General features: G+C 51.4%; 15 protein-coding genes and 2 long non-coding RNA genes across 37 annotated transcripts; 9 read left to right on the top strand and 8 right to left on the bottom strand.

Moving 5' to 3' along the window:
- The first annotated feature begins 810 nt into the window (after positions 1 to 810).
- PSMB2 (proteasome 20S subunit beta 2) lies at positions 811 to 11,788 on the top strand. The gene is made up of 6 exons (XM_052810864.1): positions 811 to 1,011; positions 3,274 to 3,396; positions 3,984 to 4,054; positions 8,920 to 9,082; positions 10,590 to 10,639; positions 11,561 to 11,788. Exons 1-6 carry the CDS (start codon positions 921 to 923, stop codon positions 11,666 to 11,668), a joined length of 606 nt encoding a protein of 201 aa, XP_052666824.1. The 5' UTR covers positions 811 to 920; the 3' UTR covers positions 11,669 to 11,788.
- An 11,870-nt stretch (positions 11,789 to 23,658) lies between these two features.
- Positions 23,659 to 48,168, bottom strand: TFAP2E (transcription factor AP-2 epsilon). Of its 4 annotated transcripts, none has more exons than XM_052810861.1 (8): positions 47,912 to 48,168; positions 47,328 to 47,705; positions 46,929 to 46,980; positions 31,710 to 31,928; positions 28,804 to 29,032; positions 28,406 to 28,524; positions 25,620 to 25,761; positions 23,659 to 25,213 (listed from the first exon to the last, which is right to left on the bottom strand). In XM_052810861.1, the coding sequence occupies exons 1-8, from the start codon at positions 47,936 to 47,938 to the stop codon at positions 24,925 to 24,927; spliced, it is 1,455 nt and encodes a 484-aa protein (XP_052666821.1). In that variant the 5' UTR covers positions 47,939 to 48,168; the 3' UTR covers positions 23,659 to 24,924. The 4 variants fall into 4 exon arrangements, with proteins under 4 accessions (XP_052666821.1, XP_052666820.1, XP_052666823.1 ...); XM_052810860.1 differs by having other exon boundaries at positions 23,661 to 25,213; positions 47,328 to 47,774; positions 47,912 to 48,158; XM_052810863.1 differs by lacking the exon at positions 47,328 to 47,705 and having other exon boundaries at positions 23,661 to 25,213; positions 47,912 to 48,157.
- A 6,258-nt stretch (positions 48,169 to 54,426) lies between these two features.
- On the bottom strand, positions 54,427 to 58,302 carry NCDN (neurochondrin). The gene is made up of 6 exons (XM_052810580.1): positions 58,099 to 58,302; positions 56,694 to 57,680; positions 56,246 to 56,472; positions 55,850 to 56,074; positions 55,485 to 55,627; positions 54,427 to 55,162 (listed from the first exon to the last, which is right to left on the bottom strand). Exons 1-6 carry the CDS (start codon positions 58,198 to 58,200, stop codon positions 54,726 to 54,728), a joined length of 2,121 nt encoding a protein of 706 aa, XP_052666540.1. The 5' UTR covers positions 58,201 to 58,302; the 3' UTR covers positions 54,427 to 54,725.
- A 169-nt stretch (positions 58,303 to 58,471) lies between these two features.
- On the top strand, positions 58,472 to 94,792 carry KIAA0319L (KIAA0319 like). Its single transcript, XM_052810579.1, has 21 exons — positions 58,472 to 58,740; positions 59,984 to 60,150; positions 66,117 to 66,811; positions 72,165 to 72,456; positions 74,608 to 74,709; positions 75,581 to 75,678; positions 76,857 to 76,944; positions 78,199 to 78,291; positions 78,976 to 79,108; positions 80,231 to 80,459; positions 81,518 to 81,641; positions 82,205 to 82,337; positions 83,280 to 83,428; positions 83,750 to 83,901; positions 84,094 to 84,232; positions 84,582 to 84,741; positions 86,905 to 87,047; positions 88,040 to 88,162; positions 88,705 to 88,795; positions 89,152 to 89,243; positions 91,282 to 94,792. Exons 2-21 carry the CDS (start codon positions 60,009 to 60,011, stop codon positions 91,467 to 91,469), a joined length of 3,366 nt encoding a protein of 1,121 aa, XP_052666539.1. The 5' UTR covers positions 58,472 to 58,740; positions 59,984 to 60,008; the 3' UTR covers positions 91,470 to 94,792.
- An 8,614-nt stretch (positions 94,793 to 103,406) lies between these two features.
- Positions 103,407 to 104,914, top strand: LOC128153057 (interferon alpha-inducible protein 27-like protein 2A). Its single transcript, XM_052811900.1, has 4 exons — positions 103,407 to 103,515; positions 103,918 to 103,956; positions 104,341 to 104,502; positions 104,822 to 104,914. Exons 1-4 carry the CDS (start codon positions 103,512 to 103,514, stop codon positions 104,905 to 104,907), a joined length of 291 nt encoding a protein of 96 aa, XP_052667860.1. The 5' UTR covers positions 103,407 to 103,511; the 3' UTR covers positions 104,908 to 104,914.
- Positions 104,915 to 104,944: 30 nt separating this feature from the next.
- LOC128152937 (interferon alpha-inducible protein 27, mitochondrial-like) lies at positions 104,945 to 106,699 on the top strand. Its single transcript, XM_052811702.1, has 4 exons — positions 104,945 to 105,170; positions 105,412 to 105,462; positions 105,821 to 105,982; positions 106,417 to 106,699. Exons 1-4 carry the CDS (start codon positions 104,945 to 104,947, stop codon positions 106,536 to 106,538), a joined length of 561 nt encoding a protein of 186 aa, XP_052667662.1. The 3' UTR covers positions 106,539 to 106,699.
- Positions 106,700 to 111,800: 5,101 nt separating this feature from the next.
- On the bottom strand, positions 111,801 to 156,439 carry ZMYM4 (zinc finger MYM-type containing 4). Of its 5 annotated transcripts, none has more exons than XM_052810482.1 (29): positions 156,119 to 156,433; positions 143,356 to 143,398; positions 142,403 to 142,933; positions 140,744 to 140,811; positions 139,981 to 140,151; positions 137,081 to 137,159; positions 136,399 to 136,651; positions 134,455 to 134,629; positions 134,131 to 134,343; positions 132,365 to 132,515; positions 131,583 to 131,698; positions 131,180 to 131,452; positions 130,538 to 130,688; positions 130,097 to 130,269; positions 129,573 to 129,723; positions 127,796 to 127,936; positions 127,462 to 127,499; positions 126,108 to 126,252; positions 124,948 to 125,066; positions 124,434 to 124,605; positions 123,337 to 123,390; positions 123,033 to 123,212; positions 122,398 to 122,492; positions 121,667 to 121,838; positions 119,797 to 119,948; positions 118,331 to 118,442; positions 116,721 to 116,969; positions 115,712 to 115,841; positions 111,801 to 114,241 (listed from the first exon to the last, which is right to left on the bottom strand). In XM_052810482.1, exons 1-29 carry the CDS (start codon positions 156,158 to 156,160, stop codon positions 114,034 to 114,036), a joined length of 4,557 nt encoding a protein of 1,518 aa, XP_052666442.1. In that variant the 5' UTR covers positions 156,161 to 156,433; the 3' UTR covers positions 111,801 to 114,033. The 5 variants fall into 5 exon arrangements, 4 of the variants coding, with proteins under 4 accessions (XP_052666442.1, XP_052666441.1, XP_052666443.1 ...); XM_052810481.1 differs by having other exon boundaries at positions 124,948 to 125,069; positions 156,119 to 156,431; XM_052810483.1 differs by having other exon boundaries at positions 124,948 to 125,069; positions 132,365 to 132,512; positions 156,119 to 156,414.
- An 11,151-nt stretch (positions 156,440 to 167,590) lies between these two features.
- On the bottom strand, positions 167,591 to 168,319 carry LOC128152304 (uncharacterized). Its single transcript, XR_008238607.1, has 2 exons — positions 167,925 to 168,319; positions 167,591 to 167,815 (listed from the first exon to the last, which is right to left on the bottom strand). It is a non-coding gene; the product is annotated as an uncharacterized LOC128152304 (long non-coding RNA).
- Positions 168,320 to 168,427: 108 nt separating this feature from the next.
- On the top strand, positions 168,428 to 183,602 carry SFPQ (splicing factor proline and glutamine rich). 12 transcript variants are annotated; one of them, XR_008238601.1, is made up of 13 exons: positions 168,428 to 169,192; positions 169,579 to 169,767; positions 169,862 to 170,163; positions 170,270 to 170,365; positions 171,724 to 171,920; positions 172,212 to 172,296; positions 172,588 to 172,705; positions 172,922 to 172,970; positions 173,050 to 173,171; positions 175,828 to 182,227; positions 182,529 to 182,603; positions 183,301 to 183,422; positions 183,527 to 183,602. XR_008238601.1 is itself a non-coding variant. In XM_052810404.1 (11 exons), exons 1-10 carry the CDS (start codon positions 168,542 to 168,544, stop codon positions 182,201 to 182,203), a joined length of 1,830 nt encoding a protein of 609 aa, XP_052666364.1. In that variant the 5' UTR covers positions 168,429 to 168,541; the 3' UTR covers positions 182,204 to 182,227; positions 182,529 to 183,602. The 12 variants fall into 12 exon arrangements, 1 of the variants encoding a protein (XP_052666364.1); XR_008238603.1 differs by lacking the exon at positions 183,301 to 183,422 and having other exon boundaries at positions 175,828 to 179,028; positions 182,183 to 182,227; XR_008238598.1 differs by having other exon boundaries at positions 182,529 to 183,422.
- A 3,556-nt stretch (positions 183,603 to 187,158) lies between these two features.
- On the top strand, positions 187,159 to 188,680 carry TMEM35B (transmembrane protein 35B). 2 transcript variants are annotated; one of them, XM_052811246.1, is made up of 3 exons: positions 187,159 to 187,312; positions 187,940 to 188,120; positions 188,212 to 188,680. In XM_052811246.1, the coding sequence occupies exons 1-3, from the start codon at positions 187,205 to 187,207 to the stop codon at positions 188,340 to 188,342; spliced, it is 420 nt and encodes a 139-aa protein (XP_052667206.1). In that variant the 5' UTR covers positions 187,159 to 187,204; the 3' UTR covers positions 188,343 to 188,680. The 2 variants fall into 2 exon arrangements, with proteins under 2 accessions (XP_052667206.1, XP_052667207.1); XM_052811247.1 differs by having other exon boundaries at positions 187,165 to 187,312; positions 187,982 to 188,120.
- Positions 188,681 to 190,650: 1,970 nt separating this feature from the next.
- LOC128152938 (platelet-activating factor receptor-like) lies at positions 190,651 to 192,881 on the top strand. The gene is made up of 2 exons (XM_052811703.1): positions 190,651 to 191,850; positions 192,527 to 192,881. Exons 1-2 carry the CDS (start codon positions 190,721 to 190,723, stop codon positions 192,879 to 192,881), a joined length of 1,485 nt encoding a protein of 494 aa, XP_052667663.1. The 5' UTR covers positions 190,651 to 190,720.
- Positions 192,882 to 194,584: 1,703 nt separating this feature from the next.
- On the top strand, positions 194,585 to 221,773 carry DLGAP3 (DLG associated protein 3). Its single transcript, XM_052811472.1, is given in 14 exon segments — positions 194,585 to 194,909; positions 211,275 to 211,908; positions 214,701 to 215,327; positions 215,329 to 215,524; positions 215,526 to 215,783; positions 216,845 to 217,050; positions 217,607 to 217,673; positions 217,808 to 218,042; positions 218,601 to 218,941; positions 219,069 to 219,154; positions 219,857 to 220,281; positions 220,602 to 220,693; positions 220,890 to 221,033; positions 221,524 to 221,773. Coding segments are annotated over 12 exon segments (2,838 nt in total). The 5' UTR covers positions 194,585 to 194,909; positions 211,275 to 211,908; positions 214,701 to 214,758; the 3' UTR covers positions 221,743 to 221,773.
- A 3,268-nt stretch (positions 221,774 to 225,041) lies between these two features.
- On the top strand, positions 225,042 to 226,400 carry SMIM12 (small integral membrane protein 12). Its single transcript, XM_052811777.1, has 2 exons — positions 225,042 to 225,069; positions 225,331 to 226,400. Exon 2 carries the CDS (start codon positions 225,348 to 225,350, stop codon positions 225,624 to 225,626), a length of 279 nt encoding a protein of 92 aa, XP_052667737.1. The 5' UTR covers positions 225,042 to 225,069; positions 225,331 to 225,347; the 3' UTR covers positions 225,627 to 226,400.
- Positions 226,401 to 232,806: 6,406 nt separating this feature from the next.
- Positions 232,807 to 236,217, bottom strand: GJA4 (gap junction protein alpha 4). The gene is made up of 2 exons (XM_052811866.1): positions 236,124 to 236,217; positions 232,807 to 235,134 (listed from the first exon to the last, which is right to left on the bottom strand). The coding sequence occupies exon 2, from the start codon at positions 235,111 to 235,113 to the stop codon at positions 234,082 to 234,084; it is 1,032 nt and encodes a 343-aa protein (XP_052667826.1). The 5' UTR covers positions 235,114 to 235,134; positions 236,124 to 236,217; the 3' UTR covers positions 232,807 to 234,081.
- Positions 236,218 to 238,111: 1,894 nt separating this feature from the next.
- On the bottom strand, positions 238,112 to 243,841 carry GJB3 (gap junction protein beta 3). Of its 2 annotated transcripts, none has more exons than XM_052811869.1 (3): positions 242,356 to 242,700; positions 239,568 to 240,352; positions 238,112 to 239,244 (listed from the first exon to the last, which is right to left on the bottom strand). In XM_052811869.1, exons 2-3 carry the CDS (start codon positions 240,320 to 240,322, stop codon positions 239,229 to 239,231), a joined length of 771 nt encoding a protein of 256 aa, XP_052667829.1. In that variant the 5' UTR covers positions 240,323 to 240,352; positions 242,356 to 242,700; the 3' UTR covers positions 238,112 to 239,228. The 2 variants fall into 2 exon arrangements, with proteins under 2 accessions (XP_052667829.1, XP_052667828.1); XM_052811868.1 differs by lacking the exon at positions 238,112 to 239,244 and adding an exon at positions 243,686 to 243,841 and having other exon boundaries at positions 239,519 to 240,352; positions 242,356 to 242,506.
- A 3,304-nt stretch (positions 243,842 to 247,145) lies between these two features.
- LOC128153032 (gap junction beta-5 protein-like) lies at positions 247,146 to 250,831 on the bottom strand. The gene is made up of 2 exons (XM_052811867.1): positions 250,667 to 250,831; positions 247,146 to 249,461 (listed from the first exon to the last, which is right to left on the bottom strand). The coding sequence occupies exon 2, from the start codon at positions 249,435 to 249,437 to the stop codon at positions 248,610 to 248,612; it is 828 nt and encodes a 275-aa protein (XP_052667827.1). The 5' UTR covers positions 249,438 to 249,461; positions 250,667 to 250,831; the 3' UTR covers positions 247,146 to 248,609.
- Positions 250,832 to 270,319: 19,488 nt separating this feature from the next.
- Positions 270,320 to 271,506, bottom strand: LOC128153045 (uncharacterized). The gene is made up of 2 exons (XR_008238829.1): positions 271,206 to 271,506; positions 270,320 to 270,758 (listed from the first exon to the last, which is right to left on the bottom strand). It is a non-coding gene; the product is annotated as an uncharacterized LOC128153045 (long non-coding RNA).
- Positions 271,507 to 276,378: the final 4,872 nt, after the last annotated feature.

A 276,378-nucleotide genomic window follows, 5' to 3' on the forward strand; every position in this document is an offset into this window, starting at 1 on the left:
CTGGAAGGATTTCACTGTCTCTTCACAGTGCAGTTCCCTTTGACTACATAGATCAGAGGCTGCAAGACTGCCAGTCATTTATTTCCAAAGAGTTTGTGCCCAAGAACAGTTGCCATACAAGGAGGGTTTAGAGTGGTTTTCTTTCCTCTTGGACCTCCACAGACCGCCGGCAGCAAGCAGCCAGCCATTCGCTCTGGCTGAGACTGCCAAGCCGGTTTGGTTTTGATCCAGAGAGCGCAGGGCAGAAGCGGGACGTGCGATTATCACCACTCCATCTTCTGCACTGAGAACTCTGCCACGGAATTGTGCTCTTTAATAGCAAACACGGTGTGCTTTGGCCGGGAATGGCGCCAAAGACCCAGACTCGCAGGATTTTTGTCCCAAACCAAAAAACCCAGGACAATCTGCCTGACAGGAAAGCCAGGTTTGCCTAAAAACCCCATCGTCCCCACAGCTTAGGATCACCCCTGCCCCCACAGAGCGTGCCGGCCGAGGGCAGAGCTCTGTGGGAGCACACCGGCCGATCAGCACTCCCCCCCCCCCCCCCCAACCCAGAGCTCCGTTCCCGGGCCGCCGGGCTCCGTGAGGAGCCCGCTGGGACGCTGACAGACCCGTACCCCTTCCAGGTGCCGTTAGGGCCAGCCCTGTAACTGGTGAAGGCGGCTATAAAACTGGGGGGGGGGAACACCGCCCGCCCCGCCGCCCCCATCGCCTCAGGCCGGCCCGGGCAGGTCGCGCTGCCGCCTCCGCCCCGCGTCACGTGACCCCCTTCCCGCCGCCGGCGGCTCTCGCGAGCGGTGGCGTCATCGCTGCGCGCCGGCGCTTGCGCGTCGACCCGGTGAGGAGGAGGAGGGGGCGGCGGCGGCGGCGGTTCGCTGTGTCACGGCGCGGCCTGAGGGGACGGCGGAGCGCGGCCGGCCATGGAGTACCTCATCGGCATCCAGGGCCCCGACTACGTCCTGGTGGCCGCCGACACGGTGGCGGCCTCCAGCATCGTCCAGATGAAGCACGGTGAGAGGCGAGGCCCGCGCGGCGAGAGCGGCCCCGCCGCTGCTCCGGGTTGCGGGGGGGGGGGGGGGGCGTTAGTTCTGCCCTCCCCGGGGCAGGCCCGGCGGGGAGCCTCGGCCGAGTTGGAGCGGCCCTGGGCGGGCAGGGTGCCCTTGGGCTCCAGTCATGAGCCAAGCGAGCAGGGGTGAGCTCCCTGTGTGGGGTTGGGGTGCGCTGAGGCTCTGGCTCTGACTGCGGCTGAGGAAAAACTGTTAAAATCGGCAGGTGTGGGGGGAATGTTTCGGTGTAGGTTCTGTTCGTTGCAGGGGCTGCTGGCTGGTCTCTGTCACTCGGAGTGAGCCGAGGTCTCAAAGGGCCGGTTGCTCAGAGTGAAGTTTCCAAGCCTGAGCCAACATGACTGTACTGTCTTGGGTTGTCTTGTTAACTTACCAGTTCAGGTAAGCGTTGACTTGTTAACCCAGACTGCAATATGGATGTGTTAAAAAAACAGCACGGGGATGACGATGGGTGGGATTAAATGCTTGGTTGTGTCTAATTCACTGGTAAAGTGTAATTCATGGAAGAGGGAACTATTGGAAGTAAAAGCGTCAGTGAAATTCATAGCACAAGGCATACGAGCCAAACTGTAACATTTTTTTGCTTTTTTTTATGTGGTAAAACATCTGGGGGATTATGCCCTTGAAATTCTCTAAAATTAATTTTTCTGCCTACTGTTATAATAACCTAGGCTGAAACTTGCTTACAAGGTGTAGTGATCTTTTAAATCTAAATACCATGGTTTAGAAGTTTTTTTTTTTTTTAAGTTGTAGATTGTAGTATTGATAAATACCCCATAAAATCATGACACTTATAGCTAGCAGTGCTTCTACCTGAAATATTTCACTTCAGGTCTGTAAAAGTCAATTGGAGTAGTGTTAGAAAGATGGCTGTGAAAGGTGGTGGCACATACAAAATACAAATATAATCACTTTGAACAATGTTTTGTAAGTTAAAGTTGGTTCCAAGTAGGTTTATTCACAAACTTTAAGGAAGATGTACTTAGAACATAGCACTTTTGTGTTTGGGGGGGAAAAAAACCCACAAATTTCAGGTATTTGTGTAGAATGTTGGCATTTACTAGTGCTTGCTTTAATTTTTAAACAGATTGTAAGGGCTGATCAGTGTCAGTGGCCTTCCCTGAACTCTCAAGACATGCAGCTTCTGTGCAGCTGCTTGGTAATATAATAACTCTTGAAATTGTATTAGAGGATTGTGACAGTTCATACCTGTCTTGCAGCAGAGATTATTCAGCAGCGTTTAGTAAACTGAAAGTGAAGTTCAGAGGTGGAGGTTTAGTGTTGTTCTGTAGACCTACCTTCAGTATGGAGAAGTGGTCTTCCTTTCACACCACTAGCTACTTGAATTTTTCTGTCTCGTATATCTGAGTGCCAGTCTGCTCTAATTAGATGAGACTGCGATGTTAGAGTGAGCACAGAATTGTTTTCAGTGTGGTCATCATGACAACTTGGATTCCCTCAAATACACACAGACAAGTTTTTTAAAGTGCAGTTATGAGTTAGTGTAGCTTACGGTTAATTTCTGTGCATGTCAGTGGGATGTTTTATAATTTATAATCAATACTTAAATGTTTCTTTTTTTTTTTTTGACAAAAAATAATGGCAAGTAAAAACCTGTTTTTGAAGAAGTCTCGCTTGCCTAAATTGCTAATTTTTCAGACAGTGCTGGATATCAGGAAGAGAGGACCATTTGACAAGGAATTTGGTTCTGGATTTCCCAAGATTGCTTTTGCTCGATGTGTTGATATTTCAGCTTTATACTAAAGGATTTGCTTCTGATGCAGCATGTTTAGATAAAGTAGAATGGTCACTGAGCAAAATTCTTATTCCTGAACCCAAGAGGCACCACATAAAATGTTAAACTTTGTCTGAACGCGATATTCTGTGTGAAGTTTTAGTGTTTTGATGTAAGAAAGACCATGTATTTCTGAAATGCCTCCCTTCCTGAAGGAAGCACTTTGTGCATTTCAGCTTTGTTTCTCTTGGTGATGTGTTTAAGAGGTCTTGTGTACTCCGCCACCAGCTGTGAGAACCTGAATGTTAGGGTTTGCTCAGGAAGACTTTTTCAGTAGTGCTCCAGGTCACAATGTAGTTATCCAAGTCTCTTACTTTCTTGCTTCTGAAAGAAATCATGATGCGTTCTGATATTGGCAAAATAATTTATTCTTTCTTGTGACTATGGCTCTTAATGTTATTTTTCTTTGCCTAGACCATGACAAAATGTTTAAGATGAGTGAAAAGATCTTACTCCTGTGTGTTGGGGAGGCTGGAGACACTGTACAGTTTGCAGAATACATCCAGAAAAATGTTCAGCTCTACAAAATGAGAAATGGTGAGTGAAGGAGAAGAGTCGCTCACTGAGGGTTTGGAAGCAGAGTTAATGATAGGTGTAGTTCACAGTTGAATGTTGGTGGAAAGTGCTTTTCTCAAAGCTTCTCTAGCTTTAAGGATTTCTGCATTTTTAGTGTCAAGCAAAGGGGTAATGAAGGCAGGATGAAGAAATGGAGATTGGATTATATGGTATAAACCAAGAGGTTTATCCAAAGCCTAGCTAACATATTTGTAATATAAATGACACAGTAGTGGGCTTGTTAGTAAAATATTTCTCTTAATATGTCCATTGCATGACAACTGTTACCAGTTTTCCTGATATACTGGACTGAAAAATTCAGGCTACGTGCCATAATATTTTAATTTCTTGAAGCTATATATTTTAATGGTCTATACAGATATGAGGTACCTGGATGTTGAGGGCCCTGTTTATGCTTGTAGCTTTTAGAATAAACTGGAATTAGACAAATGGCATAACATTTTGTCACTAAAGAATATCTTGTTATTTCAAAATAGAAATGGAAAGTCAGGAAGTGAAACATGAATATGGATTTGTACTGTTATCAAATACACACATTTCTTCTCCAGGTTATGAATTGTCTCCTACTGCAGCTGCAAACTTTACACGACGAAACCTAGCTGACTATCTTCGGAGTCGAGTGAGTAATAGGTGAAAGATTTTGGCAAAGGCTTAAAGGGGAAAATTTCCATTTTCAAGTGATGGAGTCTGATGAAGAAGGTGGCAGCTTCTGTCTTTTAGTGATTAATTCACTTTGCTGAAAGAATGTTTTATTAAAATATAACTTGATTTGCTTATTTAAAAAAAACTTATCACATCACTTATCAATAACTGATACAACTATAGTCTTAAAATTCCAGCCTTGGGCCCAATAAACATTTTGTCACAAGCACTGCAGACAGCTAAGTGAATTAAGCCTCTTTAACATTGAGATAAGGTTGTCAGTTTTCATGCAAATGCTCTGAATCCATTTAATCTTCTTGGAAAATGATTTAATAGAGCAAAGCTGTTTGATGTACTTTGCAAAACAAGTCCCTTTTGTAAACAGCAACATGAGGCTTTCAGTAAATATCAAATCCAAGTTGGAGCTGTATTTTCAAGTTACTAAACTACAATTACTGATTTTTCTCATGGTAATTTTTTCAAAGTATGAAAAGATGTCGTGAAGGGGCAAACGGACTTTCAAAGATCCAAGGTTAGGAAGCATTTCATTAGCATTCTTCTCAGTGTTCTATATGAAAGAAAACAAGAAGAAATAGGATGTTGAGAATGAAGTTGAACAACTGTCATGGCTAGGGCATGGGATAAATTATGTTGCTGTTCTAACAGTATACTGCACAGGTCTGAAATGTTGTTTTACAGTAGCAAATAAAGGCCAGTATTAACATCAGAGCTCTATTGCTGAGAATTATACATGTGTGGAGTGAGGCCCAGACCATTCTTCAAGAACTCATCTGCAGGAACAACCTGAGATCATTGTTCTCATTTCTGACATGGATGACAGCTGAAGGTAGCAAGTTGTCAAGTTACTAAAGTTAGAGCAAGTCAGTAGAGTGCGGTGCAGGGTCCTGCCTCAGCCTCATACATGAAACACTGCTCTTCTGGTTTAAATGACTTAAGCCTACTACATGGATTAAGCATGGTTGGTAGATGATGGTTGGCAGTGATGCTGCTTGCTTTAGTTTTTGGTCAGATGTGATTTGAAAGGCCTGTGTGTGTTTTGTGGAACTCTGTGCAGTTTTTGAGGTTGATGTGAAGGAGTAAAGCCGCTTGGCCTAGATGGCTGTTGGCTGCCTGGTGCTGGTGGCTTGTCTCAAGGGCATCTGAACTGCACAGATGGTATAGGTGAGGCTGACACTGAATGTCTGGCCCTCTTAGGCAGAAGCAGCTATTTCTTACATACGATTTAAAGTACCTCTAACAGGAGTAATTTAACAGGCTTTTTGGTAAAGTTGGTCAGCAGGATGTGGCACTGATGTGGCACTAGTGTCTTCCTCTATGCCATGTCCCTTGAGGCCTGATCCTCCCTGTGTCTCCCCTCCTTCCTGAGCCCGTGCCTGTCTTCCAGCTCACCTGCTCCAGATGGGCAGCACAGTGGGGAGGACACTGGCAAAGGCAGATGTGTTTATTTACTGGAGACAAAATGTTGTGCTGTTGCAGATGGCAATGCCCTTGAGCAAGCGGTGCACTCTGACACTACTGTCACACTACAGTGATCTCTATACTGTAGGGAGAACTCTTTTTCTTTAAACATAGGACTTACTGATTTGTTTGTGGGATTTAGAATTTGATGATACAAACCTTGCCATCAGAATCTTTTTCCCCCTGAATTTTGATACATTTTCATCATAATTTGTGGGATACCAGAAGGATTAACTCTAGCTCTCTGTATCTATTTAAATTGCATATAGGATTCCTGGAGGCTACTAATTTAGTTATGTGGATGATAAAAATAAAAAATGAAAAGGTAAAACATGCCACTGCCTCCTGTTAGGTGCAGGAAAATAGCTTAGAAGTAAAAAGTTTGGTGGGGGAAAAGGTAGTTTGTTGCTCTGTTGCCACTCACTGGGTGAAGCTGTTTGTTATGGAAGGCTAGAAGATATGTGAAGGGGAGTGGCTAACACTGAAACAGTAGTTTTTCAGGCATTATACTGTTGTTGTGGCCCAGCCCAAAATAGAGCTTGTACTGTGTTGTTAATCATCATCTGGATTCCTCCCTCTGTTATCCAGTTTGATTTAATTTATGAACTTTGTGGCTCATGTAGTCCAAGTTCTTGATATCTTGGGGATGGCTGTCTTGTAAGGCAGTGCCTTGAAGTTGTTCTTTTGGTGGAAAGTTATCAAGTGTAATGATGCTTTTAAAAAGTTGGGGTTTATACTCTGAAGCAGGGTCTGAAAAGAATCTTTGTTGGCTTCCATTTATCTGTTACAGTTGAGGCAAACCTAGAAACTGCTTTGGAGCCAACTAGCTTTCGCATAGGTCAGTGGTGCTGTAGTTCCTCTTCCACTGGTACCTACTCCAGCTCTCACTTGATTCACCTGCTGTGGGTTTAGTACATTCAACATACTACTGAGGTTGTGTGGTGGTGGGGAATAGGGAAAATAACTGTCTGCCCCTCCAAATGCGATGAAGTTCAGTTTCTTGTTGTGATGCTATGTTTAATTATAGGTGACAGGATCTGGCCGGAGTCCAGAGGAAGACTGTCAGTTCCGCTCTCCTTGTCCACACTTGGCAGGATGCTTCCTCACGCCCACCTTTCTCCCCCTTGCTGTGACTTTGGCTTCCGCCAGATGTCACACCGCTGCGTGTCACCACCCAGCCTCCCACTGCTGATCTTGTTGGTTTAGTCTATTTATCACAACTGTTCTCTTCAGCTGTAAATTCTGAAGAATTTCACACATCTCTTAATTGCTGTAGTTATTTTAAATCAAACAGCATAAAGTGTAAAGCTACTTGGGATGAGAAATATTGCCTCTAATAGGAAGGTTATGTCTGGAAAAAAAATAAAAATGCAATCTATCCTGGAGTGTCAGTCATCCACCACACATCCATCACACCAATCTTCTAAAGAGTTTAGAACTGTTGGCAGGGATTTAGTTACAAAAGCCAAGGCTGCCTTTGGGATGGACAAGAGGATTGAGATGTACAAGGAATACCAGTCCTAGCATAGAGATGTTTGTCCCAGTAAGAGAGCACTAAGAGGTGCTGTCTGCAGATTTGTAATCATGGAAGTAATAAATAGATTATGTATGTTTTCTAATGTTTAAATCCTGCCTTTCTTGAATAATAGGAAGGCATGGGGGACACTTTATTTACATTTGAGTTTAAGAAGTTGTCTCTCAGACCATTAGCGGGAGAACTTGCAACTGAAAAACAGCTTACAGATTTGTTTAAGTCTGTATAACACCATTTATTTATGGTTGAGTATCTCGCATATGCCAATGTTGGTAATTCAAAGTCACACAATAATTTGAGTGATCTTGTGTCATGGCTCTTAAATAGCAACTTGTGTGATGTTTCAGAATAAATAAATGATGAAATACAGACTAATTAAACGAATACAGCTGCATGGTAACTTGTTTCCAAATATTCTTGAATGCTTTGAAGATTAAATCACACAATTTACAGTGATATGTTTGATATATAACTGTAGCCTGCTTTATTCTCTCTTACTATCTGGTGAAAGTAAAAATATAGTATCACATGATTTTTTGAGTGCAAATTCACTGTGCTTAGTATCAAAATGAACTTTTTCCTACGATAAAGTTAATGTTTTGGCTTTAGGGTGAAATTGTGTTTGCTTGTTCTAATCATTGTTAGTTGCATCATCGTTTTTATCTTATTTTGTTGCTTTGTTGATCTAGGCTTTCCAGCATTTTAAGAGATATCCTGTTAGTATGATTAATTTAATAAGAAACATTATGTAAATATGAAAATACTGGAAGTATATAAAAGCTGTTTTAAAAAATACATACAATTCTAAAATTTTCTTTTGAGCCTACATTTAAAAATAATACAATGCATGCATGTTTCATGATCTTATGAAGTACACATCTTGGAAGAAGATGTATAGAGACATCTGCTTTATTCATTATGGTGGAACACACTAAACCTAAAACACGAAGGAAACGGCTAAGGAATTGCTAAACTTGCAAGTACAGCACAATAAAAAGGCGTGGTTACATTAATGTGGTTACATGGTCTTTTTGGATAAGATGTAGGTATTTCTCAATCATATTTGATAGGCTCTTGCTGAAGTCATAAACAAGAATCGGAGAAGACAGCAGCTAAAGCAGACTGAATTTCTAGTTTCAGAAAACTGTTTCCAACCAAACAAGCTACTGCTAACATGATGTTGCAGTATCTTAGTAGTCAGTTTTGAATAGAAATAAACCAATTCCTTAGATCTTCTTCATTCGCTTGGTCAAGTTAGCCTAATATTAAAGATTAAACTTGGTACGTGCAATAAAAATCTAACTGCCAATTAACAAGACAGCGTAACACTGTATAACTGTTTGCGCTGTATGGAAGCTTTCATATGTGCTGAAATAGTCTATGGTTAACAGTAGTGCGACTGAGAAAAGAGCATGCTAAATTAACAAAGAAGTTCTTATAAATTGCAAAATGTTCACATTGTGCTCACATGTTGACAGTAAAAATCCACAAGTTTTATGTTGAGATGAAAGCATCTGGTGTGAAAACATAATTAAAGTTTTCTTAAGTTTGAATGTGCCATGAAAGCTTTAAAAAAAAACCACACTAGTTTTCAGGAGAATCAGAGTTTTATGTTTTTATTTGCTTATGCATTCCATATCAAAAGACCTAATCGGTTTTAGATTGAGGTCCATAATCTCCTGCAGACAGTATTGATGTAGTTGCTAGTAGCATTTTATGGCAAAGAATTGTGAAACCAACTATGTTGCTATTCTGTAGGTGGCATGGGGAATTAAGATTCAAAGGTTTGGGTGTGGCTGCTTTAATGAAAACATGGTTTCTGTTTGTAGACCCCTTACCATGTCAACCTTCTCCTGGCTGGCTATGATGACCACGAAGGTCCTGCCCTTTATTACATGGATTACCTTGCGGCTCTGGCTAAAGCTCCTTTTGCAGCACATGGATATGGTGCATTCCTTACCCTCAGCATCCTTGACCGCTATTACAAGCCAAGTAAGTGGAGTCTCTGGAGAAGAAAATTCTCCTGTTACTGATTAATAAATTAAAGGCTTAAGCTGAGAGATTGACATTTGCTGAGTCAGATGGTCCAGCACAATTGCTGTGATACTACAGATTTGAATTTGACTTTTTGTTAGAATAAACGTAGCTGTTAAAGATTGCCTTCTGTTTTTGCTGAAACGGTAATGTGAAACTAGTCAACTCCTTAAAGTGTTTTCCTGTTTGAAGCATAACAGACTGTAAGCAAAGGAAGTTTCAATTTATTCTAAAACATGACTAGACTTTCCTTGACCATTAGCTGCTAGTAGTCTGTTTTTAATAATAAAGTTTTGATAACTTTATCTTCTGCTTGCTTGTCTGTTGGCTATGACATACGTTTTCCCAGAGTATCAATCTTCAGAGGGCAGTCCCAGATCCTATTGCTCCATATCTTGGATTGGATTTGTGATATATTAAAAACATACAACTGAAAAGATATTTCTGGTAAAATTATCTTCAGTACTCTGAAGTGGTGGTGATGAAGATTGGTTGGTTTGGTTTAGTTTTATGCATGTGGTAGCTGTTGATCATAGTTCTTGTACATGTCTGTACCTGTCTAAAGTTTTAATTTTAGAATCATAATCCAGTTCTTACAATGCCAAGGAATAAACATGGCCCTATCCCCATTTTACAGATGAGGAAATGTACAAAGCTTGGAATATTGTTAATCTGACATCTTTGGCTTTAGCTACAAAACTACTTTACTCCTGTGTGCAAAGGTGTGTTTAATGTCATAGCAGAGATGTTCGCTTAGTAATCTTTTCATCTATCTCCTGCAAGAAATGTAGCTATAAACTGATGATTTTATTCCAATGGGACTTCTGCCTTGAACAGTGGATGCAGGTCTGGAACAAACTCTAGCAACAAGTTTTGTGAGGTCAGCAGAGCTTAGTTGTTTTCCAGTCATGTCCCTTGAAAATTATACTGCTTCACTTTCACCATTCCTTGTGAAAAGAGAAAAATAGTGAGCTACAATACGTTGTCATGGCTTGTCATCCCTACAGAGTGCTGGTTTTTATCCTAATGTGTGAGAATAGCAGGGGCATCACACACGTGCCTTTCCCATTATTAAAACTAATACCCAGCAGGGAACGTAGCACTAAAACCAATCTCCGCCTACTGTCACTGACTTGCAGCCGGCTGTGGACAGATGGAGCTGATTTAAAACTGTAATAAACTCAAGGAGAGAGAGACGGCTGGACTTCTCCGAAGCCCAGTCCCTGGCCATGGGAGGCAAAATTCCGTCATGCTTCCCATTCAGTGTAACAAATCGATTCTCAATGGCTTGTTGCAGCGTGAGCGCTTTGGTGCAGGGCGTCCTCAGTACATCTGGAAAGTGTTTTCTGTGAGCTGGGAAGGAGAGTTTTTGGTGCTCAGCTGAAAAGTTGTTTAAATTTAATAAAGTTTCTGTTGAGAGAAATGGCCTCTAATTAAATCAATCTGTGGATGTTTTCTCTTTCAGGTATCACACGTGAGGAAGCTGTGGAGCTCCTAAAAAAATGTCTAGAGGAGGTGAGTTGCCAAACTTGGGCCCTTATGATCTTGAGAAAGGAATGTTTGTTTGCATTCATTTGCTGATATTTTCCTGTTCCTGTTGTTGCATTTTTTTGCTGTATTTGCCAGAAGGGGTAATAAATGCACATTGACCAGATGTGGAATAGCTACTGAGGAAAAGGATTTGTGGGCACTTGCGTTGTCTTAGCATGGTTCATGTCCTCCAGAACGTAAACTTGAAGCTTAATTGCTTTTCTGTACTTCTGCTTCTTCCATGCTTAGCATAATATTGATACAGACAGTCTTTGACTTTTTCCTTTTATGTTTCTTCTGAACATAATGCAAGCATCCTTCTGTTACTTGTATTACACTTAACTAGTATGTACTTCTAAGTGTACTTCTCTTCCAGCTTGTGAAGTGATATCTAACTGAGGTAAAGATTTGACCTTAAAAGTTCGTGATCAATTTTAGCGTAAACATAACCTTTCAGACTCCAAGGCTTTTATTGTAGGAAAATATTCATCCTTGTCTTTAAGAGATTGAATTGAATGTAACTGGGAAGAAACATCTGGGGAACATCAGGAAGAAGTACTCTAAAGAGGTTCTGTTTGAAGTATCTTTTTGATACATATACTTTGTGCCCTAAGTTGTAGCCCACTGTAGTCTTCCTGCTTAAATGTCTTCCTTGTTAACAGGCTTGTGCATTTTGCATCTCTAGCCTAGGCTTGTCTAACATGGATGGTCTTATAACAGAGAACGAACTCACACTGATTGGTTCCTGAGCAGTGAAAAAACCACTCTAGTTCCTAATATTTCAAGTCACTAGAACCAGGACAGAAATTTTGATGTGTAACAGCATATCCCTTAAATTATGCTCTCCTCTTTTATTTAAGCTTTGAATGAATCTCATCTCTTTTGTCTTTGTCTTTTGTTGAACAGCTTCAGAAACGCTTCATCCTAAATTTGACTTCTTTCAATGCCCGGTTCATTGACAAAGATGGCATCCATGAAGTGGACAATATACCTCTTGCAAAAGCGATGTCCTAACCCCTGAGATCTTTCTTCAGCAGTCATCTTTTTTGTTCACTTTTGGGTTTTTTCTATTCATTTGAAGCACACAAGTCATGTACTGCACTGGGAGATCGAATAAAGATTGACATTTATATAGCCAGTTTTATCTTTTTATTCCGCTGATCTTTCCTGAGAGTATTTAAGTAAATTGTTCAACGGTGAAGGTGAAACTTGATTTACTGTTAATGGATGTACATTCAAGTTACTTATCTTTCTTTCCTCTTCTGAGATTTTTACACACATACACAAGTTTTTGTATGTGTGGGAAAAACTGGTACTATATTTTCTAGATGACAATGTGCTGTCATCTACTGTCATAATTAAAGCTCAACAAACACTGGGCAAGTGTTTCATGCTAAACATACAGCATCTACTTTATTTTTCCAAAGATGTTACCACTTTTTGCTTTATAAAACAGTAATAATCAGGTTTTCAAAGACTTAATCTGTTCTTTTTATACTTTTTTCAATCTAATCCAAGTGAAAGATGAAAAGAAGTTTTCAAGTAGTGTGGATTTTAAAATGCTAGTGTCACTTTTAACTCACCTGGCCATGGTTCTGTTACTTGGAAAGAATATTCTCCTGCTGGCATGGTAGGCTCATAACTACATTAAGTATTTTAAATATAAACTGATGCATCAATTACATGATTTTTCTTAACTGATGTTATCTACATTTAGAAGTAAAGGCAGTTGAGTGGAAATAAAACGGCTGCACTTTTTATAAATCTTTGAATTAATCTCAACTAGCTAGAGCTTTGTTTCCATGAGAATAATCACTGATCTGTCTAGGCTCTGGATGATGCTTCCATATAAAAACTCCATTCACAGAACAGCCTCAGATAATTATCATGTGGCTGATACTTGCAGTCTGCCCAGAAGTGATTCTTCTGAGAGTAATTTTTCATTGAGACTGCTTCCCTACTTGCATGTGTATTGAATGAGTTAACCATTTAAAATGCTCTGTTTGTGTGCTTATTTTATGTTTGAATAAGCTTGGAAAAAGAATCTTGGAAATAGAAGGATGGATGTGTACAAGATTGTGTGCAGACTGTATTAATTGTGTGGCAGGGCATAACACCTAAGTTCTCAGTTGGGAAGGGTAAGTGAGAGACCTAACTGTATTTGTCAAAGCTCTTTTGGTCTTGCCTCAGTAGTGTTTGAGAATGTTAGTCTCTTCCCCCCCAAAATTGTCACTCTTAAAGACCAAGTATTCCCATCTTACTGAACAGGTGAGAACTGGATTAGAGACTGAGACTAGCTTAATGTCACAGAAGAAATTTGCAGCTCCAGTGCTTTAACTCATCCTGCCTCTCAAGACTGCCCTTACTTAAATCTAATTCTGAACTGAAGTCCCATCAAGCTTTGTAGTTTAATTCTTTCCAGAATGAGTTTAATTATTAGCTGGTTTTGTTGTAGTTATGGCTGCAATGGCTTTTATTGAAGGCCAGTGGCATATAACTCTGAAACGTTTTGCTAAAATTTACTTCGTCTTTTAAAAACCTTTTCAAACTTTTTTACACTAAGAAAAGAAGTCCCCAGCCTGACTATTTTCTCTTGGCAGGTCATGTTTAACATGAGTAGAATCTGAGTGTTCTAGTTCTGCACTTGAAATCTCACCCCTTCATGTTGCATTAATGTATTTGTTTAGGTTAATATGCAGCATCTCTAATTTATTTTACCACTGATGTTGAATGTTTTTGCAGGTTTCTTGTCTCTTTTTTTCAAAGTCGTCATTGCAGAGTGGCTGAGCTGATGTGATATTTTTGTCACTGCATACCAAAGTAGTAATGCCTCTTTATTGGAGGTATTCATTATTTCAGACACCGACACTGGGGTGTGGTGCTATTAGATTATGTGAGTCTGGCAGAGAATCTGCCTGGAGTTTTTATTGGCACCTATTTGCATGCAGGTGATTAATAAACATAAAACAATTACTCCCTTGCAAACACCCTTGCTGGATTCAGGTTGGAGTGGAACATATGTTTTGCCTGAGGGCAGGGCCCAGGATCTGAATCCCCCATTGAGTGAAAGATAGAAGGGGTTGCATCAGAAGCCAACAGAGCAGCAACTTTTAGGAATGAATAAATACAGACCTTTATTTCAAACCAGTAGAACAAAAGAATTGGCCCCAAATGAGATTGGACTGTGGCCTCTAATGAAGTGGATTCTTTTGAGGACTTCCCAAGAATTTACACCTTTTAAGGAAAGAGGTGATACTTTTGCTGTATAACTTTGGATTGTTTTAAAGGTCTGCAGTGCTGATCTTTCATTCAGTTTTCATTTTTGACAGTAATATATAGAATCTGTTTGAAAAATCAATGTTTTAAGTTTTCCATTTGCATTACTTAAGGAGAAGAAAACTACTTACCAGGTTCAAGTTTAGCCCTAAAGCTTTCAGAAACTGTATTTTGCCTAGAATCCAGGAATCCCTTTTGGAAAGAATTCACCTTTCCATTTGAAAAGCATCTGTATTTATCATGACAGGCCTCTCTTTCATAAGAAATCTCTGGAAGAATTGAGCACTGCAAGAAAGTACTGCTTTCTACTAATAAGTTTTTTTTTGTTCATAATATTATAAAAAATTAATGTTGTAAACCAAGGTAACCTATTCCTAGGGCATTGTAGCCGCAGTGAGCTGTTCTGCTTTGCTTTGGCTGGTAATTCTGACCATATGTTTTACTACCAAAGCCTCAGGGCCTAAAGAGTTAACAAGGCACTTTTTCTCGTTTTAGGTTTCCTGTTTAAAGATGGTCTCTTCCTGAGCACTGTGCATGCATGTAACAGATCATTGCACCAGCTCATCTCTTCAGGAGCTTGGAGTTTGTTCTAAGATCAGTTTACAAGGGAACAGAGCCTCTGTGCCTTAGGCCACGTTATGTTGGGAGTGCTTTGCTGAAAGAAGTATGTGAGTGTAGGTGCAGTGCTTGTAGGTCTTTTTCTTGGTGTTAATTATACCTTTTCATGGAAGAAAATCTGCATTTTGTTGTAGACCTTCATGCATACTGGAAACATTGGCACTGAGGATGTCATCGGTACTCAGCTGACTGGCATAATTGTACTTAGTGCAAGTTTGTAATGTCGTCAGGACTTACACAGTCCTAAAAGTGACTAGATGACTCAAAGTTGTCTTGAGTGGTGAAGCTTCTACCTGCATGGGATGGCAAGTGACAGCTGAGCAGAGACATGCAATTAAAAATTGAAATGGCTGAAAGGTTAAAAACTACCTCCCTTATTGCTGTATTCAGCCTTTATGTGGAACTACTGGTGGGGGAGAGCACCCCAAGTTGATCCACCTACATGTTTCCCCAAGATTTCTCCAGTCCAAGAAATCCATGACCCTATTCAGTTAAACCAAGAGATGGTTCAGCCATGGGTAGGTGAAAAGCCTTGGGCAGGGACTGCTTTTTCTGTGTAAACCTGAGTGCCCTCAGCAGGAGTGCTTGTAGAAATTAGTGAGCCAATGTAGAGACTACACAGCAATAGAATAATCAACGAGCTAGAAATAAAGCATGTTTGGAGCAATCCTGTAGAGTATTCTCAGCAGTCTTTAACTTGTGTTCGTGGTGAAGTGATGAAACAGTTGCTGGCAGAAACTTTTTTTGCAACAAAATGGAGCTGTCACTTTTCAGAGTAAAAATGTAGGAGCAGAGAGGAGAGATCAGGCTAAACTCTCCCAAGGATGTGTTTTCCTGTGCACTTGTCTCTAGTTTTGACAGTAGGTTCTTACAAGAAGTACTAGTTGATGCCAGGATTGACATTATGGATTATGTTCATAGTGCTTAGGATTGGTTCCATTTCCCAATCTGAAGCAGGGACAGAATATTCCTTTTGTATAAAATAGCTTGACATTTAAGGAAACACCTGTAACTTTGCTACCTGTGAAACACTGTACATATTGTCTGTAAGGAAAAACAAGTTTATCCTACCTGTAGAAAGCTTATCCTTCAAGCCATTGTAATTCTTTTTCTTTAAAGGTTTAACCTTATACAGAGTTTCCATGTGTTGTTATCAGTCTGCCATCAACAGCAATTAAGTGCAGGAAATTTTCATGTGAGCACTGATCAAACTAAACAGACATAAGTTGTTTTAACAGATTTTTAAAAAAGCAAAATGGAAATGGTAGAATTAAAATATGCAACTTCTCTATTTTCCGTGCTATTGACTATGTTGGTTTGAATCTCTGTGTACTCCTGACTTGCTGAGGACTATGTTAAAAAATAAGTTAGTTGTCTTGAAAATGTGAAGTGACAGTTTAAGTGTTTTGTTTCTGTGCTAATGTGCAATTAGGTAGTTATCCAATAAGCTTATTCATGTAGTCTAACTCAAGACAGCTGTGGTAGGAATAGAGAAAACCCTTTACTGTTGAGGAGTGATGAGAGGGGAAAGGATGTTTAAAAGGATCTGTTTCAGAATTGCCAGTATGTTCTTTATCCCCATGTAAAATAGTAAAGCATTAAAGGTTAGCAAGTTTTGTGAAAAATTAAATTCTGCTGATCAAATCTATCGAGAGGTGAAATAAAATGCGGATAGATCTGAATACCAGCAAATATAGTATACGCTTGGATCTATAAATTAAGTCTAAGGCAACTATACAAGGTGGGACCAGCCTAATAATCTATTTGTCTGAAATGGTGACTTGGCTAAGTCTATTCTGATTTGGGTAAAGTACCTTTTGCTTAGTAGAGGCTTCCTTGATGTCATCAAATATTTCTAGTGTTTATGCACAAACATGAAAATAGGGCATCTCCTTTAGTTAATTTACAGAAGACGAAGCAGGCTCCATCATATTTTGTGTCAGTATTTTTAGGATTATTGACAGTATCCTACTATAGTACCACCAAAATGCCTGTGGGCTGAAGCAGTGCTTGATTGCCTCCTGCTAAATGTTGCACTTGAAATACAAGATGCCATTCCCTGCTACCAGAGCTCTTGGGACTCTTAGTTTGTGGAGAAAACCTGTGCATCTCACAAGCCTCTTCCATTCAGCAGAGGGCAGTGATCTTGCATGTACACTGCCGCCTCCTTACAAACTGTGTTTGGCCTCTTCATCTCTGTGCAGATCATCTGATGGTCACAGAAACTCAGAGTTATGGAGAAGAGGTTAATGCCCTGTCCGGCAGTGGCAGATAGGATGTACAAGGTTGTTTCTTCTCTTGGAAGACGCACATTTTATTTTTTACAAGTGTCAGACAGTTGTCCCATGAAACAGATAATTATCCATGTTTTCACAAGTGAAGGCTAAGACAGCTAGTGACTTGCCAAAACAACCAGAAAGAGTAACTGGAATTTATCCTCTACTAGTTAGTCCAAGCGCTAACAAGCAGAGAAGTAAAGTTAAAGTACATCTTTAACTTTTTTTTTTTTTTTTAGATAATACCATTCTCCCTTGCAAAAGTGCTCTTGACGTTTACTACTATGTGCTTGAAGTGAGGATGTGCACAGCATTTTATCAGTGAAAGTATGCTGGGGAGGAAAAGCTACAGCACCATGTGATACTATTTTCACAGAACTTTCTGTGATCCCACAGCAAAATTTGCTTAAGAAAAAAAATCAGGAAAAGTCTGAAATGGTTGTTTGGGAACATGGAATATTATAGCATGTTCATTTGCTTTTACCCAACAAACATGTAGTGTGTTGAGACCATGGCTGAAAGATACCATTATTGTCCTGGGTTTAGCAGAAAATGCACTTGTCTGTATAATTAAAATGTCTGCAGTTGGAGTATATGGGAATCAGAAACTTTAAAGTATATAACCAGACTCTGGCATCTGGACATTGGGAAGACATTTCTGAAGCTGTCAGATCATTTTGTGGTTTTCTTTTATTTTTTTGAACAACGGCTTCTTGAATCTTTGAAACTTCTGTTACTGGGCAAGGCCAAATACAGGGTATAAAAGGATCTCCATAGTTTACTTATTTCTTATTTTCTCTCATTCAAAGTGATAAGTTTCAAACCTGTTTCTCTTTTCATTTTTTATAATCATCCTTAAAATCATGTAGCTCTGAGTGAGCACCTTCAAGAAGAAAACAATTAAAACTGGGTTCTAATTTCATTTGTCTTACAGTATTTGCTCAAAGCACATGAGAAACCTGTCCAAATCATCACACTTGGTGCTTTGGTCCAGTACATCTGATACTCCTAGGTTTGTGTATTAGTATTTACCTTAGTGTTTATGGCCCATGCTTTGATGAAACATCAGGAAGGTTGGTTGTGTGAACACTGCCAGAGGTCAGCTTGCCTTCGTCTCAGGTGTTTACATTAAGTTGGTTAAAGATTTGAGGTTAACCTCTGCTGATGTTTTTAGGAGCTGTAAAGCCATACGTTTTTGGTTTTGGTTTCCATGTTGGCTCCAAAATTTGCGGAGAACTAAACCAAAAGGTTCTTTATGTTCAAAAGCTGTGAAAAAGCTTATTAACACGTGGCATTAATAGAAAAAAACTTTGCCCCAAACTGAACAGAGCTATTTTTCCTCACAGCACTCAGCTGCATTACTCCTTAGCTCAGCAGATTCGAAGGCACTGAAAACTTTTTTTAAGAATACCTTAAAACAGATATGTTCCTTTATATTTTTACCTTTTCATCAACGTCTTCAGACTTTACCAGATAAGGCCTATAGTGTAGACTCTATAAACTGTCCGTCTTCCTTCCAAATGTTATGAAAGATGCTCCATAGGGTGGACAGGTTTCCCACCTCTTTTGCCTTGCTTATTTTCCTGGGGACAGCTGAACACTTCTCAGTTTGCCCGAAACCTGCCCCTCTGCTTGGTGCAGAGGCCGCGCCATGTCGAGGCAGTGATGGGCTCCTCATCCCGTGCAGGGCTGTGGATGTGCTTGCTCCCATTTTGACTCCAGGGAACTGTGCCAAACTCTGTCTTCCTCGCAAAGGGATCCTGAATGGGGCAGAGTCAGAGTTATCTGTGCTAAAAGACTAGTCTGATTTAGCATGGCAATTACTGTGCTCTTCTGGAGGCTCCCTGTGATGACCAAATTAGCAGGAAACTCTAAAAGGTATAATATGCTCCTGACATATGACAAGGCTGGGGGAGAGGAAATGAAATGAAAATGGGTCAGGAGTGGGTGGCCTGGGCTGAAGCAATTCCCTGTGGTGCCAGGGTCCATTTAAGAGTCAAAACAGCAGCCCATTACAAAGAGGGTGTAAGAAAGGCTGTTTTCATTGTCCGAACTGAGCAAACTGGCCTTTCCACTAGTCTCCTCCTCAGCAGTGCCTGTAGCACCTGCAGCACAAGTATTTGATGTATTGCTTTCCTAGTTTGAATGCTTTTCTGCCTTTGTTTTCGCAATGAACCAACAGGCAGCAAAGTAGAACAGGGATTCTTAAAGGACATCACTTTCTATCATTGGAAATAAAGTAATAAACTTATAGTCTATATCTTTGTCTGAAACAGACTGTTGAAACTAATTTGGGGATTTTTGTAGTTATGGTGCTAGGTCTGAATTATCTGGGTTTGGATCCTAGCTTTTTCCCAAACTCCCTGTGTCTCCCTCTGCAAATCATTTTAACTTGTATGTTGCATCTGTTTTCTGTAAGATGCAGGTAACTATTTCCTTTGTAATCCTGTCTACTGAAACAGAAATTTGGGGGTAAGATCTCTTTGCACAGGGCCTAATACAATGATAATTTGATGTCTGGTGGCACAAGGTACTACTGGAATGTAAATGTAACCCTCCTGAAACATAGTCAGATATGCTGATTGTATTGGATTGGATTAAATGGTTTCATAGGAAATGCTGCTCTTTCGAAAATATTTGCTGCATGCTGAGAAGTAAACCTGTTAGAAAAGAAACATCCTTGGATGATAGAATCTGCGCAGGAAATACAGATAAGTTCTCTGTTTACAATTCCACATAGCTGTCAGAGTAAAGTCTCCAAGGTGTGATGAAACTCTCATGAACTCCAGAACAAAAGCAGGCAGTATTTCAGCCACTGATGTTCTGCAGCTCATCCAGTAAAAAAACTCCATGGATCCACTTTGATCAGGTGTGTAACAGAGTAGAAGTTTGACTATGGAAGACCTTGAGTGTCCAAGGAAAAGAATGTGATTTACTTCTTATAGCATGCACTTGAGAATAAATAAATCCAGGATGCCGTTACAGAATTAGATGAAACTTACCTGTTCTGTGAGATAATGAATAGAACCACATAGAAGACGTGAAGTGTTGGGTGTGGACAGAGGAGGATGGTGGACTGATGATCGTTATTTGTTGAGTGCAGGTCATTCAGTCACACCAAGAAATGCTGCCTCTTGGGGATTCTTTAGCCATTTTAAGTCTCTGTACAGTGGAAAAACTCAAGGGGAACCCAAGGCACTTCTGCACAGACAGACCCATCATCAAGTGAGAAGACCGTAGCATTCCAACACATCTTGACATGCTGCAGAACTTCTTGACTTGGAACAATAGCTTGATCTTTCTCTGAACTCATTTCACACCCCAGAAAAAGCCGAGTTGTCTCCATTTAACAAATCACCTTTGGCTATAACCTTTGCTACTAAAATGAAGCTATCCTTATGGGAAATACTTCTGAATTTCAGGATATAATTTTAGCCTTTTCTCTGCTGAAAAGAATCAAATGAGAAGCATCTGAAGGTGTCAAGATAAAAACATAAAAAGGAGCCATCTAGAATAACACTGGCATCAATTTTGCTGCCTGCCTACCTCGGAGAGGTTACTGGGATGCTTCAGCACTGCGATTATGGGGTCAAAGCTTGGGTGTATATTCAATGTCTGGAATTATTATTGCTATTTATGGTATCCTGTTGAAAATGCAGTGATGCTCAGGTGGCCACAGTGGGAATTCTTTGCAATATAAAGGAGGTCAGGCAGGAAGACAAAAATGATACCTTCTGGCTCAGCATGTTCAGATACTGTGTAATGACTGCGTTTAGACTGTTTCCCCCAAAGTCTGTTAGGATAATTAAGGCTATAGTCGTATGGTGCACATTGACACTGTGCTGTCTGTCTAGGCTGCTAAATCAATAATCTCTGAAGCAAGCATTTTGTCACCCTTGCAAATAACATTTGTTTTACTGCCTGATTTGAAATGTTTTCGGTTTTGGTGTTTTGATTCAGTTGCACTAACAGGAAGAACTTCCTTTGCTCACTGTTGGTGTGGCTCCTTGGATTCTGTATGTGAAGTTTGGAATTCAGTGGACTCTCTCATATATGAAAGAATGCATTAACTACAGGTCAGCAAAGTCTGTTTATTGTGTTGTTTTAGTACGGACAGCTATTATTACCCTGTTGCTTTTAAGGTAGCCTGCTTAAAGGTAATTATTTAGTCTATCCAAAGCCATGTAGAATGCCAACGCAACCTCTGCTTGTTTATGTTAATGATACAGTATAGAGTCACAATTCAATGTTAACCTCAGTTTACCCTTGGGATAGCTGACTGTTAGGGAATGAAGAGTTTTTGTTAATGTTCTTTTTCTTTTTCACTTGTCAAGGATTGTCATGTGGTTTCCCTGGACTTGTCATTCATTCAAAATTAATTAAAAAAAGATTTTTTTTTCAATTCCCCTTTAGGATTGAAATTCCAGTGTTCTATAACAAGCGTAGAATTCATGAGCCTGAATCTATTTTTAGTCTTTGACACAATCCCACGTATTTTCCCACGATAATATTTGTAATCAGTGTGGGAATTTATACCAGGGTTGAGCCCTGAATTGTGTAAAATGCCTTTCTTTCTCTCAGGATGGAAAGGCAAAGAACACACCAGGGGATGGCCTTGTTTGACAGTGAGATGAGAGGGCAAGTCCAGTACTAACTCATTACAAACAAGAATTGGCCTGGCACAACCTCTGAGAGTTGTGCTCTTCTTGGGTATCTCTGTGGGCCTGCAGAAATGAAGGTGTCCAAAATTTTGGAAGTGGAAGTCTCAATGCTTTTAGAAAGTTGATCCTACATGACACATCCATCGTCAGTCTTGAGCATCTGTGGCAGAATCAACAAGTGAATCCAAATCATCAAACTTCCTCCCAATTAAAAGGTAATTGGTGGCATCCTGGCCTTTCAGGCACCAGACTGTTCCTCATAAAACATTCAAAAGACTTGCAGTTACCCAAAGAGGAAAATGAGGAGGGAGGTATTTTTCCACCCGATGGACACAGCATGTAATTACTGTAGGCATATCCTGATTCTTTGTCTCTATTGCTCATTGCTGCTATGTCTAAGAATTCCTTGATATTCAAAGAGTGCCCTAACCAAGACAGGTTTTCATAATATGATTACATTATGAAATTATATTTCACGCCTGTATATTACAGTGTGCACACATATACTTTCATCATGTATCAGAGTGTAGTTTGCTCTTCTCTGATACCATGCACCAGAGCATGTCTACAAATTGAATTATTTCAGGATAGTTATCCTAAATAACTCCATGTGGGGAAACCTGTATTGTAGCACAAAAGCACCTTACCCTCCTTTACCATAATCCATTTTAAACATGGATTATGCTGATGCAGAACAGGGCACTCCTATTTTGGAATAATTTTAAATAGGAATAGTTTTTGTGCTTTTGGCTCACACCCTGCATTATCCAAAATAGCTTTGAAGTGTAAACAAGCCTCCGATGTGTCTGTAGTATTTCCATTCTGCTCCCTGGCTCCTCCTTGTTCCCTGGCTCTTCCTCTGGGAAGGTCCAAGAGCAAAACCAGACCTGCAGAGCCCGTCATTTAGGTCTTTCCTTTCACAAACTTCATACCAAGGGACATTTCCAATCTGATTCCTAATTTAAATGCATCCCTAAGCTTTTGAAGGGAGTATTTAGATGCAAGTTTCTGACTCTGAGCCATCCCCACAAACTATATTAGTACATAAAATGTTTCACACTTTTCTGAAAGGGAGAAGGGTTTGTATTTCTAACCTCCTGTGGTCCCTTTTGGGACAGTTTGGTTACTTCTCCATTATCATCAGCCTAGTCTGCAACCTCCAGAGAAAACTGGTGGGTACAACTCTGAGAGAGGTCCAATATAACAAGTGCTGTAATGACTCAGACCCATGTCCATCTGCCCAGTCTCTAGCTGTGACGAGCAATGGATGTGTAGGGAAGACTGCACACATGCTCTCTAAAATCACCCCACTTCCATTGTGTCAAAAGCCATTTACACGTCTGCTTCCATGAAATCCCACGGCTTCTCACTTGTCTGCTGTTCGTTTATTTAAACCAGCTTCCTGACTACTTTGTTCGGTGTTCTGCCTCTAGTTTTAGTGTCATCTTTCCCTGTTTGTATTCTTTTATACTGTTGTTTTCCACACCTCTCCCATATACTGCTCACGTCCTTTACAAGTGGTGCAGCTCTAATCCCTTGGTCTTTCCTCGCACAGAAGTCAGTTCCCACCTCAGATCTCCCTGGCTGCTTTTCTCCATGGCTTTACTAGTTGGGCTGGCCAGATCTGCAAGTGGCATTCAAGCTAGAGCGATGTCATGCAAGAACACGTATGTCACGCAGCATGATCTGTTTTCTGGTTTGTTAATCCTTTTTTAACAGTTCCCATCACTTTGTTTATTTCTAAGCTCCTGTGAGCACAAGGTGGCTGGTTTTAGAGCTCTATCCGTAATAACGCCACAAACATAGCAGCTAATTTGGAGAGCGTCATTGCATATAGATTAGTAGGGTTACTTTATCTGCTAATTTATCACTCATTGTCTTGATACCATGAGGTCCTTCTGCAGCTCTTCACAGACAGGTTTAGATTTGACTGTCCTGAGCAGTTCTGAAACATCTGCAAACACATCATTTCACTATTCATCACCAGAGGCGCCGGCCGGCTCGGCTGCGATGGCTTGCGAGATCAGGGCATTAACGCCAGCTCCTGTCATTCTCTGAGCTCTCTATTTGTGACTGCACAGATCAGTCAAATGTCAGCCATGAAACTGGAGGATACTGTTTCTTAAATCTGGATAATATTTCAAGATACAACCACAGAGGCAGAAGGATCCTTGTTCACAAAGACGATGGAAGTGCTTTCTTCAAATAAAAAGAGGTTTATTAAGATAATGAGAATGACATTGTGGTGTGGGTGTTGTACATCTATTGCAGCATTAAGAGAAACAACAGCAAGTACAAAATCCTGCAGAACTTCTATAGTCATTATCATCACAGCCTATCTTGTCCATGCTACAGTTTTGTGTATCCAAAACTTCATTCCCATTTCTAATGGCAGAAAATCCAAAGACTTTCATCTTTCAAAAAAAAACCCCAAAACAAAAAAAAAGGCAAAGCAAAAAACCCAACTCAATTTGATATAAATAACTTGCACTGGACATTTTAAAACTTTCAGATTTTAATTACACATAAATAAATATATACAGATTTAGAACAGTTCAGTTTGGCCTGGTTCAAGTTCTGCTCCTTGTGCTTTATTAATTATTATTAATTTTAGAAACTTGTGTGCTGTTATCTGTAGGTTGTGGAGTTTTAATTAGTCCTGGGTTTAACTTAACCTGCTTTATCCCCAGCTATGACCGTAGCAGTTGGGAAGGCTCTCCTCGATCGGTTCCTGCCCTGGGAACCATCGGGTGTGCAGTTTGTTCCTCCCCTCATGGTACGGCTCAGGGCTCCTCAGCCTGGGGGAAAATCTGCCTTAAGTCTCAGTTTGAAAACTGTAAACAAAGTCTGAAACTGCTTTAAATCCAAAGCAGTTCTGCTGGCAATTTTCTCTTGGCCTGGCTTTAGGACTGGGCTGTAGGTGGGGAAATAGGAAGGTTTCCTGTGTATTTGCCTGTCAAAACCAGCTGATAAATCCAGGTACAGCCAGCGATCCAACTCCCTGCCCTCTGCTGCTCATGCCTCTGGTTCCTGCATTGATGAGGCTTTTGCTCTTTCTTCTCAGTTTTTCAGTTGGAACAAATTCCTGGAGCACGTCAGGATTTCACTATGGGTTTTTAAAGAACAAAACAAAATAAAATTGCACATGACTTGGCTTCCTGCATCCACGATTTAAAAAAAAAAAAAAAAAAAAAAGGGCAAAAAACTAAAAGCCATCAACCTGGCTTATTTTCTCAATCTCATTACGTCCATTAGAGTTGTTTTCTTCTTAAATTCTTTAAATCTTCTTTTTTTGTCTTTTCTTTGTTTGCTTTACGAGTTTCATCCCAAGTTCAAATGTAGCAGTACAGAAACAGTGCACTGGATCATCTTTCCCCCCCAGTGCTATCTATCGCGACCGGGGAAAGCTCCCACCAGGGAGAGGGAGGGAGACAGCACGTTATTTCCGATGCTTCACTTCTTTTTCTGACGCTTTGGAGTCTCCGGCCGTGTGCCCGTTCCCTGTGCTGTTCATGAACATTTTATCCAGCCCCTTAAGGGACTCTACCAGGTAGTTCTGGAAGGCTGTGAGCGCTGCGCAGATGGCTGGGCCCCCAAAGCCGTGGGTTATCAAGCTGAAATGAGTCAAACAGCTCTGGACACCAGGCTCTAAGATGAGTGAGGGGCGGCTGTTCCCCAGCGGCGAGCGATCCTGGGCTATCAAGTCTGCAAACTCTTTACAAATTTGCCTGAAAGGGAGAGGTTTGTGTTACTATAAATGCTGTTGGAAAGCTGCAGGGACGTAGGTGTGTTTGGGGTCGTTTTTCCTGCTCCCTGCCCGAGCAGCTCTGTCCCCTCCGGGAGTTTTTGGCTCCAGCCTGGGGAAAAGCCCTGGGTGCAGAGTCGGAGCTGGTGCGGCTGCTGCTGCTTCGAAGGGGCACGTGTGGCAGTGCCGAAATGATCCCCGGGGTGAGGTTAACCTCTCCCGTGTAGGAGCAAGCCCTTCCATCCATGCCAATTATTCACCTTGCCACACATCTTTCAGACCTATGAGGCCATCTCTTCCCCACAGAAGAGTAAGCTTCTGGGGCTAACGCTGCCTTTCCAGGCTGCAGGTACCTAACGCAGCGGTGGCTCGTTGCCATCTGTACTCACTTGGTAGCCAGCAGCATGTTTTTCCTGGTGTGGAGCTCCGTGGGGTCGGAGTGCTGTCGGCACAGGTACTCTGCCGCCGCCTTGGCTGGGAACTCCGTTTCACACACGTACCCAAAATCGCGAGCCAGGTGAACGGCTTCACCTACGAGCAGGACAGATGAACAAGCTGTGTCAACGCCTGCGTGGAAGGGGAGCACTTTCTGTAGCAACTTCAGCCATCTCACTGATGTGGCTTGGGCCACTTGGGCGCTTCCCTTGCTGCATCTTTCTCTCCCTACTTCTTCCAAAATTTCCTGCTTGGCCTCCCCCAAATGAGCAGAGATTTAAACAGGGGCTGGAGGGTGAAAAAGTGACCTTAGCCCTGTGACCGCTAGACAAAATGGGGATGTGAGAAACGGGCAGAAGGAAGGGGTTTACATCCTCCCGCAGTGAGCAGGGGCCCTCGGGCTGGACGCGCAGGCAGCGTATCCATCACCCCGTGGAAATGCCCACCCATTGATGGAATTGATCCATCTCCAGGCGTCCCCGTGGAAATAATCAGAGCTGATGGCAATTGATCATGCCCAACACCCGAAATCCTGGTCGGGCAGGCAGAGCTAATTTGACTTGCCCCCCTGCTGCTCATACGTATTAGGCCATCCATCCTAATAGCATTAACCTAGATCCCATCACAGTCTTCCCAGCTCCCGGAGCTCAGTCTGTGAAGCCATGTTACGGTCAAAGTGTCTGTGCTTCCCATACAACGATAATACTTTCCACTTCATCTCCTCCTCCAAAGAAGGAGCAAATAAGGTAAACCTAGAGAATCAGAACTGCAGTTGGTTGTATGTTAAAAAGCAATCAGAAAGGAATAGCTGCTGAAAAACAGTTGTTGTGAGAATAAAAAAGGGCTGTGTGACCTGACGGTGGGAGCCAAGGCTGGAGCCAGGATTTATTTCCTCCATGAATGTGCGTGAGTGGCTACACAGCTGAATGTTTTAAAGGCAGTTTGGATGCTGGCTTAGAGAGGTTTCAGCAGAGGGGACAAGGCAGTCCAGCTTCTGAAAGTGGTGTTAAATCTACACCAAGCCAGAGCCCAGGGTAGGAGAGCACTCGTGGGGCAGGAGGACACAGCAGGCAGAGGGGCCGCAGGAGCCTGTCTGAATGCACACCTCTTTCTGAGAGCTTAAGGATGTTTCTGGAGTTGAACTATAGCCCTGCTGCTCCCTGGGGTCCGTGCTGGAGCTACTCTCACGGAGCAGGTGCCCAGGAGCGGGCAAGTGCTCGGTGTACGTGGCAAAGGCTCCCAAAGAAAGCTGTGTTTCTACCTGCAGCCCTTGTAGTGCTCCCTGGGTTCCTCGTTACCCATTCTCCCCATCTCTAAAAATGGCTGTGGGTCAGTGTAAGAAAAAGTATATCATTAGCACTCAGAAAAATACCCAGTGTTTTTTTTAAAGGAACAGATATTGGGAAGGCGGAGGGGAGAAAACAAATTAAACCAAGACAGCAAATGTCCAAGAAAGGGGATGCCTGGGGCATAGGGGCACAAGCCAGTTTCTGCGTGCTGAGTAATGACAATGCAATAGCACCTTCCTCTGGGTGAAACATCTCCCAGTACCATAACACTTATGTGCAGGAGGAAATTATATCCATCAAGCACACATGGCACCGCTCTTTTATTTACTATGAGCTGGTAAGCAGTAACTGAAACATCAGCAGCCACCTGAAATCAAAATGTACATTTCTTCCTTCCTTTCTTTCTTTCATTCTTTTCTTTCTTTTCTTTTAATGGAAATCAGCCTTTCATTCAGCACGAACCAACTGCCCTCAGTAACAACCTCCGCCTAATGAAGCGGGTCATTTAATTTGCTGGCAACAATGGAGATGATTTTCTATTCAGAAACTGCAGGCAGCTGCCTCCAACACGCTGGGTGCAAACACAATGGATTCCAAAGCTCGAAGGGAGTCAGAGCTGTCATTGCATTTGTTTGCGTCCCGTGTCCTTTTCTCCCAAGATGCGGTGGCAACATCATCATTGCCATAGTGCAAAAAGTAGGAGGGGAGCAAATAAACAAGCAGCTTTAAGCAGGGGCACCTCACACGTCAGGGCAGGTCTCACGCTGCCTGCCAAGGCTGTGCTGCCCGCAGCACATTTTCCATAGCTTAGCCCTTAATGCCACGCTCCGAGGACTGCTACTACAAACTTTACCTCCACCTGCAAGACCTCAGAGCTGTGCTGCATCTCCTTGATGTCTCACTTGTCCCCCGCTGTCCCGGGGGAGAAGGGCAGGATTCAGATACGGGGCATCGCCTTTGCACAGGAGACAGGACATGGACCTGAGCGCGGTGATGGAGCCTCGACAGAACAGGTCGATGCTGCCCGGTCAGCAGCACCTGAGTTGTGTCCTAAGCTTGCCCACAGTGCTACAGAACAGCTGCTAAATACTTGGCAGCTTTATTCGAGCTTTGTTGTATTTGGTTTCTGTGAACCTGACTAAGCGTTATTAGAACTAGTTCACAGAAATGAACGGTACGCTTAGCTATAGCCAAAAGGAAGCTCGCAGCCCCGTTCAGGCTGTGGATGCCTTTTCCCCATGGGCTATGACTGGTCTACAGAAATGTCTGAGTTTCCGAAGACAGACGTGCTTGAATCAGCATGGAGACTTACACGGGGATATTTCCAGTCTCAGTCGGTGGTGACTGCTGCATACTTGGTTTTAAGTGTTCTCGTTTGTGGAAAGCTGCAAATGAAAGGTATTGAAGTTTCGTCCCTCCCGTCCTCCGCAGGAGTGCAGAGCGACTCTTACCTTCCACGAGGGATGTCAGCAGGGTGACGTTGGCAGCTTTGCGCCTTCCCGCAGGTAGATTTAGTCCGATTTTCTCTAACCTTTCCCTTAAACACCGACCCCCGTTTTTTGATTTTGCTCTGAAAAGAGAAAACACGGAGAGGAAAAGAATTATAATTAATGTTAAAATAACTATAACTAATCCCAGTTTAAGCTTTTAGGTTTGAAAGAAAAGAAGAAAAAGCAACAAAAATGCTATTCCCCAATATACCACACACCAGAATTTCTCGTCTCCATTAATCTGAGAGGTAAGAGCTGGTGCTGAAGACAAAGCTTGCTTCGCCATTACCCCCTGCATTTCAGCACGCAGCACAGCCCTGTGTCCTTGGGCTGTGCCAGGGCTCTTAGGAGCAGCTTACCTGCGGAGGACTCCTCCGAGGAGAGAGGCGTTGAGACACTCGGGGGGCGAGAGCCGCCTCTGCACCTCCCCGACGGTCACCTTGTACTTGGAAGTGGAGCTGAGAAGAGAGAGGCGGCCAGGCACGGAGCAGAAGACCTCGTTGGGATTCGTCACCCCTCCGATCAGGCCATCTTTGTTCATTGACAGGGTGGAAATGGTGGTGCCGTTGGCCTTTGAGGGGATGGGCACTGGGAGACAAGGAAGGGAGAGAGAAGAGGAGACCATGGCTGAGAGACTCCGGAGCCAGGGATGCTGCTCGGTGACTCTCCTGGAGCTTTCTAGCCCCCAGCACCCGTGCACTGCCGTCTGCAGACATCAGCATGGCTGGCTGGGATGTCAGTTAGTTCCTTATTTTCCTCAATAAAAGGAGAGGTGGGGTGATGAAACTAAACTAAATAAAGAAAAAAAGAATGGAAGAGGCCTGGACTCTGCTCTCGCCTGCTTTCCCACGCCTCCCAGCTCTACTGTAATTAAACCCAAGGTTTTGGGCTGGTCTCCGGGAAGGCTAAGGACTGTCCGCAGCATCGCTGTCTGGACCTGTGACCAGCTTCCCCTCCCTGTCTGCTCTGGGCATTCTGTGGAGGTGGGGTGGCAGGGCGAAGCACCGGCTCATCGCGCTGGTCCGGGTGCCATTCCTCTCCCGGCTTTGGGACGGGACCACAGCTGCAGCCCAGCTCTGCACAGGCTCACGGCTGCGTCCCGCCGGACAGGATCAGCAGGGCTGAGCCACCACCTTCATACCCTGCATAAAACCCAGGGGATGCTGGGGTGGCCGAGAGCTGCGTTTGCCAGTATGCGCCCACAGGAACCAGTGGAAAGAGTTTCTTTGACTTCAGCTTTGGGATTAGCCCCACAACAAGCCGCAGCCCTAAACTTTCATCATCCCTGGCTTAAAGGAAGCTTGAGGAGATCAAACCCAATTAATCCAGCACAGACTTCCTTTCACTTAATGGGCAAAAGTCAGTTAACACAAGAGGTTAGACAGGCAATGGTGACTGCAGCATCGCATCGGGCCCATGGCATCACAACCAGGGTGAAATGGGCACGGTTTTCCCATACGTCATTACAGTAAGAAATGTTCTTAGACGCAATAAAGGTTTATAGGTTAAAACTGTGGCTGAAACTTGTGCCAAATCTCTTTGGCTTTTATGTTCTGAAATTAATAACCAATTTAACCCTGGAAAAAAGCAGGTTTTGAAAGAATCCAAAGAGGACTGCAAATGCCATCGCTCCAGATCATTTCAGCCCTGGCATTCTTTGCGGTTCCTCAGTAATGACCATTCCACAAGGCACGTTCAGATGGTTCCTGCAAGTAACGCAGCAACGAATACCAGGGCGAGATGCAGGTTTTATAAAGGAAATACACATGCCCAAAATGAAACAGAAAACCCGAAAATTAATTGGGGAGGGTACATAGACTGGACCTATTAGGGGGCGCTTACAATCAGCATATTGTAAATACAGCTCAACAACTTGTTAGTGTGGCAATAAAAAAGTAGCACATGTTACATAAAAATGGCTAATGTTTTAAGACTAAAAGATTAATGGAAAGGAGCTAAGGTACATTAAGTTTCCTCTCAGCATGAAACTTGTACAAAGTCAGGGGAGTGAAGGGCAAGATGCACTGGTGCCAGGCTGGAGTCAGCAGCTGCGGCGTTGGTGTTTGCCACGACTGTAGCTGGTTGAGGGATGTTCAGGGAAGAATAAATACAGGAACATCACCATGAGACGTAGGAAACCAGAGCTATTTCCAGGAAGCAGCAACTTCAAAGCTTTCTTCCACAGTCCCAGAACAGGTTATATTTGTCTCTAGGGGACACCCTTAAAATAAAAAGTCAGAGCATGTTTTACAAATATCCATGCATTGCTGCCAAGGTGCGTGTCACTTCGGGGCCAGGTACCCAGCGGATGTGGGTTCTGCTGCAGCAAGGGCCACCCCCAAACCAGACACCCCTGGAGAGCAGGTGTTTCTTGTAGTATCATAGCCTTTGTCTGTCCTTGAAGAGCTCTGCGTAATTTATATACTTGCTTATTTGTGCATGCCTGAAATCATGCGGTGGCGTGCATTCAAGCCGCATGCGTGGCTGGGGACACACGAGGGACTGAACAGCCATGCAGGAGAGAGGGGAATCGTGCCTCACCACACAGCTCCATGAAACACGGCATCTGGGGAGGAGGCAAACCCAGCTGGCACCAGCGTGAATTAACACCAGAGCCTACGGGAAACTGGGCTGGAGATCGGTCCGATACAGCTCTGGCGTGTCTGCGAGTCGCCCCGCACACAGCGGCAGCGTGCGGGGAGGGACAGGGCAGGGCGGTGGGAAGGCACGGATGGATGCCGATGCACAGCGTGGAGACACCACAACACTTTTGAAACACGTACTAGCGTTTTTGGGAATGATGCTACTGTCAGAAATAAATCCCCTTGAAAGCTGTAACCCAGAGCATACCGCTGCGAAGGTTAATGCCCAGAGCAGTCAGGTCAGCCCTGCTGCGTGCCACAAGCAAACCATGCAGGCACTGGGCGCCCGTAACAAAACTTGAATATTGGCATCGCTCTTCCACCTCGAGGCCTCAGCCGAGGCCAGAGCCCCGTCACATTCGGCACGTGCAGGCATGGGACGGGGCCGCCCGCATCGCGGGGAGCTTGTACCCTCAGCAGCGGGGCACACAGAGTGCGAAGGGAGAAACAGAACGGGTGGCTGGCCCAGCATCACGCAGAGGTTAGCGGCAGCGCTGGAAGCTGAGCCGGTCTCTTGAGTCCTGTAACAGTGCTTCATCCATTAGACAACGTTGCCTCAACACAACAAGAATAAACATAGCCACATTCGCCATTAATCATTAATTATTGTTATTTGGCCTCACCTGCTGCTGTTTGCCTGGTCTGATCTGCAGCTTGTTTGCCCATAAACATGCTGCAGGAAGGAGACAAGCTACCATTAAAGCCTGACAGCTTTGTTTCCTTGGCTTTTGGGGAACCAAAATTGTCTCTTGTCATCTGAGTAAACCAAAAGTCCCCCTCGATCTTCAGTTGCTGCTTTCCTGTTCCCGCAAGCAGCAGGTGATCGGAGCACCTGAGCCAGCCTGCAGACAAGAAGGAAGCATGAGACCATTGCGGGTCGGCACGGCACGCAGCCGACAGCCCAACGCCCCGGCGCGCGAGCACGCCGACCCCCTGCATCCGCTGCCGCCGCGGGCAGGAGCCGCGGGACCCTTCCAAACCAAGACGGGTGCATGCAGGCGCCCGGCCCCGCTGGGAAGCGCTACGTGCTGCTTCGCACAGCTTCATGTCGAGGGTTCATCCGAGCTACGGGGCAGAGACGGGGTTTTCACAACGAGGTTTCTGGGCACCGGGTGCTGAACAGCCACAATGCGAGTGGGAGGCATTCGGTGCCACCGTGCCCGAGCGGAGGAGCGGCCGGGCAAGGCACGGACCTGAGCCCCACGCGGCGCTTTGCAGCTGGGAATAAAAATGTCACACCGGTGTCACTGCACTGGTCACCCCTTCTGAGGTTTCCTGGGTTTGGCCATAGCAGATACCTGTCCTTGGCACGGGGGCAAGACATTGCCTTTTGCTCAGTGAGCCGGCTCTCGCCCTGCTCATCCCCATGGCAGGAGCTTGGGCAAGCTCAGCTCCCACTCATGACCGTGAAGGACAGAGTTTTCAGCAGAAACACACCCCAGAGACGCTCGTTCATACAGTGATGGACCGACGCATTACGCAGGCTGATGAGGAAAGGGTTAGATGCTGGTACCCCGACGGCCGGGTGCCCAGGTGCTTGGCCCCCTCCCTCCAGGCCCTGCCTGATGAGTGGGACAGGGCTCAGCTGGGTCACCCCACCCCAGGAAGCTATAAAGGGCAGGACACAAGCTGCATTTCCCTCTGTGAGGCTGTGTTTGGGTTGATTCAGCCAAAGAAAGGGGAGGAAGGGGGCATTAGGCTTTTAGCAGCTGCTCAGAAAACTGGGGAGTGTGAGGTCTTTTTTCCTCTTATGCCCATCTTTGCTCTCTGCTCTTATTATTATTTCCTCGTTATTTCCTAACTGGCCCTGTGTGAGCTCTGCAAGCTGTGTGATAGATAGGTGAATGGAGGGTGAGCTGGGGAGCCTGCAGCAGTGCTGGGGAAAGGCTGTTCCCAAAAGCTGGGAGCTGCAGCCAGCCCCACGGGTGCTGGTGGCCTCTGATCAGGACCCTCCTGGCAAAGACACAGCTGAGCCTGGGGTAGCAAGAGGCTGAACATCCGTGCTGTGCTTCTGGCAGACTTGTTCTCAAGCAAGAAATGCTGTGAGTGCGGGGGACTTTTGAGAAAATGAGCTGCCAAGTGGGTTAGTGTCGCCCAGAGAGCTGGGGCTGGTGGGAGAGGGACCAAAGCCCTGGGCACGGTCCCAGCAGGGTGAGTTACTGGAGACACTGTAGGTGCGTCTACATGGGGGAAAAAAAAAAAAAAAAATCTTAGTCTGCTCCCTGAAACCCCTTGGTCATTGAGGCTCGGTTGCTTCACTTTGTCCCCCTAAAGTTTTTTTGCCCTTTCCTTTAGCTGCCAGGTGCTCCTGAGAGGTTTTTTTTCCCCTGTGGGAGGGTTGCTTAGTTCAGATTAATCCTGCTACTTCTAATTCAGCAAATCCAAAAGGTCTTGACTGGTGTGGCTGATACTCAGCTCCTCATGCAGAGGTAAGCTTGGCTGCGGATTTCACAAACTAAAGCCCCAGTGAAGTGTTTTGCCCTGGTGAGCCTCCGGTCCTGGGGATGCTGCCGCTGGGCTAGGGAGCAGCAGGGCTGGATGCAGGTAAGCACTGCGGGGCTGTGCAGCACGAGCATCGGAGGGATCTGATTTGAAAGGGAAAACTGATTTTGAAATAAGGTTACGCTGACAGACCTCAAATTGCTTCACACATTGCTAATCCTCAGCCCAGTGCTGGTACAGGACCAGCCCCTTAAGTCATTAACTCGCTCCCAGTGCCTGTGTGAGCTGGATCATTATTGCAGCTGGGGAAAATCAAGGCACAGAACAAGTTAAATGATTTACCAAAGATCAGGCATCTGGGCATGATCTGAATGCATGCACTTCTGGTCTGTGGGAATGCTTTTATAAGCAAGCTGGGCTTTACAGCACTTCCTAACACTTGGGCAACAGCTATAGAAAACTGATGAAGTATGGCCTCTGCTTTTATAACTCCAGCCTTTTTTTAATGCGGTGAAACATTTGTCATTGCATCGTCTTGTCTCATGATGCTCCTGTATTTTGAAGTGAGCTGTGGAGAACAGCAGCATGTCAATAATAGGCATATGATGTCTTCCTGAAGGTGGGAAGGGAAGCTGTCCTCATTTCTTCTGTATAATGTCACAGGAAGCGTTTCCATGAGGCTCAGCATCTCGCTGCCTCCTTTAATGTTGCAGGGCAGGTACCACTTGCAATACATTATACGTTTTGCGAGTGCATTGAGCAGCAGTGCAGAGTGACACAAACTCCCATACGAGCCGCCTGTCCTGGTGCTACGCAGCAGGTACATGCGGCTTCGTCTTCCCTTTGAACCCACAATGCTTGTGATCTCCCATCAGAGATGCCTTTTTTTGTGCTGAGTCGGATCTACTTTGACTTTTAAACATACCTTGGGTGTAACTGTCAGATGGCAAAACTCGCACAACTCCATTTGCTGTGGCATGAAAACCCCTGATTCCGAGAGAGCGAGCGATTTCCAAGCGGGTCCTGGTTTCCAAGAACACCAAAGCCTTCCTCCCTTGACTTCCCTGAGCTGGAGAGCACCCTGCCTGCGTGCCGTTGTCTGCCCATGTCCTGTGCAGCCAGCAGCCCGGGGATAGCGGGGAGCCCGCAGGCTGGGATGGCTGCAGCCGGCTCCCTGCTCTGCCGGGGAATTGTTTTATGACACTGGGCATGTCACCTCCCCAGTTTGGGCTTGACTGTCCCCATCAATAAAATGGAGATAATATCTACCTGGGAGGGATGCTGCGGTACCCAATTAAAACTTGCCAAGTGATCCCTGGATGAAAGATTTCTCCAGGTGAGAAGTCCCCGGGGGGTAAATGTAGCCAGAAGGAGTTGGTCCAGTGTCTAAGGACAGGACATGGTGATGCTCCTTGGAGAGGCAGACAGGCATGGAAAGGCAATCCCCATGAATGTGAGGTCCTGATACCTCCAGTGACGCTGCAGGTGTGATGGGATGCCACGGCTTTGTTTCTGTGAGGGCTTTTCAGGAGACACCAGGCATCAGAGTGAAAAAGGAGAAACACCATTGAACTGATGATCGCTCAGTTGTGAATCCAGTGGATGGAGTAAGGAGCCTTGTGCCTTCAAGGTGTCCCAACATAAAGCATCAATTTTCTGACAGTTTTGTTCTGGTTTGCAGAGGTGGGTCCCTCGGCTTTTAAGTTCCAGATACAAAGAAGAAGGAGCAAAAGAAACCCATTCTTCAAAGGCTTTTACCCAGGGAGCTAGAAAGCCTTGGAGAATTTCCTGCTTTTCCCCAACGAGTTTCAGTCTGGACGGATCTGCAGCCCTACGCCTCTGCTTCTTCATCATCCCTCTCCTGTTGTGTGGTCCAGGGTGACGATGCTGCATCCCCAAGCTCCTGCACTCCCTCTCCTTCCTCGCCTGTGTTCACAAACATTTGTGTCTGAAATTACCACTATGATTCCTGGAAACAGCCACTTTTACGTGCAAATATTCAGTGCAAAAGGCATGTCTGCAGCCCGGGCTTACGCTCTGCGTGTGGGTGCTGCCGGGAGCAGCTGCCCGTGCTTGGGGGCTGACTGCACACCATCAACTTTTGGTTTGAAGGGAAAAGAGACTTTACCTACAAAAAGAAAAAGACAAAGTACTGACTCATTTCCATATGAGAAATGCGCTACCTGCTTGCAAAATGATTTGTAAGCAGGAAAATTTGTGGTACTTGGAAATTGAATTGCTTATCGTGGTGTTATTTGTTCAGTTCCATTTCCAGCTGGAGCTCAGGGTGCTACGAGGGGAAAAACAAGTCCAGAGGGAACATGTAAATCGCTGCCCGTCTTACAAGTCTGTTTTCTTCTCTCCTTAGATATGTTACAGGTAAACCCTCCTCCTCAGCAGCACCGAATCCCTGGATATTGGAGCTTTTGTTGCAACATCTCTTTCAAAAGTGGGAGTGTGCTACAGCTTAGATTGCATTTTAAAGGGGTATCAGTTAATCCTTGTAGGAGACTACCTGGGACAAAGCAATCTCTCATCTTCAGGCACAGTGCTGTCTCCAGCCACCCCAAAAGCATCTCAGCCCCCGGTCCCCCTCCAGGGCCATGCACCGGTCAGCTCGGCTGCGTCAGGCATCGCTGCAAATCCAGGGCAGCCCAAAAAAAGGCTGCGGGAGGCGTGAGTTGTGCTGCCCTGCAAGGGGACACCTGTACTGTGCAAACCTATTTCGGCCGCTCTTCACTGCAGCTGCTGAAGTTTTGCTTCTGTGCTATCGCAGGTCCGGCGACGAGAGCCCCGAGCCCCCCCGGGTGTTGTTCTCTGCAGTAGATGGGGTTTTCCTGCGGCTCTGTCCTGCTCTGAGCAGGCAGCGGTGGAAAGCTCTGGCTGATGGATGTTTGTGCGTAGCCCCTGATGAAAGGTGCTCCAGCAAGGGAAGGGATTACTGCTGTCTTTCAGGAAGAGCTTTCAGTGAACTAATCTAACCTTCGTTTGAATGTCTCTGATGTAAATTATAAGACAGAGATACATATATAAAGAATTATCTGCATGTGGGTGTGAGCCAGAGGCAACTGCTCCTACCATCCCTTTAAAAGCCCTTTTTCACTGAGGAGGTGCTGCAGAGTTCAGCTGCTTCAATTTCCTGGTGTTTCAGCAGAGAGGTATTTATTGATGGGCCAGGGAAGGAGGTCAGTGCCATCAGCTATATTTCAAACCTGCAGTCTGTAATTATCCTTTCTTCCCAGAGGGGTTTATACAGGTATTTTCTTTATCTTGAATGCACAACCTGAACCAAGTCCCCATGTCAAAGAGCCTCTCTAGGAAACGCTGTAATCGGCTCAAAGGCCTTTTCAAATGGAAGGATGGAAAGAATCTTGTTTTTATCTCTGGGCTTTCCAGATTGCTGAGTCCCGATAGGGAAATGGATCTCGGACCCTCGGAAGAAGAGAGGGAGCAGGGATACAACTCGGCAGCCTCAAACTATTCCCATGAGAAAGCTAATCAGGAGAGGTCCCATGCCTATGCAAAGCTCCCATACTTAACATTTGGTTTCCCATGCAAATCAATACATTAGGTAACAAGCTAAATGTTAAGGTGCCATGTGATATTAATTGCATTTTTCTTTCTGTGCCTCTCTTTTACCCAGCAAAGTACCCACCGTGTATCACTGCAGGTGTCTCCTGGGGAGCTTTGGGATGGATCGATGGGGCAGGAAGGTTCAGCCTCCCCGAGACCAGCAGATACAACATCTCGGTTAAGGACAGTACCCACTTAGTACATTGTGTCTTGATAGAATGGCCAATCAATGTAATAACAAAATTTACTCAGATCTCTGCAAAAGCACCCTGTGCTCCTTCAGGACTGGGAAGGGGATTAGTAAGTGGTTTGCAATTAATAATTTCAGCTAATGCGTTTCCCTTCTTTACCATTTAGGAATGACTCGGCCTCAAATGTGCTGCTTGCTTAGAATATTTTGTGAATTTTTTGGAAACTGCTCACAAACAATTTGTTGTGAGTTCCCACGCATTTCCCTGCTGTACTTCATTTGACAGGTTGGGCCGTGCTGCCTGGGGAGCCTCTGATGTAGCAGCCTGAACAGTAACCTCAGGAACACCCCGCTGGAAAGCAGCAAATATTAATGATTAAAGTGTCCGCCTAACGAGTGACATCCAAGTGCTCGAACCTTTGCAGGAAATGAATGAAAAAGGATTTGGATTCTGCTTTTGAACGTCCAAGTGTATTTGCAGCTATTTACTGCATGGGGTTTAGCTATTCATTGAATGAGCTGCTCAGATAGAGCAGTGCCCCCGTCCCCTCCCCTGACGCTGCCCTTCTCACTCGTACCTCTGCAACTTCATTTCAAAAGTCAGTTTAGTGTGGTAATCCAGATTATTTCACTCCCCCTGATTCAAAATTATTTTTTTCTGAATCTGCAGCTAAGCCCCTTCATATTTACATTAGAAAAATAACAACTAATTAAATTTCAGTTCAATTACTAATTGTTCTGGATGGACCTATGTAGCTCTGCCTCTGCTTGTATAGAATATGTGTGTTTCACAGCACAAAACACACAGGTGTCGGCAAGGCAAGAAACTGAAATGGGAGGCTGGAGAGCCCAAGGATTTAAGCCAAAGGAACTGGAAATCTGCGTTGCTCCGTGCTGACGCCAAGGAAAGTTTCTCATCCAATGTCATCCCCAGCCTGGTTCAGCTGTGCCGTGCGGCAGCGAGCGCTCCCAGACCCGCACACGCTCCACGGCGCTGCCCTGTAGTGTTAACCATCACAGGTTTATTCATTTAGCAGCACAAACTCCCATTACATTTTGGCAACCAGTCTACGGGATCTTTATGTGTTTAAACAGTATAATCCATTTTACAGTAACATGCTTGAGAGGTTTTCCCTGTATTCCCTATAGAAGCGCCTGAATTTGTGCGGCTTGGATCTACATAATCTAAAAAGGGAGAACAAAGATGCAGTGTCTTTTGCGAACGGCGGCGGATCCCATGTAAGCCACGGTAATGTTGCTATCAATTTGTTAAAATGTATTTAGATTATTGAAGGGCAAAAGACCCTTCAGCAAAGATTAGACATGAATAATAATAGAAAAATACTTCTCTTCATATGGAACTTGCTGCCAATCCGCAGAGCATGCGGGAGGGTTTTGATCTGAGCCTCAGACCGCAGCAATGTAAATCTGTCGGTTCACCTGCCTTTCTGGAGTCGCCGGCTCGCCCGGGGATCGCTCCGGGGAGAGGCACCGCTTGCCCACTATCACAGCGAAAACACTTTTACTTTTCCTTGCTCAGAAGACGCCCTGGGTTTCTAACACCCAAGTATTGGCGGGACATCCAGCAAAGCAGATGTGTCACAGCCCGGCCAGCGCCGTGCCCCTGCCAGGGCACACACCGGGAAACGCCTCTGCAGCGGCACGGGACCTGCCCCGGTGCCAGGGAGAAGCCGTGGGGAAGGAGCAAGGTCCACATCTTCCTACGGGGAAAACATCTCCGACCAGCCACAGAAACAGCGTCAGGAGAAACCAGCCAGCTGTGCGGGATGGGACACATCTGCACACGGGTGACTGCGGTGCAGCTTCTACAAACCCTCTGATGATGTTTCTTCAGTGACTGCCCCCGTCTCTGGCTAACCTGGATCTTGTGCTTGGAGCAACCCTGAATACCCTTGGTCAGATCCTCTGCTCCCACCTCCCCAGCCCCAGGACTGCGGCCCCGCTTTCCCTGGCGCATGGGGCCATCTCGGGGCTCCCAGGGAGCCCTGGGGACGCGCCGTCCCCACGCAGCCACCTTGCTGGGGACACCGCTTGCTCCCTGGGACCTGTCCAACCAGTCCGGAGGGAATAGGGCCTGACCCGATCCCTCGCTCCCTGGCGCCTCGGCAGTTGGGTGACTGATGCCAGATAAATGCCTGAGATAGAGGGTGGGGAGACTCGGCCTGGCTGGAATCCCAAGCACGCACCGCAGAAGCTGTGATGGCTTTTTAGGCTGCAAAGGTGAACCTGCTTGCAGCCCCCCTCGTCCTGCTCCAGAGCCCCTTGCTCCTGAGCTGCAGGCATGCTGTGTTCCGGGACATCTAACTGCAATGGGTAGCTTGGGTTCATTTCTAGCAATTCCTTCTCACTCCTTTGTGCTTCTCTGCTCTTTTCCACCAAGCCACAACACTTAAATTCTCTCCAAACCAAAGATGACACCTAGACACGGCAGAGCTGGGTCTGGGACAAGGTATGGAGATGAGAGCTGAGCATGCAGCAGCTCCAAGCATTATATCCACATTTGCTAATTAGTTCTTCCATTAAGAATTAAAACAAACAAACAAATAGAAGGACAGCAAGAATGAGTAATTCCCTAGGATCACACAGGAAAGGGTGGGATAGCTTAGTGGTTAGGGTGCTAGTCTAGGACTTCAGAGAACCTCGTTTAGGCTCTTCAAATAATTAAGACAGATTGCAAACATTTTTTTTCCTGAAATCATGTATCTTGGAATATTACTAAACAGGGAGGAATGGTCTACGTTTACCTCTGCTCTACGGCAGATTTGGTGTGACGCTGGGCACGTCCCTAGGCTGGAGGCACACGAACAGGTCCCCGTGGGTCTTACCCGTGTCTGCGCTGCAGTGGGTGGGTGCCCCGTGGGACCCTGGGGAGGCACGTGCCTATTGCGTGGCACTGTCCACAAAATTAAGATCTCGGTGCCACCTCCTTCTTGGGGACAAACACCATGGGGTGTATGTCACCTGGCCGAGGCTGCTCCTGCTGGCCCCCCTGCCAACCCACTGGTGGATGAAGCAGCCCCTGTGGGAGCTGGGGCTGTGGCGTGGCAGCGACCTGCTGCCCGGGACGGTGGGAGCACGTGCTGTGCTCTTTCCCAAAAGTTTTCATGCCTTTACACAGTTCTTCAAATTACAGAGGGAGCACACGGGGTGGCTGGGGACAGCCAGCCCCTGGTGACGCTTTCGCCCATGAGCACAGACGGCTGCAGCCCTGCCTGCCCAACGAGCGGGGTCTGCGGCCGCTGAGCACCGGTCAAGCCACCAAGCTGCAAAAGCATCTCACAGCCCCAGAAATGGAGGAAGAGGTGCTCCGGAGCCAGGCCAGCGTGTCCGCGGTGCCTCTCTCAGTGCTGTCCCATGGAGAAGCCTCACCTGGGGTCCATCTCCTGGAGGAGAAGGGCTGTTGGTTTGACTCACAAGCCACATGCCAAAAAGCAACCCAGGCTGGCTTTTCTGAACCTACCCTTTAAGAACTGCTTTTTACTTCTAACAAAGAAAAAAATTCATTTAAAAACATCTAATTAAACAGTAAGTCATGACAAGGTACATGAAACTTGGAGATAACACATGCCTGGGAGGCACCAGGGAGGTTGAGACAAAGCCCAGCGCCTTCACCGGTACCCGCGTGTGTTATCTCACATGAACACACACCTGGTTTTATCCTGGTGCAATTATAGGACATTAAAAATATAATTTTAATGGAGGAATGGTGATCTGGATGCAGTTCAGAGTAAAAACTTTCTTTTAAGTTTCACTGTTTGATTAGTAGGTGTTCCTGCCGCGCACGCGTGTGTGCGTGAGGGAGAAGCGCCCGGATCGGGAGGTGTGACTGTGTTTTGATGAACGCTGTATCTCGTGGTGTGTGCGAGGGCTTGTCTAAACTTTAAAGCCTTTGTGAGCAGCGCTAAGGCAGCAAAGCCTCCAGTCAAGACCCGGCTTGTCCCAGGTGAGCCCCTTTTCCCACTCAGGCAAACTACCGCAGCAGATAAAGCTGCCGAAAGCCAGGAGGGCTCTGCCAGCCGAGCTCAGCACCCTGCAGCTGACTGGAGTCCAAGCACCTCCGCCCACGTCCGTGGACAGTCTTATAAAAGACGTGTCTTCGCAGCCCCGGGTGTTTTACAGGATGACCTCATTTATTACCTTGCCCGTCACAGGAAATGATGTTTATCTAATCTACCATTCTTTCAGGATTTTTTTTTCTGCCACATCTGGCTTCATGCGGCATTTCTTACAGCTCAATCCCTCTCTGCGCTGAAACAAAGGAGAAATGGCACCGCTGCCGCCACGCCAGCACCCCGGTCCCACCGGCAGTCCCGCACGCGAAGCCCATGGGGAAGATTTTGCTTCAAAACCTGGAGCTCGCGTGCGGTGGCGAGTGGATCTAAGGATCTCGGTCTTAATCTCCCTCCTCTGCTGCATTCTTTAGTAGTGACAGCTACTTCTTGCAATATTTCTAAAAGTGGGCTCGGAGCACTCTGAGGCACAGCTTTCCATCCGTCTGTCCAGCATCCAGCCAAACAGGTCCACGTTCCTGAGCAGAAACGCTAGCACTGCCACTCGGGAGCAGCTGAAAAGCCTCGGATGGAAATTTAAGCAAGTCACAAACACGCGGGAGACCGCAGCGGCCAAATCCTGCTGCCTCAATGCGAAGCCAGGGGAGTTCAGTCCCCACCAGCCATCCAGCACCCATGTGCCATGCACGCCTGGGTGCCAGCGTGAGCCCATGCTGGCTACACCCTGCTCCGTCTGTACTCCGGCTTGTAAAACGCTGCAGCCAAAACGCTTGCCCGCAAGCGGGGTGTGCAGGCCCCTGCGGTTCTCGCCGCTCCCGCTGCTCGCAGGGCCCCGTCTCACCCCAGCCCACCGCCGGCAGGACCCCGGGCTGCTCCTGCACCCCAGCCTGCACCCCCAGGTTCTGGGTGCCGGGGAAAGAGATTTGTATTTTTTCTTTGTAATAAAAAGGCTCTATCAGAAGCTTTCCACTGATCCTGAAAGGATGTCAAAGCAGTAAAACCCCTCCTTATTTTACGACCAAGCTGCAGGATTTTTTGCTACCGAGTGCAACGGCATAATGCTTGATTTCGTAAACAGAAAATCACGCTCTCCTTGCCCAGCCGAGGGAAGAACCCGCAGCAGGAGCAACGGCTGCTCGCTGGGTCTCCAGCTGTTTGTCTGGGGGGTTCCATGTCCGGACGTGAGTAGCTGTCCCGGTCATCCAAACACCAGGGCAGCAGGTGAACCGGGCAGAAAATGCCTGTAGCTGCTGTAGCCTAAAGCAGCCAAAGCCCTTGACTAAACTTTTTCGGAATTAATTTTACTGTTCTCAAGCCAAATATCCTCCTGGTCTTATATAAATGCTTGGGAGGAAAAAGAAAAAAAAACCCAACCCGAACAAATAAAACAACAACCAAAAAAAGAGGCACAGAAACTCATTTCTGAAATACTTTTGAAAAAGAGGGAGAAGGAACAAACATGAATATAAAAGATATTCCTAAAAGCTCTGCTGCCCAATCCAAGATTTTATCCATTAAATTCCCAAACTAAATATATCCCCTATCTATCACGCCACTACGGGGGGAAGCTCATCCTCCGTTTCTCAGTGCTATTCACAAGTGAAATCCCAGCTCTACCTCCATCACACACACCATCCCTGCAGCCGAACCGGACCCCCCCCCCCCCTTCGGTTCCCCCTCCCGGGACCCTCGCATCGCCCGGCGGCTGCCCCTCCAGTCTGAGGGCCGCCCCCGGGAATAACGAACAGGAGCCGGTCCCGAGAGCCACGGTGGAAATTGAGCTCCGAACGCCTGTTTTCAGCCCGAATTTGCCTCCCGGTGCTGTCCCCGCCGGAGGGACCCGGCCCCCCCCCCCTCCCCGCCCGCCTTGCGGGAGCCGCTCAGCCCCCGTCGGGGCTGCGGGACGGGGACCCCGGGGCCGCCCCCCCCCCTCCCGCCCCGTAATGCTAAAACCGTTAAAGTTTATTTAAGAAGAAAAGGGGGAAAAAGCAAACCCGCAGCCGGGGTTACTCGGGCACGGGGCTGCGGGGGCCCGTTCGTGCTGGGGGGGGGGGACGACACATCTGCAATTACAGCCCCTGCGATGGGGACGGGCCCCGGGGCCCCCCCCCGGGGATGCGGGAGGTGACAGGCTGCGGGGGGCACCGCCGGGGGCTGCGGGCGCTTCCCCTCCCTCCCTCCCCGTTTCGTGCTATTTTTGACTGGGGGTCCCTGCGCTTGGCTTGAATTAAAAGCTCCTCCAAGTACAGGAGTTAAAAGGTGGCTTTAGGGATTTGGGGCAGGTGATTAATATTTTGTTGAAGCAGGACAACAGTATCTCGGCAACTAATTAAGGAGAGATTTATCTGTTTTCACATGCACAGATTTATATCAGGTTTCTGTCCGAGGGCCATACCGTGAGGAATTCAAGGATTAATCACCCCCGGTGCGGTATTTGAGATCTCGGCGCGATTTATGATAAAACTGCGCTTTTTAACGTTTACCCTCACTCCCCACGGAGAGAGGCACCCCGAGAAACCCCCGCTGTCCAGCTACACACCCCCTCGACTTCACTGCCTGCCTGGAAAGCGCTCGGGATTTGTCTCTGATATTTTAATTTTTTTTTTTTTTTTCCTAGGGTGTAATTCGTTCCGGCCGCGGGATCCGGGGCTTCGCCTCGGGCTCACCTCTCCCCCCCGTCGTGCTCAAAGCAGACAGAACCAGCGAAGTCAGAACGACCCCGTATTACAGATGTTTTCAAAAAATTAAATGAAGCAGACTGCGCAGTAACTAATTCGCCCGGTCCGAGCGGAGGACAGCCCCAGCGCCCAGCTCTTCCCCCGACGCGGGGCAAACCGCCCGGTTACTCGGGGACCCGCACGGCATCGACCACCGCTCCCGGCTGCCGCCCGGGACCTGGTCCGGGGATCCGGGACCCCCCCCACCCCAGCCCGGCTACAGCTTCCATAATTCCCCAGCTTGCTTTTGAGCCGAACTCGCCCCTTTTGGGACATCTCTTCCAGGGCCGCCCCGCAGAGAAGGGCGAGCGCGGCCATCGAAATACGGGCGAACGGGGACCGGGAGGCCGCCGAAGCCCGCTCCGAGCCCCCGGCACCGGTGCAGGATGCGACCCCGCGGTGCAGCCGCCGCCTCTGCCCCGGGAGGGAACCGCGGTCCCGGGCGGCCCCCGGTGCAAGACCCCCCCCTCCCCGCGCCTCCGTCCCGGCCGGTGCCGGGCTCACTGCTGGCCGCTTTGGGCCGGGGGGGGGGGGGGGGCGCCCGTGTCCGTGTGTCCCGTCCCCCCCCCCCCCAACACGCACTTTGCTTTGGATTTATCGATTTCTCAGCTGCTCCAGCAAACTCGGGGCTTCGAGCCGCCGAGCGGAGACGGGGCCACCCGGGCAGCGCATCGCCCTCACGGCTGCGGGCAAAGCTGGTGATTCCCCAAAACGTACTTTGCGTCTTTATTCCAAAGACAGGAGGGAAAAAAACGAGAGAACCGGAGTGGGGAGAGCAAGGGACCGTAGGCGCAGGCGACCTGCGCCCACAGGCCCCGTTTTTCAGCCAGGGTTCTTTTCTTTTTTGCTTTTTTTTCTTTTATTTTTTTTCCCCGAAGGAGAGACTAGAGGTTGTCCGGGCACGAATCTGGCACTAAACAACAACAAATCCTCCCGACGGGAGACGAAAATTTCTAAGTAATGGCGCGTTTTGAAAAAAAAAGGAGGACAAAAAAATTAAAAAACCCAAACCAAAAAAAAAACCAAACCAAAACCCAAACCCAGCCAAACCACTGTAACTTCAACCGAACTTCCAGACAAATATTCTGGCTGCAGAGGGGTTTGTGAAGGTACCTCGAGTGCTGCTGGGACACAGCGAACAGCGAAGGCGCGGCCGGAGCTCCTGCCCAGCCAGAGCGCACACGCACCCCGCAGCTTGTTGCAACCATTTCTCATGCAAGGATATTTAAAGAAACGCCTCTCCTGTGTTCTAATTAAAGCTAAAATAATTACGGTCATTAATGCTCCACTGAAATGCCGCGTGTAATGAAGCTGTGTTCTTAGAATGACAATTTTCATGGAAAAGGGGGCTGTAACGCACCGTGAACGCTGCTCCCCCCCGTGTAACGACCGCCACCGCCCATGGCGGCGGGGGAAGAGCCGCACCATCGGCATATTTTTCCCGAATTGCCGGAGCTAGGCAGCTACCGGGGCTTCGGCTGCTGCCGGGCCCCCGGGAGACGTCCTCCGAGCCGGGACCGGGGCCGGCACCGGAGCTCGCTGCAGCCCCGAAAGCAGCCGACGACCTAAAATCTCCCGGTTTTAGCGGCGTTTTGCCCGGGCCCGGGCCGGCCGGAGCCAGCCCCCCCCCCTGCCCCCGGGCTTCTCGGCGTTTCACCCAACAACCCCGCACCCCGCTGGGCTGCGGGCACCGGCCCGGCCCGGCCCGCCTTCACCCCCCGGCGAGCCCGCACGGACGGCTGCGGTCTCGTTTGCCCGACCGTACCGGGGAGCAGCAGTTAAACACGTCCTTTCCATCGGCATATTTTTGTTAAAAAAAAAAATAATCGCGGGGAGAAGCCAAGAGCAGCGCTTGAATATGGCACCGAAGTTATCGCCCCGAGCGGCCGCACGATCGGCTCACGTCCCGTCCTCCCCCCCGCTCCCGGCAATGCCCCGGTAAAGTTTTTTATTCGAAAAATATTTTACGGAGTTGAGCTGTTCTAACCACGGGGCTTTGTTTGGAAGCGGAGGGGCTGTTTAGCAGGTGGGGGAGAATCGGCGGTTGAATTAGGAGAGGCGGCGGGGGACCCCGGGGGCCGTGCGGGGCCCCTGCCCGCAGCCCCGCTTCCCCGCTCCGGCCCCGGGAGGGAACGGCTGTGGCCTCCCCGCCGCTGCCCGGGGCAAAGCCCCGTTTCTGGAGCCGCAGACGGGGAGTCCCCGCGGGCCCGGCTTGCTGCCGAGCCGGGGGGGCGACCGGCGGCTGCGGCTGCCCGGGGGTCTGCGGGATGCCCCCGGGATGCCCCGGTTCCTACGGCCGCGCCATCTCCTCGCCCCCGTTAAACGCGTTCTTCCCCCCCCCCCCCCCCCCCCGGTACGAGCCCCGCCGAACGGGCCCGCTCCGCCGTGGCCCAGCGCTTTCCCCACCCGAGGCGGTGCGCGGCCCGGGCTGCCTCCCCCGCCGCCGGGCTCAGGGCTCCGGCCCGGGGCGGCGGGACCGGGAGCGGTGGAAGCTGCCGCCGAGCCCCGCCGGGGCAGCCCCGGGGCTTCCCACGCAAACCGTCCGCGGCCGCCGGGGGGGTGGGCCCCCGGGGCTCCCCGATAGCCGGGTCCGCCTGTCCCGGGCCCCTCGGTCCCCGGTACCGGGAAGGAGCGGCGGCGCCGGTACCGCCCGAGGGAGCCCAGCGGGCCGGCGGGCGGACGGACCCGGTGGCCCGCCGGGACCCGCCGCTTTCGTTTTCAGCCTCGCCGGGGACGGCAGCGAGCCCTTCCCGACGGGAGGGGAGCGGCCCCGCGGGGCGGCTGTCGCGGCGTGGGGGGGGGGAACCCGACGCGGGGGAGCCCCGAGGGCAGGAGCGGGGTGCGGAGCCCGGCCCGGTGCCGCGTCCCGCGGTGCCGCCGCGCTCTTACCTTTCTTGATCACGGACTGATCGAGCAGGTTCATCCCGCCGTCGTCCACGGCCTGAAAGCACCGAAGCAAGAGCCGTCAGCTGCCGGTGGGGACGGGCACCGGCCCCTCGGGGCGTGGGGGACAGACAGCGCGGCCGGGGCCCCGCCGACCCGCTGCCGCCGGCCGGGAGGGATCGCTCGGGCACGGACGACCCCGGCTAACGGGGTTCCCGGTCCGGCGGCCGTCCTTGCCCGGGGGTACGGAGACCGCGGGGCCCGACCCGGCCCGGCCGGGACGCCCTCCCCCCGGCCCGGGGCGCAGAGGCGGCGGGATGGGTCCCCGCCGTGCCGCTCCCTTGTCGTGTGTGTGCGTGTCCCCTCCCCGGGCACCCTCCCCGGCCTCCCTCCGTCCCCCGGTACCTGGATGTCCTCGATGCCGTGGTGGCCGAGGCCGTGGAGGCCCAGCGGGCCGTCGGCGAGGCCGTGTCCGCCGTCGGGCAGCCCGTGGAGCAGGCGGGGCACGGCGGGGTATTCGCGGCGGGGGTCGAGCCCCAGGGCGCGGTGGGTCTGCGAGAGCAGCCCCGCGTCGTCCTGCCGGCCGCGCTGCGGGGGCCAGGCGGGCTGCTGGTGCTGGTGCAGGGGGCTGAGAGCCGCGTACGGGTCCCCCAGGTGCGGGTAAGCGGGCTCCTGGCCCTGCGGGTAGGGCAGCGGCGGCTGCGGGTACGGCGGGGGGAAGTAGGGCGGCTGGAAGTCGGCGGCGGGCGTGTGGCAGAGCGGCGGGGCCGAGCCGTAGGGCGCCTGGTTGAGAGCGGGCAGCTGCGGCAGGCGGGCCCCGGCCGGCGCCCCGGGCAGCCCCTCGGCGCGGTCCTGCGGCGGCGGGAGACGGGCGGCGGTGAGGCGGGGAGCGGACCCCCGGCCCCCCTACCCACCCCCCCCACCCGGCCCCCCCCACCCCCCCCCAACCGCCCCGGCCCGGCCCCGCCCGCGCCCCGGCCCGCACTCACCATGCCCGGGTAGCTGTGCACTAGCATCTGTGCGGGCCCGCGGCGAGCCCCGGGCGGGCCGGGCCCCGGGGGTGCCCCCGTCTCCGCCCCTCTATCCCGCCGGAGCGGCGTCTCCCATCGCCCGCCCGCTCCTCTGCGCCGGCCCCGACTCCATGCACGCCAGTTATAGCGGCGGGGGCGCGCCCGCCGCGCCGGGAGCGCGCGTCAGAGCGCGGGGACGGGGACGCGCCGCCCGCTCCCGCGGGGCCCCCGACGGCTCCCGACGGCGGCCGCAGCGGGGCGGCGGCGGGGGGCGGCCGGGGCGGGGGGCCAGGGGCGACCGTCGCCCCCGGGAGCGCGGCCGGTGCCGCTCCCCGCGCCGTCGGGCCGACCCGCTCCCGCCGCTCCCGTGTCGCACGGTGCCGCACGCCTCCCCCCCCTCCGCCCCCCCTCCTCGCCCCGGGACCCGGGACCACCCCCGGCTCCCCCCCCCCCCCCCCCCCGCCCCGGACCCCGCCGCCTGAGAGCCCTGTTGGGGAGCGACCCTCGCCGCACCGGGGACCGAGCCCCCGAGGGCCGGGAGGGCCCGGGGGAGCGGGCGGGCTGCGGGACGGCGGCGATGCCCTACGGTTCGACTTTATTAGCCCGAGCAGGGAGCGGGGTCCCCGGCCGTGAGCACAGCGGGGGCCCCGGCGGCAGCTGCCACCTCCCGCCCGACGGCGGCCGGAGCGGGGCCCGGGGCCGGTGCTGCCGAGAGAGCCCGGGGCTGCTCCCCGGGGCTCTTCCCCCTCCTCCGCGGTGGGGAGCGGGGAACCCCAGCCCGGGCCCGGGGAGAGAGAGAGAAGTGTCTGGGGGTGCTCCGGGCCTGGCTCCCTGCCCGAGGGGACGGGCGGGAGGGCGGCCGCCGGGTGAGACAGAGCCAGGGGAAACCGAGGAGCAACGACAGGCAGCGTGCCTGCCTCCCCGCCCTCCTGGCCCTCCTCCTCTCCATCCCTCCCTCCTCGTCTCCATCCCTCCCTCCTCCTCTCCATCCCTCCCTCCTCCTCCTCTCCATCCCTCCCTCGCCCTCTGTTTGGACCCTCCCTCCGGGGCAGGGCGAGGCGGGCCTGCAGCACCGGGTCCCTGAGCGCGGCACCGGGCACCGGCGGGTCGAGCCGGTCGGACGGGGCGGTCCTGCCATCCCCAATGACCCCCCCCCAATCCCCCCCCGCCGGTAACCCGCCCACGCAGGCGGCTGCACACGCCCACGCCGGTGCAGTGATGCACCCGCACGGTGATGCACGGGGGTGCACACCCGCACAGGCACCCGCACCCCCCCGACACACACTCGCCGTACCCGGACACCCCCCACGGACACGGGCGCGCATTCCCACAGCCCCCACTCACACCCCCCCCCCCCCGGCGGCCCACGGGCGCCGTGACCGGGCTCGGGGGCGGCCGTGTCCCCGCGGGGTCCCCGCGGTCTCACCGTGCCACCCGCCGGGAGCTGCCCGTTGCTGCGCAGGAGTTTCCATTGGTGGCAGCGTGTAATTTGTGTGCGAGCGGAGAACAAACCCTTTACCCCCAACTGTAATACACCGTGATGTGTGATCGACATTAACAAACACAATCCCACATTGCATTTAATTTAATTCCACTCTTCCTGCCCCGAGCTACAGCTCCCTTCATTTTCATTTTTCCTCCGAATTCCCACAACTCAGACCTCTTTGATTTCCAGGTTTAATTAACAATGCTCATTAAATGAATTTTTATTCATTTCTTTTAATATTACCCTGCCACCTGTCTTTAGGAGGCAAGGGCTGATCATTTATTCTAATGTATTTCTATTAAAGATGGTATTTAAGGGAGGGAGGAGGGATGTGCAGAGGTGTAAGGGGCTGATCTATTCAAATCTCTTCATCCCCCTCAAATGCTGTTCAAGGACGCGGCTCCTGAAAGTTCTGTATTTATTTTCCACCAGATCCGTTTCATTCGCTAGGAAAAATTGGATTGGACATGCTGTATTTTGCAGTTATGTTCCAGTTCATTCTTAACATCCCTGGCTCATCTAGTCCGTATAATGTCAAGTCTTTATGCGTCTGAAAGAGGTGAAACTGTGCAAAATCCGGGCACGAAGGGCTGCGAGCTGGCCTGCGTGCGGGACTGTGGGGCGAACGGGAGGATGTTCCCTGGCGGCAGCTCGGAGGGAAGCCGTGGTTCCACCCAAAAATGAGACAGAGCAGAGGAAACCTGCAACACTGACAGACAAAGGGAAGGAAAAACAAAAGGCGAAGCTGCCCCGCTGCCACCACGCATGCCAGGCAAACTGGGCTCATGGCAATGTGGTGGACTGGGGCAGGGGCCGGGGCAGCCCCAGCCTGGTGGGGCTGCCAGGGGGTCGCGTCGGGGCTTCTCACCCCCCCACCCAACCCATCAGTGCCCAGGAAAAGGGGACAAAGGACCTCGCAGCTGACAAGAGCGAGCGGCTGTGGCTGCTGCTGGGGGCTGTGTGTGCCCGTGCCAAAGGCGAGCTCTGACCGTTCCTTTGTGCAGCCCCCAGCAGCTCCTCTGCCCTGGCACCCTCTCTGCTGGGAGCACAAGCAGCACCTTCCCAGCCCTCGGGTCCTGCCCAGCAACACACTCCGAGCCCTGTAAGCACCCGAACGGTCCCTGCAAGACGCCTGAGACCTGCTCGAGTCCCTCACTGCCCCATCCCCTCCATCCAGCGTTGCTAAGAGTGTTTTTACCCACCTGGTGATGAGAGCAAACTGAAGCCATGGGCCTCCCATGGGCAGGAAGCAGCCAGTAAGCCACTAATGGTAATGATGAACAATTATTCGCTTTAACCTGCTGTCCTGAGGTCCCAGGCAGGGCCAAGGACTCTCACACGGGGTGCTGCGCACACACTGTCCCAGCAGCTGCCTGGTTCGGTTACTGGTTCAGCATGGCCAGAGCAATTGCTGGGGGTCATCTTAACGCAGGGTGCTAAAACGCAGCTCTCCACTACCTGCTCTTTAGCCTCCCAGTTGAGGGACCACGTGCACATCCAGCTGTGCTCATGTTTTGCTCTGCCAAGTGTCCTTCATGTTTGCTAACAGAATGCCATGATCGTGAGAGGTCCTCAACATGACAGCTGCCCGCTCGCCCCCCAGCTATGGGGAGCGTTCACTGTCAGACTGGGCCACGTCTCCACCCCAGGGACCACTTGTTGCGTTCACACCCAAGCCAGAAATCTCTGAAAAACTGGTTTTGTAACAAAGGTCCCAGTACTCCTTCCCAGGGAGATCGGTGTGTATGTCGGCTCTTCCAGGAGCGTGCGAGGGGCTTGAGGCAGCAACCTCTGCTTTCGGGGGTCAGCCATGAAAATACCTGTGGAGCAGGGCAGTAGGGGCATGGAAACAAAAGTATGTGAGCACAGCTCCCTGCCTGAGCCAAAGATGGACTGGTTCTTCCCCAGAAGCCCGGCTCCCATCGACACCTCAGAGAAATGCTGGCTGCTCCTATCATTTCTCACATCCCCCCCCAGCAATCCAGGTGGGGAAGGAAGCTCCCTGCTGTGGGGCTGGAGAGCCAGGCAGGGCTTTGGGGAGAAGGACAAGGGCCCCATCGAGGGTGGGCAGGGAACGGGGCAGCCCCCCCCGCTGCTCAGGCCTCCCACCCTCACCAGCCCTGCTACATCTCGCAGCAAGAGGTTTGTGGGAAGGGGCTGCGCTTGGCTCCTGCAGCGCAGCAGCCAAATAACAACCTTATGAAATATTTAATTTTATTGCCAGTGCTTTTGGGGTGATATGAATAAACGCTGTAAGAAAATGTATGCCATGGTCAGGTTTGCAAAGGCATTATGACATTTAAGCTGTCAAAGCGAAACAGAATGTACGTCTGCTCCTCTGGGGCCTTATCCATCTTGTCCAAGCCACGGTGAATGATCATCTTGTTCCTGGAGAGCTTGCTCTGGTGTTGAAAATGCACTGGGAGATAAAGCACGGTTTGCTCTGGGTGTTGCTGGCTGCAATCCCACTCCGTGCTGGGATCTCAAAGCGCTGTGGAAGACGGGGGACGTTAGCTGATGCCATCATCCACCTTTCTTGCGCTGGTGGATCGATGCCCACAGATGCCAGCTGCCGACGGCAGAACCTGTGGCTGGGCTTCCAAAGCTCGTGGTGGCCGAGGAGTCACCCTGCAGCCTTTGAAGCCTCGGCCAGGCTGCTGGGGCACCATCTCCCTCGCGCTGGGCTGAGCTGCCTCGGGCACGCCGGGGCCTGCAGACCGGCACAAGCAGGGCCAACGGAGACACCCACAAGGCAGGAGGCCTCCACCAGCTCCTGTGCTCTCCTCTCCCGAAGGTGCTGTGCTCCCTGTTGTCGGAGCGCAGGGGTCTCGGGGAGGGGAACCAGCCTTTTAGGGGTGCTCTGTCCGAGAACGTGTTTGGAAAGTGGTGTCCAGGGACAAGAGAGCAGTGACACTGCTCAAGGAGCCCCAGCATCTACACAACGCATCCCCTCTGGCGTTCAGGCTGGTAACATCCCAGAGCAAGGCTGGTGTCTTGCCCCGTCCTCTGTCAGCCCATGGGCAGCCAAGAGGAACGTGTTTCGTGTTATGCAAAGAAACAAGTATATGATGAGCCATCAGGGTGTCTGGGAGTGTGCAGCTCTGGCAAGGCATGGCTGGTCCTTCTCACACCTGATGGGACTTTCCACCAAAGAGTGTGAGAATGAGGGACAGGTGCTCCTCCCCAGGCACCTGCTGGTGGCCAAAATCCACTGCCCTAGGATGTGGTGAAGGATAAACTGGAGGACTTCCCTGGGCTCTTGGTTTGCTCCCAGGTAGCCTGCCTGGGAATTAAACACCAGCAGCCAAAGGCCTGCGGGTCTAGGACTGCTCTGGTCTTGGATGGAGTCCTGCAGGCCCGGACGGGATCTCCGGTCAGGTGTTGTAGAAGCTCCTACCACTGCCCGTGGGGATGAACGACGGCCAAGCCAGCGCCGCTAACCACAGCAAGCCCAGTGCAGCGCTGGGGGAGAGAGGAGAGCACTCTCCTGCTGATACAGGTGCCTATCTCTCATTAGCACTAATGATAGACTTTCATTAATGGAAAGCCCACACCCTTTGACCAGAGGCAGAAGAGCTTGCGAGACTGGGAATAGTCGAAGGTAAAGCATTTGAGTGTTTGGATGTTTTTTCTGACAATCTGAAATGCGTTTCTGACTCTTCCAAAGCATTGATGTTTCCCCGCGATGCAGGGATGAGGTGTTCTTGGCAGGACGGGGAGACTCTCCCAGCCCACGCTCGAGCAGAGTTATGCTCTTTTCCAAGGCCAGGAGGCTCATTTGCTTGTTTGGCTTGCATCGCTTTCTTCTGGTAGCACCTACCTTTGTTCCAACTTGCATTAACTTTTCAGGGCTGAGCTGGAAAGATCAGAAAGATACTTTTCCTGAGCAACAGCAGACACCTCCTCTGCAGTTGTGTAAGGCGTTTGCTTTGATAAAGCAGTGAGCTAAAAATATGGTGTAGAGCAGGAATACACCCAGACTCAGCCCTCCTTTTGAGACAGCTCCTCGCTTGATTTTTCTCTCAATCAGACGATTCCCAGCCCCCCCCGCCCGCCCCCAGCATGAGTTCTGAGGGCAGCCAGGATCTGTGCCTTGGTCTGGCAGGAAAGCCGCTCCGCGGCGAGGCTGCGGCTCCCAACGAGCTCCTCGGCTGACACCTGGTGGAAAACCCTTCCCGGGCCCGGCTGCAGCCCGAGCAAGGAGCTCTGCTCCGGCCGCAGCCATCCTCCGTCAGAAAAACTCCGAAATACCACCCCGTCCCGGCTGCTCTTTGTGGGAGTTTTTAGGCTCAGGCTCACAGGATACCCGAGAGCTGGCAGCCCAGGCTGGAAAGCCAGTGGTACAAGTGATTTACTCTCATTGTACATGTGGCCCTTCTCTTCCAAAAAGCAAACTCCTCCTCGGACTGCAGGGAGTCAGCGAGGTGTAATTCACTTATTTCTGCTTTCACAGTCTGTACCCGAAGGCTCTAAAGAGAGCCCAGGCCTTTGCAGGTTGAACCCCTCGCCTTGCAAGAGTGGAAAAATCCCCTCCATACATCCCATCCCTGCAGGGAGAGGGAGCCCGAGCAAATAAAAATCCCGGTGGCTGTGCCTTGTGCAGGTGTGTCACAGGGCAAAACAGGCAACAGCAAGCGGTGCTGTGATGGTTTTCCAGGCATGAATTTGGGATGGTACCAGTCGTAGATATGAGCGGGGGGCGGGGTCGTCCCACAGCACAGCAAAAGGGCCTTTGTGCATCTTCACACCAGAAGGGGACAGGTCTGTGCCAAGTTACAGAGTTATTCTCACTGCTATCGGTAAATATTAAAGCTTTTCCTGTTCCTGCTTTTTGCAGGCTTCTACGTGTAGTGCCAAGTTACTTTACTAACACGTGCAGGTCTCTGACATAAAATAAGGTGACATCCTAAAGGGCTTACTGTGACAAAATTGGGAGACCATGTTAAAGGGAGAAGCAGGCAACCTCTCAGGGCCCTGGGCAGAAATAAATCCCAACACCCCAGAAGTCTGAAAAACAAAGCAACATAAAACGTCTTTAATAATAAAACAGTCTGGTTTTAAAAAGAAATACTGACAGAAGGTCAAGCAGGTGCATGTTGAAATGTTCTGAGGCAGCAACAGTTCCGCACATCAGGTTGTGGACAGTGCAAATCCCACTGAGCTCTGCTGCATCACTCCAGTTTTATAAAGTTTGGTCATTCAAATGCTTTTTGTCCCCACCTGGGACCAAAGGGTGCGTGAGAAACGTTGAACAGATCTTGTGCAGGAGTCTGGCTTCATTTCCCACATCAGGGTGCCGCTAGCTCTTCACTGCTCCGACAGACACTGTTCCAAAGCTGCCATACCATAAAGGTTGGCCCACTCCCTGCCGTGGTGTGACAGGATCACGTCCCTGCATGGCTTGCTGGCTCTGGCCAGCTCTACTAACACGCCCTGGAAAGCAGCAATGAGCTCAAAATCCACCGAGGCCGGAGCGACATGAGCCAGTAACTCCGAGAGGCCTTCCAGCCACCGTGCCTGGAGGACAGCTTGCGGCAGCCAGGGAAAAAGCGGCACGCAGCCGGCCAAGGCCTGCATCCCCAAGAACCAGAGCTCACTGATGTCAGCCCAGGCACTCGCGTAGGCAGGTGACACGGCCGCGGCCAAGCCGTCCCTACCAGGGTTTGCTTGGGCAGTGTGGGCCTGTGATAGGAAGCAAATGGCAGCTCCGAAAAACTCCTTGGCAGACTGCGTCCCCTGAAGAGCTGAAAGAAAAAGGAAATGAATGACTCAATACAGAGCTCGCTCGGCAAAGGAAGGACCCTTCGGTGGGCCTGTCTGCAGCAGGGCTTTCAGGGAGAGCAGAATACCATCCTCTCGCCCTAGAAATCTCTTAATCCCAGCGCATCAGCCTGCTGAATTTTCTGCATATTCCTTGCTCCTCCACGTTTTTGGTTTGGTCACTTTTCCAATGACAGAAACTGAACCTGTTTCTCTTGTGTTTGCTTTCTCCAGCCCAACCACGCAGACCCCGGTCTCTGCCCGTGCAGAGCAATGCACAACTGTGCCAGTGGGAACTCTTCTTACCTGCCGAACTTGCAAGGATCCTGGCCATCATCAGGCCCAGAGTGGCAATGTTGGCTGCTAGAACCAGGTGATCTTTCTGGGGCAGCAGAAGCGGAAGAGATTTCAGCAACATGTCCATCAAGGACGAAAAGGTTTTGTCTCGCCTAGAGAGAAAGCAAACCCTGAGACATGTTTCCTGAGCAGAGCCAGAAGCACCTGAAAATGTCAAGGTTAAATGCAGCACCAAAAAAGTAATGTAACTGGTGTTGAAAAAGGGATATCCCTTTTTCAGCACAGTGTCTTAAAAGATCCTGCAAGCTCATTGCACAATGCGCCATCTTTCTTCCCACCGACAATCTTAAAGCAAGCTCCTGCGGCTCTGTTACCTGATGAGGTCCGGCGCAGTCACGACCAGGTTAAGGAAAATCCCACACGCAGTCTGTAGACTCATTTCAGTGTTTGTCAGCAGAGTCAGGGACCCAGGCTTGGAGGTCAGCACCTCCCACTGATAGAGGAAGTACTCAGACAGCAGTGCTGGTACCCCTTCTGAGATGAGGATGTCCCGGGGCCTGTCCTCTGCTGTTAAATGGCAAAAGCCAGGTAGCAGAAATCTGGAAGGGGAAAGAAATTGGGAACATGAGGCAGAATGGGTCTAAGCCCTGCATTTACATCCAACTGGGGGGGGAAAAAGTGTCACGGAATGGGCACTGCAGGGAGAAAATAGAAAAAGATTTGAGCAGGTTTGCGCTAAAATGAATCAACTCTGTGCTTAAAATACACACCTCAGGGCATCCTGGGGTACGCCAGAGCCCTCGGTGCTGACCAGCTCTGGCTGGGGAAGACTTGCAGCTGGGCTACCCTCTTTGAAAAGCTTCTTGGCATAATGAACAAGGAAAGGCAAAAGCTCACAGATTTCCTGCTTGAGGGAGGATGTCTCTTCTGCCATCCAGGCTCCAAGGATTCGAACAGAAGCAAATATGAAAGGATCTTGTAGCTCCTCCTGTTTAACCTGCATGAAGAAGAAAGCAGACAGAAAATGGCACGTTAGGGCTGCTGTCCTATCGAGCTACTGCAGGTACGAAAACCACAGTGGGCCAAGAGGCACATGTTGCTCTTCACAGCTATGGCCATGAGCTGCTGAGCACCCATGAAGCGTCCCAGTGAATAGCAATCAAAGTCTCCCAGAGAAATCCACAAAAGCATGCTCTTTGCTTGAAAGCCCTGCATTACCTGTCTCAAGTAGAATATTACAGCTCCAAATGCCTCCTCCATGATCCTCATGAGCTGCATTTTCTGCACCTCTTCTAGCAGCGGTTTCTCTTCTCTCAGGCACTCCTGGATCCCCATCTCAATAAGGACATAGCAGGCTGTTACCACTTCTTTCTTCCCCTCCACCTCCAAGGGGTCTGGCTCCTCTAGGGTCAGGCGGACCTCCACACAAGCCAAGTTCACCAGCAAGGCCAGGAACTTACTTCCAGCACTCCCTGCTGGGATCCACTCTGACCCACAGGCCTGCACGAGGCAGGCAGCAAGCTTCAGAGCAGGGTCCCGCTGCGACTGGCTGAGTTTACTGCCCAAGATGTTTGCCAGCCCTTTGTAAAGTTTATGGAGGCACTCAGAGCCCTGTGAGTCCTGTGTGAGTGGTGGCGACAGGGGGATGAAGCGAGGCAGAACCTCACACAACTCAAATTTGGTCATGTCTTCAGCCTTGAGAAAATCATCAGAGAGCTTGCTCAGCACGGCCAGGAGGTGTGGAGCGTCTCTCTGCCAGCACTTCGCCTCTGCTATGGCCAACAGCCCCAAGAGCAGCGTCAAGGCACGGTCAGAGCCGTAACTGCAATTCACGTAGGCCTGGCACAGGGCAGACACCGTCCCTTTGGTCACCAACTCTCTGGAACCCCTGACAGTGGCCATGACAGCACTCAGGCACTGGTATACATCATCGATCATGGACGTGCTGTCTGGATTGCAGGGGGAAACCAGGATATCATTGAAGGTTGGGATTTTGTTCAAGATCTGGGAGTGACCAGCTAACTCTGGATCGGTGCAGAAACATGCCAACAGAGTAAGGCCCAGCGCCTGGAAGGTGTGCTCGGGGCAGCCCACCGGGGTCTGCCTGGAGGTGAGCAGGCGATTCGGAAACGTGAATCCAATTGCGTCAAAGATCTGGCGACGGGTCTTGGCGTCTACTTCTCCGGCTCTGACCGCTTTGGTCACCTGTAAGGCAAACCAGGGGTGAGTGCGCAGCACAGCAAAGGGCTTTGCTAAATTTACAGAATGGAACGGGGAAAATCAGAAGCCTAAACAACTTCCATTAGTGCGGAAAAGTGAATCCCTGACCACTGAGCTGGACGCTCGGTCTAAGCGCTAATCCAGAGCTTTACCAGAGTGCTTCAAGCGTGCGGCAACGCCGACCAACCCTCAGCACACCCGAGCCAAGGCCAGGCTCCCTCCATTTGCCGACGGGAACACCGAGGCATCGCAGCACCTTGCCCCGAAGCTCCCAACGCCAGCCAGCCCAGCTACAAACGCCGCTCGGACGCTCTCCTTTCCAGAAGCGGGTCTCGCCTTCCCCCTCCCCGGCCCGTTCCTGAGGCGATGGCGCCCGCGGCTCCATCCCGCAGCCGTTCCTTACCAGGAGCAGAGCTGCGAACTGCTCGCTGTCGTTTCTCGCCTCTCTGAGGACGGCGAGGCACCTCTTCAGCGTCGGGTTTTTGTCTCCGGAGTCCGAGGCCATGGCTGGGCGGGTCGGTTTGGCGGACAGACCCCCCCGACACCCACCCCGGGTTCTCTCAGCCCCCTTCCCCTCACCGCTGTTCCGCCCGGGGTGGCGCCTCAACCAATCAGCGCGCCGCCACCGCGCCGCACGGCCAATAACCTGCCGCCTTGTTGGGAAGTCCCCGAAGCCACGGCCTCCGCGCGGCTTTATGGGCAAATCACCTGTGGCTGCGAAGCCTCCTCGCTCCGCCGGTTGCGGGAGGGCGGTGCCGCCCCGCCCCGCCGTGATCCGGGACAGCCGGCTCCGGAGCCCCGGCACTGACCGGAGGGTGCCCGCAGAGGCCGGTCCCGGTTCCGGTCCCGGTTCCGGTGAGGCCGGCTGTTCAGCTTCCGGGTGAGGGGTGAGCGGCTGCCCGCCGAGGCGCCGCCGCCGCCGCCATGGCCGCGGGGCAGGAGGCCGCGCTGCCCCCCGCCCCGCCGCGCTGGAGGCCCGGCCCGGCCCCGCCGCCCGCCTGAGGCCGCCCAGGAGCCGCCGAGCTCGCCTCGCCATGAGCCCCTGGTAGGTACCGGCCGGCGGCCCGCCGCCTCTCCCGCCCGGCCCGGCGGGGCCCTCTCCCGGCCCCGGGGGCACTGACGGGCTGTGGGCCGCTCCGCGCCGGGGCCTGCGCCCTCGGTGTCTCCTCTGCCAAGCCGGGCAGGTGCGGGGAGAGCCCGGCCGGTCGGCGCCCACGGCCCGGCCCCGAGTCACGGCGGTCAGCGTGGAGTGAGGCCGATCCTCGTCCCGCGTGGACGGCCTCCCCCCCCCCCCCGTGGGAGCGAGGGAGCGGCGGAGCGGAGACCCGGAGGGGACGGAAAAGTTTCCTTAAGGACCTGCGGGGTGAAGAGCCGCCGTTTTACATCTGCCGCCGACCAGCTGACCTCCTGCGCCCGTCCCTTGCCGTGCTCCTGCGGCTCGGGGTCTTGGCTGCCCCGGGGGGGTCGGGTGGAATCCCCGCCAGGTTTAGGTCAGACAGACCTGTGACGATATTCCCTTTTGATTCTTCAGAAATGGCAGGTTTAACTCCTTGTGCCTGATGGCGCTTCGCTACTTTTTGAAAATAGATAGTATTTATTACGTGTGCTATGAAAACATTAATTATCTCACATCACCTAGAGCTAATTTAGATTTCAGTAACACGTGAGGCTGTGAAAGAGCCTTTGGCATTAGAAAGGCTGAGAAGGAGCATCGGTGCTTTCGTGATCTTTGCCCCACGGAGCAAAACATGAGGCAAAAACGGATCTTTAGCTCCGCGTTTCTCAGCATTGCTGTATTCTTGTTTCTCTTTGTTTCTGGCTGGTACCAGCCAGCACCAACATGTAAGCAATGACATCGCCAGGCAGATGTGCTGGGCTTATCAGTGCCAGTGTTATGCTCGTTGTGCTGGCTGGGTGTCGGTTCCCCGCGGCATACTTGAAACTGAAATTTCCCCAAACGCTTCTTTGGAATCCAGAAGACTGTGGTATTAGATACTTTGCCACTGAAAGTGGTGGGGTCTGGAGGAGGAAATCACAAGGGTGATGGGAAAGGCCATCGTGGTGGCCTGCTGCAGTTCAGCACTGGAAACTTTGCTACTACAGGTTTCACTTCAGTATCATATATCGATAGTTACTTAGCAGCAGCTGGACTAAGTCACAGCAGATAAGATAAGACATTCCTTTTCCTCCACAAATGCTCTATGCTCTTCATAATGTCAGCTGAATCCATGCAAGAACATATCAATTGCCAGTGGATGTTTTGTGTTTCATATCTTATATGTTTCTAGAACCCCGCTGCTGCCCACAAAGGCCATGGAGAAGAGGTTGGAAGCCAAGTTCAGCATTAGCGCCCGATTTCTGTCACGATACTGCCTGGGAAAACCTGCAAGAGAGCTGAGAAGTCTGCAGCTGTTCTACCTGTGCGCTTGCCTGTGTGCCTTGTGCTCCTCAGCAGGTGATTCTTCGGTTCTCTCTGGGACTGTGTCTGTATTTTTTTATGATATTTATTCTTCTCGCTTGTTTAAAATATTCTCAGAGGAAAGTGAAATTATTTGCTGCTAGACATTGTAGCTGGTGTAAAAAACAAACCAACCCTCACCTTTTAATAGTTACTAAATGAGCTGTCAAAAGGGTAGGAGAGATGTGGGGCACGAGGGTGTCCCTTCTTATAACACTGTATTGCTCTGATAACCAGCTGCTATTTTGAGTAAGGAAGTGGTCAGCAGCAGGGTGTCTGTCTGTCCCACAGATACTGTTGTGCATCTTCACATGCAGTGCCGGCTTTTAGGCACTTGCCTGTATCTCATAGAGAGCCTTCTCTGAGCTGAGAATCTTTTTTCTTTTTTTTTTTTTTTTTTTGCAAAAGGAACAAGTGATAATCTGGAAAATAACTTCACCTAAAGAATACTCAAAGCAAGTTGGGAAGGCAGGGATGTGTTTTTAGCCCTCAGATGTTTAACATTCTCCCCAAATGTGGTACGTCAATAATCTGTATTTGCCTACAGGCAATTGTTATGTTTGTTTTTTTTATTTCCTGTTCAAACTTGAGTAACCAACCTCTTGCTCAAGGAAATAACCAAGTTAGGTGTTTGTATGGAAGTTTTCATGTAATGGATTGTGTGGGTGTTTTTTTGTTTTGTTTTGTTTCTTTTAAAGTTCAGGTTCTGACTTTTCAGAGAGACTTGTTAAGTTCCTCTGAGTGTTTTGAGGCCACATCTTCACCAAGAGGTGGTATTTTTCCCATGCATGCATGTAGCTTTCACCAGATCCTAGTTAAAAAAGTTTATGTGCCTTTTTTCCCCCTCTTTATTCAAGTTGCAGTAAATTATAGGTTCGAGGCAGTGGTGACCTCAGTATATATCAACCCGTGTGACAGCTGCCAGCAGCTTTCTTTTTGCCGGAAGGTTGCTATGCCTTAATGGTAGCAAGATTCGAGAAGGGGGTTGTTTTGCTTTGTTTCTCGGTTATGTGGACATGTTCTCTAGGCTGCTGCACCATCTCTGTTGTTTCACTGGGCCTTTCTGGACACTTACTGAATGACAGATTTGATTAAGCTAACGAGCTCTGTGACCTTAATCAGCTAATTTAGAACCTGGAAAGACATATTTGTATTCTTAGTCCTAGCAAAGGGTTCTCAGCACTGTGTGTTTGGATGGCGTGTCAGGTGGATCGCGTGTTTTCTTGTAGACTGGGCTTCCTGCATGGTGTTTCCTGTCTTTAGTAATATCTTAGAAGTCTAGAGCTGGTGCTGTGAATCCTATGTTGCTCTTGGAGGGTGTTCGGGGCAGTGCTGCCGTGTTTGAGGGCTGGTCTGCTTGGGAGAGTTAAAACCACAAAGGTTGATGCATGTGCGGAAATAATTATATGTGACATAGTTATCCTGATGTGGACGCTTTTTCCATTGTAGAGTTTTTGTTCTTCCGGTCTTGTTTGTGTCACTTAGGCAGCAGTTTGTTAAACTGAGGAGGAATTACGGCTGTCTAGAAATTAGTGTGATCGTGCGGAGTTACGTAAGAGGAACTATGTTGACATAATTGCTTACATGTGAGAGATTTTAAAAGTCTATAGAGTCAAGTCTTTAATCATTAATCTGATATCAGGAGGGATTAACTGCCTGAGCAAGTCTGTGAACCTGAGCTTATTAATAGAAACTGTTCTTGTCCCTTCCCTTCCATTCCCCTGCTGTTCAGCAAAGCTGTGAGCTGCATGGCTGGGACAGGAACTCCTGAGAAGAGCAGCGTTTTTTATACTGATATACTAGGGAAGAAAAATATGACAAAAACAATATTGAGAAGTGACTAAGCACACCCACTGTGCAGGCGTCTTGTGATTTGTGTTGTGCTAGGCTGGGTGGGCTGCTGGGGCTTAGGAGGGAACTCGTCCTCGGGGATGTTCCTGCTGACGGGTTTCTCGTGCTTTTCTCTGAAACTGCTGGCATTGATGCTATCAGTGACCAGATCTACTGGCCTGCTGGTCTGACCCACCTACAAGTTCCTGTATGCGACTGCTGCATGCGGTTGCGTAGGGTCCAGCACAAGGAACTGGAAGGGACTGAACAGGCTGCTCTCCCAGTAAGCAGGAGTTAGTAGCTCTGCTGGTACTCACAGCTGCCTTCTCTCGTTTGGTGCAGATCCATGTCCACCTAGTGCAGGTGCTGCACCAGATTCTGTGGAGGTCCCCATTTGCAAGACTGCGAATAGCAATACATGGCTTCTCATCACAACAATTCGTTTGGCCCATAGTGTGTTCCTGCAGGACTTGCGGGAAGGAAGTGTTTTATGAACAGGCCAGGTGGATTTTTCCTGGTAGAAAATCTTTCCTCTTTCCAGAGATGAAATGCAAGTGTAGACTGAGGAGCTCTGCTTTCTGCCATGGCACTTAAAAGTTGTCTGAATGTGTGATGTCCACCAAAGACCAGGGAACTTGCTTAGATGAAAATCAGTATGGTTCTGTGGAAAATGTACGTCTAGAATGCTGGGCTGGCATGTTGAGTTGCCTGTACGCTATCATTCCTGAGACTTAACCAAGTTTTAAGCTATTCATGTACAGCAATTCAGAAACCATATTAGCTAATTTCAAATAAACATGTCCTAGGTGGGCATTAGCAGAGTTCTGGAAATGAAATCTGGCCAAAATGTAATTCAGATCTCTGCATCTTGGTTTAGCAGTGGGTTAAAAGGGAAGCAGAATGCTCTCAGCATGGTAGTGTTGTGTCATCTGGGCTAAGTCATGGCTCTGTCATACCTAGGAGGTGCTTATGGGGATTCAGGTTTTATATTTTAGATAAATAAACGTAATACTTGTGTTATGTAGTGATTTTTCACAAGGGATATCTTCCCTGCGAACACTTTTCTCTTAAATATGCCCCATTCTGTTTGTGCCCCAGTTCTAAGCCTGTTACTAGAAAGTTGCTGCTGAATTTCACTGGGTCCTGTATCAAGACTTAATTTGAGTGGTATGTATGAGCCAGGGCTGACATCTGAGGAGAGGTGGATGAGCACTGGTCGAGGAGGAGGAGGGATTTTAGGGATGTGGGAAGCAGCATGTTTCCCTTTTGCACAGGATATATTGGGGACAGTGCTTCACCTTTAACATAAAGTTAAATTTTCTTTTTTTAGGCTAAACTGAGCCTGAATGGATAAGATTCTCTTGAAATTCACAGCAGTAACGTTATTCTTCCATTTGTTACTTGTTTCTCTAAGTCTGGAGAGTGTGTGTGTGTACATATGTGCACCTTTTGTGCGTATATACCTGCCGCACCACATACTCTGTCCTAATTCCAGGCCCATCAGGTTAGTGCCAGGTGCTTGTCCCTGCTTGTGCGCACAGTCGTGTCAGGGTGACTGTCAGTCCAAGCACTTTGGAGTGTAATGAGGTCGGTTGTTGCCCCGGGCAGACAGGCTGCCCGTCTGCTTGCTCTCGAAGGAAGTGCCATGTGTTGATGAAGTGTGACAAGGATGGTGATGATTTTAAAGGTGCTGATGTCAACTTCTCTCTCTGTTGAACATATGCAAAGTTTCATTTACACGTTACAGTTGGACATTGCTCAAGTGAAGAGCTTCTTCACCTTCTGCACAGTTGTGGGTTCAGACACCCACAGGGAGCTCTGGTCCCCTGTGGCTTGGTCACAGATCTCGAGTGCTTTCTGTTGCAGCTGATGCTAGCTTTCTGGAGCCTTGACTTCAAACTGCCTTTGCTGAGCTTGTTTCACAATAAGCTATGAATAACACCTTTGCTTCCCGCTTTTTGATGTCTCAAAAACAAACCTTTCCTTGTGGTGGTGTGAGTTCCCTTTTTGGATTGAAATTCTTGGTGTAGCAAGAGATTCCACACAAAAGGCATGTGAATATGGCCATCGTCCTTCATTTTAAACAAGTGGCAAATCCATTCTGGGTGAGAAAATCATCATATGTGGATACCTTTAATGATCAGGAGTAATAAAGCTGGTACACCTGCTGTGCTGTTTGGGATAACTGAATTACAACAAAATATGTTCTCCATCTTCCCCACTTGCTTTCTTTGGTCATACAAGGTTATAGAAGTGCTATGATTTTCCCCCTCCTCCTGCACCAGGGGGATGGTGCAGGAGGAGGGGGAAAAATCACAGCACTTTGATATCACTAACCTTGCGTATTAGCTGTGATTCAGAGGGTCAGAGTTCCTTGCCATCTCAGTAGTGTGAGGTTAAGTGTCTTTGTGGCAGGAGTTTAAAGTCCTGAAGTCAAATGCTTCAAGTAGCCTAAAACAGCCAGAGTGGAAGACACCTGCATCTGCCTGTACTGTTCTAGTCTCTCAGTTTTCCAGGATTGGTGGTGCTTCAGGAGGTTGAGCCTGACCACTGCTTGTGAGCTCCAGACTTGATCAGAAAAATACCTCACCCTCTGCACTTCTGTCTGTGTCCTGGTTGGCACTTGGAAAGCTTCCTGTGGCTATGTGAGCCTGCTGTGGCTCAGCAGGGCTGTTGGAGTTGTGCTGGGCAGTGGGGACCTCGCATGACTTCTTCCAAGAATCATAAAACGTGCTGCTGTGCCATCACCAAATTACTTTTATTTGGTGGATGAGACATGGAGATCTGTGTGGTCTTTTTCCTGTGCCTCAACATATTCCGTCTTCAATGTGTTTGTAACTTGGAAGTGACAGGAGAGGTGGTGTGAGAATTCTTCCCAGGGGAGACAGATAGACGGAGCAGTAGCCTCTACATCCATGCTTATTAATTTTAGTTCCCACTGTAGTGAATGTGGGTATAATGCAACATGAAGTCTGTATTCATTCAGAGTTACTGGAATAGTAATATGTTACTGAACTTTTTTTTCATATGCTGTCAAGAAGCGGGGATCAGGGTATTATAATTTAAATTCAGACTTCTTTATTTTAATGGCGAAAAAAGTTTCCCATTTGTGTTGTGTTCAAGAACTGCATTCTTGACACACAGGAAGCCAGATCTGGAGCATATTCTCCAGCTGGACTACTCAGAGTCCAGCGACATAGTTTGTAAAGTTATCTTCCAGTGACCTATTATCCCTTGGATGCTGAACACAGCACAGTGTAACAGTCCCATAGGTCATTAGTCTATTTTTAGGGAGTCCTTAATCTGCAGAGCTCTGAATTTTGGAAGCCTTTAATCCATTGATCCCTGTAAGCACTCTAATTTTTTCATGCTAGGAAAAAAAAAAAAATCCATATGCAGAGCAGTTGCTGCTTCACTGCTGATCTGAGATCTGAAGTAACTTGACTCTTAAAAAAAAAAAAACAAAACCAAAAAAACCCCACGTTTGACATAATTTCTGTTATAGAAAGCACTACAGTGGAGCGGGTGGCAAGGACAGGCGTTGCAAACCTCTGTTCTAGAAGATGTAACAACTTCTCAAGCGGAGCACTTTCAGTCAAAATAAGTGACTGACCTCAAACATCAGTTTGGAAGAGGAAAAATGCCTTTGTACTATGAATGAAGCCGGTGTCACTGTTTCCAGAATTCTCCTTCAAGGCAAACTATGGGCAGAGAGGCAATGCTATTTACTGGTTAGAGTAAGAAGCTGCACTCAGGATTCCTGGGCTCAATTTCTGGCTCTTGCTGTGTAACCTTGGCCTCACTGTTTGGTCTGTGCCTTAGTCTTTTCTGAAACAGGAACATTTCTGTTTTCACTTATTTTGTTGTAGATGGCTTTAGCTCCATCCATTACTATCAAAAAGAATGGTGGTCCCTTTGGTAGGAGGTGCAGATTGTTGCTAAAAATCTTGTGTAAGTACTGGATACCGAGGGCAGGTATAGATTCTGAGAAGCCCCCATTTTACTGTCCTGTACCCTCTCTCCCACATTACTCCTGTGACCTAAATTCATCTGGACAATAGTGATGAGGATCTATTGTCCACTGCTTTAAAGGATTGAGAATTGTCTTTATTTGTCTTCCTGCCCTTTTCCAGATGCAAACTGGAACAGATCTAAATGCGAGCTGGGGAAGATCCTATTTGGTGGCCGTTTGAGATCGTGGGAAGATCACCATTTACAGCTTCTGGAAGGATTTCATACTCTACGGTCCTGTCAGACTGCTTGCTGCCAGAGCCCCACCTGTGATGCTTTTTGGTTCTTGAAAAATATGTGCATCCAGGTGAACTGCACTATGCCTGGCATGTGTCAGGCAAACAGGACTGGCTTTTCTGACTCTGTTTTGGTGTTTTTAAAGAAATCAAGAAGCACAGAGCACTTAAAGTTTCAAGTGGAAGGTGACATGAAGACCTGGTTTCACAAGTGGTTGGACTGGGGCATCCCTGTCCAGAGGAAAAAAAGACTGCGGAGGTCATTCCAGAAGTGGAGCTTGGCAGGTAACAAGGTGGAACTCCTGAAAAGGGATATAACAGTGAGCCCCAGTGGTGAGGCTGCAGCCAGAGCATCAGACAGCAAATCTAGAAGCAGCCGAAGCGAATCAGAGCGCTTGAAGGATCAAGTACTGAGGCTCTTAGTGGCTGACAGGCCTGTTCCTGAAGGCCATCCAAATCAAAAGAAAGACTCACTGAAAAATGGACAGAATCCAAGAGAGCAGAAAACCAAAAGCCTGTTCCCTCCTGAAAGCAATAATGTGAACAGATCAAGTGATGCAGATGGTGTTGGCTTGTCACAGGTAAGTGCGATTGCTGGGACTGAAATGGGGCTGCCTTGGACAGCTGTCACACTCCTGCTCAATCTTGCTTTATGTAGACTTTGACTGAAAACTGCCTAAGTGATAGGATACCTTTCTGGATGCCTGTTTTCAGCCTCCTGTTGACAAGGCAACACCAAGGGTTGGGTTTTTTGTTTGTTTTTTTGTGGGGTAGTGTTTTTTCCCTCCTCTTCCTAGCTGGGATAAACTGTCTTTGGGAAGGTGAGGGGAGATGGTGGTCATGATAATGCTTATCCTCTGTATAATCACACAATGTACTTGCCAGATGAGAAGGAAAGGTGAGATGTGATGTCAGTGGGAAGTGCCTGGGAGTCGAAAACTGTTACCTGTAAAAGTACCTTTAGAGCCACAAAAGAAAATAAGCTGTTTTCCTTTGGGTGCTGAATTGAGGCTGTTAAATATATTATTTTATAGACTCATGCACAGAGTTTTCCAGTGTACTTTCAGGTCAGCCTGCTTGCTTGAGTTGGTACCCTAATGCCAGCTTTTTTGTTCTGTTTTTGAAGACTGCTTCAGTTTCTCAAATCCACAAAAGCTTACATTAGCATTGGTTGAATGAAACCAGTTTAGTCTCTACTCCAAACACGTACAATGTTAAGCTAGTAAATCTAGGTGTTAAAGAGAAATTGGCACATTTGAATTGTTAAGTGATGTTTGTATTTTTAAATCTGCAAGTAGTTTTTTGAGCCTTATCATACAAAAAAGCCTGTGCACTTGTGGTGGTGAAATAGAAAGAATTCTACTTGGTGAAACTGTTCCTTAAATACCTTTTGCCTTGTTTCTGGGATTTGGCACTGTTGAAGCCTGATGCCTTTTCCTGTAGTTACGTTCTTGTTGTGGAAACTTGACTGAATTTTTTTCTCTCCCTTGTATTCAAATCTTGGTTCCAGGTAGGGCTGTGACTGGTCTGAGCCACCACCCTGCAGAGCAGGATGTGGAGAGCAGCCAAGGGACACTGCTGAGAGCTCTAGGGCAGCCTGGGTGGTGTGTGAAATCATGCACTAAAACTTTACAAATGTTTGATTTTTCCAGAACCCCACAGCATTTAGAGCTGACTCAAGATCTTAGCCTTCTCTCTTCCCTGCAGTATTGCAACGTTTCCACCCTGCCTGTTCTTTCCTCCTCCTAATATTTGAGATTTATACAGTGACCCCATTCTCTCAGTTGTTATGCATGCAGTGTCTGGGGAGACGTCTTCACAGCCAGTCTTAAATGTCTTCTGTTGTTCTTGGGTAATAGTTGTTGTATCTCCCTGCTTGCTCAGTTTGCAGCATTACATTCTGAGTTGTCATATTATTACTGTTCAGTGCTTGTCCAGTAAACTGGTTGCAAGTATTAAATTCCATGGATTAATCAGCTTCTGAATATTGCTGAGTATCCAGGATTTCCCATCTGTAGGAAGTGCTCCCATTGTCATTAAGGTGCACTGTTGGATGTGTGCTGGAGAACGGTTTTTCTTTTCCTTACTGGTTTTTGCTAGTAAGAAAGTCAGTATGTCTTGACAAAATGCAGGTTCATCAAAATAAAAACTTCCTACTAAATATATTGGCTGTGATGTAATTCCTGGCAGTCACATTTCTGAGGTTTAGGATAGAGTTTTGAGGAGGAGAAAGAATTAAAAAATCCACCTTAACAGGAGTATTCAGGTGAAGCTGATTCTACTCAGCCCTAGGCTAATTCCTTGATTATTGAACCATCCAACTTTCACCTGCAAAATATAAGGCAAGCTATGCAGCTGTCCTTGCATTTCTGATCTTAGAGCAGTTTAATTTAGGCCAAGGATATAACATTCAAGGCTGTGTACCTGGGACATGGCCAGCCTTTCCAGGAGGGAGATGCTAAAGCAGGGAATTTTCCAAGTTGGGTTGGTTTTGGGCCAGAAATAAGTAAAGTTACACACATGCTGAAATCAGTAGAATTTCACCTGGGCTAGATTTGGTCCAGTACCTGGAGCGTGTGCCTTCAGCAGTGAATGCTGTGCATTTAATACCGTATTCTTTAAGAAGGTTTGGCAGGTGGGCTGGAAGGTGGGGAGAATACTGGATCATTACTGCATACAAAGCAGTTCATACTGGGACCATCAAACATCTGAAGTGAGAAAGGATGTCTGAGGTCAAAGTGGCTCTTAACTCCTTTCTAAAAGGGGAGAAAGAAATTAATGTGCCCATTCTCCTCTTCTGTTGATGAGCATTGAATGTGTGGGAGGCAAATCTTTTCCTTTGCTCCTAGAGACTCAGGGAGAAGTCAAGTGACAGTTTTAGGAAAACATTGCCTCACTGAGTTTTAATTTTCCTCTTGCAGTTCTGATAGCTCCATAGCCATCTGCAATGTCATTTGCTAATGTGCAGCTAGCATTAATTTGTGGTTTTACTGTATCCATGCTATGGAACCAGAGATGGGTGAAGGAGAGTGTACCAGGATAAACCACAGTGCACCCTGCTCATCAGTCCTCACCTAAGGAAGAGAAATTTGTGCTTTTCCATTAAAGTGGGTGACATTTTCCAGGCACCAATTTTTTTCTGCCTTGCTGTAGAAATACTTGTCAATTTTAAAATATAGCAATGCATTTAATAGCCAATCGGGAGAAGTATTTAAGCGCAGCATTGCTGATGAGAAGGGCTGCTGCAGCACTGCAGGAGCTCTGCAGGCAGACTGGAAAAGGCTGCAGCCTTTAAAGTGGAGTTGTTACAACAGAGCCAGAGACCTCATTCCTGCACTCACAATTCTGGCTACTGTTGGCCCTAGCAAGCCCAGTGTTTGACTCTTGCTGTCATGCTTCCTGCTAGCGCTGGGTGCTTTTTACCCTACAAGGAGGGAGGAAAGGTCTTTCTTCACAGCCAGCACTGCAATGGTTTGTGACATTACCCACATTTTTGTGTCTTAAGGATCTTCACAGACGTGGCACCTAGTGTGAACAACTAAGGACACAGTCTAAGCTGAAAAGAGCCTATTTTGTAAATTCAGACCAGACTTAGCAAAGTAGGGCCCATTTCAATTAAAAAATAAAAGAAAATTCAAGAACACAGGTATTTTTCTTTGAAATAACTTAGGTTCAGTGCAGATTCTGATGCACATAGCTGTTCTAGTTCCATCTTACAGACGTAGGACTCTCAGACAGGGAGACCAGGTCACTTGTCCCAGGCCAAAGGCGGTTAGGGGTTGGAATCAAAAGTGTCTGACACTCCTACATTCACTCAGGCCAATATGCCACTTCTCTCTATTTTCTAATCAGATAGGACAGCTGGCAAACTTCTAGTCTCCTCCTCGTTTATCCCCAAGAATGAAATCTTCTCTTCTTTAAAGAATTCAGGGTTATGGAGTAAAGATAAGAAATGCCTCAGCTTGCAAGCATTAGAGGCATTTTTGACTGTTATGTTGCCTCAGGCAAAGCTTATCTAATTCAAGCTCTCCACAGACATTTGGCTGTCAATTCATCCTGAAGACTTCTGGGAGGAAGAGGATCTCTCTTAACTGTAAAGGGTTTTTTTAGGCATTAAAAAGGGAGTCAAGGAAGCATCTGGCTCACTGAAAATATCACCAAGCAAAGTGGAGGCTCGGCTGCTGTGCCCAGCGGGCAGATGCTGGTCTCCTGCATGTTGTTTGTGACAGCTGTTCCTGTGACCTGTCTGGGTTGATTTTTTGCTAAGCAAAAAGTGCTTTCCCATAGTGGTATGAAGTCACGGAGACTTTCTGCTCCTATGCCTTTCCTAAAAAGTCTGTCTCAAGTGTCTGAGTTCCAGCCTAGCTGTTCCCCTCTCCTTGTGCCAGCATTTCTAACTTTATCTTATTGGCATACTTGGTAAAAGGAAGTCAGTATCTTGAGTTGACCAGAGTTATGAATGGGTGTAAGATGATACTGCCTGGGACAGCCAGCTGTCCTGAGACCACCGATGAAGAGCAGCATGCCAGATTTTGCCTGCATCTTTGTTCCAAAGAATCTGTAGTTTTGTTAAAGGGAGCCCGTCAACAAGCAAGCAAATACAGGAAAACCAGCTTATGTCTGTAACAGTAACAAATAGTGCTTGGTTCTTTGGTCCATAAAGCTCAGATGTTAATCAAACATACAAATGAATTGAGATGTTTTACATTCTGTGATTGAGGGAAAGTTAGCTGAGATATGCAGAGAGGAAATGATTTGCCCAAGATTGCAAAAAAGCCTTCTTGCAGAGGAGCCTTCAATGCCTTCATTGCTACTCCTGGCCTGGCTGGCTGTTGCAGTATGTGCAGGATGGCTTTATTTTTACAACTGGCATTCAATGTTTTCTGAAGCCCAGCCCATTTACTGACTACGATGTTGCCCACCATGGTCTAGAGTGTTTTTCCAGTTCTGTTTCCTGGACTGAATGCCAACAGCATAGTGTAAAAGCTTGAGAATATTTCCTTCAATATGAGCTTTTGATCAGCTCCTCTGGTGGGGAGTAGTGGTGGGCATTTCAGCTCCAAGTCAAAGATGGTAAATTGCTCCATTTTAAATATTTAGCAGATGTTCTCAAAATAGACTTAGCTCAACAAAATGTGCTACACATATGTACTTCATGGTGGAAGGTAAATTGTCAAGAGTATTGCTTGGCAGGCTAAGAACTGGAATGGGGCTAGGTACTGTAAAAGGAATTTTCTGATGAAAGAAAGGAAATTGTTCTTGCCACTTTGATTATTTTCAATAAAGTAGCTCATCCTACATGGATGTGAGCAAACTTTCTGCCCGCAAGCTCAGCTCCCTGCCCCAGCAGCATCTCCTGTGGCATGCACGCAGGGAACTGTTTGTGTCAGGTCACCTTGCTTTGAAGAGTGATTCTGAAATAAATTTCCTCTTGCTGCAATGATTTGATTATTACATAAAAATGCCATTGCAATCCTCCTGCTTTGTGCTTGCCAACTGCATGGCTTTAGAAAAAGGAATATGTGGCCAGAATAAATGGCCCAAATGAACCCTAGTTCCTGGTACCTGTTTTTTTTGCTTCTGTCTTATCCCACCTCTCAGTTCTTTTAGCTCTGCTCACTGCAGCTTTGAACCTAGATCGTCTGTCATGTTTGCCACATCAACAGCCATGGTACTTAAGATGCTGTAGTTAAATCTATGGTCTTAACCAGTGTTCAACTGAGCTAGAAATGGCCTATCTGCTGTGGAGGAAGAACATGGAGAAACAATTCAGAAGAGAGAACAGGAAGCAGGAAAATGTCCTGCTTCTGGGAAAAACAAACCAGGGACTTTTCAGCCTCCCAAACTGGAGGATGTGAAGTGCAAATTAAACACAGTAAAACAAAACTGACATTCAGTATTCAAGTCAAACTAAGACAACTTTTTCCTTTACAGATCCACACAGGAACATCTGCACCAGAACCATCAGTGTTGGCTACATTCTCCAGCCCTGTGGCACAGGGCTTGACAGCCACAGGGAAGACTGAGAAGTCTGGGCAGCCAGATGATGCTTTGGTCCATCCTCACTCCTCAGATGTGTTGCCCACAGTCAGCCCCATGCTGGCGAAAAGCACAATGAAGATGCAGACAGCTACTTCTGTGCCAAGTGGAGTTCCCACAAATGGCAGTGTTTCTACAATCCAGACCAACACTGCTGCATCAACAAGTACTACTGCCACCACACCAGGTGAGAACATGCAGTGCTCCAGCAAATGCCATCTGTTCAGGTTTTGGTGACAAGCCATTGCAGCATTGAAAAATATGAGATAATTTCAGAAATTATGGTACCCTTGAAAAAATGCTAAGATACATGCTTCAGCACACGTGGCGGTTGGACCCCATTAACTCATGAGGTCTGAGAATGGGACTTTGGCATCATAAATCTGCATGTGACTATTGGATCTATTTCCAAGAACAGCTTGAAATTAATGGTGGTATCTTAATTCCCAAAGTGAAAGTTGAGACGTGATGTAAGGCATAATCCCATGAAGCATTCTTTCAGTAGTCTTGACACACTGCTGTCTATCAAGTTGAGCAGAAATCTTAATGTCTGCTCAAAATGGGGTGTAACTGTTTGGTTTTTTTTTTTTTTTTCTTTTCTGTCCCTGAAACGTCAATGCACAATTCAACCACGGAGAGCAGTGTACTTGGCTGTTAGCCCATGCTTTGTTTTGCAGTAAAAAGATGTTTCTGTTCACACTGGTATTTCTTAAAACAAACTATTGAAAATGTATAAAAGCCAGAATGCACTTTGGACAGCTCTGTTAACTCACCCAGGCCATTAGCTCACCCTGTAAGGATGCGTACGTACATTGAATGGTGTATACTGGTTGTGTGATGTCTCAGAATTCAGTTAATCCAGTTTGCTGAAGTATTCACAGCTGAATTTCTTTTGAATTTAAGGGTTCCTTTCCCTTACAAGGGAACAAATGGGAAGTGTAAAGGAAATGCTGCATCCAAAGACATTTTTGGCAGGAAGTTCATTGGATGCTTGTGCTAACAAGCTAGTATTCTTTTTAGTATTTTTTTTTAAGGGCTTACCCCAGCTAAAACTGGAAAATATATTTTAAACATCTTCAGTGGCTCGTGTTAGAAAAGTAACGTAGTCAGGGCCTCCTTGTTTTGCTAAATAATACAAAGATGATGTGAAGGGAAGTTTTTCCAAGCAGCGTTTTGTGTTTTTGTCTGTTCGGTTTGGTTTTTTTTTTTTCCCCTACTGAGATCAGATCTCTTTTTGCCTTGGAACTCTTTGCAGCTGAAAGACTGATGGAGTTGTTATATCCCAAGATCAGCAGCAATTGAGAGGGAAAAAAAATTGATTAATTTCTTTTCTTTTACTTAACTGGTTAATTCCAGTAGCTAATAAACAGATGGAAGAGAAAGGCTAAATGTTTAACAATATTTTCCCATCTTTTTTAACTTGGGATTTTTTGCACATATCTCTGAAACATTGTCTTTGACAGGGTCAAACTAGGGTGAAGCAACTTTACTTCTTGTTTTCTATGCATAATTCCCAAGCCCAATAATAAAAAGACAAAAATAAAGCAAATGAGAAGGGAAGAGGAAGATGAGGAGGCCGAGAGGTACTCTTAAGAAATGTGGTCAACTTTCTGGTTACCTTAATGCTAATAACAAGCAGAAAAAAAAGTCACCGGCCATAGTTTTCAAGTCTTTACCCTGTAGTCTTTAACAACAAACTACCTGTCAATTTATATGAAATGGAGTGGCAAGAAAATTCTTAAGCAGGGGTTGAAAAGAAAATATAAATAGAAGGAACAGATTTGTATTTCGAGTTTCCGTACTCAGTGTGGTAGCTATGTGGTTTTTTTTAAAAAAAATCTCTTAGCCCCCAAGCAGTTTTTCAAAAAGAAATACCGCAGATTCTTCATATATTTGTGAAGATCTGGAATTGCAGTTTGGTAAATAACAGTGTTTGTCTTGCTGTGCCATGAGACTGCAGCTGGGTTCTCTGCCGAATACCTGTCAGGTAAAACCCTTCCCATCCTGCTGGACCTGGATGAATAAATTCCCCTGTACAGGGCCTGAGGGTCACTTTTCAGCTCTTCAGAAAAGGAGTAGGAGCTGCATAGTACCTGCAAAGAGGTGACTGAGTGATTTTGGGCTTGCCTTAAAATTGTAAAACCCCATTAGTGCTTTTGCATTAACAATGAGAGCGAAACCTGAAACGGGAGCCATATTGAGTGATGGTATGTTTACAAAATACAGCCATTTATAGCTGGTTTTTAGTCACCAGACTCTGAAACCAAGGTGGTTTTTATGTACGTATATAACTTTTTTTTTTCTGTTCCTCTTTTGATTCTGTGTTTCTCCCTCTCAGTTATGAAGGAGCTGGTAGTTTCTGCTGGAGACAGCGTCGAAGTGACCCTGCCAAAGAATGAAGTTCAGCTGAATGCGTTTGTACTTCCTGAACCACCACCTCGTAAGGCTTCCCTGGGATTTTTGCTAAGGGCTTGTGATGGTGAAATGGCAAATAGACATTATACATTGCATTAAATAAGGACAATCTTGAAAATGTCTTTTGTCACAGAACACTTTCCTGTAGAAATTTTTCATCCTGTGCTATTACTTCATGCTGCCTCTCAGAGAAAATAGCAAGACACAAAAACCATCAAAAGTGCTACAAAGTCATTAGAATTGGGAGATGGCATATTCTCAAAGTGGTATCTGAGGAAGCAGTGGATCTTCAGCATCTATTCGTGGTATTTGCTGATAGATGACGAGCTGTCTTAGCAAGTGATCTCTCATTTGGTGGATTGAAATCTGATTTGGGGGGGTTGACATGCTGAGGAACACATTTCTATACACTCCTTGTTTCATCATGCAAATTGTTCTCAGGTGTTTGTAAAGTTTTTATCTATAGCTCTGTCCACAATGGTAGTGGGAGACTGCAGAGGAGAGGCAACCATGTTACATGTTATGCAGTGACAAGGATAGATGCATTCCTGTTCAAAAACTGGTATTATGTTGTGTCTGCAGGATTTGAGGGCATGATAAGACTTTTCTCTATTATTATCCTGGAGCTGTGATTGTTCCAAAGCTCTTTAATGCCTTAGAGGTTGAAGGATGGGTTTTGGCTCCAGAGTAAATGTGTTTAGAAGCACAGATTGTCTCTCTTCCTGGGTATATTCCCAAAAAGCTGCAGCCCAAATTCCAAGCTGTCTCATTTCTCCATAGTGCAGCAGAATGTGCCTTGTAAATGTTTAATACCTTTGCTTTTCTTTAGCATGACAGAAAGGCAGTCTTCTAAAAACAAATGTCTGGACTCTTTTTTCTTTTTTTTTTTTTTAAAGGAACCACTTATTCCTATGAGTGGGAATTGATTACTCATCCGAAAGACTACAGTGGAGAAATGGAAGGGAAACACTCCCAGACCCTTAAGTTATCTAAGGTAAAGCTTTTGCTGCTTCGTATCCTGTTGTGTTAAATCCCAGCTGGAGAAGACGGGGACCCTGGCAGCCAGGAAAGACTTGTGTGTGATTTCAGGATGAATAGGAAATTGCATGATGGGCAGGCAGCCAACATTTGACTGCAAGCCCTCTTCTAAGTCTCTTATAAGAAGGAGATTGATCTGGCATGAGGGAAAGAAGAAATTGATTTCAGGATCTAAAAGCTGCCTACAAGCAGTGTGTCAAGCCATACAAATGGCACAATTTAACACTAACAATGGGTTGTGAATATTTCTGCTACTGAAACAGTGTGGTGGTCTGTTTAGGTCTGAAGCCTTCTACTACTCTCAGAAAAAGGGACTTGCTGATTCCATTAATGAGAGCTGTGGAGTACCTTGGAGCATGTCCCTGGCCTGCTGCTTTTAGACAAGCTCTAACAGTGAAAGAATTGCCAGTTTCTGCACATGGGGATTCTTAACAAGGAAATGGCTTTAAATATTGCGTGAATATACAGTTTGTATTTGAGACATTCCTCTGAGCATCTTGGATTCTGCTGCACTCGGGAAAAAATCTACAGGCTTTAGTCACGATATCATGCAGAGAAAAGCCCTTCGAAAGGAGCGTGTCTGTCTCTGTCAGGGTTTTAGCCTTTTGGATATCATGATTGTTGTCCAGCACCTAGTCCTTCGCCCTCTCATCTTGGCTCAGCAGTGAATGTTGAGGGGGTGACTGCCTGACTCATGTCACTTAGAAGGAAGAGAAGAAATACTTTCCTTTGTCAAAACACACAAGAAGATATTTTTCTTCTCTTACATGCAGCCTTTCTCATCTCAAATGCAATCTGCTAGTACAGATTCCTGTGGCCAGACAACCTGAACTAATCTCTGTTATCTCTCTTCTGTTTGCCTATTGTTGCTAGAAAATAAAGCGTGACTGACAATCCTGTGGTAGAAAGAAATATTAGTCTTTGGTTTCTGCATAGCCATTGTAAACTAAAAGATATGTAATACCATTTTGTCATGGAAACCCTCCTTTGCTGTGTATGCGTAGGTTGAAGCATAATTGCCTGTGTTTTATGCTGCTAATGTGCTACTGTGCCAAAGCATGGTAACTTGACCTTCTAATAGCTCCTGACAAGGTGCTACCATCCTGAAGGTAAATCTTTTGTGTTTACTTCCAGCTTACTGTTGGTCTGTATGAATTCAAAGTCGTCGTTGATGGGGAAAATGCACATGGAGAGGGTTACGTGAATGTAACAGTGAATCCAAGTGAGTTGGTGGAATTGTCTTTTCTTAACTTCATCTGTCTCTGACAAGCCATGATACCTGTATCATGGTGTTTTGCTTATTTGACTGGACCTTGGTTTAACGTAGTGAAAATTTGTTGTGCTGTGAACTCGGTATATATGTATGTGTATTAAGTCGTTTCCTGAGATGTGAAACTGTTGCTAATACACATAGCTATTTCTGCTATACTGCATACAGGCCAACCACTCAATAAAAGAGCTGAAATGCTGATACAAAAGTGCTTGGCAAATGCCTCACCCTGGAAGGCCACTGCTTCAATAAAAACTAGCTGTAACCTGGTAAAATGCTTATAGCAGCGTGAGCAAAAAATGAAAGGAAGCCAGGGCTTTGAAGCTCCTTTAGAGGTTCTTTTCTTCCCTGTCCAGTAAAGAATATCATTCCCAACCACAGGCAGGTAAAATCACATCTCATTCCTTACTGTAAGACAGGGTTTGCAGATGAGCTGGTGTAGATACAGTAGCTTGTGCTGACTGTCTCACCAAGTCTCACTTTTTAGATGCCCTGTATAAAGAGGCAACCACAGGTTCTGCATTTCCTTTTATGCAAAACCCCCTTTATTTTGCACACTTCAGCAAGACTCTTTCTACAACCTTTGTGGGCAAGGAAGTGCTCTTGCGCTCCCTAAATTAACAAGGGTGTGTGGCTGGTCTTCTGGATGCTGTTGCCGATCATTTCCTTATGAGCAGTGAATCTGCAGCTGGCAGCATGCATCAAAATCATTCATTTTTCAGAGCAGCAGCCAAACTTCGGCAAGAAGCTGTAGGTGCTGCTCTGCTAGAATGGTCTGCGCTTGAATGCTTGACCCAGTATGGGACAACTGATGCAGTGCAGCCATTTCCAGAGTACTAGTGTGGTGGCAGTTCACCTCCTTTCTTTTTTAAATCCCTTTGGTTAGCACTGTTTCCCCGAATTGGTGCATAACTTGCTGAAAGCATGGATCACTGTTGTTGACTGTGCAGTTCTCTGTGGTCAGTCTGATCGGTGGCTGTCTTGGAGCTGTGTGGCATAGCAATTCCACACTTTGGACTCCTCTCCTGGACTTGCTGACTGCAGGACTGAGGGGGTAGATAGGGCTGGGAAGAGGATGTGCAATATGTATTCTGTTCGCTACTCCAGGCACACAAAGGCAGAGTAGTTTTGCAGAGTTCCTTGGCCAGGGCTTTTTGTCGTGATCTGCCTGTAGATGTCATTGTAACAGCTCGGTTATTGTTGCAGAGCCTCGGGTGAATCAGCCTCCTGTTGCCATCGTGTCCCCACAGTCCCAGGAGATTTCACTGCCAACCATTTCAACTGTTATTGATGGCAGCCGTGAGTACTTGCAGTTTTAAATGCAGTAGTCTAGCAAGCCTGGTTTCTGTGTGTTTGGTTCTGGGCTGGCCCTTTGGATAAAGTTTAAGAGGAACTGGCCGTGATGCTGTCAAACACACTTCAGTGAAAAGAATCAGCCTCTCTTGCCAGGAGAGGGGAATATGCACATGACAGCACCTCTCCATGTTTCCTTCTGAAGGGCACTGGCCTGAGCCAATCTCCTAAAAAAGGAAAAGCTCTAGAGGTTGCTGCTTAGAATAAAAAAAATTACCGTCAGTCAAAATTACGGGCCTCTTGCGTTAAGCTTCAAATGTATTAGTTAGCTAACACACCACCTTTACTGATCCTGGCCTGCACTAGAGTTTTTCAGGAGTTTCTTTAAATATGTTCAGGTTGTCTTACTCCCAACTAGTATTATTTTGTTAGTGTTTTGTTTTGGGGGTTTTTTTGTCTTCCCCCAGCACACTACAAACCTGGGATTAAGGGTGTTTGAGTATGCTTATGAACAGGGTAGAAGAGAGAATACAGTTTGTATATCTGAACATGGTGGAGACCTCTGGGCTTGGACCAAAAATGCCTTTACCCACTAAGCCCAGTACTGAAGTAGGGGACTGAACGTCTGGGGTTTGTGAAGCAGCATTTTCCAACTCCTTGTATGTGCGTTTTCTTGTGTGATTGAAACAGAAAGCACTGATGATGATAAAATTGTCAGCTATCACTGGGAAGAACTGAAGGGTCCTTTGCGGGAGGAGAAGGTTTCTAGCGATACTGCCATATTGACGCTGACCAACCTGGTACCTGGGAATTACACATTCAGGTAGGTTACACCTGGAGGAGTTGATCAGTTCTCATCCATTAAGAGTAAAATGTACAAGATTTCTGGATTCCTGAAGTGTTAGTCTGGTTTTAAAAAACCACCAACAAAACACAAACCAAACAAAAACAAACAACAGGGAGAGAACTCTTATTTTGTGATGTACTCTTTCTCTCCACTCCTACGCTTTCAGGTAGTTTCATAGCTTTTCACTTCAGAAGAGATAAGCTATCAAGCTACTTTTTATTCTTAAGTTGTAGCACTGGTTTAAGATGATGGTGGAAGGGAACAAATGGTCTGCCAGCGCTACAAAATGTCTCTTGAAATGTCAAATCTAAACTGTTTGGGTAAAGGCTTAGGAAGAAATGCAGTCTTTAAATCCAGTTTTTAATTGCAATGTGTTTGTCCCAGATAAGTGAATGAGGCCTAATGGTTTTACGCACATACCTGAGTAATAGATAGTAGCTCATTTTACTTTCATGTTACTTCTATGTTTTTCCTTTTGTATGCCTTTTGGTGTGATGTCCATGCACTGCATCAGCGGATCTATTTAAAATAAAATGAACCTGAGTACCTATAACTGAACAGTTTTCATCTTAAGCAGTTGGTATATAAACTAATCTGATCAATCTTCAGATCTAGATTTAGCAAAAAGCAGTTCTATTTTGTGGTACCAGCCTACCTGAGGAGGCATACTGTGTTCAGGCCACTTGTGGATTAGTAATGAACTTCTGTGTCCATGTTAATGAACGCCTCCTATTGGGAGGCAGTGTCATACTCAGGGAGGTCTTTTCCATCACAACTGTATGTGTGAAAGCTGATGATCTTTCACTAGTTTTATCTTGGAACTAGTTGGTAGATGGATGTGACTATTCAATTTCTTGCATCGCTTTGAGGCTGATAATTGGGCATTTGGGGGGAGATTCTATTCAGAAAAAGGACAGTTGCCTCAAACCATAGGTGTTTTTCGCTCTGAAAAAAATTACTATTCTGTCCTTAAAAGTGTCGTAATTTTCTAACTCTTCTTTTGCATTTCAGTTATCTCCAGCCAGTGTTTTGTATTCAGCTCTGATAATCATGACTTTTCACTGCTTTCACTTTTTTTTTTTTTCCCCTCTTCTTCAGTCTAACAGTAGTGGACTCAGATGGTGCCAGCAACTCAACCACTGCAAACTTGACTGTGAACAAAGCAGTGGATTATCCTCCAGTGGCAAACGCGGGCCCAAACCAAGTGATCACCCTGCCTCAGAACTCCATCACCCTCTATGGGAATCAGAGCACTGATGATCACAGCATTGTCAGCTATGAGTGGCTGCTCAGCCCCAACAGCAAAGGGAAGGTGATGGAGATGCAGGTCAGTGCAGGTGGCTGGTACTTAACCTGGATTACTCTCTAGCTGTTTTTTTTCTATAATCAAACAATTTTTAATTGACTGTTAGCAAATGTTGCTTATAATCGTACAGAGCAAGCATGCGATAATTAAATATATACTTACAACTAAATCCACATGAAGCTGGTATTGGCTTAGTGGCTGGGCTGGTGCACCAATCTAGCCATAGGTTTTCACTGGCATCCTGTTTCCTTTCTTGAGCAATGCAGTTTTAAATACTGCTGAAGAACGGATGATTGAGAGAGGTGGGAACTTGATGGCTTTGGGTTCTGATGTCCCATACAACAGGTCTCAGCACAACGTGGTCACACCCATGTATCTCACTTTAACTTATGTGGCTGCTAGGGAAGTGTGTTCTTTCTCTGTTCAGTTGCTGACTTCTCAGAACATCAGTGATAACTAAATCAATGATGATGTAGTAGGGATGCTTAAGTGCTATCAGCAGGTATGGAAGCCAGACTGTGTGATCTTTTAGGTATCTCAGTCAGGATGGCATTTAGATGCACAGGATAACCCATTGTGCCAGGTCGTGCATTTCCTAAGCTGGGCAGACACAATGGACTGGATCTTATGAGTTGAACCTTGGAGTCTAAACTTTGATACTGGCCAGACACTCCTCAGTCCTAAACAGTAAAAGCTGGAACTTACTTTCTTTTAAAGATTATTACTACTATCGCATTTATGGAATAAGAAAGGCCGTGAATCAGGTTCACAATCTATATGGTTTGCACAGGGTTCCCCAGAGGTTTTGCTTGAGTTGCCAATTATTGAATCTCAGAAGGTCTGAACACCTATATGGCATTATGCTTGTTACATTCCATAACAGCGTCCTTGTTGCTGTGCATAAATTTAGCTCTAAGTGTCTTGCATGCTTAAGTGGCACAGACTTCTGGCCCCATAGCAGGAGTTAGTAATAAGCCCCTAGAATCTGCTGATTATAGTTATTTTAGAAGCAGAGTCTTCTGGTTTATCATCATCTGTGTAAGGATGGTTTTTAATACATGAACATGTTTTTCTCTAAGGGGGTGAGGACACCAGTCTTACAGCTCTCTGCAATGCAAGAAGGTGATTACACTTACCAGCTAATAGTGACTGATTCTGCTGGGCACCAGTCCACTGCAGAGGTCACTGTGATAGTCCAGCCAGGTAAGCTGCCTTTAGCTGCTTTTGCCACTTCTATTCCAGGGGTTAGAGGCGAGCATCAATCTGTTGACATACTCTAGCCCTTATGGTAGCTTTGTGCTGCTTTCAGAAAAGCTGCTCTAATTTAGGACCATTCTGGGCTGGTATATTACTGACAAATGAACAAAAGAAAGTTTCTAGGCATATTACCTTTCTAGGCTGTTCTCTTATTTTACACAATGTAGTCTAACTGATGTTATCTCACCATAATGGCAGGATTGTATTTCCAAGCAGCTGTCTCTACCCACAGTGCTAGGTCCTGGGACAGGAGCAGGAAAAGTGGAGTAGTACTTAGAGAACAAGAGCAAAAATCAGAACTTCTAGATTTCATTCTCATTTTATTGCAGATGTCTGAATGAAACACTGATCTGAACCCTTAACTGCTTTTAACCTCACTTTCTCTGAGTACAAGGTTGAGACAGTGGGCAAGAAACATACTAGGGACCATGGGGAAAATTCTTAATGCTGGGGTTTTAAGCTCAACCTTTTATGGCATGTATATGAAAAAATATTGCATCCTTTTTCAGAGAACAATAAGCCCCCAAAGGCAGATGCTGGTCCAGATAAAGAGTTAACTCTTCCTGTGGACAGCACCACTCTAGATGGCAGCAAGAGCTCAGATGACCAGAAGATAGTCTCTTTTCTTTGGGAAAAAACACGGTGTGTAGCATCTTCCGGACTGTTCTTACGCAAGTATCTGGGTCTTTCATTTAAAACAAGACACACCCCCACATACCTCCCTTGTGTTAAATCCTGGTCACATTGGGCCTGATAAGCTTTACCAGTGACTAGAATGAGACAAGGATTTATGATTTATTGGGGAGACGTGGAGTTTTGTTTGAGCATTAGAAATAGCTTTGCCTTCATCTCTAGGCCTGATTCCCATTCTCAGCATGGTTGTGGCTTGTAAAGGAGACCAACCATGTTTGATTCACATGTGGTCTTGGTCTTGTGAAGAGAGTGACTCTTGTAATCAAACAACAGCAGGGTCTTCTAACTTGATGTTTTTTCAGTATGTTTGAATGAGGCAGTGTTCTTCTCATTGTCATGCTTCCCTTCAGATTCTAAATTCCCTGAAGTGCTTTAGGGAATTCAGGAAAAAGCCTGTGAGCAACTTGCAGTAGCTTTTTCTGTTTGCTAATGCAAAGTCTGTGCAAAGTTCTTATAAATGAAGGAACTATTTTTGTTGTATACCTGTTCTTTAGAAAAATTGGCTTATTGTGCAGTTCACGAGCCAATTTTGCTGAAAGTACCACTTTTGTAAACCCTACTTAAATACTGGTACCAGTGCTCCCCTGGTTTAAAAATAACCAAAATACTAAACCACCAGAAATTATGCTTTTTGTTCTGGATGTTGCACTTCCTCTTCTGATTATCTTGCTGTAACTGGAGAAAATTACAATCTTTAAGGTCCCTTCCAACCCAAACCATTCTATGATTCTATGAAAATAATTTTGTTTTTTGTCATGGACTCTGTATTTCCAGGCAACTGTCTGTTTGCATCCCCGTAAACTCTGCTTGAGCTTGAGCCTCCTGTTTGGTGTGAGGCTAGCTCCCATGGTCTATGCAAAGTTTAAACTGATCCTCTTGTGCTTCGGTTAGGGGCCCAGATGGTGTCAAGCTGGAGAATGCCAACAGCAGCATTGCCACTGTAACAGGCCTTCAAGTTGGGACATATGAGTTTACTCTAACAGTTAAAGATGAAAGGAACTTGCAGAGCCAAAGCTCGGTCAACGTCATTGTCAAAGAAGGTATGTCCAGCCATGAGCAGAGCGGCCTGAGACACAGGTTATCTCTGAGCAGTTCAGCAAAACCTGTGTTCAGAGGCACAATAAGAGTAAGGAATGGGTGAAAAATAATGTCGAGAGCACCAAAATGGCCTTCCTTAAGTTGGGGGTTTAACCTTTTCTGGGGGAACAGTATCTTCAGCTGAATCCCACAGTATGTGATTTCCCTTCTCTTCCCCCAGGGTTAGATAGGGATTTCTGGGTTACAGTGGAGACCTAATGCAGTAGTTTTTTGATTGGGTGTTACCAGATTTTTCTCCAACTGCTTTCTTTCTGTTTAATTAGAGATAAACAAGCCACCAGTTGCAAAGATTGCTGGTAATGTTGTAATCACCTTGCCCACAAATACAGCTGAGTTGGATGGATCGAAGTCCTCTGATGATAAGGGAATTGTCAGCTACTTGTGGACCCGGGATGAGGGGAGCCCTGCAGCTGGGGTGAGGTTTCTTTTTTTAAATGGTAGTCTGCAGCATCACAAAAATCAGTGAGAGGTAGCATTGACAGCTCCTGAGGAAATGTAAAGCTGATCATTGCACCTGTTACCTTTTAGTGATATCCTTAAGTATGATGATATATTGTGCTAGTTTGATCCTTTTGTTTCCTGATACTTATTTTGCTCTGCCTTCCAGGAAGTCTTAAATAATTCAGACCATCATCCTGTACTTCTCCTGTCCAATCTGGTAGAAGGGACCTACACGTTCCACCTCAGAGTAACAGATGCCAAAGGAGAGAGTGATGTGGAAAGGACCACAGTGGAAGTCAAACCTGGTGAGGCTGGGTTTTGTGCTGTACCACATTCGCCTACAGTGCACTAGCAAGCCCTCTGTTTATCTGGATACAGTGTACTGAGATAAAGTGTGTAGTCTAGTCCAGCTCAGAACTATAAAAGGTCAAAGGTTTTGGGGGATGTGATTGTGTTTTCATGTGGTTCTGGGGGGCTGACTCTTACTGCTTGCCATTACCTGTGAAAGTCATAGACTTGTATCCCTTCCTACATTGAGATTCTGTAATTTTGTGTTCAAAGCAGAAACATTCTGGAAGGATACTAGAAACCTGACTTGTACCCAGACTGTTAAAAAGAATTGCTAAAGATCTGCATTATCTACATTCTCACTAGATCCTAGGAAAAATAACCTTGTGGAGATAATTCTGGATGTTAATGTCAGCCAGCTGACTGAGAGGCAGAAGGGTATGTTCATCCGACAAATAGGCGTTCTGTTGGGGGTCCTTGACTCGGACATTACTGTGCAGAAGATCCAGCCGTACACTGAACAAAGGTAGGGTTCTTCTGTGCGTGTACATGGAGGGGAATTGCTTGAGGCTTTAGTAAACCAAGGGCTGTTTTCTTTTGGGAAGCAGATTGGATAATTGGAATGTGTGGAGATGTTGCTTAAAATTGATATTCCTGCTTGCTCAGGTAGGCGAAGGTGTGTTGCCAAGCAGGTCTTGGGTATCTTTCCCCTCTGGAGATGGTGCATTGTCCTCAAAAGCTCTTTGCTGCTGCAAATGTTTTTGCCCCCCAAATCTGTGAAATAAGAACTAATCTTACTTGTTTTTGAAAATTGTGAAGACTATCTGAAGGATGTTCTACAGCTGTCATTTATAACTGGAGAAATAATGGGCCTTGGTACAGGAGTAGTTTGGTAAAACACTGATGCCACACCAGAGGTGGTGGTGTAACAATCCCCTTAGCAGTAGCCCTGCATGCCAACTTTGTAGTTTTACATTAGCTTTACTGCCTACACAACTGCTTCAATTTAATGTAAAATAAAATGTTGAAAAACAATGTAATTTTTGTTTGAAGAGATAAGGAGAACTTGGGTTTGATTGCTATTTAGCTGGTCTCTTCTAAACAAGTGGAAGTTTGCTTATAGGAAGGGCTGTAGGCCAGGGTCATGTTGCCTGCCTGGACAATGTTGCTCAGCTCCAAGTACAGCAATCAGCAAGTCATACAAGGGATGGTTCAGCCCAGCTGGATCCTGGCCACGCTGCTTTGTCATGAAAGTACCTGATCGAGTTCAGCTTTCCACCTCTGCAGAAATGGCTGGTCTGGGAAATTCACTGTTCTGCAGAAAACTTCAGTGACTGGTGCTGTAGCGTTGTCACAGCAACAGCTGCACATATCTCCATACTAACAGCAGTCCATCGTTACTGTAGGTGTGTTTAAGGATGCCTGAACATGCATGTGAGTAGCATAGCATGAAGCTTCCCAAGGGCAGAGTGGTAATCTGTTGAAATAAGTGCAATATTGCACTTAATTTTTACTAAAAGTGGAGTAGTTTTAAGGTAGATTAAGCATGTCCCTTAAATCTTTTTCCGTGCTTTAAGTCAGGCAGCAAGTCAGCAATAAATCTGCAGTTATACTTTAGACTTCCCTGAGTTCAGTAATGTATCGATTCCTTCATGTCCACGTTGCCTGCTGTAGCAGTAAAATCAGAATTCATTGTCCGTGCAAACCTAAAGAGCTCAGAACAGAAGAGCCAGCACTTTCTGTTGTAATACCTTTCTATCTCTGCCATGGCCAGGCCAGTTGCCACTGTTCTTCACTGAGTAAGGCAAGTAAAGGATTCTTGTAATTAATGCTTCATCTGTTTATATGTTTATTAAGTAGAAAAAAGAGTGGGAAGTGTTATAAAAGAGCAGAGATTATTTTCTGACAGATGGCTTTAAGATCCCATTTTTGCCTCAACTATCAAAGTAACTTGTACTGTTTAAAAAAGATCTTTTTCCCCCAGCTGCTGTTTTTTTCCACATACTCTGAGGGCTTCACTAATATCCTGTTGACTCATAGGCTCACTGGTAATAATAAATCTGAAACATCCATGCATCCTTTTGTGCATCTGAAGGATACAGAGAGCTCTGCAAGGCTAGCAAGCCTAGGGGAGCAAGTTCTTCTATCATAAAGTTAATGCAATAAAAGATGCAGAATACAGTATCCTCTACACCTGTGCTTTTTTCTGGCTCTAACGCTTTGCGCATTCAAACTAAGCTTTGCAAAAGGCAGTAAACCCTCACTGACTGCTCTGATGCTGGAGGTCTGTGGTGAGCAGTTAAATGAGCCCCCAAGTTCCATGTGTAGTAAGGTCTAAGGATCCCACAGTGAGGGAGGGAGGAGATTATGAAAATGGTGGGACCTTAAAGTTTGGAGATTTGTATGCTTAGCATGAATGTTCAAAGATGTGCTTGATATTAGCAAACCATTAGCAAGCTCAAGAACAGTCCAGCCCTAGCTTTGAAAATATGGACGGATCAGATGTCCTGAAGGGGTTTTCTACTGTACGATTGGGTTTACCTTTATTGCTTTCAAGATGGAGCCAGAAGTCTAATCTTACAATAAATTTGGGATTCTAAATAAGTCCCTCTAATGACAGACTGGGGAAAATGGCTCTCTACCTGATGTTTGGAGAAGCAGCAGATAATAATTTTTGTCTGACTTCCAGCACGAAGATGGTGTTTTTTGTGCAGAACCAGCCTCCCCATCAGATATTCAAAGGACGAGAGGTAGCCTGGACGCTAAAAAACGAACTACGGAAACAACAGTCAGACTTCCTCATCTTCCGAGCATTAGAAATTAATACAGTCAGTAAGTAAGAGTCTGTGGTACGAGCTAACATCTTTTCCCTTCTCAGATGCCTCCCAGAATAAGGACCTTCATGTGTGCTTAAAAACACCTGCATGCACACACACATACGCTCACTCCAGTAGCTTTCATATGTTAGTAAATGGGAAACAGAAAAATAAGTCTGTTAGACTATACATTAATCAGTTATTTACTAATTGATTCTGTCTGGTCACTATTCAGCTTCATATAAATGGTTACTTGTAATGTTGCTGGGAAGATAAGAATTCACAAAATCAAAAGCAGATTGATACTTAAGACACTAAAATATAGTGTTAATGGAATACAGCCAATGAAATGAGTGTCATACTGAAAAGAATAAAACTACAGGTCTTGGTAGCTGTGAACATACTCGTTTTCTCTGCAGCACGTGCATAAGTGAAGGAAATGTTTCCCTTCTATCATTTTTTTTTTACAATTTTACATTAGCACTGTTTTTCTTCTATGAGCTCCATCCTGTGAGGAATATTTGCTGATCAGCTAGATATTCTAAACTAGAATTATGTTATTATTTTAATGACTTCCTGATCTTACGATTTTGTGGCCTTCAAAAGCCACTCTTTGGTTCTGTTTGGTCCCTCTAAAGGATCTGTTTGTTTCTTGTCTGTCTCACTGGCTGGGTTTGAATTTGAAAATCAAAACCTTATTTAAAAATGTTTACTTAACAAATACACAAATACCATAACTTCTATATTAAATTTTGCCTAATAAATCATGTTTTTTCTTAGCATGTTGTGTGTTATGTTCTTAGTGAGGTGGGGCTTCTTAGTTTGGCATGAGGCCTAGGTGCTTACATTTGCACTTCTTACTGCTTGCAATTACGGCTAAGCTATGGATGAACTACAGAGTGACTAGATTCAAGTTACAGCCTATGGGGGGTTGGCTGTATTGAACTATACTGTCCCATTTTTGCCTCACATGCGAGTTTAGTTCACCTTGCTGATTTTGGTCCCTAGCGTGTCAGCTGAACTGCTCTGAGCATGGGCGCTGTGACTCCTTCACCAAGCGTTGTGTCTGTGACCCCTTCTGGATGGAGAACTTCATCAGGGTGCAGATGGGGGACGGCGAAAGCAACTGTGGTACGTGCAACCTCCCTGGGATTGTTCATCTTCGGAAAGCAAGCAGTGTTTGAAACCCAGGGTAGGCAGAGTAACAGGTACCTGCTTTCTCCCAGTATCTCTGACGTGATCTTCATGCAAGGAGATAGTCCCTGCCCTGGTCTCACTACACGTGCCTTCTAGGCAGGCGATATTTGATAGGGGAGCGACTCCTCTTCAGATCCTCTCAGTGAACACTCACAAAGAGTTGAGTCCATTCTTAGTGTATAAATCACACCTCTTTTCTGTCATGCCTCTACAGAGTCTTTCCTGCCACAGGAAAGCAAATTTTATAAATCAACACACATTGAAAAATGCTATTGTGCAGTGAGTCTGCATGCTGGATCTCAAGCCTCTGGTTTCTGTAGGTGAGTTAGTGGTCCTGTCAGTGATGGATGCTAGCCTCTAATTCTGCAAAGGGTCAGGCCTGCCTTTTTCTTCCCCAAGAATAGTCATCTAAAGCGCACACTGTCAACTGTATGAGGTGCCAAAACGTCTTTATCTCTGGGGTGTTTTGCTTTCAGAGTGGAGTGTGCTGTATGTGATCATTGCATCTTTCGTCATTGTGGTTGCCTTTGGAATCTTATCCTGGATGGTGATCTGCTGTTGCAAGAGGTGGGACTGAGGCCATAACCCCCACTGTATCAGTGCTTCAGAGCCAAGTAGCTGCATTAGGAGGTGAAAGATTCAAACCCGTCATCCCAGCAGGTCATCTGCTTAGCCCTGGGATGTTAGTTTTTGTCACTTGGTGTTTCAAGTGAAACATTGAAGTCCTAGAACTCTGGGTTTAGTTAAGAAGCAAAGATTTGGATTAGCCTATAAATGTGCAACTAAAGCAATGTTTTTAATGTTTTGCTTTGTGATATGAACATAATCTGAAATAAGTACTCTAGCTTTGAAGATCAGAGTTGTTTTTTCTTCTGGCTTTTTTAGAAATGGACTGCCTCTTAATTCCTTTTCTTCCCCTTTAGACGAAAAGGAAAATCCAAAAGAAAAAGCAAATACAAGATTTTGGATGCAACGGATCAAGAAAGCCTGGAGTTAAAACCAAATCCCAAAGCAGGTAAAACATGAGAGGGAAGAGCTCAGCGTTTCCAGAATGCTGACTAAGGATACTCTTCCTCAGTGGACTTAAAATCACAGAGTGAAACAAACGTGATGTTAGGCACTGACAGACAAGTCTCAGAAGATCTAAGAGCTTGTTTCAGATCTGTATACAGGGTATTTAGTCAAGTTATCTAACTGCTTTGGTTTAGAAATTGGGAGTGAAACTGGCCTGGTCCTGATGTCTCCACTTTGTATCACAGAAGTAATAAGTGGATGCGTGTAAGCTGTGCAGAGACTGGTCTGATCCAGGAAGCCCCAAACTGGGTCTTTACTATAATTTCTCTTGCTCTAAAGTTTTTTCCACCGGGTTCTGGTAGTTTGCTTCTTGCCAACACGCAATTCCTTGGCCGTGCTCTACAGCGAAGCATGAATTCAGTGTCACTAAGCATTTCACTAAACTGATCGACTTTGGCTGGTAAGCAAAGGGGCACCTGAAAGCAACCTGAAAATACTCATGGACTGGAGAGAGCGATGTTTATTTCTGCGCCTCTACTCTCCCACCCCATGTGACTTGTTCCTAAATTTATTCATTTTTGCCCTTGTGAGCACCAGGCTCTGAAAGTTTCACGCTTTAGCTCATACTCTAATTTTTCCAGGAAGCAGATGCTTATCTTAGGAGGGAGACCCATGAAGTCCTCAGTGCTCTGTGTGGCTACAGGCCTGTTGGCCCATTCCAGAAAGGCAGTCGTTTGTCTTCAGTGTTCTTAGCCAGCATTTTCCTGCATTGCTGTCCTGGAGAGTGCTTGTCAGGTGCTTTGGAAAGATCATTGAGTTATTTCAGGCTGGAGCATTTTTGCTGCGATTGTATCTGATGCCTGAACTGAGCTGTGCTCACCTGCTGACTGACCAGGAAAGGAGGGAAATGTGGGAATGTATGTGCAAAGCACAGCCCCACTAAATGCCAGGGAGCACTTCAGCTGCTGAAATACATGTTTCAAATAAGAGTGTGCATCCTGGTTTTGTTTAGAGGAGGGGTTATTTTAACTGTGTGTGGAAAATAGTCCCTGATCCTTGTTTGCTAGTGGAAAATAACTGCTCATCCTAGTATTATCCCATTTAATGGTGTTCCAGCAAAGTGAACAGTGCCTAACAGCAGCATTGGAGGGCATTGCAGCAACAGAGCTGATCAGACAATTCCTCTGAGAACCCAGCCATCCCAACTGCACAAATACAGATACCCTTGAAGAAAAACCGGGTGTGTTTTCCTCCCTCAGCACCCAACTCTGTTTTAATCTGACCATCTGTCACCTCAAGCAGAAGAGCCCCACTGTTAAAGAAAGGGCTCATTGTTCTGCAGTCTGTAGCAAATGTGCCTCAACCATTTGCTCTCTGGTAACTAAACTCATCTTGCTTCTTCTGAGGCTGGCTGCTGACTAAAGTCTTTTTCCCTGCTAGATATGTCCAGTGAGCATTCTGCTAACAGAGGAAATGTTGCATTTCTCCATTAAGGAAAAGCTAAATTTAAATATTTCCTTTGCTGACAATATCAGTAAATGTGTCTCTCCTGTCCTTGTGCATTAATCTAAATTCAGCCTGCTAATTTATCTCTCTTCCCTTGCAGGCAAGAGAAGCAGAGATGGGAGTAGGGAGGGTAGTAAGAACACCGCTATCTTCCCTCTCGCACCTGCGTATTCTCTTTACTACAGCCGTTAGCCCTCAGAGAGCTTTCTAGGCAATGCCCCGAGCAAGGTCAGGGAGACAAAGCTCCCATGTATACTCACAGCCCCTTCTGGTAACATAATTTGCTTTCCTACCTGTTCGTTGTGCTTTGCACTACTTGAAGTGTCCGTGTGACCTCTGTCATGCCAGAGTGTCTGAAACAGGATCACTGTGGCTTCAGCATTTGAAGGAATAAGTGACAAACACAGGAAAGTCTGATGAGGCTGCCCCTTTGACATGATAGGAAAAGGAAACTTAAAGAGGGAGTGGAGTAAGGTGATGTGGTTGACCAGTATTAAAAGTATTTTTAACCTGGGAATCTCTCTCCTCCAAAGGTGGCAGACAGAAAGCCCAGGTCCTCAACACTAGCCTGATGCACTCGGAGTCTGAACTGGACAGCGATGAAGCCATCTTCACGTGGCCTGACCGTGAAAAAGGGAAACTGCTGCGTAGCCAGAATGGCTCCTTGCGCAATGGACAAGTGATGCTCAAACCCAAGAATCAGAGGGAGGAAATCCTATAGCTCCCCTCAGGTGGCCTTTTGCTGGAGCTCAGTGGGAAAGGCCACTCCTGTCCCTATCCTACAAAGGCCTTTGGAGGCCAGTTTGATTAGGACAACGCTGCTAACTCGTTTCACAGAAAATAACTTTGTTTTTGTGGGTTTCTTTTCATTCAGTTAAAACTGGTTGTACTTGAATTTGAACTTCAAGGGAAATCAAAGGGAGGAGAAGGCAACTGTGAACCCCAGGCGAAGCATCAGAAAAGGATAGAGCTGGCATCTGGAGAGCGGCAGGACAGAACCACTTGAAGCAACTGTGAATATGCGGGACCCTCCTAGTCCACCTCAGACTGCAGTGGAGGAAACACCTATGGACCTGCAGCTCACTTGCCTTGGGAGCTCCTTGGAGAAGGAAGGTCAAGGCTGTGCTTTGAGCTGTGCTCTGAGCTCCCTTCAGGCTCCAGTAGCCTACCACGGGCTACTTTTGCTGTCGAACAGCTTTCTTCTCTTTTACTCCCACCTTCCCTAATGGTTTAAGCACTATTTTAATTTAGACTTGTCCTCTCACATGCACTTGGCTGCTTTTGGAGTGTAGAGGAGGGGGAATCTAAACACTGTGGTCACACTCCATCAGCTTGCAGGTAGGAGAGGGTTTTGTAGCTATTCTAAATTACTGTCAGGCTCTTCTCCCTGGGAGTGTTGATGACATGGTGCCTGTTCAGATGTGAAAAGCTGACCTGTCTGTGGTAATTGGCTGGGCTAGGAGACCCCCTCCTGCAGCAAGCTCTCCTGCTGGGTACCAGAGCTGGGAGGGGACACCCACCTTTGGTACCTGTGTCTAATGTCTGGCTTAATTCCAAAGCTGTGAGATGTTGTTCAGTGGCCCCAGCACCTTCTGTTGGTTGCCAAGCCGTCCATGAGTCTGGATGTTAACCATATCTCAGTTATGGAATGCTATATACTGTGGGTTTGGGGTTTTTTTTTTTTCCCTAAAATTTGCACAAACCAGGCGAACAGGGGTTGATATCTTCAGTTCCCAGCAGCTGGCTGCTCCCTCTGGCTAGCAGCTTAGTGGCCTCTTGTTATGGCTGAAGAGCCCTGCGTGCTCCTAACGCAGCGCGAAGTACACACTTGGTGTTCTTTAGTCGGTGGAAAAGGGAACTCTTGGTACCCGAGGGCATCACATGGTGAGTGCCAGCAGCAAGCGGCCGTGTGTCTCTGCTGCCTGGGCTCTGGGAGGCAGGCGTGTGGTGGTCCTTTCCCATACCCGCTTCTTTACCTCACTTGTGCTGCTTTCATGAGTTGCACCCCTGTCCTTGGGCAGAAATCAGCCTCTTGCTGGCATGAAGGATGCCACTGCTCCTCTGTGGATGGGTGGGCAGTTTATTGCCTTTCTTGGTGTTTAATTTAAAAACTGGAAACTTGTTTCATTGGCTTTTTTTTTGGAGCTATGAAAGCCAAAACGCTTTAACTTCCTTGGTTGTATTTATATTGCTGCACTACTGATTTGTGTCGAGCTAGATGAAGATTAAACACTATTGAATGCGAGGGAATGTTCCCTCGCTGAATGTAGTCATGGCTGCTGCTAAGTTTATTTTTCTGGGCAATCAGCTGTCTTCCTCAGGCACCAGCACTGGAGCCTGCTGCTCTCCTGAGTACCGAGGCGTTACCCTCATGCCCTCCCGACTCCGTGGCAGGCACGGGGCTTGCCTCTCGCTTGCCTGCGTCACAGCACAGGCCACCCTCCGGCTTGTCTGTCTCGTGCACAGCCGCCGTTCCCAGCCAGGCTTCCCCTTCCCGGGCTGCTCCTGCACCCGCTCTCCCAACGGCTCCTTCCCTCCAAGCCCGCCTGGGACCACACACTGGGACGGGAAGGGCTGACAGCAGGATGTTCCCTGTGTTGTGCCTCAAAGGGGCAGAGCCCAGTGCTGGCTGCAGCTGCTGTTGCGAGCTGTATGATGGCCGGACGCTTAACTCTTGGGTGACACCACCCTCTGATGCGTTTCCCTTCGTTTGGATGCAAGATGAACAGACTACAAGAAAACGAGGTTTTGAAGCTGCAGGGATGGATGAGATGTGGTCCTGGGACTGTGCCTGAAAGCGGTTTGTGCTGTTAGAGGAGAGCTGTTGGACTCTCGCTGATTCTGGTCCCCGGGGCTTGTGGTTTTTGAGCCTCTTGCTCCTGCCTGTCCCGGGGAAGTCCCCCCTGCAGTAGATAGGGGCTGGGTGCGGTGGTTCAGCCATCGGGCGTTCATTGCTGCAGAGATCGGTACCCCTCTCAGGAGACGCAGAGCGTGCTTTCAAGCAAGCCTGGCTTCTTGTTACGGAAGAGGGAATTAAAATCCGTGCAGCTGTTACCACCACCTTTGTTTAGCTGGGGTAATTTTATCCTTACATTTCACTGAGGGTTAGCGAATGTTTGGGTTGGGGTGCTTTAGTCAGCTGGCAGCACTGCCTGCGAAGGCTGGATTTTGCGGTGGGCTGTGGCGTTCCCTCTGCGCCGAGCGGCTCGGTTAGGACGGCTCGTTAGTCATTTGTCATCGCTGAGTGCAGGTTTGTGACAGAGCATAGCGCAAGCTCCCGTTAGACTTCTGGCTCCCATTAGTATTCCCTGGCTGTGCAGCGTTCTTCCTCGCTCCACGTGTTAACCCTTGGTGCTGCTGAGCCCTCGCAGGGCTGCAAGAAACAGGGACACGCAGCAACCGCACCCCGGCCTCATGGGAGCACGAGGGCCTGTGAAGCTGACGGAGGCGAGGAGACCCTCCCAGGCAGTAACTCTTGGCCCAGCGTAGGAACCCCCTGACCCAGACTGTCTGCTTTAGTGCACCATTGATGCAGACCTCTCCCAAGGTGTGTGCACGTAGAGCAAATGCGTTATTTTGAAATCCCTTGCCACCGTTTCCTCCTCCCCCGTGGCATCACTAATATCGCTTCTGGTTTGTTACCCGAGCACCATGAGCGGGGCTGACCTTGCTCGGGAAGGTTTCTGCATTGCTATGCATTATGATTTCACAATTAGAGACACTGGCTACAAGTTACCCATGTGTGGAAGTTAAAAGCTGAGACATCTGTTATATGAACCATCAGCTTCACTTGATTTTGTTTTCTTCTTTAACGTTCAAACACTGGTTAAGATGTTTGAGGCAAATGTTGCATTCTAGTTTTAAAATAGTTTGCTCTTAAATCTTTTCTTCATTCTTCTCTGTAGCAGGGGCTGCCCAACCTGTCTGAACTTTGGTTTAACAATGTTTGTTGATTGCAGTGTTACTTGGATCAAGACTAAAAGTAATTTTTTTAAACGAAATGTTTCTTGCAAATAAACAGGGAAGATGTTTTGCTGCTGCTCAGCTTGCTTCTTTCTCCAGTTTCAGCTGTGGGACAGTTCCTACCACGACCACTGTGCTCGTTGTGTAAGAATTGGAAGTCCTCCCTCGTTCCTCTCGCCCAGGGCCTGGCAGCGGGGTCTCAGCGGGTGCTGCTGGACAAGGAACTGCCTTTGCTCCAGCCACTGTAGTGTGCAGTGGGGCTCTACTGCCAGCGCAGCTAACGGGGCTGCCAAGAGCTTGCTTGACAGACAGCCAAGTCCGCTCCTTGCTCAGCGACCGGTGCAGCAACCTCCATGAGATGCCAAGCCTCATGCTACGGGCCCTGTGCTTGTCTTTTGACCCCTGGTTTGTTTGTCTGCCCCTGCTTTAGAACAACCATAATTAGCTTCTGCTACTTGAAGTCAACTTTCAGCCTAAGCCCCCAAGGGCTCTTGTGCCTCGTCTTCTGCTGACCAGGTACGGAGTTCCCTGACCTGCCCAGGGCTGTTCCCTGACCGCTGAGGCAGGAGCTGACTGTTGATTTCACTGGAAAGCAAAATAGCAGCAGTGTTGGGGCTCAAGCTGCACCCATGCCTGGGATAACTCTACCTCCTAATGCAGCAGAGGAACACTTATTAATTAGTGGAGTCCTTGAAGGAGATTAAGAAGGCTGCCCAGCTGTCACTGTCGCTGGCTGCTGTAGGGAACACACTTTAGCACCACGGCAGCCAGAAGGGACCTGATGGCACCATGGGACATGGATTTTTCAGAGAGGGGAGGAGACTCACCTTCAGAGCTGCCCTTCTGTCCATTCGCGTCTCACGTGGTCTATGGGTTGTGCTGGAGCCCTTGGAGTTCATGCTGCTCAATGTCACTTAAGGACATGAGAAGCCAAATCTGCTGGGCTCCCCAGCCTACTGCCTCTGCCCACAAGCATGGCAGCAGCTGCCTTCAAAATAAAGCCACCTCAACCCTTTCTGGGCATCAAACAGCTGCTGATGCTGCAGCACACCTCTCCCTGGCATCAGGGCAGGTGTAGCCCCACGCTGTTCCCCAACAGAAACCTGGCTGGGAGCAGCCCTTGTCTCTGGAAATCTGAAGCAGCAGAAGGCTCCTGCCTGCTGCCCCTTCACCATCGGTGCTCAGCTGGGTCCCTTCCCCTTGTTTTCATGCTCTCTGGTTTGTGTCACCCTGCTCTGCTATTTCTTTTTTTCCTTCTCACTCAACTGTCTCTGCAGGAAGCTCTCCGAAGGGCTGCCCTTTCCATTTGCTGTCTGCTCAGCATCACTTAACATTTGCTGGCTCCTTGCAGAGGTGTGGGAGGAAACCCAGCAAGTGCTTGCTCGTGGCGAAGGACAGAGGTGGTGGCTGTGGGTGAGGGACCCCCGTGTCCCCCAGCTGTGGGCTCTCGAGGCTCTGCTTCTGGGGGGGGGGGGAAGCTTGCACCAGCCCCAGGGCAGGGTGGGGAGAGAAGACCCAGGATTTCCCACTGCCCTGAGGGCAAACAGCTGCTCCTGCCTACAGCTGTGTCACCTCCTCAGGGGGATCTGGGTCTGGTCTGGACCCTCAGAGCAACTCCAGGCTGGTTATTTGAGCGAAATCCCAGAGAAATGGATTTGGTTGCAGGAATGTCACAGCTTGAGAAACTGAGGCAGGGGGATGTGCATGGCAGGAGGTCCCTGCCTGGCTGAGGGAGGGCAGGGACGGGCAGAGCAGCGGTGATCGCAGCTTAAGGACTCTGCCTACCGCTGCCGTGGCTGTCGTGGCATTTCAGTGGCTCGGCAGCCCGGGGAAGCCCCGGGGCCCCTCGGGGAAGGGGTTGCGTGGATGCGGCCACTGGCACTGCGGTGCTGCAGCCGGCTGCGACCGCGACCGAGCCAGGGAGCTCAGCGTAATTGCAAATACGACGCCGAGCTCCCTGGCTCCGCTTCTCCCTCCCTAAGCAGCGCCTGTGGCTAGGAGGAGTTAAAAAAGAAAAAGGCTCTTGCTAGAGCCTTGGGAGAGAGCACGTTTTTTTCTCTCTGCACATGTTCTCACCCCGCTGCTTGCGCTGTCCTTGCTCCGACCATGTGGATTTGGCACTGCTCCCCAGTGCCTTCCTGTCATTAGGATTCCCTGAATTGCTGCTGCTTTACCTCTTCCAGCTGGGCTCTCCCCAGCCTCCGTGGCCGCACTGACAGGAGCTCCCACACCTCGCCTGGGGCCCCTGCAGCCGCAGGAGTGACACGGTCACGGTAATGATATGTGCTCGTTAAGCATCCCTGTGATGATGGGTGTGGGCAGCCCCTGCAAGCAAAGGGCACTGCAGGGATGCTGGTGGCTCCTGGGGAGCTGGGGACACTGTGGCACTGCTGGCACCCCAGCGTGGCCCCGACTGCGGGAGCTGCCCCCGGAGCTGTGCCAGGGGGGCAGAGCCGGGGCAGGAGCGTTCGGTCACTGCCCTGAGAGAGGCCGGGATTTGCAGGGGCTCAGCTGGAGGAGCGACCCTGTGCTGGCTGTGTCCCAGTGGGAACTGGTTGCCCTGCCACAGCCCACCCTGCTCCCCACCAAAGGCACCCCGCACGTCCCTCCTGGCTGGGCACAGACCCAGCGATTGTCCCTGGGTCGCTGCTGGCCCAGTGAGTTAGTTATAGGCATTTTGGGGAGAGCACGGCTGGCTCGGGACGGTGGCTTTGCACAGCATCCCTGCTGCAGGCACCTCCTCCCCTCTCCCACCGCTTGTCCTGCAGAAGCAGGGCCCCGGCGGCATCGGGGCGCGATGCGGGTGCTGCGGTGCAGGCCCATGGGTACCGTCACCCTCCGTCCATCCGTCCGTCCGTGCAGGGCCCCGTGCGCCGAGTGAGTCCGTCTTTCCATTGTTCAAACAATCTCTTTTCCACACTCGGTGCCAAAGCCTCCCCGCTTGCTCCCGCACGCGCCAGTATATTTAGCTGCCTCTAAGCCTCTACCTTTCCTTATATAGGAGAGGCCAAACGAATTTCGCACTCTCATTATTAATAGCCTGAGAGGAGCTCTTAGGAGGCTGCCAAAAATAGCAGGCAAACAGAGCGCACCCGGGGTGGGGAGGGCGTCGTGGCAGGCAGGGAGCCGCCGGGACCGCCGCGGGAGGGACGCCGCGCTGCTTTTTCTGGCTTTTCCCTTTGGGAACCACGATAAGGTGTCTCCCGGCATCCTGCCCCCGCCACAGCCCCGAGCGGGGGGTCCCCCTCACCCCGCCAGCTCTCCGCAGGCAGAGGTAGGACGGGCGGGAGCCCGGGGGCGGCGGGGTCCCAGGGTGGGCAGAGCAGCCCCGTACCCCTGGGCTTTGCTGCTCCGGACGCTAGAACAGCCGCCCCGTGGGTGTTGGGGACACCCAGAGCCGGGGTGGCCTGGGACAGCCCGGGGATCCCCATCCCCGTGGGGTTCCCCCCCGGCCCAGGGGAGCCGCTGTGGCTGCAGCGGCGACAGGTTTCACCCTCCCGCTCGCCCCACAGACTCCGCTTCGCCCTCCGAGCTGCCCCGGGCTGCTGCTGGGCCCAGCAATGCACGTCGGCTCTCCCCATGGCATTGCTCTGGGACCCCCACCAGGCACCCATGGGACGCGGGGCAGGCGGCGGAGGGCAGAGGTGGCTGGCTGGCTGCGTGCCGGTGGCAGCTCTCATCCAGGAGGGAGAGGGTTTCTTCAGCAGAGATCACCCGCGCAGCATCCCTGGAGCTGGGCACACCGCGAGCCGCGTGCCGGGACACCGAGCCCGGGATGGGATGTACGAGGAGGGGGCCGCGGGGTCCCCGGCGAGCGGAGGGTCTTCACCTGTGCCCGGAGACGTCCGCATCCCAGTCAGAGTCTGCCTTAAATCCCTCCCTCCCTCCCTCCCTGGCGAGGAACTTCTCCCGCTGAACTGGAGGATGCTGCAAGCTCCTGCGGACGAGCCGGAGGAGTCCTGTGGCAAAGTCAAGGCGAGCGGGGGAAGCGGCGTGCTCGTGCCGGGTGTCACCGCAGCCCGCTGCCGCCAACCAAGCTCGCACCCGGCCGGTGTCACCTCCAAGACCGTAAGTGGCCATGCGGGACGAGAGGTTCGGGGTCTGCGGGAGGCAGCGGGGCTTTCCCCGCTGCCGGCGTTTAACCTTCAGCTGGTGCCGAGCCCCGCTCGGGCTGGGGATGCTGCTGCCGCTCTCGCAGCCCCACGTTTGGCTCCTGGCAGCGGCTCGGCGTGGGCAGGGAGGGGGCAGACCCAGGGCTGGGGGTCACCGCAGCCCCCCAACCGCTTTGGGCCAGCCCTGGTGGAGGCGGAGGAGCGGGGGCAGCAGCAAACTCTCTGTGGGGTTTGGGGGGGGGGGGGGCAATGGGGTACCCCCGGCAGGTCCCAGCTGCAGTGGGGTGGTGGGTGGTGGGTGCTTGGGTCCACGGGCAGCGCAGCGGGGCAGAGCCCGGCCCATCTGCTTGCGGGTGACCCCCTGCAACGGTGCTGGTCACCCCCTCCCCAGGGAGCCAGGGTGCCCTCGGCCACGCAAAGAGGGGACGCCCCACGCCGGTGGGATGGGGCGGGAAGGGAAGCCCAACTCCTGGGCATCTCGGCATCGTATTTTGGACACGCATGCGGGGAAGCACTGACCGCTGCGGCCGGGTGCACCAGGGCTCCTCGGGCCACATGCCCGCAGCCCCGAAACGGGCAATGCCCACAGGCGGAGGGGCGGCAGGACGGGGGCCGGGGTGCTCCCCCAGGCACCCTCTGCCAGCGCTCTCCTTGCACCCACCTCCCTCCTCCTCACTGGGCCTCTTGGTTATTTTTTTAAGCCGCTCAGTGGCTGGAGTGGCTGCTGCAGTGGGTTTGCCAGGCATGGATGAGCCGGGGGGAGCCGGTTGGGGGGGGGGCAGCCCTGAATAGTAAAACTTGGAAAGGCCCCTACGAGGCAGCGACTGCAGAGCACGGCCGGGCACGCAGTGCTGGGGGGGAGCAGGGAAAAAAGACGCTTCCTTTTATAGACAGGCTGGGGCTGTTGGGTGCTGTGCAAGTGTGTGGGTGCCACCACAGCCAGCCCCAGCAGCCCCCCCCCGGCTCCTCCGCCTCTCCGCTGCAAGGCTGTTTGCCCCCGGTGCCCACAAGCCACCCTGCCTGGGGCAGGGAGCTGCTGTCGGGGCAGGCGGTGGACCCGGGGGCTGCCCAGGTTGGGGGCTCCCGGCCGGTCTCGGGGTACGGAGGAGCCATAAGAGAGGGGCTGCCCCGGGGCAGAGCCCCCTGGAAGGATTCGGCTCAGGCGACACGCGTCCGCAGCCATCAAGGGCAGTGCTGGGGCTGGGGAGGGCTGGGGGCTGCCTGCGGCAGTGGGGGCACCCTCAGGGCTGCAGAGGGGCTTTGCGCTGATGACCTGGAACATTTGGGCGCAGAGACGGGCCATGGGGCAGGGCAGGGGTAAGGAGGGGTGGTGGGAGCGAGCAGGGGTGGCCAGGGTTAGGGTTGGGGGAGATGAGGCACCCCGGCTGCGGCGAGCATCCTGCGGCGCTTGGCCCTCCAAGGTCACTGGGAGAGCCCGGCCGAGGGCTGCGGGCACCGTGCCGTGGGATGGGGCAGTGTGGGCCCCCCCCCCCCCCAGGCTGGGCTACCCCTAGTACCGCAGTCCTGGGAGGCTGCCCAAGGTCAGCCGAGGCGGCTGGAGCTGAACTGGGCTGGGATGCGAGAGCCCCGACCCTGTGCCCTGGCTCTGGGGGTTCAGGGTGGGCACAGCCGCCGGCTTTCAGCTCCCACTGCGCCCCGACAGCCCCGCCGGTCCCTGGGGTCCCCTGCACCCCTACAGCAAAACTGTGCGGCAGCAACCCACTGTGCTGCAGGGCCAGCGAAGCCCGAAGGGTTAAGTGGGTGCATCTCTGCAACCTCTGGCCTCGGGACACCCGCTCAGTCTGCTTTTTGGGGGGAACGGGGGGTGCTGGTCCAGCCGGACATGCTCTGCCCTACCGCTGCTGCTGGGCTGGGGACTTGGATCCTGGGAGCTGTGTCTCTGGGGTCCCCAGCGCCGGGTCCCTGGGGACCGGCCATGCGGGAGGCCCTGGGGTGCTGGTGGAGCATCCTGGGGGGGACTGTGGCCATGCTGGCAGCAGCGCTGCACCCCGCAGCAATGGCTGGTGGCTTGGGGGGGGGGCCACCGAGCAGTGTCTCTGCTGCCTGGGGGTGCCACGAGCGGGGCCGGTGCGGTGAGCGTGTACTTGGCACCCACCGGCTCCTTGCAGAGAGCTGCAGCGCGTGTGGCCGCAGCTCCCGGCGCTGAGTCACGGCCGCACCGGGCCTGGCCAGCGCCACGTCCCTCCTGCCCACGGCCGGGCCCCCCCGTGCACCCCTCGCTCCCCCATCCTGGGAGGGGGGCAGGACTGGGACCCCCGCGAGGGCTCCCTGCACCCGCCATCGCACCGCTCCAGCCGCGAATTTAGGGGTAGGAAGGTCACCGGGGTCAAGGCACGGATGGGCTGCGGTGACACTCGCCCCCTCAGTCGCCCTGCCCTGGCCATGCTGTGCCGGGGGTGGGGAGTCCCCCCACCACCCTGTTATGGTCTCAAGCCCCTGAGATGTCAGCGGAACCCCCCCTCCCCTGGGCAAAGGCATCTCTGGCCTCCCCTACCCAGATCTGCGGCGGGGGGGGGGGCCCGGACCCCCAGGTCCTTCTCCCAGCCTTGCAAACGAGCCAGGCAGGACGAGTGGGGGTGTGGGAGGTGGGTGTCCCCCCCCCCAGCGTTGGCCACAGCTGCACCGAGCTGCAACCGCTGCTCTGGCACACGGGCCGCAGCAAGGGAGGGGGACAGGGCAGTGTGGGGTGCGGGGGGATCCCGGGGGGGGTGCTGCAGGGTTTTGGGGCAGTGTGGGGGGTGTGTGGGGGCGCAGCGGGTGCACCCTAAACCAGCGCAGCAGCAACAGTGGGGACCTCTGCCAAGAGCCAGGGCCAACGGAGGAGCCCCTGGCTCCGGCCGCAGGCACGCACCTCCGCCATCCGTGCCGGCCCGTGCGGGCTCACGGGACACGGCACTTGGCCACGGCCCCGTCTCCTTGGAGGTGCAGCCCCCCACGGTGCCCCACGGCCCAAACTGCCGAGCCTCGGACGCATCCTGAGGTGTCCCACCGCCCGCGAAGGGCACCCACCGGCCAAAATACCGGGCGGCGGGTGCGTTACCAGCCCGAGCACCCTGCGGCCGGTGCAGAGACTACGGGTCCCGGGCACGCGTGTCGGCTGCGGCATTGTCTAGCTCTCCAAACACGCAGGAACCTTGCTCTGGCACGGCCGCGGGCACTACGGGACCGTACGGGCAGTGCCACCGCCGGGATGCACCTGGGACTGGGATGCACCTGGGACCGGGTGCAGGCAGAGGCCAGATCCGGGGGTGGGCAGGAGGTGCTCCCCACAGCCCCTGCCCAGCCTCGGGCTTCACCGCGGCCACCGACTCCTTCTAGGTTCCCACCCCGTGGGAACACAGCCCCCCGTGCCCAGCCCCACGCCTCTCCCTCCCAACCCTACATACTTCTTCATATGCCCATATGGAGTCGGCCGGCGTTATGGAATGTTAAGAAGTATGTATTTTTGGGCTGGGACCCCCACGCCGGGACCCACCAGCACTGGCCCAGGCGGCGCCTCTGGAGAAACGGTGCGTCCCTGGGGCTGGTAAAAAGGAACCAGATCAACTTGCAACTGGATTTGGTCCCCTTCAACCAGCTGCAGCGGCGCATGCGCTACGGCACCCGCTGCGCCCTCGCCGCCCCGGCCTGGAGGGGCTGCCGCCGGGTGGGCTGGATGCGTCCTGCCCTGAGGGGGCTTGGGGTGAGGAGTGGGTGCAGGGAGCGGGGGAAAAGGAGGTTTGCAAAATGGGATTTTGGCTGGTTTTTGAGGTTGCCCGGTGGAGGGGAGGCAGCCAGAGGGGCTGCACCTCTGCTGCCGGCTGGTGGAAATCGCGCTGCCCAGACTGCCCACGCTGCCCGTGGTCCTCGTCAAAAACCACAGAGCTTCACCGGTCCCAAACCTGCCTGGGAAATGCCCCATAAAGCCCCAGCCACCACGGCACAGGCGTGAGGAGCCTCCCCCCGCCCAGCACATCCTCCCCACCGCAGCCACGTCACCTCCCGTCCCCACGTCCCCGTGAGGGTGTCGAGGGGAGAGAGGGCTCCCCACGGGGGGCACCCCCAGGGTCCGACCCCCAGGGACTGGGGAGCCACAGCCCCGCTGCCCGGCCGCCTCCTGCTCCAGCAGAACCAGGCATACCAAGAGTAAACAACAAGATGGACCAAGAATTCGGGAAACCGAAACCCAGCAGAGCGGTTTCTTGGAAATTTGCTGTCCTGACGTCACCCGGGGCCCCTGCTAACAGCGGCAGGCAGCACTGACCTCTTCGTCAGTGGCAGACGGGCAGGTTGGTAGTGCAAGGTGCCGGGGTCCCGCAGTGGGGGTTTGGGGTGCCGGGATCCCACGATGGGGGTTTGGGGACAGCACCCCTTTTCCAAGGGCGGGGGACAAAAGCGGGGGGGCTGCTCAACCCGCTGGGCTGGCAGAGTGGCTAGGGAGCCCTGGGCTGGGAAAGAAACACGGGGTCTGGTGGGTCTCTGCTGTTGTGGGGTGGCTGGGGGGGCTCTTGGGGGCAGGATGGGGTGGGAGGGGGGTGGCTGCGGACACCTGGGCAGGAGAACAAGACCCCACTGGCCCCGCTCACCACCCTAAGAAGAAACTTTTGTTCTTGCTCCCTGAAGGACCAGGCTCAGACTGGACCCAGCACACCTCTTGCTCCGGCAGCTGCCCCCCAGGCCAGACCACCATGGGTAAGCTCATGGGGTCAGGGGCCCCGCAGCGGGACAGCGTGGGGGACACGGGGCACCGGCCCTTGGGTGCGCAGCAAACCTCCCTCTGCTTGTGAGCGAAGGCACAGGGGGGCTCAGGGCTCTCGTGGGACGGGGCCAGGGCTGGCCACGGGCATCAGGGCTGTGCTGGCAAGGACTCGCTTCCCCAGCATTTTGGAGAGGGTGCAGCCGCTGTCCCGGTGGTGTGAGGTGCCGGGATGCTCCCGGCACGGGGCACATGCTGCTCCAGTCGGCAGGAGGGGGCCTGGGGGTGCGGGCAGGGGATGGAGGACCCCCTTGCCGTGCTGCCCAGAGCGAGGGCAGCAGCTCGCCTTCGCTTTCAGCCCTGCCGCCTGACTGCCCTCGATCTCTCCTTTGTTACAGATTTTTTCGGCTCTGCCATCGGGGCGACCATAGGGATCGGTAAGGCACTGGTGGGCACAGGGATAGCTGACACCACGTGGAAATAAATCACTTTCCCAGGGCTTCATACTGCTGCTTTGCACACACAGACCCCTCCCGGGGGGTGCCGCCCCCTCCCCAAAATGCTACGTCTTGGCCTGTCCCAGGAAGCCCGAGTGCAGGACCCCATCGATGCCCCAGCTAGGGAGGTTTGGCCCCGGGACCCTGCACCAGCCGCTCTGCTCCGGGCCGTCCCGGGCGAGCTGGAGCTCTGCCTCCACGCACCCCCCCATTTCGGGGCAGGAGGACACGCGTGGCTGAGGAGCGACCCAGGGCTGAGGGTTTTGCAGCCCGGGGACACGCGCGTGCCCGCAGGAGTGTCACCGCTGCTGCTCTCTGATGCAGGACTCTCTGTGGTTGTGGTGCCGGCAGCCCTGTATGCTCTGGGCTTCACCAAAGCAGGAATTACGGTCGGATCCGTGGCCGCCAGAATGATGTCTCTAGCTGCCAGGGCCAATGGCGGGGGGGTGGCCGCCGAGAGCCTGGTGGCCATAGCGCAGTCGCTGGGTGAGTGCTCGCAGTGGGGTGCCCGTGGGGTCACCACGGTGGGCCCCGTGTTTTGGCCTCCCCGGGCGGTACCGGCAGCGTGGCGGGAGCCTGGGGTGGCCGTGGGAGCGGGGACCCCCCCCGGGATCCCACCTGCTCTGGGGTGGCCCCGCTGGCCTGGCAGCAGGGAGGTGAGGTCTGGGGGGGGGGGGGGCTGCTCCTGCTCGGGGTGCTCCCCCAGGCTAATGGGGCGCAGTGGGGGCCCCATGCTGGGGATGGGGATGGGTCTGGGCGGGGGGGGGGGGGGGGGCTCGGGCTGATTTCTCCTCCTCTTCCTCAGGGGCAGCAGGAGTCCCCACAGCGGTGCAGGCTGCCCTGGCAGCCATCGGGGCTGTCATGGGGCTTGCTGTGACAGGCCTGCTGTGACCCCCCCTCCCCCGGATCTCCAGCGGGACCCTCACCGATGTGTGCCCTGACACTCTCCCCCGCTGCGACCCCCTCCATCTCTCCCCTCCCCGCTGTACCTGACCCCCAAATAAAGACTCCCCAAGGCAGATCTCCTCCTCCTCCTCCTCCTCCGGGTCGTGATGCGCCGAGCGGGGGCGGCCCCGGGGCGGGGACGGGGCGGGACGGGGCGGCCCCAGCCCCAGCCCCAGCTCCGGTACCGGTCCGGGTCGGCAGGCAGGCAGGTAGGCAGGGTGGCCACGGGGGGGGGGGGGGGGTGCCCCCCTTCTCCCCTCTCCCCCCTTCTCCCCTCTCCCCCCGGCCCGGGAGGAGCGGGGCCGCTCCCGTCGCTTGGCCGCTTCCCGGGGGGGGGGCCTGAAACCGGGGCCGGGGGGGGGGTTTTGTGGGCTGGGGGAGCTGCTGCAGTTCCTGCCGGAGGCAGGTTTCCTGCCTGCCCGCCCCCCTGCCTGCCTTTTTCTTTCTTAGCGATGGAAAACACGGTTAAAAGAGCAGCCGTGGGAGCCGCTGTGGGAGTAGGTGAGGGTCCCGCGTTGGATGAGCAGCGCTCGGGTTCGCTGCCCGGTCCCATTCCCAGGCTGGTAGTGGGGGACCTGGCCGGGCTGGGGGGGGGGCTGCGAGTGCCGGGGAGACTTCGGGTGCTGCTGCGAGGGTGGGGGCAGCGCTGGAAATCTGTCTGCATCCACTGCTGCAGCCCTGCATGCCTCACCTCTCCTCTCCTCCCCGAGGACGGGGTGTTCCCATCCCTGCACCCCACTGCCCTTGCTCCCCACTCTCACACGTCTGTCCTTTCTGGGAGGCCGGATCCGGCGCACTGGTGGCAGGGGGGGATGCGGGTCGCAGAGACCACCCTAACACCCCAGTGGTCTGCCTGCAGGAGTGGCGCTCGTTGGCATCCCGGCGGGCATCTGGGCGCTGGGGTTTACGGGAACTGGCATCGCCGCTGGGTCCATGGCTGCCAAGATGATGGCGGCGGCTGCCGTCGCCAACAACGGAGGAGTGGCTGCCGGCAGCATGGTGTCGGTGCTGCAGTCCGTCGGTGAGCGGGGAGGGCAGGGGAGCTGAGCTGCGCTGGGTTCACCCCCGGAGGGTTGCACAGGGTTATACGCTCGGCTTGCTGTAGGGCCAAACCAGCCCTTTAACCCATCATTGGTCTGAATCACCCCAAACACCCTAAATCCATGGTGTGGTAGGAAGAGTCAGGACTCGCTGGGGTAGGGCACCAAGGCTGGGGACATCAGGGGGCCGTGCAGGTGGGCGTCTGCTCTTCTGGCAAGAACAACGCCTGCATTCCTCGGCAGTGCTGGCCGGAGCCAGAAAGGGACGGCAGAAAGGGGCTGGCTGTGCTCGGGGAGCAGAGCCCACTCCCCGGCACACTCCGGAGAGGTCCTTGGCTACCTCTGCCCGGTGCTCAGTCCCTCAGCAGGCAGCACCGATGCTCCCGGGGCATCTGGCCTCTTTCTGTCTTTGCAGGAGCTGCAGGTTTCTCTCTTGGTTCCAAAATTGGGCTGACGACCACCCTGGGGCCGCTCGGTGCTGCAGCTGGTGCCAAGCTGTTCAAGGGGAAGACAACTCCAGGTGACAAACGCAAGTGAAGCCAAGAAGGTGCCTGAGCCCGAGGTTTCTGCCAGGCAGCGTGGCAGGCGCTGGGAAGCCCCTGCAGACCCCCCCAGCTACTCGGCCGCTCTCTTAAGATCTGTGGATCGACTTGAGCAATGAGTGCATTGAAACCAATAAAGGTGGTTTGCAGGTGGGAGTGTTGTGGTGGCTGGTGTGCGGTCGGGGCCCAGGTATCCACCAAGTACCTCTGGATTCACAGTGGTCCGGGAACAGACCCAAACTTGCAGTTTTTTCAGTCCTGCACTCTCTCCCCCTGAAAAGCTGAGACGCTGGCAAGGCTGCAGATAGGTTTGTTATAAACTGTGTTTAATTCGCATTGTGCCTGGTGACGGATGACAGACTGGACTGACATGTGGCACGTGTCCCATACTGTGTCCCAAGCATGGGTGTACAAGGCTCTCCCTGGCAATCAGCTGGGTTTCAGTTGCTATACTGTCTATAACTAATTACCTAAAATAAATGCTTTAAGCAATAGCGTTAGTCAACAAGCAGACATGGTATTTCCCTACCAGTTCTGCACTTCACACACCATCATTCTTAACCGTATTTCCAATTTTCCTTGTCTCCTGAAGTGAATACCAGCTATCCCTGTGCAAGCCCAGCTTGCCTCAAATGATGGTATGAAAGTGTCAGCTACATAATAATAATAATAATAATAATGCCTCCATTAAAACAAATACTCTCCCTTGCACCCCCAGACACTCATATGATGCATCCACGATGCCTGCTGGTGATCATGGTTGCACCAGGGTGTGCATAATTTTGGATGCTCATTCTTCAGGCTGCTGGGAACATTTAATCAGCACTCATGTAATTCTTTTTTTTGCTTGTGACTGCCTGTATCTGTTTCCTCAGCAGCCTCTTTAAAACCCAAAGGCTACACTGGCTTCACAGGCACTCACCTGGCTGTGGGTGCACCAGCACAGTTCAAAGTAAGTGTAAACCAGCTGCATGATCAGGACATTAAAAACTGCACTGAGTAAAGGTCTGGTGGCTCCCAACACAGAAGAGCCTTAGGGACCTCACTCAGAAACCCACGAGACTTTCCCTGCCCTTACTGGAAGCCAGACCAAGTGCTGTACAATGAGGCTCTCAGGTGAGTGATGGTGTTACTGGGGCTCTTGGGCGATTCTGGCATTTCAGGGCAACAGAGCAAAGGCGATGTTCGGTCCCGAGGACTCTCCCGCTCGCTGGCAGCGTCGGGCACTGCTCGAGCAGCCACGGGTTCCCCTGCATTTGGGTTGGGGGGCAGCGTCTAAAAAACTCTGCTGGTGATTGATCTAATTACAGCCGCTCCCAGAGGCTTCAAACAGGAGCAAAACTCAGTATGAGCTGCTGTACGGCCATGTGGGAAAGACTAAGCCTTGCTCTGAAGCTATTAAGCTGCTATTTTAATGCTGGCTGAAAAACGACTAAACCACCCCCCCCGCCCCTAAAATCTGTGAGATTCTGCTTTTAAACTCAGATTCCAACATCATACAGGAAATGAGGATGTACTCTTTTATTAAGGTTAAAGGTTTTTAATCACTTTTCCAGAATACAGATACGATTCAAACAAAAACTATTTTTGGGGTCTCAATAATTCACTTATTAATACCATACATTGAACTCTATAAATTCTCATATAAGAAAAAGTCTTTTTAATATAGGTTATGATGCACTGGTGACCTATTTAAATCTTTTGAAGTAACACTTTGCAGTTATATAGCACCTTTCATCACGGGGCTGCAAAGCATCCTACAGAATTTAGCCTCATAATGCCCAAACGAGGTAGGAAAGTCTGGCCAATTTACAGATGGGTACAACCGAGGTACAGATTGACAAGGGACAAAACATGAGGCATCATCGATACAACAGTAGTGACGTGACGTGTACGCTGGATCCTGGGCTATATAATGAGTCAGTGGCTTAATGGGACAAAAGTCAAGAGTCGTCACCCACACCCTTCTCTTAAAGGAAGAAGCCTGGCTCCCAGCAGGTTGGAAAGACCTTTTCAAATGGTTCTGGCTTTTTGTGTTATAAATATGTAGAAAAGAGAATAAGAAGTCCAAGACTTGTAGACCTAAGACCCTAGGGATGCCATTCGTTGGTGTATCCAATAGTCGACTATGAACCCCAGAATTAAGCAAGCCACAGTTCATGTGGCTGTTGCAGCCTGCATCTGTAAGTCTGAACATCAGCAAGTTGGACTGGACTTGTGTTAAAATTGTGCACTTGGGATGCCTTCTGAGATTTGGTGTTTGATGCTTTGTTTAGCTTGACTGTTTAATTGTAATAAATTCCCTCTTTCCCTCCAAGCAGGTGATAATCTAAGATATTTCGGGTTTTGTTTCTTTAATAAAAACTGTATCTCGGCTGAAAAACCCTTAGCTTAGTGAATGTTATGTCCAATGGAAATTTAAGTTCTGTGGCTAGAAGAATTCAAGATGACCGAGTCCCTTTGAGCCTTTATGACTCTACAAACCATTCTACAACTCTGCAACACTCCCTGGACCAGAGCTAGCACTGATGCCATTGACTGAGTGCTAATGACCTCCACGGCAGCAGCGTCTATTGATAAAAATTGAAAAATAAAAAAGCTGTCGCAGATTTTGCAATTTGCCACAAGACAGCAGAAGAGCTAGCACCCTAGATGCAGGAACTGAAAAGCTTTCAAATTCAGGTCTCTCTCTTAAGTTTGCCCCATCTGTGATCCATGCCCAGATTTGCTAGTTTTTCTTAATAGCATCCAACTGAGATGCTTTGAATATAAAATGATGAAACCTAGACACTTAATTATTCATATTAGTTTCTTGCCACGTACAATCACCCACCTGCCCAAAGCACCCTTCCCGGCACCCTGCAACGGCTCCTCTGCCACTGCTTGCTCCGTTACTACTCACTTTTTCTGGCACATCCAAAATAGTTTCCTCATAAAGCACGACACAAAAGTTATCGAATGCTTCTTGGAATTGGTGGGGGGAGGAAACTGAAGATAAAAATGCAAGATCTTACAGCTCAGCCAGGTGCTATGGGCTTGACATGGGAGCCATGGGATGAAGTTAGAGGGGATCTGTTCATGCCAGTGGTCAGACTAAATGTGCCATTTCCCCCTTAGTTTAAAAAATCCACCTTCTAAAAAAAGGGCTGGAGTCAACTTCTTAACAAATACAATAATATTGTGCAAAACCACTCTACACCCCCCCACGCCCCCCCCCCCCCCCCCCCCCCCCCTTTCAAGCCAGTTGTTTCCTCCCGGGGAAGATATAAAAGCAGAGTTAGTCCTACCTGCCCAACAAATCTGCAGCCATCACGCTGGGTGAAAGAGATTTCTCTCAAGCAGCTTACCACCGTAAGACAAGAAATGAGGTGATCGTGTAGGGACTAGTCTTGCCATTTCATCTCCCAAGGATGAGGCGATGAAAAGTGGTGGCTCACACTGGCTCCACTCATACCAACCCTCAGTGAGGCAAGACCTGCAACTCTAAGAGCAGAGTATACTCTCATTCAGCTTCATTGCTCCTAAAACTCCTTCTAGACTTTCTCCTCAGCAATGGACCGTGATTTTTACACATTTTTGGTGCTCATACTTGGTTACAAAACACCGTCCTCAAAACTGGATAGTTTCTCTCACAAGAGAAAGGAACAACTGCTCAGTAGCTCAACTGCTCAAAGCTTGTTATTTCTTTAAATCTTGCAAGGCTGATGATGCTACAGGGGACATACTGCAGATGAGCAGCTGTTGAATAGAAGACAGAAAATCTTAATTTTGCCTCTGCTCTGTTAGGAATGTTTAAAATGGATGACAAATGAAAGAAAAAGAACCTGTTGTGCTGACGGGAGCAAAAAAGTCCAACCTAGACAGAGAACACAGTGCTGGTGGCTTGAGAAGAGCAACATAACGATTTTATACACGAGCATTTGTTCTGTTTTCTTCTTTTAAGGCAACAGTGAAACTATTGCTCAAGGGACTGAGAAGAGTTACTGAGATTGTTACCAAAAAACAAAGACTTTATTGCACATTCAGAGTCACTCCTGTGACCCTAGCACTAAACCGGCACCAGTGGAGCCTTGCTGTTGTGGGAGCACACCCTGGGGAAACGTGAAATGAGTGACTTTTTGCTGCCATTTTATTTCAAGTCTCTGAGGAGCCATCACTCAGATGAAGACTACTGCCAGAGAAGTCCAGGGGTTTCTTCTAGATCAGTAGTTGGCAGAATAATTCATAAGATAGACACATTAACTTCTTTTTGCACCTAATTCTGTGGCATTCAACGTGCCCCTGGTTTCATTCCTTAGTCAACCACAGCCAGGAGAGAGCAGCAGGTTTGCACCGAGCACCTCTCGCAGTGAGAACTGCCAGGAAACTGTCAGCGCTGTGGAGGTAATAGCGACATTCCAGAAGCATTTTAAACAAAAATCTCTGCAAAATCCAAAGACTTGCATTAGCAGCCAGAACTGTGAATACTCGCTAACGAGTAATGCGACACACTCACTTCCAAGCTCTCACATGGGTCTGCAGAGCTATGGCATCAGCCCTGCACGCTGAAAATGAAGGGGAGTTAAACAACATGTGTCTAGCAGTGGGAAGGCATAGCAAGCGATAGAAACCCTGTTAGCAGGAAGCATCACCTTCTATTTTTCTTTCTCACACTGGTCTTTGTCCACAATGAGACTACAGCCTTCTCCTTAAAAGAATATTTCAAGTAATAAACATTGTTGCATGGTCAGCAAATGATTCGGGTATGTTTATTATAAACAACTTTGTCTAAGTGTTCAGAACTTTGATCCTATGTGTATAGCCTATAAATAGATTTTAAGCCTTCAAGGTAATCCATCTTGTAAGTCAGTGTGAACTCTAGCCAGGCTAGAAACACCTTGAGAGGCAAAGATAGCCCAAGCACACTCCGGACAATGCACGGTGTTGCCAAAGGGCCTCCAAGCAGAAGGTATCTGATCAGAGAAACTGAAACTAAAACTACTTGTTCTGTTAATTGTATCATTGAACTGCACTGAAACCTTTCTCATCTCAGAGCCACTAAGTAAAAGGACTTAGCACAATGTTTAACAACTTTGCTTTCAGCCAGTCAAGCTTAAAGCAACTTAACTTTCCCTGCTGAGAGAATATGAAAGGCAAGTATCTTTCATTCCAAGTACCTGGAAAAGATTAACGTACGTGAAAGTGTTCACAGACAAGAACGAGTGAGGGTCTTCAGAGGAAAAAAAAAAAAGAAAAAAAAAGTACATTACTCATAAGATACAAATATACTACTTTATTCTATGGGAATATTTCTGTTAATGTCTATTAAGGGAAAACTCAGATGTGGTATTATTTTTTAGACGACCCCCACATAATGAAAGCCTGCCCTCCCAACAGCTTGTCCTAACTGCTGCCTTGCTTTTTCCCTGGGGGCGGTCAGGGAAGGAGGGAGAGGGCAAAGGCAGCCTGCTGCAGCCAAGAACAGCTGCACTCTTGCAGGGGATGCCCAGGAAATACAGAAATTCCTGGATCCTTCCCCTCTCCTACTGACATCGAGGTTCTGGGCACACCTGCGTGCAACAGACACAGCTTGGACTTCTTCTACCCTCTACAGACCTACACACTAATCTTTCCAAAAGGATTTTATTTTCCCTGAAATGTTCTATCAACCATCCCAATCCAAAATACCGTGCCTGCTATTTCACTATTTAGTATAACTATGGGGAGGGACAGGTTAGTGTTCACAGAACAAGAAATCAGCCTAGAGAAGCATCCCTGAGCCTCCAAGTGCCGGGTAGTTTCCTGGCAAGGTATGTATTATGGCCGAAACATCTCTCCCGGGAGTGCTGGGCCAGGACATGGAGAAAGCAGTATCTTTGATCAGAAATGACAGACACAGATGGGCTTTGATCAGACAGAATCAGGGGCAGGTTTACTTTTCACATAGTTTTCTGTATTAAAAAATACATCAGTGAAATCTGTTACAGGCAGGGACAGGACTACCGAGTACACAACGTCAATAGACTACTTTCTGATTTTATTTTTGTTAAATTACTTTTGTTACTGCTAAAAAAATAATTAAAAAACAAAAACAAACAAAACAAAACAAAAAAAGGAAATATAATTCAAGGCTGTTGATTTTCATCTCTTGAAATTTTAGTGACAAGATCAAATATCAGACCCCTGTTACAGAAGATGGATAACTGACCAGAGCTAGATAAAAACCATACAATTCTCTTCTTTAAAAATAGTTTGGGTTTCCAATGAATTTGTGACCACTGGTCATCAGAAACACACATCTATAGCTTGAGAAAATGGAGATACAGACAGTATCTGATAATGTCCTGTCCTTTAAACACAAAGTGGGAGCTTTTCTCTTCAAAAAGACGCAGTAACAGCCAAGCCTTAAAAAAATCTCTTTCAATTTCCAGCACTATGACTATATCTCTTTGGGTGGGGTGGGAAAAAAAACACACATGGTAATTTTCTACCACAGTTCTGTTGTCAAAAGTAATACTGCATCCTTTGTACAACACTGCACGCGTTGCAAAGGTGGAAAGAGAAAGAGTGCATGGATCTTTCATTTGAAATGACAAGGCCCTCCAGATTTGCCTTATAAAATAACCAAAAACATAGGAGTAGGGAAAGAGGAGAAAGGAAAGCTGCCTTAAGGGAAAAAAAATTTCCGCGCACCACAGTATTTGCTAGATTATATCAACAGACTGCAGAGCTACTGGGCTAGGTAAGGGATTTTCTGCACATACCCCAGGACAGTCACTCTCCTGTACATACCCCAGAAATGTTCATCCCGTAACATAATCGCTCTGAAGTTTGACCTACAGCACCTCTTCCACATTGAAGACCGAACAGAGCTAGAGTTGGTATCAGCCTGGACCGAGAGCTAGATTCTGGCATTGTGTGACCCTTTAACAGCAGCCAGACAGTTGTCCATTTAGATAGCTTCCCTGGCAGACATGCCAGCGGCTTCTGCCGTCCTAACATTTGATCCCAGTTTCAAAAAAATTATAAAAGCATATGTGTACGTATATTTATAACGGAAGGCGTCTGTCTAAATACCACCACTTTCTCTCCTGTCCTCGTGAAGAGCTCTAGGATCTCCACATGTTCTTTGGCAGCAAGGACTGCCAGCCATCAGGCTGAGAAGTCACGTGAGCCACAGTCTAGCTCTCCATGCCCAACATTGTTATGGTAGATTTTACATAACCATTTTCTTTAAAAATATCTCACAACTTTTTAAAATCCTAAACAGATAAAGGATTTATGCACCACTCAAATAGGTTAGTTCATCTTGAATTTGTTCAGAGGATTTATCGGTGCCACAGGACGTTGTTTTTTGCAGCTTACACAGCTTGCTTCCTTCCAGTTCCAGTTTGTACATCCACTGTGGTTCAACATATGCCTGTAGGTGACACTATCTTGGCTTATTTGATACACATTTTCACCAGTTTGGTGCTTCTGATGCGTATTCAAAGGAAAATACCCCACTTCAGTTAGTCTGATAACTCAATATCAGAGTCCTCTGATTTGACTTTGGCAAGTTCTTCGTGTACCTCCCTCACCATAAGAATACGTGTTAACATGATGTCCAAGGTTCCTGGGTCTATGGGCAATGTGGAATACCACATGGGGCTATTGGGTACACAGGAGCGCTCAGGTTGAAGGTAAAATACATCACTTCTCTGCTTCACGCTTTCAGAACTGTCAACGTAAAGAAAGGAAGAGCACATTATCGGAAGGCAGCGTTAACATCCCTACTCACAAAAACATTAAGGAGAAACAGCAAAGAAAATGAAAGTTACATTGAGACAACACCACTGTAATTTAAACAGCATAATTCAAATATCTTTTCAGTGAGTTGGTTTTCCCCCTTCAACTTAGGGAACAGTTAAGTTATTTCCAGGTCACTTAGCATTAGTGGCTTATAAAGAAACCAAGAAAATTAGAGTGACTTCTTTACAGATATGGTTCTTCCGTCATAATATCATCCAATTAATGGTACTAACATCTTGATATGATTGACAGATGCATTTAACATTCAATCTCTGAATGAAACTGGTTCTAGTGTTCCAGAATTGCTGTGCACTTTGGCACAAGAAATGTTCAAGAGCTAGCAAAACTAAATTCTAGCTTGCCTGCTCATGGTGCAGAATGGTAAGCCCATCTGCTTGAAAGACTGACCGTCTGACTCTGAGGCAGCTTTCAGGCTCTGGTAGGAAGACACAAAGCCCTCTAGAGCAAGGATCCCTCCTGCCCGGCTTTGGAATATTCACATTAAAACAGCAAAGTGAATTTTTACTGCTGCTTGCACCACCGCAGGGGCTCAGCTGTGATATATGATAAGGAGCATGAAAATGTTTTCCCAGCCCAAGGACAGCTAAAAGCTTCTAATGATAAGCAATTGAAGACAAGGAAGGTATGAAGAGGGAGACAAAGAGTCAGGACAGCTGCTACGCACACCTTTGCTTAAGTAATGGGGCTATTTGTAGTAAGCTCAGTAGGTGCATTTTTGAGGGTGATTTATTTGAGTTTTAGCTGACACTAATGAGATGCTGTTTCATTTTGCATGTGTATTTTCTTTGAAGAGAGAAGAACATCACATTCCACCTGCTCAGTGATCTAACTAAAGTTTATATAGAAACAGGAGAGACAAAATGATTTATATCTATGTCCTTGCTATACAGTCTCCTTTCTAACTCCTAAATATAAGTTAATCTCACATCTCAGCACGCAAAAGCTATCAGCAGTTTTACCTAATTCACACTTTTCCCACCCTCTTTCACAAGGAACATGATGTCAGGGTATTAGTTATAATCTTCTCAAAAGAAGGATCCTGTACAGGAATTAAGGGAGATGAGAACACCATGGTCACTGTAGTAACGCCCTCTGTTCATATTTACACCCTGTGGATGTGTAAACAGACGTTTAAAGAATACATCTCTCTCTGTAACTCTACTCTTGACTCAACACCAGTAACAAATACTACCTATTTGCTGAGTTTAACAGCAGTGCTGATGCTGGAATTCCTATCAGCATGGTTCCATTCACACTGAGGGACCAGGAACTGGAGAGAGGAGCCCACAGCACAAGCACAAAAGGTCTGAGTGGCATCCTTGCTCAAATGCCTCTTCCAGTCTACATACAGATCAAAAATCAAGTTCTGCCACTTACCATTTTGATAAGTAAAATTCATAAAGTCGGACTGGACATCGCAGGGGATTATCCGTATTTTCAGCCATTTCCACTGCTGTTGGAATCTCCTCATCTTCACTGCGTTTCCTTTTGCCTACAGATAATTTATCTGGATACACAAAAATGGCATCACAGAAGTTCAGTGAAAAACAGCGCCTTCAAGAATAAGCCCTAGTCACCTAGCCTAGCATCTAGTGATGGGACTTTGCATCACATGGAAAGACACTACTTGAACTGATTATCTGTCACATGCAAGTCAACTGGTTTGCTCTGCTGGCTGGGCAAAAGATTGCACAGGCTACAGGCTGTCCACAGCCCATTCCGCTTTTAGAAAGCCAACAAGAACTAGTATCTAGCAGAAAAATAGGGAGGATATAATTTTTCTTAATAAAGCAGAGTTCACGTAACACAATGGAACTATTAACTGAAGAAGCCGATAGGGTGAAAGACTTCCCTCTTCCAAATACCAGAAAATAACTGCGAACAAAAATCTGTCTGTCTTTGCCTCTGAGGTCAAGAGGATAGTCCCTACTCATGTGCAAGCCCCTAGCTTCATCTAAACTGCTGTTCTCCATTTGGGGTGCCTTGTTTATTCACCCCACAGACCTGGGATAAATCTGGGAATTAAAAGGGCACGACAAGGGTCTGGACCTCAAGAATATGAAGTCCTGAGAAAAGGCCTTAACTCATGCAGTAGTTAGTGAAGCTTTATGCAAGCCTAGGATGTTATAAAAGACTATTAAACAAATTTGCAGCCAAATGTGCGGCACCTCTTTTCTAAGTTTTGACTGGATGCCTTGGCTCATGCACAATTTCTCTTTAAACCTTACTGGAGTGAAAAAAAATTTTGAAAATGTACAGGATAATAGCATATTCATAGCTCTGCTTACTGCAGAACATATTTTTCTCCCCGGTCTTTTTTAAAAAAAGGAGCAGACACCACAAATATGATTGCCAAAATTCAGATGATCAGAAAGCACTCACTTACCTGATTCTACCTCTTGTTTTTGAAAGGGTGGGAAAAAACGTAAATATGTCATCTTAGTATTATACTTCAGAGTTCGGGTGCGTCTCCTAACATGGGCAAAGGATAGTTTCAGGTGCTCACTGACATTCTTTAGTTGGAAGTATTTGGTGTTGAAGAATAGAAGTGTGTTCAATAAAACAATAGGGGAATATGCACCCAGCTGTTTACATTCCCACAAGTGTTCCTCTTCAATTCTTGAGAACATATAACCTAGAAACAATGGGCAAAGAAAAAAGACAGTTATTTATGCAATTTTAGGGCTGTCTCCACATTCAGTTACAAATGAACAGCTTTTACAGGCTGCATCTAACCTAGCAGATTTTCAGAATTTTCCAAAAGCAATGAAAACATCATACATGAGCAGGGTGGGAAGGCAGAAATGAGTAAAATTAAGTAGGCAGATTTTGCCAGAGATGCATGTAAGTCCTCTTTCAGCTAACCTTCTATATTAATGAACCGCGTATCAGATCAAATTCGGACCCATCATAAGCAATTCTAAATCCAATAAAACCAAAAACATTGCATGCACGAATATAAGAGGGAGCATGGAGAACCAAGCTGTGGAACAGCATGATCTTCCAATACCTGAAGAATGGAGAGAAGGATATAAAGGAAGATTGCAGACACCAGCAGAATCTCACTAAGTTCTAATTTCACTGTGTTAAACCACAGTCAGCCAACTGCAAAAATGTGTAATTCCTAAGACATGGAGCATGAGTTTAAAACGTACCATCTTTATATACAAATACCCCATTGTGATTATCATAAGTCAGCTAGGAAAAGGAGATATGGGGCGGTTATAAGAGGTTTGTTGTGAAAAAAAAACCCAACCCAAACCATCACTGTATGCAGCAGTCTCTAAGTAATTGGATTATTTCTGTATTAAATAAAAAGTTCATTTTCTAAACGAAAAGCTAGTCATGGATGCATGCATGGAGTTGCCAACATCACTCAAGTTTTGCTGATATTTTGAAAAAGATCTTACGTACTAAAACAGCTGGTGTCCAGCTTTATAAACTGCATGATCATACTTGAAGACCAATTAAAAATATCTGCAGAATTTGGGAACTCTTCGTTTGGAAGTGACTGAGGTGAGAAGAACTTGGAATTGAGGAGTTGAGACAAGATTCCAATGATTTGCTAATGTGATCCTTGGATTTATCAGAAGGAGTATTTCCAGTACTAATAGGGAAATACCAGTGCAACTGTACATGGTAGTTGCAGTAACTCATCTCAAATACTATATACAATTCTGGCTACTTGTATTCAAAAAAGATTAGCCAAAACTTGAGGGAAGAGAAGACCTAGCATGTTAACTACTGGAACGGGAAGCCTTTCTTTCAAAGGAGTTGAGAGATTGATCAGAGGCAAAAATATATTTAAGTGTAATCTGTAACTGGCAGAGACAGACATAAAATCCATGATGCTAGTCTACCACAAACAATTACATGGTGGAGAAAGAGGAGACTAATGTGAATGCCTCAGATCACATTCTTCTTCAAGGCATTGAGAAAATATATTTATAATATGGCTTTTTCATGCAGCTACACAAAACAAAATAATTGTCCTACCGTTTGGAAGAATTGTAGGTTCCCAGATTTTCAAAAGTTTTGTAAGTTCAATCATAAACCTGGAATAGGGCTCGGTAAAAATGTTATCTATTCTACCATTCTCAAACAGGTACTACAAGAGAAAAAAATGAAGACACAGTTTGTGATTATGTAACACTGCAGAGAAGATACAGGACATCAGATTCTTTTCCTTTCTTATGTCCCAGTGTCTTGTGGTCCAAAACACTTTGTTGAAATCTTCAGTGGGACACCAAATAAACTTTTCTGCAGGGACTGGGACCTCCCCAGTATGAAATGAGAGATCTAGGCAAGAATTATTGTTAATATTCCAAGCTCTAGAGCTGTTTGCTGAAAAATCATCATCCTCTAAGTGTTGAATATTATCGAAAAAAGTCTGCCTATAAAAAGCAGAAGAGTTATTGAGTATTTTTCTGTTGAAAAGAACATCACATGCTTCCTGACAACAGATATAGGCCCAGCACTAGGCTGCTGAAGTAGCTCAACTTCTGGCATCAGTGTAAAAGTCCCTTAAATTCTTGTAAAGCAGCAGTTGCAAAAAGTTTTCTACCAGTCAGGTGTGTGTATCAATAAATAAGTCAAAACTGGAACAAACAAGAATTGCTGATACTCCTAGAACTTATCAATGGCACTTTGAATTTTAACCCTTTCTACATTTTTTTCAAGCATAGCCAGGAAAAAAAAAAAAAAAAAAAGTAACTCCATGCCTAGTCAAATGACAGCTACTTCTGTAGCTTTTGATTCCTTACCTCCAAATGACTGTTTAAGGAAAGGAACAAGCAGGCTATTCTAAAAAGAAAAAAAAAGCCCCCCCTAACAGAAATATACTGAACATTGACATTTAAACAGAAGTTAATACTATACTAGTCTTGTACTGCAACAGTTTCAAGGCAGGTAACAAGGCAGGTAGCAAGGACTTAATACATTACTCTTAGCATTCATTAAATACAATGCTATTATTCCCATTGTATTTTTTCTGTAAATATTGCCAACACAACAGGTATCTGTCTAGCCACTGAAGGAGCTCAGACTTTGCTGAGTAACCTCTTCCATGTAAACTTGTCTATTAGAAGAGCATTGTGCAACTGTTTTAGATCTAAAACATTCCATCATAAAGCAAATATTTCTGAGGAGCAAATCATTCCTATACATAAAAAAGGATCAAAAAGGTACCAAACCCAAAGATTTGAGTCTCGGTAGAAACACCTAGCCCTCCATGCCACATTCCTCCCAAGTACAGAACAAGCCTGTTCACTCTGATCATAAAAAGGTCCAGACAAATTAGCCAAACATGGGATTAAGACAGACTAAGAATAAAGCACAAAAAAAGATACATTCTTGCCTCTTCTACAAAACCCAAGCAGCTACACGGGACTATGGATATAAAGCATAAATAACAAGAGCAAGTTTTTTATGTTCTCAGCAATGCCCTAATTCTCTTGCGTTACCTGCTGAATTCCAAGGCACAAATATAAGATGCTGTCAGGATCATATTTTTCTCCATTTGGTCTCCGCACCTCTTGAATAAACTGGCACAAGCCAAAACTCAGCTCAGCAAAAGTGCATGAGAGAATGTCCTCCTTGAGTTTCACAGGACGAACTGTGGCCAAGAAAATTATTAGAAAATTAACTTAATTCAACAGATTAAATCTTCACACATTCCTTATTATTTCATGTAAGCAGAAATATTAAATCTTCTATCTCATACATGAAGCACCCTGTATGACTAAACTTGTGAACTATTTCCTATCTGTTGGCTAACAATTAAATGAGGATTTGGCCAATAAAAAACAAACCACCTGCATGTGCAACCAGTACAAACGCCGCAACTGAGTAATAAGGCTGCAAGTATTTAAAGCTAAGACATCTAAATGTTAGGGAGTCTGCTGACCCCAAAGATGTGGCATGGCAATGGCTGCGTGTACTCAAGGCTGGCAGCGCTGGGTTCATAAATAGGTTTCACCTCTATAGCTGGACTCAGGGGAATCCTGAGTGAGGGAAAGATCTCATGTATTTCCTAATAGTTCTGGACATGAGTTGAGCGCAGCATATTCCACTCCTTAAAGGGAGAAGGAAGGAGGAGTTTAATGGGACATGCATGGGATTTGGAAAGGGAAGCAGAGCAACCAGGGAATCGATCGATCAGAGGATCTGCAATGAAATTACCAGGCTTGGCTGCTCCACACCTTACAAAAGTGCCTCCTTGGGACTAAGCAGGGAACCTTTCTGGGAGGGGTGGGGATAGACACAGTTTCCTGGAACCGACTGTAATATTTGCTTCCTTAGCCACAAGAACAATACACAGTAACTCGTGATTACTCTTCTTCCGGGAGACAAAAGCCAGCTGTTCTCATGTAATGACAACAAAAATTCCAAATAAGAGAGGAAAAAGCAGATCTCATTCTACCTAGAATTTTTCTCTTTGAGATCCTTCTTATATAAGCCCTGGCACTCTTATTTCTTTACATTGCAGAAGTATTTAATATGGTTTGCTCTCTTCCCCACCATCCCCCAAAAGCTCAGTTATATTCCTGACTTAAATTCTCTGCTTGACTCTGAAGATTTGCCCACAAAACTCTCAGTGCAAGCATGTAAGACAGATTTGAGATCAGGGAAAAGGGGAGTTAGACATTGCCAAATCCCAGGACTGCTGTGTTTTTGTAAAAAAAATAAAACAATCCATAATTAGAAAAACAAACAAAAGTGACATTTATATTGTCATTATTATCTATCACGCTTTTAAGGCTAGTTTCAGGCAGGGTGCAGCACAGAATGGGTAGACTTTTGGAAGGTTTCTTTCCAGCTGTGAAGCCTAGAAATAAGGTGTTAAGATTTTAATGTTGTAGCACACAATTTTTTTTACAGCAAACAGTTATGCTGACAAACATATACTTTGTGAATGTGTTAGCTACAGACAAAAAAGATGGGGCCAAGTTAGTGTTGTCAACTTAGAATTCTGGCCTGATAATAGCTCAGTAAAGGCCCTGCAGCTGCATAAAGCATCTCTTCTACAAATGAAGAATTACTACATGCAAATGAATGCAAAGTGGAGGTTAAAAGGCTAACATTTCTAATGTTGAAAAGAAATTTGGTATTTTAGAGCCTGTTTTTATAGGTAACAGATGAATTAAGAATGTAATAGCTATGATTTTTAAATGCATGAAAAGATGTAAGACAGTATTCCATAAAATCTTTTCTCCACTCATGGATATTTTAAAACTCAGTAGTATCTGATCCTAATTTTTATTTGAACAACATATCACGCCAATTGCTCTTCAACTAAGTATTTCTGTTTCCCCTGAGAGAGAAAAAAATTACCCGAAAACTTCAGGTCCCCTTGTTCCTCCTGTGCGTTTTTCCATTGGACCCAGTTTTTCCAGGCGTTTACCCCGTACATATACTTTAGGGTCATCCCAGAAACAGAGCATCCTGGGTAGGAGCCCTGCATCAGGTTCCGGGGCTCTACAGAAACTACAGACTTCTTCCGTCCCTACAGGCAAACAAACAAATAAACATTTAATAAGCTCTTCATCTATGGGTGCTTAACTCGATCTCACACAAAAAAGGCCATTATACTGACATGATAACAAAATCCTACTCCCATGACAGAATCTGAGTGGATATATATGTATTTTTAATACGTAGACAAATATTAACCACATTTTACAGAAAAGGTGCAATAAAATACAATAAATCTCTCTGTGATAAATATGCACAGAAATATATTCCTCTCTAGCCACACAAGGAAAGATTTATTCTTTCCTGTACATTATGACACTACTTAAAAGACATCTCTTTTGGAGTTTTTTGAAATGATACACATTTAAAAAATGTTCTGCACTAAAAAGAGCATTTATTCTGCCTAGTTGCAGAGGGGCACGAAAGAAAATCTCATCTCATATAGCAGAACAGGAAAAAATATATAGTGTAGTTAAATCGAATTCTCATTTTCACCCTGGAGCAGTATTTTTTTACTTCTTAGAATAAGCATGCACATAATGTTATTATTTGAAATGCAAGGAACTTGTGTTCCAGAAGTACTTTCTTACCCGTCTTTTTGGCTGTGGGAAGCCATCTCTATGTCTCCGTCTTGCTCGTGAACGTGAATGCAAACCCAGTCCTTTACTGAGAGGGTCAAATGAGTCTGAAGTCAAATCAACACCATTAAGAGTTTAATTATATGAATTAACAGCCCAGGTAGAAGTGTCACTTAGATACTATGGATACCTTACAGTTGGCAATCACACCTGTATATTCAAATAATGCTTTACCTTTGAATAATTAGGCAATATATATACCTTCTGTATAAAGAAAGTAAATTCTCAGAAGAGGAAAAAAGCCTACGCCCCAAACAGTGGCTGTACTTATTCAGGCAAGCTTACATTCTTCTGCACCACTTGCATGGATTATACCTAGGGACACAGAAGTGATAAATTCAAAGGAGTCAAGCAAGACCACCTGCTACTCCTGTCTGGGGTTCTGTAGAATGCTGTCTTTAAAGACAGCAATAATATTTTTAAAATAGTAATTTTTAGTAGAGCTGATACATTACTGCAGCTTTAAATATCCAGTTTTACTAAATGAAAACACATACCCTTCATAAGCAGACTGCTGGTACTATGCTTAGTCAGAAAATTGTGCGTACTTTTATACAACAATGCATTTTTCTTCACATTATACAGACCTGATGGAAAATCTGCCTCCAGGTCCTGTTCCACATCACCTTTGGAGAACTGCTTCAGTTCTGGATCTGGTTCTGGCAGGGCATTTGATCGTAAGGCATAGTGATTTAACTCATCCTCCCAGCTGTGTGGAGTGGACACTGCTTCTGATTCTAGATCTCCACTGTAAGTGCTACCTTGGTCTGTAATGAGAGTGATCAGATATACCATATGCTATAGGAAAGGGCAGAAAAAAGAGGAGTTTGCAAGAAAAGATGCAGCAGGATCAAAATCCATTTGCAAAAAAAAGAAAAAAATCTAACTGACCTTTCTCAAATATCTTGGGATCCAGGAAGAGCTCATGCTCAGATGTTTGAGATCCTTTAGAAAAAGAAGGAAATCTGTATGTACAAATGTCTGACAGCTTACATAACTAACATAAAATACTTTGAACACGAAAAACCTATGTATTAGGTCGTAATACTAACACACGTGATATGTCTTCTCCTCCACTAGAGATCTCCTAACAGCTTTCTACCTTGGTCCTGCTGTTATGGGAGAAACAGAAATGCAGAACTATCCCATGTTTGCTTTTCCAAATGTTTCCATCCCTCTGTGTTTGAGTCATCGGTAGACAAGTAAGATATTTTGTTCTTTTCAGGTTGTTTCACTTTTATTACACGGGATGATCACTATCCAACACACTCTAACCTGCAACAACCTCCAAGAATCCACCATAAAAAGCCTGATAGGAAAATATTCTTGTAAAGCAGCTGCTCTGTCTTCTTGATTTTGACTCCTTCTGCTAATGCATAATGCACTGATCTGGAGATTACCACCTCTAGTAACCTGTTACTGTCACCAAAAGTCATATCAGCACCTAGGATCAGGGAAAGGGAATGCAAAGACATTTAAACCACTGTCAGTGCTCAGTATCTAATGTGGGTTCTATGTTAAGCACAGCTCTACTGAATGTTGGCTCAAACCTCTGTGAGATTACAAAAGCTTCAGAAAGGTGCAACTATAACCAGCACCTGAGACAGGAATGATGGAGGAAGAATGAATTAATCTTAAAAGAAAATAGGTTTTCAAAACAAAGAATAGAATATTGTACACAGAGGCAAAATTATCTCCAAATATACTGTACAGCTGAATTCTCAGAAGGCCTCCTCATTTTAAAAGAATAAGTAATCAAAATTGCTAACACATGACATAAGCACTATAGTTCTGTCTAGGTTAGCACTTTACCTGCATGAACACTTTCACTGTGGAAAATAAATGTTGGTAAGACAAGAGGACCATTTAACTTGGTATGCATACTTGGGAAGCAGCCAATATAGGCCCTACATCTATTTCTCTATCTATCTTCCATGATGAGAGGACCTTCCTTTTTAAAAGGTTTCCTTTTTAAAAACACCACATACCACCGTGAGAGTGTGTTTTTTCTTTCTCCTCATCTTCAGCAATCATTTCTGCCATCTGAAGCAGATCAGCTTCAAATGGATTTGTGGGAATCTTTTCCTTGATATCCTGAATAGTTTCAATGATCTTATCAGCATTATCCAGGGTAGTTGGGAAGAGCATGGGAACTGGTACCTACAGAACACATGATTAGAGCATATTTGGGGGTGAAGGGAAACAGCAAATACACAAAGGAGATTTCCTCTCATTTAACCTTACATATATTTTAGCACTACTAAATTTAATTTTAAAGTAACTCCAGACTGGACAACTTGTTTCATTTCTGCAATAATCTTACAAATTAGTAGTTTTGTGTGATGATGCTTAACCAAACATGATGCGATAAGGAAGGAAATGGCTTCAACAACTCCAAATATCACTTGCATGGCTCATCACAAAACCCAATGACACTGCCCTGCGTCCTGTTCAGAAACAAGACTATAAACCACTTCTCTAGTGAACTGAAGTATAACTTACAGGTACTGGCATTCCAAGTGGAACTGGTGTGTATTGAGTGTAGAGGTGAAGGGGCACTGGCACAAACACTGGTACAGGAACAGGTACCACAATGATCTGGGGTTGAACAACTTCTTCTTCTTCTGTTATACCAAAGATAGAACAAAACAAAAAATGTTTAACCGTATGACTATCCAGTACACTCCAGATTGTCCATGATAATTGTTTGGACTTCTGCTTGTAACTCAGTGTGCACAGTACCGTGTCTTGGTTCATAGTCATCTTTCACTTTAGCACTGTTGTAGCAAGTATTAATACTACAGTTTGGAAAAAACAGCACTGTGACTACATACACGATACTGGAAGGGAAGAGAGTGGAAGTAAGTATTAAATACTAAGGTCTGCACCCAAGTAAATGGCGTGTTATTGCAATTATCTCACAACTAACTACAAGACCACAAGAAGGTACCATTAAAAAAACAACTACAATCTTCCCACTTAACTTCATTTTCCTCACTAAGAGGTTTACATCAAGGCTAGATACCCCAAGCTCTTTATATAGTAACAATGATGAAAAAAGCACTCCTCAATGGCAATCTGGACTATGTAATAGCCTTTGAAGGTGTTTCTGTTTCCTCCTAGCCCTCCCACAGAGGGAGCTTAGAGCAAATATGAATCTAATGAAATGATCTTAGAAATAGGGACTTAATTTTCAGAGATTCTTAGTATCTGTATCTAATAACTAAAGGAAAGTAAGAGTTGAAATAATCTTTGAAAAAATCATGCACTTTATCAAAATGAGCCTGCTCTTGTGGCTTGAGCTGTGAGAGCTAAGAACTCACAAATTCTGTCGTCAGGAAGACAAGTTCCCTCCATAGCCTTTTGCATGTCACTTAACCATTGCACTTCATTCCCCACAGTTAAGATGATTGCAGAATGCTAAAGATGATCTAAAGCAAATCTCAGGATTCGTCACACATGAAGCTTTACGGATTTCAAAGAATTGCAAATATTTTACATCTGTAAGGCAAGCTGCTACTTGGAAAACACCATACAATAACCTGAAAACTATTTAAGGTTTTAAAATATATTAAAAAATATTCTCTGTTACACAAATCATGCATTACTCTCTCAACTGCAATATAGACTTTTATAAAATGGGTAGGAGATTAGAGACATACCTGTCTGGCATTCTTTGTTTTGTGTGTGAGGTTTGCAGGAGGTGGCCTTAGTCTGTGTGATTGGCTTGCACAATAATGCTTTGTTTTTTAGAAGCCTAGGTGGTTGTGATGGTGGTAGCTTTAGGGCATCTGTCTGAGTACTAGCCTGTTTGGAAAAATACAAAGGAGGGCAGAGTCAGTATTGGTTTGAAGGATATCGTAAGATTAGTATTTGTTCTCTGCTATGGGAGGTTGAACAATTTAAAACTCTCCTTGCTGATAAAAATGATCATTTAGAAACTATTGCAAAAACAGCTTGCTAATGTATTTGGTGCTTTCTGGTCTTCACCTCAATTTATTTTAATCAAACAATAGGCTTTTTTTTTTTATTAGCAGTGCAGTGAACAGATCTGCAAGAATGTTTGGTTTCTGTAGTCAAATAACCTCTATAAACTTTTGACCTTGGAATCTTACTTATAGCAAAGATATAAAGAGGAGTTACATTAAGATACTTTTGATGACTAAAGTCTGGCTGATACAGATACCCAAAAAACTTAGTAAACTGATGTGAAACCACTGAAAGGAAATAAAAGTAAAAAATGAACACAAATGCTGGCAGTATCAGTATCACTTCCTGATTACACACAGACTGACTATTCGTGCTTGAACTAATTTCATGTCCTGCTAACCGTAATTTTCAGTCATGCATTCAAATAACAGGATCTATTTCATTAGGGAAAATTCATACCATAATCCATAAATGACAGTTCAGCTAAAAGCAAAGGTGACAGTCTTCAAGAACCTAAGAGCTACATAATAAAATCTTCATATTTTAAGAGAGTTGCAACATGTATACCACATACCTCAAAGAGCTCAAGAATAGGAACTCTAGGAGTTATTCACAGATAAGTGGTGACAATGGTTCCCCACAGTTCTGCTACCATACTACTAGGGAGTGGGGAAGGAAAGCTAAGCTGCAAGAGCTTGGTCATGTCAGCCCCAGCAGCCCATGCTGGTCCCTTTCCTCCCATGCTAGTCCTTTTGACATCACATCCCACTTCTGGGCACAAAAAGTAGCCTCAAGTACAGAAGCCACACATGAATTGCTTGAGAACTACAGCCATCTCAAGATCTACAATTTGACAAGCTTTGCCTTAAAACATCTTATCAATCTGTCAGTGGACACAAAAAGACTTTTATACCACACAAGTTCTATTCATTTTAAAAAAAGCATCTGCAAGCTGGATGAATTTTAAATCCCAATCACAACCAGGAAAAGCAGTTACAAAATGACGGTGCAAAATTCTTGGATACTTTACTTGTTATTGATACAATCTGGACGAAAGTGAGAAAAAGAGTCTCTCGTAAAACTTACATCTCCTATTATTTTTGCTGTCACAGTAGGGACTGCACCTGTGAAGAAAAAAACCATACAATAGCTTGTGTACTTATCATCAAGGACCATAACCCATACGCTGCCAAGGTCAATAAAAAGAATTCCCATTAAACCTCATTCCCTGGTGTATGTACATAAATTTAAGTCGTTATTTATACCTATGTAAAAAGAAGGACAAAACTGCAACCATCTGCACTGATGTGAAGCATAATGAAGAAGTCGCTGTTGTCCTCAGTGGAAAAGATCCCTGAACAAATATAAATGTTCAGGAATAGAGATTTAAAAATACAGGCATCATATTCAGCAGTCTTACCCTGTAAAACATTGTTGGAGTTAACTGTAGGCTGGGCAGCAGGGGTGCTTGCAAGGGACACCACATTTGCTATGACAGGGGTTGAATCCTTTCTCAAAGAAGGAGGGCCTGATGAGGAAGCTGGTGCCATAGAAAGGTTTGCTGGACAGAGTGAATAGAAGAAAACTAAAATAAGCAATAAGATAATTTATAAAACAGCATTTCTCAAACAACACCCACCCTCCAGATTTATCTTCAAATGAAAAAGCCTGCTGTACGAGAAGGGAATGTAGGTGTCAAACTGCAGCATTTCAGTTTAAATAGGAGCTGGTTCCACAAGCAAACTTAAGATGTTTCCCAGTCACTGAAACATTTCACAAGTTCACCATAGTATGAAAAGCAGCTTTCTCTTTCTAACAGTATATGTATTACAGCAGCACTCAGGAGACAAGAGGACTGGATGCCTCACTGTGCTTGGTACCAAACATACGTAGTATAGGAGACAGCTGAGATCCTGACAAATAATGAATGAGGTGGATTTTATGAGGCTCTCACAGTTAGAGGAATTCTTAGGTTCTTTCCATTTGAAAGCACCATTCCTTACCACATCACCATGAATTACCACATTTCATCAGAAAACAGTTGTGAGTTGTGAGGCACTCCATTATCCCGGCAGCCCCCAGTTCAGAGAGATGCCTGGAGACCAGTTTTGCAAAGGCGTTGCACTTGCCTCAGCTGAAGTTGCAGGCACACTTCTGGAGAAGCAGGCCCACCATACATTTTGCTATCCTTACCAACAGCCAAATGTGCTGACGAGACCAGGAATGTCACATGGTATAGTTATGGCCTGAAAGTATGAAGTTACTTATGTATTACACTTAATCAGGGAAAACAGCTCCTACCAATGTAAGCAGCAGATGTGCACAAAGTTGAAGAGTTGAATATGGCCTGGTGCGTACTATAAACTTTCAGTTAATATTCTTTATTGCTTGTTGGGTACCTTACTGTTGCAGTCACCATCACTCAGTGGGAGATTATGCCCCTCTTTAGGATCAGTGCTATTTCTGCCCTTTGTTTCGTTTCCTCTTCCTGTCTTTGTGGGCCTTTCTTCCTTTCTTCCCTTTGCATTTCATTCCCTACAGAAACTCACAGTTCCTATTCCTGTAGGCTTCATTCCCACCCTCCTTCCCATTTCAGCTGCTACAATAATGAGCAAGGAAACAGCTACAGCGCACATTAATCTTGGCATTGATACTTCAAGAATCAACACTCGATGACATAGAAATGGTAACTCTTCGTATGCCTACAGACTACACAGAATGGGCTATTTTAAGTGCATATTCAGAAGTCTGTATTTACAACCAGTAAGTCTACTAATTTCACCACTTGATTTTTTTTGTTAAATGAACATTAACATTCTACCATATCTGGCTATGAGTTATCAAGTACAGGAGACAAGCTAGGTATTTAACATGTCTTCAATAGATACCAGTACATTTTACCCCTATAAAATGGGCCTTTGTTTTATGGAAGTGATTGAAAAGCAAGTGCTTTTCTTTCATCTTCTTTAAAACCACAATCTAGGTTTGGTATATGAAGCAATCTCATTTCATACCTGCAGAACTTTGAGACTGTCTGAAGTAAGAGAGAGATCTAAAACTGAGCCCATTCAATGGCAATAGGCAAGCCCCCCAGTAGAAGATATATCTTAAAAAGTTCACTGAATCGAGTTTCCAAATAAATGTTCATATCACTATCATGCACACCAAAAGGCAATACTATTCCCAGCCTATTTTACCTGTGTTGTTTGGGGGTGGAGGGTCAGAAACACTTTGCTGATTACAGAACAACAGAATACAAAGCAGATTGCAAAAATGCTTGATCTCCCCTTGCCATTTCATGGACTCACTGAGTTTACCTTGTCTCTTACAACCATCACACTTTGCCATCTAGGAAAACAGAGTGAGGGAGAAATTAAACACACTTGTAAACAGCAACAAAGAGTATGTGTATAAAAACCTCTTTGCACCCTGCTCAGCAAATACAGCATAAAGAAATCTGTAAGGGCACATCATTTTTGCAGTGTAACACAAAGCAGCAGAACATTCAGTGTCTGTTTTCCCATGACCCTTATTAAGTTTTCTCTATATAGAGTACTGGTACTCAAAAGTTAAGAAGGATTTACTCATCACTCACATATATGCAATATATTGCATGGACACAGAAGTCAACTACAGGCAGTTCACATAGCTCCTAATGTACAAAGGTTCTTTTGCTAACACATTTGTGTACTAGAGGATGCTATGTGAGAATATTGCTTACCTGGTAAAACAAAACTGTGAATTTAGACATGCACTCCTCTGAGCAAAATTCCTCCATTTTCCCCCCAAAGTGATTCTGGACCAGTTTGGGGGAAGCCTGTAAACAGTAACTGCACATTTTACAGTGGTTTCCCCAGCGCTTAGCCAAGTCATGTTTATAGAGCAGTTTACAACCTAAAATAAGAGAAAATAGCAAAAATCGAAAAACATCCTTCAATATCAAAATGACATTTGCTCGGCACTTCTAGTATTCAGTTATGTCTGTAATAATTTGTTGAAACATACCATTAAAATGTAAAGTGTGAACAAAGTTCTGTTTTTCTGAACCTAAAAAACGGTTTTCTAACCTAAAAAGATTAGGTTTCTCTTAGTATCACCAGTAATTTTAAGGGAAAACACTTCTGACTTGATTTGTCTGAGAAACAGTCTTGCCCTTTCTTACCTTCACTACAGAATGGTTTATCTATGCCTGAGAATCGCACTGTCTCCTTGATAATTTTCTCAATTTTGCAGTATTCACACATTGCAATTACACTGCTCCTCTTCTTATATTCATCACAGCAGGTCTTCCCACAGAACTGGAACGTTTTACCCTGCAACACAGCCAGAATGTTTTGGTTTCAATGTTTCAAATCCCAGATAATACATTTAATTGTTAATAAAAACTCAGAAGCGTATTTATGCCCTTGGTAATCAACAACAGACAGCACTAGCAAATAAGTCTCCCCATTTAGCTTTATAACAGACAGCACAATTTTCTGCAGAAAGCCCTCACCCATGTGCTTTGTCCTGGAATTAAAAGGATCATCTCTGGGACCAAGAACCAGGAATGCGCTTACCTAGCCAGGCAATCACAGGGTTTGCGGGTTTTTTGAGTTTGGGTTTTTTTCTGTTTTTAAGATCAAAGAGCTACTATCAGTATTAATTTTGATAATGGTTAAATGATACCAAAATCAGTTCCAAATTCCTCCATAGCAGGTCATAGTAAGCAACAGAGCAGTACTGACAGACCATTGCATATAAGCTACAATTTCTTGGGTTTCTGTTGAGAAACACGAGCTTGAAAAGCCCTAACCTTTATTACCTTGTAGTCAAGCAGTTCTGGCTTGGTTGCAAACAATCTGTTGCAGTGCTGACACCTGAGTTTTACAACAGGGCGGGCAAAAGTCACTTGCTGGGACTGGGCAGCCAGCCTTTGTAGACCAGCTGCAGCTGAACTGCTCATGGAGCTGGGGGACACAGTCGAGGTGGTGCCACCTGCCGATACCGTTGCCCCCGAGGGAATGCTTACAATGACTTGACCTTGTGACAGAGGTACCACTGACGAGTTCATTCCTGCAGGCTTGTTGAACAAATTCTGCAGGAAAGCAAATTGAGGAATAGACTTTATTTTACAATATTACATATTTTACCCGACATCCCAGATATTTACACCATCAATTTATTATTCTGTTAATTCAGCTAAGAAGAAATCCTAGATGTCACACCTGAAAAGCTACTACACAACTGTAGCTGCAAAAATTGCGTATGCTCCCATCTGACATAGCCAAGTGATACTGAGGGTTTGATGAAGTTTTACAGCTGTTGCACTGAACTTGAACACCTGAGGGTGAAACAGAGAAGAAAAAGTGATTTATGCAACATCAAGTTGTATTGCAGATAATTTTGCACTGTGCATACAAAAACAGAGAATCTGAATGACAAGCCAAGGTACACACAGAAGCCCAAGAGGAAGTTTCTACAGATTCAGAAGCAGACACTGCAGCTGTGGTGCCTGTTGCTTGCCAGATCCTTTAATTAATCTCCCAGTATCCCTAGGATGTCAGTAAGCATTCTTCTATTTTACAAGAAAAATAGCTGAGAATATGTTTGCCTAGATCAACGCAACATTAGGCAGAGGTAACTAAGCTAATCACCCTGGAGAACAACGGGCAGAATAGTCACAGCAGTGGTATGGCATATGTCCACAGAAGTGGATTTGTCTAGCTGGGAAACCCACCAGCTGCACTTGCAAGAGTAGAAAATAGATTAAGGTTTATTATCATGTTTAAGCTCTCTAAAAACAAAGCTGAAATGGCTGTACTGTCACTGTTAGGTTTATCTATGGTAGGAAGTCCTTATGCTCCCATCTCAGCACCTCCCTTTAAAAAAATAAAGCCACTTCCCACCCTCCCAAAAGAGAGTATCAGCCTTAACTTTCAAGACAAATTAAGTCTGGAGATGAGCTACATAAAATTATGGTTCTAAAGAAGTAAAAGGATAAACTTACCTGCAGAAGTAACCATTTTTACTCTATACGCTGACAAGCAGTTAACAGAGCAAAACAGTTCAGTTTTTCCCAAGTTATTTGTGCTCTCTATCATCTCAGCTGAAGATCTCAAAGATTTACACAGTGTGCAAGGTGTAATTTTAGCTGACTTCTGTGGAAACATGGAAATCCGGTCATTCATTTGAAACTTAGTATTTTTATTAACCTGGAAATAAGTTGCTAACATATAAAATGTGTATAAAAGTGACTGCCAGTGCACTTGAAACACCACTTATTTTACAGCTGTAGTATTTATGATGCAGGTACACTTAATTGAGTTCTCCAGTATGCTTGCTATATTCACACTTTGACCACTTGAGGCTTGGGCTATCTCTCATTCAGGGTAAGCGCTACCTTTGCAGGCCAGTTTAAACAGTACCCAGGCTGTCAGGGTGAAGGCCTACAGGTGCAGTCAACACTACGTGTTGTAATAGCACGTATCAAGCACCTTGTATCAGACAACTTCAATATTTTTGCTGAGAAGTAACATTTTGCTTATGATTTTTAATACATCAGCTATGTATGTAAGCAATATTCCTATTCAATAGATGAGAAAACAAGAAACAGAGAGAAGCAGGTTCCCTGAAGATGTATTTGCTAGCAAAATAGGGGAGAGATGTATCTCCTAGTAATAATCACAGTTTTCAACTATGGTCTAGACTACTTTTTAAAAGACATAAAAAGAAGCCTACCTTACATAGACACATTTCCTGTGTTTACAACAGTGAAAGGTTTTTAAGGTCTTTAAGTTTGGAAAAAACTTTGAGAACTAGTGCACCAGATCATTTTATTATGACAGCCTTAAAAATGCACTTTATTCTATCAACAGCTATTCTAGATCTTCACAGAAGGACAGAACAGAGTATATGTTTCTAAGGATTTAAAAACACCCACAAGCCCCCAGAAATTATCAGAATGTATCTGACAATTGAGTTGAATGCTGTTTAAAAATCAGTAAAAAATAGATTAGACTTAACCTTATAAGCTTTGAACGTCCTGTATTTTCAGGAAGACTAACATATATGGGGTTTTGATTAGAGATGCAAAAGCAGCATGAAATCCCTCTCCTTTCCAGCTTATTTAATTTAATTTCCAGATTTGTTTCAGAGGACACCTAATGTTGTAGATAATTTTCTGGATGAAATACTTAAACCAGATTTTTTTTTTTAATTCATTAGGCCTTTCTTGGCCTAAGTGGACTAAATAATGGAGCAGCAGAGGCAAGTCACAAAATGAAGTTACACTGTCTTATCAGAGGGCAATTTTTCCTAAAGTAATTGCATTAAAATAAGTCAGTCAAAAATAATTGAGCTATTATAATAAATTAAGGTTCTCTCAACTGCTCAGCTCTTTAAGAGGCTCCATTACAATAAAAATTAAAAAATCAAAATTATCAACTAATTATTACTTTTCTTCTCCACTTAATTCTAATGCTACAATTTAATAGAGAATACTCAAACAGGGACATCTCAAAGGCTGAAAAAAAGTGAGTGAACTGCTGCTGAGTGGTCCCACTGTGTCTTCTCTCAGACTGGAATACTCTGGTAACCACTTCAGTGGTAAGGCAAACACAGCAACATGTTTGGGCAAAGATTAAGCAGCAAATGGCAAAAGGAGTTATCTTAGACCAAGAGAGTAACTGAAATAATCAACTAATAGATTGGGCGTTTCTTAAAACACCCAAAATCTAATCAAAGACATATTTTTAATATTCAGTCAAAATATACCTGCTTGTATGCTGTCACACATGTTGAACTGCAGAACTTTTTTGACTGTCCTTCTATCTGAAGCATGTGACATTGGCCAGAGCCACTGTAGCAGTATCCTCCGCAATTCTCACAGCAGTTCATGGTCAAGTTGTTAGCCGAGCGGAACTTGGAGAAGCAGGCATCGCTGCAGAGCTTGTGTACAACGTTCTGGTAATTCACTTCGTGTCTAATCTGGGAGAAAAGAAAAAATATATAACAAGAATAGAAAGAATATGTATGTTCATCTCTGAGATGGCAAGTTGTCCTGATATAAAGGAAATTCAAATGACAGTTGGCAATTACCACTGCATTCTTCTGGCACATGCTGCACTTGGTTGAAATGCTGTTAGTATGAATAGTAACAACAGGTTTCCTTTTCAGTTCATATGTAGAAAGACAAGACTGGCTGCAGAAATCCTTACTGGAGTTTGTGTTGTCAAATTGGGCAGTGATTACATCCTTTGGATTTAGAATGTCTCTATGGAAAAAAGAAAAACAAACAAACAAAGAGAGAAAGAATTAATGTTGGTTTCATGTCAACTTGCTGTCCTTTCTTTTTCTGCAGACTAAACATTCTCCAGAAGAGGGTGGATTCACTTAATTTAAAGCTTTTCTTTTTGCTGATCTAAGTACCTGACTTCATTTTTCTTTTCCTATTAGGAAAATAGTTAAGAAGTACAATTCTCAAGCAGATACTTTGTGAAATATTTCGCACCTGGACTTAGGAGTGGCCTATAAATACATCAAGCTGTATCATTAAATCTTTTCAAAAGAATCTGGGAAAAGATAACTGTTCTGTACAGTCTTTACTAAAAAAAGAATTTAGAAAGCAGGATATGTGGAATAATTCCCTTTAACAATGAAAATACCAATCAGAATGGGGTAGGGAAAAAAAAGGGAAAAACGGAAGGTCACAATTTCTAATCCCTACGTAGTTCAGTCCAAAACGATCTGACTAGTATTGTAACTTTCCATCTGTTACCTCCATCTACGGTTTTGTTTATTTGTTGCCGGATTTAACAAACTGAACTTTCTCCTTGTATTTTCTCTCTTTTGAAACAGTCATTCACAGAAAAGTTTCAAAGCCCTTAAGTCAAAAAAATAGGAGGAAGTATTTATATAATTTTCTTGGTTGGAAGGATGCCTCCTTCTCACTTGTCTTGACAGAGGTAAACCATTTTTCAACAGAATAAATACAAATTACAGCCAAGACTGCTAAACTTTCTTACAAGGCCTTTTCACACTGAGACAGCAAGTGAAAAGAATAATTAATTGAAGTCTCAAGTTTAAAGTCAGTTGACCTTGTAAAATTGAAAGTAATAAATTTGTTGTTGAAGAAATGATGAACAAAGCAGCATTCCTTTTGCAAAGTAACTTTCATAACTAAAAATAATATATATGAATAATTCTCCTCTATAAACAGACTGCAGCACAATCAGTCTGCAAAGTTATTTGCCTCAAGTTAATGGTATAGTAATATGATGTCTTAAAGAGCCAGCCACAAAGGTCTCCTTTTGCTAATTTGGACATAATAATACAAATGAACACAAAATAAGTAGGCTCAGAAAAGCAAATCTCGCCTTTCCACTCTAGGCCTAGGTAGAAAGTAACTGATTGGGGTGGTGAAACCCCAACTACCTAAAAAACTCAATTCTTAATAAATTTAATCTCTCTACATCTTATGAAAGCAGCAGTGACATATTCTGAAGAGCTGAGACCTACAGAAATCTAAGCTCACAGAATGGAGCCAGACTGAAAAGTTAGGGGTTTTTTTAGAATCTAAGGAAATATCCTGCCTCGAATATATTAATTTACCTATGTTTTATTTCATTTCAGGGATTCAGTAAATCTATTTTCATCTAGAAGAAATAACACATAACATATTTTTTATAAATGTACTCGTTAGTGGTTTTGAGAGTGCAACGACATTTTTAAATGGCAGAAAAATGTAGTACCTTTTAAAATACGGTTTTTCATATTTGGCTCATTTAAATCAAAAAAAGACAAGATGCACACTTCACAACTAAGGCTTTTAAATCTATGTGAATGTAAAATCTGATTAATGAAATGGAACTGAAAGCGGACAGACCAATTAACAAGTAACAGTATCGGCCACAATTTTTTGAAGGGAAGCATAACAGAAGCGGACATTACAGAAACAGCGTGTTGTGTAAAAAGAGAATTGACGCCTTTCATTATCTGCTTGAATATCAATTATTACTAGAACAAATTAAAACACTGTCCTACTTTGAGCAGCTTGAGCAGGTTTTCTTGGTAGAAGCTGGTGGGCGAGAAGCTGGAACAGTGTATCCAGTGAGGCACAGTGTGGAGCAGAAGAGCTGGGTAGAGCCTTTCCTCTGGTATGCAGTTTGCCCCTTCTGCAGGATTTTTTTACAGCCAGAACAGGAAACCCGAACAGCTGTGGTTGGAACTGAAGGAAGCATTTTACTCATGCCAGAGGATGCCACAGCAGGCTGGAAACCTGATGACAGCTGTGGAGCTAAAAAAAAACAAACCACAGAGAAAACATAGAGTAACTGTTATATATGTATTATACGTAATTCACTTCTGTGCAGGGGGCAAGCACAAAGCTTATGACTTCACTGGGTTGTCAGCGTCTAAGGGAGAATTAAGTAGCAGATGAACTCGCCACAAATACATGCCCTGTGCTGGTTTTCTGCATAGCAGATTGTTTAAACTACTCTTAAGACTGAGAATGCACTTTTAACGTCCCTTTCACATTCAATTTTCCTTTGCCTCAAAAATACAATTATTTTTCAATCTCTGAATTTCATTGTCTCTAAAACAGACTATTTTTTTCCTACTGGGGTCAGACATGGCAAACGAAATGCAGAATAAACTGCAAGACTATTTGCAAAGGTGATATATTTTAAAGATTTAAATAAAGTTAGTCTTGCCTATTCCTTACCAAGAGGACTGCCACTGACTGAAAATACAGCACTGATTTTCAGCTCCCCTTCCTGAGTTTTTGGCTGTTGGCCGTACTCCTAAAACAAAGGGAAAGGAAAAGGAGAACAAATACACACATGTAATAACAGGTTACATGATTTCCATTCTTTCATAATGCTGTATTGAATCTTAAGGAAGAGAGAGTCTCCTATGCCTGCTCCAAAGGCCAGGTTTACAGATGTTGCTGTATAAGCACCACACACAGAACCTGGTCAGACGTTGACAGCAAAGTACAATGGAGGGTGTCATGTAGAAATGGAAAAGTGCGGCCGCCTGGTGCATTCCCCTTTCCAGCTGTACTCCAAGACACCTCAGAATTCAGCCAAAGTTTAAGAGAAATCTCTGCTTTCCTCTCACACAAACTTTCCATCTAGAAGTGCTTTGCAGTCCTTGCCCCAATTGTGTGAAACGAGCTTTATCTTCACATTCATAGATGATAATAATGAAATAAAGACTGGGACTTAGATGGTGAGAAGCATTCTGTACTTAACCATGAGTTAAGTACCTTGGAGGAGCCTAAGGTGAAGCTTCGCAGCAGATCAAAGCTGGCACTACTAGAGCCAGACCATCACAGTCCCTGCTTAGACTGGCTTCAGTGACAGGGGAATAACCTCACACTTTCTACAGGACGAGAAAATCCCTACAGACAGTCGCTTGTGGAATAGCTGACATACTATAAATTACTAGCTTACTATAAATTACTAGCAGCTATTCATACTTTGACACCATGCTTCCTGCCCATGCTCTCCCTAGAAATCTGAACCATAAAGCAGCTTCTAACACTCTACACGTAAATCTTAGTAGGCTGAAAAGCATAATCTCTTGGAACTACAGAGATGATAAGATTTAACCTACTTACAGTCATTTGAGAGTAGTGAGGGCATGATGTCATGTTATGATTGAGCTAAATTCACAGTTGCTGTCTGGCTGCAAGGTAAGCCAATTCAAAATCACTAAGCAAAATTAAGCTCTTACTTCTCAGTGGCAGCGAACTGCTCCCTCACCTTAAGCCATCTCTTAAAATCACACACTAACATCCACATAAAGTGTGCTTAAACTTAACACTTCTCTTACTCCTGTGGCAAAATTAAAAGTTTCTATACTAAGACAACCGAACTATTTCTCAACAGGTTTCCCAGGAGAACAGGCAATGGTATTTGTTCATCCTATGAACCATCAGACTGAAGCATTCAAATCTCAGGTAAGAGAAGCTTTTAAGCTGTGTATGGGCATGCTGTGATGACGGGGTTTAAAGCACCATTTTTTAAAAATACTACTATTTAAAAACTAGTTATTTGCAATAATACAGTTTTTTTAAGCATTTTAACTGCAGTTTTATCCTTTGTCAATACTAGTAAGAGAAATGGAGGCAAATCCTGACATCAACTGTGCATAGTTTCACAGCAGTGTAACAGTGTTGAAAGCCAAGCACCTTCAGCTCCCACTATCGGTTACAGCAAGAAATGCTCTTATCTTTCAGGATGCATGAAAAAAACAAAAAAACCCCACATTAATTCCAATCTAAAGCAAAACAAAATGAACCTTCATCAGTTCTCATACTTTTGCAGTATCAGGCAGAGTTGATAATTACAGGATTTTACTCCAAGAATTAATATTTTGAACAATACGATATTAGATATTTAAATTCTTCAAGTCTTTACTTTTATTTATTAATATGATCTTTGATAACCACAGACATCTTGCATTGCATTCCACACAAATCCACACAGCAGATGCCATCTTGGGAGGACAAAAGAATAGACAGATTTAACTAACCTACACATGGTTTGACATTATATATGCTTAAGGAAAAATAAAACCAAACAATCTCACGGACACTGAACAAATCAGAAGGGCAGTGAAATCTGAATAGTTTCAAACACTTAGTTTACTTCTTTATTTTATTAAGCCAACAGTATTTTGGGAAAAAAAAGAAAAATTGTTGGGAAGAGAGGCCCAGAGAGAAGAGGAGGTTTAGCACAAGTACACAGAATGATGCTAGAAAAACTAATGCCTGCATAAGAACACCAGCACTCTTGTGTCGCTCCAAGTGGGATGAATCACCTTGGTAAGCTTTGCACACCTTTAACTGCATGTAAAGTTTGGCATGTAACCCAAATGCACGTAACCCAAATATTAGCAGTGAGGAGACACAAATTGCAACACAGATCATTTCCCTGGTGTCACACGGCAAACCAGTGGCAAGGAGACCAGTTAGAGCTCAGCAATCCTTGCCCCAGTACTGCTCAATCCATAGGTCAGACTTTCTCCATTTTGCAATTACTGAACTTTTACCTGTATCATCATAAAAACTGTCAGTCTCAAATGAGAAAGTCACTTTAACACATGCTTAAATTGACTTCACTGACATGTATGTATTTAAATATTTTGCTAACATAAGACCTCTAAGTGTTAATTTAAAACAAGAACAAACAATGAACCACTGTACTCGCAAAGATAACCTTTAAGAGGGAAGTAGCAGGAATAGCACTGTTTCAACTACACATCTCTAACTGTGACTACTCACAAAGTATTCCGTAAAACACGATTTACATTTTACTTCCTAGTGAGATCAAGCTGAGATAAAGTGTCTATATTGCCACAGATTTAATAATGAAAGTTTTACAGCACTTTGCTTTGTCTCTAACTGAAAAGCAGAACATTTTCAGTGACATGGTAACATGACATCAAAAAGTTGGGGGTTTGGGTTTCGTGGTAGTAAAAGAGGGAAAAATCCTTCTACTAAACTATGTTCTTCAAGTTAAATTTCGGTCAACAAACCAAATAAACTGCTGAATTTACGTCCAGCTTATGCGGTCAGCTGTCAGACCAAAATGAGAAATGCAATGGGAAACTTACCTCGGAATTATCAGGTTCATCTTTAATTTTGTCTAATAGTCCCTGCTGTGGGGCCATAGCTTTATCATATTCGTCATCCAAAGGCTCCTCCTTAATTCTAATATTTGGTGCAAAGGAATTCCCCAGCTCTTGTCCAATAGATTCCTTACTAGAAAATAGGTAGCTAGACTCCTGAAACAATAATATGAAAAAGAATTCACCCTCCTGCATCTGCCATTAGGAGTTGGGCTGCTGCCAAGGGGAGTTTCTGTTGCAGACCAAAAGAAATGGGTCCTGCCACTGGAAGGTGGGAGAAATGATGGGCAGCAGCTGCTGCCTCTACGTCCCTGCAGCACCCTCTGCCATCCCACCCCCAATCCTTTTCACTCCTCTGGACAAAGCAGAAGCCACCCAGCTCTCTAAGTTGGTTGTCAGTAGGGGCATTCGGTTGTTTGGGCAGTGTCTCCTGTTGATACAGCTGTTCCCTGTCTCATCTGGAAAAAAGGCAGCAGGTCAGATGGATGCATCCAGGTCTAGATTCGGCTCACCAGTCAGTCAGACCGTGCTGAACATGAAAGTGGCTATCAAAAGAATCCTCAATCCAAAGAGAGGGTCAGCAAAATTTTACAAAATTATATGCACTGTTTAAGTAGCAAAGATGTCTAAGAGTCAGAAGATCAGTTTTCTTGATACTCAAATTTACACTCAAATACAAAATACGTATTTTGAATTATTCCAGTATATTGCTGCACTTGCAAAAGTGTTTGAAAGATCTATAGCTTACCCTGAAGTTAGTTTCTGGAGTTTGTGGCGCTAACTGCGTCCGTAATGTTTCTTCTACTTGATTATGAACTGAGGAAAACATATACATTAAATATAAATGAATACAGAGTCCAACGCATTTCCTTTAAAACTATCTAGAGTCTCATACTGATCCCCAACCCTATAGTCCGATAGCCCCTCAGAAGTACTAAACTACTCCCTTTCTCCTCCCTGCAAATAAAATGGTAATCCTTAAACAGAACTGACATTTTTTTATTATTCTATTGGGTCATTATTTTCCCATTCCAGCAAAATGGTTGTAAAATTCTGAGGTGAATTGTTCATTCAGAATTTTCTACACCCCAGTGGGTTCTGAACTCTCCCGTGTTCCGACATTTAAATCAGAAAATATTTTTCAGAGCAACAACTTTCAACCTTTTCTTTGCTGTTCTGGTCTTTTGCCTTTTCCCCCCTTCTCAGGAGATAGTAGCTTATGCTTTTTTAGCATGTATCTTTTTAAAATTCTGGATTTTCATGGATACTGGATGCTGCCTGTGAACGTTTACTATTGCTGTTTCAATTACTGGCTACTCTACCTGAGGCTGCATAGCTTTCAGCCACAATCTTATAACTGTAAGTATTTACAATTTTCTGAAATATGTCTTTTGCACAGAAATATTCTTCACTTGATTTCTACCTGAAGGTAAAAGTAAAGATACATCTTTAACTCTTCTTTATTTCAAAAACACCTGTATTGCTTCTCTATCATTTGTGCAACCTGGAAGCACTGATTTAAGATGCTGTTACTAAACATACAAAGTTTAAATACCAGAACTGTAAGCTGTGAATCTGAACAAGTAGCCAGGAGGCTCTCACTTGCTGGCCAACCCTCTCTCCATACAGTCTTCTGAATAAAATTAAATCGCATGTTCCAGCCTGGTTATTCTTAATTCCTTCATTCACTGTTCTACTGTAATTTTCAGAGCTTGGGAAGTCAAAAACAAGTGTGTGGGCAGCAAGACCTACTGGTGACTGTCAGGCTCCCTCAAATGAGAAATGGATTACAGGCATCTTTGGTTCTCTCCATGTTGGCTGGACAAAGTCCAAGACACAAGTATCTGAGGAAGAAGGAGAGGAGTCTCCCAGGAAAAGCACATCTCAAGTTACTCTCTGGCTTACTTCCTGCAGACACTAATACATTTCTAGCAAGACTTTCCACGATGTTACTATCAAATGTGTACTGCTTTAAATACATATACATTAATGAAGAATTGGTACTTTGCTCAAAAAAATCTTTCCTGGTCATCAACTTAACCTAAACTTCATCATCGTTTCTTCTAAGGAGTTCCAAGGTCTATAAAAAACAGTGAGAAAAAACAAAAGGAAGCTTGAATTGTCACCCAGCTTGGTTTAGTAAACCACAACAACAAAGGATATGTTGAGGCTTTGAAACAAGCTGTGGAGGAGACATCCCCTAATGCTGCCAGGGCCTTTTGCAAATCCTAGTCCTAATACAGAGTTCATTTTATTTCAGGGTTCTTTATAAAATGCTTCCCTAAGTACAGCTATGCGTATTCTCTTCAACAAGGTGATTTTTTTAATAACTAGCCCTATTGCTAATTTCTGTCTAGTTCTTTCTTCCTCTTTGCTGGGTAGCCAGGTCTACAATGTCAACAGTTACCTGCTTTGTCAAGAAAACTGCTTTTCAATCTAGAATCCATATCTTTAGGGACTTTTTCCAACCGTTTTTCACGTTCTTGAAAATGTCCTTCTCTATTCTTGTCCTTTGCTGAAAAAGTCTCTTTGCCATTATCTCTTGTTATGCTAAAATCTTTTCGAATTGATTTAAATACAGGGCCCTGCTCAAATGGTGAAGTGAGATCCTTTTGGATTGCATTCTGAATCTGAATTTCTTTTTCACTGTCCAATTCATGTTCTGTAACTCTCTTGCCCTCTTCCAGATGGTCTTCATCATGAATTGCTGAAGAAAGAGTGTCTTTTGGAGTGAAATTTTGATCATCTTCGTTGTCACTCCCAACAACAGGTATGCCTGCAAGATCCCCAGAGTTCAGAAAATAATCATCATCATCATCATCCAGCAGTGAGTTTTCAGATGCTGTTCGATTCTGTATTCCATAAGATATGCCGTCGAGGGCAGGTGTTAAGTTGTGGTCAGTGTCCTCAGACATTTCTGCATCCAGAATTTCACCACCTAGGGAGAAAAAAACCCATAACCAGTCAGAAAATTCACCAACTTCATGTGTAACAAAGGACAAGTGTTAAGTGTCCTTTGCTATTCTGTCTGATGCTGCAGCTCCTTGAATACTCTAAGCCTTCTTGGGACAACATTACTGATAAAACATTGCTGATGTAAGAAACAGTTCTGTCCCACTCACCACACAGTGAAGCAGTAGTTAAACTGAGTAAAACTAACCTGAGTAAAACTAACCAAAGAAAGAAAAAACATTAACTTCCATTCATCTCATTTGTAACACTTGTGGAGAAGGCAATGCAGGGAGGGAATGAGGAGCAAGGGCTAGGAGAAAGGCAAAATAGTCTTTTTCAGCAGCAATTATACTTCTAAGAAATGTTTTGTGAAATTATGGCCTTATATAAATAAATAAGAATACTTACATTTTTCTGTAATATCAAATACCGCATCAGATTTATCTTCAAACTGTAAAAGGAAAGCACTATATCATTATCTTGGTCAGCTGCCATGTACTTTGCTAAAAAGTATCCGATCAAAACCAAAACCAACAAGAAGGATCATAATTCCTCCTCCTTCCCTTCTTGCCCCAAGCAAAGTTCTACAAATTAAGACTGTTTCATTAGTGAGAAGTCATATTTACCCTAACAAGTTCAGAAGTATATAGAAAAAGCACACAAGAACAATTTAGAATTAGCGCTGCTTCCCAGAGAAGGTGGAGGAGAGAGGGGAGGGAAGGGAATGTCAAAATTTTCACTTCTACATGAGATACTTGTACCAGGTCAAGGTCATAGATTCTGCCCTCTTTGACACTCTACGAGCCTTCATTTCCTCTGAAGGTTATAAATGGAAAAATAGCAGCATATACAGCTTCCACTGACGTGGGCTGCACAGATCCAAAGGTTTCACCTCTCTAACAGGGAATGTCCCCTTTCCAGGAACAGTGAAATGTAATGCTTAGCTTCCTAACAGTAACAAGACAATGAGTGTCAGTATGAGCGTAACCAAAGAAGAACCAGATGATGACTCTGAGTGCTGTACAAAACATCTGTTTACATTAAGCATTCTCTGACAGACATTAAAGTTGACGGCATGCTTGAATGCTGTCTGAAGAAGTATGTGCATTCAGCATAATTAAAGTTTCCTTTGGAATGTCCAACTCATTCGCATCCTTCCTTTCTGCCTAAAAGGTAACAGCAATTCATTTAAGTCATCTCTCCTTTCTCTACGTCTCCAGCTCTACGCTTCCTTTTCTGATAGATCCTGCTCACACTTCAATTCTTAAGCCATCTTAAGGAAAGTAATGGGATTTGATAGCAAAGGGATGATCTCTAATTTCATTTAACTGAAGTCATTTAGTTGATAAATCCGATACTCCACAGGACTGTGGTGGGAACTATCAGTTTAGTAGCAGCCAGCTCCAGGAAAGGATGACAACATACTGTCCCAGGGTTCATCTGATGGCAAAAAGTCCATCAGTCTGTTTCCAGCATCACTTGCAGGTCTACAAAGACAAGTTAGCTCCTTCAGCTTAATTTGACACACATGGAATAGTGAGGACCTGTCCAGCACTATGAATATCAAGACAAATGATACTGCACCAAACTTTCCAGCTTCTCTGAGCAGATAGTTGAGGCTGGAAAAGTGAAATACAGAACCAAAAGAAAAAAAAAAGTTACACTTTTCCACAAGGCTGATGCAAGTCTCTTTGCTGTAATTTTCTAGAGGAAAAAAGAGTACAGAAACACATTCCAGGAAGGTTTTCAAGGCCCGAGTTCTGCTACTGCTATAATGCTCCTAGGAATGTCTCAAGTTTAATGTTGATCTAGAAGTCCACTTGTAGCCAACTAGGTTTACACTAGTGTAAAGTTAATTCCCATAAATATTGGATATACTTAGTGCTGATACCAGATGCTGAGGACAAAGATAGCGGTGGTGTACTGTTTTTACAGAATAACAGAAAAAGGAACTTGTTGCCCTTTGATAGGAATATCAGAGTATGAAGCCTTGGGAGGCAAGAACGATAGTTACTTCAAATTAGCACATTGTATTATAGTGTAAACAGTGTCCTTCCAGGTTAGCACTTAGGATGTAACACTGTTCTCCTGCAGTCTAATATACAATTATAAAAAACCAGCCATATACCTAGTGGATTTTTAGAGAAAAGGAACTAGGTCCTTTTCTCTATGCTGACCTTCCTTGATCCTTTTCTTGCTTCCTGTCAGTAACGTTCTTTCTTCTCCAAAAATGTCTCAGACAATTTGCTGGTTGGGTGAGAGAAATTTTCAGTTGAGATAAAGCATTAGACCATCCTTTTCTCAAAGTAGGTTTGTATCAAAGTAGTTCTTTTACTCTTTTGAGATCCAGAGTACCTGTAGGAAAGTATTCTGGGTTCTACCACAATCCTGGTTACCTTATACATCCAAACCCTAGGTATTCCTCCTCCTCTCGTGATAACAAATCTTTTAATAACGGGTGCCGAAACAGAAATGCTGTTATTAGGAAGAGAATACATTTTGCAGTCTAGGCCTCTCTAACTGTTTCATTCAAAGAAATTACAACATGCAAGTCAGCACAAGGGGCCATCTGCGAGAGCGCATTAGGGACTACCATAAATATTTTGGACAAGTTGGAAAACATTTACAATCTACCTGGAAGGAATCCAAGACACTTCTCAAGTACAAGGTCTTCCTAGGAAAAAAAACCCTCTACTTCTTTTCTCTTTCTTTTGTGAGGCTATCAAAATAAGAGGTCATCTTGAGTATTTTCTTCCTTTAAAAGGCTTTAGGGTACAGAGGAAGATCTGTGTTTGCGGTCAAAAGCTCCCATTGGAAATGTTTATAAAACAGGAACTTCAGCATCTGGTAAATACCAGCAGTCTCATTTAAGCCACCATCTAGTTTCTGATGGTGAACAGCATCACAACTCCCACATGGTGTAAATCCAAAGAGAGAAAACTAGGGGAAGTGTTTGTATGCTTGTGTGTGTGTATACGTATGTATCTACATACATATAAAAATACATATATATCCCCAATAAATTACTAATTCCATAACAATCTATAACTGGACTATGCCCTGAACTGAGGGCTCATGTACTTTTTTTCTGAATTAGTGTGGGGTATTCTCTCAATTATATACACTTCTATTCCCTTCCTGAATCCTATTACAGTCTTGTTTAATGCCATCTCAGGAGGAAATTTTGTATATCAACAGTTACATAAAAACATATCACCTTAAGCAGTCATATAAATTGGCTTTCACTGGATTATGGTCTTGTATCACACAGAAATGTAAGTAATAATGCCCAACTTAACTATTTCTATATTATTCTATTACATTTCTGCAAGGCAATTCCCTCTCTCACCAGTCCTCATACTTCCTCCTTTGATTAGCTGTCATCACTCTTAATTCCCTTTATTTCTTCTGCTCAGATTTTTTCAGATTTGGTGATTAGTGGAACAAAAGTACTCTAGAGGCAAACATGAAACTGATTCATCAGATGGCATTTCCTATGGGTCATTTTTGACAGATCTGAGAAGACGCACCTCAATATCCCAGATTAAGTCCTAGATAACTACAGAATGGAAAGTACCAGGAACAGAAAGCTTTCTGTTAAAATTCTCTTGGCTTCAACTCCCCAACACAGTCCTCAAAACACACTTGCAGTTGTAAAACAAAACTCAAAAATATCATATTTTAAAACAGCTTCACTCAATCACTTTGGCTAATATTTTGCCAGAGAATAACTTAATGATACTTAGTGCTTTTAAGTAGTGAACAATAGGTAAGAGTTTAAGACAGAACAGTTTAAGATTGATATTAGCAAAATTAAATTTTTTAGGATATATCTTTCTTAGTGACTGTCTCATTAGCTAGCATTGTACACAAAGCAATGCTCTGCCTACTCAAGTTGTAATAAATACATAAATGAAACAAGAATACAGAAATGGTGACAAAACAATTAGGTATTCCTAGAAGCAATGTGTTCTCCTTTAAATTAACTACTCTTTACATAAAGACAGTACTCCTTTTATTAAAAAAAAAAAAATCCACTAGGTATATGGCTGGTTTTTTATAATTGCATATTAGACTCCAGGGGAACAGTGTTACATCCTAAGTGCTAACCTGGAAGGACACTGTTTACACTATAATACAATGTGCTAATTTGAAGTAACTAAAAACCTGTTCAATACTTTAATGGCGTTCAAAGTTGCCATAGCATCCATAAATCAAATAATTAACAGATGATTTTTGTGCAATATAAAGAGAGAAGCTGCCTATGGCTACAACCATATATTTAAAAAAAAATAAACAAAACAACGTAACAACTTTGCATATACAGGCACATATCTCTAACAAGCCTTCTGAAGTTTGATCCTAGGTTTTACTGCATCCGTAAGCAAACTGTGGAAAGGAAGCAGATGCTAAGAAAACTGCAATTAAAAATAGTCAGAGATGATTCTCAGTTTCTTGTCTGTACAGTTCCCTTGTCCCTATACACACAGCATAACCCCCCACTTCAGAATTCATTAAACTGATAAGGAAGACACCATTTTAAAAAAAAAGAAGTAATTTAAATTGTAATTGCTATTCTTGAACCAGGTGCAGGGAGCTCAGGAAGCATCCCCTGACCTTTTACACATGACATCCCTGGAAGGGATGCCAGGCAGCCAGCCAACCGCGCTGCACCTCTGCGACGGGAAAACTCCGCGGCACGAGCAGAATTAAGCAGCGGGCCTCTCCCAGAGCTGCTTTCCACCGAAACACAGACAGACCTATCGATTCATACCTTCGGAGCACCTGGGGAGGGAAGAGCAGAGGGTAACAAAGAGCCAGCCTGCTGCAGATACCTGCTACAGGAAAAGAACCGCTGCGGCAGGAAGAGAACCCGGCGGGGTCAGGCGAGCCATAGAGCTTGGCGTGCGGTGCTGGGCCTGCAGAGCCCCCTAGCCGCCCCGGCTCCGCGCCGGACCTCCGTGCCGGACAGCCGCCCGCTCCGGCCAACGAGTGGCCTGGCACCCCATGAACCCCTGCGGTTCGCTGGTGGGCGGCCGCGCGTCGCTCTTCGTAGGGGAGAACGAGTTCAGAGGCGCGCGTGGGGAGAGGGAGAGCGTGAGCTTGGCAGATTTTGCGAGGTATGTCCTTGAGGGCGGCTAAGCCACGCTCCAGACTTCAAAAGATTCTCTTTTATCACTGTTCTAGTCTAAGGGTAATTAAAGGGATACTATGGTGGGTATTTTTAAAGGCACATCCAAACAATCGTCTGTACGTGTAAAAAGACAAAGGCAGGCATTTTCCAGCTTCTTGTGGCTCCCTATCTTTCTGTTCAAGAAACACGGTTTTACCTTGCATCTCGCCTACATCTTCGATTTTTAAGTTTCAAGAAAGAAGATTTAGTGAAACGTGCTGCTGCCGCTTCATTTGTGCATTTTTAGAATTCTGAACAATTCACTAGAAATCATGGGGAGCGGTTCAGCACGTAAGCATATCGCCCCTTTCTGTCCCCAGGTTTTTCTGACACTCCCGAGTTTTCTGAATATTCACAGGCCGATTCCAAGCAAAGGCCCTGTCGACCTTATGGTTTCTATATCCACCAAACACGCACACACAAGCTGCGTACTGCTACCAACCTATATGGTGCCAAGTAGATGAGACTGTCAAACACACAGAAAGTCACAGTGTGCTTTACTTTTTCTGAATGACTGAACGAATGACCGAGGGGGATCCAAGCCCTTCTCCCATCTGCCCACAAAAACGTGGATTTGAGAAGGAAGCAGCTCCCCACAAGAAGGCTTCACCTTGCAACGGTTCTTGCAAAGACACCAGTTTGATGTGCTCATCTGAAGACTGCTAGACGTGTGGGCTTTGCAAATTAAGAGACACACACAGACACAGAACACACATCAAGCAAACAAACCAAGACATCCACAATAAAGGCTTTCTTTTAAAAACAAGAACTTCTCCCCTCAAAACCTCAACCCTGGCTACGCACTGAACTTTCCTATTGCTGGTTAAGACACTCTACAAACAACCGTTGGTGGGATTTTGGTTACAGTAAATCTGTAAGTCAGTCAGCTGAAAACACAAAAATTCCTATTTCACACAGTGTAAGTCAGAAAATCTAAACTGAACTTACATGCGTGTAAAAATCACCAAAATCAGAGCAGGGTCCCTATCATAACAATGTATGTTTCTGCTGTGATACTCAGCAAGCAATTATTCCAAACCAAGTATTCCAGTTCAGTTACATATTTTAGCATCCCAAAAGAAAGATAGCATTTTCCAGATTACAAATGTATACTTTTGGCCAAAGCTTTCAAAAGTATAGGAGTTTAGACATTATGTTCTGCAAATCACACAATCCCCTTAATTCCACTTAACTCAGAAGCTGAGTAGCTCATTAAGAGAGAGCCATTGCGATGTCTTTTAAGTGAAAGCCAGTCCATATAATACAACTAAGAAGCAATGAGGGTAACAATCTGGGGTGGAGGACCAGCACTATAACCTCAGAAAGATCCCTCTACTCAATGTCTCCCCCAAGAGGATAATTAACCATGTTGGTAATTGCTTGCTACTAGTTATGTTACTAATAGGAAAAAAACCCCCTCTGTAAATTAATCTTTAAAGAAAGTGAAACATGTATAAAACCTAAGTCATCTGCTTTTCATTATAATTTGTTCTCAAATAAGAAGCCTACAAGATGGCTTTGCATGCAAATCAGGAAAATTTACAAATGTAGCACCTTCTGCTTGTTGATAAACACAGCAGGGATTATCAGCCCTCCTTCACAGAATGGTTTATATGTTAATAGGCCCACACTGGTGAATCATGCCATCTACCATTAGGTACTGCAAGTCTTTTCCCTTCTCATAAGAGTTCAGTGCCAACAACAACAATCGGTGGTGAAAACCGGGGAGCCTGTATGTATATTCAGTTCTCTCTATTTCAGTATTTCTGTTCTTAAAAGAGAGAAAAACAATCATGTGATCTACTTTATTCTTCAAAGTGCCTTCCTAACTCAGGCTTCCTTTTTGCCTGTTCCACTTCTCTTTCACATTCCTGTATAGTTCTACAATTTCCTCCTCTCTTGTTCTTACAAAAACTGGTATCTCTCTCTTTTGGGTGGCTACAATTCCAGTTGGCTTCTACTTTTTCTCTTCCTATCAAGAAGTGGTTCTTACAACAGGCAGCTTAGTTGGATGTTCCACCTTCTTTGCAGATATTATTATAAGTATCCAAGGCTCTTCAGAATGAGATGCCTGAACACCTGTAAAAACAGGCAGAAAAAAACACTAGTACTATGTGATCAGAGCTCTCAGCAAAGCTCCTATGATTGCTTCATGGAGCGCTCGAGAACTGCCCTGTTACACGAACAAACAAGACTGCGCAAAATGCCTGCAAGGACAGGAACAACGATCACAGTGAGACAGTAAAAAATACTGACCCATGTCTGCTTGATTCTTCTGCCTGCAAATAAGTGATGGAGGTAAAACTTGCCTTATATAGGCATCCTTCCCCCAGTGAAACTTTCTTAAAACATATTTAACCAATCAATTTGCTAAGTTTCTTAGATAGCAGAAATTTTGCCAAAAAACACAGAAAAGTATAATTTTTTCATAGAGCACTGTAACAACTCCTACCAGGCAATATTAAACATAATAAAGACCTGTTAATAGCCTGTATTAACTAAACTGTATTTCATAAAAGCTTTCTTGAGCAAATAGCACCATTTAATTAAGATGGAATCTTTCCACTTTTAGCCTTCTTTAACAAATATCAAGATTCCAAAAACTACACAAATATGTTATTCAAAAAATAATAAAAGAAAGCAAGTACTCCAAAATTTCTCCTCTAGGAAAAACTCTGTACAGATGTGCTAATACCGTCTCAGGTTCTTCTCACCTAAATTTAGACAACTAAACATTAGTTTATTAGGCTAGCGATTCAGGTTTCCTCTCTTTCCAATGGAAATGAAGAGATTCCTGCAGCAGCAATTCATCATGCCCTGGAACTGGGCAGATGATCTTTCAGAGATTCCCATCTCTTAACACTGATGGCAGAAAGAGTCCGGAGAAGCTGGGCGAGACTAGACAGATAACTATTTTGTGGGTACAGCTCATAGTGTAAAGATTACAAATGGAAAACATTTATTTCTACACTCTCCTTTACACTGCTAAGGAAGTAAAAACAAGAATCTCAACTAATCACAACTATCTGTCCTGTATTTTTCACCTACAATACGACACAGTCTGCAAAGACCGTTTCAGCACAGACACAGCAGACTGACACACAAAGGCAACTTCACAGTGTTTGTTGGTTCAGAAGAGTCCAGGATTCTTGCACCTTGCTTGTGCTCTCCTGTGCCATCCTCCGGGGGAGTTTGTGCTTTCTGACCACCACTGTGGACAGCAGAAGTCTAAGACGTAAAGACTGGGTCTTAAGTAACTGCTAATCTTGATGGCTCTCAGATCCAAGTACTTAGCTAACTCAGGACCAAGACTCAGATTTTTGATGCTAAACTACTCCAAGCTCTTAGAAGACTTCAAATATTTTTCTGAATCTGGACCAGCTATCCAAAGGGAAAAGGACCAAATATAAAATTTAAGTTTTGGTTTTGTTACCAAAAATCTGATGTAATAAACTTTGGTTATAATGGTAATTGATTATCATACATTTATTACTAAAAACTTCAAAGGTATTAGACACAGCACACTTAAAAACTATCTAATGTATATGTAAGCCCTGTAATACTTCAAGCTACTTTTAAAATTAAACAGATATATCTAAAGCAGACAGCAAATATGGTAACCAAAACTAAATACATTACCATCATTCTTCAATCAGCATTTACAGAAAGGACAGAATATATCATGCAATTTTTGGATCAGTACCAGCTCGGTAAAGCAAAGTTACAGTCTTTTAAACTTTTTATTTCCCTTGACATTTCTAAGTAGCAGTTCCACAGAGTCAGAGTTAAAGGAAAAGAGTATGGCGATTCAGGTCATCTATGCTAGGTCATAAGGTTAGCACCAATCTGCAGCCTGCTCGACACTTATATCGGTCTCCCTTTTCCTGATAAGGTTCAAGGGCAGCTCGTGATAGCAGATTTCAATCTCTTTCAAATTCAGCTGTCATGTGGCTTTTGCTTCAGCCTGGTATGAGCTTCTAGAAATAAAGTAACCGCTCCTGGGATCAGCAACATGCAAGGATTAGTCTATCGGAGCCTCACACCTACAGTATTCATGAAACGCTCTACTGGTCCTTTCCAATAACAGAGTTCATTTTATCCTCAAGTTATTTTCCCAGATTGACTCTTGCTCACTCTCTTTTTTATGTTTCCACTGGACAACTATTCAAAAAAACCCAACTTTGCGGGTGTGCTCTACCCACCTCCCTCTTTTGCCCCTGCGGAAATACAACTTTTTCTATCAAAGAACATAAGGCAGAACATAGGCTAAGATGATAGACACTGAGAGCACACACGATTCTGCTAACATGCCTTTGATGAAATATTCACTGCTGGAGAAGCCTTATTTTGAAGAGCTTAGATGATCGCAGAGAATAAGTGTTAGGAGCAAAAGCAGGAGTGAGGTATAACAGCACTGCTTTTATGCCGTTAGAACACTTATAAAATGGATGATGGAAATCACCTGAACAGAGTCAGTCATTGACAGAAAACCTTGAAGAAAATTCCCTAGATAAAACTTGCTACAAGACCTGTTTAAGGAAAGGCCCACGTGAATTGGAATGTCTGGAAGGAATGATAGGATACAGCACTCATTAAATGAGAGAAAAGTTGAGATAACCTCTTCAAGAACATTGGGAGTGATTTCAGAACTAATTTCCACTATCCTAATCATGCAAGGGGCCTTGAAGTGGGCATAAAGAGCTTACTTAACTTTCCTGTATTTTATACAATGTGAAAAGTCCTAATGTAAAAGACTGAGATCCATTATGCTTATTTTCAGATGGTGAATTCAAAGATTATGACATCAAAGCATCCTTTGAAAAGCGCACAAGCCTTTGCAGCAAAATGTTTTCATCGTCTTTGTACCATTCAAGAGTAGTTCAGTAACAAAACTTTCTAAATGAGACGATCTCCTTCAATTTTTAATTAAAGCCATGCAAAATTAAAAATCTTTTCCGAACATCTGTCTTATTGATGTAGACACCCAGGTGTTCACCTACTCACACCAAATTGATTTCCAAGAGCCCAAGTGTCAAATTTCAGTAGTTAGCACTGTACAGCCCAAATTGTCCTGTCTAGTTCAATGGGTTGAGAGAGTATTGTCGTAAGTAAATGATCATGCTATTCAAAATATAAACTGTTCAAGATAATGATATTATATATAAATTAAAGTTGAACTGCTACAAATCTTTTTATAAACTAAATTAAAAATACATACAAGCAGCCACCTTTAAAGTTGATCTTGATACTACTCAGTAAGTATGAAAAGTTAAATATGTTGATACATTTTCCTTAGAAAATACAACAGGTTTGATTTTGGGCAGAAATTAACCTTCTCTAAAATAACAGTTTAGCCATAAAAACTCTACAGGTACTATTAAAAATCAAAATAAGACAAACTTCTATGTCAGTCTGGCAAAAACTTTCTTTTTTAGTTTGCTGCTCATTATCATGGATTGACCTAAAAGATGGCAACTGCTTATCAATAGGTTTTGCAAAATGCCAGTTTCAGTATATATGCTTCTGGAATAATAATATCTGCAAAAGATTTTAATATTGAAAAGAACAATTCTGAATACACAAGCACTTGCTAAGTTCCTCTCTGAAGAAATTATTAAATTAGTCTTTATTTTTTTCCATACGAAGGAAAATAATTCTTTATAAGAAATGCTCATTATTCCTTACGCACAGGATTTGGAAGAGTTCATCATCATGACCTCCTGTAAAATGGGAACTGGACCACTGTGCGGAGGAGAAATGGGATATGCAGGTCTTCCAAGACCTCATTAATTACGGCTTTAATGGAAGATATGTAAGTGTGCTGTATTTATGGTATGCTAATCTCATTCTTCACAGGTTCCATCAGTCAGCAGCCAGGAGGTATTCACTTCTCTCCACATTCCTCAAGAACATCTTGGTGTATAAACTGGTTTTGGGATGGGAGGGGAGATGAAAAAATTCACCTCTCAGACTCGGAAGATTACAAACTGATAGAATGCAGTGCACTGGTGCTACTATTTCTTTTTAAAATCTCACAGGAGCCTTTCTGGCACAATTAAGATTAACCTCGCTGTCAGACTTGGGACCAGGAAGGTATTTTCCTTCAAGCTAGACTGGCAAGTTGTGTTTCCCCTTTCCTTATTTACTTGCCTCGGACAACTCCACTTTCCTGGATCATCCCTAAATTTTACCAAACAAGTTCTCTGCTTCTGCAGGAGCGGAGAATGTTGTCAATGCCAACAGCATGGGGGGCTTTCCATAATGTACAGGGACATGTGGAGCAATAATTGATGGAGACTTCTGGACTTACGACCTAGTGGATAATTAGCCAACCGACAGAGAAATCATTTCTCCTGAGACCAATGAAGATGACACTAACTTAACAATACTTTTTTATTATTCCTTAGCAGGTAATTGGCAAGCTTAAGAAGAAAAAAGGCAATCTTCTTTTTTTTTCTGCTGGTAATACCAGGTGACTCGACAGATAAATTGAGCATATCCAGGCAATGAGCATGAAGAGACTACTAGACACCAGGATAGAGACTGCACAACCTCTCTGAGCAACCTGTTCCAATGCTTCACTGTCCGCATGGTGCAAAAGTATTTTCTTATGTCCACTAACATTTCAAGTACTGGGAATGAAGTTTAATTTAAGATTTCTTAAGCTGTTGTCCTACATGCAGCCACTTCCCTTTAAACTTCTTGCAGATAGCCAAAATCTTGATCCCCCAAAGACTTACACATTTATGTAATGTCTGTGAGCAATTCCGCAAAATTCCTTGAGTTTGCTCGTAAATAAGCGCAAGTGTCTGAAAGACATGGGTCTGAGACAATTCAGTGATGATGTTCATTTTCCTAACTGCAGAGCAGCCAAACAACGTCTGCACAACTCCTCCAATTAGACCTTGGAAGGCCAACTGTTCTCTTTAGCAACACTTAGTTCCACCGCTATCACAAGTTTCATGTTCCCTGAAATAAATTCAGCGAATTGAACTTCTCTCACACATAGGAATGAAAAACTTGAGCCTCGTGTTCTTGTCTTTCTCAAGGCTGGAGAATGGGAAAACTTCTTCGTCTTTGGGAGAAGGGAACTGGACAGCTCAGAGTCTTGTAGTGGACTATGGACTCTTCCACACAACTGCAAATGTGACTTAACCTCATTCCTATCAGAAAGCTTTCCATCAAAAGTTACACGCACGCAGGAAAGAGGACGTGACTTGTTCCAAGACTATTTTGAGCACTGCTTAAAAAGTTATTCTCCCTCAGTTACTTCGCAGGCTACAAGGCGTGGTCCACAAAGAACCTTCCACTCGTTTAAAAGATGAAGTATTTCTTCAAGTAGATGAGCGTGCCCAGTGTACTTACAGACCAAGCCGTGACAATGAAGGACCAAGTCTCAGGACTGGCGTGGCTAATGGTACTCACGCCGCGGTTACGGCCCGAGTACCTAAGAACTGGACGAAACTGCCATCTTGACTCGCTATGGCTTGAGACGGACAATTGAAATAAATTTAAAGAGAGCAGCAAGAACACTGTGTTTTAAACAAGGAGACGGACGGCGACGACGGACCCTAGTTAGCAGCGAGTTTATTACCTAAGTGATGCCAAGACGCTTACGAGAACGACGCCCGGACGCTCTCCTGAAGGAGAACTAAGCGAAAACTGAAGAAACCCGGAGAGACAGAGTGGCTCCGAGGCCAGAGGGGCCAGCACCGCTCGCCGGCCTGGAGCCAGCGGGCAGCTGCAACGCACCGGCTGGGGGCCGCCTGCCCCCGGGCTGGAGGGGGGGCCCCGCACGCCGGCTCCGGCCGTTCGGCGCCCGGGGACCGCCGGGACCGCCTGTCAGGGCCCTGGACAGCGGCGGCAGCCGCCGCGCCTCGCACGCCGCATCCCCGCGGCCGGCGGCGATGCCCCGGTCGCCCCGGCCCCGGTTCCCCCCCCCCCCCTCCCGCCCCCTGACCCCTCCCCTTTGACCTCCCCTCACGCCCCCCCACTCACCCTGGCGCGGGGGCCGGGCCCCTCCTCCTTGGCCTCCGCCATGTTGCGCCCCCCCCCCCTCAGCTGTCCCAGCCCGGGGCGAGGGGCCGGGGGTCACTCCCTCTCAGCCTTTCCCCCCCCCCCCCTTCGGGGGGCGCCGGGGAGAGGGTCGGCGGGGTGCCGGGGCCGGCCCCGCGCCGTGCTGCGGCAGGAGGGGGCTGACGCGGGGGGGGGGGGGGGGGGCCGGCGGCTCCCTCAGGGCGGCGGGGGGGGGGTCGGACCCGCCAGGCCGCGAGCCCTCTTAAAGCTGCAACGACAAGCCCAGCGCGGGGCCCCAGCGCGCATGCGCCGCGCGCCTGCGCACGGCGGCGCGTCCCCGCCTCCCGGCTCCCCCCTCCCTCCTCTCCGCGCAGGCGCAGTGTGTGTGTGGGGGGGGGCGCCTCCTCAGGGCCAGGCTGGGTGGCTCCCCCAGAGCGCCAGGGCCCGGGGGGGGGGCCCGGGGAGCGGCCCAGCACCGGCACCGGCACCCCCGGGCGGTGCTCGGGGCAGGAGGTGCGAGGCTCGCCCTGGGACGCTACAGGTCCTCGACTGGCCCCATGGTGGCCACAGGGCCCCTGACCTCGTGGCGTGGCCGCCAGGCCCAGTCCGTGGTCGGCGGCTGGCAGCGGTGACCCACTGTGGCCCAGTGGGCCTCGCCTCGCCTCACCTCACCTCGCCTCACCTCACCTCGCCTCGCACTCCAGCAGGCCGAGGCTCTCTGGCGGGCCTGGCCACGACATGGTGCTCTCGCCTCGCCACAGCACTTGCCTGACGGTGTGACGCCTCCATGGCGCCGTGCTCACCAGCATCCTTGGAGCTCGCCCCCGGGACACCCCGCCTCGTACCCAGCACCAGTGGTGAGGCTGCCCTGGGGGATGGATCCGGTGGTGCGGGGTAGATGAGGATCGTTGCAACTCCCGTTGGGGAACGCTCCAGAAGTTGACACGTTGGACTCGCGGCCTTCCTGCTGGAGAGGGTATGTATTTGTTTATTCGACAGGGTGCCCAACACGGTACAAACCATAATTTAACAAAATAATTGCGTTCCAGACCCAAAGCAATGAAAGGTTTTGACGTACCTTTCAGCCCAACTCTATTCACTTCTAATTTTGTACTGCCGTGGAGTCTAGGTGTGCTTCCTCCCTGTGCAGAATCCACTGCACAGTAGTTTTGAAGACAACATGGAGTATTTGCAGGACATTCAGCTTGTTCCCTTTATTGGAATCAGCCTGAGAACATAGATAGACTTTTCTGGGTTTCATTTGTTGTGCCTGTGCTGTATCACTCATGAATGAACCGTTATGTAATTTTTTAGTTAATTCAACATTTGTCAGTACAACTGTAAAAGAGCCATGTTTTTAATGTTGGAATGGATGGTTTATATTTGACCACATTTTTCCTCATCTGGTGTTGATCAAAAGGTTGTTCCTACAGACTCTGAGGACTTAATCCCATGAAGATTTGCATATCTGTTTAACCTGAAATACCTGCGAGGTCACATTTCGGCTGCAAAAATCAGTGTAACCTTTCAAGGTTAAAACCTAAATATTTAAAGCTTTGTAATGTTGCCTGTCATTCTCATGCTTTCCAGTAATTAAGACACTCAAAACGTTAGCAAGACATAGGCCTATTAGGAAAAAAATTGAAACTGTGCATAAGATAAAGATTTTTACCTTTTTTTATTGTGAACAATGTCAAACATTACCAGCACCCACAAGCAGTTGATAAGAACAATGTGTTCCCTTCTCCTTACTACTTAAATAATCTAACTGCTAATTAAAACTTTGTCTTAAAGAGAAATCTCCGCTTCCTAGCTTTATCTGATTTGCACAATTAAAGGGTGGTATTAAGCAGCAGCTGCATTTCAGTGGTGAATGAAGTGATCCTTATATAAACACTGTCTTTCATCTGGCCTAAAATGCTAGATACATAATATTGGAATTCATTTAGGAAGTCCTGTCAAGCCTCTCTTTAGAAATGACTGCATTCCAAGGACGCTGACATAATTAATGTAATAATTTAATAAGTTATGAATAATGCTTTTCATTTATACATTAATCCTCATCCTCAAGTATAAAATAATTCTAGCTGATGAGTTATTTTGTGAAATTTCTTAAAGGATTTGGGATTTTTTTGTGACAAAAGATCTTATGTGTAAACTGTGAGCTTGATACGAAATTTAATAATTATTCAAAAAATACTGTTATACTTAGATAGCTACAGATGAAAAGAATGAATATTTTAATATTTTTAATGGGCACAAAGTATAGCAACAATAAAAGATGTTAATACGACTTAATATTTATATTGGTATTGGGTTTTGAATAGCTAGAAATTCTAATATAGTCTAAATATAGGGCTGCCACATGTCAAGGTTCCCTTGGACACATCCACTAGTGCCCTGAGCAGACAGCAGGGCATGTGGATATTGTGCATAAAAGGCCACTGTGTGCGCACAGATTTCCCAAAAGCACGTGTGTGACAGCACAGATGTGCTGTACATGTGCAGATCATCTGAATGCTGAAAATGCACATATTTCTGAATGGGATTTTCTAGGAAGGCAGAAAACACAGAGAAAGAGAAAAAAAAAGAGGCAATAGCCCTCTTAGAATATAAATATTTATAAAGTACCTAAACAATTAGTAACAATGTTGAGAAATCCAAGTATTCAGAAGTCAGGAGGAAGACCTTAAAAGACGAGGTTGGTTTATGAATTAAGATCTTAAGGATAACAAACTTGCTTTTTCTTTTTGACCTGTGGTTTCTGAGTCATTATAGTGCACTGCCTTCACATTTTCAGGCTGAAGTTTAGAAAGTGTGTGTGTGGGGGGGGAGTTGTTTGGTTGGTTGGTTTAATTAAACCTATATTTTCATGTAATCACAACTCCAAATGCTCAGGCATTCAGAATAACCTCAAACACCATGAGACTTCCAGTAACGTCACAAGACTTAATAAAACTGTTCTAATTTCTTGGGGCTACATTGTAAATTTCCATAGTGTTTTATAAAATAAAAATTTTATATAACTTGTTCAAGCATGCTAACGGGAACGAACAGTTGTATTTCATTGCATGGTTCTCATAAGTAAATTAGGGAGTTGATGGAAATATTTGAACTTTCAACATGCAGCTGAAAATGCTTTCAGACCACTAAACAAAATATTTTGTTAGAAATAGATCCTGTCATTAAAATAGATCCTAATACAACCATATGCTGTTGAAATCCATGCCTGATGGAAGGTTTTCTTCAGCTGATACTATGGACAGATGAGAGGGTGACAGTAAGCGTGGACCATTTAAAATTAGATCAACCCTGGTGTGTTCTGTAGACATCTCTCAGCCCGTTCTCTGAATAGGGCATTTGAACTAGAGCAGGATGTTTTCCAGCTTGTTCAGACCTGACTTACTTTTGACTCTAAATGAACTGTATATGTACTAATGTAGGTAAAAAAGACACTGTATAATATGTAGATAATGTGGTGATGACTAGTGCAGAACAGACCTAGATAAATGCGTGGATAAGGTAGGGAAAAGATAAGATTGTTCTACAGTATTGTTTTTGAATTGCTTTTTAATTTACCCCTGGAGTGCCCATATTATAATCTGCTGCACAATTCTGCGTGAGACTGTTCATCTTTAAAACAGTGACATTTAAAAAAGAAACCATGAAACTCCTTTCACGTGCAGGCTGCAATTCAATGAACTGGATGAATGATCTTTCCACATACCCACGGGCATGCACAGCTGAATATAGATCACCCAGAAAACCTGCCAGCCGTACATATTGAGATCCAGGCACAGATCCTTCCTCTGTTCCAGCTCAGGTTCTCCTCAGAGAATTGCAGTTGCTTACAATACTGCTGCGTGTTTCAGGCCAAGCACAAATTAATAACAATGAATAAACTTGTTTCCTTTCCAGTGAGCTCAGTGAGCATCCAAATAGGACAGGCTTTGTAAGGTAGGCTGAGAAACACCGCTGTTGCATATGTTGTACCTGCATCCGGGGCCCAAGGAGAGACTCAGAAGAACAATGTAGGATGTGCTGTATAAAAGTATGGGACTTTGGAGTTAGCACAGCGTTATCTCTCCTGACTTCCAAGATACTGCATTGAGAAGGGTTGAACCAGCGCAGATTAGACTAGCGTAGCTATACTGGCAAGTCACTCCTGTACAAACATGCTTTGTGCTACTAACAATGTGCTATTGCCAATGGAGTTTCCTGAGCAAAATCCAGAGATTCTTTCAGGTTTTCCTCAATCCCTCTGCAAATTCCACTTTTACCAGGACGGCGTTTGGCCTCTGGTGGACACCATGGCACAAGGACAAGCATCTAGTCCAGACAACAGGCACGAGACTTGTTAAGAGTAGTGTGCCAGTTCACTTGGCATGTGACACCAAGGATGGAACCTGCACAGTGCCGTGTGGCTGTGGGTTAAGATGGCTTGAGAGCAGGGACAGAGTGATGAGAAAACTGAGGAAACAGAACTTGGAGAATTGAGGGAACATGAGAGATGAAGGAAAGGAAGGCTTAGAGTTGAAATGTGGTGCTTTGGGCACTTCTTTGTCCCTGTTGTTGTGGAGGACTGAGACTGGATGTGATGAGAGGCCAATTCTACACCGAGCGTGGAGAGATGCACTAGGCAGTGCTAATGGGAGCTGGAGCTACAGCCTCCCTAAATACCAGTCCTCAGCACATCTGGCCTGGGTGCGCAGAGAAGACTGTTTAAAGCTCAGAGGAGGCTCTGTTGGGGAACGAGGTTGAGTCTGGTCTAGGCAAGACAAACTGGAGCCTGGCAGCTTTATTTCCTACTCTCCCTACTGGTCCCTTGAACCTAGAGGCACCTCCCCAGCAGAGCAGTAGTGACAACTCTGGAGGAGATGAGCAGCTAGCAGCCTTTTCTCTCCCAGAGAGGAGCAGAACTGCTGAAACCTCTTTGTTTTAGGTGGCCCCGTACTGCAGACACTTCCAAAGCAGGGCCATAATGACCTAAGCAAACCCAGTGAATATTTCAGTGGAAAAACAATTGCTAGTGGAGTCTCCTCTTGGGGCCTGAGCAGACGGGGGAGGTGGGGGGAGGACAGGCAGTCCCAGGGGCAGCAGCGAGGTGGGTTTGTCTCCCAGCTCCGGAGCTGCTCTGGCTTTGTCCCCCGGCACCAGGCGCATGGGGTGGCCGGCAGCAGGGCTGGCTTGCTGGACGGGATTTGCATTTCCCTGGCACTGGTGATGTCAGGGGCCTGCCTCTGCGAGGTCCCTGAGGCTGTGAGGACAAAGGGGAGCAGGAGGCTTGGAAACAACAAAGATGAAGAAAAGAGAGAAGCCAAGTTTTTAAAAGCGATGCATTCAGCGTGTTTAGTCATAGATACACAAACGCAGGAGGGCTGGCAGGGGCCTATTTTCATCCTGAAACTCCCCCTCACGTCCCAGACTTGCTGGGCTGTGTTTGCTGTTGAGATAACGTCCCCTTCCCCCACCACCCACAGATTACTGAAGGAGCAGCCGTTGCAAAAGGGAAAAAAAAAAAAAAAAAAAAAAAAAGGCAGTTGCCTTGCTCTGCCTGCAGGAGAAATGTCAGGAAGTGTCTGGTGGTGGGTGGGATGAAAGGAGGAAGCTGAACTCTAAAGAGAATATTCTAGCTCTGCTCGTGCAAACAAATGCCCCTCTGTATTTTGCTTGATAAGAACAACCAGGAGCAGGTCTTGCTGCGTGCAGGCAGGACAAGAGTGGAGTAGTCACTTACACATCTCTGAGGGATTTATTTGTATATGCTGCATTATCCACAGCGCTCCATGAACTGGAGGGTGAAAAGATGTAAACAGCTAGGAAGAAATACAAGTGTCATCAATAATTAATAGTGTCTTTTTGTAATGGGAATGATCCAGTATTAATTATGAAGTTAATTTCTATTTGGATGGATTTGTGGGTTTATATGAAATTTGGACCAGCGTTTAAGTTCAGTGCAATCATGCTTTATTCTAATTACAATAATTATAAATCTATTCTGCATCTTCTTTTTAAGTCTAAATAACACAGGCTTTTGTTTCCAAACATGCCAGACATCAGTTTTTGCGCACCAAATATGGCAGTTCTCAGATCCCCAACGTGAATCTAGTTATAAATACAAAGGAAATTGTTTTCATTCATTGTCACTGTGCAACCCTGTGGAAATGCAAAAATAAGCCCAGAACATAGATAATGATAAGTACACTGGATTTCTAAAATCACAGAGTCAACAGTGATGAAGGAACTTAATTGCATACATCATGAAATATTTAAACAGATAGTGACCAACATGTGCCAATGTGGTATCTAGACTTTTACACCTAATTCTGTATTATAAACAGCTGATGCTACTCTGCGTCAGTGACTCTCATTTAACTATAGACCATCAGCTAGTTACATCCTTGAGACATTGATGCATCTAGTCATAGCAGATTGCGGGTGGAGGTTAGCATAGGGAGGAAGCAGAAAACTCATCTTTGTTGCAGTAAGGTGTTCTTACATGGTCATTAACTATTTTCCAGCTATGTTCATGCCTTGCTTGTGCTACCAGTATAGATTTATTGGCAAGTTTTTCTAATGGAGATCCAGTTTATAGCAACAGAAGTTTTGTACCAGGCGCATAGCAGATTCTTGTGTCAAGGCACAAGAGAGGAAATACGAATTTTCTCTTTGCTTTTGTGTCTTTGCTTTTGTTTTTACATCTGCTATTCTCTCCTTGCTGAAAATCTAAACTCCCATGCCGCGTAAACTTCCTTCCTGCTTCATAGCCCTGTGTTTCTTTGATCAGCAGTGGAAGAGTTAGCATTGGCAACAAGCTGTCATCTTTGAGCACCCAGAGAAAGATAGGGTGAGATTAGGAAGACCTCAATGAGACATTGTTTCAGACTGCTTGCAGGCTCTGCTAGGCATTGTGGTACAATGGTGTTCAGAGAGTATTACTTGCCATAGTAATATGCCAAAGCTAATTAAAAAAAAAAAAAGTCAACTGTTAGACTTCTGCAAAATCTGAGTGTGTTCAAGGTCACAAATTTTGCCTGGGATAGGTGTCAGGTTGTCAGACCTATAATCCTCTGGGAAGTCTATTCAACTGCCTGATGCTACAGCAGTATTAATTTTATCCTTGTCTTCTGAGAGTTACTGAAAAATTACATGCATAATCTATGGAGTTGTTTGGCCATTTCTGTTGTTTGGAGACCTCCTCTTTATTGCAAGTTATGCAGGAGTGCCCACTTACAAACTCTGGTTGCTGCTTTTTAACATCATCCTGAATTTCGTGCTGTGACCACATCACTTTTCCCAAATGCAGAATAAAACTGTTTTTTTGAATACTTCTACCATTTTCTTGTTATGAAAAAAAGGTTTTCTGATTTTCTTATGGATATCTCCTGTATCTTTCCAATGTTCCCCCTTTTGTGTGAGTTTATGTTTTGGAAATAACAGTGGATTAGAAAAAATACACAGAGAAGACATTGCCAGTCTTTAAATTTTTGAGAAAGTCATGGCAGTCTGATGAAATACAGCATTGTGAGTCTACTCATTTTTTCTGCCCCACTTACATTCTTTGCATAGCCAAACATTAACCAGAACTGCAGTTCAGAACTGCTGGTATTTTTGCAGAGCTGATGTATCTGTTTCTTGTTGAGTGCTTGTCTCGTCTGTAAGAATGAAGACCAGGATTCTCTTTAACAGCTACCTCCCATTCTTGTCACATATTTATTGTCAGTGACAAAATTTTAAATTCTCTTAATAGAAGAAATAGAAGCTGCTAACTGTCGGGCAGCAGGATAAATTTTAGTTACACGTATCTTGTTTCTCTCCATAGCTCAAGGAAATGTATAGATTGATGGCTTTGTCGTACAACTGTTCTGAGTGCATCTGCAAGGCAGTAAGCATCCTTAACTCCAATCGACTTCGTTGGAAGAGGAGGGCTCTTGGAGCCTCTTGGAAGACAGACTTGGCATGCTTAAGTGTGCCTTCAGCAGGCACGCATGGTGTGTACAAGCATTGCTCTGCCCACTGGCAGAACACAGTTACTGCTGAGAGAGGAGAAAACAGGCAGCCAGGGGAGGGAGAGACCAGTTGTTCCAGTGCTCAAGACACCAGATTCCTCTTCTTGCCTTTCTGTGGATTGTGTGATCTTGGACAAGTCACAGGACTTCCCCATCTCGGAGGTCTCTATTTTTAAGCCAGGGTATGAAGTTAAACATGTTAAAGGTAATGAGATGACCAGATACAATGGCAGTGGGAACTGCATGAGTATGAATGATAAGTAGTTGCACTTCTCAGGTTATAGTAGTGGTGTATAACATTTCCTTCTTGGTTTCAACAATTCCACCAATTCTTTTTTCAGGCCCAGTGATTGTCTTACCCATCCAGTCTCACCAACCAAGCCCTCCCTCACAAACACTAGAACACAAAGCAGTGTCAGAAAAACCACTGGGGAGTAAAGCAATGTTCTTGGATCTGCTAAGCAGTGCAAAGTAATTGTAAACAGGCTAGAGATCCCTCCTGTGACCTTCCTTGCACATCATGGGAAGGGTAGGGAGAAGAGGGAAAGGGAAAACTGGGGACCCGACTGGGGAAGTTTCCTGTTGCACTGCTTTACTGCTCTGCTGAACATTTCTTTCACAGAAGACCTTGTTTTTCTCTTATGTGACTTTGATGCTAGTTTGATTTCTGACAGAGGACTCAAAACTACTGCTACTTAAGACATTTCAGTAACTTAATTCAGTTGACAGAAATGAGAAATGGAAAATCCTGAACTTTAACCCTTGCAGGTTGAGAGAACACAGTCTCCAGCAGAACTGTGAACTTTTCGTGTCAGTGGTGTTCAGGTAGCAGACTTCCCTGCAGATCCAATATTACCTTTTTTGTAGACTCTTGAGCCTGATTCGGATCTCTTTTGTTCCATTAGGAATCAAGATTATATCCACTGAAATCAATGATGTTACTGCGCAAGGACAATCAACCCCTCCTTCCCTTCTTTCAGTCTCTAAATTTGCTTAACTATCAGTGTAATCTCTTGTCTGGCCCTGCATTACTTTCACTCATCTGGGTTAAGAAATGGCCTACAGGCATATTTGTCATGGTATACAGGAAAAACCTCTTGGAGAGCAGATTTAATTCGTGCTCAAGGAGGGAGTGAAAGCCGTGCAGGAGGCAGAGGAGAACTCTCATCATCAAGTGCCACTGGGAAGTTGCTGAGAGCTCTGCTGTGCAGCTGAATAGCCGTTACAGCAGCTGTTAGCCACTCCTTTCATCCTGCCTCTCAGCTTTATCTACCAGATGTTGCTGTAGGCATTTTACTTCCTCCTTTATTCTATAAGGTGACACTGTTATTCATGAAACTGTGTTGAGCCCTAGAATAATGAAACTGTTCTGCAGAAATCCTTGTTCCAGACAGGTTTATCTGAGTGCACTACAAACTTGACTAGCAGAGCCTGCAGCAGGGTAAGGATGCTAGCCTGCACCTTCTGGGTGCCTCACTGCTCTGATCTCCCTGTGCAGTCCTTCTTTTGCTTCCTCATGTTTTAAATTTAAAATTCCTGAGTATGTCTAGTTCTGTGACATACTTGAATTTGTGCAAACAGCCATTAAACTCTTTCCTTCTTGATCAAAAATGCCCAGGGAACGCCCAGGGAATGCAGACACAGCAGCTCCTCACAACATTTAATTGCTTCTTTAGCGGTGGTACACGTTACTGTGATTCATGCAATTTTACTGTTTGTACATGGGACACTTACAGAACCTCATGGGGTAATTATTCTTAATTAGCAGGTTGGACACATGCTGCTCTTTCCTCCTGCAATCTGCAATTAATAATATAGAGATAATGCAGATTTCTTCTTGTCAGTCATTTGTTTATGTTTATAGGAGGAGGAAAAGGTTTAGGGAAAAATTATCTAAATCAGCCACCTGCTGAGATTCATGCCTTTCCTACCTGAAGATTACCTTGCGCTCGATGGCAGCTGAGATGTTCATAACTTCAGGCACCTCAGTGTCAGCCTGGTTCCCTCTTTCAAATATTCCTCTAAGGCCGGCTGCAGGTCTTTTTCTCTTCAGTCATGAACTGCTGCTTACCATGGCTCAATTCACTTTTGTAGATCAGTTGTACAGTATGAAAAATCTTTGGAAGTCGTAACACTGGTGTTATCTTTTAAGTAGGTATTAATATTTTGGAGGAGGGAAGCATCTTCTCCTTTTTGCTTCTCCCAACAGCCCCTATTAAACTAAACTAATGTACGTCTGCACTAAACGTCCCAATAATCAGATCAATATGAAGATGGAGAAATACTACAGAGCCACTTCAAATGTTATCGCAGTTGTCATAAAGAGTTTCCAGTCTCAGACACAATGTTTATTTACAGTGGGACATACTGGGGAGAACATCTCGAGCTTTCTTCCTCAGTGTTTGTTTTTGTATGAAAACGGCAAGCTCCCTAGTGTGAATATTTACAAAATAGGTGATTGTTACCGGAGGTCATTTTTATTTCAAAGTCCTCATAGGGACATCAATGTTTCTTTGATTTCAAGCCCAGGATAAATAGTTACAAAACATGTAATCATATCCTGGCCTCTACTAGATGTGTGGAAATTCAAAGCTACTTTGTAGACTTCAGATAAGTTGTACAGATTTATGCAGGACTGGGAGCAGAATTACGCTCTTTATTTCTTTCAAAGGATGCTAAAAATTAATAGCTCCCTAAAATACAGTTCGCTTACACTCAGGACACAACAAAGGTGAAACCAACCCATTTACACTCAAGATTTTTTGTTGCTTCCTGAACAGAGATAACCAGGTGTGACAGCGAGGCAGTGCCAGTTGTTTGTGTGCAGGAAGAGCCAGTCTCAAATTTCTTCTTCCAGCGCTTTAACCTCTGAGACACCTCGTGGTGGAAGCATTTACTGCTCGCAAAGAGGGGCTGACATCTCGGAGAGAATCCATTTTAAAACAACTTGGGGCTTCCATTCTGCTGCACATGGAAGTGGTCGAAGTCGTACGACCAGTACAATACCGATTTGGGGAAAAGATTGATCTATAGCAGATTTTTAGTTAAAAAACGTAAAGCCACAGGAAAATTAATTTTGTTAAGAACAAAGTCAGCCTTTGACTGCCCAGGGCTTCACAAATATTTATGAGATCGATTGATAGTATTTTATCACAACAATGCAACAGTTACAGTTTCTGTGCAAATAAAACAAAAGTGGCTTTCGCTTGGGTTTCACATGGGCTTTGGTTCTTCAGACCTGAAACTGAATGTGAAACATCAGTGGGAGCTTGGGAGCGTGATGGATTGAAACCCTCATGAAGTGAAAGTATAAAAATGCCATGTTGTTCTAACGTTAGCATGTCTCCAGTGCAACACCGCTGAAACCAGTGACGTCAAATAGATGGAAAGCGCTCTCGGCCTGTTTCCTGTATTAGAACGTGGAATATAGTGACCGCAACCGCTGTGAATTTTTACAGCTGCTTTATTTTTCTACTGAGAGCACACTGCTTTACATTTTGGGGACCTGACGCCCTCTTTCTCGTCAGCAGAGGAGACAGAGCCCAGAGCCCTGTCCTGCGCTTACAGGGAGTTCGTCCGTTGTGGGTTGCTGTTCGCCAGCTGTCCGGCTTTTCAAACGAAATGGAGTGAAAGCGACCTCCCACGCCGGAGCTGCGTTTCCACTGCCACCCTTGAATGAATAAATAAGAAACTTTTTGTATCAAATTTGCTTTCAAAGCACAAGTGAAGGCTGCCGACCGCGCGAAAAGTAGCCAGCCGTATTTATTTGAAAAACGCACGTATTGGAGATTTTCCCAGATGACGCCTGTGGCCGCTCAGCCGGGGGTGCCACAAGGCCCCGCGGCTCTGCTCTCTCTGCGGGCGAGCGGCTTCCCGAAGCCGGCGGCCGCCCGGAGCCGCCCTGCCCGGGCCGCGGGGCTGGGCCGGGGCCGCGGCCTGCGCAACGCGTGGCCGCCCCGGGCCGGCGGCCGGGCCGGTGGGTTCCCCTCCGACTGACTCCCCAGGCAGCCAATGGCAGGCCGAGCTTCTTTCGTGATTTCGCCTCCCGCCGATCAAACTGCCCAATCAGCACGCAGGAGTTTAACGGATCGTCCCGTGCGAACGTCGGCGGCCAAAGGAGCCAATCGGCAGAGGGCAGGTTCCTTACCAATGAGATCAAAGAGTTAGCGGAATAGGGACGTGCCACTGGCGACTCCACCTATCTGTCAGCGCCGCCGAGGCCGGTGGTTGGCTGGCGGGGCGGAGGGGCGGTTTCCGGGGGCGGGGAAACTATATTAGGGGCGGACAAAGGCGGCGGCGAGGCCGTTTAGCTCGCCGCCATTTTGAGCAGCGGGCTCTGAGGAGCAGCAGTCGGGGCCGGAGCACTTCTCCTCCTCCTCCTTCCTCCATCACCACCATGTCGCGGGATCGGTTCCGTAGCCGTGGCGGCGGGGGAGGCGGCTTCCACCGGCGCGGCGGCGGCGGTGGCCGCGGCGGCCCCAACCACGATTTCCGCTCTCCGCCGCCCGGCATGGGCATGGGCCAGAACCGCGGCCCCATGGGGGGCGGCCCGCAAGGCCCGGGCGGCCCGCCGGGCGGAGGCCCGAAGCCCGAGCCTCCGAAGCCGCCCGCGTCGACCTCTGCTCCGCCTTCTTCGTCCTCTTCAGCCGCCGCCACCACGGCGGGGCCTGCCGGCAGCCAGGCCGGCCCGGGAGCGCCTCCGCCGTCCGCGCTGCCCGCCGGGCAGCCGCCGCAGCAGCAGGCCCCGGTGTCGGCGCCCTCCTCGGCTCCCTCCGGCCCGGGGGGACAGCCGCAGCCCAAGCCGAGCCCTAGCCCCACCCCAGCCGGCGGCCCTAAGAAAGGACAAGGACAGTCGCCCGGCGGCGGGCCCAAGGGACCGGGCGGCCCCCAGCAGGGGCCCGGCGGGCCGCACAAGGGCGGACCGGGGCACCGCGGCGGGCCGGGCGGAGAGCCGCGCGGCCGCGGGCAGCAGCACCAGGGACAGCAGAGCCTGTCCGCGCAGCAGGGCTCGGCCGGCGGCGGCGGCGGCGAGAAGCTCTCGGATGAGGTGAGTCATGGCGCTCTCCCCCTCCCCGAGCCACAAGATGGCGGCGGCGGCGGCTGCGGCCGGGCACGGCGGTTCTGCGCGCCCTCGCCGCCATTTTGAGGGGAGGAGCGCGGCGGCGGGGGGCCCGGGAGAAGGGCGAGGCGAGAGGGGCGGCGGCGCTGGGCGCAGGCGGCCTGCGGGGACGCCTCGACATAATGTGCGTGTTCCCTAGGTGCCTAGGCAGTTCCCGACTGCAGCCTGAGGGGGTCTGTGGCAGCATGGGTTTGTATTCGCTTGCGGTGACCTGGAGGTGCTCTGGGCTTCCTGGCGGGAGAAGGCCGCAGCTTGGCGGTGCAGGCGGCGGGGCTGCACGCAGTGATGGCTCGAACCGGTCTGCTTCTTTGTAGGGATTCAAAGCAAACCTCTCTCTTCTGAGGCGACCCGGGGAGAAGACCTATACTCAGCGTTGCCGCTTGTTTGTTGGGAATTTGCCTGCTGACATAACAGACGAAGACTTTAAAAGACTGTTTGCCAAATATGGGGAGCCGGGAGAGGTTTTTATCAACAAGGGGAAAGGCTTTGGATTCATTAAATTGGTAGGCTTTCACACTGTACGTCCATCCGTTTAATTCTCACGAAATAATAAGTTACAGCTTGGTTTTCTAAAACTGGATCTTAAACTTTCCTCAGGAATCTAGAGCTCTTGCAGAAATTGCAAAGGCAGAACTGGATGATACCCCCATGAGGGGTCGACAGCTTCGTGTTCGGTTTGCCACACATGCTGCTGCTCTTTCAGTGCGTAATCTTTCACCCTACGTGTCCAACGAGTTGCTGGAGGAAGCTTTTTCCCAGTTTGGTCCAGTGGAAAGAGCTGTTGTGATTGTAGATGATCGAGGTAGATCGACAGGAAAAGGCATTGTTGAATTTGCGTCAAAGCCAGCTGCAAGAAAAGCGTTTGAACGGTGTACTGAAGGAGTGTTTTTGTTGACAACGTAAGTATTTTGCTGCTTAGGATTTTAAGCTGAATAAATTGTTGACTTCTAGTTTTTCAGAATGGAGATTCTTATGGAAAAGTGAAATGAGTATTTTTTTGTTCAGCACTCCTAGGCCAGTTATTGTGGAACCATTGGAACAACTGGATGATGAAGATGGTCTTCCAGAAAAGCTTGCTCAGAAGAATCCGATGTATCAAAAGTAGGCACTATCTTTTGGTATAAAGAGTATATAGATGATGTGCATAGTATTGTCCCTGACTCTGAAGGAGATGGAGTAATTTTTCAGAAACAGGCTTTGAATTTTGAGTAGTATTTTCAGTTCTTGGGGTTTGTTTTTTTTTTGAAGAGTGTGTTTGTAGATAATATACTGATTTGTTCAGTATATTCACTAAGTGTTACACAAGCAGTTTTCTACATTGTATCACAAAGAAACAGTAAAACCTAAATAGCAGCCCATTAACAGATTTTTTTTTTTTTGGTATATATGTAGAAACTCTTGAAAATCAGACCTCAACTGTTTGCTCATTCTGTTGAGAACTGTCATCTCACTTAAGGTGTATCTCATGTTGATGATCCCATAGGGAACTTAGAAACTGATGGTTTTTTAACTCATTGCATGACTAATAAAAACTAGTTGCCTGTGGATTTGCCTTCCGAAGCTGACCACTGGGCATAAAAGAGTAGATAAGAGCCTATAGGGGTCTTTTCCTAAGTAGCTATTTTAGGTTAGGATCTGCATATTAAACCTCTTTGTTGTAGAACTGTTGTGTTTTCCCAGATCACAAAAGGGAGTGCAGAGGGGAAAATCCAGTCAGTCCTGTTTGTATGAGAAAGTGTTCAAAATTACTTGCTTTGATCAAAAGCTATAAACGGTTTAGAGGCAGTGTCTTTGAAACAGTGTAGATTAGTATAGTGTTTCTAAAATGTTAAAATATTTTACATTGCTAATGTATGGAAAGCTTTTGAACTTTCCTAGTTTTGTTCCATTAATTACTGAATCTTAGGCTCCAGTTTCTTTATAGGACAGCATAAGCTGTTGGCCCTTAGGCATTTTGCAAATTATTTAAGTTAGTGAAGATTATTACTTGCCTTTAACATACAGTGCTTTGGGTAAGTCAGCACTGAAAAAAATCCATCTTTCCATATGGTGTTGTTTTGAGCAGCTGTACCTACTTGGGCAAAGGCCTGTCTTGTTTGAGGATTTTGCACCTGGCAGTTGCCAGCAATGGAGTGTCTAAGGAAGAAGTTAAGAACAAGATAAACATGCAGTAGAACTGTAAGTGGGAAGATTTGCTTGGATGTGATAGTGCAGGAGTCTCCATATTTGCTACGGTAGTCATAGAGTTTATTTATATTAAGTGCTGCTGTTTAAGCGTGTAAAATGCTGTACTGTTACCAGCATTGTGTCAGAGCAAGTTTTCTATCATGTAGTTGTGAGGTAGTGTTTTCAGGACTCCTTTGATCTTCCCTGGTAATTCTGCTGTTTTGCTTGTGATCTTTTATTGACCTTCAGTTTCCAGGTTTACCCAGTCTGAATGAGCATCTTCCTTTCTGCAGGGAAAGAGAGACTCCTCCCCGTTTCGCTCAGCCTGGCAGTTTTGAATTTGAATATTCCCAGAGGTGGAAATCTTTAGATGAAATGGAAAAACAGCAGAGAGAGCAAGTGGCAAAAAACATGAAAGATGCCAAGGACAAACTTGAAAGTGAGATGGAAGATGCTTACCATGAACATCAGGCAAACCTCTTGCGTCAAGGTAATTGGCTCTGAATTCTGTATCATCTTTTTGCTTTAAATGCTAGCTTAAATGTATAGCTGTTTAATGGTTTAATAAATAAATTCATGCTTCCTACTGCTAACTTAAGAATTTCAGGCTTAAGAAAGAGCAACTGGTAGTTTTTAAGTTTTTATTTAATTGAAATATTGTTAAGAATAGTGACGCTCAAAAGGTAGCTGTTTGCCATACTGCAGATGAAGTTGATCTAATTCTGATCTGAGTTTAAATATGAGTTTGTGAAATAGCTGCTGACAGGCTTCATTTCTGCAGACCTTATGAGGCGTCAGGAAGAACTGAGGCGTATGGAAGAACTCCATAATCAAGAAATGCAGAAACGCAAGGAAATTCAGCTGAGGTTGGTTTGGCTTTCAGGGGATTTTTTTCAATGTTACATTTGTTTCTTTTTAAAATGACTTATGTATGAAAGTTTTTATTTTTCAAGAAATACCATTGCCGCTTCAGTTTGTGTATGAGAAACTGAACTGCAGCGTAAGTTTTTCCTTAAGTATTTGAGGATCATAGAGTATCTTTTTTTCCTTAAGTGTAATCATTCAGTGCCTTTTAAATCGCTTGTGCAAGTGATGTTCATGAGATAAGTGGACGTGTTACACTCCTGGGGTTTAACAATCTGCTTTGGGATGATCAGGCAGGAGGAGGAGCGTCGCAGGCGGGAAGAGGAAATGATGATACGTCAGCGGGAGATGGAAGAACAAATGAGAAGACAGAGGGAAGAGAATTATAGTAGAATGGGTTACATGGATCCAGTAAGTGAAATCATGATGGTTTTTGGATACATTACCATGTTCAGGAAATTTTTTGATCTGTTTTCAAGACTGATGCGTTTGGCTTCCTTTGTTACATAATGGGATGTCTTTGTGTAGGTGAAATGGTAGTAGTTAGCTGTACATATGCTTTATCTCCTGAAAGTTATGGATTTCAGTAGTTGATTATCTGTGCTAAAAGTTGTTTCTTCTATGCAGAGGGAGAGAGACATGAGAATGGGTGGTGCTACCACAATGAACATGGGAGGTAAAGAATTTTTAAATCATTACTTTGTGTGGTTACCTTAGAAATTGTCAGAATATGATTATATATTTTTCTTTCTTAGATCCTTATGCTTCTGCAGCCCAGAAATTTCCACCTCTCGGAGGTGGTGGCGGCATAGGTTATGAAGCTAATCCAGGAGTTGGCCAAGCAGCCATGAGTGGTTCTATGATGGGAAGTGACATGGTAATGTATCCTGTGGTGGCTTTAGTTTAGCACAGGGGAAATGTTGTGGTTGGGAATTGAGTTCTCTACCAGTGTTCGGATGGTTGTGTAAATTTCACTGTTAACTGCTGACTTTCTTGTCAGGTGTTTAACATGAAGACTAGTGTGGCAGTATGTAGTACTAGATTAGTTCTTAACCATTATGGTAGCTTACACAGTCGGAAGTTGTTTGTAAGTGAATTCAAATGTGCTGTTAAGCATATTTGCAATTAACTCTGACTTCATTGGACTTTGGAAATTCTGCGTCACTGTTAGGCTTGGAAGGATTTTTTTATAAATTTTAGAGTATCTGACAAATTTCATCATTAAAATACATAATGTAGTAGCTTTTCAGTGATTTGACATTCTGTATTTATGGACAAGAGAGATTTTTGTTCTCCTTTCCAGTGTGTAACATTGCATTTATTTTGGCCCTTCCAAGCCTAGTTAGGGTTGATGCATGTTGGTATGGGTATGCTGTTAATTCAAAAATCTGCGCTCATGACTATTTAAGCAGCAGATTAACTTAAGTAATCAATGGTAAACAGCATATCACTTACTCTGTATGCTGATGTTTGCCACAGAAGAGCAGCAATGCTGTTTTTTAGCTTTAGGCATGTTCCAGTGATCCTTGACAGTAGCCATTTTGTGGTTCCTATCTCACAAAGGAATGATAGCCTGTTCTTGTTTTCCCGTGCTGGGCATGACTATATAGGTAGAGTTTGTTAAAGCTATGGCATATCTCATCTTCTGAGGTATGTTTCCAAACTGTACTATTTTTGGCACACTATATGTGTGAATGGGCTTTGAGCCTGCTTGGTGTTATCACACTGAAGCAATATGGATGTAGATTAAAGAAATGCTTAATGGGTAGGATGGAAATCTCTGTTGGCTTAGGTGGCAATATTAGTGTGCTTTCACCCTCCTGAAAGGGTGTACACTCTGTAGCACAAGCTGAACTAAATGATTTTTGGGTGGGTTTAGGCCTCTGGCTTAACGTGGTGAGCTACCATAGTAGCTTGTCAGGTATCTTCTGTTTTTTTGGGGGAACCATATCTTTGCAATGATAACTTTGCAACCATCATTGATTCAGTAGACAGTGCCGTTGGCCTTAATGTATCTATATAATCTACTGATATTGAAGCAGTTCCTAAGTTTCCCGTGAACAGTTAGGCAGTCTGTGGTGAATGCTGTGTACATTTTTCTCCTGAAAATCATGGTACAGGTGCATGCTGAACTTGTGTAATACTTGAAAATGTGATATGGTCAGATGGTGTGACAGTAAGATGGTTTAACTGCCTTCGAGTTTCTTAGCATGGGGATCTCTGTCACACAGTGCTGTCACAGTTACTGGGCTGATATCTTTTAAACAGAATTGGAGATAAGCTTAAGCTGCCATGAATTAGGCAGAAAAGAACCTAGGTAATCTTTCTGAAATTCCTTTCTTGGAAGGATTGAAACTGACTTTCAGCAGTCAAGAACTTGAAGTGTGAATTTTCAGTTGCAGATACCTTTTGTAACAAGCAACCTACCATTGTTCTGTTACTCGGTAGTGGAAAACTTGCTTGAAATGAAAGTTTAAAGCTATCTTTGACTTTATAATTTGTCAGTTCTGTAGATTGAATGCTGATCACACCTACTGATACAGTAACTGAATGAAGTATATGCAACTAGAGGTACTAGTAAAAATACCTGAAGTCTCTGCTTTATTGCAGGGTAATTTAGCTTTTACATCTTGGTGTGAAACCTTTCAACGCTGTGAAGTTGTGAATTTTCCAAGAGCTTGTTGTGAAGGTGGGGTGGGGTGGGAAGGGAGATATTGACTAGATGCACACAATCCTTTGTGCATAGTTCTAACTCGAAACACTGAATAAATTGTAGTTCTTTGAAGACATTTTGCATATTATACAGCAGCAGTTCCGGAGTACGTGGGATTTTAACAAATGCAAGTCTTTTGATCGAGCAATTGCGTTGGTTAGGTAAATCACTGGTCATTAGCTTTTTTCACATTTTTTTTTTCTTCTTGCAATCCAGTAGTGCTCACAATCAGTTTTGGTTACTGCCTAAGGCCTCTGCAGTTTAGTCAGCAGACCGTAGTCTTAACCCCATCTTGAAAAGCACATGGTCTCTATTGCAGCACATGCCATTAACTGGTGAGTAGGCATTCTGTTTACAATGACATTTTATGAATGTCAGCTCATACTTCAGTGAACTGAAGATTCGTTCTCTGGCTAGGCTTATTTGGAAATGACAGTGGTGTAATCTAAGCTTTTACTGCACTAAAGGTGAGAAGTTTGCAAGCTATTTGCATTAACTTGGTTGAAAATTGCTAGAGCTCATTTGGAAAAGTTGTTAATTCACATCTGCACTAATGCTTACATTTCTAGCACTGCAGGGAGGATCTGTTCTTTGTAACAGATGTATGAGAATGCATCAAGTGGGAACATACCTCAAGGCATGTATTACAATAAACTAATTTTTAAATTACCCTTTTTTCCTTTCTATGTTCCCGGTACCTGTGGATCGGCTCAATGGTGATTGTATCGACGAACCTTGACTACGGAACCTTCTAAAAATATATACTTAACACACATGGACATCAACTACATATAATGAACTGTTAATTCTGTTCCAATAGCGTCCTGAACGCTTTGGGCAGGGAGGTGCGGGGCCTGTGGGTGGCCAGGGTCCTAGAGGAATGGGGCCTGGAACACCAACAGGATATGGTAGAGGGAGAGAAGAATATGAAGGCCCAAACAAAAAGCCCCGATTTTAGATGTGACCTGTAGTTTCATTCCAGTTTGTTTTTGTCTGTCTTGTTTAGACACCAACTTTTTAATTCTTGCATTTTAGTAAGAAAGCTACGTTTTTATGGATGTTAGAAACTTACTGACCTAATATTTGTAAGTGGTCTGTTTGGGCGAGTACAATTTAATTATGTAATGCAGTGTTTCAAAACAAATTTAGCTGTTTTTTTGATGTATAACGTCCCTAACTTGATGGCAGTGTACCTTGTGCCACTGAATTCCCAAAGTGTACCAACTTTTTTTTACTGTGCTTCAAATAAATAGAAAACTAAATGTAGTAACTCTTCTTGCCAGTCGTGGTTAAACATAATGAGGCTAAATACCACACCTTCCGCAGTAAACCAAGAATCTTGAGTAGAGGTCAAACTAGACCAGGGTGTGGAACTGTAGTGAAGAGTGAGATCTCTTCCCATAATGCCTCTAGCTTAAGATTGGGTTAAATAGTAGCCTAACTTTCCAGTAGGTGCATATTTTTTGAGCATTAATTGTGCTGCAATAAGGAAGCAAATTGAAATCTTGCAAGTGCTGTAAGATACAATAATTAAAGCTGCACTGCAAGCAGTGCAGTATGTAATGAATTTCCTATTTTAGCTACGGATAATGGGTGGTGGGATGGTAGCTCTTACCACCTTGGCAGTTACTGCTTGGAATCTTTTAAAGACTTTAAGCAGAAGACTAGCAATGGTTATTTTAAAATAAATTCATAGAATGACTTGTATTGGCTGACTTCCTAACTAAAGGATTGTTAAAGCGATATTTATATGCTCTTAAGCTGTCTGAGATTACAGGATCTGGCCTTGCTCCGTATTGTATACTTACCTGAAATTGCTTGGCAAAAAGACCAGAAGTGTTACTTGAGTGATTACGGTTAACTTGCTTATGTCCTCATGCTAATTGAGTGGACTAATTTGCATAGTTCAGAATACAATCATTTGTATTATTGGGACTGCAGGAACTATTCTTAAATCGTGTAGCTGGTGGGCAAATCCTAAAAACCTGTATGTAAAATACAGAAATTAGCTTGCTTGCATGATGGTTATCGCTCTTTTATTATTGATGTTTGGAGATAATGCATCAAAAGTAGTATCTGAATCTGGAGTTTAATAGTTAATACTACACAGTACAAATAAACTCCCTTTAAGGTTCTTTTGTAGAAGATTTGATGAATTCGTTAGCTTGCTGTTCATTTTACTAAGCCCCAGAAGAATTTCAAAGCATTCTGGACTCATTGATAAGGTAGTTGCTTTGCTTATTATTACATTGTACCAGATAAGCTGGGAACATGACTTCCCAGTGTAAAATACCTTGGTGTTAATGCAGGATACGTCAACCTGCTTGGCACGAAGTAGGTAAACTTATTTTGGCTGTACCTTCACACGATTCCCCAACTACCGAGCATTCTGTGAGTAGCTTTAATCTTCCAAAGATCTTTCCATTCCTTGTGTTAAGCATTGGCTAATCCTAAATTCTATGCTAAATTTTCTCTGCGGTTAAAACTTTAGTGTCAGATTGCAGTATTCTAGAGTGCAGATGATCCCTCTTGAAGTACTCACTGTAAGTGCTGTTACTCCTTAAATGAAAAAATAGCATGCTGTGAAATGCTGATACCAGGTAACACTGACTTGGAATATTAAGCGCACTAAATAGCGACTCAGCTTGTTTGGTGAACGCTTCTTATTTTCCCAGAAAAGTTTGGGGGTTGTTAACATGCTACAACAATGAATTGCTATTCAGGAAATTCCGAATTGGCAGTTTGTAAACTGTGGACCAAGTATTTGGGAGTACTTGTATTGGATACTTAGTTTAAAAATCAGCAGTACCGATGCAATTTGCTTTATTGAAGTAGTATTAAATAATGCATATGTTTTCTGGAGGGTGTTCATGGGACACCCGCAAAAGGTGAAGGTGTCCTAGATGGGGAATTCTGAACGTGAACATTAAATTAATTTTTTCAGTTTATTTTTCAGATTACATGTCATTCTTTATTAAAGAGATGCTGGTGCATATCCTAAAGTATGTTCTTTTGTAGTTCTGTAACTTGGAAGAGTGAAGGATGCTGATGTCCTTGTACCTTACAGAGGTTGTCTTTTGCTACCCCTGTTTTGTACGTAAGCTACCGTTGCTAGGTATTAAAAATAGCCGAGTTGCAAACCCATGATTAGTAAATATATTGAAAGATTTGGCAGTTTTCAAAACATCTGAAAGTTTGGTTAAATCTAGCTTTGTTGTAGCTGCATAAGCAGAATTTCTAAAACAAGTTCTGCTTTTGAGTTGCATGTATTAAACAGGCATACAATTAACTAGCCAACTTCTTTTCAAGACCTTTTAAAGGTGGTGTCTTAAAAGCTGGCAAACATGTCAACTTTAAAATCTGATGAAGTTGCTAAATGTGGGAGGTGAGAAAGTTATGTTCCTTTGATCTGTTCCTATGAGGTTTTGGACTTTTTTCATAAAATCAGATTTATATAACTGAATCTTTAAAACCATTTAGAAAAGTGCTTTGTTGGTCAGACCTGTTTTTTGGATGGTCTGGATCACATAACACATTTTTGTACTGGACTTGGAGGACATTGGCTGTTGCAATTTAGCTTGCTTTATCAAAATTGAGCCCATTTTGACACTTGGATCTCTAAAAACTGCAGCATGTAGAAACTGGTATCGTTATACATATATCTTCACGCTTTCTCAGAAATGAATACAGAATAATCTTGTCTTCTGGTGTAGACACATGACACTAATCATTTATACAGCTGATGAGAAACTGAAACTGCTTTTGAGATTTTGTGGTATTTTTGTGGTAGAAAAATTCTTGGCTTCTCCTTGGCAACCATTTACTGTGGCAGCAAGTTTTTGCTGGAGTTTGAGACTGCAATTTACACTTAAAACTAGTGGCCTGCTACATAACTGCACTTAGCCAGCATTTCTGCAGTTCATAACTGTGAGGAACGTAGTACCACAAATGGCAATGGACATTAGGACCCGGATGTAGTATTCCTGCTTGCTCCAAGATTCTCATTGCCGACTGCGTACAGGTAGGTAACAAGCAATATAATATAACTTGGTGACTTTCTATGTAATCTTATACTGTGGGTATTCTGACATCACACTTCTGACTGTGGAATTACAGTGCAGCACTCTTGATACCTGTATGTTAAGCTTGCATCAAAGCTGCGTGGTTTTCGGTTTTAAGCTTTGTCTTGTTCAGAGTCAATAAGCAACTTACTGTGATTCTTAGATAAATATTTTCAGACCCGATTCCTTTGTACATATGACTCGGCTTGTGTGGATTTTTCTTAGTTCTGATGTAACGAAGATATTCTTAGAATGAGCTCTGTGGGGAAGAGGGAATGTGATCTTACACTCACTTAACAAGTCAAGTAGGTGCTATCGGTGCCTAGAAAAGGACTGTTTAAACTTTCTGTAGTGACAAAATGGCCCATCTGCAGTGCATCCCTTTGTAGAGTCTTGGCTCAGTAGGAAATGCATTAGCAATCGCTGTTCTAGCCTTGTGCGCACTATGTGATAGTCACTTAAAGCTTGCTAATACAGTCAGCTTTGAGACTGATGTGGAATATTTTTGAGGACATACAAATGAGTGCTTGAATGAATATCCCCGTGAGTAGTTTCATAGAGCTTATTGGACATTTCAGTTGTCTTTTTTTAATCTTTGATTGACAAGCATAATACATTCCTCTGCCTTTAATTGACAGTGACGAGATTCTGTATTTCTGCCTCGTAGAGTCATCTTGGTAGTGTAATGCTCAATTTCATTTTTCATCAGTCTTGGGGATGTAATTCTAAACTCTTCCATTACTAGAAATACTGAATATGTAGTGTTTCAGGATTAACATGCTTACATTTCCAGACATCCAGACATGCTGATCTCCAGCTCTTTTGCATTAGCTCTTGAATTTTAAGGTCCCTTGTTTCAGCACATGATCTAGCTCTTGTCTGATACTCAGTTTATTTCAGAGGTGTTGTAACGTGTTTTCCCGCTTGTTCTGCAAAGTTCTGCTTTGCATACTTGTTTCTGGTATTGTCACATTTGGACCCTTCTGTGTTATCTTCCAGGCAAGACTCCTGCTGGTGAACAGGGGATCTGCTGGAAGGCCTTGCCCTCTGCTGTAGCTATCTTCTCATGTTCCATTGAAAGCTTGAAGTAGCAGCTGCACCTTAAGATCATAATAACAGGTCTTTGGTTGCACCACAGTGAGTGTAGCCGAACTCTAGCTAGTCAAGCAGTGACACCACTTGTCACAAAGTCAGTTTGGCTTTTCGTGATGGCTTACTCTTACCTGTGACGAGAATTCAGTAGCAAAACTGATGGCAGTATGCGTACTGTCATGTAGCAAAACTGAATTAATTAATCTTTAAATCAGTGCTCAGATCTGACTAGTTTTTCCAGTGTGCTCTGGATACTTGACTTGACCTGCAGGAATGTCGTGGAGGGGTTATTGGCACATCTGCCTCGTTCTACGTACTTGAACTAGCAGGTTTTTGACACTCTTGGAGCAAGCAATTTGTGACTGAACCATGGGTCTCATACCAGCTCTGACTGCAGTAATGAAACTTGGTGTGGTAGCTAACTTAAAAGCAAATAGTCATGTCTGCTCTAAGTCAGTCTGTAACAAGTGGGTACAAGTAATGACATTAAGTGCTTGCATTGTGTTTCATCTTGGGTTTTATCTGTGTGTGAAATACACTTTTTCTCAAAAGCTTATCTGAAGCTCAGAAGTGTGGTGTCAGAATACATATGCGTACCTGCTAGGCCCTCAGATCCAGATACTGGTGCTGTCAGGAGAGAGCACAGCATAGTGTGTATGGGGGCTTTACTGTAACATTAAGCATACAAAGTGTTGATTTGCTTGCAGTTTTCCCCATAGCTAAACACTGAGGCCTGTGAGTAGTTTTAGGACTTGAGCAGTAATGGGGTTGCATGTCTCTGTTAATCATTGCCAGCTGCAGTGACATGATCAGGAAGGCCAGTGTTTGTTCCATTATGTTAAATGAGGCTAAGCATGTTGGAAAGGATGCATAAAAAGTATGCTGTTCTGGGTAATTACTTGGCTTCTTCCACTACTAGCAAGTTTGGAACCAGCTAATTAGCTTCAGATTTTTTTTTTCTCTCCATACCAGCTAGTGGGGCTGTTAAATAGCTGCTTACTGGAAAAGGAAAAAAAGGGAGGATTGGCCTTCTCCCACCTCTGTCATTGCTGCTAGATAATGATTGACACGTTAGGACTTGGCTGTGCAATCCCGCAGTGGTCTGTGAATACCCCATCTCTATAAATGTTGCTTCTGAACACCAGTACTGAAGAGCTAACTGGGGAGGGTTGGGAGGAGTGTGGCTATAAGTGAATCTGGAGTGTTAAAAGGATGCACAAAGATATAGTATCCCTTATGCATGGTGTTTGTTGCTATGGCATAGAAAACAAAACGTGCATACTATACTTCTGCTCCTGAGGGCCATGATAAAACCCAGGTGGTGGGTTTGAGACTAAACTTGAACTTCGCCCTGCCTGGTCAGATCACATTGTGACCACGGTGTGATTTGCCTCCCAACTAGAGGTGTGCACAGAACCTTGTACTACATCCCTAGTTGCTGACCATTGCAGTTTGCCCTCAACTTAGCTATAGTAAAAGGGTGGGTCTTCAGAAGGGAAGAACCTGTTGCCGAGAATAAAAGCAGTAGACTGATAATGCTAACCTCTAGTGTCTTCCTCTGGCTTTTGAAGCACTTCTAGGACTATTGAACCTGAGGGCTGCTAGGAGTCAGGAACATGGCACTCCTTCATGAAGGGGAAGAAAGAGGGCATTACTACAGGAGACAAACTAGGGTAAAATAGTTGAAGTAGCTTGACAAAATTGTTAATGCCTTCACATAAGGGATAGTATACCTCTGGCTGCAATCAAACTTCATTGTACTCAGACTGGTGATTTACGGTTTGTGCTCAGACAAGGTGCAGTTCTTCAGTCAACTACCTGCATATTCCTTCATCTCTTTACAAGTGTTTAGGCTAGCCTATTTTTGCCCCTTATTCATCCACTTAATATTTTGGAATAATTTGTAAATTCCCCCTCATAACTAATCAGTCCATGTATCTTAAAACCTTATTTTTAAGTTAGTTTTGAAATGGTCAGAATTTTGTGTGTATTACTATAATAACTTCAGTTGTTATCCTTTAGGTGAAGATGAAAGCTGAGTGAAACCGGAGTGCTCATCCACGGGAAGTAAGCATAACTTCTAGTCTTGTTCTGAATGGGTGAAATAATAAAGGCTTCTGGACACTTGATGTTCAGTCACTGACTACCTTTGAATTGGTGAATATTGAGAAATCGGTACAAGTGAATACATGAAATGTGTAGGGTAGGACTTAGTACCTGCTGTCAAGCTGTGGGGTTAAGCACCCAGACTCCATCTGGGCTTGATATCTTGACAGCAGTGGTTAAAAATAAAAATACCTTTCTAGACATGGGTTTGTACAAAAGATTTCAAAATCACTGTGGGTATAACTCCTGAATATTTCTCCAGTTCAGGAGCCGAGCATGAGCACATCCAACACGATGCCCAGTGATAGATGGAGGGACCGAGATAACAAGTGAACAAGTGAGTAGTTGGTGTCCTTATACTGCTCTCAGAGCTCGGTAGTCCATCACCCTGTGATGTATTATGTAGTTTCTGCCTGAAATTTGCCATTGATTAATCTCAATTTTATATAAAATTTCTGAATCTTTCTTTTGTAGACCCAAGGTATAACCATTGTTTGAGGCTTTTCAGCCCTGCAGGATCAAATAAACGCTGTCCTCTGAATGCTATAGGTGGTCAAATGAGAAAAATAACCATTTCTACATTCAGGCTCCTGTGAATAGGGTGGGTGATTGTCAGCAAGGAAAAAGGGGAACAATAGAGCAGCTGCTTCTCAAATGTTACCCAACTAAAAGTTGTTAAAAAGCTACTTTCCTGAAATACTTTAATGAACATTGAACTTTCAAAATAACCTGGAATATAAATTAGCACATACAAGAGCACAAGCAGATAGCGATTTAGGGAAATAAATTAACTTGCAGAGCTGGAATTAATGAAATTTTCCCTCTAATTTACCACTTAAACTACAAAGGGGAACTTCAGATATTTAAAATCTTGTGTGAGGAGGAACATGGAAAGTACCTTAACTCACAGGTGATGGGTGAGTAATGGCTTAGATATGCCACAACTGAACCTGTAAGATGTGAAGCCAGTGAGATTCAGTCGGTGAATTCCTATTGAATCATGTGTGGTTTGTCACCGCTGCTCTTGTTTCTAGGGTAGTAAAACACAAAGCCATTTCAGATCTTTGAAATTTATGAAGTAGATGAAAATGTGAATTCTGATCGTTTCATCTCAAGTCTGACATGAGAACCTGTGATCCTAGAGAACCTATGACAGGTGCATGGCCTGTTGCGATGCGCCGATTCCCTTTCTGTGTCATTATGTGTGATTTCTGCTGGCGTTTTTAACATTCTTGCTAACTATGTGCTTTGCACTTGCAGAAGAAGAAGAATGCAGTGAAGAGGAGCCAGGAACATAACATTTTTAAAAATAAAATATTTAAATTTTTTTATAAATTACTTCTGTTTTGTTCCAGAGTGTATTCACTGAGTAAGCAATCTGTTCAGCATAATGTGGTATGGATGAATTTGAGAAACACTGCCAAAAATGAGGCTGTAGACGGGGACACAGAATGTGCTTGGAGTGCTGGAGGGAGAAGGGCTTGGGTTGTTGCGTCCTGCTCTACACTGTCACAAGCACATGAAAGATAACCACTCGTAACCAGTAAAAAACCTGACAAATACATAATACAGTATTTTTTCCTGCTGGGATTGTGCCATGGGCTTCCTCTTGTAGTTAAAATGCTCCAGTTTTCAGGCTGGCTGTATTCCTGACCAATGTGCAGCCATAGGTGCTTTTGCTAAATGACTACCTTAATTTTTTTTTTTTTTTTTTATAAATTACACTTGCACCTAAGGCACTTTAAGTAGTTTCTGGTAGTTTCACCTGTTCTTCCCCCATCTTGAGTCCTGTGTACTGCTGTGGTTTTTAGATCATAGGATTTTAAATGTTTACATGTGCCTGATTGGTTTTTAATAGTTTTCTTGGTGATGACTGTAGTAATTAAGCTTGAGGTGCCAAAGTTCGAGTTCTTCGGAAGCCAGAAAAGTGACAAATTACCGTGGTTCATGTTGCTTCATTAGATTCTCTGGACAGCTGTACTGTGCACATATGTAGTTCATGCTGTCATTTATTAAATATAATCCTTTGTTTAAATATCAAGTAGTTTAATGTGTTAAAATACGTCAGCAGTAGTCTCTGTTCATACAGCTGTGTTGTAACAAGGTTTTCCCCTACAGCGGCATCAAGAGTCATGAACATTTGGCTGGGAGCTGCCTTGCCAGACTAGAAAGATCAAAATAAATCGGATTTAATGTGGCAAAGTCATACGAAATACTTGAGACGTGTCTGGGTGTCCAGTGGTACTGGCTGGAACACAACTCGCCTGTGCTTTAAATCCTGGCCAGGAACGTGTGTTGCTTTGGCCGAAATGCAGTTTGTTTACTTCCCTCAGAAAGTTTCATTAACAAAACAGAGTAAGGCTGGTCAGAACTGCTGTAGCAGTTTTCTGATGTACGTTTCTGATGTTGACTCAGTTATTTTACAGCAGTAAGGGCAGATAAGCTGCTGCGGTGCCCACCCCGATGCCCCTGGTGTGGTGGGCTTGGCCAGAGAAGAGCAGCTGCTCTTGGGGGGGGGTCAGGCCTGTGGCCTCACCCCTGTCCTGAGTGTCACCGGGGCTTGGGTGGAGGGAAGGGACCCCAGCAGCCAGCCGCAGTGGGTGGGGGGGTTCACAGCGGCCGAGCAGGTTTACAGTGGAGAAGGTTGGTGCTGCATTAAAAGCTTCTGACTGCTGCTGTTCACTGTCTTGTGCAATCGAGCGATGGGGGGTACAGGGTAATCTGAGGTATTTCACTCTCTGATTTGACTTCTTTGTGGTATTGTCTGGAGTCTGAAAAGGCTTCAGCAAGAAGAGGTTTTGTGATTCCTCAGTAGCTGCACTGCAAGGGGCTGGGTTTCAATGTCTTTGTCTCCACAGCCTATTGCAGGCTTATGCAGCCTTTTTTTTCCTCAAATTCTGTTATTTTCCAGTAACTTGTCCCAATTTCTTTTCCACTGTTGCAGCATTGGCTGCTTCCTATGTGAAACTGTTCCAGCCTGAACGTGAGTCCAGCATTCAACCAACGTGCTGAACTTCACCACCTACAACTCCCTTTATAAGCCAACTGTGTTTTGCTTTCTGTATTGAGATGGGATGTGTTTTGGAGGATGGCAAAAAGCCCCCTCAGCTGTTCCCATCACCTGGTAGAGGACTGGCAAGGAGGTTTTCCTCCAACGGCTGGGCACCATGCCAGTGGGGGGTTGTCCTCTAGCTGGCAAAGCTGATCACCTGGTTCTACCAAATGTTTCATTGCTCTGAGTAGTTCCTATAATTAAAAAAAAAAAATCAGACTGAGGGTGGGCACGAGGTCCCATGTGGATGGTGTTAGAGTCCCATCCCACCCAGGCAGCAGTGTTTATCTGCCATCGTGTCCTTCTGCCATGGGGGCTTCTCTGAGCTGTGCTGCTCTGCCAGGGCTTTGGGAATGGTGTGGGGGCTGTGACCCCCACCCAGGCAGGATGGTGACCGGGTGCCCCATCAGTGGTGCTGGGTCAGCCCTGGGCTTGGCCCCGGCCGCCTGGGAAGAGCAAACACGCGCTGAAATGGTTTCACAATGTTTGCACAAAAAAAAAGCAACCTTTGTCCTGGCCGTGAGCGGGCTCTGCTCTGCGGCGGGGGTTGAAACCCCGCTATCGGAGAAGGGAGCTGCTGCTTTCTGAGCTGAAGGACGATGATTTCTGCGGGTGGGTGTCTCCCTTGGCTCGCTTGAACAACAAACCTGGGAGCAGCGACAAATGCTTCCTGCGGTAACGCCAGCGTGCTGGAGCCACGACCCCGCGCTGCGGGTGTGAGGGTGCTGAGCTGCCGCAATCCAGTGTTCAGGACGGGTTTTTTTTGTTTTGTTTTTTTAATACTTTTTTCCCTGAGGGGTTTTCTGGGACAAGAAGGGCTGGAGCCTGCCCTGGCCTGTTGCTGTTTATCATCCCTCAGCTCGCAAGACGGAGCAGGGAGAAGCTCCAAATCATCGTGAGCAGCTCCTTGGCTGCACTCGCTGCGGCTTCTCCCAGCAGAGCCGGGGAACGATGTGCTGCCAAGAGTAAAAATAGTGCTGCCGCTGCCGCCGCACCGCCATAAAGCCAAGCGGCCGCGGCAGCCCCTGCAAGGCGGCAATGTAGGGCCACCACGGCTGCTCCGGGGTCAGTGCCGGCCCAGGCCGGCCGTGCCCTCCATGCCATGCGGTGCTTCCCGGTGCCCGGAAAACAGTTCCTGCTCTTTCGTGATTTATCGGCATTAAAAAAATATTTCCACTTGAACCACGCTAACACCAGTGCCCCCGCGGCCCCCCTGGGCCCTGGCTCTTGCCAATCCAAGGCTGCCTTTTCCAGGAGCCTCGGTGCATGCCAGCAGCGCTGGCGCAGGCGGTGACGCAGGCCCGGGGAGCGCGGCGATGGCGGCAGCCGCTTCCTTCACCCCAACCAGGGCTCCCCGGTGCCAGAAGAAAATCCTTGCTGCAGCTGCCTCATTAACCAGCTCGCTGCCTGACCCCGCAGAGCTGCGGGCAGGCCTGCCGGCATCCCTGCCTGTGCCGCTGCCTGCCCCGGTCACCCCGAGCCGGCGGCCGTTTGCGGGTGCTGGCGTGGAGCTCGACGCACCCACAAAGCCGCAGCTGTGGGTTTGGTTTTTTTTTTTTTTTCCACTTTTTCACTTTTTTTTTTTTTTTGCCACTCGGCTCTGGTTTGGTGGGAAGATGGTGCTGGCCGGGGGAGGGGGGGGGGGATAACAGCTTCGGGGGGGGTGAAGCTGCAGATTTAAGCACCCCCTGCCCCAGCAGCACCCCACGGCTGCGGGGGGGTCCCTGCCCCTGCCTGCCCCAGCCAGGACGGGGCTGCGGGGGGGGCACGGACCAGGGCCCGGGTGCGGCGCAGGGGCCGGAGCAGCCCCGTGCCGGGCCGTGCCGTGCCGTGCCGTGCCGATCCGCCGCTGGCCCCGCCCGCCGCCGTCCCCGCCCGTCCCCGCCATGGCGGCGGCGTTCACGGCCCTCCGCGTCCTGCTCGGGCTCTTCTTCCTTCTGACGGGCGCCGTGAAGCTCTCGGACCAGCTCTCGGCCGACCTGCACCGGCACATGGTGAGCGCGGCTGCGGTGGGCGGGGGGGGGGGGCAGGAGCGAGCCCTTGGGGTGCGGGGCTGAGCCCTTTTGGGGGGGGGGGGTGAGCAGGTTGCGGTGCTGGGCTGAGCGCTTTGGGGTGCAGGGCTGAGCCCCTTGGGGTGAGCAAGCCTGAGCCCCTTGGGGTGCAGGGCAGAGCCTTTCCGGGAAAATCCCCGGGTTTTATTTATATAAAAATGGACCCTGAGCCCGTTGGGGTGCTGGGGCGCGGGGCTGAGCCCTTTTGGGGGGGCGTGTGAGCAGGTTGGGATGCTAGATGCGGGGCCGAGCCCTTCGGGGTGAGCAAGCCTGAGCCCCTTGGGGTGCAGGGCAGAGCCTTTCTGGGGAAGGGGCTGAGCCTGTTGGGGTGCTGGGGCACGGGGCTGAGCCCTTTTGGGGGGGGCGTGTGAGCAGGTTGGGATGCTGGATGCGGGGCCGAGCCCTTCGGGGTGAGCAAGCCTGAGCCCCTTGGGGTGCAGGGCAGAGCCTTTCTGGGGAAGGGGCTGAGCCCGTTGGGGCGCAGGGCTGAGCCGAGCAGACCCCGCCGGAGGGCCTGTGCCCCCCAGCCCAGGGCTCAGGGCAGCTCCGCTCCCCTCCCGCCCTTCCCAGAAGTCGCAGTTCGTGCGGTTCGCCGACGTCTTTCCCCTGAAGGAGTTCGGGTTTGCACCCGAGCCGGGCCGGTACCTGGAGGTGGTGGGCTGGGTGGAGGTGGTGGCCGGGCTGCTGCTGGCGTTCGGGCCCCAGCTCCTGCAGGAGATCAGCAACTTCATCCTCAGCGTCATCATGATCGGTGAGAGCGAACGGGCGCCCGCCGCCCTGCGCGGGGTCTCGGGGGACCCTCGGGCAAGGACCCCGGTTCCCACGCTCTGCTCCTCGCCCAGGTGCCATCTACACGCTGCTGGTGCTGCGGGAGCCCCTGGCCGTGTGTGCCCCTGCCACCCTCTGCCTCGGCCTCCTCCTGCTGCTCAACATCCGCGGGCACGCGGCCCCCCCCAAGCCCAAGTTCGAGTGACCGGAGGTGGGAAGGGTGGACGGCTCGGCCGGCGGGGAGCAATGCCCTTACGGTATTTTCGGGGACGGCATCGCATCCTGCGAGGTAAATTGCCGCTGGTGCACAGTGTGCCCTCTCCTGCCGCTGCCGAGGACAGTCGCGCTGGTTGTCCCCACGCTGCAGGACCCGAGCTGGTGCTGTGGGACGGCGGCCGTGGCACCGCCACCGCTCCGGCAGCTCTGTTGCTAAACTCGCACAAAGTGTCCGGCTCTTCCCAGCATTCGGCCACGCTGGGCTGGGGCTGGCTCTGCTCTCCCGGGGGCTTTCATATTTTGGAATAAAGCCTCTTGTTTTTCATATTTTGCCTCCCCTCTTTATTTCTGCCTCCCCCCATGCTGAGCCACAGGGGCTGAGGGGACGTCCTGGGGCTGGAGGTCCTGCTCCCCTGGAGCAGTGCCCGGGGACAAGGTCTGGGGACAGGCAGGAGCCGGCGGCAGCTGGCGCAGAGGCAGACAGCCGGTGGGGAGAGCCCGCACGCAGGCGGGAACCCCCCGGCCGCCCGGAGACACCCAGCAACGTGCCACGCCGCTTGATGCGGATCCAGAGGGGGTGACAGCATGACCCTCCAAACCCTGTGCCCGGGTAGGCACGTGCTTTTTGGGGATCTTGGCTCCAGTAGGGCCCCGCACCCACAGGGACCCCTCCGCCACCTCGGATGGGCAGGGCCAATGTGGTCCACTCGGGATGAACCCCAAGACCACGTTTGAACCCGGTGCATCTCCCAGCAAGGCAGCTGGGATGGCTGTGGGGGTAGACTGGCTGTCTTGGGATGAGCAGAGGGGGTACAACACCCCCATACCCCCAGCGGGACCTGAACCACCTTGGGCTGGCACCTTTGGTGTCCCAAAGGAATATCCACAAATTGCAGGACCATGCAAAGCAGCGAGTCAGATGCTCACAGAGCCTGGGGGGGTGGGGCCGGGGTGCTGCTCCCCCTAAATCCAGCTTTGAAGCCAACAAAAGCACTAAGAGCCGGGAGGAGGCAGATTCCAGCTTTGATCCCTTTCAGGGCATCTCCCTTTTACCCCAGCTGCTCGGTGCGGAAACTTGACCCTCCGCCACTTTCATCCTAGCGTGGGTGGGAAAAGGGCCCTGGGAAGTGGTCCTAGATGGGGCTGGGGCTACGCGGGGGGGGCCGGCCACGCCGGTACTGGCGCGGCCGGGCCCCCCCGCGTAGCCCCAGCCCCGTCAGCCGGCGCAGGGGGTCTTAGCATGGCTCCAGTGGGGAATCCCCCATTACATACACACGCAGGTGCTCACCCCACTCCAGCTGCTGTCCTGCAGGCACTAACCCCTACCGGGGCTTGGGGTGGCGGGGGGGGGCTCAGGCAGCCCCTGCCTCCCCCAGCACTTAAAGCCTTCCCCAGCCTGGCTGGATCAGACAGCAAGGAGCAGCCGGAGGGGACGCAGCTGCTCCAGCCCGACGCGGTGGGGTAAGTAACCAGCTCGGCACGCGAGAGATGGAGCATCCCCCGTGCAAACAGGGGTGGGGGGCGGAAAAGGAAAGGGGGACCGCTGAGGGAGCTGGGGGTCCTTGGGGGTCTGCGCTGGCTCTGCAGAACAACTAAAGCCCACTGGGATGAGCCCTGAATCCCACCCCCAGGCTCGGCAGCTCATGTCCTCCGTGCCTCGGCCTGGTGCTGGGTGCTGCGTGTGCCGAATCCGGCCCTGCCATGCTGGAAAACACCCGCTGGGTGACTCAGTGCCGTTGGCAAGGTGTGGGCAGGCGGTGATGGGAGGTGAAGTAGCTGCAGCCCAGGGATACAGCCATTGCGGCACAATGGGGTTTTCCATGGCCAGGACCAGCAAACAGCGGGGTGGCAGGGCTGGGGAGCATGGGGGGGGGCTGCCGGCCCCGTGCTCGTACCCCCTCCCCACGCTGGGGTCTCTCCACTCCAGTGCACGCTGAGCCAGTGGGCGACTTCCCCATGGGTGGGCTCCGTGGGGGGATTTGGGGTGCTGGGAGCAGCATTGGGGGCTGTGTGGCCCCAGCAGGCACGCGGCTGCGTGGGAGGTGTTAAGCCCCCCAGCTGCCAGCTGGAGCCGGCGCAGCACCTCCGGGTGCCGCCGGCCACGGCTCTGCCCCTCGGCCGCGGTGCAGCTGCGCCTGCCGCTCCCCGGGGAGCCCCGGCTGGGTGGCTAGCGGTGGCCTCCGGGCTCCCTCGTGGCATGGGGGGACATGGCTGGGGTTGGGATGGGAGGAGATCTTGGAGCCCCTCGTCTCCTGCCAGGAGCTGTTGGAGGCTGAGCCCCTCCGGCAGACGATGGCATGTCCGCGGGGGGGGCTCTGCCTCCGGTGCCCGTGGGTGCCAGCCGGAGAAGTCGTCCTGTCCGGGTCGATGTCCCTTCCCTGTCCCCCAAGGGCTGTGTTCAGGGCTGTGCCACTGACTGCTGCCCCGTCTTTGCAGGAGCCCGGGATGAACGGCTCAGCACCGGGGCCGCTGCCGGCGGGGCACCCCGGCGAGTGCGTGTCCAGCGACCCGGCGCAGTTCGTGCTGGTGCCCGCTGTCTACTGTCTGGTGCTGTGCGTGGGGCTGCCGGGCAACCTGGTGGCCTTGCTGGTCTTCCTGCAGAGCGGCAAGGTGAGGAAGGCCATCCGCATCTACCTCATCAACCTCACGTTGGCCGACATCCTCTTCAACCTCACCCTGCCCCTCTGGATCCCCTACTATCTGGCCGGGGGGGACTGGCTGCTCTCGGAGGCTGCCTGCCGCCTGGCCGGGGCCGCCTACTACCTGGCGACCTACAGCGCCGTCACCTTCATGGCGCTCATCAGCTTCAACCGGTACTGCGCGGTGCGGGCGACGCGGCGGGAGCTGCCGCTGACGGGGTGCCGGGGGGCCGTGCTGGCCTGTGCCTTGGCCTGGCTCCTGGGGCTGGGCTGCGCCGTGCCCACCTTGGCCGCCCGGCAGACCTTCCCTGCCCGCGCCGGGGCCACCGCCTGCTTCGAGCAGCACGGCCGGCAGCGGGCGTACGCCTATGCCATGGTGGGCTTCTTCGCCGTCGCCTTCCTGGTGGTGCTGGGCACCTACGCCTCCATCGCCCGGGCGCTCTCGGTGCCCGCTGCCGCCTCCTCGCCGGGTTCCCACCGGCAGCAGGCGCGCGCCATGGTGCTGGGGATGCTGCTGGTCTTCGTGGTCTGCGTGGCCCCCTACCACCTCACGCTGGCCCCCTGGGTGGGCAGCCGGCCCCCCGTGCCGCTCTGCGGGCCCCCCGCCACCCTGGACGTGCTGCACGCGCTGAGCGTGGCCCTGCTCAGCCTCAACAGCTGCCTCGACCCCCCTCATCTACTGCTTCTCCATCCGCCGCTTCCGCGCCGACCTGGGACGGACCCTGCGCAAGATCGGCCGGTGCCTCCCGCTCTCCCCGCCAGCCCCCACCGGGCCCGTGCCCAGCGTCCGCGCGTCCTCCTTCGCCTCCTCGTAGCGGGGCGGGCACCGGGGTCCTGTGCCCCAGTGCCACGGTCTCGGTGGGACGGGGTCCCTGGCAGCCGGCTGGGGATGGGGAGCAGCGTGGGGGGAGCTCTGGCTTTGTGCGCACCCCCCTCCTCCTCCCACCCCCGCTCTGCTCTCTGCGCATCCCCACGCGCTCACGAGCCCACGGTTTCCGTTCACGCACGGATCCTGCCCTTTGCATTCGCAGGCACCGGGATGACAGCTTGCCTGGCAAGGGGGGGGGAGCTGAGCCGCTGTGAGGGGAGGCTGAGCCACGGTGGGACCTGGTGAGACAGTGCCCAAGGTTTGCTGACCTGGTGAGACAGGACGGGGAGGGATGCCCAAGGTTTGCTGTCCCCTCCCGGGGGGGTCTCCATCCCGTGGGGACATGTTTAACCAAAGACACCCATGGCATGAGCTGGGCTGCCCGGGGCGGGGGGGGCCGTTAAGGGCTGTGCGGTCGGTCCCATCCTGCAGAGTGCCCAAGCCTCGCACCCGCATCCCTCCTGCTCTCGGCCAGGATTAAAAATGAATGAGCCAAAGGCTTCCCCAGTCTCTTTGCTGGTGGGCGCCTGTGCCACACACCGAGCAGTGCCAGCTGCTCCCGTGCCCCAGGACAGGGCTGGGTGCCGGGCAGCCCCCGGCCCCCCCCCAGCGCCAGCCCCCCATCCCCATCCTCCCAGCTCCGGCTCAGCCCCGCTCCTGCAGCAGGAGCCTGCGTTGGGGCAGCTCCTGCGCCGGGGGCTGCAGGACCCTGCTCCCCCCCCACCCCGTCCCCTACCCTGCCCACGGGTGGGTGGCCACGGCGGGCACAGCGCAGCCTCCAACGCCGCGCCTGCCACCCACCTTCCCGGCGAGCCCTGGCGTGCGGCGGGGGCGGCGGAGCCGGCACAGGGCCGTGGGCGGCTGCGTGGGCGGAAGATGGTGTTTTCCCAGCCCTGGCTCATTCCTGCCGCCACCGCAGCCCCGCTTCCCAGCGCTGCATGGACGGGAGCAGCGGGCGCTGCGCAGCCGCATGGGCTCTGGGGCACGTGGCGGGGGCCGGGGTGCATCAGCTGCCCCCTGACCGGGGGTCTCGCCCCCCCCCCCCCCAGCACAGGGCTGCTCTCCAGCATGCTCCAACCCACCGGTGCCTGGGAAGGAAGCGTGAAGCATCGGGCGGGAGAAGACGGGCTGCCTGGGGGACCACCGGCATGGCACAGGCAGCGTGGCGGCCGGGCACCGGGACGGCTGCGTGATGCTGTGCCTGTCGGCGGTGGGTTATTAAAGGCTGCTCGGCTGCCAGGGGGGAGGCAAAGGTACGGGGCAAGGCCAGGCCCCAGGGGGACGGAGTCTCCATGTGCCACGGGAATCGTGCACCATTGACTCAGGGATACCACGGCACAGTTAACCCAGCGCAGGCTCGCAGGACGCCAGGGTGCCCGGGCACTTTGCTCTGGCCCCATGCAGCCGTGCCCATGGGCCGGGCTGGACGGAGCTGGTCTCTGCGTGCCGCAGTGCCGCATCTCGGCAGAGCCGGGACGTGACCAAGGGTGCCTCAGCTCTGCAGCTGGCCCTGGCCCAGCCGTCCTCGACCACCCAGTTGTTCCCCTTTTGAAGTTCATATTAAATTTTAATCCGTTTATATAACTGCTCAGGGAGGTGGGCAGAGTTCCGCTCCCCGCATGCAGCAAGAGCAGCCATGCCGGTGGCAATGCGGTGTGCTGCAGGGCCTGGCGAGGGCTGGGGCTGGGGCTCCCCTCCCCGGGGGCAGCAGGACTTTTGGGGGGCTATCTGCATGCCAGGGGTGGGGGCAGCCCCAGCTCCAGCCCTGGCTCTGGCGGGGTGTCCTGGGGAAGGGACTGTTCAGTGTGGGGGGGAGCAGTGACAGGGGCCACAGGGGTGCTGAGCAGAGTGCCCTGAGATGGGGGTTGGCTCTGCAGAGCCGCAGCACCGGGAGCAAGGCCTGGATCCGGCCTCGCTCTCCCCGCAGCGTGCTGCTCTCCTGCTGCCCCGTGCCACCCGGCAGACACACTCGTGTCCTCCAGCCCCGGCCGTCCCGCTGGGTGACTGACGGTGTGACTGCTGGGGACAGCCCTGCCCGCTGACACAGCCGGCCTGGCTAAGGACCACAGCGCTGAGACGTGGACACAAAACACCAGGACACGGTTGCTTAAAAACCCGCTCCAGGCGCTTGCCTGGGCCTCGTCCCTCCGTGCTTCGGGCACGCGGCGTGGCGGGCGGCTTCGGGACCGGCACGGTGCCAGGGCCGGGCACGTGCCGCGGTGTGGCTCCCGCCACCGCGCGCAGCGAGGCGTTAACCGGGTTATTGTTCCGCTGCACTTCTAACCCACGCGCGCCGTAATTATTATTATTAGCAAATTACACAGCGCGGTGCGAGGGGCTTGCTGGGTGGGCGGCAGCCGGCGGTCCCCAGGGGCTGCACCCTGCCCGGGGCTGTCCCGGTACCCCAGGGCTGTCCCGGTACCCCGGCACGTCCCGGGCAGGCAGCGTGGGCCACGGGCAGGGGTGGGTGAGGGGGTCCCGGGGTGCCCCCGCCGCCCCGGGGGGATGCCCACGGGTGGGTACCACCTCTCCCGCTGCCAGCCCAGCACCGCGGGGCAGAGCCCACGCGGCGTGCCCCACCGGCGGCAGCTCCCCGGCCTCACGCGTGGGTCCCCCCCCGCCCGCTCCCCTCCGCGCTCTGGCCCGGTGGTCCCGGTGCGCCGGGAGGCGGCGGCAGAGCCGCACCGGAGCCATCTTGCGCCGCCGCCGCCGCCGCCTCCCGCTCTGACTCCCGGGGAAAATCCACCGCCGTGTCTTGGCTGCGCCGCGGCGGCGGCGGCGGCGGCGGCCCCGCTCCGCACCGCTCCGCACCGCTCCGCACCGCTCCGCGCCCATCCGCGCTGCACTGCGGGGCCGCCGCCACTCGCATGCTGCCGCCCGCCGCGCTCCCACGCGCGGGGCGCCGGCCCGGGCCGCGCCGGGATCATCCCAACCGGCATCAACCCAACGCAACCCAACCGCTCCGGGACCAGCCGGGCCGGGAACAGCCCGACCGGGTCGCCGGGGAACCGCCCGGCAGCGGCCGGAGGATGTAGGCGGCGGGAGCGGGGTAAGAGCGGCGGGGGGGGGGGGGGGGGGGGGGGGCAGTGCCGCCGTGGGGCACCGTCCCGGGGGATCCGGGGTGCCCAGCGGGGGTGGGGGGGGAAGGGGGTTCTCCCCAACGGGGCGCCGGGGCCGTGCGGGACAGGCTCCGGGGACGACGACGAGACGTGTCGCCCAGGGACCCATCCAGCCCCGGCGAGCGGGTGCTGGGCGAGGGGGAGCCGGGGGGGGGGGGGGGGGAGCCGGCAAGATGGCTGGGGGCATCTCACCGGCCCCGCGGGGCTCGGCTCAGGCAGCGCGGCGGGTCAGGGTCCCCCGGCGGGGGCGGGAGGAGCGGTGCGGGCATCCCCCCCATCTCCTGCTGCCTGAGGCTTTGGGGAAGGGGCTGAAGCTCTCGGCCCCTCCAGCCTCTCCCCCGAAGGCGATGCCAGCCATCCTGGCGCTCTCCTGCTGCGGAGGGCTCGGGCCAGGGCTGGGCAGGCCCAGGACCCTTCCCCAGCCCGGTGGTCTCCCCTCTCGCCAGCCTGTGAGCTTGGGGGGGGTTGGCGCTGGGTGCGGGAGCCGTGTGCCGGCCGGGCCGGTGCGGGTCCGGGGCTGCCGGTGGGTGCTGGGAGCTGCTGCAGAGCAAGAGCCGAGCTGTGACTCTCGCCGCACATCCAGGCTTCGTGGTACAACCCAGCCTGGCAGGCAAGAAGGGGAGCTTTTCGGGGGGTCTGGGTCTGGGCGTCCGTCTCCTCTCGTCGCCTTTCTTCTCCCGGACGGTTGGGTTTTGTTGGGAGAGCCAGTCTGGTCCCTCCACCCTGTGCCAAACCTGCAGAGCAAGTTGGCGCTGGGACCGCTCGTCTCTCTCCATCCCGTGACCATCCAGCCCTGCACGTCACCTCCTTCGCAGGGTGCGGGGCCACGCTGCCCACAGGGGCTCCCCGCCTGCTCCTCGGGGCTGGGCACAAAGCTCCGAGTGGGCAGGAAGGGACAGAGCAGGGCTGTTGGGTGCCGGCTGCCCCCGTGGGAGCCCAGGCTGGGAGCAGGTGGCCTCCTTTGGTGTAAATCAGTGCAGGATCTGGCCAGCAGCGCAGATTCTCCTTTAGGAAATGGATGTCGTTTCCCATCTATCTGGGTTCCTCGCCCCTGTGCTCCCACTGTCATCCCACACACGTCCGTGGCTCCCAGACCTTGAGGACCCTGTCTGCTGGGGGATGGAGTGGGGGGATGGCCACAGGGAGACGGCCACGGCCACGCTCAGGAGGTTGGAAGGAGGCATGGGAGCCCTTTCAAAGCATTATTCGAGCGCCGGCAGGGATGAGAGGGAAAAAAATAGCCATCAAAGTGACCGTGGAGCATCTGAGCTGGAGGGGCCCCTCTTGGCTGCGGGGGCAGCGAGAGCACCGGCACGGGGCAGCACAGCCGTGAGCTGTGTTTGAGGCTGCCTTGGGCGTTGTTACCCCACCGAGCCTGGGCACCAGGACCGGCTCCGGGCATCCCTGCTGCAGAGAATGGGGTGACAAAACCACGGCATCCCCATCCAGCCTGGGCGAGTTGGTGCCGAGCCCTCAGTGCCCAAACCTCCCTCCCGAGAGCCAGGGCTTGTGCTGTGTGGGCTGGAGGAGCAGCACCCAGCCCTCCCAGCCCTCCTGCCGCCTGGCCCCTGGCCGCCTGGGCAAGGCACGGGGAGGGAGCGGAGGGCAGTGGGGAGCCCAGGCTGGGGGGTCCGGGGGGGACCTTTCCTTCAGCCTCTCCACCAGTAGCTTGGAGGCAGAGCCGTGCCGGGACCTGCGGGACACAGGGCCTGTGCGGGAGCCCCGAGGCTGGTGGCTGTGCTGCTGCGTAAGTCTCCATGGGTCTGCCCATCTGAGAGGGCAGGATCAGGCCCCGCGCTGGGGCCTCGTGCCCAGGTGGTGCTGCTGCGGCTGGGGCTGGGGCTCCAGATCCAGGTTTTGCAGACGCTTGTGTCTCTCCGACAAGCTGATCTGAAACCCTGGATCCCACCCAGCCAGAAATTTGGATCTGGAGCCAAAGGTGACTCTTGGCCCTTATTGCCATCACGGGCGAAGCTAAAATCTGGATCTGAGCAGCGACGCGAGGAGCCTGGATCCTGCTCAGGAGCTGAACGTGTGGCTCGTGCTCCTTCTGCCCATCAAATTGGATTTCCTGAAATAGCCTGTTGAAGACCAGAGCTCGGCAGAGACCGAATGACAGGTCACCAGGGGTGTGGAAGCCCCACCACGATCCTGGCTGCCTGCTTCAAGACGTTGGCAGCCAGCAATAATAGTAATATACGGTGCCATTGCCGGGAGAGCGCAGCGCTGGAGAGCTAAGAATAGCAGGCGAGACGTGCCGGCAGCCGGGGGACTCGCAGGGAGGGCCGGGGGCCGGGGGTGCGCGGTTGGACGTGTGCCGGCGGACGTCCCGGTGATGGGGTGGCTGGAGGTGGCAGCCTCCCTCCCTCGCAGGGGGGAGGACATCCCCCCGGTGCAGGTGGCACGGGGCACGGCAGGTGCCAGCGGAAGGCAAGGGGACGGGGACGTGCCGAGCGGTGCCCGGTGCCGCCGACGCTGCGTAGCGCCCTTCAGCGTGGCCTCGGGGCTCTGCCGTCCCCGGGAGCCGGGTGTAATGCCTGTGCTGCCAAAGTGGCCTCGGGATTGTGGCCCTCTCGATGGCCCTGTGATGCCCGGTCCCCCTCCGAGCAGCAGCGTAGGGGGGTCACCTGGGATCCAAGGAGGGGGCAAGGCTCTGATCTCAGCACCCCACGCTCACCTCCCCCAAGCTGGGCAGGATCGAGCTCCTTCTGCTCCCCCTGCCCTGCCCAGTGCCCAGCAGCTCGTCCCCAGGGCCGTACAGTGTCGGCCGTGGGGGGACGGGGAGGACACGGCTGCCACGGTCACACGAGCCGAGCCACGGGGAGGTTGGGCTGCTCTCTGCCAGCCGTGGCGGTGGCACGTGGCAGCAGAGCAGGTGGCCATCAGATTAAGGAGAATTAATTTGTACTTTCCCCATTTCTGTGGGGCTGGGGGTGCTGCAGGTGCCCGGTGTCCCCCTCCCGTGACCAGCTGTGCTCCCGCAGCTCCTGTGTCAGTGCCTCTACAACCTGCCCTCAATCCTAATTAGATTTTCCACGTCCCCCCCCCCCCCCCCCCCGGCAGCTCACTCCTCCCCAAATGCTGGAGCGGGAAGGAGCCATGACATGGTTTCTAATCAGCTTCTGAATCCAGATATCTCTTGGCTGTTGTTGGAGGAGGCTTTTCACAGCCTTTGTCTGGTGCTGCCCAAGCAGGGTGCTGCTCTGTGGTTCCCCTCGAAGCCGCGGCGGCAGGCGATGCCGGCGCCCTGGGGAGCGAGCCGCTCAGCACGGTGCACGGAGGCAGCCGGGAGACCCTACAGAAACACGGCGCTGTTTGGAGCCGGACACTTGCAAGAGCATCACCAGCACCCACAGATCCTGCCACGCGCGGCCGGGTGGGAGCCAAAGCAGGCAGCCTCCCCGCCGCAACCTGGGGCCGGTGGGCGCTGGGGCTGCCACGTGGTGCTGTGCCGGCGGTGCCGGCCGCTCCTGGCAAGCACGGAGCGCCGCTGCTGCTGCTTTCCTGGGGCTCGTTCTGCGTTGGTCCCGCGGGGCTGGGCGGCGGGTGCGGGAGCTGGGCACCGTGCCCCGCGTGCCTGTCCTGGCGCAGCTCCGCTGCGGCCGGTGCGTTGCTGGGTTTGGCTCCTTCCCCGGCACACGGACCTCGTCAGCAGCGAGTTGTGGCTCTGAGTGAAGCCAGGGGATGCAAACACTTCCCAGCGCTGCCAAGCCCCAATTAATAGCCTGTGAATCATGATGCTGTTGGAAGAGCAGATGTTTGTGGCATGGTTGCCAGCGCTCGGCGTTTCACCGAGGGTCTGTTTGGCCTTAAACCGGCAGCTTCGGGTGGCAGGCGGCGGTGGTAGGAGTCTCGCTGCCTGCCTGGCCCTCTCCCCCGGCGGGGCCGGGAGCTGTTTGGGCTGGGAATTAGCTGAAGTTTTTGGTGGGCAGAGCCGAGCGGGAGAACAGCCTGTCTGTGGGCGTGTGGGGGTGCCGCTTCAGAGCGAGAGGACTGTGAAGGCTGAAGGTACCGAATCCCAGCGTGACTCCCAGTGGGGGACCTGCTGGTGTCCCATCTCCAGCGCTGTGGCCTCGGTCTGGGGCACCCCCTGTCTCCCCAAGGGGCTGGAGGGGCTGTGGTGGGACTGGGAGCCCTGGGCCCATCGGTTTGTGGATGGCGAACTTGTTGTTACTGGGGAAACACTGCGTGTCTTGGATGTGGCAGCCCCCGCCGTGGTGGTGCAGCTCAGCTGCGTCGGTGTCCCCAGCCCGTGGGTCGGGGGGAGACCCAGCGGCGGTTGATGCGCCCCAGGTCGGTGCCGTCGGTGCCACTGGTGCAGCCGAGCCGAGAGACGGTCTCGGTGTTCCATGTCACGACACGCATCTGCCCCGGGCTCCCCCGGGCCCTCTCTGGGTGGGGGGGAGTTGGGGACAGCCCTGTGCTGGGGGAGCCGCGGCGGGTGCCGGGGGGGTGCGGGTGTGCGGGGGGCTGGCGGGGGCGAGGGCTGCGCGCAGGTGCCTGCGGGGTGCAGAGGAGCGCGTGGGCGTGGGGCGTGGGGACGCAGTGGGGTGGGAGCAGCGAGGGTGCGGGGCACGCAGCACCGCGGCGGTGCGGGAGCAGCCGGGCACGCGTGGCCATCCAGGTGCACAGGGATGCAGCGGTGCGGAGCGTCCGTGCGTCCGTCCGGGGGCTGTGTGTCCGTCCGGGCGAGCGGGGCTGCGTGTCTGTCCGTCCGCGCGTGGCAATGCAGCGGGGCGGTGCGTGGGCGTACGGGCGCTGCTGGCGTGGGCAGCCCCTTCCCGGGGGTGCGTGGCTGTGTGCGGGGGTGGCCGGAGCGCGCCGGGGAGCGCGCGTGGGTGTGTCCCAAGCGTGCAGGGGCGCCGGCTCCGCCACCGCCTCTCGCCGGCTGGAAGGTGCCGGCGTTGGCCCAGGCGCTGGGAGCGTGGCCACTGCCACGCTACCTTGGGTGGCCGTGACCCCGGGGACGCCTCCGGCCGGGCCAGCAGCCGCACGCTGCGTGGCCTAGCCTGGGCATGGGCAGCTCGCAGGGATTTCGCAGAAAGAGAGCGAAGCCAGCCACCGCGCCGCTTCCGTCCTCCGGCTACCGCCGAGCCCAGACGGGCAACTTCATGGCTTAGCAGCAGCGGCAGGGTGAGTGGGGCGGTGGGGGCAAGCGAAGGGGCTGCTGGGCGGGAGGGGAGCGGGCCTGGCTCTGTACGGGGGGGGTCCATGCTTTGCAGAGCCCCTCTCCAGGGAGAGCCCCGCTTTGTGCCCAGCGGTGCTGGTGCAGCCGAGTCCCCCCAGCCCAGGCAGAACGGGAACCCCCCCGGCAGCCCGCACCCCCGCGCAGAGCCGCTCCTAACCCTTTCCTGGCCGAGTCCTCCTCCCTGGCAGCCACCTCCTCGTCTCGGTGTGCAGCGTATGGCTCCCAGCCAGCCCTTGCCCAGGCAAGCCTCGGCACAGCCTTGAAGCTCGCCCGGCCGGGATGGGGAGCTCCCAGCCCAGAAGTCTCTCCTCCCTTTCCCTGCAGCCCTGCGCTGGGCTGGGGGCTGTGTCTGCTGGGGCCGGGGGCTGTGCACGTTGCGGGGTGTGTGCTGGGGCTGGGGGCCAGGGGCTGTGCACATCGGGGTCGGGGGCTGCGTGCGCTGGGGCTGTGCGCGCTGCGGGTGGCAGCCTGGGCTGAGCTCCTCCTTGGGGTCCAGCCAGGGTCAACCCACCACACGCCATCAGCCCTGGGGTGGTCTCAGTTCGGGCGTTTGCTCAGGATGAGGGAGGTGAGACCCTGTTGCTCCAGGCCCAGCTCTGAACGGGGCCACGCTGCGCTGGCTGTCCCCAAGTCGTGCAGCGCTGGGGTCCGTGGCTGGCTGCAGGGAAAGGGAGGAGGGAGTGGGCTCTGTGTGTGGGAGGCTTTGCTGCATGCTCAGAGCTGGGGGTACGTGCTGGCCTTGCCTGAGCCCCCCGTGGGGTGGGTGTTCATTTGCCTGCCCGTTGAATTCCAGAGAGCAGAGCAGGGAGCAGAGTCCCAGGGTGACTGGGCTGAGCGTGTCCCGGCAGCGTGGGGAGCGGGGCAGGGCTGCACCTCCATGTGTGCGAGAGACGGGGGTCCCCTCTGTGGTGTCTGTGTGTTGGACCATGGATGGAACTAGGGAGCCCCGGGTCTGCCTGCCTGCCTGCCTGCCTGCCTGCCTGCCAGACGGCCCCGCTGCCAGGGAGCGGCACAGCTCGTGCTGACATCTGTGCGTCGAGGCCTGCCTGTCTTCGGTTCACTCCTTGGCACAGTCACAGTGGCAGTCGGGTCCCTCTCTGCCTTTCCATGGTTTTCCCCCACCACCTTGCCTCTCCATGAGACGAACCTGTATTCTTCGCTGTGTTTTCTTGGAGGGGAAACTGAGGCAGGAGGGAGGGAAGTAGCAGAGCCCTCTCCCGATCCCCATCATCCTCAGGCTCAATCCCACGCCTCACCCTGGGTTGTTTTCTCCTGCCAAGTGATGCCAAGAGCCAGGTGGAAGCAAGGGCGTCCCAGGACACAGCTCCCGGCCGTGTCTGCCCGGGGCCCTGGAGCCGCCCGGCTCCTCCTGCCGCCGCCTGGCGCGTCCCTGGCCTGGGGCTGCGAGAGGGGCTGGTGGCGGGGCTGTGGGGCGGCTGTCTGTGGTGCGTGCTGCCGGGCGGTGTGATGGCAGTTGTGGCTGTGGTGGCCGTGGTGGCTGTGGCGGCCGTGGTGGCTGTGGCAGTGGTGGCCATTGTGGCAGTGGTGGCCATGGTGGCCGCAGTGGCCATGGTGGCAGTGGTGGCCATTGTGTCCATGGTGGCAGTGGTGGCCATGGTGGCCGCGGTGGCCATGGTGGCAGTGGTGGCCATGGTGGCCATAGTGGCCGTGGTGGCCATAGTGGCAGTGGTGGCCATTGTGGCAGTGGTGGCCATTGTGGCCATTGTGGCAGTGGTGGCCACGGTGGCCATGGTGGCAGTGGTGGCCATGGTGGCCATGATGGCCATGGTGGCCGTGGTGGCCATTGTGGCAGTGGTGGCCATGGTGGCCATGGTGGCAGTGGTGGCCATGGTGGCAGTGGTGGCAGTGGTGGCCATTGTGGCAGTGGTGGCCATGGTGGCCGCGGTGGCCATTGTGGCAGTGGTGGCCATGGTGGCAGTGGTGGCCATTGTGGCAGTGGTGGCGATGGTGGCAGTGGTGGCCATGGTGGCCATTGTGGCAGTGGTGGCCACGGTGGCCATGGTGGCAGTGGTGGCCAGGGTGGCAGTGGTGGCCAGGGTGGCAGTGGTGGCCATTGTGGCCATGGTGGCAGTGGTGGCCAGGGTGGCAGTGGTGGCCATTGTGGCCATGGTGGCAGTGGTGGCCAGGGTGGCGGTGGCGGCGGTGGCCGCGGTGGCCGCGGTGGCCGCGGCGGGCGGGCGCTGTCCGCGGTGCTGATCCCGGCGGCGCCGCCCGCCCGGACGGGAGAAGGGGCAGCGCGTCCCGACCCCTCCTCGGTTCCCCCCAGGGGGTCCCGCCGGGCGCGCTGGGGGCTCGGGGTCCCCCCCGCTCCCCTGGGGACGTCCCGGCCTGCCCCAGCCCTTTGATGTGCGGCAGCGGCAGACAGGGCCGGCGGGACGCGGCAGCCGCCCCGCTCCCTGCCTGCCGGGCCGGGCAGGGCTCGCCCGCCGCCGGGCGCTGCCGGTTGCCCCCGCCGCGCAGGTCGGACGGGGTCGGGGTGGGAGAGCGGGGCAGGGCAGAGCGGGACACCCGGGGACGTGGGCCAGCGAGGCTCCATCCCGCCCTGCCGGGTTTGGGGCAGGCCGGAGAGGTGCTGCCGGCTCTGCTGGGTGCGCCCGGGTGGGCGCAGGGGGGGTCGATGCGGCGCGGCCGGGGCAGCGCTGCTGTTTGGGGACCCTGCGCCCCCCTCCACCCCCGAGCCGTGTCCCCCACCACGGTGCCGGTGTCAGTGCTCCCAGAACAAAATGTCAAACCATGCAAATGAGGCTGCGGGAGCAGCTGATTGAAGGGCCCTGCCCCGCCTCGGAGTTGCAATCAAATATGCAAATGGCTCCCGAGGAGGCTAGTGAAGGCTATTAATAGCGGGGAATGAGGCTGTGAGAAAGCATGGCGTTCCTTCAGAGGATGAGGCTGGGGGGCTGAGCGGGCTCGGCTTCTCCCTCCGTCCGGCACGTGCCACCCGGGCAGGCACCCGTCTCTCTGCCGATGCCCCGGACGGGGTGGCGGGTGGTCCCTGCGGGGAGCCCATGGACGCCAGGTATCGCTTTGGCCGCCGTGACCCTTTGCAGGGTGGGTGCTGCCCGTGGCCCGCGCTCCTGCCCGGCGTCCTGTGCGAACGGTGCGTGTCTCCGCGCTGAACAGCCGGGAAGCCCCGTGGGGAAATCACATTTGTTGAAAACGCTGGGCTGAGATTTTCCCCTTGGGGAGTCTAACCTCAAACGAGGAGGAATTAGGTACCCGGGGGGACCTGGGCGCTGCTGGGGGGGGGTTTACTGTGGCTCGGCCTGGCGGGGGGAGCTCAGCCTGAAGCAGGCATCACCGTTTCAGTGTAGGGAGGGAGGAGGGGGCTGGGGAGGGCTCCTCCCGGCCCCCCATCCTTCACCCTCTGCTTTCATCTCCCCCTCTCTCTCCTGGTTTCCTTTTGTTGCTGTCGAGGCAGAGGACGTCCCTCTCCTGCCAGCTCCAGTGTGAGCGTAAGGTGGGTTCCCACCATGGCACTGGTGGGGACTGTGCTGTCCCCAGTGTCCCCAGCCAGCACGGGGGGCTCGGTGAACTTGGGCCCCCACCGCAGCTCCTCTGCCCCATCTCGTGGCTTTCGGGAGCTGGGATCCACCAGACCTTTTTAGAAAATTGTGGAATTAAGGCTGGAGACAACAGTAACTAATTATTTAAAATCTGAAACTGGAATAATTAGCCCAATTAACAGTCTCAGGTGATGTCTTATTCCATCTGATAACGGCCTGAGGAAGAGGGAAATTAATTAACGCATCAGCCTGACGTTTGTAGGTCACCACCAGCCCCTCGTGCCCGTCCGGGCGGGAGCAGGGACGGCTCAGGAGTGCCCGTCCCACTTGGTGCAAGGGGTCTGCATCTTTTGGGGGTCTTGGTGCAGGGAGGGGGGCTGCGGGTGAGCCCAGAAGCCAGTTGGGGAAGACGGGTTGGGGGCTGGTGGGTGGGGGGAGAGGGTGCCGTGGTCCAAGGCCGGGGTGATGGGCAGGGGGACGGTGCTCGGTGTCCCCCGGGGAATGCTACCAGTGCAGGTTCGTTAGCGAGGCAGCAGCTGTAGGCCTTTAAGGTTGCTGTGGAAACGGTGGTGCTCGTTACCGGGAGGAGCCTCCTGCTTTCCAGGCAGGGCCCCCCCATCACTGTGGGAGGGGGACCCCCACCCCGGACACCTGGGACATGGTGGCACAGACCCCCCCCATGTCTGGGGAGGGACATGGCGAGGGCACGGCCGTGCACACGCAGGTGGGTGGCGTTGGGCGTGCAGCTCCCCGTGGGCCAGGCCCCCTCCGGCATGGACCCCCCCCCCAGCCCCAGCTTATCCTTGGCCTGTCCGGTGGTGCCAGGCAGGGCTGCACACGCATGGACACACATGCACACACACGCATCCCTGCACAGCGTGGGATGCTAGCGTGCACACCTCTCTGGGCAGCGCGGCCGTGCCCCCGCACCCCCTCGGGACCCTGTCCTCGCACCTCCGCCGGCACACGGCCGTGCATGCTGCCGGCACGGGAGCGTGCACGTGTGCACGTGTACCTGCCTGTGCCCCAGCCTGGTAGCTCTGCCCAGCCTGGCACCGCGGCCGCAGTGCCGTGCTGCCTACCCTCCCCGGCATGGCACGGGGCCCACGGGGTGCAGAGCGTGCTGAGGCAGAGCCCCCGGCTGCAGCCCCACGGGCGGCTCGGTGAGGCCTCGGTGCTGCTCTCAGCTCTTGGAGTTTTAATGAGGTAAATTGTATAAAAAGCTCCGTTTGCCCTAAATGCCCATCCCTGCGTGAAGCTGCTGCGGCGCAGCCCGGGCCCACCCTGGGAGCTGGGCAGGGGGCTATGGGGCTGGGCACATGCTCCTGGGCTGGGCACGTGGCAGCGGCAGGAGGAGGAGGAGGATGAAGGCGTTTTAGCACATTTGCAATAATTTCCCTCCTCCCCCCCAAGTTTACAGCTTACCTCAGCGGCTTATCAGCCTCCAATCTCATTAAATCAGGCAAATTGTAGCATCTGATATTTTATGGAGATTAAGGTGTGCGCCCAGACTCTATAATTATCGGCAAAGATGTATTTACAATACCTTGTTGCTAGTAAACAAAAAATAACTTCAGATCAAAGCGCTTTTACAGGGAAATAAATCTGCTGATAGAGCCCCACTGCGGCGCGTGGCACGGAGACGTCGGTGCTGCCCGGGGCGGGTGGGCATTGCGGGGGGATGCGTGAGGGGCAGTTCAGGGATGTCCTTGGTCCCACGTGGCTGCTGCGGGTCCCGTGTGCCGCTGCCATCCCCAGGCCGGTGCTCTGTTCCTGGGTCTCCCTTGCTGGCATCTCCCATGGGTGCCCAGTGGCACCCACTCCTCCGTCCCCGGCTCCGCCAGGGATTTCCACCCCGGAGACCTCCCAGTGCCCCTGCTGACACAGGACCGGGATTTATTGGCACAAGCGTGTGAGCAGCAGCGGTAGCGCCTTGCCCCTCGATTTTTCACCACGGTGGGAACGCTGCGGATTACCGATGCGGTGATGCTGGTTTATTGCTGCCTGAAGTGGATTTATCTGCGCGGCGGGGCCCGGGCTTGCTGCCGGTGTAAATCACTGCAGGGCGGCCAGCATGAGCCCGAGCACAGTGGCTGCCTCCCGCCGGGCCAGGGCGTTCCAGCCTCCCCGGGGGTTTTCATGGCCGGGCTCCCCGTGGGGCCATACGCTGCACACCCTGACTCGGCTGCCTGGCAGCAGGCATGGCCGTCCCTTCTCTGTCTCACTCTCCTGCCCGCTGAAACGAGAATAAAATGGTGATAATGCCACAGACGTCCTCTGGAAAGGGCTCTGAGGCAGATGAAAAGCCCTACTTAAGAGTGAGGCCATTATTATTAATAACTCGGAGCGAGGCTGTAAATTCAGCTGACGCAGCTATTACGGGAAATGAACCTGCTCCCGTGCTGGATCCAAGGCTGCCCAGGCACGGGATGGGGATGGGGACAGGAAAGCGGGGCTGGATGGCCGCGGGGCTGCTGGCTGGGTCATGTCCACAGCCGTTGGTGCAGGATGGCTGGAGGGGGCAAAACCTCTTGGCAGACACTGGCTCCATCTGGGCTTGCTGGGATTTCTTGGCTTTTCTGGGAAGGTCGGAGGTGTGAGGGAGGGGACCCGGAGCACGGGTCTCCCCTCAGCGGGAAAGGAGGCAGCTGAGGTTTGCAACAAGGCTGAGACCCGGCTGAAGCTCAGGACAGGGGTGATGCAGGCTGCGAGGAGCATGGCCGGGGCTGGGTGCGGGAAGAGGGGCCACAGTGCCGCAGCCGGCACAGGGCTGAGTTGGGCAGGACCTGCTGTGACCATCCTGGCGCAGGCTGGCTGTACCCATTTGGGGAGCATCCATGGGAATATTACGCCTCGGCAAAGGTTACATTAAAATAAAAATAACCCAGTACCATTCATCGCCGGGTGCCTGCAGCCAGGTCAGCCAAAGGCGAAGAGCTGCCGCGGCTCCTGCTCCGTCGGGATAACTTCACCTCCGGCATTGCCACCCCATGAGCGGTGCAGCTGGGGCACCCACTGGTGCCGCCACCCTGGGGCTGATGGGCTGCGGGTACCCGGGATGGCAGAGTTGGGTGTGGGGCCGGGCAGGGGGTCCTGTGGGGGTGTGGGGTCCCACGGGGTGCCGGGACCACGGTCTCGGGCTCGTGGTGCTGCCTGTGCCCAGCTCGGGAGCTTCTGCGGGGGAACGAGCTTTGATATAAATATCTTTTTGCTCAGCACACGACCTACTTTCCAGACAATGCCATTAGCCTCCCGACTCCCTCATTCATCTTCCACCATCCTCCCCCAGCCCGCCCCGTGGCGGCACCCGCACCGGTGCTGCACGCCCGGCCGTGGTGTGGCGAGGCAGGACGGGCACCTGGCTCGGTGGCACCGTGGGGACCCCCGTGCTGGGGCTCGGGGCCAGCCAGTAGCCCCGTCCCCACTGGTGGCTGGGGGCTCTTGCTGCCTGGCCCCTGCCCCTGCTCTGGCCTTGCAGGGGGTGGCCAGGTGCCCTTTGGGGTTTCTCCACCCCGTCGCGGAGAGTGCTCAGCTCCATCATCCCTTCCTGCTGCTTCCAGCCCCATTCTTTGGCAGGGTCCGTGCCCTGGCTGGCAAACGGCCTCATCCAGGAACATCCTCATCCAGGGACAGCCTTGTTGGGGACATCCTCATCAGGGCAGGGGGGAAGTACAGCGAAGCAAGCAGCAGCCGAGCATTGGCTCTGGGCTGGCCCATGGGCAGCATGCGGGGCCCAGAGCCCCTTCTGAGGCCCCCCCGGAGCATCCCTGGCACTGGGGCCACATACGTGGTTCGTCCGGGGACGATCCTGCAGGAGCTCCCACGTGGCAGCGGAGGCTGTGCCGCACAGTTGGCAGCTGGCGAGCGGCTGGTGGGATTAGGGGCAGGTTGGGCAGAGGGTGCCCGGTCCCACCAGCACGGAGCTGCCCGGTCCCTGGTGTCAGCTCTGGCATCGGTTTTCCCCTGAGAGCTGGAAATGCCTCCCCGGGAGGCAGGGCAGCCCCTGGACCCACCGCCCGCACACCTCCATGTGCCCCTGGGGCTGAGCCCCCACTCCTCCCCTGCAGCTAAAATTAAATATTCAATTTGTATTGCTGGTAAATCCTGTAAATCTCTTTTATCTCTAAGCTCTTGTAGCAGGAATATCGGTAGTGTAATCTTTGCAGGGGCCTGTCCCACCACCCTTTGCAGCTCCCTGGCTCGGACCGCGCTCCCCTTTCCCCACATCTCCCTGTGGGATGCTTTGGAGGCTGGTGGCGGAGCAGGACCCCGGTGCCCACGGCAGAGTAACCCATGGCCAGAGCACCCCGTGGCACCCGCCCTGCCTGCGCTGCCCGCTGTGGGGGTGAGGGCGTGCGCTGTCCCCATGCTGTGCATGATGGGGATGCCAGTACCTGGGTGACCAACGTGGTCCCACCAGAATGCCCCCCATCCCCGCTGTGCCCCTGGCTCACCAGCCGTGTACCCCCCCCTCGCTCTGCTCCCGCGCCAGGCCTGCGCTAAGAGCATTGTGCAGAATTATGTATTTAAATATTTAGGTTTTCATCAGCTTTGCAAATTAAGCCCATCCATTAAAGCAGCAGTTTGGGTCCTCCACTGGTGAGCTGGGCTGTGCCGAGCCCCGGGCTCACTGTGCCTGTCCCAGCCCTGGCCCCGCGGGTGGGATGCAGCCTGGGAATGGGGCACGGTGGCCCGGAGCATCCCTGCCGGCACGGGAACCAAGGGCTCTGCTTCCTCGCCGTTCCCAGGTCCTGCTTGCTGGAAACCCTGGCCCCTGCGGCCACGTTGTGGGAAGAGCTGTGGGAAGGGACGGTGCTGCAAAGGGAACCGGTTGGGATGGGTGTTATTTGAGGTTGGAGCGGAGGGTGCCGCGTGCCGGGGAAAGCGGGGCACGGAGAAACACCAGTGGCAAGTGAGAGCCCTGGCACGGCTGAGCGCCCGGCGGGAGCGGAGCCAGGGATGGAAGGGCCAGCCCGCCCGAGGGCTCGGCAGGGACGGGCAGGGGACGGCCGGAGATCGTCACCACTGCCGCGCTCGGTGCTAACACCATGCCGCCCCGACCTCCCCAAAGCAGCTTTGGCGTGATCCCTGGCTTAAGTCATTACACCGTGTGGCTGGGGAGATAAGTGGCTTTTTAAGCCTAGGGAGCATGGCCCGTCCTGCTCCAACAGTGTGCTGCATGTGGGTGGGGAGGGTGAAATGGCACAGCTGGGGGGGTGGTGGGGAAATGGGGTTCAGCCAGCTGGGGACCCTGGCACAGCCAGCAGCGCCTGGGGGGGCTGCCATGGCCCCCAGATGCCTGGAAAGGGTCCTCCGGTGGGGGCAGGTCTAACTCCTGGGGGATCCCTGGACCCCACCACTCGCCTGGGGGTCTGCTGGGCACTGGAGCAAGGTGCCCGGTGGGGACGTGAGCAGAGCCCCCAGGGTGAGCGCGACGCGGGGGGATGCCCCTGCTTATCCCCTCCCTTTGCCGCAGGTGAACATCCAGCGCCTTGGTCTCACGTCGGCTCTCTGTCCTGCCGGGCTCCCCGGGGTCACCTGCACGTCCCCCCTTTCCACCAAGCACTGGAGGGGCACTGGGGGAGCGTGCCGGCTGCTGCCGGCCCCAGGCAGCACGGGCAGATGTCAAGTGCGTCCGTGGGAGGGAAGCTGTCCGTGGGCATAACCGGTGATGGGTGCTTATCCGTGCGGCACGGTGCCCATGAACCCTGTGCCAGCTGGCGTGGGCTGGGGTCCCCGGGGCCCTGCCTGGCCTGGGGGTCCCTCCAGGGTGGTTTCCCAACTCGCCGTTCCTGCCACGCCGGCCGTGGGGTCCCACCTCTGGCAGCTGGCTCCCTGTGTGCCGTGTCCCGGCTCCCATGGGCAGGATGAGCATCGCTGTGGGGCCGAGGGGGCCGGAGGTGCCTGTGCCTTGGGGCAGCTCACCCCTGCCACCCCTGCCTCTGCCCGTGCCCACCCGGGCATGCTGGCACAGCCCCTTCCCCGTGCCACCTCTTTCCTTCTCGGCCAACTTCTTCACGGGCGCTGGCTGCCAGCCCCGGCCTCTCCACACTTGTACGGGGCTTTTGAAGAAGCGGCTCATCCGCCAAGATCCACGTTTGGGCTTTGCAGGGATGGAGCACCAGGCTCCCTTCTCCGCTGGCTTTGCCCCGGCAGCTCCGGGATGCTCTGGCTCCCTCGCATGCCCTGGCGCAGGAGCGTGGCTCTTGCCCCGGGGGTATCGGCTCCGGGGACGAGGGTGTCCGGGCGGGTGATGCTGGGCTGTGCGGGGCAGGGTGTCCCGCTCCCCCCGCGGCGGCGGCAGCTGGAGGCACCTGCGTTGTGGCGGGGAGTCCCGGTGCTGGCGGCCGCGCCGGGATCCCTGGCAGCTGGGTCGCGTCGTGGCCGTATTTCCTCGCTCTGCTCCAGGAGTAATTGCTCAGATGGGGACTTGGGGTAACTCCCATCCCTCTCGCGGCATGGTAATGAGTCAAGAAGACTCAAAGACAAATGGCTCATTAAGAAGCAGTGCTGCATTGCAGGATTTTTCATCCCACCAACCGCTGCATCAGCAGAGGCAGCACCTCTCGCGCTCGCTCTCCCCAGCCCTGGAGAAGGAGCTGTCAGGCAGCCGGTGCCGGTGCCAAAATTAATCATGTGCTTAATAACCTGCCCCTCCCGTAGAACAGCCTGTCCTCAGCCTCCCGGCACACGAAGCGGGGCGGGTAGCGCTGGGCTTGGGCCCCGGGGCACCGTGGGTTTCGTGCCCGGGAAGCACCCGTGCTCGGCGAGGAAGGATGTGCCGGGGCAGGGCTGAGCCGGGGGAGATGCCCCCCGGCATCGGGGTGCCAGGGCACCCCCAGCCCGGCTGCGTCAGGGTGCCAGCCAGCCGTGCTGGGCAGCACGATGCTGCCGGCCCCTCTTGGCGGCCTCGGTAAACACTTCTTGCTCCGCTCACATTTGCAATTCTTCAGCTGGTATTTGTCCTTCATGACTTTTTAAAAATCTTGCCTCATCCCTTATTTACAGCAGCGGCCGGTTGGTTCCTGCCGCTCGCAGCCCTCTCCAGGCAGGGCCCACCTGCAGCCTGCTCGGTTTTCTTTCGTTAACAGTAATTGAGCGCGTTTGCTGCGATCTTTGCATCCTGCTCACTCCCTTTCCCCATCCCCTTCCCCTTTTCCCCTTCCCCTGGCCAGCCCTTACCTACCGGGGTGACGAACCTCTCCTTAATGACACTCTTCCCTGCCTGACACAACTAATGAACCATCAGTGAGCTGCTTTCAGCTAATTCAACTTTAAAGAAAATAATGACTCGTCGCAGAATTATGTACTAAATTAGGCGATCTCTTACTAAGCCCCTCTTTTTTTTTCAGGCTGAGTAAATTTTACTAATACAGCCTAATAAAATAACAGAGCAATTAGTAATAAAATAAAATGTTTGCTTTCTACAATCCTTCTCGCTTACGACGAGTTGGGAAAAAGTAAATAGATTAAAAGCGTGGTGGAAACGACCTGGCGGTATTCCATATTTATTTTCTTCCGTCGACCGTAGATCAAATTTGCTCAGCTCCTAAGTGGGAAGACCACTTTTTTTTTTTTCCCAGGCTCCAGCTTGCACACGGTGCCGGGCGCTCACGCTGCGTGTTTGTTCTCTCCTGCTTTCATCCCCAGCTATAAAGATCCCCAGCAGGACCCGCGCTGGCAAAACCTCGCGCTAATTTGCAAAGCAGAACGGGCCGAGCTCGTGCCTCTGCCGGGCCGGCAGCTGGAAAAAAATCGCTTTGCTCACGCCAGAAAGCCGGGGTGGCGGGAGGAGGCTTTGTGGAGCATATGGCCGGATCCGGAGCAAATCAAAGTCGACGGCGAGGTGGCCGCTGGGCCGGCTCTGGCGCCCGCTGGCAGGGAATTGCATAAGAGGATGGGGCTGGGGATGGTTTTGGGGCTAAGCTGGGCGAAACACGTGTCCGCGGCCGTGCGGAGCCATCCCCATCGCTGCCGGTACAGGCAGCGCTGCCTACGGGGCGGCCTCGGGGGAGGAGGGAAGGTTGGGCTGCTGAAAAAATACACAGGGAGTTGGGTCAGGCTGTTCTTGGGGAGGAACACCCTTGCTTTTCCTTCCCTGGGCTTCATCCCCCTCGTGTCACTCCCCCCCAGAGCCTGCTGCCCCCGGGAGACCCAGCGTGGAGGAGCTGCTGCCAGCCGGGGCCATGAGGACAGCATCCCCCTGAGCACTGGGCGGTAAGTGCTACCGACGGGCTTCGCCGGGACCCCGGCACACACTGCCCGCGGCTGGGGCTGCTTGGGAAGGGCAGGGGGCTGGGACACCCCCGGGCGCAGGACCGCCAACCCCAGCTCTCGAGGTTTGACCTGGAAATGTTGGAAAACCCAGTCTTGCCCTGCGCCAGGGCGGTTTGCCGGACCCAGACGTTGTGGTGAGGTTTTTGCTGTCCCGTCACCTCTCCGCCAGTGGTCCCAGAGCTGGAGGAAAGGTGGGGGGACCCTGGGTGCAATGGGGTCCCAGGCAAGTTCGGGTTCCTGCTGGTGCTGACCCCGGTCTCCGCAGCCCTGGGCCTCGGCACGGCGCTGCCTAAAAGGCAGAGATCTCACCGGGCGGCTGCTGGGAAGCAGAACCGCCTCTGCCAAGTGCCCCTATGGGAAATTAAGCGGGAGGCTGAATTTCGGCAGGGGCCGCAGCGCCGGGGGGCTATGGGCCCCTCTCCTCCCTGCGCTGACCCTCGTGGCAGGGAGAGACGCGGTGGGAGCCGACGTCAGAGGGAAGGTGGCGGTGGGGGAATCGCCGGTGGGAGTTTCTCCAGGCTTTGGATGCAATAAAGGCAAGAAGTGAGTTATTTGTAATGGTAATTATGCTCTTCCAGTTTATCCTAGCACATAATTGTGTGGGCGGTAGGTTCCCACTGGTGGTAATTACCCTGGTGTTAAATGGCACAAAATTCAGCCGGGCTGGGTTTTTTCCCCCCCTCCTTTTTGAGTCTGCGGTTCGGTGGCGCAAATCCCCTCCTTCCCGAGGGCTGCGCAGCGTGAGCGGCCTTCAGCGGGACACGGCTCCGGCTCTCGGCCGCGGCCGTCTGCCCATGAGCCGCGCTCCGGCCGGTTCCCCCTGCCCCTGTGGCAGCCTCCTGCCTGCGCTGCCCACCCTGGACGGGGGAGAGGAGCGGGCTCGGTGGCTTCTCCTGCCCTCTGCCTGTGGCCAGGACGTGGGGACGGGGACCTTGGGCTGCACAGCCTGTGCTGAGACCCACAGGATCGGTCCCGACCCCTTCCCCAGCCCCAGGGTACCCGCGGGGGGAACCGACTGACTGGTCCCTGGCCAGTGGCTTTGGTGAGCTGGTACTGGCGGGGATGTAGCATCCTTCACCATGGCATGTCCCCATCCATTGCCCCTGCTCCGCCAATGCCCGTGGCTGCGGGAGAGCTGCGGCACTGCCTCGCCGGCAGAACCCAGCTTTGTTTAATTCCTGCACCTGCTGAGAGCAAAAGCCCGCCGGGCTCGTGGTGACGGGCTGCTCAGCTATTTTGACTCCTTCTTCTCGCCGCAGCGGCAATATTTGGATCAGCTGGGAGCTTCCCTCCCTGAGCAGGAGATGTTAGCTCAGCCTGCGGAGGCAGAGCCAGGGCTGGGAGCCCGTCTGTCTGTCTGTCCGTCCTGCTGCCAATTGCCGGCTCCATCCCAGGGCAGAGGAGGCAGCCCCCTCCCACACCGCTGTGCCCGCTCCTCGTAGCAGCTCTCCCAGGAGGGGAGGCATTTCTTTTTGTAACAGGCTGCAGCATCCTTCAGTTAAGATGCAGCAATTAGGGAGCCTCATTAGAGCAGGAGCGTGATGGTGAGGGTGGGGGGAGAGGCACAGGACCGAGCCATCCAGCCTTGAAGCGGGGAATGAAGGTGATGGTGGAGGCTTATTAGGGCAGACGCGTTCCCCGGGTGCTGCCGTGGCCCCATCTGCCGCTCGCCACCAACACGCGCTTCCCGGCCACCCCCGCGCCCCTCGGGGACCTCCAGCCCCTCTCCCCTCCCGGGGCTCCTTGGGGTACATGGACCCCCCCTCCCCACACCCCCCCAGCCCTCCCAGTGTCCCTCGTTTCCAATCCCCACGTGTCTAACGGACCCCATGTGTCGCGGGGACCGTCCCATGGTCACCTTTCCCTGCAGCCGGTCTCGGAGACGGGCTGCCTGCAGCACCCTGCCCAAATATGATAACAAGAGCACTAACGATGCCTGTTAATTAGCCGAGCTACACTGGAGAATAAGTAATTTCCTCATTTACAGTCATACCAAAGGCAGAGCCTTTGAGGGACTGTAAGGAAGACAAACCCCCACGGGTGCACGCAGCTCCAGCGTCCCGGTGGCCGGTGCGGGGCTCAGCCTGGCTCGACGCCGTCTGTCCTCCTGCTTCAGCGTGGGGATGCCCCACACGCAGCATAGCCATCTCCGCTCCCTGGCTCTCCGTCCGGGGGGGGCCGGCGGGGCGGCCGGTCGTGGGTCTCCATCCCACGGCCGGGGCCGTGCGAGGAGGATGGGCTGGATGGAGACATCAGAGCGCGGCCCCCCCCGAGCCCCGCGGCAGCTCATTAACGGCTCCGTGAATCGCAACGGCTGAAAAACTCAGCCAGAACGGTTTTCCTAATGGAGAAACACTTCATAATATTTGGTGTCGGAGAAGAAAACAAGTTTCCGATGATGGCAGCGTGTCCTCCCTCGCCGTCTGCAGGCCCCGTGCTGCCTGCATCGCTGCCGGCGGCACCTTCTCCTTCCCACCCCCCCCCTTGTGCTGCCCCCTCCGAGCAGCCAAGCCGGGGGTCACCCTGGGTGCCCGGCCCCGTGCCCCCCTTGCCCCATGGAGAGCCAGGTTTATGGCACTCCGGCCCAGCTTCACAGGGGCTCAGCCAGGGATGGATCCTGCCCTGGGAACTTCCAAACCCCCTCGGTCGGTTCCCGCGGGACAGCCCCAACGTTTCGCCGGCGGTGGGGCGCAGAGGGGAGCGTGATGCCGTGCCTGTCCCTGTCCCCACAGATGAGCCCGCAGGGATGACCCTGCAGGATGCCGAGGCTATGGGGTGGGTGCTGACACGATGAAGGGCTACCATGGGGAGCGTAGCCAGGCACAGCCCTCCTCCGGCCACCGCTGCCGCTGCATCCCAGAGGACTGCCAGCACCCCGCCGACTACGTCCAGCACGGCCCCGAGGGCCGGCCGCCGTACCTCCTCAGCCCCAGCGAGCCGTGTTCCCTGGAGCATCCCTACTGCCCGGCGCGGAGCCCCGGCGCGGCCGGCGAGTGCCCGGGCGGTCCCCTGAGCGAGCCGCCCTCCGCCAGCGCCAGCAGCACCTTCCCGAGGATGCACCACGCGCAGCAGCCCTACGACTCCTGCGACGAATGCATGGCGACCGCCCACCCCGCCAGCAAGATCAACCGCCTGCCCCCCACGCTGCTGGACCAGTTCGAGAAGCAGCTGCCGCTGCACCACGACGGCTTCCACACGCTGCAGTACCCCCGGGCCGGCGGCGCCGAGCCCCGCAGTGAGAGCCCCAGCCGCATCCGCCACCTCGTCCACTCCGTCCAGAAGCTCTTCGCCAAGTCCCACTCCCTGGAGGCGCCGGCCAAGCGGGACTACAACGGCGCCAAGATGGACGGCCGCGGGGGACGGCTACCACCACCACCACCACCACCACCACCATCACCACCACCACCAGTCCCGCCACGGCAAGCGCAGCAAGAGCAAGGACCGCAAGGTGGACTCCCGGCACCGGTCCAAGATGATGGGCTGGTGGAGCTCCGACGACAACCTGGACAGCGACAGCAGCTACATGGTGTCCGGCCGGCACGCTGCCGAGCAGGGCACCCGGGTACTGCGTGGACGCTCCCGAAAGTGCCTTCAGAGACTTGACCTTGAAGAGTCTAAAGGGCGGCGGGGAAGGAAAATGCCTGGCCTGTGCCGGCATGTCCATGTCTCTGGACGGCCAGACGCTCAAGAGGAGCGCCTGGCACACCATGACCGTCAGCCAGGCCCGCGAAGCCTACCCCAGCGCCGGCGGCACCGAGAAGACCTTGATGCTTCAGGAAGCAAAGGCCAAAGACCGAGCGTACCAGTACCTGCAGGTGAGGGGCCAGGCAGGCTGGGGGGGGGCTGCCGCCCCGGGGACCGCGGCCGGCGATGCCGTGGGGCGAGCGGGGGCTGGCACCCTCCATCCCAGCAGCCCAAGGCGCCGTGGGGATGCTCCAGCTCTGCTCCACGTCCCCAGCACCCGTGCCCCGTCCCCCGGGGTCCCGTGCCGGTCCCCGCTGTCCCCTCGCCGGCAGCGCGAAGCCCCGTCTGCCATCTCCTGCCCCGTCCCCGCTGGACCTGGGGTCAGACCAGCTCCGTCGGCTGTCGACAGCCCCGCTCCCGCTCCCGCTCCCTCCTGGCGGCTTTTATCCCGCTTGCGCCTGGCCGGGTGCCACCGCCTGCCTCGTCACCGGGCTCCCTTCTAGGTCACCCCCCCCCCCCTTCCAATTAAAAACTAATTAACTCTTCTCTCCCTTTCCCGGGGGAAGGAGACAGGGAGCGGCAATGCCGCGTTGGCTGGGGGCTGGGGGCGGCCGGGGCCTCTCTCTGCCGGCAGCGGGGGCATCAGGGCAGGGTGCCGTCCCCACCGCCCTCCCCGTGGGGGCCGGGGGACACCGTCCCCCTGCTGCAGCCCGGTAAGGACCCCGTAGTGCTAGCGTCAGCGGCGCGTGGCGGGACCAGCGGCCGCTACGTCAGCCGGGTGGCTGCACTGGCATGGGTGGGATTTGGCCCAGCCGTGCCTGCCGGGCGGGGGGCTGCGAGGTGGGAGCGCCTGCACCGCCCTGCGTTTTAGGATCGGCCCCCCCCACGGGGCACGGGGAGCCGTGGCTGTTAGGAGGGATCAGCTCTCCTGGATTTAGGGGTTTTCCCAGGGGGTCAGAACCGCCGGGGTCTGTCCCTGCAGCACTGGGGTGCTGTGGGGAGGGCAGGGGAGCCATGCAGCACATGCACCGGCCCTGGGCCGTGCACACGTGCTGGGTTTGGGCCACGCATGCATGCATGCATGCCAGGCTCGGGCTGGCACGTGCCATGTGGCAGGCGCGGGGCTCGGCCGTGCGTCCCGACCGCGGGACCGCGGGCCACCGCGTCCTCCCACGCTTGCCTCCTGCTCCAGGTGCCGCAGGACGAGTGGAGCGGGTACCCAGCGGTGGGCAAGGACGGGGAGATTCCCTGCCGGCGGATGCGCAGCGGCAGCTACATCAAGGCCATGGGCGATGAAGACAGCGCCGACTCAGACGCCAGCGCCAAAATATCGCCCAGGGCAGCCGCGCGGCGAGACAGCTACCGCCGCTCCTCCAGCGCCGACCAGGCCAGGACCAAGTAAGGGCTGTCGCTTCCCGGCCCCGTCTCAGCACCGCGGGCAGCAGTGGGACCGTGGGCTGGGGCTCCCCAGGAGGACGAGGCGCATCGTCCTCGCTCACGGCCGCGGTCCCCAGCGCAGCAGCACCGAGCCCTGCCCCTTGGTGGGCACCGGAGGGGACGTGGCTGTGCTGGGCTTCGGGGTGGGACCCACTGCTGCAGCCACGTGCAGAGGTTGGGGAGAAGATGCACGTTTGAAAGGAGACAACTGGGATGTGCCCCAGTCCCAGTGGGTGACAGGCTGGCTCCTCGTCCCTGGTCCCGTGTCCCAGAGCGGGCACGTACCCCTCCGGCAGCCCCACACCGCTGGGGAACGGCTCCGTACCCCCAGGACAGCGTTTTGGGGCAGTTAGGAGTGGGGACAGCGGCGGTGGCCGGCGGGAGCATCGCCGCGGCTGCGTTTCCAAATGCTCTGCTTGAATGTGTTGCTTTTGGTGCGATCCCTTCTATTCCCACTGTCTCTCATTAGGTTTGCAAGTAGGCACTATTCTGATTCATATATCTGTAACTGTCCCAGCTGCTGCACGCCACCGCGAATGCTCCCGCGGGGACAGGGCTACGGGCGTTCCTTCACCACCGGCCAGGTAGGGTCCCATGTCACGGGCGCTGTGGGGCAGGTTGGGGCACGGGGTGGGGGGCAGTGGATGTTCCTCTGAGCATCTCCTGCCCGGCTCGACCCCGGCTCACCGCCCCCAGCCTCACCCACCGCTCTCCCCAGATCAACGACGAGCTCAACCACCAGTTCGAGGCCGTCTGCGAGTCGGTTTTCGGCGAGGTGGAGTCGCAGGCCGTGGAGGCGCTGGACCTGCCCGGCTGCTTCCGCATGCGGAGCCACAGCTACCTGCGGGCCATCCAGGCGGGCTGCTCCCAGGACGACGACTGCCTCTCGCTCTTTTCCATGTCGGCCCCCGCCGGGCCGCCCATCACCAGCAGCATCCTGAAGCCCAGCACTTGTGAGTCCCGGGGGTTGGCGGGGGCTCGGCCGCGTGAGGGACCCCCGCATCTCCCTAGCTGCAAACCTGGGCGCCTGCCAAAGGCTGCCGCTGCCCCCCCCCCCCCCCGCCCCGTGCAGCCCCCCGGCACAAGGCGTGAGCATCCCGCTCAGGGCACGAGCATCCCGCTCCCAGCTCAGCACCGGCACAGGGCATGAGCATCCTGCCTGCGGCTCAGTCCCGCTCAGGGGGCCGCTCTGTGGTCCCAGCACCCATCTGCCTTTCCCTCCTTCCCTCCGCTTCTGTTCCCATCTCTGTCCCTTGCTGGGTGCTGCAGTGGCGTGGCCAGCGTGGGTCTGGGGTGGTTTCCGATCCCTTTCTGGGGATAAACCGGCCAAACAGTCCCTCTGAGCTCCAGCCGGGATCTCAGCCAGCTGAGGTGCAAACCCTGCAGGGCTGCGAGCCCTGCGCCGCGGGCGGAGGCGGGCAGCGTTCCCCCGGGGCCCCTGTTCGTGGCGGGAAATGAGCAAGTGTCTGTGTTTTCACGTGCCTTTTCATCCTGCGCCTCTCCCACAACAGCCTTCAGTTACAGAAAAGCTCCACCTCCCATCCCTCCAGGAACCAAAGCCAAACCCCTCATCTCCGTCACGGCGCAGAGCAGCACCGAGTCCACCCACGAGACCTACCTGCCCGGCGAGGTCGCCCGCAGCCCCGCCTGGTCCAAAGATGCCGCGGCGCGCTGCAACTCGGCCGAGAGCCTGGAGAGCTCCAAGGTGACGGCCGTGGCCCTCGACCTGCCTCCGGTCCAGCCCCGCGCCGCTCCCAAGCCCTCCACGCTCATCATCAAGGCCATCCCGGGCCGGGAGGAGCTGAGGAGCTTGGCTCGGCAGAGGAAGTGGCGCCCGTCCATCGGCGTTCAGGTGGGCTTCGCTCCCCCCTGCGGGCTCCGAGCCGGCTCTGAGCCTGCCTGAGCGGTGTGGGCGACGGTGAGCCGCTGCACCGCGTCTCGGGGCTGCCCTCCAGCGCTCTCCCTCTGCCCCTCGGCAGGTCGAGGCCATCTCCGACTCGGATACAGAGAGCCGGAGCCAGAGGGAGTTCCACTCCATCGGAGTGCAGGTGGAGGAGGACAAAAGGTACCGCGCGGCTGGGTTGGGCTGAGACCTGCCACGCTCGCTGCGCTGGGGGATTGGGTCCCCTCGGGACTCCCTGAGCTCTGCTTGCCACCACTGCCCAAAGCACCTTTTCTCTCTCTCCTCCGGCTGAGACCCCCAGAGCTCTGCATCATCCCCATCCCAGGCCGGTTGCCCCCACCTGGGGCAGGATCTGGCCTTCCCTTTGTCCTTGCACCTCGCTGCTGCAAACGGACTGCCTGGGGAAGGGGGTCCCCTGCTCGGGTCTCCTCTGCTGGGGCTCGGCCCTGAGCTTTGAGCCTGGCCCAGGCGCAGATGAAACCTTCGGGCTTTTCTGCAGCTAAACATGACATTTTGGCTGGTGTGGGAGTGCCATGTGCCGGGACCTGCACAGCCCGCCGGAGGGGAACTCCGGCAACGTGCCCACGCAGCTCCGGTGCACGCTTCTCTCCATCCTCGGTCCAGCACCGGTAGCCATGGAAACGGGCTAAGAGCAGAGGAGATGAGGGACTGGCAGGTTGCGGCTGCTCAGGGCTGTCCCCGTGGCCCCAAATGCTCCGGGATCCAGACCGGCATCCCCAGCCCCATCCTACCTGCGGGCATCCCTCACGCTGCCCCTGCCCGCCATGGTACCCGGTGGGGGACGGGGCACCGGGGCTGCCCTCGCTGGCTGCGAGGGTCCCCACGCGCTCTCGCTCTCCGCAGGCGAGCACGCTTCAAGCGCTCCAACAGCGTGACGGCGGGTGTGCAGGCGGACCTGGAGCTGGAGGGCTTCACCGGCCTGGCCGTGGCCACCGAGGACAAAGCCCTGCAGTTCGGGCGCCCTTTCCAGCGGCATTCCTCGGAGCCTGAGTCCGGCCGGCAGTACGCGGTGTACAAGACGGTGCACACGCAGGGGCAGTGGGCGTACCGGGAGGATTACCAGCTGCAGTACGACACGGTGGAGGTGCCCCGGCGGGATGCCTGGATGGAGCGGGGCTCCCGCAGCCTCCCCGACTCCGGCCGTGCCTCCCCCTGCCACCGCGACGGGGAATGGTTCATCAAACTGCTGCAGGCGGAGGTGGAGAAGATGGAGGGCTGGTGCCAGCAGATGGAGAGGGAGGCCGAGGACTACGACCTGCCGGAGGAGAGTGAGTCGGGGAGGTCTGCGGGGTTGGGAGGGACTGGGGGTCCTGTAGAGCTGGGGGAGGGCACAGCCATGGTCCTGCGGTGCTCCCACCTTGGAGCATCTCCCCTGCCAAGTTTAAAGAGGTTGGGTGGGGACAAGAAACACCGGGAAACCCTCTGGGACTAGTGGGGTCTGGAGGAGGGAGGAGATGCCACACGGTTTGGGGGGCGTCCGAGCTGCCCAGGCTGTCCCGCTGACCCCAAGGGGGTGCAGGTTCCCCTCGTGCAGGGGAGAGGCTCCGTGCCCCATGGGAGGGCTGACTGTCTGCTCTCCCCCCGCCAGTCCTGGAGAAGATCCGGAGCGCCGTGGGCAGCGCCCAGCTCCTCATGTCCCAGAAGGTGCAGCAGTTTTACCGCCTCTGCCAGCAGAACATGGTGAGTGCCCGGGACAGCCATGGCGGGTGGGGGGGTCTCGTATCCTTAGCCAGTGGAAAAGGGACTTTGTAATGCCGTGGGGAAGAGCTGGACAGAGAGCTGCCCCAGCAGCGTGGAGGTGGGATGGCCACGTGGGCAGCAGAGCCGAGGTCCCGCAGGCGGACGTGGATGACACTCTGCCCCTCTGTCCCCATAGGATCCCAACGCGTTCCCCGTGCCCACCTTCCAAGACCTGGCCGGCTTCTGGGACCTCCTGCAGCTCTCCATTGAGGACGTCAGCATGAAGTTTGCAGAGCTCCAGCAGCTCAAGGCCAATGGGTGGAAGATCGTGGAGCCCAAGGTAAGGGCAGGGCTCTGCCGCTGGCACTTGTCCCCTGTCACCTCTCCCTCCTTCCTCCTCCCCAAGCACACCTGCACCCAAACCACCGCTGCTGGGCTGTCGCTGGCAGCTGCTTTTAGCAAACACCTGAAAAACAGAGCTGGAAAAAAAACAAGGCTAAAGAAGGGGCTGTTCCCCCGCCGCGGTCTCGCGGATGGCTCGCTGGGCATTTCTGGGCAGCGCTGCCCGCAAAGGGCCGGGCAGGGGCAGCACGCCGCGGACGCCTTCACGCCCGTGCAGACAGACGAAGGGACGCGCAGCCCTGCCTCGCGACTCGCTGCGGTGCAGGACGGGCGCGGGGCCGTCTCGCTGTGGCTTTGGCTTCGCCGCCAGCGCCGTGCACGGAGATGCACGTCTCGCACGCCCGCTGGCTGTGCCGAGCCCACCGGGACGCCTGTTCCCCGGAGGTCCTGGCCCCGTGCCCGCCCTGAAGCCCCCGTTATCTGTGCAGGAGGAGAAGAAGGTGCCTCCCCCGATACCAAAGAAGCCGCCACGCTCCAAGGTGCACCCGGTGAAGGAGCGCTCCTTAGACTCGGTGGACCGGCAGCGGCAGGAGGCCCGCAAGCGGCTCCTGGCAGCCAAGCGAGCTGCCTCCTTCCGCCAGAGCTCGGCCACCGAAAGCGCGGACAGCATTGAGATCTACATCCCCGAGGCGCAGACCCGGCTGTGACCGCAGCCTCCGCTTTTCTACCCGGACTGGACGGCGCGGCCGTAGCTCACTGTGATGGGGGGCCGCGGGGACACCCTGGGGCAGCTCTTGGCCCCACTCACAGCTTCTCTCTTTTCTATCTTAGACCTTTCGTGGATCCGACGGCGGGTGAACGCAAGCCCGGTTCTGCCCCGTCCCGTTGCCCCCCGCCCGCATGCCCCTGCCAGCCTCTCCCGGGGTCCGGGGCTCTCCCTCCCTCTGCCCTCCCTGGGGCCGTGTCCCAGCTCTCTGTCCCCTTCCCACCCCCCCCAGCCCTTCTGCACCCCCCCCCCCCAGCCTGCGTCCCAACCGAAAGAGAGGTGACCCTCAGCCCCCGGCCCCACCGGGCTGGAGGGGAGGGGGCTGCAGGCAGGCCCCCCCCGCCTCTCTGTACTCAGTGCAATCCCCCAGCCTGTGGCGGGGACGGGGCCCCCCCCCAGTCCCCGCCTGGCCAGAGCCCCCCCCCAGCCCTGCTCCCCGGCCCTGCCGGCACGAGGCTTTGGGACACGGTGGGGACGAGGGGCTCCCCCGTGCTGCCCCTGCCTGCCTCTGGCTCGGGTGCCACGGGGCTCCTTCCCCTCTATACATATATAAATATAACCTGAGGAATAAACCAGAAACGACACGTGCCCAGCGCTGTGTTCTGGCTGGTGGGACGGACCAGAGCAGCAGAAACCCCCGGTCACGGCGAGCCGCCCCGCTTCCCTCGCACGGAGCATCGCGACGCGCTTCTCCCCGCTCGGCCCTTCCTTCTTCCCCATCCGTCTGTCCCTCCATCCGTCTGTCCCTCCATCCGTCTGTCCTTCCCTCCTGCCAGCCTGGAGTCTGGGAGCACCTCTGCAGCGTGGCACTAGCCGGGGATGGGGGATACGGTCCCCCTGTGCCTCGTCGCCGGTGGGAGCCGCTTCCCTGGTGTGCGAGCGGGGTGGTAGTGGTGGGGAGACCTGACCGCAGCCTTTTTGCACCCACAGCGCCGGGGTCCGTGGCGGCTTGGCACCGGCGGGTGGGATGGGAGCGTGGACACGGCCAGCAGCTGTCCCTTGAGTGTGGGGCTGCTAGAGATCACCCTGGGGGGGGTCCCCCCTTCTCCCCGAGCTCCTGGTGCCCCGTGGGGATGGGACACCCCAGGATGGGGCTGTCGTGTGCCTGGTTCCCCTACGGGGCCAAGGGACACGCCGGGATGCTGCTCATCCCGGCTCCTCCATCGCTGCGCACAGACCCGGGAGCAGGGTGGGGGGGTCCCCAAAGGTCCCCTCCAGGGCAGAGCAGTGTGGCGGGGCAGGAGGCTGCATCTGCCCCATCCCTGTCCCTATCCCCATCCCCGGTCCCTGTCCAAGCATCCCGTCCCCCCCCCAGTGTCCCTTTTGGTGGCAGAAGGAGGGGAGGACCCCATTCTGTCCCCCACCCCGCTACGCCAGCAGCCCCACACAGCATCACCAGCCACCCCCCAGGCAGGGCCAGTGGGTGCCGGGTAGCTCCCAAAATCCAGGGTCAAACCTCGCCCGGCGCCCTCGGGCAGGGCAGTGGGATCGGAGGCAGCTGGGGGGGGGCCCACTCGTGCCCCCCACATAGCAGGGGAGGCCAGGGCCAAGCAGGCGGACGCCTCGCTGGGGGTCCCTCGCTCCGGGGGGGTCTGTTGGTGCTAAACACCTCCGGGACGGCAGCGCCCGCTCAGCCACCCAAAGCCCTTTCCCACCCCACTCCCCCCCCCCAAACACCCCGGATTTAGGGATGTGCCTGGGAAGGGCCCCCCCCGGGCCCCCACCCCGGCCAGCGCCGTGCAGTGACCGTGACACGTGGCTCCCTTTTTATTGTAACGAACCGCCGCAATTAATAAAGATGACTTTGGTTACTCCGGGCCAGCGGCCACCTCCCCGCGGGGACACGGCCGGTGCCAGGCTCGCCTTTCCCCCGTCTACAGCCCCTTCGTGTCCGTGGGGTGGGAGGGGGTGTCCGTGGGGTGGGAGGGGGTGTCTGTGGGTGGGAGGGGGTGTCAGTGGGGTGGGAGAGGGGTGTCTGTGGGGCGGGAGAGGGGTGTCCGTGGGGTGGGTGGGGGTGTCTGTGGGTGGGAGGGGGTGTCTGTGGGGCGGGAGAGGGGTGTCCGTGGGGTGGGAGGGGGTGTCCGTGGGGTGGGAGAGGGGTGTCCGTGGGGTGGGTGGGGGTGTCTGTGGGTGGGAGGGGGTGTCCGTGGGGTGGGAGGGGGTGTCCATGGGGTGGGAAAGGGGTGTCCGTGGGTGGGAGGGGGTGTCTGTGGGTGGGGGGGGGTGTCCATGGGGTGGGAGAGAGGTGTCCGTGGGGCGGGTGGGGGTGTCCGTGGGGTGGGAGGGGGTGTCTGTGGGTGGGAGGGGGTGTCTGTGGGGCGGGAGAGGGGTGTCCGTGGGGTGGGAGGGGGTGTCCGTGGGGTGGGAGAGGGGTGTCCGTGGGGTGGGTGGGGGTGTCTGTGGGTGGGAGGGGGTGTCCGTGGGGTGGGAGGGGGTGTCCATGGGGTGGGAAAGGGGTGTCCGTGGGTGGGAGGGGGTGTCTGTGGGTGGGGGGGGGGTGTCCATGGGGTGGGAGAGAGGTGTCCGTGGGGCGGGTGGGGGTGTCCGTGGGGTGGGAGAGGGGTGTCCGTGGGGCGGGTGGGGGTGTCCGTGGGGTGGGAGAGGGGTGTCCGTGGGGTGGGTGGGGGTGTCTGTGGGTGGGAGGGGGTGTCCGTGGGGTGGGAAAGGGGTGTCTGTGGGTGGGAGGAGGTGTCCGTGGGGTGGGAAAGGGGTGTCCGTGGGGTGGGAAAGGGGTGTCTGTGGGGTGGGAGAGGGGTGTCCGTGGGGCGGGAGGGGGTGTCCGTGGGGCAGGAGGGGGTGTCTGTGGGGCGGGAGGGGGTGTCCGTGGGGTGGGAGAGGGGTGTCTGTGGGGCGGGAGAGGGTCTCTCGCTGGCGCAGGAGCAGATCTCCCTGGAGGGTGGCTGGGGGGGTGTCCGCAGGTCTCCCCGTGGGTCTCCCCCCGTGGGTGTCCCCGTGGCTCTTTCCCTCTGCATCTCCCCGAGGGTGCCTCCAGGTGGCTCTCTCCCCGTGGGTCTCGCCGGGGGTCTCTCTCCGTGGGTCACGCCCTGGGTGTCTCCCCGTCCCCCCCGGTGGGTCCGTCTCTGCCCCCCCCCCCCCCGTGGGTGTCCCCGCGGGGCGGCCTCAGCCGGGGCCGCTCCTCCAAGCGCCGCCGATCCCGCGCTGTCCGCCAGGGGGCAGCACCGCCCCGCCGGGCCTCGGGGGCGCCTGGCTGGGCCGCGCTACCGCTGACCGGAAGGGGCGGGGCGGCGACGGCGGCGGCCGGGCCCAGGTGAGCGGCGGCCGCCGGGGGCTCGGTCCGGGTCCGGGTCCGGGTCCGGGTCCGGCGGCAGGGAAGCCCCGCGGGGGCCGGGCGGGGGTCCCGGTGTCGGCCCAGGCGGGTCCCGGTTCCCTGTGGGTCAGTACTGAGGCCCCGGTGCGGCCCGGCCCGGTGCGGCCTTGTCCGCCGGAGCCTCTCCCGGGCGTTAACCAGCCCGCAGGCCTCCGGGGGTCCGGGCCCGGCTTGTGACCGCCGCGTTTCGCCCCCTGCCAGGCGCAGCCCCCGGCACCATGTGGTCCGTGCTGTGGGCGGCCGTGCGCTCCAAGGCCCCGTACGTCACCTTCCCCGTGGCCTTCGTGGTGGGGCTGGTGGGCTATCACCTGGAATGGTTCCTCCGTGGGGACCCCCCGCCCGCGGCCGAGGAGGAGAAGAGCATCTCGGAGCAGCGGGAGGACCGCAAGTTGCAAGAGATCGCGGGCAAGGACCTGACCAAGGTGGTGAGCCTGAAGGAGAAGCTCGAGTTCGCCCCTCGAGCCGTGCTGAACAGGAACCGCCCGGAAAAAAGTTAATAAAGTTGTTTGGGCAAACGCAGCGCTCTGGAGCGACTGTCCCTGGGGCTGGGGCCGGCTGCCGGAGGGCTGTGGCCCGCAGCACCATGCTGGGGACTCCCCTGTCGCCTGCACATCTTCCAGCAGCGTCCTTCCTGCACCGGGCCGTATCTGGGCAATACGCTGTGCCCACTGCTGCTCTTCACTCCCCAGGGGCCCTCCGGAGGGTCAGGGTTTGCCCACCCCACGGATGCGCTCGAGACACAGCACCCAAACCTCTTCCTTTGTGGCAAAGCAGGCAGGGAACCTTGCTTTGGAGGTGGAACGTGTCTGAAACTCATCAGCTCTCGGCCTGTCCTGGCCCCTGAACCACAAAACCCTCTCAGCCTGGTTCCACCCACGTCTCTTTAGGTTTGGTTTCTTCCATGGCGTGAAGACAGAAGAAACTTGGACCTGAGTGACGTGGGGTTGGGGTCAGGCTAACCGCCTGGGGCGGGAGGACCTGCCGTCCTGCTTACAGCTCTCCCGTGGCTCTTTGTGAACCCTGACCACAGCACCACGCTACCACGTTACGCCCACGGGAGCCTGAGCAGCAGTGGAGATCTCTGGGGAAGTCCTCTCTGCATCATCCCCAGGCTTCACAGCAAGGAAGAGGGACAGGGGGAGGTTGGAAGTCCTGGCCTTGCTTCCGTCGTGGAGCTCAGAGCGTGGTGGTGGCTCTGGGCTGGCGTGTAGAGAGCGGGGAGATCTCTGCCTTGTACGGGAACAGCCAGAATAAACTTCTGTCAGTCCTTGGCCCTCTGTGTCGTCTGCATCAGCACCTGGCCCCAACCCTGGCTCAGCGTGTTTCTGCTCCCCATGTTTTCAAGAAGCAACCCCTTCTACAATGGGAGAAATGCCATCGTTGTCGCTGGCTGGGCACTGACCTCGGGCCTGGCAACAGGGTGGCGGGCAGGAAAGAGGGGGAGGCACCGAAATCCCAGCCCGTGCTGTGCTTGTGCCTCCCTCCCGGCTCCCCCAGCCACGTCATTTGCTTCCCTTCGACCTCCTTATCTAGACAAGAAGGGCTGTGGCAGCGCCGGGTGGGGTCCCAGCGGACAGGGAGGGTCCCACTGGGCTGCTGAGCAGGGCAGCCCATGGCGGGAGAGACCAGCAGCGAACACTGGGGACCGGTGGCCGGTGTCCCATCCAGCCTCAGGCATCAGCGGCACAGCAGGACCAAACCCTGGTGAGAACTGCCTGAGCAGGGCCAGCCGGTAACCGTGCCGCCGCTCGCTGCCGGCAGCGTGCCAGGGCCGTAGCCGGCGTTATCGCTGCCTCCCGGCTTGTTTTTTCCCCTGGTGCCTGAGCGAGGCCTTGCTGCTGCCCCGGCCCGGCCTTCCCCTCCCGGGGACGATAAATCTGTCGTGCCTGGTGCGAAGTCCTGAGGTCAGCAGCCAGTTCAGCGTTTCGCATCGCTCTGTCCCGCTTCCTCGGGGCCAGCTTCTGCCCCGCTGACAGCTTTACTGCCGTCGCTGCCCGGCTGTGTTTACCTCCCAACCTGCTGTCCTCGGGCTGGATCGCTGCCATCTGGCCAGGCTGACGGCCCGGCACTGCCGGGAACTCGCAGGCCTTTGCCGTTGTGGTGTGTGAGGGCAGCTGAGGCTGGGTTAGAAGGTGCAGGAGGAGTCTTGGGGCAATGCAAAGGCTGTCGCAGCCCTGCCCCACTGCTGCCTCCCACGCTGGGGCTCACAGCACCTTTCGTGTCATCACCCTCGTCCCCCTGACAGGCTGGCACTGTCCCCTGAGCTAGCCCCTGCCCTTGGCCTCTTGCTTTCCCAGCCTGGCTGTGGGGTGATGCTGGGCGATGGTTGTTCCCTATTGTGCACCAGGGTGGGAACGGTCCCATCCCTTCCCCCAGCCGGGACCCGCCAGACCCAGTTCGGAAATGTCTTCTGAAATGCCTTTGTTTACCCCGCGACGGAGTGGCTCCCCTGGCTGTTTATAGCCCATTGATCTGCCTGTTCCCAGGGCCGGCTGGGCACAATTGGGCTTTGTCGGGGCCTCGCTGCCCTGTTTCCTCCCCTGGGCCCACACCGTGTCGGTCGGGGGGGGCTGCTCCGGCACGGTACTGGAGCAATGCCCTTGGGAAGGACTGAGCCCCAACGGTGGCTGCACAGGCACCGACAGCACCTGGCTGGGCAGCCCCAGCCCCTGCCCTGCTCCCGCCACGGCTGCCTTGCTGGTCCCACCATGTTTCCAGCTGGTTTCCGTGTGTCTGGGGACTCTTGTCCATCCCCACAGCAGATGCTGGTATTGCTGCAAGGCCGTGGTTCCCCGCAGGCGCTGGGGAAGGGGTGAAGCCGCTTCCCAAAGACCGGTCACAGTGCGGGAAAGTGCCGCTTTTCTCCTATAACTCTTGGTGCTGTAAACCCACCCTTCCTCCCATTGAATCCCAACAATGTGCTGCCTGGGAAGTGCCGGCTGTACAAGAATAGGAGCCGGCAAGCAGTCAGGGCTGGGGTGAGCAGCCGCGGTAGCTCACGAAGAGCGAGAGGAAGCTTTGTTGAATAAACCATTATGGCAAAAAACTGGCTTCCCGAGCTTGCACACAACTGCCCGAGCACAAAAGTCCTTGGTCTGGCCCAGCGCGTTTGTAATCCGGCTGTTCCCAGCATGGCACAGCCGGGCGCTGCAGCGGGAGTGTGGCAAGGAGCTGTGCCAGCAGCGTGTGCGAGGCGGTGGGGGGGAGCCTGTCCCCAGGCAGGGAGTCCCGTGTCTGGCCTGGAGGCTGGTGTTTTGCAGGCGAGCATCCTCCCGGGGCTTGTCTGGCTTCGGGGAAGTCCCTGTGGCCGCGGCCGGCTGCGGCCGCTCTGTGCCACAGGGCAGGGATCGAATCCGGCAGCTGCAGAAGTGCTGCCTGTCCCTGCGCAGCACGTGGTGGCCGTGCCCTCGGCTTGGTGGGGGCAAACCGGCTGCAGTGCTCTTGGCATGGCCCTGCTGCCTTGCTGCTTCCTCCCCACGGGCTCCGAGGGTGGCTGCGGCTCCCGGGCTGACCCTCTGCCCTGCCTGGGGTTGGGTTTGCTCCTGGGGATCCATCCCGAACAGCTTGTGAGAGGAGCAGGTGGTGGTTTCCAGAGGCAGGATGCAGGGAGCGAGCTGGGGCTGTGTGTTGGGGGGGGGGCAAGCTGTGTCCCAGCTCACTGGGGGTTGGCCCAGGGGACTGGGACAGCTGCTGTGCAGGCAGGGACAGTGAGAGCCCCCCCCGGCTGCTCGGCACACCTGGATGGCTGCAGCGGACGTCCGGTTAGATCAGAGCAGGGATGCGCCAGCTGCACGGGGGCTATGGATGCTGTGACCTTGTGCTGGCACAAGAGCTGCTCGGAGCCATCGGTCCCTTTCCCACAAGGCCCTGAGTGACGATGCTTTGGGGAGGAGAGGAGAAGCACTGGGGGGCTGGAGCGGGGAGGGAGCTGGGGGCCACAGGGACTCATGGTCCTGTGTCCCGTTCTGGAGTGGCACGGTCACCCTGGACCCCCACACAGTGCGGTGTCCCTGCAGCCCCAGGGACATGGAGGGTCCTCACTCCAGCTGCACTGGAGAGCAAATGGTGCATCCCCCCGCCCCGAGTGCGTCCCCCGCAGCCCCTGGGGACGTCTGCTCCCTCCCCTGCCCGGGCCAGCCGAGGCTGTTTTCCCAGGCTCCCGTTTTGCCCTTTCCCCAAGTGCAGCCGAGTCCTTTCCCAGCCTCCCTGTCTCGCTTGCCTCTTCCTGCCACGGCCCCATGGCGCAGGCGCACCATGCCATGCCCAACGGCTCCTTTCTGCCACCAGCAAAAACCCTGAAGTGCTAAGTGAGAGGAGCAAATCCGCTCTGCACTGAGACGCATTCCTCGAGGCCTGGCCAGGGACAGCTACAGCGGGACGTGTTCCCTTCCCACTCGGCATTGCCTCTTGCAGCCGCAGCTCATGGCTGACTCCCCATCCCCAGCACCCCAGGGCCACCGCAGCTCCTTGCTTTTAGACCACATCGGCCTCTCCATGCCAGGAAAAGCCCCCGGCTATGCAGGCAGCAGCCCCTGCCCTCCTGGTGCTCCATTGGGATGATGCCCTGAGTTGCTGGCGGGTGCAGGACCCATCCTGGGATGGGCATGGGGTGCCGGCTGCCGCAGTCCCGTTGCCTCCGCACAAGGAAGCGGCCGGAGGGGAGCGACAATGTCAGGATGCGGGAAGTCGGCGGGGCTATTGAGCGCGTTTCCTCCTGCCTGCGGTTCTCACACGGGGCCGCATTGTCTGCTGTGCCCGCGCGTGGAGGGCTAAATATAACCCCGCGCTGGGGATGGGCCAGGGGGAGGAAAGGAACTCTTTGGGGTTTGCTTTTCCTTCATTGTGCACTGTTGGCAGCGGCGCCGAGAAGGGCAAAATTGTACCTGGTTTGGTTATTGCCTCGATGGTAGGTCCTGCGGGCATGGGGTGCTGGGATTCAGGGGCCCAGGAGGTTGCTCCTGCCTGAGCCCGCTCCCCCCGAGGGGCTGCGGGAAATGGGGCACTGGTAAACTGCAGGCAGAGCCCTGGGCACGGACGGGGCCCCAGGGGGACGGGGGGCTGTGCTGTTGTCCCGGCTGGCATCCCCCTGCCCAGCCCTCTGCCCTTCCTCCCCTCTCAGCTGCGATTTTGCTCCCGCCACGGCTCTTCCTGCGAGCAGGTCGGATTTAGACACTTGCTATTTTCTGTACGCTGGGAAAGCTTAAAAATAAACTCCTTGGTGCTCAGCCAGCGCCTTGGGCAGAGCCTTGCAGGCGGGATACGCTGCGGCAGCCCTCATGGCTCCTTTCCCCCAGCCCAGGGCAGGATAGTGCAGGGGGAGCCCAGCACAGACTGGTCCTAACTGGGAGGAGGGCAGGAATCTCCCTCCAAACCCATGGCTGTGGGGCAGTCACTGGCGCAAGCTCCTGGGGGCTGCATTAGACCTATGTCCCCAGCAGGAATTGGGGTCCCAGGACTGTCAGAGCTGCCCCAAAGCCTTTCCTGACCCAGGGGGTGCTCCAAGTGGCCACCCCCCCACCCCAGCATTCTCCTGAACTGCTGGTGAGCAGCCGAGGGGGTGCACAGTGCTGCTGGCCATGCACCCAAGGGACACCCCACACCTGTACACCCCCAGCCTCAGGCTGTTGGCAGTCAGGTGTGCATCCGTCTGTCTGTCCACCTCTCTCCCTCTTCCTTTTGCTCCTTCGGCCACGTCACATCCCTCTTTGGACACTCGCGTTCTTCCAGGAGCTGAGGATGCGGGAGCAGCCCCACGGCACTGCCTGCACCCTGCTGAGCAAGGCAGCCTGGCTCCTGCACCACGGCACAGTGCAGGCAGGCAGCTCTCTCCCCCCCCAGATAGTTCTGGAGGGCTGCGGCTGTGCCTTGGGTTTGGATAAAGCCCACAAGGCTCTCAGGTGAGGGGTACAAAAGCTGCCCCCCCCTCCCCAAAACTCCCAGCGCCGGGGGTCACAGCCTGTGAGTGGCCATGGGAACAGTCCCGTGGTGCTCCCACCCCATGGCGATGCCCAGGGCTCTCCGCCGTCCCGGCTGGGCAGCTGCGGTGGGTCCCGGTGCCTGCGCATCATGGCACACACTCGGGGCTCTGCTTGCTGCCCGTTATCCCAGAGCTGGACCCGGAGCTGGGTCTTGGGGGTGCCCATGGGGAGCCCCTCACCGCAGCCCCCAGGCTGCCCGTGCCACCGCAGGGCTCAGCATCGTGGTACAGGGCTGGGTGTTGTGGGAGCAAGTGCCATTCCCAGAAAGGGACCGGAGGGGCCTGTTTACTCAGGAGGGAGCGCGGAGGTGTGAGAAAGGCCATACGTGTCCGTCCGGCCGCTATCTGTCCCCAGGCTGTGCCAAAGGGCTTCACCGGGCCAGCCCGCGCCCTTATCAGCTGCAAACTTTTATTTGCCTAAGGGCCTCCTGCCCGCTTTCTGGGGGGCTGCTGCCAGCACCGGCCCCCGCTGCCACCCCCTCCGCGGCCCTGCCGCGCAGGTGAACCCCTCGCTGTTGTTGTTGGCGTGTGCCGTGGGCAGGTCCCGGCGGCGTGGGGGTCACGCCGGCCGCCCCCGAGCCACCTTGTCACAACACGGGAACAATAGCGGGACGTGGAGCTGTGTTTGCTCAGCGCCCACGGCCGGGCACCGTGTCCAGGCAAGGGGGCTCTCGGCCGTCTTGTTTACCACCTTGCAGGGCCGTTCGGAAAAGCGTGATGCTCCCCCGGTGCCAACAAAAATATCAGCCCAGGAGAGGGGAGGCGAGCGGGGGAGCGCTGCTGGCGGGTAAACACACCGCACGGCTGCACCGTTACCTTTCACACGGGCATTTCCTCCTGGCCGAGCGCGCCAGCCTGCTCTCCCCAGAAAGCCACAGCGCTTCAGGGCTTTGCAGCTCTGCTGATGCCTGGTGAGCACTGGGCTGTGGTCCCCCATTGCACTGGGGTGCCCCGGGGGGTCCCCACTGGGTAACGGTGAGAGCAGGGAAGGGTCCCTCCAGAGATGGTGGGAGCAGGGCAGGGTCCCTCCAGAGGGGATCTGCCCCAGCATCCTCATGGAGGGTGCAGGCGAGGGCTGATAGCGTGCACCCCAGACCCTCACCCCAGGGGATTTTTGCCCCCCCCATCCCCAGCAGGGAGGGGAGCCAAGGGCAGGCTCAGCCACCAGCCCAGGCTCTGCCCCAAGGGCAGCACAGCCGGGTGCCTCCCTCTTCGCTTCCTCCAGTGGCCGATGGCAGCGATATCACCCCATATCACCCATATTTCATTTTCTCCAGGGTATTTTTAGCCTGTCCCACCCTTGCTGAAGAGGCCCTCGGCCGAGAGCAGGCTCTGCCCCGGGCTGGCTTGGCTGTACAAACTAAACAACAGCCGCAGCCGCATTGTGTGCCTTTATCTGCTGCTCATTTCCACCTATTATGCAGCCACGAGCAGCTCCACAGCTTCCACTGGGTTTATCTGCAGCAGAGCTGGGGCATGGGGAGAGGGACCGAGTCCTGCTTTGGGTAACCCAGAGCCTGCACCACCCCTGGGCCAAGGCTGGGCTCAAGGGGACAGGACACTATAGCAGGGAGGTTTGTGCTTTCAGGGGGTGAGCGGCACCAGCAGCACAACTGGAGCTCAGAGGGTGCCCGTGCTCCCCTTCAGCCCAGCCCCATCGCCCATGGGACAGCAGCTTCCCTCTCCCTCGGCCCCAAACCCTTACCCACCCTCCCCAAGGCAGCTGCATGAAGCACAGTCACACCACACTTCACCTTTTTCATTCATCCGACTTTATTCAACAAGATGCAACACTGAGTCTGCCCAGGGGGGGAAGGAAACAGCATTGAGGAATAATGTCTGCATTCCACACTCGTGCCTGGGTCACGCAGGACCCACAGCCCCTCAGTAATGGCAGGACCTTCCCCTTTCACAGCACCAGTGGGCTGGGGAAGTTGGGGCAACTGCTCTCGCTGTGGCAGTTGGTTCTTCCACCCCCCCCAGCACCTCAGCCCACAGCAGGAGAGGACTAGTGCAAAGTAATAAAACCAATAACCCCCCAAACCAGCAGCTGCTAGGCTAATTCTTCCCCCAAAACCACAGGGCTGGAGGGTGCGTGGCCCAGGCTGGACACAGCTCCCCAAATCCCCCGCACAACTGCACCTTTAAGGCAGAAAGCTCCACGCTCAGGCCAGCAGGTTAAAAATAACTTAGAGACACACACCACATGGGAAAGGATCCAGGGCCAGGAGGCGGGGGGGGGCTTCGCACTCCCAGGGCACCGGAGCGGTGACCCTGCAGCCATCGGGATCGGCCGCTCACCGCAGAGCCCAAACTGAGATCTGCCGCTGGCTTAACCCCCCCCCGTGCCCTGCAGGGAAGGGGCAGCTCCTGCGGCAAACCCCAGGCAGGAGCCGCTGGCCCTGCTGGCTCCCTGCCGGGGTCAGAGGAACAGGACAGGGCTGGTGGCCAGGAACCATCAAGCCCAGCTCCCCCCAGCCCTCCCGGGCTCAGCCCGTTCCACGTGGAGGCTGGAGGCGAGTGGCTTCCCACGGCTGCACGCCCGGCTCTCACGCCGGTGGGGGCTCCGGCAAGCTCCGGGGTCCGGCCGAGCCGCAGTTCCCGAGGGGCAGCAGCCTCCCGCCACGGCCCCAGGGACAGCCCTTTCCCAGCCGCGTGGCTCCAGAGATTTCTCCCTTTCCCACGGCGAGGCACGCGGGACGCGACGTCCCGGGGAACTTTCTGCAGTTTCCTTCCTTGCAGGGTCTGTGGGGAAAACAGGAGAGAGCGAAGGCTCCGCTCCAGGGTGACACTCAGCCCCGCTCCCGAGCATCGCATCCCGGAGCAGGCAGGTCTCCGCGGGCACAGCCTCCGGAGCGGGGCCCGCCCGTACGGCACAGCACCAGGCAGGAGGCAGCTGCCTGCCCACGCCAGCACCTTTGCAGGCACGAGGGACCAAGGAAGGTCCCCTCGGCCGGCCGGGGCCAGCCCCGGCACTAGACATACTGCTTTTTGGAGGCTGAGCTCCCGGGCCGGCTGCATAGCTTCTCCTCTGGGGCGGGGGCTTCGGCAGCCCTGGGGGCATAGGGGTCCGATAGGGCCCTGCTGCTGCTGCCCAGTGCCAGGTTCTCCTCGTTGTGGAAGTTGGCCCAGTTCTGCTCGCTGGAGAGCTTGTTGTAGGCCTGGTAGGGCGGCGTGTGGCTCTCGGCCATGGGCAGGAAGGGGTAATGCTTGGGTGTGTAGGGACCCGAGACCATGTCATCGGCAAAGGCATCCCGGCTGGGGCCGGCCGGCCCCGACACCTTCTTGATGTTGCTAAGCAGGTTCTTGCAGCAGAGGTGGAAGAGCTCCAGGAGGTTCAGGATTAAGGAGATGAGGCCCATCACCAGCATGAAGATGATGAAGATGCTCTTCTCGGTAGGGCGGGAGATGAAGCAGTCTACCTGATGAGGGCAGGGGTCCCTCTTGCACACGTAGCGGGGCACCATGGAGAAGCCGTACAGGTACCACTGGCCAACGAGGAAGCCAGCCTCAAAGATGCTTTTGCAGATCACACTGATGATGTACGTCCACATCAGCGCTCCTCGGATCTTGAGCCGCCCGTCCTCTGTCATGTAGATCTTGGACATCTTCTTCTCCACGGCCGCCAGGGCCTGCTCGATCTTCGGGTCCTTGCTGTGGATAGCCCGAAGCTCGCTCTCCTGTTGCTTCAGCTTCTCCTCCTTCCGGGAGAGATAGACAACATGGCCAAGGTAAATCAGGGTTGGGGTGCTGACAAAGAGGAACTGGAGCACCCAGTAGCGGATGTGGGAGATGGGGAAGGCTTTGTCATAGCAGACGTTGGTGCAGCCCGGCTGCTTGGTGTTGCACACGAAATCCGACTGCTCGTCCCCCCATACAGACTCCCCGGCCAAGCCCAGGATGAGGATGCGGAAGATGAAGAGCACGGTGAGCCAGATCTTCCCGATCACCGTCGAGTGCTCCTGGACTTGGTCCAGCAGTTTCTCCAGGAAACCCCAGTCGCCCATCTTCTAGGGAGCCGCGTGCCTCTGCCAATAGAGAAGGAAGGGGAGCCAAGTCAATTCTCTGTTTCCATGCTGGAGAGCACAGGGCAGATGGGGCCACCTAAGCCCCATGCTTTCTCGGGACATGGCTGCTCTGCAGATGGTCCCAGCAAACCCCCTGAGGAACATCCCACACCTGAGGGAGGGAGCCAGGCAGCATTTCTGAGTGCAGGAGTGCTCCTCCTGCACCCCACTGCCCAGTATGGAAACATGGGGCTGGGGGAGAAGAGGCAGCGCAGGGATTCACCTCCCCCCACAGCACCCACGGCTCGTGGCTGTCCCCGGCATCCCAGGACAGAGCCCGCAGCGAAGGGCTCACTGGCCAGCAGGTTTGGGTCTGCCTTGGGAGATCAGGGTCACGGCAGCCAGAGAGGGGGCACGGTGGGGGCTCACAGGAGCAGCCCAGATTTGCCTCGCCTACAGCCCGCTGCCCCGGCTTTACCAAAGGAGAGAGCAGCAGGGTCGTGGCGAGGGGAGTACAGACCCCCGGGGTACAGCAGCCACCCCGACACCCATTCAGGGCTCACCCCAAACCGATGGGACAGTCTCCAGCCGGCTCCCTCGCTGCGGGGCGATGGCACCCCAGCCCCAGCACGTTCCCCCTCGCCCAGGGTTTTCCCCGGCCTGGGGACCCCCGAGACCACTCACCGCACGCAGACCCGAGATGCCGCTCCGGGGACCCCTCAGCCTCACCCCCGGTCTGCCGGCGAACCCAGCCCGCATCCCCCCCACGGGAGCTCAGCCCCGCAGCCCAGCTGGGAGAGAGGAAGCGGCCGCAGCCCTGGCCACTAATTAACCTCTGCCAATTAAGCGGGCGGAGGTGCCAGCTGGGCCGTTAAAGGGACACCCAGCCGCGGTGGGGCGAGAGGGGTGCTCCGATGTGGGTGCTGTCCCCCCCCCCCCCCCGCTGTCCCCAAGCGGGGTGTCCCCGGGGAAGCCGCAGCCGCCGGGGGTCCCGGGGACCCCTCACTCACCTCCGCCGCGCCGGGCACGTCCCGCCTGGCTCGGGCCGCGCTGGGTGTGAGCGGCCGGGCCGGACCGGGCGGCTTTGGCCGTGCGGGGCCCGGGGGAACCGGGGGAGGAGCGCGGGCAGGAAACCGGGGGCCGGGGCTTAGCGCCGTCCCGCAGGTGTGCGGGGCCGCCCCGTCCCGCTGCCCCCGGCCGAGGGGGCGGCCCCGAGGGGGAGGGGGGGGCGTGGGTCCACGGAGGACCGCCCGCCCGGGACCCCCCGGGGACGGCCGGGACCCCCCCGGGACAGCCGGGAGCCCCGTGGACAGCGGGGGCCGTAGCCGGGGTGGGAAGCCCGGCTTTCCCTGCCCGCTCGTCCCCGGCTGCGGCTCCGCCACGGCCGAGCGGGAGAGGGACCCTGGCCACGCGTGGGACCCTGAGCAAGTCACCCCGCTGCGCGCCCCTAAAACCGCCGCGCTTTTAGTGCCCGCATCGCGGGCGGCGGGGCGGGGGGCAGCGGGGGAGGCCGGGTCCGGGGCGAGATGCCCCGGGGGTGTGCGGTGGGGGGTCCCCGGGGATGCTCCGTCCCCTGCCCGCTCCGGCGCTCGCCGGGTCCCCCCGCGGGTCCGTGCGGCGCGACGGGCGCTGGGTGGTGCTGGAGCCACACCGGAGCCCTGGAGCCACACCGGAGCCCTGGAGCCACACCGGAGCCCGGCGCTGCCCCGGCCCCGCGTCCCCCACCGGCTCCCGGGCCGAGCTGCACCGGGGATCCGGGGGCCGGGACCCGCCACCGGGTTTTAAGCGGAGCTTTGCTGTCGGGGGGGGCTCAGGTGGGGGGCAGCGGAGGCACTGCAACAAGGAGGTGGGGGGCAGATGCTGATATTTTATGCAGAGGCTTAAGTCCTGCTGGCTTCGGGAGGGGTCGGGGGGCAAAACCCTTGTGTGTGTCCCCAGTCACTGTCCTGCAGCGGCCGCGAAGGGCTGGCACGCTTGGCATGGGCTGGCACACTTGGTATGGGCTGCGTGGGGCCAGCTGGGACCGGGGGGGCTTGGGCTCTCGAAACCAGAAACTAGGCCAGTCCGCACACGCAACTGGGAGCTGCCGCCTCTCCCGCACCGAGACGTGGCATTTCCTCCTCACAGACAGTGCCGAGGCTGAGCGGAGGGCAGAGCCGGAACAGCATTGTTATGTTTAATATAAAATAATTGCCGTGCTTCACGTAACGCCCACGTGCTGACCAAGGCCGTGGCACCAGGGTGCTGCGGAGCCCGGTGCCCATCTCCCAGCCGGCCCACCGTGAATACCGCTTCCCACTGCCTCTGGGTTGTGTCTGCTGCTACAGCGAGCCCCCCCTTAGTGCCTGTCCCCAGGGATGCTCTGCATCCCACCAGCCCTCGACGGTGGAAGTGATCGCCTCTGGGGAGCTGCTCCAAAACTACAAAGGAACCAGAGCTGCCCTCACCTGCGGATGTGGCGGCTCCCACATTGCTTTACCCACCAGGAAGACTGTGCCAAGCATGGGCTTCACCCACACCAGCCACAGGTCCCCAGTGAGCCGTGCGGGTGTCCCAGAGCAGACCCCCACGCTGGTGCCAGAGCCACTTCCCAGTCAGAGACCTTGTGCTGTTCAACCTTCTGGAGCATCTTTCCTCTGGCACAGGGTGCCCCGTGCCCAGGGCTAGCACCACAGGTGACAGAGGTGACGCGGTGCTGGGGTGCCCAAAGGAGCAGCCCATGCTGGAAGCACTTTTTCTGTGTCCTGGCACAGAGACATGTCACCCTCCCGACAGCGTGGGCATCGCTGACACAGCCTTTCTCAGCGGCACGAGCCCCGGCTGTGGTGGCACGCACGGCGACACACTCATGGCTCTGGGGAAGCGCGGGTGAGCCGAGCAGAGCTGGAAACACGGCTGGCCAGAGCGCCAGCAGACCCTCCGCGTAGTGCTGCTTAAGGAGAGATTAAATGGAAATCATTTCTATTTATTGTAATATTTATCAAAGTTTAGTAAATAATTGATGCTGATCCATCCTTGATTTCCTTGGGGGCCAGCATGCGGTTCTGGTGAATTAAAGTTTAACGATGCGCGACAAGGCAGGAGGAGGTGGAGCGGGCGGATGCTGGGCACGCTGGCCCTGGGGCTCGACCCGTGCTGCCCCGGCTCGGGCGGGAGTGAGGAGCACCCGGCCAGGGATCCTGGGGAACCTCTGCAAATCCATTTCTTCTGCCCTCACCAGTCCCCCCGATTTACAGCGTGCGGAGCAGATCCCAGTGTCTACAAACAACATGGCGTTTATTGGCCTTTTGGATCCGTAGCTCGTGCTGTGCGTGATGTCCATCCAAGACAAGGGGGGATGCAAAGGCACTGAGGGAAGCAGCAGAGCCAGCAAGGGCGTTTAGGCAGGACACCGGCACGGTGCTTGCATGAGCAAAGGCAGAAAGCTGCTCCTGCCCCAGTACTGGCAAACTGGGCCAACCAAGCAGTTGGCAACAGCCTGGAGCCCTGCTCCTCTGTAATTACTTTGGCTGCATGAAGAGGGGTCTGGCCACAGCACTGAGCCCAGCATTTCTTTGGAAAGGAAGATGAAACAGTGCTTGGGACTGTGCATGTGCAAGGCACAGGGAGCCAGGACGACTGTCACCATGCTGGGTGATGCCAGCCCTGACTGGGCACCAACCGGTGCATTCACACCCAGCATGGGAGCAGCAGAGCTGGAGGACCCAAGAGAAGCTGTTTGGACACGGGAGCCCCCATGCTCCCTCCCACCAGCCCCAGTCCCGTGTACCCTCCCAGCTCGATGGCTTCATCCCTGCAGCTCTTGGCTGGGCTCGCTGCCAGGCCGGACAGCGCTGGCTGCCGCGGCGGGGCTGGCTGCTCGGCAGAGTCGTGCACGGCGTCTGCGTTGGTGTGATGTACAAGCCCTGCGGCACCGCTGTGTGCAGCCAGCAGAGCTCTGGGGCTGCCCTCACCTTACCTGCATCTGCTCGGGCACCTATGGCCCTCTCTCGGGGGACTTTAGTTGGTTGGGTTTAGTCATTTTTCACACGGGTTGACTCTCGAGGGTTGGGGGACTTGGCAGGCTTGAAAAGCTGGTGGGCCAAGGGAAAGCGAGCCAGCTGGGATGCGTGAGCTCACAGCTCCTCTCCTCTGTGGAAAGAACAGACACCCTCAGGCATGCCCATGGGCAGCCAGCACCCACCTGCCACTGAGCGTGCCCATGCCATTGGGACACCTGGGGACATGCCTACGGCCCCCAGCAGGAGAGTTCCCATGGATGTGTCCCACTCCCCTTTAGAGCCATCGAGGTCCTGGATGAAGAGTCTGGTGGTGGCATCACCAGTGGCCATCTCTGGGGCTGGCCATCTCTGGGGCCAGCCATCCCCAGACACGTCTTCCTCCCTCTTCCCCTCCCAGTGCCCCGTCAGACTGCACTCAGATTGGGAGCCGAGGCCCGCAGAGCTGCCACACACCTAGTCTGGGACTTGTCCTTCTCCTCCGTCTTGAGGTGGCACTGGCAGGTGGAGGCCTTGCTGTATCTGACGGAGCGCTTGGTGGACTTCTTCCACTTCCGCGCACTCCGCACAACCCGCTTGAAGATGAGGTAGAAGATCTCACAGACGGTGAGGACGATGCAGATGGAGGAGGCTCCGACCATGAAATAGGTGAAGACTCTTTTCTCGGTTGGCCGAGCGATGTAGCAGTCTACAGTGTTGGGGCAGGGCTCCACGTTGGAGCACTTGACCAGCCTTGGCAAGTCGAAGCTGTCCCACATCTTGTGGAGGAGGTAGAGGAACAGGATCTCTATGATAAGCTTGAAGAAGAGACTGAGCAGGTAGGTCCACCACAGCCCACCATGCTTCTTGCCCGTGTTGCTGTAGAGCTTAGGGCAATTCTCCCCATTCTTCTCCCGATTCTTCTTTTCGCGGTCCTCCCGGTAGGCCACATGCATGATGACCAGGAGGGATGGGCAAGTGACAAAGATCAGCTGTAGGGCCCAGAGGCGAATGTGGGAGATGGGGAAGAAGTGGTCGTAGCAGACGTTGGTGCAGCCTGGCTGCCGTGTGTTGCAGTCAAAGTCTTTCTGCTCGTCTCCCCACACACGCTCGGCCGCCACCACGTAGACCAGCACGCGGAAGACGAAGACCACAGAGAGCCAGATGCGGCCGAAGGCTGTGGAGTACTTGTTGACCCCACTGAGCAGCGCCTGCAGCGTTTTCCAATCCATGGCGGCCGGTGGAGACCAGAGTCACCCGACCTGGAGAAACAGCAGCAGAAGCAGCAGGTGGAGAGATGCGATGGGAGACAGCAATGGGGCAGCTCATCTCTTGCTGCACTTAATCTCATTGACCCGCCAGAATCTCTCCCTCACCACGTTATACTCATTTGGGGTGGAGGGACCATCCCATTCGTGGACAGTAAAGCCCAGCCCTGCACTCTCCTGGTGACAGTCAGGGGTGACTCAATCTCTCTGCGCTTCCTTCTGATGGAGGCTTTATCATCAGGAATGAGCCTCCCGGCCAAGTCCCTGCCACCAAGTCCCCGGCCTGATTGTGCACATCGGTGTAAACTGGCAGCACAATCTGCTGGAGTGGGCCAGGATCAACAGCAGGAGGCCGTGCCCGGACGGCAGACCGGGATGGCTGTGCAGGGCGCTTGGCATGTCAGCAGAGCAAAGGCTTGTGTAGACACTAGCCCTCAAGCTGGCACATCCCTTGGGATGGGGGCGGGAGGGGACCCCACAGAGCATTTCCATCCCCAACTGCATCTTCCTTCTGCCCCACTGCCCACAGGACACATGCTGATGGATGCCAGGATGGATCCCCAGCACCCTGCCAGTTCCTTGGCTGCCGAGGTGCTGGCTCCCCGCGGGGCACAGCGCCGGACCAGCACAGCTCCTGGCCTGCGCTCCCCAGGCTTGTCCTCTTTCCTCCCCAGGGTTTCATGCAGCTCAGCCAGGCTCCCCTGCGTACCCTGCACCAGCGCGTTTTGGGGATGGATGGGGACCTTTACCATGAGGGAGATCCCAGGGGATCTCGGGCTTGGTCCCAGCCTTCCCTGAGCCTGTTTCTACATGGACAAAATGGGCTAAACCGGCTGCCATACTTTGCTAATGCCAAGAGCCGAAGGGGAAGCGCTGCTGCAGAGCTGGGATGCCAGGACACACCGGGGACCGGTTTTCTCTCTCGCAGGTGATGCCCGAGGCGGTCCAAGTGGAGGTGAGAGCTGGGCTGCTGAAAGCGAGAGTCCATGCATGTCGCCAGCACGTCGCCCTGGCTGGCACCCCGCTCCCGGCAGCGCTGCCGGCAACCCCGAGGACCTGTGCCGGCCAAACCGGCTCCGCAGCTCAGCCTGGGGCTGCCCCGATGCGAGGAGGGTGGCACGCTAAGCCCGACCCAGAGCTTTACTGCTGCCTGGATTTACAAACCCCGGGCGATTTTTACCCAGAGGTGAGTTGGCAGCTGTTGACTCGGTGCTGTAAAGGTGTCTCGTCTGACAGAAGGTTTCACGGGATGGTGGGGTGGGTCTGCCCCCACACCGTTGGCTCTTAAGGAGTTGCTTTGAGTAATGCACACCGCTGCTGACGTGAGCACAGCAGGGTTTGCAGCATGCGGGTGAAGATCAGAGCCCTCGAAGGACAGAGCCGAGCACCGTGGAGACTTTTTGCAGCCTCTTTGCCTTTGCAAGAATTAGTCCGGTTTTGCAAGGAACTGCCAAATTTGTGGGTCTGTGCCCGACGGCGAGGAGATGCTGCGGGCCAGCTCCTTGCATGCCGCAGGAATGCTCCCACTGTGCCCACAGAGCTGCTGCGGGTCTGCAGCGCCTGGTGCTTGCATGGCTCTGGCAGAAGGAATGCGCCGAAGCCCCACAGGAGCCGCGACTGGCCCAGCAGGTTGGGGCTGGGGCTGGAGAGGCAGCACCGTGGCTGCCAAATGCTTCCAGGGGGAACACATCCCAAATACCACCAGCCCCAACATTTTATTTCTGCGTTTTCTAAAAGAGATGTTTTGTGTAAGAAAAATATGGTGGTTTTTTCAGAGAAATGCTTTGTTTCTGGCTGTTGAAGAACCCGCCTGGGGAGTACAGGACAGCCCAGGAGCCAAGGGGCAGCTCCATTTTCAGGCCAGATCGAAAGCTACGTTCAACCCCAAGCGCTAATTCCTTCTTGCCAGCTACTCAGGTCAACCAGCACCGTGCGCTCGCATTCCCACTCCCGAGCAGCCGCTGCCCGTTGCCGACCCAGCACCCCCTGAGACGTACCTGGAGGAGGCTCGGGCTCCTTCCCCGCTCACCGGGGGCTGCGGGATGGGATGTCCCCAGCTTGGGGCATGGCCGGGGATGTGATGGCACACGGGCGATCAGGGTCCCCTCGTCCGGGGAGGGCTGTGTGGCGCGGCGAGGCGTCCAGTGACTGCAAGGAAGGAACAGAGCCTGGAGCGCTGCCCGGAGCCCACAGGGATCCCTGGCCGGGGATACCCCACAGCAAGCCCCGCACCCACCGTTACGCTCTCACGCTGCTGACCTGGGGACGCACCGAGAAGCGTGGCTGAGCCAAGCGGGGCCAAGCTGGGGTCCCCGTGCCGGCGTGCGCCAAGTGCCAGGGCAGTGCCTCTGCCTGCACCCATGCACCTTCTTCGCTCACCGCCCCATCTGAAACCAGGAGATCCTCCTCCCCGGCAAACCCGCGGCAGCGAGCCAGGGTGGGGAGCAATCGCAGCGCTCCCGCCCGGCCCTTCGCTTTGAAATCGGAAGAGAGGAGCTGCTGCTTTCCCCTCCTCAGCCGAAAGCTGGTGCCGATGGCTGGAGCCTGGAGCCCTTGCATGACCCCAGGGCCGGTGCTGCTCCCCACCCTGCCAATTCGCCCATGCCCCCATCCCCGGTGCCCTGCCGGCAATGCTACCCACCTGCCCGGCACTGGCGTGCCTGGCTCAGTCCAGTGCCAACTCCAGCCATGGACCCATGGCAGGGTGGGAAGGGGATGTGAGCTCCGTGCTGAGACCCGTGCCGGGGTGCGGTGTGCGGTGCCGTAGGAGCCCCGTAGCCTGGCCGGCAGCCAGGCAGAGCAGGGGCGATGCTCCAGGTGTACTCGGCTCTGCCTGCAGCTCCGGTTTGCCTTCCGTGAAACCCCGCACCCTCGCCAGCCCCTGGCATGCCAGCCCGCTGCGTCACCGCCGGGTCCTGCCCCACGTGGGTGCGGGGCGTTGGGCCCGAAAGCACCCAGCTTCTGGGGTGCAAATGCAGCAGAGCGGGGCTGTGCACTTTCTCTGGGGGGGCTCAGCCTCTTTCGGTCCCTGGGGAGGGCAGTGGGACAGAGGAGCAGAGCCTGGGGTGGCCATTCCTGCTGCTCGGGGTGCCACACCGTGCCAGCCCCCTGCATCACCCCCCCCGGGTGCGCAGCCTGTGGAGTCCTGACGTGGCACTGTGTGATGTCGGGGTCCCCACCTTCAGCCACCGCAGGCACAGCAGCCCCAGCTGTAACACATCTCCCACCTGCACCCCATTAGCACCATGGGGTCCGTCCCCCCACAACCTGCAGGTCCCCAGCAACCCCCTGACACCCCGCGCCTCTGCCCCGGCGCGCTGGAGGTACCTGCGCAGCCGGTAAAGGGCCAGAGGAAGGTGGTCAGATCCGGGCAGCTTTCAGGGTAGGGAAGCTCTTTCCCGGCTGTGTTGTCTGCAGCCCTCCTGCGCGCTCAGGTTTTGTCTGCAGCGTGTGTGTGGGGAGGGGAAGGGTAGTTTGTTCTGTTCCCAGTCACTGGGTGAGTCTGGGAAACAGCTCCTGTAGAGGTTCTTGTCTGCGCACATGCACACACACGCTCGGGTTGAACAACAAAGGCGGGTCAAATTCTGCAGTGAGATCAACAGAGCTGGATTCCTCTGCAGGCAACACCAGCGGCTCCTGCCAGGTGATGCTCCATCCCCTGCACGGGTGGCTCTGGGCACTGCAAACCTGGCAGCAAACCCCGGGCAAGACCGGGGTTGGCCAGGGACCAGCACCGGGCTCACGCCATCCCCCCAGCTATGGGTCAGCCAGCAACCGTTGCTAAGAATCACAAATTACGCAATTATAACCCACTTTTTAAATAGTTTTGCCTTAGTAATAGTTTTGCAACAGCTCATCGGTATCTCCAACCTACAGCGACCCGCAGCCACCGCCCTGCCGACGCCGGGGCGTCCCGGACGAGACCTTTCCCAAAGAACGGCACAGACCGGGTGCCAGAGCACGGTAGCGATGTCCCCACGCAGTGGGACCCTGCCCTGCCGGCTGCCTCCACTCCTGTCCTCGTGGGACCTGGGATGTGTCCCTAAGGGGACCGTCCCTCTCCCCAGAGCACCGGTGGCATCCAGGGAGGCTGAGTCAGCCCTTCCCTGCCCGGGCAGCCGGGTGTCCCGCTCAGCCTCCCCCCGCAGAGCAACCCCATTTCATGCCTCTGCAGACGTGGCCCGGGCAGGAATGCGTTTCCGCTCGCTCGCGGTTTACCCGGCCTCTCGGCTGCCCGGAGGCTTTCCCGGCATCGCTCCAGCACACCCCAGGGCCAAGCGCACCGAAGCGTTTTCCCATGCGGCACCTCACCGGAGCCAGCCCTCCCGTGGGGACACACTTGAAGAGCCCTGCCGGGTGCTCGATGCTCCGAGAGGTTCGCTCCCAGCACTTGTGGCAGACAAGGAGCCGCTCACCCAGCAGCTTTTTGGCTCCAGGAGGTCAAATAATAAAGTGTGGGGGGGCTTGCCAGGCTGGGGACACAGCGGGGAGAGGCCACAGGAATGGGAGCCCGAGGGACCCAAAGCAAACCCTCGTGGGAGCCCGGGGGTGCGGAGCGGGGCGAGCTTGGAGGAGGGGGCAGACACGGGCACCCTCATCCCAGACAAGAGCAAAGCGAGGGCTCCGGAGCAGCCGGGAGCCTCCCCTCACCCAGGAGCTGCCTTTGCACGGTCCTATCAGCAGGATCAAGAATTTCAGCTATGTTGTAGAGAGCCGGCGTGGCAGGAGCTCCAGCAGGAATCTGGGGGCTGTGGCCTTCGAGATGAAAAACCCAGGAGAGAGGGAAGACCATGAGAAGCGCTGGCAGGTCTGATTTCTTGCAAAAGGCAGCAGCTCCCTGCCCCATGGTGAAACCCTATAAGGGCCAGGTGAAGAGCGGGGCCAGATCCCCCAGGCAGCCTCTCGCCTGAAACTTTGGAATTTCGGGAGAGGCCACGCAGCCACGGCGAGAAAGTTCAGGTGCCTTTTGGCACAGGCAGAAGATTTTCCCTAAGGCAGTTGGGTGGGGAATGGAAACACCCCGTGTTTTGCAGTGTCCTCCATAAAGGAAAAACCCAAGCAGTGGAGCAGGCGGCTGCCAAACCAGCAGGATCAGACCTCAAAGTCTCTTTAAAAGGGTCTTAAATGGGCCGTCGCAGGAGGCAGCACTCGGCCGCCTGCCGGGGCTGGGACTCAGCCCTGCTTTTTTATCTCCAGCTCCCTGCCTGCCAACAGCATCCCGGCCATCCCGGCTGTCCCGCTCTGGCGCCACGTCCCCGGGGACGAGACCTCCCCTGCAAGCGCTGGGGCACGGGAGTCACGGGAGCCTGGGAGCCGGCAGTTGGGGCCGCCGCTCGCTCCAGCACGCTGGACGTACATCAGAGAGTTTCTCTTCAATTCCCAGCAAACAGGCGAGTTTCGGGCAGGGAAGAAACAAGGCCCTGACCTGTGCCATGGCACACGTGAGCCCCTCCACATCCCCGGCCGGGCTGGAGTTAGCGATGGGTTTTTTTTAAGTCCCCTCTCCCCGAAATTCAGGGGGCCTTCTGGGCACCCCACAAGCAAATACAATTCCCTGTATGATGATGCAAAGTCTGGGAAATATTCATCTTTTATTATGACATCCCCCAGTTTATTTGCTTTCCCACTGACACCGGTCCTGTCTCTCAACCCAGCACCCTGCGCCCCAGGAGGCAGGTCCCCCCCCGTTTCTGCAGCACCAGCCGGGGCAACCTCAGCTCCCCTTGGTGCAGAGCACAGCAGCACATCAGAAAGTACAAGACAAACGTTCCCATTTGCCCAGCCAGCTGCCGCTGATCCCAAGCCCGGATGGTGCAAGACACTCGGAGCTTTGCGGAGCGGCTGCAGTGCTCGCTCCAGGCGAGATAAAGCAGCACAACAACAAACGGCAACTGGATTGTCAGGTCTCTCGCAACGGGCAGCAGCTCTGGGTGCCACTTTGATGTGCAGAATTGGGGCAGGTGGGCAGGGTGGTTGCTCTGGGTCTCATCTTTGCCGCGATTAGCGCTTGCAGCTGGGGAACACCTCAGGGTTTTGCTAATCGAGGACAGCCTTGATCGAGAGCGGCCAACCTTGCTTGAAAACAAACAGCCCAGCCCTAGCTCTTTAAATTAGAGGTGATGGCTTGCACACAAAGAACAGCTTGTATCCTCTGACGTTAAAGGCTTCAGTAAAGTAAATTTTCAGGTGGATAATCCAGCAAGCACAGCAACGAGAGCAGACAGAAGGAAGGCAGAGATCAGCGCAGCTTCACTTAAAAAGAGATGGAAGAAATCCACCTGTATTTCACCGTCTGCCTCTCTTACCCCAAAGGTCTCCAAACTCACCGGTGTCAGCGCAAGGAGCTGCCGTGTGCCCAGAGGGTCCCGGGCTGGTGGCAGGGATCCCCCCAGGGCTCCTCCACCATCCCCACCCTCGTGGGACAGCCGGTCCGGTCCCTGCCCTCCCGGCCTGCCCTCGGCATCCCTCCGGCCATAGCAGTCCCTCCGCCTCCCCCTTCAGCGCACCCGGGCCGGTCCCTTTCCCCAGGGTGGGCTGTGGGAAGGAGCTCAGCTTTGCCCACCGAGGGTCTCAGGTGGGAGCTGGTTCATTGGGTCAGGCGTGCTGCAAAGTGGCAGTAGGTGCAGTGACCTGACACGGAGGACGGTCCCGGTCCGAAAAGACACGGCAACGGCATTCCCGCCCCGTGCCCCTTCCTTTGCAGCAGAGCCACCGAGTGCGGGGGCTATTGGTGCTCATGGAAAAAATAATAATCACACCCTCCAAATAAAGCGAAACCAGTAACAGATCAAGCTGCATGTTCAATGTTAATGTTACTTATGAGTGCATTTGCCATGAAATTATTGTTAATTATTCATCCCGGCTAATGCTCAGTTACCGTTGATGCCCTTAGAAATTGCAGTGCTGCCTGAGTCACGGCAGAACGCGACATATTACAGCAATAAACAAGAACATATTCTGCCATTTAATGTTATTGTTTAATCAATGGTTGGGGTGTTTTCCTCTCCTTTATTCAGTTGTTTTGCTTGGGTGTTTTTCTCTGGCCGGGCAGGAAGAGCTGGCAGCCCACAGCGGGCTCTGCCTGCCCGGCCGGATCCTCACCCCCGTGCTTCGCCAAGGTGGCTGCTGCATCAAGCACATGCTCTTGTCCCCACTCAGCTAATGACTGTTATTAATGACGATCACATCAGTCTGAAATGGCCATGACACTTGCGGTGCAGCTTACGTAGGGTGAGGGATAGGGAGAGGGGTTCCCTGGGGGGGGTCAAGGGTGCCCGTCCTGGCTGGCCCCTCTCCCCTGCCACCTCCGAGCTGGTTTGAAAATTTGTGACATTTTTAAATTGCTCCAGCCTGTCCCTGGCAGCCCACGGCTGCAAAGAGCTCTGCCACCCGTGTGTCCCTGGGGACGTTCACATTTCTGGGTGTGCCTGCCTGTGCCCAGTAGCCCATCTTAAATCAAGAATTTATTTTTTTAAAGCCTGGGATTACAGGGAGAGAATTAAGCTGTCCTCCTTCCTCGCCTGCAACCAGTGCCTGGTGAATGCAGCAAGAGTTTTGCCGTTGACTTGCTGGGTGCAAGGACAAGCCCTTCTCTGGGCAGCGCAGACCTCATAACATCCCGTGCACCCCAAAAACTACCCGCCGAGCCGCGGCACTCCCCCTCTCTGGCCAAAGCCGTCACTCATGCCCAGCTCCAGGGACTTCTCCAATTTTCACTGGCTTTTCTCCAGCAGACCCAAGCCGGCAGCCAGCTGTTTGTCACCGCGGCTGGTCCAAACCCAGCCCGGAGCTGCCCGTGGGAGCGATGCCTCTCCAGGGGTGATGCAGCCCTTGCTCCCCTCTTGGCAGTGTTGTGCCCAAGGAGCAGGAGAACAACCAATTTGGCCATCATTTCTGAGGGACAGAAATTTTTATTCATGGCAAGGATACCCTCAGGACCAGCTAAGCCAGACCGGCTGGGACAGGCTCGACCTCCGGGCACCACTGGCAGTTCACAGCCGCCACGGAGCTGCTTGTCCCTGTCGGCTCTCGGGGACCGCACGTGTCCTACAGCACCTGGGTTTACCCCAAATTCGGCAGAATGATGTAACGTGCCTTCCCCAGGACGGGAGAGGCAGAGAGCCTTTGAGCACAGCCCGACTCCGAGGTGCTGCCACCCCCAGGGCTCCTGCACCGGGGGGGATGGAGGAGGAAGAGGAGGAGGAGGAGGGTGCAGCGTAGATGAGCGGCTCCTGCTTTCCCCCAGGCAGCTCTAGGGAAGAGCCTCCTCCTCGGACAGCGTGCCGGGGCTGGAGGCCGTGGGGGGGATGGAGACCGTGGGAGGTTTGTAGTCCGCCCCATGGAAAACCTGCCCCGCCATGCCCACGGGCTCGGTGTGGGAGAGCGCGCAGTCCTGGCCGTGCTGATGGCTGTCCCCGCTGCCGGCCAGGAGGCACTCGCGGCACCGCTTGCCGATCAGGTAGGCGGCCTCGACGAGGCTCAGCATGACACAGACGCAGGCAGTGACCACCATGAAGAGGGTGAAGATGTTCTTCTCGGTGGGCCGGGAGATGAAGCAGTCCACCATGTTGGGGCAGGGAGGCAGCTCACACTTCACCAGCCGGGGCAGGGTGTAGTTCCTGTAGAAGTGGTAGAAGATGTAGAGGAAGACCACGTCTACGCCAGCCTTGAAGATGAGGCTGAGCAGGTAGGTCCACCACAGCCCCCCCCGCTTCTTGCCGGGGTTGGGGTAGATGCAGCGGCCGTCATCCCCGCCGGCGGCACGGTGCCTCTGCTCCTTGGCCTCCCGGTAGGCCACGTGCATGATGACCAGGAGGGACGGACAGGTCACCATGATGAGCTGGAGGGCCCAGAGGCGAATGTGGGAGACGGGGAAGAAGTGGTCGTAGCAGACGTTGGTGCAGCCCGGCTGCCGCGTGTTGCAGTCAAAGTCCTTGTGGTCGTCGCTCCAGACCCGCTCGGCCGCCACCACGTAGACCAGCAGGCGGAAGATGAAGACCACGGAGAGCCAGATGCGGCCGAAGGCTGTGGAGTACTTGTTGACCCCACTGAGGAGCCCTTCGAACACCCCCCAGTTCATGGTCCCCCGATCCTGTTAGCTAGCCTGGGAGGAGAGAGAAGACACAGTGACACCAAAGAAGCAGCGAGAGGTCCCCGTCGGAGCACCTGTGTGCCCCAAAGCACCCAGCCGCGCTCCTGCCCGGGTCCCTGGCCTTTGCTTGCATGCGGGGACACGCACCGACACGTACCCCAGCACAGACCTGGTCCGGGCGACGCGTCTTCACAGACCACCGTCCCCCTCTGCGGGGGGTCGCAGGGACCCGGCAAAGCGTGCTGGTTCTGCCACGGCAAAAGCATCCTTCAACCACCACCCGCTACCGTCCACGGCTCAGCCCTCTGCCATCCCGCCCCATCTCTCGCCTCGTTGCCCAGGTATTTGTTTTTAATTTTCCTTACGTTGCCAGGCCTGGCCCAGGCAGAAAACAAACAGGAGCAGCCGGGGCATGACTCACCCCGCAGCTCTGCCGCCGCGTCCTCTCCCATCGCTGGAATCTGCCGTCGCCTCCGCTCTGCCACCCGGGCAGCGTGGGAGAAGCCCTGCGCCGACCGCGCCGTGCCCATGCGCCGGAGGGAGGCCGTGCCGGGCCCAGCACGGCGTGGCGACTGGACACCAGTAAGCTGAGGCTGCAGGCGAGCTGGGGGGGCTGCACGGCCCCAGGCAATGCCGAGGTGCTGACCCAGGGCTGGGCGGCCACAACAACCGCTTGTCATCCGCTGATCTCAGCCCGTACCAGCCCCAGGACCCTGAGCAGCTGATTTCACCCCGGGATTGCATCGTGCCGGATAAACGCACCCCACGCGGCGTGGGGCCGCAGCCGAGCAGGACTCCCGGGGCTGCGTTTGGCACCGACTCTCCTTAAACATTTTACCTATCAGTAAAATAACAAGATTCCCCCTCCCTGGCAGAGCTCTCGGGGGTGAATGCATCCCGCTGCTCTGCACAGCCTGGCCCGTGCAACACGCTTGCTTGCAGGGCCGGGGCGGCCACACACGCTCCCTGGGCACATAATTCCCACGGGAGCCAGCAGCTCCCGTCTCACCCGGTTGATCCCCAGGGACGCGCTCGCAAACCCCAGATTTCTCCTTCCCTGTGCACGCTTCCAGCAGCAGCCCAGAATGCGCCCATCACCCCGGCGTCAGGTCGGGCTCTGCGACACGCACCCTGCAGCAGACGCACCTTCCCTGGCCTCAGCACCATCTTACCAAGGGCCGGGGGCTGCAGAAGAGGAGTATTTTCATGCCACTTACCTGCAGGGCGTCCCTCTGCCGAGGCCGGCGCTGGTGCCGGTCGGTGCTTGCCCACGGCAGGAACGCATCGCCCGGTGTGAGAGGTGCCGGCGCCACGTGAGTCATCCCTGGGTTCCTGGGAGCAAGGAGGAGATTCCCAGGGGGAAGGAATGGGGTTCAAGGCAGATCCCCGCATGTCCCGTAGGCTGCCAGATTACCTTGGGGCGAAGGGCTGCCCCGCAGCGCGTGGGGGCCCAATCCTGCTGCCGTGCAGGGAAGGGCTGCATCGGCTGCCCGACGGTGGGCAAGGGCGGGTGCTTGGGGACATCTGCAGGGATGCCAGGGTGCCCGGCACGGCCTGGGATCCCTTCACCCCCTCCCTGCGCCCATCTTCCCTTGCTCGGAGTTGCAGGGGTGACGTGGCCGAAGCCCTGGGAGCCCCCGCCCGAGGCACCGAGAGCCGCTCAGCCGAACACCTCCCTTTATAATCCCTTTTTACTCAAAACTTTGCACCATGGCAATAACTTAAAAAGACTCTTTATCCCTCCCCACCTTCCGACGAGTGGGCGGCAGTTGATTCTTTCACTGGGAATTAATTAACCACTTTTCCTGTGCTCCCCTCACCCGCAAGCTGGTGCGAGTCTCTTCCCCATCACCCCGTTGCCAGAGCCCGGGACCCCTCCCAAGATGAGCCCCCCCCAGCTCAGAGAACCCCTGTGCGAGGCCTGACCGCTGGCTCGCAGCTCCGGGGTGCAGCGGGGAGCACGGAGCAGGGCGCAGGGATGAGGGTCGGCTGGGTGGGAGTTCAAGGAGCGGGTGCTGCTGCGAGGGGTGCAAGAGCTCAGGTACGGCTGGAGTCATGTGAGGAGCAAACACATGTTTCATTTGCAATTCTGCTGGGTTTTAAAAAAAAAGGTAGAGAAACAAATCTAAACAGCTGTAAAGTAAATTACCACTGTTTGCGGATGGCTCCAGGGAAGAGTTCTGCAGTTTGAAATCAAACAAGCCCTATTTTTTTTTTTTTTTTAACATGCCTGTGCGGTGGCTGTGCTGGGAAAGGGGTTCCTGGGGGCTGCGTCCCCCCGCGGGCAGGCAGGGAGGGCACAGAGCAGCACCCATCCTGCCAGCACCCAGCGGTGGGCAGGGGGACATTGGGCCCGGGGCCCCCCCAGGCTTGTGGATGTCTGAAGGAGCTCTCGTGGCTTGCGGCTTTCTGGGTTAAAATCCCCTCTTTTGGGGAGCTGCCAGATGTGATAGGCAGTTTCTGCTGGCGTTGGGCTCCAGGCAGAGCACACCTCCACCCCTCTACAGCACTCGACGGCCCTCCCGGGAGCGTGGGCACGGCCATCGTGCCCCCCCCTCGCCCCCCTGCCTTGCTTTGATGGCAGGAGGAGAAGGTGAGTGGCCGCACAGCTTCCCTCTGCATCCCGCTGGGTGGGACTGTCCGGCTGAGCCAGAGCAGAGCTCAGCCCCATCTCCCTGGCAAATACCTGGTGGAGGCACAAAAAAAAAAATAATAATAGGGTGAGACAAAACCACAGAGTGAGGTGAAGCAAGAGGCAGGAGCTGCTCTGCTGCCATCTTTCCCTCCCAAGCAGCAGACGGGGCTGACACCAGCCAGCGAGAGCCACAGCGGACAGTGGTGCATCCTCTGCCCTTGGGCTGGCAGCCAGAGCTGCTGTCCCACTGCTTAAATTTGCTAGAGATTTCAGTTTCCCAGAGGCAGAAGGGGGGGGTGCCAAAGGCTGCACCCTCTGCCAGCCCAAACCAGCCAGCCCGCACGAGTCCGCGGTGCTGGGGACGCGGAGGTGTATTAATGGCATCACTTTATCTTCCAGGAACAAGCCCCATTAGTACATTTTCACTACAACATGAAATATTAATAACACTTTGCATTTATATAGCGTCATTCATCCAGGAGTCACCAGCCGAGCTCCTGACATGAATCAAACACCACAGCCAGCTCCAGATGTGGCAGGTAAATAGGATTATACCCATTTTCCTGCTGCACACACCGAGGCACAGGGTTTCCTCCAGGGCACGTGCTTTGTGCCGATGTCTGTTGTGGATGAGACCACCGGCGCTACTCTGCCTGCCATCTGAGGATGCCACTGCTCAAAAAGCCCATGGGGCTGCATACCATGCATGGGACATCTCTGTCCGATCTGCCCGCTTTGCAGGGAGTTCTGCTGCTGTCAGACAGAAGTTGCTGTAGAAAAGCAAAACACTTCCTTGGGCCACCGGCACGTTGTTTTTCCTTGAAGGTTTTGGAATTGCAAGAAAACTTTTTCCACTTTGTAAAATAACAGCAGTAATATTCAGAGCTTTTTTGGTCCCTTCCTTGACAGATTTTGCAGATGTGAAGCACAGCAAACCTTGCGCCTGTTACTTCACCCCCTCAGCAGAGCTGGAAGCTGCTCCGCTCCCCAGGAAGCTAAGGGCATTGCTGGGTGAGATTTCAAAACATCTCCTGTCCCTCCACCACCAGCAGCTCCTGCAGCTTTAGCTGCCCAACACCATGCAGGTGATGCGTTCCCACTTTCTCCAGCCCATCTCCAGGATCGGGTGCCTTTGCTGAGGATGCCAGCAGCCAGGCTGGGGCGTGCCGGGTGGCCAGCACATGTTTGGGGGTTATTGGCTTGGATTAAAAATAACAGTCAAGGAAAGAAATGTGTTTTACATTCGTGCTGTGAAGAGTGAGCTGTCTGGGTCCTGTCTTTGGAGAAGGACCCCACGGGCACGTGGCCGTTCTCCAGGACCATCTGCCGAGCTTCACCAGCTCCAGGGACCCGCAGGGTCCCAGAAAACCCCTCTCTCGGGCACCACAATGACCAGGCAGGTCCTGAGGTCTCTGCTTCACTTCTACACAGGTGAAACCACCGGTGACAGCTGGGTTCTCTGCTGAAAAGTTTGATTTTTTTGTTAAAAAAAGTCCAACTGAGGAAGTTTTGGGCGCCATAGCCCAAACACACAGCAGCACTGGCCGGCGCTGAGCTGCTGCCTCCTCCAGCTGCTGCAGCGTTACTAATACTGCGCTGATGGCGCAGGGAGGGGAGTTGTTTGGTGCAGTTAGGAAACCTGTCAGCCCACAGACAGCCGGGCCCTGACACAGCCAGGCAGCTCCTGCGGCATGAAAGAGCAAGCAGAAAACCAGTGGGGAAAGGGCTATTTTCATCTTATTAAAGAGCCTTATATTTACACCCTCCTTCAGGTCTGTAGCACAAGATGATCGCAAAGGCTTTTACACACTAACTCAGGAGGAATCGCTTCTGCTTTCAGTGCTGTTGCATGCAGATGCTGGTTAGCAGGGTGGAATCCCATTATTGATGCTGGATAAATACAGAAAAATAGGTCCTGGGTGAAGGTACAGAGCGGGCGGTGAGCGGCAGGGAAGCGCCGTTTGCACAGACCGGCCGCCCACCGCTCCCTTTACCCAGCATCATCATTAGTCAAAGGTGGCACCTTGTTTGCAGATAATTTAAAAAAACCCAAACAGATTAGTGAAAACAATACACAGAGCAGGTTGGATTGGCTAAACCACTGGTAAAGTCGTGTGAGCACCCGTCGCTGTTGCGGCCAAACTGCTCCAGGCCTGGGTCAGCCCTGGTGTTCCCCCCCCCACTTCCCTGGCCCCATCCAGTGGCCCATGGCTCCCCACTATGCTGCAACCTGCATCCCCCCCATCCTCAGCGGGCTGTCACCACCTTCCCACACTGTCAACACCTTGGGAGACTCGCAAAAACCCCAAGGATTTCCCAAGGGGGGGGGCTCCCGCACCTTTTTGGCCTCCACCTCTGGCAGGGGGGGCCAGCAAAGGGTGGTGAAAGGTCCCGCGGATGCTGGTGGCTCGGGGACACGTGCCACGGGACTGACCTCCCACCTCCCAGTACACATGGGAAGAGCCGGTGCAGCCCCAGCACCGCAGCCGGGCGCTCAGCAGGAAGGGAGAGGGGCACGAGGGCTTCAAACCCTGTTTTTAATAAGTTCCACAGGGTCCTGGGGAGGTTCTCGCCCAAAACACTTCGTGCAGCGCTGCTGGGGAAGGAGGGAGGCTACAATTAAAGGAGGATGGTGAGAAGGCAGCACTGCTGTCGAGGCTGACAGCAATTAAACCGCCCTGCTGGGCAGCGTGCTAATGAGGAGGGGGCTGCGGCACCCCAGGAGAGCCTGGCGAAGGCGTCTGGATCCAGCATCACCAAACAGCCGCTGCAGCGGTGCAGGGGCCGAGGTTCTGCTGCGGCTGGACCTGCGGGTACCGCGGGGCAAGGGGAGCTGCAGCCCAGAGCAGCCCGTACCCCACGGCACCCGCCAGCACCGGCCCCCAGCACCCGCCAGCGCCGGCCCCCAGCACAGAGACGTAGGAAAGGACCTTTCGCTGCCTCATGTTCAGCATCAACCCCGAGCTGCCCTAAGAGCCGCTGATATTAACGCTTCCCCTGGCGCAGGTTTCCTTCACGTGGCCAGGACGGTGGTTTGCAGATACGCTGGGTCTGTTCAGAAGCTCTCCTATGGGAAACCCGTGCTCAAGGACTGCTGGATGAGAGCGGGCAAACCCTCCACAGCCCAGCCTGGTAGTGGCCATCTAACATGGCCAGCACCCATTAATCTGCTAACATTTATAAGCGAGACTGCAGGGAGTAACCTCATTTCGAGGGAGAGCTTAATTAATCATGGAATCAAACTGACTTGATGAGATTGTTTGCTACTGAGGAGATAAATTCACACGGTCAGTGGTGGCTGAGGATGGGGACGAGGTTAGCAGGGACCTAAATCATGGCAGTTGATGGTGGTGAGCAGAGAAGGGGACAGGGCGAGCAGGGTGCCAGGGCACGCCTGTCCTGCGAAACCTTTTTCTGCACTGGGAAGCAAATGAGTGGGGCACAGAGGGGAGATGCTGCTGTGGCACCCTGCCCCTAAGAGGGCAGAAATAAGAGCGTTCCCAGTCTGTATAGACCATGCTCCTGCAATGATGGCAAGGGAAGAAGGTAGAGGGCAAAGTCATAAGCTGGAGGGGACCGTGGGCAGTCACAGGGTCCCAGAACCCAGGCGGGGAGGGGTTGGGGTCCCGGGATGCTCTCAAAGAGGGAGCAGAGCCCAACCCAGCCCTCAGCCCCTGCTGACTGCCACCAAGGGACCCGGTTACGCCTGTATCGGGTTGTTTGGCCAAATAATCATCGTGCAAATGACATCTTTGCCCTTGCCGCTGACCTTGGCAGCGTTCAAATGGGCGACCCACAGGTCAAAGTCTTTATATCCTATTACCAGCCTCCTGAGTCATGCCTGTCCCCTGGCACGTTATATTATTTTGAAATGGCAGCTAAATGGGAAAGAGGTCGTGCTCCCAATACGGCGACAATAGGACATGACAGCACTTTTCTGAGTGATTAAGCCTCAGGTGATGTCAGGGCTACAAGACAAGTGGCTGAAGGCTGAAAGACTTTAATCACCCTGGACATGTCATCGCATCCTCACGCTCCATCCTGCCGGGGTGGGCTTTTAGTGCGAAACAGGAGCGACAGAAAAAATAATCAAGCCCAACCTGTGCACCCACCAGTTAGTTATCTGTGCTGCAGGTACCGCTGTTAATAATCAGCCCAAGCTGCCTGTTGGCCCTCAAAGATCATTCCGTAATAAATAAGCTCTGATGCCTTCAAATAACTGTCTGGGGCCGCCGGAGCAGACACTAGATGGCATTGGGAGAACGCGCCGTGCGGCGCCGGCCGCCTTCCCTGGAACAGTCTGGCAAAGCAGATCAGAAAACTCAGGATGACAGAGCAGAAAATGTCTCTGCCAGGGAAGGGCTGCCAGCTCACCTTCAGCCTCGCACCAACCTTGCGGCGGGATGGCTTCCCGGGGGTGACCGCGGTGGCATGGTGCAGCTCATGGCGCTTAGCCTCTTTGCTGAGCTAATAAAAGAGTTTCGCCCAATATATATATATATATTTTTTTTTTTTTTTTTTTTATAATAAGGAGCTGGGGCCTGGACCTCGCACGGCTTCTCGTTGCTCCCCGGAGCCCAGCTGCTCCCGCCGGCACCGGCACGGCCGTTCGGGGGCTGCGTGGGTGCCTGCCTGGCTGGGATAGCATGCAGCCAGCCACCCTGCACGAGGGATGGGTACAAGGAGCGGGGCTTTAAAGTGAGTTCAAAGCTGAACACTGCCGCTGACCCATCCCTCCCCTGCTGACACCAGAAACCTGCCAGCTCCCTTCGCGTGAAAAGGAAGATTTTTCTCCTGCAGACCGGGCACGTGCTTTCCCAGCCACTGGCAGAGGGGTCCGTGGGGGAGCAGGGGAACATCTGCCGTGAGGATTTGGGGGCCGCAGCTCCACAGCCAGGCAGAGGCTTCAGGCACAGGAAAGCGGCTGAGGATTAACCCTGGAGAGGGCAGGGGACCCACAGGTTTGCTCACACAGGAGAAGGCAGAACAGCAGCAGGGGCTAGGATGCCCCGATGCACCCCAACTCGGTGCCTTGGTAAGCCCAAAAAGGCACATTCTGCCTGCCACCCACCATCCCTCTGGCCTGAAATCCCCAGCCACGGGATGGTTTGCCTCAGGAGGTCTCTGCCAGGGACAGGCTCTGCATCCCAGCCCCCGGCATTTTGCCTCAGGGCAGCGTTTGCAGCTGTAGCCTCTGGCCAGCTCGGGGCTGTGACAGCAATAGGGCATCTGCACCGAGATGGCTGAGCCTTTCAAACCTCTGTGCCGGGGGGGGGACGCCCAGGGCCAGCTCCCCTCAACACTGCAGATCTCACCCACGGGATCCATCCCTGCGTGTGCCCCTCGCAGCCCGGTGGGACCCACTCGCCCCGCTCCCGTCCTGGGGCTTGGGGTGTCCCTCTGCCTCCCCAGGCGCAGCCTGCTGGTGGGCGAGGGCAAACTGGTGTCACTGGACCCACTCTGGTGGGGACACCGTCCCCCAGCAGTGCCCACGCAAGCCCCTTCGTGTCCGGAGTGAGGGGGAGCACCGTCGGCCCTGCGGCAGCCCCGGGACCGTGCTGTTCAGCGGGGTGCTTCCCCCTCATTCCCATCAGCTATTTCTCCCACGTCCTGATGAAGCCCTCCCTCCAGATGAACCTACCAAGACCTGTTTATCTGTCTGTCCATCCACACCCTGCATCTCGCTCTACCCCTCGCCTGAGTGCATCAGTATCCCAAGGGCTGGTGCGGACGGGCCCCTCCTGGGAACAAGCCTGGGGATATTCTTAACCGGGCAGCGTGCTCAGCCCCCCGGACCTGCCACACTGGGTTGGAGCCAGAAACTGTTTGCAGAAGCCGGGATCAGTCAGGCTCTTTCCCCTTTTGCCCGCTCCCCATCACCTGCCAGCCTCCTCCCGCCAGCGTCTCCTTCCCCCAAATCACCTCCCGCATCCCCGCTGAGCCGAGCCGACTTTTGCGCTTTGTCTCCTAAATGCTGCATCGCGCAGGCAGCCCAACAGCCACAATACATCTCTTGATTGCAGCTCGCTCCCTTCCAGCCAGCCCCGGCCTCGCAGCCCACGTCTCCCCTCCGCGTTGTCAGCAGCAGACGGCATGGCACGGCACGGCACATGGCTCAGCACTGCGGCAGCCCACCCGCTCCTCCCGTCCCGGGGATAATCCAAAAACCTCCAGCCTCTGGAAAATGGCATGGCCAGGCTTTGCGTTGCTCAGCTTGTGTAGGTGAGAGCTGCTGGGGTGATGCTACGGTGTCTGGGGTGCGGGCTGCTCTCCTGCCCCAGCCTGCCCCTGCCTCCCATCCCGTGGGGCTGGGATCCCCCATCCCCTGTTCTCCCTGCCCAAGCAGCGTTAACACAGAGCAGAGCTGAAACTCAAACATCTTCACAGGCGCCTCTGCCACAGAGCTCAGCTTTTTTTGGAGACCTCTGCCCAGGCAGCCTGACTTTACAGCATTCTTCCAAGGGCTAAAAACTCGCTCACATCCTAAGAAAAATACTACGTCAAAACCAACCCATCACCCCTCTTAATTTGTTCACGCCGCTCCCGGGGACTCTGGGCAGCAAATGCATGAACTGAACTCTGAAAAGGGCCTAGACTTGGCTCAAAGCAAGAGATTTTGCATCATTGTGTCTTAAAATGTCAGCACTTTAATTAGCTGCCATCTGAAGCTGGAGCGGGTCTGTCTGGAAAACAGCTAGCAAACTGTTTTGCCCCTCTCTGTTTTCAGTTCAGGTTGAGAAATTTGTTCAGGCTGACCTTTTCCCTCCCAGACCCAAAAAAAGTTCCCAATCCATATTGGCATTTCCTAAAAATAGGACAAAATAGCCCCCCAAAAATACCAACCAGCTGTAGGGATGATGTTGTGCTCAGCTAAACCGCATCACGCCAACGCAGGGAGGAGCCAGGCATCAGAGGACTTCAGCGGCGAGATTTCTGCCCGGTGAGAGACAAGGCGATCCTCCCAGGGCTCCCGCGGTCACCCCCGACCGTCGCGTGCCCGGCACATCCTCCGGGCATCTCTCCAGGGCTCCCACCACGTCTCATCGCCTCTTCATTAACACGCAGGGCTCTGTGACATTCATTAGGTGCCAGCCTGGGACATGCAGCCAAAACACAACGGGACGCTTAATGAGCTGGAGACTCAGTCGCTCCATCAGCCTGCCCGCGGGCTGGGAGCTGCGGCTGCCCGTGCCTGGCTGAGTGGGTTCAGCGGCACCGTGCTCCCCACGCACGCTGCCACCGACCCCAGAGGGGAGGCAGGGACGGGCTGGCAGGGCAAACAAAGTGAGCAGGGTGAAGTCTGGGGGGGGTGCAGGGGGCTTTTGAGGGGAAGACAGTCCCTGCTGTCACCCACGGCTGTAACCCATCCTTTGGATCCAGGCTTTCCCGGCATCCCCCTTGAACAGCACCCGGCACCTCTCTAACCCTCGGTGAGCTGGACCTGAGGGCTGGGATGACACGGAGGTGATCAGCACCGTCCCCCAGACCCCAGGAGCCCTCCAACCCGCTGCTGAAGGGGATGGAGCTGCAGGGCATGACCCCCTGCAAGCAACCTCACAAGGCAATGCAGGCTTCCCCGTTGTTCTTCTACCTCCAGCCCCATTTGTTGTTACCACCAGCGTCAGGGTTTTCCCTTTTGTCTCCTTCAGACACTGCTGCCAGGTCCCCTTCATCTGGAAGGAAACCCCCAGTTACAGTTATCTCAGATCAAGGTGTCACCTGCTCAGAGTTTTCATTTAAATCTCCATCTCACCCACCCTTTTCATTTTATTTTTTGTACCTGTAAGGCTGCCAGAGTCATAATTTACACTCCAGGATAATTTCTTGCTCTAAAGGATACAGTGAACTTCTTCACCATTTGCCGACCAGCCGAGAATGCCTCTCCAGGTGGATTACGTGGGGTAATTATTGGATTTCAGCTGCTGGAGATGGAGGTTCAAGCCCACTTGTGCTCTGTGTGTGTGTGTTAAATTAATGAAAGCAAAGCCAGAGGCAGCACCTGAAAAAACACAGGAAAGTGGGAGGCCACGACGCCCCACCGCAGCTGCCAGTTTCGGAAATCTCGGTGCCGAGGTGGCACAACACCTCAAAGGGCTCCGGTGCCCCAGACAAGGCTGTTTCCACCACAACCCCTAAGACCAGAAGCCACCAGAAGCCACCAAAAGCCAGGGACCGCCATCAGGAAGGGCCACAGAAGCGTCCACCATCGTGATGGCTGGGGACCGCGAAGGGCTCCGGGATGTTGGGTTTGGGTCTGAACTTGGCCCGGAGCCCAGCGAGCATCTTCCGCGAGGTCGGCTGATGCCGCGCAGGCCAGCGGCACAGCCCGGCACCGCGGGCCGCTCTGCCCTCTCGAAATGGCAGAGCAGCAGTTGGTCTCCTTTGCAGAGCAAGGGAAAGCTCAAGCCAGAGAAATACCTTCCTCAGAGCCTAATAATTCTTCAGCATGTCAGAGGAAGAAGAGCGGGATCAAAAGCATCCTCCCTGCCTCCCCGCTCATTGACGGAGAGCCTGGAGTCCTGGCCTCGCGGTGCTCCGGCTTTGGTGGAGTGCGACACTCATCTGCGGCGTGGCATGCAATTATGGCTCGAAAAAAGAAGGGGCAGATCGCCCCGGGCGTGGGAAGAATAAGAGCCAGCCGCCTTTTATCCGCACCCCACCGTCCGCCGCCTGCCGCTCGCTATTCTTATCCCTCCTGATCAAGGCGAAGCGTTTCCTCCTCCTGCAATTGAAGCCCGGAGCCCCGGCATTGCGCGGGTGGCACGGGGAACCGTCCGGCTGCGCCGAGCGAGAGATGGAGCCGCTCCCGGCTCCACGCTGCGGGGCATGACCCCGCGAAGATGGCTTTCAAGCTCAGAGAGCGCCTCGTGGAGACAGGTATTTATGTATAGATATATACACGTACAGCTCCGCCGCTTCTCGCACGGGGAGGAAGGTCAGCCTTGGTTCACGCTTGATGTGGGAAATGCTGTAGCTCAGATGATGGCAGGCAGCGGAGCAACAGTTCACGCACCTGTGTTGGTCCTAAACAGAGGTTGTGCCGTAGGGAAGAGGAGAAAAGGGGTTCTAGGAGGAAACTTTGATCATTGGGATTTAAAAATCCCCTCGCGTTCTCATGAGAGAGACTCTGACTCTAGGTTTCTGTTTGGGCAACTTTGCCCCAAACTCTAGTCCTCATGAGAAAAACAAGATCCCATGAGTTACGATGGCAAGTGGTCACTCGTGGGTTGTGCCCCGCTGCCCTAGAAGAAGATGGGAGTTACTACTAGCACCATCCATGAGTAGAAAGCAGAGCTGCCTTGCTGGCAAGAAAAAAAACCTCCCCAAGAGCCTGGGTCTGTTCGGCCCCCACGGCAAAGGCTGATACCCAGGCCAGACAGGGTAACGCAAGTTCAGCAAGTGCTTGATGCAAGGTGGCTGGGTCCATCTGTTCTGATGTGAAACCAAGTCAGCAGAGCTATCCCAGGGACCAAGAACGTTTGAGGAACAACCAAGGAGACACCAAACTCGCCTGGTGGTGCTCACAGCGCCCATCTGCTACCAGAATTTCCTTGTGCAGCAGACAGGCTTTGCTGACACTTCCAGGCTGCCTTTGCCACTCGTCTCCAACTTGCCTGTCTCTGGTTCTTATTCCAGGAATTAACCAAGCCCAGGGTTTCTGGAGATGCTGGAAGGCTGCACCAGGGAGCACTGGGCAGGTCTCCAGGAGGAGGCTCTAAACGTGTCCAGCTGCCCATACCCTCAGGAGCAGAGCCAAGCCAGGACTGCAGCCCCCAAACAGCCCCAGGGCTGGGCTGGTGGGACCCCACCGGAGCTGACCTGCTCCACCACCGTGTCAGGCCCCCACCTCTCCCCCTGCCCGGCTGGAAAAGGGGCTCTGGGCAGCCTGCCCTCCCTCTCCTGCCGCTCTGTCTGGACTCCCGTCACCGCAAGGATCTCATCACTGAAACCACCGGTGCCGGGGAGAAGGACAAACCGCCTGTTCTCTGCCAACCTCCCACCATTTCAGGTGGAGCTGGATCCCACCCCTGGTCTCCTGCATAGCGGGCAGCCCAGCCCACCGTGGCTGCAGCCGGGATCACGGGCAGCAGGCCATGTGTATTAATTGGCTGGGAGAGGCATCGTTATTCCCAGGCTCCTTCCTAGCATGTTCTTTATGTCGATACAGCTGCAGGAAATCAGCTTCATTATCTTGAAGGATCCACAGGCTCTTCCCAGATGTCGAACACAGAAGCAGCCCGGAGGGCTCTTGCAGAGAAATAAAAGTCTGGTAAAAGTTCACTCCTTCCTTTACTCCCAGGGAACTTCTCGACACTGATCCCAAGCTCAACGGCGACTCACGTGCTGACGGATGAAGCCTCGTGTTTCGGGAGCCGGGGCGGCTCTCTCCCAAGCACCAGGGCTCACACGTGCTGGGTCCTCTCGCTCACCCCTTGCAGTTAAGGATTTATGGTGCGTTGCACTGAGGATGCCTCAGCGTCCTGGGGAGATGCTGAAGTGAAATGGCCCCGTGGAGAGGAGAGCAGCTCGCTCCCCCATCTGCACAGCATGGGGTGGGGAATTGCATAGGGCTCCTTGCTGCAGGTTCATGCCTGACTGCAGTCAATATCACCTTTTAAAATTAGTCTACTTTCTCTTCTCTTTTGCACACAAATACAGTTGCTGAAAATCCTCCATTTCCATGACATTTGGGAAAAAATTCTGCCTCAGTGGAATACTTTCTTTACACTATAGACTTTATTACTTTAGGGGGAAATTAAAATGAAGGCTAAAATTAAAATGAAGGCTGAAATTAAAATTTTGTCTATGATATTGGGAAATAAAGGTTCTTTGTCCCACCTAATCACTGCACTGCTGTATGTGCAAGCGATTGCCAAGCAGAAAGAGCAGAGCAGTCGGGACAGCTGGGGTCCACTCCCAGGGCTCCCAGTCATCCTGCTTTGAAACCGGGGGGAAACAGCTGCCAAAAGTTCATGGGCAAAGAGCTGCGCCCCAGGTCGGACATGGGAGAGCCGGGGCAGCTGCCCAGCATGGCTGTGGGCAGCCCCAGCATGAGCACACGGAGCTTCTGCGTTTTGCTCTTGCTCCTGATTTCTAAATATCTGAACGACATCGGCAGCGACGGCCGTTGGGCTCTCAATCACCCGCAGCCTGGACAGGGAAAGGCTGCTGAACCTGAGCTGAGGAATTGACAAGGAAAGGATGACAGACCCAATTTACACATCACCCTGCTTTTTTTTGCTTAAAATAAAAAAAAGCAAGGTTTCTTCCCTGTTTCCCAAAAGCAAAGCCTGCTGCGGGGCAGCAGGAGGGTGAGGAGGGAGAAGCGAGGAGCTGCCTCTGCACCCTGCTTGTCCCAGGGGCTCTGGACTGTGACACAAAGGGACACCTTGTCAACCAGCTTGTTCCCACGGCCACATCTGTAAAATTAAGTAACTGAATCGAGCAAAGGGGAAGGGTCTTCACCCATGCTCGTGTGGTGGGAGATGGCTCCTCTATAAGTGAGCTTGCAGAGATAAAAATGAACCCCCGGGTACAGTGGATGTGTTGTGCTTCAGGACAGCAGCCAGACCTCCAGCTGCCTCAGGGAGAGAAGGAAAAGGGTTTAAACAGCTAATTCAGGCTTTGCATTTGCCTCAGGCTTTCTGGGTGCAAGAAGGGGTGCTGATGCAGCTCACCCTCCATCCAAAATTTCTCACAATTGCTGGTCTGTAGCCTGCTGTGCTGTGAGGTTGTGCTCTGCATCCCTGCATCCCTGCCCCAAACAACCCCTGCTCCCACGGAGCCGCATCTGCCAGACCTACCAGGCACACCGCCATCCCAGGTAAAGTGTTTCTCCACACAGATATCCTATTTCTGTGCATCTAACGATGCAGGTGTTCGGGCAGAGAACAGGAGCAGCGGCAGCAGGACCCCCGTGGACCACACGACCCCCTGGCAGCGCCGCTCCCCTGGGAGGCTGATGGCAGAGCTGGAAAGGCCAGGGCAGGACGGTGGTGCCCAGTGCCCGGCCAGGCAAAGCGAGGGGTTACCGGTGTCACACATGCTCCCCGGTCCCCCGGTGCCACTGCCCGTGACAGCCCTCCGGCCATCCCTCCCTCCTGACATCCCCGGCTGCGGAAGACGGGGCTGGATTGCCTGGAACAAACCCAGCAGCTTGCTCCTTCTCTTTCCCAGGCTATTTTTATCCTCCTCCCAATGACAGATTGAGGGCTTCAAAAACAGCCCCGTGAACTCTCTCCTGCTTCCCCGCCATGGAAATTACTGCACAGCGGTTCAAAATGGGAGAGCAATTTGCAAAACAAATAAGTCTCCGATTAGCTAACAAGCGGCAGGCTGACCTTACAGGGACCCTTTCATTAGGAGACACTTATTTCCTGATACTTCTCTATAGAGCACCGATTAACTGCATTGGGATGGAGGGAGCTACTTCATACTGTTTTAATGAATTAAATATATGCTTCTATTTGGCTCTTAATGTTAAAAAAAATATTAAGTACAGTAATTGTCACATTCCCAAAGCCAGTCATCTCTTTACCTAGCAGTTCATCTCTACTTTCCCCTTCCCACCACAAAGTTTAATCTGTTAATGGGCTCCTCGTGTCACAGTATTTTCCTCCATTAACACCAGCCCATCAGTGTCCTGCACAGGGAGCTCAGGAGCTCTCTCCTCTGGGTTTCCTCCCGCTCTCTAAGCTCCGTCCCAGCCATTAGCTCCTGCTGGGGCTTTATCTTCTCCTCCCCTCTTTCTCCTCTTCCTTCTCCCGGCACCTGCAAACGCAGAAGCAGGAGATGTGCCTCCACCGCCGTGGCTCAGCCAGCAACGTGGCTCCCGAGGGATGCCGGGAGGGTTTGGGGACGGGTTAGAGGGCTCAAGAGAAAACACCTTCTCCTGGGACATTCCTCAGCCTGCTCTGCTGAGGTGATACCCACCTTTGACTTTCTAGAAACACAAGCCCTCCCAGGATCTCCGAGGGGCTGGGAAAAAGAAGGGGAAAAAATAACGACAAGGAAACAGCAGAAGAAGCAAGCGACCCAACGTCCCGGCCACGCGGCTGGCTGTCCTGAAGCTCTCCCCCGCCGCCCACGGGGCTGCAAACCTCACGTGTTACGTTGATGTGCCTCTGACTGGCATGTAATTTAATTACCGCACGCTTAAAAGATTAAATCCATGATTAAAAGAATTTATATGGATTAGCACAGGATGATTTTAAATCACTGCCAGCTCACGGCAAAGCAAACCAGCAATCTGCAACCCGCAGCAAAAGCACCGGTGACGCGGAGGGCTGGGCAGCAGCTCTGGCCCTGCTCCGTGTGCCGGCCGGACCCGCTGCTCCTCGGGGAGCGGGAGAACCGGGCACGGGCACCTGCCGAGAGCCCGAGCCCCTTCCCGGTGCAGCCGGCTCTGTGCCGGCGGCAGCACGGGCACTGCCGCAGAGACGGGATTGATTTCACCTCCCCAGCACGCTTCTCTCCCAAACCGTCATTCCATCGCACACATCGCTGCTTGAGAGCATTCCTCTCTGAGTCCCCAGTCATGAATTTTGGGCCGTTGTTAAGCCCCTCTGTTATTACTCTTAAGTCACTTATTAGATGTCCCTTTATGGGGGAAAGAAAGAAGCTGGATGGGAAGAAAAATAAAGCATGCAAACTGGGAAGATTTACAAAGTAAACTGGTTTAAATCAAATTCACAGGTCTCCAGCTAAAGCTGTGCCCCAGAAAGTGTTATTGTTTCCCTCTCAGGGGTGAGAAGGAGAACGTGAAATTCGTTTTCCTGTGCTGGGAGGGGAAGGGAGGATCAACGGCGGCATTTTCATCAAACTGCTTCTTCCAACACAGCTATTTACAAATCTTCATCCCTTTACCCAAGCAGCCGCCTCACCTGGCTGCCGTGCTCATCCCCAGCCCGGGCAGGGACGGAGACCGAGCAGGTCCAGGGCCAGCCCAGCGAAAGGGCTCTGTCGGCTGAACCAAACATTTTGCAGCATCTCTGAAAAAATTCTGCTCTCCTGAACAGCGACCGGAGCGGCAACCTCGCTCCTCTCCCCTACCCCCCAAAAACACGACAGCTAACGCTGATGGTCAGGTTTGCCCTTGCTCCTTTGGCAGCACGTGCCTCGCTCAGCTCGCGGGCTGGCCGGCAGCCGCAGGCACGCACCGACGTGTGCAGCCGCAGCGCCGTCTCCTGCAAATCCCCGACGGCTGGCCGTGGTTTGAGACGCCGGCCAAGGACGCTCATCCAGCCATCCGCTAATAGCACGGCTGCGCGAGGATGCTGAGAACAGCTTCCCGACCTCCAGACCTCCGTACCGCTGCTGCGTTAGGATATATGCGGGATTTTTGTTTGCAGCGTTGCAGTGCAATACCGGGCCCTGGGCAATCTGTTTGATTTGAAATATTAGTGAAGAGATTAGAAACAGTGCTCATGATTTTGTGATGCATATGGTAATTAAAGTGTTACATTGCAATTATGATGTAATTAAACTGTGGGATGCTCTTCAAGATGCAATTGCCACTCATTTGCATAACTGACGGATTTGCTTATTATCACCCTTTTAATATATGTATTAAAAAGAGCATCAAGAGCGTCGGCTGTGGAGGTTTGCAGCGGCTCTACCCAGCGCTCAGCCTTCCTCCAGCACGCTGCAGGGCCCACGCTGTCGTTCCCCAGCTCTGACTGCTGCCGATTCACCTCCCCTGGCTGGGGCTCCCCCCGCCAGGACTCGAGAGCGGCTCCGCTGACCAGCAGCCCCCCTAAAGCCCAGCCCTTGGCAAACACCCCGGTTAGAGCAGACATACCTTCACGCACATCCATCCTCCGGCACTCGGCGGAGCGTTGGTGCAGCATCTCGCCGGGTCCCCCCCCCGGGCAGCCGCTAAGCAGCCTCTGGGTGACCTCCCCCCCCTGCACAAACTGCTGCCAAATTCTCCCATGCTCCAGAGCCACCGCGCTCTTATTTCAGAGAAGGAGGTTTTCCCCTATTCCAGCCTCCCTAAGCCAGTTCTCTGTTATTCACCCTTTCAAGGATGCTGTTTGGGGGTCCCTGTCTGGAAAGCCCCAGGAACCCACCAGACTTGACCCTGCCGAGCAATTAATGCAACTCCCTACACCCTGCTATACCCGCCAGCTGCACGCATCTGGCACGGTGCAGGCACCGAAAGGCACATGCTCTGTGTACAACAGCTATTCTCAGTCACCCATAGACTTTTCTGGCTCTGTAGATTTCTGTAGGCACTGAAAAAAAAAAAAACCCTTTATAAACCAAACCTGATTTTCTCCTTTTTAAACTCATCAGAACTTCCTCAGAGGAGCTAAAATAAAAATACCCTCAGAACTGGGCTGTCTATAACCTTGTCCTGATCAGACGGCTGTGAGTGGGTGTAACGCGGGGCAGGGACGTGGGTACATGCTGGGGCAGCCTGGGAGTAATGGCTCAGGGAGAGAAATCTTCCCTGAAAGCCAAATCCTGTGTCTGGACTTTGCTTTTATCCAGAGAAGGCCATGCCTTAAAACATCGCTGACAGCTGGTAATGCCTCAACCTGACTCACTGAAGAGCGCACAAGAAAAGGAGAAAGGACTTTTCAAATGGTTCCTTTTATCTGCTGTTTTAACCTGCGCCAAGAAACACGAGATTCCTGAAAAACGTGATGTCTGGTATTCTGCAGAAATAGATCTATCAGGAAAATAATGGTGCTGCTTTGAGAGGACAACAGGTTGGGCTCTGTGAGGTGCAGAGTGTTTCATCCCCTCTCCGGTGAGACCCCAGAGAACATGCCCAGGTTTAACGCTCCGCAGTGCAGTGGGGCACCGGGTACGGTGTTTTGGCAGCACGTGGGCAGGACACGGAGCAACTCGCACCATCGAACCTCAGCGAGACACATGGCTATACACCAGTGATCTGCCAGGCTCCCTGCTCAAAACGTTCTGCATCTTCTTAAAAATACATTTGTCTTTGCATAATTGCCTTCCCAAACGTTCTTTCCTTTCATTACAGATTCCGTTAGCCTGCCTGGAAAAAAAAAAAAAAGAATATTGATTTAGGCAAATAAGACTATCTCTGTTTAGACTCTGAATACGTGGTCCGGGATCAGACCCCAGGCTGCAGCAGGACCAGGTGCCGCTCAGCGCCGAGCTAACAGGGCTCTTCTGCTGCTGCGGGAAGGCGGTCGGCTTCCTCCTCACTCGAAAATGCTCTTCAGGAAAAACAGAAAGCATTTTGCTATGTGCATTGGTGAAATTCCAGCTGCGCTCCTGGGGGTGTTTGCAGCAGTCAGCAAGTCTTACAAAACAGGTACAAAACGAGCACGGCCGCTCCGGTTTCGAGGCATTTTGGGGAATTGTGCTGCAGGAGAAATTTCAGCTTTGCTTTTCACCCCCTTCTGAGAAGAGCTGACCTGAAAAATCACAGCCTGGCTTGCAGCCTGGCCAGGCCGGCAGGCATGGGTCTGCGGCGGCCGCCCCAACTCGCTGCGAAGCTGGCGCTGGCTCTGCTGGAAAGCGGGGGGGGCCCTTGGGGTGCTCGCGCTTTGGGTGCACGTGGGGCTCTCATTCGTCTTCGGGGGAATACAATCACTGCAGGCCTAACTTGCTGGAGATTTAATACAGCTGGAGCTTAATTTCAGTTATATAAGAACTTGTCAAAGTTAGCAATGTAAGTCATCAGTGAAAAGATTTAGATGTATGGCTCCGTGCTTCTCTTTTTTCTTTTTTTTTTTTTTTTTTTTTCTTCCCCCTCCCTTAAAATGCTGCCATCACGAGGCAGCAGCACTGCCCGCAGGGCACTGGTTGGGCTGCGGGGCTGGAGTCAGGACGGTCTTTCTCCAGCGCGGCAGCGAGCGACGGTGCTGTGAGGATGCCCGTTGGGTGGTTGGTACCCAGGGACCTCCCGTGCGGGATCCAGGGATGGTTTCTGGGCTCTGCTGACGGCCACGACCGCGGCGAGGGAGGAGAGTGCTGCTGCCCTTCCAAACCATGCCGTGTGGTGCAGCGGGCTCGGGAGGTGGCAGGTGATGGAGGTCTCCATCAATCAGGTCAAACACCAGCTCATCAATTGCCTGCCCCCTGTGAGCCATGATCTCCGAGAAAAAAAACATTTATAGTCACTTAGAGGCAGGTAGAGGAAAAGCTTTTTTCCCTTCCCTCTAAGCTACAACAGATCTACGATAGGGCTTTTCAAACTTCAGCATCCCCATGGTAGCCAGTGTGTTAGACCTGGAGGTGTAAATAAATGACTCCTCACCAGATTAAAAGATGTATGTGGCAGCCGAGAAGTGCTGTAGCTGAGTCACGTGAGAGGGAGCGCTGAGTATAAGCCGGGCCGTAGACCACTGGTGCCGGGAGGGCACCCGTGGGGTTCGCTCGCCCCGGCAGAACTGCCTGGGACCCCCGTGCCCCGGGAAGGTGCTGGGAAGCCGGGCTCCGAAAACAAGCCCTGAGCAGCCTGCAGCAGTGCCCCCGCGGCACCCTCCCTTTCCCCATTTATTTTGGTTTAGTTGGGAAACTGTAGAAGCTTGCTAATTAAAATTGATGTCATGTTCACCAGAGTCCAATTCTGCATCGAACTCCTGTTGCTTCCTTCTGCACGAGAGCAGGTCTGCCATATTTAGCCAACTTTTAAACTCATTAGCAAAAGCAGATGCTTAGATCCACAGTCCCTAATGACTGTAAATGAGAGTATTAGTTTATTGATTGATGGCCTAATTGTCACCACCATGACCACAAGTGATAGCTTTAAGCCCAAGTGCTCTGTGCTGAAGGATACCCGCCCCGTGGGGGGAGAGGGAGAAAGGGAAAATGCTGCCGAGGCTGGGAGCCAGGCGAGCGGGACGGGCCATCCAGCAGCACCCGTGATGAGACCCACATGCAGCTTTCCAAATTATTCCAGCGCATGAACAGTCGAGCAAAAGTTAATTAAACTCCACTTTACCCAACAGAGGTCAAAGCCTTTGAGTGTGTCATGATGCATAACCTCTTGCAGGGTGCCTTGACTTGCCCATGCTCTTTGCATGGTAATGAAGAGACTGCCGGGGCCTGTAAACAGCAGTGTACGCTATCCTTCCTTCCCTCCTTCCTTCACTCGTCCATGAAAACGTAAATAAATGGAAGGAAGGGAAAGTCGGAGCTTGGTCCCTGTGCAGCCCTGCAATGGCTAGGAGACGTGCCTGGGTGACCTTCAGCCCCGCTCCTGTGCCAGCCCCGTGATGGACGGTCCACAGAGAGCTCGCCGGCGTGATTAACTGTGCCTCTGCTTTAATAAAAGCATCTACAACCTGGGTTTGACCCAGATGGACACAAATGCCCCCGAAATTAAGAGGTCCCGAGCGTGCGCCTGAATGGCTCGTAGAGCAGGAACAGACTTAAGCCACGGGAAGACATCGCTGCCCTGGGATGCTGTTGGGGAGACAAGATGCATTGCTAACAGGAGCTGGCTTTGGCCAGTGTCTTACTGGAAACAAGACCGAGAGCTGCCATGCAGACCCACAGAGGCTGTGCAAGGCACCGGTGCCCTGCCAGGTTTGGCAGGCAGCAGCCGCGGGAGCTGCTGCACCACGTACCCGAACCCCCAAAACATTGACACGGCATCGTGTCTATCCAGCAGACTTCAGGGAAGAGAAACAGCTGTGAAGAAAGCAGTCTCTGCCTTCAGAGTTTGGTTGATGTTTCTCCAACATCTAAAAATCAACAGAAAAAACAGATTTGCAAGAGGATTTAAGAGGCATCAAGTTGCCTGGTTACCAGATCCTGTAAGTACCCAAAAAGTAATTATAAAGCAAGAAATCTGTCTCAGCTAAGCAGGTGGACGGGAAATTGGAAATCCATTTGTGAGAGACTTTCTGCTTTCTAACAAGACAGGTTACAGCTCACCCCTGTTCACAGCAGCTGCGCGCTCTTGCTCCCGACCCTCCCCGCCTGCACCCGAGCAGAAGGATGCCGCGTTTCCCCGGCGGTGCCGGTGCTGCGTCGCTCTCGCGCCACGTTCGCGGCTCTCCCCAGCCGCGGCGCCTGCTCCGCGCAATCCTCCGCTCGCGCTCCTGAGAGCAAAGCCGCGGCGGCAGCAGCCTATTTCCAAACCAGCTCATCCTCCTCTGCAAGGTGAAGGCTCGCACAACCCGACTTACCAACTCGGCGTTTGCTCCCGAGCTTCGCCCGCTGCTAACGACCCCTCCAGATGGCTGGCGCGCACACGCGTCCCTCGAGTCCCTAATTAGCTGCGTGGGCTCTGCTCTCCCCTGGCAGCCGCACGGCTCCTGCTCTCGGGCCAGGGCTGTGTTTAGAGCCGCCCAGCAAACCTCTCCTGCACGGCGGCGAGGCGCAGGGAAGCTGGCAGCACGGCTCCGGGCTCGCTGGAGCCACTTCCCTCAACCTCCTCCCCTGCGATGTTTTGGGGTCTGGCCGATGGAGCCAGCTGGGCACTGCCACACCAATTAAAATAAAAACCTGATGGCCCTGCCAATGAGAAACCTACTTTGAAACCTGCAGGCCTGGTATTTTCCTCTTGGGGAAAGGTTAAGAAAAATTCCGAAAAATAAAAAAATCCCCCTCTACAATCACAAGATCCAAATTCCTTTGCAAGGACTCGCTTCGAGCTCAGCAGAGCCGGCTCAAGTCAGCCAATAATGAGTTTGCAGTCCAAGAGCAAGGACTCCTCGGGGACGTTTTTGGACCAGAGCGGTCAACCTCATGGAGCATCCAACAGAAGTCCCCCGTGGCCTCCCCAAATGTTTCTGCTCTGTGTCCCAGCTCCAAAGCAAATATTGCTGCCAGCAATAACTGAAAGTAAGAAAATAACTTGTTTCATATCAATAGAGTTTAGGTGCTTTTGAGGGATAAACTCCAAACATTTACTTATATAAGAGTGAATACATTTACACACGCACACATAAACCTAAGATCAGTACCTCACACACAAGGACACCGAGGTTCAAGGGAGCACCACTTTTAGAGACCAATTTCCGCAACGTGTCACAAATAGTTCCATTTTAATAATCGCCAAAACAATAGTTTTTCAAATCCCATTTTCTTCTTAATGCTTGTTCCCACTTTCTGCATTGCACTCAATAAAACATAACTACCCAATTTCCCTTTGCTCTCCTGCCGCTTCTCACCACTTCCAGCTTTCGGCCCCGACGCACCAGGGCACAGCGAGCCCGGCGCGGCCGCAGTCTCTGTTTGAAGACAAATCACATTTCCCAGCGCAGATCTCTCTAGGTGCACTTCCCTGGATACAATCCACTTAAATCCTCAATAATAGGTGCAGTATTTCAAAAGGCAGGTGGCAGGAAGGATTTGAGGCTTGCTCAGATCACATCCCTCTGCAGGCGTAGGCTGTGAGGGACCAGGAGAGGTAGAGAATGAGCAGAAAAAGCTTTCTCCTCCCTGGTCTCCCCACCTCAAAGACAGCCCCCCAGTGACCCCATGTTGCTGCAACTTGGCCATGCCCCTTTAGGTACTTTGAAGACCGAGGTGCAGGGGAGCTTCAAACGCTTTGAAGGAAAGCGTTCCGTATGAACAAGCTGATCTCAGCCCCACGCTCTGCCAGCCTGAGCGGGCTGTCTGCTAAACGGTGCAAATTCCCGGGCTACAAGTAATATAATTTCGGCACCGCGGGAAAGGAGCGGCGTACGACAGAGCCCCTGCACTGGCAGCAGTTCCCCAGCCGGGAAGCGCAGACCCTGCTGCAGCGGGAGATGTTATTCCGGGCAGTGCTGTAGCTATTCCTGCACCAAACATCGCCTTGGGAAACACGCGGGGCATGATTCACCGTTTCCCACGGCTCCGTGCACCCGAAGCCCACCGTCTGCAGCGCACGCCGGGCGCTCCGGCAGCAGCGGGTGCCTGGACAGACGAGGCGGCCGCAGCCGCTTCTCCGGGCTGAGCCTCGGCGGGGATTTCTAACCACCACCCAAAGCCATCTCCCTTTCCGGAGCACAGCCTGCCGGTGCATTGCAAGGAAGTCTAATTATGACTATAGAAGCCTTTTGCTGCTGTAAATGTTCCTGTGTGGCCTGGGAGGAGATGGGTTGTGCTGGAAGCAAGAGAGATTTTGCTGAAGCGTGAAAAGAAAAGCCATTTAGTTTAGGTAACAGCTCCGGAGCTCTAGGGGTCAACAAACTGAGAACTCCAGGAATATACTTTTCAGGACAGTCTGGAGACAGGAGAGGAAAAAGGACTTGAGACAATGCATTTATTAAGTGGCCAACTTACTCCCTCCCAGTCTCTGTCTGCTCCTGTTCAGCAACAAAATAGGAGCCACGGAGAAGGATTAGCAGCATCACTGGCAACCTACAGGGTTGTCATAGTGGGAGGAAAAATAAAGACAGGGGAATGCAATAGCAGCAGTGAGTTTGAACTGCAAGAAATTGCAAAAAGGCGGCAAAAAGGATGGGTGGGGAGCAGAAACTGGGAGAAAAAGCCTAGTGGCAGCAAGGTCCTGGCTTGGGAACTCTGTTCTGCTCCAAGCCATACAGAGACACACAGGCTCCTTCTCCCTCTCATTCACTCAGGAAACTTCCATTCAGGGATTCCTTCTTTCCATGCAATATTTCTTTCTATAGCGAGTCTCATAATTCTGTATTGCTGAAGTCAATATTTTTGACAAGATAAAGGGCAGGTTGGGAACACTCCCTGTGTAAATCAGCTCATTAATACCACGATATGAAGGGCTTCGCTATCTCACTCCAGCCAGGGAACTGCGGACAAAGGTATGTGAAATATCTGTCACTGTGGAATTAAAGGCAGCGTTGTCCTGTGCGATGGGGCTGGCTGAGATATCAAGGAGGACGTCAGGGATGCGGTAGGTGTAGGAGTAACCCTACAGCAAGAGGTGACCTTGACCTAGAAGATTTCTTCTCTGTTTTTTCTTTTCACCTCTCCGCAGCACAGGCTACGTTTCTGTTTTTCAAAGGCAAATTCCGGCTCCAAAGAAAGGAATTGCTAAACATTTATCACAACTTGCCTGGAGGTATGTAAAATACAAGAGGAAATCTCTCCCCCTTGCCTCCCACTGCACCCTACCCTGATACAGGAGGAAAAGTCATTTGAGTGATCTTAGCAGAATCAGAACAAGCATTTAGTGGTCTTTAAGGACCCATAAAATACTTCAGTAGTTTGCTGTTTTATATCTGACTATCTTCTACTTTAGCCATTTAAATTAAAACATTTATAATTAATTGAACAAATCATTTCCTCTTGCCCCCTTTGGGGACTGGAGCGCGTAAGTCTTCAGTAAATTTTAGTCTCTTAAGCAACGGGGGTATCCATTTCTTTTATAGGGCTTATTTTCCTTCAGGGTGGGAATCAAGGGCAGGCAGAGAGCAGTTTTAACTGGAAAATCAATTGATAGGAGAGACAAATTAACACATATTTTTTCAAAAGGGGAAATGAAAAAGAGAGCTCGGCACTAGGAACCTGCCCGACGGGCAGCCGCCCGCCCTCCCCTGTGCCCGTGGGAGCCGGCTACGACGCAGGCAGCCTTCGTGGCATCGCCGCGCGCAGGAGCCACGGCCCGGCTCTGGGGAACCACTCGGGAAAACTGCCCCTAAATTTTGGGATCACTATGGTGGTGGGAAGCCCGGGGCTGCCCCGGGGTGGTGCGACCTGCCGGGGGTCCCGGCTTCCCACTGCGGTGCCGGAGCTGCAGCGGGGCAGCCCCGAGAGCAGCGATGGGGAAGAGGGAGAGGAAGGACCGTGAGTGGGGGCTTGCCAGGAGAAAGGGGGGGCCTGGAGCTGAGCGGGGACGTGGCGGCACAGTCCTGCCCCAGCCTCGTGCAAGGAGAAGGGCACGCACAGCACCTTCATGCGGGACAACGCGTCTTCTTCACTGATGCGCTGGGTTATCCCAGCTGGGAACTCCGCCTGCAGTGCACAGAAGATGCAGGTCGAGGGCTAATTCTGCCTATCGTTTCCAAAGAGAAGGTAAGAAGCTTAAACAGCAGGATTATCTGGGCAGCATGATCTGCCCCAGCCTACAACTGCTGCCGAAGACAACATCAGCAAGACCAGGCGATGCCAGGAACCAGGGCATTCCCTGGAAAAAGATGGTCCATACAATCCTACCTGAGACAGCTCAGCGACGGGGGTCTCTGTGGCAAAGCCCCCCTCTCAGAAGCAGCACCCTGTCCCCAGCCACAGCGGGACCCGGGGCCGAGGCGGGTGCTGCACCGGAGCTGCGTGTTGGGGCAGGGATGCATTTGCAAAGCGAGTGCCGGCAAAGGGAATCGGAGGAACGCACCAGGATAAAAAAAAGCAAAGTAAAATCAGACCAAGGCTCAGAAATGCCATAACAAAGAGGACCGAGAGCAGACAGGCTCTGGCAAGGCAGGTCGGATGCTCTGGTGCGGGAAAAAGGCAGAAGTATCTATGACCTTTTAAGTCATAACAAGGGAACTCTCAAATAATGAGTAAATGGCGGGAGTGTCTATGACTCTCTTAAAGACCCTGCTTTGACCAGCACCTAACAGCGTGAATAGAATGGGTGCGAGGCAGGGGTATCCGACTCTTCAACACAAAGCATCGCGAAGGCCCGTGTTGGGTGTTGACATGATGCTAATCTGCCCAGTGCTCTGAATGTCAAAGTGAAGAAATTCAATGAAGTGCGGGAAAAAGGCAGAAATATCTATGACTTTTTAAGTCATAATGAGGGAACTCTTAAATACGAGTAAAAGGTGGGAGTATCTATGACTCTCTTAAGACCCCGCCTTGGCCAGCACCTAGCATCATACATAGAACTAGGGTGGGCCAGGGGTATCCGACAACTCTTGGCATCGATTTCTTAGATGAGCAGAGGGACCAGGAGCAAGGAGGGACAAAACTGACCCCAGATACACCACGCACGGGACTGCTCCGTGTGGGTGACAGATGGGGTAACCCCCAATTGGGCTCAGGAGCCAGGGCTGAGTGTCCCAGGGATGGCGGGTCTGGGTGGCTGCTCTCAGCTGGGCTGCCTGCAGAGGCGAAGGAGCTCTGGAAGAGCCCTGGTCTTTGCAGAAAATACAGTTTATTTTGATGCCCTGGAAATGCCTTTGTCAGCAGATCTATTCTTTCATTGTGAAAAAGCCTATTAGCTTCTGCTTTCTACTTCTATGGGAATTTATTCCTCCATCAGATCTTCAATATAAAAGTGCTTCCCTTACGGAGATTGATACCGTGTATATGAAAAGCTCCGTGTGCCTCTGGGCAAGGCAGTCCCTTCCCTCAGGAAGGATGAAGGATGGCTTTGAGAGCAAAGCACTGAACAGCTCGAGAAGATGAAATCTCAATTCCAAGGTCTGCTGCGACATCCTGGTGACCTTG

Source organism: Harpia harpyja, chromosome 16, assembly GCF_026419915.1.
Source record: "Harpia harpyja isolate bHarHar1 chromosome 16, bHarHar1 primary haplotype, whole genome shotgun sequence".
NCBI lineage: Eukaryota > Metazoa > Chordata > Aves > Accipitriformes > Accipitridae > Harpia > Harpia harpyja.

Bases quoted from the DNA above. Each gene is read 5' to 3' on its own strand.
- LOC128152937 (XM_052811702.1), top strand. From the start codon at position 104,945: ATGTGTGCCCTGACACTCTCCCCCGCTGCGACCCCCTCCATCTCTCCC. The intron at 105,171-105,411 runs GTAGGCAGGGTG...TTTCTTTCTTAG, and splicing joins CCGGGTCGGCAGGCAGGCAG to CGATGGAAAACACGGTTAAA. The intron at 105,463-105,820 runs GTGAGGGTCCCG...GTCTGCCTGCAG, and splicing joins GGGAGCCGCTGTGGGAGTAG to GAGTGGCGCTCGTTGGCATC.
- KIAA0319L (XM_052810579.1), top strand. From the start codon at position 60,009: ATGGAGAAGAGGTTGGAAGCCAAGTTCAGCATTAGCGCCCGATTTCTG. The intron at 66,812-72,164 runs GTAAGTGCGATT...TTTCCTTTACAG, and splicing joins ATGGTGTTGGCTTGTCACAG to ATCCACACAGGAACATCTGC. The intron at 87,048-88,039 runs GTAAGTAAGAGT...TTTGGTCCCTAG, and splicing joins ATTAGAAATTAATACAGTCA to CGTGTCAGCTGAACTGCTCT.
- PSMB2 (XM_052810864.1), top strand. From the start codon at position 921: ATGGAGTACCTCATCGGCATCCAGGGCCCCGACTACGTCCTGGTGGCC. The intron at 9,083-10,589 runs GTAAGTGGAGTC...TTTCTCTTTCAG, and splicing joins TGACCGCTATTACAAGCCAA to GTATCACACGTGAGGAAGCT. The intron at 10,640-11,560 runs GTGAGTTGCCAA...TTTGTTGAACAG, and splicing joins TAAAAAAATGTCTAGAGGAG to CTTCAGAAACGCTTCATCCT.
- LOC128152938 (XM_052811703.1), top strand. From the start codon at position 190,721: ATGTCCCTTCCCTGTCCCCCAAGGGCTGTGTTCAGGGCTGTGCCACTG. The intron at 191,851-192,526 runs GTGGGACGGGGT...CTCCTGCAGCAG, and splicing joins GCCCCAGTGCCACGGTCTCG to GAGCCTGCGTTGGGGCAGCT.
- GJB3 (XM_052811868.1), bottom strand. From the start codon at position 240,322: ATGGATTGGAAAACGCTGCAGGCGCTGCTCAGTGGGGTCAACAAGTAC.
- TFAP2E (XM_052810860.1), bottom strand. From the start codon at position 47,938: ATGCTAGTGCACAGCTACCCGGGCATG. The intron at 29,033-31,709 runs GTGAGGCCAAAT...CTTGTCTCCCAG, and splicing joins GACCAGGCAAACAGCAGCAG to TGCCCATCCCCTCAAAGGCC. The intron at 28,525-28,803 runs GTAAGCTGCTCC...TTCTCTTTTCAG, and splicing joins CTCGGAGGAGTCCTCCGCAG to AGCAAAATCAAAAAACGGGG.
- ZMYM4 (XM_052810481.1), bottom strand. From the start codon at position 156,160: ATGGCGGAGGCCAAGGAGGAGGGGCCCGGCCCCCGCGCCAGG. The intron at 130,689-131,179 runs GTAATAAAGGTT...GCTGTGTTGCAG, and splicing joins CAGAACTGCTTGACTACAAG to GGTAAAACGTTCCAGTTCTG. The intron at 127,500-127,795 runs GTAAGACTGCTG...TTTTCTTCACAG, and splicing joins CTCCAACAATGTTTTACAGG to GTGCAGTCCCTACTGTGACA.
- LOC128153057 (XM_052811900.1), top strand. The intron at 103,957-104,340 runs GTAAGGCACTGG...TCTCTGATGCAG, and splicing joins CGGGGCGACCATAGGGATCG to GACTCTCTGTGGTTGTGGTG. The intron at 104,503-104,821 runs GTGAGTGCTCGC...CCTCTTCCTCAG, and splicing joins GGCCATAGCGCAGTCGCTGG to GGGCAGCAGGAGTCCCCACA.
- NCDN (XM_052810580.1), bottom strand. From the start codon at position 58,200: ATGGCCTCGGACTCCGGAGACAAAAACCCGACGCTGAAGAGGTGCCTC. The intron at 55,628-55,849 runs GTAACAGAGCCG...CTTTCTCTCTAG, and splicing joins ACTGCGCCGGACCTCATCAG to GCGAGACAAAACCTTTTCGT. The intron at 55,163-55,484 runs GTAAGAAGAGTT...TTTTTCTTTCAG, and splicing joins GATCCTTGCAAGTTCGGCAG to CTCTTCAGGGGACGCAGTCT.
- TMEM35B (XM_052811246.1), top strand. From the start codon at position 187,205: ATGGCGGCGGCGTTCACGGCCCTCCGCGTCCTGCTCGGGCTCTTCTTC. The intron at 187,313-187,939 runs GTGAGCGCGGCT...CGCCCTTCCCAG, and splicing joins CCGACCTGCACCGGCACATG to AAGTCGCAGTTCGTGCGGTT. The intron at 188,121-188,211 runs GTGAGAGCGAAC...CTCCTCGCCCAG, and splicing joins CCTCAGCGTCATCATGATCG to GTGCCATCTACACGCTGCTG.
- LOC128153032 (XM_052811867.1), bottom strand. From the start codon at position 249,437: ATGAACTGGGGGGTGTTCGAAGGGCTCCTCAGTGGGGTCAACAAGTAC.
- GJA4 (XM_052811866.1), bottom strand. From the start codon at position 235,113: ATGGGCGACTGGGGTTTCCTGGAGAAACTGCTGGACCAAGTCCAGGAG.
- SFPQ (XM_052810404.1), top strand. From the start codon at position 168,542: ATGTCGCGGGATCGGTTCCGTAGCCGTGGCGGCGGGGGAGGCGGCTTC. The intron at 169,768-169,861 runs GTAGGCTTTCAC...AACTTTCCTCAG, and splicing joins GCTTTGGATTCATTAAATTG to GAATCTAGAGCTCTTGCAGA. The intron at 172,297-172,587 runs GTTGGTTTGGCT...TGGGATGATCAG, and splicing joins CGCAAGGAAATTCAGCTGAG to GCAGGAGGAGGAGCGTCGCA.
- SMIM12 (XM_052811777.1), top strand. From the start codon at position 225,348: ATGTGGTCCGTGCTGTGGGCGGCCGTGCGCTCCAAGGCCCCGTACGTC.